Raw genomic sequence first — 288,358 nt, 5'->3', positions numbered from 1 at the left:
ATTTTTTTTTTCTTTTTTTCAACATAAAAGCAGAAAAAGTCTTAGAAATCTTTATCAGGAAAGGCCCTGAATGAGTCTCTCTCTGTGGGAGTTGTTATAATTGGGCAGCTTAAATAAAAATTACATCTCACTTTCAGTGAGTCTCGGGAATTACTCGGTGGCTGAACTTCAACAAGATCAGCACGAGGTTACAATGAGCACATGCATCAGTCCAGGAAACCCTCGTTTGGGACTGTGTATCAGCACTGATGCTGTTACAGGAGACACTTGGGAAGTTTAAACAGGATTGCGTTTCTTTTCCGTAGGAAAAAAAAAAAAAATCAACCAGATTTCTGTGAAGATTTGGCAATGTATGAGATACTTCCATTAAGGTCACCTAGTATTTAAATGCATTTTTGCATGGGAAAGACAACAAGCTATCTTACAGTGCAGGCTCCGTTCCCGGAAAATTCCCTCCAGTCCTGCAAAGGATTTTTCTGTTAAATTCTGTGAGAGGAAGCAGACTGACAGAACTCACCAAAAGCGTTCTTGAGATTAAAAACTCCATTCAGTGAGAATTTAAGCACACACCTTGATTTAAGGCGTGGGTTATGCCTTAAGGGGGATGATCACAGAGAAGTTCACATGCAGATTCAGACAGATGCTAAAATAATTGCCTGAAGGAGGCACCAAATGTGTGCATAAATCATTGCTGGGAGAAACTCAAATCAATTTGAAGACAGCTCCTATATTTAAACCTATCTACAAGTACACACAAAAATCACATGTCGTGATCCTGATATTTTTTTTTTTTAAGGTTCTGGTTGAATGGCTTCCCTTTAGCTCCTAATCTGAGTTTTATTTGCATAGGATTTGGGAAACTGGCAGGGTTTGGACCAGGCAGGAACCCAACACTCCCCATGACTGAGTCACACTGTGAGCAAGACAAGCTCCCAGGAGGAGCTTTGCTAAATACTTCTGCAAAAAGATTTCACTTGCAGGGGTTGGATTTTTTGGTTACAGAGAGATGGAATGTATTGGGAAACTTTTTTGGTCCCATGCAGCAGCTTGCAAAAAAACGAAAGGGACTCTGGAAAACACACATTCATGTGGATCTATCCACAAAAAGCGACTGCAGATTGAATAAGCAGGAAGAGCTCTGCAAAAGGAAATAATTTGGGGAAGAAACCTAATTAGTTTAAATTCAACCAGTGGGAAAAGAAGGCTACCTGAAGAAATTGAAACATAAAAGCCCCGTCAGTCCCATAGTTTTGGGAAGAAATGATGGTATAGTGGAGCAGATGGCTAGGTCTGGGATGTTTTTAAAGCAATACCATGGAAGGACGATTTTTCCATGAGGAGCAGAAAACAGGCAGTGAAATCCCACTAGGTGACGCTGTCTGCTTGCTCCAAAGCCCAGAGTTGCTCCAAAATTATAATTACTCAGAATTATAACTTTCATTAACTCTTTCAAAGCTAAATGAAGCCGTGGACTTTTACCTGGTCTTTACCATGTGTTGTTTTCAGAATAATAGTTTTCATCACACACTGTACAGTTCAATTTTGAGGGTATGCTGTGTGTGATGGGCTCTCAGAAGTCACTTTAGCAGCTGAGAAATCACATTAAAATGAGTGGCAAAGAAAGAAAGAAAGAAAGAAAGTAGGGTGGTAAGTGCTGGTTTGGTGTAACTCATGTTTGTTTTGGAGTCACACTGACACGAATATATATTAGCAGCACAATGCAAATTGTGTGGGGTGTGACTTAATCTTTTTGTGCACAGCTACCAAGCGAGAAAAAAAAAAAAAAAAAAAAAAAAGAAGGAAAATCCTGCACTTTGTCAACAATTACTGAATTACTGCAGGTTTGAAGCTGTCCAAGAATTTTAGCCCAGAGTAACGAGTAATTTCAGCCCAGCAGTAACAAGTCTCTGAAGTAACTGCTGACCCCCCCTGCTAAAAACAAGACAAAACTCCACTTTGTCCAGGAGGCCCTCGTTACGACATCCTGAACCAAAAATATACCTGTCATTAATAACATTATATAGTTCTCCTCCATTTAAACGTGGGTCAAATGAGCATCTTAAAAAGAGGCCGTAATGACTGACTGCAGCACAGAACCAAAACATTTGGTAGCTTTAAAATCTCCTTCTCCAAGGATCCTGCGGGACATGGGCACAATGAGCTTTTTGTTTGCAGCTGACTACAGCACTTTTTTAGTTTGTTTGCTTTACTTAACCCTCAGAGGCAGGCTCCTTCACTACAATACTCCATGCCTTTTGAAGGTTTTGGGTTTTTTGTGTGTGTGTGTGTGTTCAATGAAGTTTCTCTTTCTGAGAGGGGTGCAGTTACAGATTTGCTCAAGTTAAAGCCTTCTGATTCACCGACCAATAAAGGAAGGAAAAGAGAGGGCTTTGTTTTTTGCCAGAATTAAGTTTCTGGGTTGTTTTCCTTCTTTTTCTTAATTTTTTTTTTTAATTTTTTCTTTTAATGTACCTACCTAACACTGACAACCCAAAGAACCAGCTTTGCAGAACACAAAGCATAAACACCCCTGTGCTGAAGGGGAGGAAAAAAAGCCCAAGCCAGGGTCCCTGTACAGCTTTAAAAGTGGCAATATTCCCCATCCCTTTCCTGGCTGGCAGCATTCTCCCAGTGACAGACAATCTGGCCACAGACGCTGGCCAGCTCCTTATTACAGCACTAATCTTATGTAATGGCAGTGAGCTCACCGCCCTACAAAGCACTAATTATCAGCAGCGTTTTCCAGGGGATGTGAAAAACCCCCCTCGTGGGGCAGGGGGCCCTGGGCACTGCCCCAAGTTGCTGTATGTGCTTAATCCATAACATGAATAGCTCCAAAGGGCTCCTTGTCTGCTCTGCCTGCTCACAAGGGTCCTTAGCAAACACAAAGGGGGAGCTGCCAAAAGCAACACCACATTTTTTTTCTCTCTTTTTTTTTTTTTTTCTCTTCCCCTGTTTGGATGGGTGTGCTTTACAGCTGTAAGAGTTACCATTCACAGAGCTAAGTGAATTATTTAAATTCGATTTTGCTGGTGTATTTTCAAGCTTCCCGTAGTGTCCCCTCTCCCTTTGATCAATTATTAAATGCCCCAGCTGATAATGTAAGTTCTGTTGTTCTGTACTTGTGTGTTGCATCACATTTAAAGTATAAAAAGATCCAAGCAGGCAAATTACTCTGGTCACACGGTTGTGTGAGTGTTTGCTTCCTTCTCCTGCAACACTGTGGGTTTTTTGCCAAATGTGTTTGTTTTCACTGCTTAGAGCCTTATAGATAATTGTGGGATGAAGATTGTGCTTGAGACATACTTGAAAGTGTTGTTCACTGTTGCAGAAATGCTGGGAGAAAAATCTAGAGTAAAGTGCAAGAACAATTTAGATTCTGTAATTTTCTAAATGTAAATAAAGACTACATATAGCCATTTTCATTGCACTGTAGACTGCATATCAGAGGGAAAATAATGTTCTCCCACACCAAAGCCAACAAACAGCCCTATAACTACCCTGAACAGAAGAAAAGCAGAGCTAGCAAAACTGCTCTAAAAACCACTATATTATTCTCCCCTGCCTCTTGAATCCATCAATGTAATCATACCTGAAACATCTTGAGCAGAAATTGGCTTGATTTTCAGGAATTCATGATTAACAAAGCTCCAAAAGAGCTGGGGTGCTGCAAGTTCTCTGAACGCACCTCAGGGGCTGCTCTCACCACCTTCACTTTTGGGACAAATTGTCTGAAATCAGGGACCAGGCAGATTTGCCAAAGCTTGCAGCTTCCTGCTGGTCCACACAACCTCAGGTGATGCTCCCAGCCCCAGACCAGTGTCAGTGGTCCCAGCTCTCACTGAATTTGCTCCACGTGTGAGGATCTGCACTAACACAGCTGCCAACAACTCCTTCCCCTTCATACAAAAAAAAAGGTGTTGTTGTTTTTGCCCAAAAAATTGTTCTGCTGTGTGTCCCATCAGCTCGAGAACATGAATTCCAGCTCTCCCACCCAACAGAACCACTGAGAAGTTATTTCTTTCAAAAACAGAAAAATAAATAAATAGGAGGAATAAAATAAAAAAGAGGGCAGGGACATGATGTAGATGAGGAAAGATTGCTCCCTACCATCCAGGTACAGCACAGCAAATCAGGAAAAAAAAAAAAGCAGATACATGTGAGCAGTCATTGATCCCTCAGCTTACTGTAATTAAAGCCTATTTTATTCTGCTCATTGGAAAATGTGCCCTAAGCTTAGCCAAGGAGCACTTTGAAGATATGTTCTGGTCTTAGCCAAGAAGATCCCAATTTGTTTGTAAAGAAAATTTTAAAAAAAGAAAGACAAATATAAGCAAATTCATTTGCCAAAAAAATATAACCTGTAATGATAGACCAGTTACCTGAAAACCATTTTCTTTATGCAAAGTGCCACCTGAGCTGACAATTAAACTTTAGGGCATGAGAGGTGGGACACAACCACTTTATTCAATTAATTTTGTTCTCTCGAGCCCAGTCTGTGTTTGGGTTGCAGTGGGTACAACAAGCTGAAAATGTGTGTTTCACCAGCAGATGGTGAGGCTTTATCTGCACAAGATTGTGCCATTTTGCCTGAAAGGCAGGAAACTGCTAACTGGTGTTGAATTAAAACCACTCTACAGTTAAGAAACAAACTTGCCCAATCCCTCTGAAATCTCACAGATAATGATGCATCAGACATTTCAGTGAGGCAGATCAAAAAGCTTCCTCAAGGTCTCGTTTCAGGACCAGAACCTCCAATAATGTGATTTAGGAGTGGGCCTGTTTCTATTTATTAGGATAATTTTTCTTGTCCTCAAAGCTGGGGTTTTTAATGGAAAACAGGGAGACTCAATGCAAATATGGACAAAAGTCATACGGGCTGAGAAGATTTAAACACTATTTCTTGCTTTCTCACTGAATTTGATTGTATTCACTTCATTATTCAAGACACTAACATTTTCCTCCAGGAACCCTGAGAGCCAGAGTGTGAATTTCCAAGATCACTCTTCATCTTTTCCAAAACTTGCTTACTGGCACTATTTTTCCAAGTTTAACATAAATTCCAGTTGAAGCACAAAAAATGTGCACAGGAATACAGAGGGTTTGGGTTTTGGGTTTTTTTTTTTTTGTTGTTTTTTTTTTCCTGACTGGTGCTGCTGGTTTTGATGAATTCTTAACAGCGAGTATTTTCTATAGGCGTGAAAAAGGAATAATTCCAAGGTATCAAAAGTGGCTGACTATACTTCATCCACTATTAGGTAACTAAACAGTCTTTTCCAGAAGGGCTGAGACCCTGTCAAGGCTACTTTAAGTTCAGTGTAGGTTTCCCAGCAAGAACCTTAATTCTATATTCTCATTTACATGCTTTGCCCAAATATCATGTTTAATGGTGGCTGGCTCTTGGCTTCAGTTTAAAAAAAACCTGGAAAAACACAACTTGTCAGGGGCTGAAAATGTCAAAAAATTAATGATTTCCTTCCATTGAACCCATTGGTTGGAAAACGTTTTAGGTGCAAAGAAAAAAAAAAAAAGGTATTTTATCCCTTTTCCCAAAATTGCCAATAAAATCTCTGGCAAAAGAGTTGCTGTCAGTGTGCTGCATATTTCTGTTGGTTTCCTTGTGTTGGTGGGGAATGAGTACCCAAGTAATATAAAGCTTTTTCTGTGTCTCCAGTAGTGAAGCCTGTGCTTCAAGCATTCCCAATTCCCAATTCCAGGGGCTTGCTTTGGTTCAGAAGGAAAATTTGTGTGAAAGAGAAACTTGTCACCCACAGCATGTCTTGTTGTCGTCGTTGTTGTTGTTGTTAATTTGCTTTTTCTTTTAAGTGCACAAAGCATAAGAACTGTCAGGGATTTATTTTTAATCCATAAAACCTCATAAAGTCATGCAAACATGATTTTTTGGATTGGACCAAGCTGTTATTGGAGAAAATTCAAGGAAGTATCAAAATAAAGATGAATGTGCACCACTTGTAGCTGCACAATCACTCTTCTGATAGTATCTCCAAGAAAACTGATATCAGGGGGATCCCCAGCACACTTGACAAATTTTTCCCCATGCCAGAAGTCTTGAATGGAATTGTGAATAGACAATATTTTTTGGAGAGTGCATAGAGCTGGGAAACAAATTTAGAAACAGCTGAATACACATGCACCCTGATATATAAAACAAGTCAAGGCTATTTAAATTTTGGCTATAGGCAAGAGTCACCTCTAAACTCAGAAATTCAATTTAGAGCCTGAGTGTTGGTGTAATGATGCTGGTTTTTATGATCACAAATTATGCTAATGAATTTAAAGCCATCATAAATCTTGCTCACCTGCACACCCATAAAAGAGGCAGATTTTCCACCTGCATAGTATTTAAATTCAGTGCAATTTTAGGAGAACATCAGGGAAATAGATTGGATGCATGTATTTAATTATGTTATCATTCTTATTAATTACTAGAGAAGTAATAAATCATTGTAACAACAAGAGTGGTTAGAAAGTATGAGAAATAAGTTAAAAGCCAAAGAAAAAGGAACAAATGAGGCAGCTGCTCAGAACCATGGGATCCAAAAACCATATGGAATAAGTTATGAGGAAAATCTATTGAAGCAATGAACATAAATGATTTCAGGAGACACCTAAATTGTTTCCGAAGGAAGAGACAGAGGGAAGTGGTTAAAAATGAAAGAAAAATAAGGTGGAAAAAAAGATCAATCAAAGCAGAAATCTGTTGGACAGATGGTACTACTCTGTTCCTTGAATATCTTAATTTCTTAACATTGAAAATTACAGTAAAAATATAATGCCCATTCGGTCAGTAGCCTGAATTAAAAAATATGATCTCAGCTCCAATTTTAATTTCCTCAAATTCATAGAATCTCAGAATGGTTTGGATTGAGAAGGACCATGGGCAGGGACACCTTCCACTAGACCAGGGTGATTAATTAGTGTCACAACAACTCTGCTTTTGGAATATATAAGCACTATATATTATATATATTTACCTTATTTTACAGCTGATGTCTGGAATCACCAAGGGGGCCTTGGTACCACCCTGAGCCACCAGTGAGGCAACAGAAAGCTTCACCACCATTTCCCACCCCTCTTTGCTGTCACCTGCCACACACAGCCATGTCCCCAAGAAATGTCTGGTTTATAAGCCCTTTAAGAGCACTTTTAGGTTGTGGTTATTTACATGCAATGGCAATAAGTGAAGCCTGCCTTGCCCCAGGTGTCTTTCCACACCAGCTGCAGCCACATGGTCTGCAGCAACAACAGGTGTGTCCAGATGCTCTCTGATTTAAAAGTTCACTACTGGAAGGGAAAATAATAACCAGTTTGGGCTTTTTCTTAATGTAATGTTCTCCACTGGGTGCTCAACAGCAAATGAATCACCTGTTCCTCCTACAGAAGAGATTATTTTGGATGGGGAAAAGTTTGATCATTTCCTACATCCATCAGCTCTTTGATTTAGGTTTTTCAATGGTGGGTGAAGATGTTTTCCCTCTCCTTCTGCTGATTTTCCTTTTTGTTTAAAGTCAGGAGGTATCAACAGCATCTTAAAGTTTTATGCCAGAATTAGGGGTTACAGGCCCCCTGAACCAGCTGAGGATGTCTGCTGCAGAGCTGCACCACAGAGCAGGCTCCAGAAATACTTGTGAGGCTCCTCTGTGCACCCCAGAGACCCAGCAAAGGCCAAGAGTGGAGTGCCAGGTCATCACCCAAAAATGCATCCTGGTGCGTGAGGAGATTTGCCACACACGGCCTTGCGCAAGGCAAGATCACAAACCAGCTCCAGCAGAGACCCTTAAATTACCACAGTCTCAGATTTTTGAGTATTTCTATGTGAAACCTTAGAGAGCTCCCACACATACAATAACAGGAACTGAGAACAAGACCTTAGAGCTAAACCACAAAATATTAGGTATCCCAAAATGAATTTACTGGCTGTTTGCTTGGGTCCGTATTTAGCGACAGTGGGGGTTTTTTTTGGCTGTTTTTTTTTGGGGGGTTTTTTGTTGGTTTGTTTTTTTTTTTTTCCTTAATGCAGCTTCCCTCATTGCTAGTGGGAATTTGATAAGCCACCACAAAAAGAAATGAGTGAGTGATTTCAGCTCAAAGGCATCTTACCAGTGGGCTACCATCAGTCCAGCGGAAGTCACGCTCAAACATCTTGTCATTGAGGCCAATCCACTGGTAGTCATGGCCAATACCTAGGGAACCAGAAGGGTGTTTTCATTAATTTTCCCATAAATGGAAGAGGCTTCACCAAAGAAAATAATTTTATGCGGAGTGAATCAGACATCCTGTTCTTAAGATTGTTTCTGCTCTTTGTGCTAAAGACTGGTTTAGAGGCTCTTTTTCAGCTTCTTGGTTTTAATTTGGGATGTGTATAAAAATGCAGATTCTCATCTAACAGTTTTAAAGGACCCTGTCTCTTCACTCCCAGGGATGTCTACTACAGCAAAGAGAGTTAATTTCCTACCTGAGAGGGTATGACAGGAAGAAAAGAAAAAAAAAATTAAAATCACATATTCTAATCCACATTTTTCAAGCTTTGGTTGGGCTGTGGCCATTGTTGTCTAAATTTTACAATACAACACAGTAGCTATTTCTTTATGCCTAATTATGGAGGCATTGTGTTGATGTCACCATGTGCACAAAAATGTGTGATATGCACAAAATACCTTAAAGTCTCCAGAAAACAAAATGTTTCAAAAAGACTCAATGCCAAAACAAAAGTTCTTGTTCTCATCCCGCCCCCAAAAAAGTATTTTCTATTTAACAAATAATAACTTAATAGTGATGGAAAACTTGTATTAAGTGCAGAAGTAAGCATTTATAACACAAAGTGTGCCTTTTATTTAACATTTTAAAGTATGTTTTAAGTTGGAGATGCAAAAGCTGAGTGGTGAGGAGGAGATCTCACCATCTCTACACCCTCAGTGATCTCTCTTGTTTAGAGACACAGAATATCCTGAGCTGGATGGGACCCACAGGGACCATCAGTTCAGCCCCTGTGCCTGCACAGACACCCCAACAATCCCACCCTGGGCATCCCTGGGAGAGTATTTCAAATGTTCCTGGAGTTCTGGCAGCAAAGGCTTTGTCTTTGCTTCCTGGAGCAAAGGCTTTGCCTCAAATGCACTTGAATAAAGCGCTGCATGTTTTAAATTTTTTAAACAGCTCTTTTGCAGAACCTATTCCACCAGTCATCAGAAATTTTTCCAACACCACACGGGCAAAATTAAAGGAAAATCCTTTAGTTTTGATCAGAAATCTAGAGCCTTGAGGCCATGCCCATTCCCTGGGGAGCCTGGGCAGTGCCCAGCACACTCTGGGATAAGAACTTTTCCCTAAAGTCCTACCTCAACCTGCCCTGACACACCTTCAGGCCATTCCCTGAGGTTCTGACCCTGCCACAGGGAGCAGAGATCAGAAATGCCCCTCAGAGGATGTTGGGGACCACACTGAGGCCTGACCTCAATCTCTCTTCTCCATCCGAACCACCCAAGTGACCTCAGCTCCCGTCCAGACCCTTCTCCATCTCCACGCCCCTCCTTTGGACACTCCCTGACACCCCCAGCTGTCCCTGGTGTGGTGTCACCCGCGGTGTGAGGCAGAGGAGGCCCGTGGGTACGCACGGTTGACGAAGATCTGCTCCTCATGGGAGAGGATGCTGGTCAGGTGTGCTCCCTGCAGGCGGCACTCCCGCTCCGCCGTGTCCCACGTGCGCCGGTGCGCGAAGTACTTGTAGCACTGACCCTGGAACTTGTGCCAGCCGTAGTCACAGGTCTCCGTGTCTGCAGCAGTCAGACAAAGCACATTCCTGTCAGTGCTCCAAAATCAGGCATGTTTGGTGGGTGCATCAAAACCAGGCGTGTTTGATCAATGGAGCAAAATCAGGCACATTTGGTGAATGGACCGAAATGAGGCACATTTGGCCAATGCACAAAGACGAGGCATGTTTGATCAATCAACCAAAACCAGGCACGTTTGGTCAATGGACCAAAATCAGGCACATTTGATCAATCAACCAAAATTAGGCACGTTTGGTCAAGGCACCAAAACAAGACATATTTGATCAATGGACCAAAATCAGACATGTTTCATCAATGGACAACAATCAGGCATGTTTGGTCAGTGCACCAAAATCAGGCACATTTGATCAATGGACAACAATCAGGCATGTTTGGTCAGTGCACCAAAATCAGGCACATTTGATCAATGGACAAAAATGAGGCATGTTTGGTCAATGGACCAATACCAGGCACATTTGGTCAACACACCAAAACCAGGCATGTTTGATCAGTGGACCAAACCAAGCATGTTTGATCAATCAACCAAAACCAGGCACTTTTGGTCAATGGATCAAAACAAGACATATTTGATAATCAACCAAAATCAGGCACATTTGATCAGTGGACCAAAACCAGGCACGTTTGGTCAGTGCATCAAAACCAGGCACGTCTCATCTACACCAAGGGATTTTCTGTGGGACAAAGCTTCAAGAAAAACCCATTTTTGTCAAGGCATGCAAAATCAAACACTCATCATTTGAACCTCATTTTCAGGTAGTTCTGCTTGCCCAGTCTCGGTACACCCATCCTTGAGACCTCACTTTCAGGCAGTTCTGTTTACCCACTTCCAGCACAAACTGCAAGACTATTACTTATCTAAGGCATATAATTGCAATTGGAAACTTTGTGGGTTTCCACTGATTGAATTGAGCTGAATCTGGGCAATTTCAGAAGACATCCACATCTGTCACCCTGGATGGATGAAATCCCTGGATGTTGGACTGCAGTGAACCTTCATTTCACCAGTTTTCTGAGCCTGTATGTGTGGATGGGAATTTTTACTTGCAAGGACAAATGGTTCTTCAAGTCACTGTACTAACTTAAGTTTGGAAGAAACTGATAACTCAAAATTATATGAAGGGAAATTATTGTAATTGTTTAGTCTGCAGGAGCAAAGCTGCAATATTATCTTTCTGAGCTCAGGCCTCCAAATCCTCCCCCAAAACCCATCTTTCTTGATGAAGTCAACTTTAGGCATCAGTTTGTTAGGAGGTTTGCAAAGCTGAAATAAAAAGTAATGAAATTGCACATTGCCTGTGCTTGCATGAGGCGTGGTGCTGATAAGAATGCATCACAGAGAGGATTCACACCAGCCATGATGCACAAGAGAAATGAACACAAGCCTTGGAACAGGAACAAAATGGATTTGACGTTAATTATTCTGTCAAGGTTAGGCAGCTGTAAACAGAATAGATGGCAAAAAAACCCCAAGAGTTTCAGTTCCAAGTTTGCTTCTGCAGGGATGAATCACAGGAAAAAAATCAGCATTAATAAGATGGGCAAAACAAGTGTCTGATTGTGTGACCTCTCAGCTGTGCTTGAGGATGGGAAGGACCTGCCAGTGATAAGAGGCAGTTTTAGGCAGGAGTGGGAGAAACAACAGGGGAAAGGCAGGCAGTTTGAAGCCATGACAGATGCAATGGCATCATAAAGGACATTTCAGCAAGAGGTTACAGCGTGTTTCAGCCACAGCTATCTCAGCACGGGATGGCTCACCCTGAGGGGCCTCAGGATGCTGAGGAACAGAAACACAAGGCCCGGCCTCCCCCACCCCACCCACCCACCTCCCCACCAGGAATCAGCCACTTCCCAACAAATTTTATCAGCCCCCTGAGCAAAACGGTGTCTGAAGCCTCTCCAGAGGTGTTCCAGCCTCTGCAGAGTTATGGAGATGTTCTGGGCTGGAAAGTGGATTTCTCATTCTCAGTCAGTCAACGCAGTCAGGGGTCAATAACATTCTCTGGCCAAAGGGGCTCTTTTTGCCTGAATACAGAAACAGCCAAATATTGCAGTACATGCCAAAGGATGATGGCTTCAAGTACCTTAACTAAGGGATTACTTAGGTTTGAGCTGCTACTACCACCTAAAAAGCAGTTTTTCCCAGCACAGGTTTTTAATTCACAGCAGGAAGAGGCCATTTCCATCCTGATTCACCAAATTGTCTATTTTTCAAAAAAAAAAAAAAAGGGTTTAAATCTCCCATGACACAAACTAGATTTTACATGTACATAAATGGATTACAAAGTGCAAACAAAATGTGGCAAAAGCCACGTCTGAGGCTTATCAGAATTTCTCTGACACTAATAATGTAGTCATTGTCTGAGGAGTCTGATATCAAAATAGTTTCCCAAAAGTCATCAGTATTGACATAAATGTACCAAATGCAAAGACATAATCAAGCTTACACTGATTATGTCCCTTCTATTTCCAGGAAGCTGAACTGTAGAAAACTGCTTGTGCCTTGAGTCATCCCAGCTATAAGAAAAGGAATGTAATCTACATAACCAAATTGTTAGCTTTTTTATCTTTTCCCTCTTTGTATTCTGTGTGAGGTGCAGGCTGCAGACACAGCTTTAATCTCTGGCATCTAGGTAATTTTTAAAGTTTAGTCTGCCTTGGGCTTTCTAGAACATTTGTTTAACCACAGAGAGCTGACTAACAGACCTATTGTGAAGGCACTTAAGATTTTATTATTTATCTTGTTCAGGGACTCCTTTGTCCCACAGGAAACAAGTCAGATAGTAACAAGGAGCTGAGAAAAACGTGGCCAGAGAGGATTTCCAGGCTATTCTAATCAAACCTTCCCTGGCTTCTGCTAGGGAAGAAGTGAAGGATTTGAGAGAAGGCACACTTGAGGGGAGGCAAAGGGGCTTGAAAATACAAAACTGAGAGGACTGTGTTTACTTAGTTAGATATAATGGCCTGAACATGAATTATAACACAATTTCTCTTACAAAAAATCACACAATTTCTCTTCTAAAGAAAAAAGGTGCCAAACACTGACAAAAAGTTAAGTCATTTTCTGCACCTGTGTATATCCCAAATCTTAAAAAAAACCAAAACAACAAAATGGAACAAACCAGAACTATGGCTATAAAATACATGATGTTTTTTGATGCTGGAAAAGAGGATTTTTTTGTTTGGGGTTGGAGAGTGGCTGGGGATTCTGGGGTTTTTCAAAGCATTTTGCTTTTGTTGGCATTTTTGGGGGTTGGTTTGTTTTTTTTTTTTTAGAGGAGAGGTTGACAAGAAGAGGGGAAAAAACATATAAGGGAAAGAAAGATCCAAGATGATAGAGGATGAAAAATGCAAACCAGACAAGTAAAACTGTGAGGACAATTTCATCTCTGCAGAGCTTTGTCCTCCGTGTGCAACCCTTACTCAAGGAAAGCTGAAAGGGTGACAGAAAGGTAAAAGGGTTCCATATGGGTATAAATTTTCCGTGCCTTTACTGAACCACTGAATTAGTGTCTACTGAATTAGTAGACACCAATTGCAGGTAAATTTTCTGACCCAGCCACAGTGAGCAGAGTAGGTGCAAGCGCTTATTGAATGCAATACTTCACATTCATTGTGTACCCAGCCACAGACTCGTGTAACCTTACTCCAGCATCTGACAGAAGGACTGAAACACTGCTCACCATATTTGTGGTGTTTTAAAACTCATCCAGGGTTTATGACAATTTACAGGGGTTTTCAGTGGTGTGTGCAAGGAGTTAGTCTCACAGCTTCTGTTCTCTGTAACTGCAGCTGAACATGTGTAACCACATCCCTTAACACTGCACTTAAAAAAGAGTTCTCAGTGGGTTTGATACATAAATAGGGACTGGTTTTTTTCAGTGCTGCTGTCAATAGGTCCATTGTCTTTAAAGAAATTCCAGAAGGGGCTTAAAGGAAATAAAGACTGACACAGGTACCAGAACATAATGAGAGTCTTACTCAGCTGTGAATTTTATCAGTGACTCTCTCCTTCAGCTAATGAGGAAATGCTGGAGGCCACTTAGCCCACACATCTCAAGGAGAAACCCATTTCTCTAGTAAATATCCAAAATAATCTCTTTTCAGCTGATAGACATCAGTAGGAGACCATCTGTTTTCTGAAATTACCTTTTCCCTGAGCCCTTCTCAACTACTTCAACCCCAACCAACCAAGCCCTGGGAACAAAGTGAATTAAACGAGACTGGAGTAATCACAGACATTGAAACAATGAACCTGGGTTATAAGAACACATGATTCCTGGTAGGGTGGTTAAAAACCCACCGTTGTTTTGTTTTCAGAAACTGGAAGAGAGCAGCTGGTTGAATTATCCCAAGGAGGCGCATTCTGTTACAAACACACATGTGCCATTTTTGCACACATGTCCAGCTGCAAGCAAGCCAAACCTTAGGCTTAAAACATTCATTGAGAGCAGGTAGACACCAGCTACAGCAGAAAAAGGAGAAAAAGAAAAGGAAACTCTAGCCAGCTGAGGAAGGAAGAGGAAAATCCACAGATGTGTCTGTCCAGTTCTCATAAAGAGAACTTGCCCTTAAAATCGAGGTTCAAGTTGCAAGTCTCTACCATTTCCTGAGAGTTGTGATAGGGGCTTTTCACAGAGGGATGACAATGAAAAGATCATTGATTGGCTCTCCCAGAATAAAACTCCCAGAATAAATCTCACACCAAGATTTACTGTAATCTCCTGTCACTCTTTGGGAAAGTGTTTTGGGGATATTTATGAATTTTAAGGGGCGATGTTCAAATGTCAAAAAGTGACAAGCAGAACATCCATCTTTCCTTTGAAAAGGTGGTGGGCAAAAGAGGGTATTGTCCCTTTTAATCTCACTGGCACCAGAAGTGATGATTAGCTTAACTGAGCTAACAATCTAGTTCAAAGGCAAACTTTTGAGGGAACTTTCAGCTGCACTATTTCTAACATCTGACAAATCCAGCTCGCTTCAGGAAGATGTTCCCCGGCTCAGATTGCTGAACTCTTTCCACCTGGCAAGAGGAAGGGCTGTCAGGGAGCCAGTTCCAGCTCCCCGAGTCTCAGGACTGATTTGCCTCAGCCTGGATTAGATCACCCAGAAGGTTCCTTCAACTGCACCACCTGCCAGAGCTCCCTGCCGTGCAGCTGTGCTGTCCCCTGGTCACATCCCCTCCACATGCTGACACAAGCATGATACCCCTGTCCAAGATCCCTCAGTCCAGAGCAGTCCCACAGGGGCACTTGGGTGAGATTCCGAGCTCTGCATTTCCTTCTGCACCAGTGCAGTGGGTGCAGATGTGGCGACCTGCTCTGAGCTTCATTTCCAAGGGCAGTGCATGCTCCCTGCTCCCATTCCCTCCCACAGCATTTTGAATGCTCAGCACTGTGCCTAAGAAATCCCTTCAGCCTGATTCTTTTTTTTTTTTTTTTTGAAGCTTTCTAAAATGAATAGTATATTTGAAATTAAATTTAAAAAAAAAAAGAAGTAATGAAATATAATCTTGGTGTGCTGAGCTCCACCTTTCCTGTGGCACCGAGGTGCACATTCTGTCGTCCTGGCTGGTCTTTAAATCTAGTGAGGTCAGGACTGATGCCTTGAAATAAAGCCTGCTTGCCAGACAACCATGTCTGAATTGCCAACACAGTTTTATTTTGTCTGGTGGAGTGGAAATTTGGCACTAAAACCTTTTCCCAAGTCCCAAACCACTGCAGGACTTTAAGTGGAGGAAATTTAAATTCCAAAGCTGAGAGAGCACAGCTCTGGTTCTGATTGACAAACTAGGAAATGTTCCCATTAACCACCTAAAATGCACTCTCAGGTTGGTCATAAAAAGCAGCTTAAAGCTACCATGGCACTCAGAACCACTCACTGCTATGGATTTGCTGGAATGAAGGGGAGGAGGAAGGGAGTGAGAACATTTATTTGTTTTGGTGTGAAAACACTGTCAATTTTTAATTTGGGAGGCAAGGCTCAGAAAGCCTTCTCAAGTTACAAGGTTAGCCAGACTGATGAAAAGGTTAAACAGTAAAAATGCTGGAGCTGATCAGCTCTGAGATTTTTCATCTTTAACAAAGATCTCTACAGGTTGAGCTGGAAGAGTTTGCAAACCACTCTTCACTGAAGCTGAGAAACAAACATGAAAATACACAATATTAATTAAACAAATCCAAAGGTTTAGTTCATTCACCTGTGGCAAAAATCATTCAGCTGAAGGAAAAAGAAAAACATATTTTCATTAGTTTAGCAAGCACTATTTCTTTTTCCCACGGAAATGCCTTCATTAATTTTAATGACAGAACAAATGTTGCTACCCTATTCCTCCTCCCACATATTGAGTAAGCATCTTGCACTGCAAATGTTTCCTGTAAATTCTGTGAGGTTTCTTGCAGGCAATTTTCTAACAACTACAGGCACTTGGATATTCAATCTTATTTCAGCTGTTCAGCATAGAAAGCCTTTTACAATCTCCTTGTGATGATAATCCTGCACCTACTTTTCCTAAAAGAATCCCAGCACAAATATTTTTGAAAATTGTAGGATGAAGTTGTCAAAGCTGTGGTCCCCAGTGGAGGAATATATAATCTGTCTTATTCACTAACCTATTCCTACTGATGCTTTTTGGAGGTGATGGGTTCTGACATGTCTCTCACACCACATGTAATTTTTTAAGAGAGAAACTCAGCCACAAAGTAACTCTGCTCTCACTCATTAAGCATCACTACAATAATGAGAGAGCCTCATTATGTGTCTTCCCTGCTGTTTGCAAGGCAGCATAAACAACGAGGCTTGGAGCCACCTGAAAACTGTTGCTGAAAAGCAACACCTGAGAGCTGTTGTTTTGACACAGAAATTGCCCCACATATCAGTTTATGGTTTGTACATGGCTTCCACTCAGCTTAGCATGTGGACAGGGCTTGTGCAAAGTGAGAGATGGGAAAACACCCTGAACCACAAGTCAGGGAAGTCTAACAAAAATCAGGAGCTCTCCTCACCACTGGTGACTTCCCGCAGATTTTTGTCGGATTCTTCCACCTTCTCATTTTTAGGAGGCCTTGCCCTGTTACTCCAGAAGGATTTTGGGCTGGAAATGAGTGTGCAGCAGCACAGGTGAGGGAACAGCCCTTACCTTGCTCACAGAGAGCCCCAACGTAGCTGGGCAGGCACAGGCAGGTGAAGGTGTTGAGGCTGTCGATGCACGTGGCTCCGTTCCGGCACGGGTTGGACTGGCACTCATCGATATCTGCAGCAGAAAACAAAACTGGTTTCATCACCCTCCCAGCTGCCAGCAGGGAAATGCTCTGCAGCCTCAGTCAGGCTGGTGACTGGGACCAGTTCAGAGCAGAAGAATGAAGTATTGCAAAAGATCCCAGTGGTGGCTGTGGGGATGAGAGGGAGGAATGCCACGCAGCCTTCTCCTGGTGGAAAATCTGACTCGTGTGCGTGACCCTGGCACAACAGAAATTCCCATTAACCACCAGGGGCCTCGAATATCTTCATGAAACTCAAATATTGGGAACCAACTTATCATTTAGCATTAAACAGACTGCTAATTTCAGTCTGCAGAGCAGCAGGCTCTGGATTCTCATTGGTTTGCATTTCTCATTTCTTTCTTGTCTAATCTTATCGAGATAAGGACAAAACATCATAGCACTCACGGTCTCGCACAGTAAACAAATAACAGGTCTGTCCCTGCCTCTTCTAGCTGCTAAAATACCTTGTCTTCACCTTTTAAACTGGAGCACAAGTTCATTTTATACAATTATTTTCAGCATGGGTTGCTTTTGCGCAGGTTGTAAGCTAGTGTGGCTCCTCATGAAGAAGACCATATGAAGTTTCCTAATGAGTGCTGTTCCTCTCAAACAATCACAGCGTAGACTTCCACACAGATTTTGCAAACATCTCCATCCAGAAATGAACTGCTGGTTGTGGTTCACTCATTAAAATATAAGAGAGAACCTGGACATAATCTACAAACAAACAGCTAGGAATAATTGCTGCATCATGTAGCAGGCTTAAAAATATATATATTTCTATTTTAAAATATGCTCTGGTCAAATTTTATGCTGGTCTTACTTGTTCCAGTCATCTTATCATACTTTGGCTGGCTTTCTGGAGGGAAAATTGGTTATTCTGAACCACACAGGTGAGTCTCTTGAAATCTACAGTCACAGGAGGTGCAAAGATGTCACAGGCAACTGGAAGAAGTTCCTCAGCTGAAATTGTTACCAAAATACTAATTTGTACCAAAGATGCATATGATTGTGATAATATCTAAAATTTCCCGCAAAAATTTTCAAGTTTGTGTTTAGTTCTCAGCTTCCCACTCACATTTGGGAATATTTTATCTTACCAGCCTTTCAAATAACTATGGTAAGCTCTTAAAGAAGTATCCCAAATATTAATGTATATTTTTTTTATTTGGTGTGGTTTTGAATTCAATGCTGTGAATTCCAGCTCCTGCAGTTCATTTGCAGTTCCCTTAACCCCTGTGTGTGTGCACAAATCTGTGCACTTTATAGAGAGAGGGAAAAGGGGAGAAACAATGGGGAACTCTCCATTTAATTGTCCCAAAGTAAGGCCTCGGTGTAAAATTTCTCAAATGTCCATGCAGCCTTCAACTCTAAAGCACACCAGATCTCATGTTCAAGAGCTTTAAACTCGAGTTGATCAGCAGCCAGATGGCACCAGCTTACCTAATTCACACTGTTCCCCGTTGAAACCTGGCAGACAGGTACAGATGTAGAAGGAACCACGAGGGTAGCAGGTACCACCATTGAGGCAGGGGTTGCTCTTGCATGGATCTTGACCTGTTAAACAACGAGAAAAAGGAATTTGACTCCCTAGTTTCAAGGAAATGGTGAATTTTTGATTTTCAGGAGGAAAAAAGAAATAAATCTTTCTTCATTGCTGCATTGGTGGTGCAGGCTTTACTGTAGTTACAGAAACTCTATTAACGTACCCCTCAAAATAAGATTTATAAAACAGTAAAGCTGGTCTTCAGGCATCACTACTTTCAACTTAAGCAACAATATGGCATTTACTACGAACAATGTAAATTACTCTTGTAATTACTTTTTTTTTTCACAGCAATTTGTACTGTATTTGGCAGTCATGATACTCTGCTGAGGATTTAGTTTGCATGACATGACAATTAATTATAGCTGAAAACAGTTAAACATATGCAAAATGAATGGAAAATGCTTTTTTCTTGAACAGGGTTAGTTTATGCAGAATGACAGGGTACACAGAACATACTGACTGGCTGCTTGTACTGAATCAATCAACCCCCACCAAGTCTTATTTCTTTTCTCACACGTGTGCTTCCCACCTGCCTTTCTCAAAAATACACTTAAAGAATACAAACAAAGGCTCTGAATGCATTCGACTCTGGACTGAACATGAAGATAAAAACTTACCTGCTGTGAAATCGTCGGTTGTTACTGGAGTTAGCGTTTAAATACCATTTCCTTGAAGAGCTTTATGCCTTCCAGTGATGTTTATTTCCACTGAGTTTAGATACCTGGGTATTTGCATTTGATTTCATGCCTAGGAGCACTCACTCACACAGTCAAGTCCACACCAAACCATTTCTGAGAGTTAGTTTCTCACAGTGAGAGGGAAATCCTGAAGACAGCCCTTTCTGATACACAAAAATGAAGCCCTGGATTTGACAACTTACATAATAGATAAGAGAGTTCTGTAAATCAGAGGCATGAGAAAAATTAAGATTTTTTTTTTTGGTCGTGTTTTCCCAAAACAATCTGACTAGGATTTATGACCAAAAAAAAAAAAAAGTTATAATATCTATTTTACTCTTGCAAATTAGAGATGCAAAGTCTTCTTACAGTACCAAGCCCCCTGTCTAGGCATGGGAATGCAGAAGGTTCAGCTGAAAGCCTCCAGAAGAAAATCCTATGTGCAAAAGTTTAGGGTTGTAATTAAGTAAGTAAGATTTTCACCTTGGAGGTTTTGGAAAGGTTCTGATCCCACCCATTAAATAGGGTGCTTGTTTTAGGACTGCTTCAGTGAAAGTCACAAACATAGGGCTCTATTAAGCACCTTAATGGTATTTTTTTGTGTGTTTGCTGTCTGTTTATCCTTCTACAGACTGGATATTTCCACAGTAAACATTTTCAAATTGCCAGCTACCTGGATTATTTGAGGAAAAAATAATAGTAAACCTATAAAATCAATCCAGTCCAGTTCTTTCCTCAGATGTATCTGGAGAAAATATGAATTGAAGTAATACTACTGGCATCCCCCACGTATTTGATGAAATGGTTCCCAATACCATCATGGAAAACAAAATACGGTGGCAAATTATGTCTAAGAAAAAGTTCTGTAATTTTTTGAGAGACTGACACTGCATCAATGACTTAAACCTACAGACAGGCTGAGAAGAAGGTCTTGGTTTTCTCTTGTGTGGAAAGCTATCTTGTAGGTCAAGAGAAGTTCAATTTTATAGAAAATTCTGATCCTAAAACGCGCACCGTTGCTTTCTAGGTCAACTGCAAGATGTTAAAAACAACCCTTCACAGAAACCAATTGTGCAGGAACTATCACAAGAAAAGTCACCAGGTAAAATCATCTGTTGTAAACCGGCAAATTAAATCACTCCAGCTGATTTCCCTACCACAACCAATGTTACCTTCCTGCCTTTTAGAGCTGGCCGGTTACCTCCAGTGTGATCCAGAGCTCCATGGTGGAAAGTCACTGGCCTTGGGGTTTCTTTTGGCACCCCCCCATCCTCTTCCACTTTGTGGGGGCCACAACCAGGCTGATTTCTCAGCTGGAGGGTGACGAGGGCCGTTGCCATTTCACGCAGAGCTCTGACTGCCACACCCCTCACCAGAGCCCAGGCAACGCCTTCACAAGTACCACAAACACACATAACACCACAAGGGATCACATTTTGGGGAAGTTACCTGGAATTTGCACTGCTGTGCCTTCAACTGAACCCACACTGGTGCCAATCACGAAATCTGATCCGTTCGTGACTTCCGGGAGGGAAAATGATGAAGTCACAGTTTCCACAGTGTTTGGCTCCTCAGAGCCCAGTGTTGGTGGCTCCTTTTGGTAGGGGCTGTTCCCAGGGGCAATGCTGTTGGTTGCAATGTTAGAAGAGGTGGTTGTGATCTCCCCCTGGCCAAACAGAGCCGCCTGTGTTTCTGTGCCTCCATCCAAAAGCTGGGAAGGCGAGGTTAGCATAGTAACTGCTTCCTGGCCAGGTTTAAATCCTTCACTTTCAATGCTGTTGGGTGAGTCTGAAGCAGTTGTGGACACGAGCCAGGGGTTCTGCCTCTCAGCAGTCCTGTCTTCCTCTTGGTGGGCATTACTGACTCTCCCTGAGGAAGCTTCCACTTCCGTTGTGCTGACTTTTGGAATATCTGTGCTCGCTCTTTCTCCAAAACTCAGAAAAGCAGTAGGCAAGACATGTATTGATGGAGAATCTCCAGAAACAGCAGCTTCTTCCTCACCAGCTAAATCAGTTGCAGGGGTTTCTGTCTCCTCTGTCCCACCTGTTAGAAGCCTGCCAAACTGAGGAGTGCTGTCTGTGCTTGTGCTGTCTGAAACAGGCTCAGGAGAAAGCTCCAGCAGAGAGGATTCTGTTGTGTCAAGGAGGTCACTGGTGGGTGGTCTATATGTTGCTGTAATATCAGAACTAACCTCTTTGAAGATTCCTCCTGATGAGTGATTGGACTGATGTGGATCCCTTGATGATGATGATGATGATGATGATGATGTGCTGGTAATGATTACCTCGGGGTATTCAGATACTGTGTTTACTAAATGAACAGTTACTGAGGATTGAGGAGTTTGAGGAACAGAATAAAAAGTCACTGGATCTGTCTCCTCGAACTCTGCTGATGCTGATTTTGTGTTTGTGTACACCGTGGGATGATTCCCTGCACCCTTGGTAGGTGACACAGTTGTCAGCTGGGATGTTGGCTGTGTGGTGACAACACTTAACTCAAGCTCACCAGTTGTCAAAGCCTCTTCTGGCTCACCAGTTACAACTGGTGTAAGAGAAGGAGCCACAGGCTGATTATCAGCCAGCTCTTCTTGGCCCATCCCAGAAAAGCCAGAGATTGTTTCACTTTGATCTGCTGTTACTTGGCTGTTTGCTGAAGTACTCGGCTCATAGGTGTCTTCTGTGGGGCTGGTCACAACAGGTTTGGACTCATGAGGCACCCGAGGGCTTGCCAGAGATGGCACTGTAGGAAGGAAAATGCCCAGTTCAGAGAGTTCCGTGGTGGTGAGAGTTTCTGTTGCAAAATTCATGTCATTCCCTGAACCCAAATCCATGTCACCTGAGGTTGGTCTGTGCCCAGAAGTCACCTGCTCTGTAGTTGGTGGACTGGAAGTAGTGAGAGGAAGATTATCACCAGATCCAAGTGTCTCTTCTTTGGCTATGGAAAATCTGGGAGTGGAATAATATTTCTCCCCTTCAGCTGTCGTGCTATCATCATAGCCATATGTTGACTGTGTGACAGGATTTGGCATTGTCTGCACACTTATTATATCCTCAGGCATTGATTTGGAGTGATCCATGTCTATAATAGTTGTTTCTTCTGGTGGGGTTTGCAGCCGTTCTTCAATCAGGGTAATATCACCGTAAACAGAAACGTTCAATATTACACTCCTTTTGTCATCAATTATAGGAATAATTTTTTCATATAATCCAGTGTCACTTGGTAGCTCCTCTGATGAAGCCGTCTTTGGATGAGCAGCAGATGGATTTACCAAAACCTCTGTTTCTTCTGTAAAAAGGGAGACTAGTCCCGTGATTGCAGTCTGTGATCCATCTCTCGGAGCCTCTGTGGTCATAACTTTGGAATAAACAGGTCCAGGAACACTGGATGAAACATTTAGTTCCACTTTGGATACGGTGGGTATTGAGAAATGGGAAAACGTATCAGGGGAAGATGACTCTGAAACACCAACCCAGCCAGATCCTTCCCCAGAGCCCTCAGGTAACACTCTGCCCATCACTTTTGTTGCTGATGTTACAAGAGATTCCTCTGTTTCAGGACTGGGAGTTCCATTCAGTATAACAGATACAGGAGTTGTGCCACCTTTAATCAGAAAATGTGAATTTTCCTCTTGAGAAATAGCTTTAGACGTGGGTGTTGTCTTATCTGTTTCATTTTCTCCTCTCCCATGGTCAGTTTCCTTTTCCTGTGGTTCTTCATTCGCAACAGAATAATGTGTGGTGTCTTCAGTCTCTTTAGAGATGAAGCTCTTGGAGCTGTCTTCTGCTAAAGCTGAGGAACTGGGGAACGTGGAGGTGGGGAATGGGTCTCCAGTTTCTGGCAGCAGCTCAGCTACAGCACTTGTGACTTCTTCATTGACTTCAACATTTGCTGGAGTGCTTCCTTGTTCAAAGTCCTGGGTCATGTCAGTGGAAAGTCCAGGCTCCATAGTCACAGGGTGAGAAGTTTCAGGGCTTGAGGTACTCTTGATTTTTTGGACAACAAACGGCACTACAGAAGGAAGAACAGCAAGGTCGTCTCCTGACCCCTGTCCTGAAAACAGGGGATCACCAATGAGCTCGTTATTTGACAGTTTTTCTTCCTCAGGTGTCAGGAATGTTCTGGGAATATCTTTAGTAGGGAAAATGTTTTGCAACAGATCTTCCTCTTGCTCTACAACTGTGACTGGAGAGCTTATGTATTTCCTTTCAGTTGTTACAGCCTCAGTTACTCTGTCATCATTAAATGGCAAAAGTATTTTTTTAACAGGTTCAGTTTCTAATTCCATTTCTTCCAGATAAGGACTGGGAGTTGGAAAATTTAAAAATCCCAGATGTTCATGGCTAGTCTGTGTACTTTTAAAGAACGGGTCTGTTGTTGTTTCCTCAGAAGTTTCCATAGCTTTTGGTGAAATTTCACTTGGTGCCTCTTCCCCAGAATGTATCTCTTCCATCAAAGGAATCTTTGTAGAAAAAGTTCTCGCTGTGAGCTCACCAACAGTTTTCTCCTCAGTTCTCATGTCCCCTGCAGTCCCCATGGAGGTTACCTCATGTTCAGAACTTGTGACCTGCTCATCAGGGTCTGTAGTGAAGGCAGGACCTGGAGGTGATGTGCTGACAGCTTGTCTGTCATCCTTTTCCCACGTTTCTGGTCTCCCGGTAGGAGCAACTGATGTTTCTGCAAATGATCCAGTGGATGAGTCTGGTTCTCCAGATCCCTGGTCAGTAATTGAGAAATGACCTCCAAGTATTTCTTCCGTAGGTCCATTAGACATAAGTTTTGTGGTGCTGCTGTCATCTTTGAATTCTTCCCCAGAGCCATGCTCAATCAGGAAAATCTTGCCCAAGGAGACAGTTGAAGAACCAGCTCTTGCATCTTTGCTCTCTGTAGATTCAGCTACTGCTTTTTTACTGCCAGTGCCATGTGTCACCAAGCCCTCATGAGGGTTGTTACTGACCACAGATGCTGGAGATGATGTGGCCTCACCCGTTTCTGAATCTCCAGTTTCAATTCCTGGTGCAATGTGAGATGTTATCTCTTTTATGGAACCAGATTTTATGTCAGAAGGAGCTGTGTAGGTTGGTTTTGTTTCCACGTTTAGTTCTCCTGGGTTTTTGGTACTAATCATATCCAGGGACGTCTGACTTTCTACTCCAGACCCCTCTGTGAAGCTCTCTGACCAAGCACTCAAAACTGTTACTGCAGGTTCATCTGTGGGATGTTTTTCGTATTCTGTTGTTGCATCCTTTGGTGAAGCATCATCTGTGCTGTAAATTTTCCCTTCATACATTTCTGTTTGTGTTTCAGCGACAGTCCTTAACGGGACTGAAGTCAAAGTAGCAGACTCGATGACAAAATCTATGTCTCCAGAACCTGGATCACTAAATGGGGAGCCAATACTTACCACTCTGCTTGTAGAACCCCCTGAAAATATGTCTGCAGGCTCTTCTGCTGATCCTTCATTTACAAAGAGCTCCTTCTCCCTCAAGAGAGGAACAGTGGTGACCTTTTTAATTTCAGAACTTATGGTACCTGGTACTGTTTTTCTGAGGGGCTCCTGACTTACAGTTCTGACTTCACTTGTAGTGCTCCCAAGTTCATTCAAATCCAAATTTTCCTCTGCAGCAGTAGCTGAATTTTGGTGACCTGCATAAACAGTGGTGTGTATTTCCTTTTCATCATCAATACTCTTTTCAGTTACAAGAGAACTGGCAAACACTTTTTCCGTTATTAGCTCAGACACGGAGTTGGTGGCAACAGTTACTTGAGGACTTTGATCAAAAGCAGGATAAGGAGTACTTATAGCTCTGGGCAAAGCAGAGGTGATTCCTGAATCAGTTACAGAAAATTCTGTCAGCAGTGCTGTGCCCGAGCCCAAAGAAATATCTTGCATTGAAAGTGTTTCTGTTACTGCTATTTCCTCTGTCACGGCTGAAGTTACAGTGATACTATCTTTCACATCTCCAGAGCCTTCCTGCACCATAAAAGAAGCAGCACTCAGCTCAGGCTTTGCTGTATGACTTGTGTCCAGAATGTTTGCAACAGGGGAATTTGCATTAAGTTTAAGAGTTGTTTTATAATGGTCTCCTGGAGCAGGGGTTGCCTTTTCTGAAATAAGGTCAGTTACAGCATTGTCTACTGTAGCAGGAACAAAAATTGCCTCCAGAGAAACAGTTACAGCAGAACTTTCCGCAGTAAATGCATCAGGAGAAGAGGTTATACCCGAATTCTTTTCGTCATCTTCCTTTCTTGACCCTGTCACAACTCCTAAGACCGAAGTGGGCAGATCAGATTCAGTGGAGCCATCTCCAGAGAATTCACTAGGAACCAAAAGCAGGTTTTTGCTATCTTTAGTGGAGCTCTCCTCAGTTCCCTGCCAGGTCATGGTCTCTCTGCTGTTTTGCAGAGACTGCTCGTGTGAAGAAGTGGTGGCTATTGATTTATCTGTTGTCACAACTTCAGACTCCCCGCTATAGACAGCTTCTAACATTGCAGCCCCTGAGGTTGGTTGTGTGGCCTCAAACGCCCCTATGACTTCTCCAGCTTTGCTTGGTTGCATAGTACCAGAAGCTTCAGATTCATTAATGATGAATGTGTTTGTCTCGTTTATTTGGGAAAAGGTTACATTTTTGGAATGTGCAACGCTTTCAATTTGGTCACTCCTGGCTTCCTCAGCTTTTGTGCTCTTGGGTGCACTGGTGACTTGTTGCTTCCCATTGATGAACTGCAGAGCTGGAGGGGTTGTTACATCAGTAGTATTTTCACAGTCTTCGTCTTCTTCAAACTCTGCATAGTTTGAAAAGAAAGGATCCAATATTATAAATTCAGAGGAATCCTGCACAGAGTCTGAAGTACAGGGTTCAGTCTGAGCTGACTCTGCATCAATGTGGGTTTCATCTATTGCATGAGGAAGCACGTGGCGATTGAACAGATCCAAAAATTCATTCACCGGGTGATCTGCAAGAAAAAGAGAGTTTTTCATAATCCCTAAGTAACAGCAGGCACATGAAGTACAAGCAATCCATTGGAGAAGGGAAAAAAAAAAAACCCAAACCAAAAAAAACCCTGAAATTCAACAATTTGTGTGTGTTCTCCTGTTGACACAAAGTTAAACTCTGCCATGGGGTATGACTGTCTAGTTGGAGCCCCTCTGCATATTGAACACATTGGTTTTTCAGTGCTGTTCATTGCCACATGCCCTTGGTCCCAAACCCATGCCTGAGTTACCTGCTCCTACATTTTCAGCAAAGATGAGGAATGGACAAGATAAAAACCATTTTTTCAGACCAACCTGCTGCAACTGCTTCCAGGGATTTAGACACTAACTAACCTCTACCAATAACTGAACCCAGGCAAAGCTAAGCAAGGCAAAGTCTAAAATAAAATAAGCCACAAAAAAACTCCCTCTGCATCTCCCTTTTCCCTTTAGTACAGAATAATTCAAATTACTAGGAACACCATAACACCTACATCAATCACTCTTCCCTAGACTTGGACCCTAGGACAGTGAATAAAGTCTTGCTTTACAAAGTTGCTGCTACTTGGAATTTTAAAGCATTATGCAGCAAATAAGAAAAAATATCACAGATTCAAACATCAACTCCTACTCAGAGGGTAACATGACTGAAGTCCAGTAATTTTCTTCTGTTTACCACTAACTTTGAATTATTTACATACTCCTACGGGTTGCAAACCTCTCACAGTTTTTTTTCCTAGGTGGCCAGGCAGATAAAGAGGAAGAAAGAAGATTAAGAAGGCAAGATTTTAGCTGCAGAAAGCCTCATTAATTCCTCCAAGATTTATGATCCCAAATTCCGTAGACACTTTTTAAACTTGCCCTTCCAGCACAAACATTGCTTCAAACCTTGGGTTCCAGACAATGGAAGCTATCATAATTAAAATGAAATAAAAAAAAAATTAAAAAGAAGGACACAACAGACTCAGAAACAAGCCCCAATATTTCAAGCTTGGCCAACTGACTTGAAATGGTAAACCTTGTGCTGAAATCCTATTCCATGAGCGTTTCTTTCTTCTGGATCTCTGTTTATAACCATTTCGGCCAGAGGGGATTACTTTCTTGCTGGTACAAACTGGAATGGCCAGTGGAGCTTTGCCCACATCTGCCAGGAGAGGATCTGAAGCAATTGACAGCACTCCTGCCTGAGAGCACTGTCAGCAACCGCTGCTTCCCGAAAAAATATCTGCAGTACGTGACACAGCTCAGCTCTTAAATCAAATCTCCCTCACTAAAACTATCTACAAGTCATAAAACAATGAGAACTTGAGGTAAAGTACTTCATCAATTTGAAGTAATTCCCCTACCTATGAAGATCACTTAACCTCTGTGACTACTGAGTCCTCAGAGACAGAGTCATCAGGTGATCACTCTGGAAAAGAATGTATTCAATCAAATTAAACTGACACAGAGCACTATGAAAGGTTTGTGGTTCTTTGGCCTGGGCTGGCTTGTGTGTGCAAATTGACATCAATTTGGTTTTGAAAAGGTCACTGCAGCTCCGTTGAGAATTAATGTTCTAATACCTCACGCTGTGTTTACAGCTAAACTCATGAAGCATTACTGGATCTCAGCTTTGCTAAAGAGCTGAAGAACACAGATAATAAATCACCTTCAGCATTGTTTATTTCAACTACAGTGTCAAGTCTGTACAACACTAAGCTCAGGGCTCCCAGTGCAACCAAAACAAAGGCTGTTTTTAACCTTGTGCCTGCTTGGCTGTTCTGTATTGCTCAGAGAAGCCTGGCGTTTACCATGTGCTATGACAGCTCAATTAGATGGCTACAGAACTGAGATTTCCTCTCTCTCCCTCACATGTGCTTGTTGGGAGTTATTTTATGCAATTCTTGTAAAGAATGAATGCTTTTCTCCAGTAAATTAGAAATATTGAGAAGGGCTGCCCAATGCCACAGAAGAATAAATTTTCTGCAGCCATTTACTTGAGCTCTACCAGATCTCCCTTTCAAATTTTGTGAAAAGCAGGGATTTGGTAATCTCTCCAAGACTGGCAGCATGACTTTGAGGAGCATGTCTAATAACAACCCTTTCAGAATCCATGAATTTCAGCAAAAGGCCACCCTGGACACACTGAGAAACCATGTCTTCATGAAAGCAGGAGTTTCAATTCAGACAGAATTTCACACCTTCCTTTCAAATCTGTGCATGCAAAAACCCATGGGAATTCAGTCAGTGAGAGAGGAATGGCAAGGCAGAGCTGATGGGGAGCTCTGGGAGTCTCTGATTTTTTGAAGATTCACTATAAAATAACTGCACCCACGCACAGAAATTTGAATGGCCAGGAAAGATGCCTTGTGCTGTGTGAGCAGCCAAGGAGGGATGTGCATAAACAACCTGGTATGCCATAAAGATTAATTATGATTTCACATACGGAGATTAAAACCGTGAAACAAAATGTGCAGCTTTGCACAGAAATTGTGCATTAAAATAAATAAATAAATAAATAAATAAATTGTAAAGCCTGTATGGGAGTGGATGGGGTGTAATTTGTAGGAGGGCACCGTGACTAACAAGTTCTGACCAACAGTGCAGAATTTTTGCAGCACTGCACACCTGGGAGTCCCTCAAATTAGTAGCTCACACTAAGTCATTTATGGTAGGCAATAAATTTAGTGAACAACATCTGTTCCAAATTCACCTAGAAGACAAATACAAATTCTTACACATGCAGACATCTCTATCAGACCCTGCTTTTACTTTGTTAGCTTTTTCAAGATCTCACATGCCAGAACAATCCACATAAAAGAACCTTAGCAAAAGGTCTGATATTCTGATAATAAACTTTCAGGAGTTTCAGGAGGCTCTTTCATTAAATAACAAGTATCTTTGGAGGTCTTTTTTTAATATTTTGTTTTTCCCAAAGAAAAAATAACGAGATTTTCAGGAGACAGCAAACAATGTAATTGATTTTTTTGTTGTTGTTTTGTTTTTAATTAGAAATTCTTTTCCTTCCTACAGGTTTGATTATTCAGTGTTAGGATTCAGGTTGCTGAGGGTTAAGAGCAATGAAAAATGCTCTATAACTCCTGAGATGGCAAATAATCTACATAATGATATGGCTCATACATCCTTGTCAACTGGGTATAAAACACTGGGATGAAAACCTACCATAAAATATTAATATAGAAGAAATATTAAAATAGAAGAAATATTTATCTGTTGAACTGGTTTGTTAGACCCTGAGGGCAGGCTCTTGTTTATTTCACACCCATTCCTGCTGCAGGTAAACACACTCAGACCAAAGACTACTAAAAAAGAGACGAAACCAGGACTTTAAGGGGAAGGATTTTGGCTATCAAATATGCTTATCAATAGCTCATGGAAAACAAGCCAAAATGAGCCCTTTTTCAAAGAGGTGCTTTGTTATTCTGGCTCCAAGTGAAGGAAAGTGAAAATAAGTAGCTGAAAAGGAGAAAAAGCCAAGGGTTGTCAGCTCAGAGTGCCAACCCAAACAAGTCCTGGGAGAGATTTATCAGCAAAGCCTCTCTTGGAGGGAAGTGATGAGGTATGCGCTGGAATGGAGATGGAAAGGATAGTTGTATCCAGCCTGGAGTGTTTTTCTTAATCCATTTAATACATCTAGATGTTCTAAATGACCTGCAAGGAGCAGGCATCCATCTCAGTAACAGTTCCTATCTGTAAGAAATGGAAATCCCTCTGGCTACAGGGTGATCTTAGCCTGCTACTGCACATAACCACAGAGCCACGGACCGAGGAGTCATTAATTCTCCTTACAACCCTTCCCAATCCATCATGGCTGGTTCCAAACCCAAGCCAGTTTTCCAGAGGATCGCACAGAAAAGTTCCCTCCCTGTTAGTGCTGCACCAGATAATGCCTGCACACATCCAAAAAAAGTGTAACGTGCAGCAATATTTCTTCTCTTGAGAAGACTTTTAATATTCTACAAAGAGCTTTTCCAAGACCATCTTTGAGGGGGCAGGCAGTAAAAAAGCATTTTCTCTCTCAAAATCCATCAGATAAGCATCTGAGGAAGAATTAATGGGGAATTAAATAGAAAACATGTCATGATGCTTCCCAAACTTTCGAAACACAAAATATTTCGTTCAGAAGACTTATGGTTTTGTGAAGTTCCTTTCAAAATGGGGCTCTTAACATCTAATCTGGCACCCTGCAGATAATGGAATTTCACACTTCTGCAATTTGTCCACTTATTTCTTCAGAGCCAGATGCTCAGTTTTCTGTAATAGTACAGTTCAGTCTTTTGTAGAAGGACTAGAGGTCTGATAAAGCCATGAGACCTACATAAAATGTTCTGTGGATTTTAAATCAGGCCCTATATTTTGACAAGAATATAGCTAAATAAGAAACAAAAAAGAGATTTTAGTTAGAAGTCTAAAACTATTTTGGACTCATTGTTTTTAAAGTACTTCATTGCATGGTGTGACACTAACAGAAAATCCTTAATATTCACCATCAAGAATTCATAACCAGGAGACAGGTTTGCATGAAAAATCAAGAGTGTGCATAAGCCAAATTATTTCCTGCACTTGATAAGCATAACTTTCTTCAGGTTGGCTTCAATGGAGTTATATCAAGAATAAAATATTATTAGTTATTGTTGGAGAGAGCACAGAGGAGGCTCCAGCACGGGCAGAGGGATGGAGCAGCTCTGCCAGCAGCAAAGGCTGGCACAGCTGCCATTGCTCACCTGGGCAGGAGAAGCTTTGGCCTGAGCTCAGGGTGGCCTGGCAGGGCCTGAAGGGGCTGCAGCAAAGATGGACACAGACAATTGCCAAGGGCTGCAGGGACAGCAGCCAGGCAATGGCTGCCAGTGCCAGAGGGCAGGGCTGGCTGGGATCTTGGCAATGAGGAATTGTTCCCTGGCAGGGTGGGCAGGCCCTGGCACAGGGTGCCCAGAGCAGCTGGGGCTGCCCCTGCATCCCTGGCACTGCCCAAGGCCAGGCTGGGCACTGGGACACTGGGAGGTGACCCTGACATGGCAGGGGTGGCACTGGATGGGCTTTAACTCCATCCCAACCCAAACCGTTCAATTTCCTGTGGTTCTGTGAAGACATTGATGAAACACGTGTATAGTTGTAAATGGCTTTAGTGAGCTGTTTCAAAACCCCTGCTCATTTTTGGGATACTCATGGGTGGGATCACAAAGGTGATCACCAGAGAGAGCCTATGGACAGCTAAAATCCACACTCTGCTCCACCTGGAAAACACCAAGGAGTCCTCAAAGGAGGAGAGAGTGGAGATGGTTCAAACCCTCTGAAAAACCAGCGAGGCCTCACACCTGAGTCAGGGAGAGGCTCTAGGATGAGGAAAGAGTTCAGCCACCTTTATGTCATGCCCTGATACCCCTGAACCTCAGCTCTGCCAGCAACCTGATCCACAGCCTGCATGGATTTGAGCAGCTTTATGACCATGGCTTGCTGAAATTCTTACAGCAAGGAAAAAATAATCCAAAACCTCAACCAATTCCACAGGAATGTGTCAGTTTCATTGAGTATGTTCTGTTTTAAAAGCATGGTGAGGAAATAAAAAAGGGATTTGAAAAGCTGTGCCCAGTACAAAAAAAAAACTAAAAATCAAAACCTTTCTATTAAGTAGGGCGTTCTTTCCCCTTAAGATATTGCATTCAAATTGGAACAAAACCATTAAATTTTACAGAAATCAATCAATCTGATAACATCTTTTACACTGTTTTGCTTCACAGAAGAGGTTTGATTTTGTTGGTGTTTTACAATGTATATTGTTCTTTTCATTTAATTTTTTTTTTAAATAAATAAAATATTTTGAAATACAGATGTTTCCTGGTGAACCAAAATTCCAAGTGTCAGCCTTTGGAATATGCAATTCCTCTAACTTGTGCCATCTTGTAGTATCATTATCCCACCTAAGCATGGTCAAAGTGCAACAGTGCTCCAGGCATACCCCTTTTCCTCTTCAGGAAAAAGTAGGAATACTGCCAAGGAGCTGGTCTAAGGCATTAAAGAAACATGGCTACTATTATACACACCTAAGCCAAAAAAATTTTTAAAAATCCAGAAATAATTAAATTTTTTATGCTTTTAATCCTTCTACCTCACATTAACATGACTAGTTACATGATGAGGTCTAGTAAAATCCAGGTCTTGATTACTGTTCTCTCTAAGTAAACAAAAGGTTTTATTTAGTTCACTTTAAAATGTTTCCCAGCTGGACATATATATTTCTAAAATTTTGTTAACTTTGGCTGCCTCTAAAAATCCTCAAGGACGCAAGGCAGGTTTCAATAATTTGAGGTTTGGATTGTTTTGGGGATTTTTTAACCTTCTAAATTTTGTCAAAATTTACATTTTGCTATCGCTCTGAGAGTCAAAAGAGATTATTACATTACGCACATATGTATAAATTTACCTTGCATAAAAGTCTCAGTGATTCAGGTAAACTGCTGGGAGAAAGTAATTGTAAGGAGTGACTTTTGCACAGCTGGCTGGGTAGGAGTTGAAAGCAATTCAAGGTGGGTGGTCAGTCTTGCCTACTGAAATTCACTTATCCAGTCCGTCTGCTTTACCATATTTGGGGCTTCTCATGCAAAAACCATGAGTATCACTTTCTGGCATTTCTTTTTACAGACAGGACCCCAGGCTGGAGCTGGAGGCCACAGCCAGAGGGGCACCTGTGGGGAGTGGGTGTCACTTAGGGGGACATCTGCTCTGCACGGGGCTCTGGATTTGCGCTGCCAGACTCCAAAGCAGCAGACAGGATGATGCAGAAACCATGTCAGAAAGAAAGGAACTGTTTTATTATAAAAGCATATCACGGAGCCCTCTGGCAATTCCTGGTGTTTCCTTTGTTCTTCTCCCCCACACCCGGCAATAAATTTGCTAAAAAGAAGCAGACTGAGTGAAATGTCAAGTTGTTAAAAATGGCAGCTTTGCCGTGAGCCCCAGCACGGGCAGGGTACAGCTCCCTGGATAAAGCCTGGATATTTGTCATGCAACATTCTGAGGGCAGCCATTCCCACTTCCTTTCTGCTCCAATATGTCACCAGCAAAACACGACTCCAGCCCACGGAGCCTTCTCCTGGGTGTGAGCATCCTTCCAATGACAACATTTCTCTCGCTGCCTACAGAGAAGACAATTCTAAAGCTCTGCGGGGCTAAACAACCCAAACCCAAGCAACTGCCGTGCAATAAATCATTTTTCTCCAGATGGGACCCAAAACAAAGCAAGGAGTCAGACTGTATCTGACTGAGCTGGTGTGTCTGGGTGTGTGCAGAGGGAAGTAGGGAAGCCCAACTCTGCAGGAAAAGCTGGTTGGGAAAGAGCATCTGCTCACCAGAATGACTTCATCCATTATTTCGTGCGTGATGTTCCATGACTGAGGTGGAAACACGGAGGTACCAATGAATTTTGGGCTTTCCTGTCCCACTCCACCACCATCCCTTCGTTACATTTACACCCTTAATTGGGAGAACCTCAAATGTTTCTGCCATGACACAGCTGGCACAAGAAAGAACCAGCTCTGGCCCTACCAATATGGGGAGAGAGTGTCCCCTCCAGCAAGAATCAAAAAATTGATTTACCACAACACAAATTTGGGCAAAAGTCAGAATACTACACTGAGAATCTCAAGGCACATGCCCACCCTTTGACTGCACCTGTGGCTGCTCAGGGCTGAAAGGAATATTCTTTCTCCTCTTCCTTTTTCCAGTACTACTGGAAAAAGGAACCATTTGGCATCAGGGGAAAAAAAAAAAAAAAAAAAACTTACAGTACACTACTTAATGTGGCAGTTTGGGGAAAAAAATAGGTTGACATCATATTATTTTAGGAGTAATAAATGTTGGTTTATGTACAAGGCATGTACTAGATTTTTCTTTCTTGATTTGTCTCACGAGAGGAATTTTATGTGGCAAAAATAAAGCCAGAGAATATTTTACAGTTTGAGCTCTAAAACAGACAGTGGGGTTTGTATATGTGAGTGTGTGTGTGTATGAGAGGAGAAAGAGAGGAAAAGAGGAAAAGGAAAAGGAAAAGGAAAAGGAAAAGGAAAAGGAAAAGGAAAAGGAAAAGGAAAAGGAAAAGGAAAAGGAAAAAAAGGAAGGATACAGAATGTCTGTTTTTTCTAAGAACTGAATCTGTGATGACAATTACCCCACCTGCTGTACCCCAAAATGCTCTTTTTACAGCTATCTGGAGAAGTTTATTCTGCTTATCATGATGATTTTCTGGCATTTTATCCCCTACTATTTCTCAAGCATTTTTTCATGTACCTCCTAAGCACACTTTTAATTTAATGCCTGCAAAAGCCCGCTGGTCACATAGCAAGGAACCAACATCACATTCTTTAGCTGCAGCCTCTGCTCTTTTGGGGCATAATTTTGAGCTATTAGACATGTGGCAACGCACAACCTTTGTCCCACGGCAAATATATTTTTTAAGTTTCATTTTTCTTCATTGAAATGTGACTAATGTTTTGTTTGGGGCAAATCAGTCTTGTCCTGGGCCTTTCTGCATGTGCAAAATTGAGTTGCTACAGAAGTGGCAGTTGGTACTGCAGTATTTACATAACTTCTTAAATGCAAGTGAGTGTTAGAATTCATATTTAGAGTGAATACATACATGGATATTGATATATGTGGCAAAAGGATTTTTGCATATAGATCTGAGTCCTGTACTTTGCAACTATTACTCAGGATATACAGAGTGGATTCTGGAAAACTTTAATTGATTATTCTTGGTACCGGCCCCTTACTTCTGAAAAAAAAAATTAAAAAAGGTGAAAATTTTGTAAATTTATCTACAGGTGTTAATAAAATCGTTTTGGCTATAAAACACCTGAAGCAGCCTAGGGTTAAAGCAGAGTTTCTCAGTTGAATCTGCATAAGTCTGTAAACTCCCCTCTGCTGCAGCTGGAGTGACACAAATGTGTCTCTACCAGACACAATTTCAAACAGTGCCTACAGAACATGAGTGTTTGTTTAGCCATAGAATCACATAATTTTTTCTTTCAGTAAGTTTTTTCATCTCAGTTTTCTTTTCTGCTTTGTTTTGGTTTTTTTTTTTTTTTTCCCTGGCAAAACTGGAACATTTGCTCTGGAAAAATATTACTTTGTTTTTAGAAACACTTGGGGGGTTTTTTGGAAAAGACACTTCTGTTGGACAGCACTTGAGAACAAAGGTTTTAAACCAACTACAGCTAAAAATAGATGCCTTGCTGTGGTAGTGTTACTGCACCACCAAAAATCAGCAGAGGGAGACATATTTTTGACTATAAGGTACTTTCACAAACCCCATCCTGTGCTAACATGACAATATTGCTGCAGAGTTAGCTCACACCTGGCAGGCTCTGTATGTGGTCAGAGTAAACTGAAAGAAAAAAAGAAAAAAAAAATTGTATATAGGCCAGGAAGTCAAACAATTCAATTAAAGTGTGAACAAATACTTGTCTGAAGAACATTTTGGGTTAATCCTTGGTGCTGTCAGTTGGACCAAGTGCCCACAGCATTTCCCAAGGACTCATGAATTTTGCTTCTAATGTTCACTATTTAACTAGACATGTGACTGGAAACTCACTACAAGCCAGAGTGGTAAATACATAAGTAAGCCCGGAATCATTTTACTCACCACTTTCAAGGAAAAAAACCCAATGGTTTAGGGAAAAAAATCCCACAATGAAATACAATCAAAAATCTCAGTGCTACTCTGTGTACATATAGGCACATTCTTTGCTGCTATTCTGGCAAAAAGCAACAAAAAAAATTACATCAAATATGTGGAAATTCCTTTTCTAATGCCAAAAAACCTCCCACTGAAACTATGGGATTCCTGCTTGATGAGGTGCTACATGTAAAATCCAAGAGTATGGTTTAAAGTCAAAAACTAATATTTCTTGTGCACTCCTTGAGCTAATGGTGGGGATCAAAAAGGTAATGAAGTATAGCAGAGGTAATACCTAGGCAGGCAGGGACTACTGGAAGACATTCCTGACCAGGAATGAAATTCCAACTGCTTTTCTCCTCCTCAGGAAGCTGAAAGTTTTCATACTGAATTCTCCTCATGTAAGAAAAGCAGTAATACAAGGCTTGTCAGAAAAGTCCTAATGAACTGAGCAGTTTGGGGAAAAAAAAAAATTACTCCATAAAGAAAGATTGATAACTTCAGCAACATGTTCCCAAAGACAAGACAAAATATTGAGCAGCCAGTCTGCACGCATCCTCACTCACTTACAGCAGGAAAAAATATTCTGAAAGACACCAGTGGGTATTTTGTATATTATTGATCAAATTTATCACTTAATCACTTCAAAAAACAAGGAAGGTTTTAAAAAACTGGATTAGCAAGGAATAATCCACTAATTAAACTGAAAATGTGCAAAAAAACACCACTGAAAATTCCGTATTAAGGAAGTTACAATCTGGACACATTCAGAAAAGTTTGGTACAGAAAAACACTTTCCTCAAAAAAAAAAAAAAAAAAATTAAGTCATATTGCATCACCATGTAAAAGACAGCTCATCTTTTCTGCAGTAGGACTTTTAGGACTTTAAGGCTTTCTCCACATGTAAACAAAACTCCTAAAAGGAATTCCTGTTCTTCACAACAGAAGTATGAAAAACTACATTGTACCTATGAATAAAATTCCTTCATTTCTCTCATGAATAAACAAAGAGCCATAAGAAAGCTGGAAATGTGTAATCCCTATGTCTAGATCTGAGACGTCTCCTTGGATACAATGCAAAAACAGCAGGGAATGTGTAGGCATCCTCTGAACAGTATTTAATGTGAGGGCACTGTTCCTTGTATCTATGGAAGTCTAGAAAGGAATGTGGAAAGAGAAATTATTGTTCTATAATAAGTCTTTCTTCAGGAAGAGCCAGCAATAGTGGCCCAAAGACCACTTGTTAATTCAGTTTTAGCTTCTTGTGAAAATTTCTAAGTATCAAGTTTCAGCTCCGTTGGATATGGGGCTGGTGGAGTTGGTTTGTTTTTGTTTTTCCTTTGTTTTGAGAAAAGGAGAAGTGCACAAAAAAAGCTTGAATTTATTAAAATTACTTGGATATTATTTTTGCTTTCATACAAGGCATCACTGCCATTCTGTTTTAAATACAGAAGGGATGTATATATATATACAGAAGGGATGTTTTATAAGGGATGGTGTACAACCTATTTTAAAAAGCCCTCCATAGGGCTTTTTAAAGAAAAGACTATTCTAATATAGAAAGATTATTCTAATGTAGAAAAAAGAATATAGAAAAAAGAGACTAATATAGAAATATATTTCTAATATATATTTCTAATATATAGAAATATATTTCTAATATAGAAAAAAAGACTATTCTAATATAGAAAAAACCCCAACTGGTTTAGTTAAACAACAGATCTACCAGTTTGGACTGTACTCAAATGTGTTCTGAAGAAAAAATAATCACCTAATTACACAAATGACCCAGAATCTGCAAAGTGTTATGAAGACATTGTGATACCTACTATCCCCACATCCTCACCACAGTTCTGCTCTCAATCACCTCATTGGAATTACTGTGGTGTAATTACACTGGGGAAGATGAAATCAGGATCTGGCCACGCTGCTCAGCGTTTAACACTTCAGTTACTCCAGGCACAGGAAGAACCTGGCCAGCTCCACAGCAGGTTTTATGAATAATACAGAGAGTCTGGTCATTCAGGATGTGAAAGTTACTCCAGTCAGACCTGCTTCCCTGGGAAATGAAGTTTAGAACGTGACAATTGATAAAGAGACAAGTTCAGGCCTCCATTAAGGAAAAAAAAAAAAAAAAAAAAAAAGGAAGAAAAAAAAATAAGACTATATTTTGCATTTAATAAGGTGGGAAATGGGTCCTGCCCATGTGAGGCCACTTTTGCTGTTGCTTCAAGATCCCACCAGAAATTAATTCAGGTCAGCCTAGCTGCAAGACAGCAGCTTTCCTTACAGTAAACCTTGGTTTGAAATAGGTCCTCTAGAGAAACCATGGCTTTCAGTAGCACATACCTCTCATTTGGGGAAAAAAACAAATGGTGATTTCAGCACACAAAAGACAAAGAGAGACTTCTGCTGAAAGGGAGGAGACTAGCACAATAATCAGCAAAGAAAGGCACACCAAAAATTGCTCCTAGCACACGTGTGCGTACACCACAAATAGTGGTGTCCAGAGAGATTATTTGCCAGCGAGCACAAATAAAACACCTTAAAGGAGAACAGTGTGGGTACAGATGAAGAGAGATGCAGCCCTGGGTGCTGCAGACTTTCAGGCTGTCCCTTGCGATGCCTGGAAGAGGCAGTGGTCACCCCAACAGCCCCAGGGCCTGGGGCAGAGCCAGCATCTTCCCTCCCTGCAGAGCACCAGCGCATTCCCAGTCTCCCACGCACGCTCCCCCCCTCAGGAGCCACCAAAAACGGGGGCTGAGCAAGGGGACGTGGTCATTCTCTGAGACTGAGCAGAGAAATAAAAGTATCAAGGGATAAGTGTCAGGAAGAAAAAAGGCCTATTCAGGCTAAAGACAATGCTGGCAAGAACAAACACGGGTATAAACTGGCCAAGGAGCAATTCAGGCTAGATATTAGAATCAGGCTTAAACAGAGCCATGACGATCTTTGACAGCCCTCCAGAAGGAGCTGTGAAGACAAGAAGATTAAATGAATTTTAAGGCAAGGCCTAAGATGGACCTGAAAAGACTCTATTCTGCCTCCTTTGTTAAGGTTTATGACTATGGCTCATTACCATCCTGCATTTCATTCAAATTTCGCTTGCCCTCTCACACTGCTAAGACAGAAATATGCATGTCAGAGAATTACATGTTGAAACACAAAGGTTTGTAACCTCTTTCCATAAAAATCCACATCCACAAAGCACAAGCTCCTGCAATTTCACTCTCTTCAAAGCTGGAGGGGACAAGAAACCAGACAGAGCTGGTGTGAGTCCCAGGGTCCAACAAACACTTTGAAACATATTCACTAAATAAAGACTTTCAAATGTCTCCAAAAAACACAGGTGTGCAAATTACTCCTGATTCAGACAGGAGTTATGTTTCCAGCATCCCCTCAACCACTGTTAAACAACACCCCCACAAGCATTTTTCAGCTCATAAAAGCTTTATGAGCTGAAAAGTTCCTTCAGGTTTGGTTGGTTGTTTTTCTTTTTTTTTTTTTTTTCTTCTTTTCCCAGCTGCTAATCCATGACCATCCAGCACCAGCAGCACCACCAGGGAACATCAGAGCATGAGGACACAACAGGGCACGAGGTGGCAAATTCTGCATCCTCGCAGAGAAGGACTAAACCCTGTGTCCCATCTGATGCCGTGGGAAGCTGCGCATGTGCTAACACCTCACGCTGCAGGGGTGTTTGGCTTCCTCACTCTCGTGATTCCAAGGGAAAAGCTCCTGGTTCCAGCTCCAGTGGATGAAGGTCCCAGGCCCCTTCCATTCTGAAACACGTGTGTGGCCCTTCCTGTAGCATAAAAAGGGATGTTTCCTCGTGTGCAAGGATGTTTTTCCTCATTAACTGAAATACCTCCCTGAGATCTGCCCATGGGCTGTCAGAAAAAAACAAGTCTTACTACCCAGATTAATTTGTGCACCTGCCCCATGTTTGCCCACATGGGAGTGTGTGGATTTGTTTGTACATTTTCTCAATGAAAACTGCTGTATTCCTACACAAATGAACAGCTTTATCTGTTCAGCTCTGGGGTCTTTCTTATCAGCCCTAGAACACATCCTCCAGAATTCAGACTGAGTTTCACCTTCCACCAGGTCTTCAAATTACTTCTGTTTCCCTGCCTTGTTTTTTTTTTTTTTTTTTTTTTTAATCTAAAAGTAAAGTTCCTTTATAGGAGTTTTCATTGACTGCAAGCATGCATTTTAAAAGCTAGGAGTATAGCTATTTATCTCTAGAATAAGAAAAGAAGTCCTCTAGAAGAACCTTCTTCTGGTCTAATTAATAAATGTAAAGTCTTAGAAATGATAACATTTAGTATCACCTTCCAGTTACTGTACTACTTTATATTAAGGGACATGTGTGTATGAGACAGGAAAATATCCTTGCCCCTTTATTTACCTGAATTTAACTCCACACCTTTCGAGTGCAGCTTCAGCCTGCAGTAATGATGAAGAATGATATCCCCTGAAATTCCATACATCCATAACACATTCCACGTATCAACAGCACATTCCAGCCCAAGGACTTCAAGGCTCTTCAGAGAAGTTGGTGCCAGTCTGGTGAGGGTTTGAGGAGGAGGAGGAGGAGGAAGGCACAAGGAATCCTTCCTGCCTCTCCTTCCACCTGTGCCTGGCTACAGGTGAGCTCGCCCGAGCCAGGGCTGCCCCCACCACCACAGGCTCTCTGCCCTGCTTGATGGAAACTGCTTAAAATATCTGAAAATCTCAAGAATTCACACAGTTTAGCACAGCCTTTCTCTTCCACGCGGAATGTAAGGCACCGCTCCCGCCTGACAAAGCCTAATGGCACCTCCATGGAGCAGTTAAATATTATTGTGCCCACGCTGTGGATGGCAAATGGAGCTGCAGGGAGCAATATTCAGCTGTGTAATAGCAAGGTTTTTATTGTAATTGAGTGATAGGAAACAAAACATGGTGCTGAATTTCTGCTGAGCCCTGCCTCACTGTTAAACTGTTGCTTCTGGCAAAAGCTGAATAACAAGGAGGTGAAGAATGAGGGGGAAAGAATAATCTCATAAATAGTTCCAGCACTTCTGCAAACACAGAAAGGAAAATATATTCGTTTATAGACAATGCCATCTATATATAACCTCTCATTATAATTCCTATTTGAAACAGTTATTTCTTGAAGGGCTTTGGTAAGCAAGCTGTCTTTTCTTAGGAGGCACTTTTGGACTCTTGACTTGAAAATCAGTGAAGGCCTTTGTTTATAACCCTCACAGATTAACTTTATCTAAAAATGCTAAACTGCATTACCTTGAAAACATGCCAAAGGAGGAAAAAACTTTATCAGAGATGTAATGATGTAAACTGTATTTACAGTTTCCAAAGAGCTAAGAATAAAAAGCCAGAAGTACAGTTTATGTAGTTCTTTATGATAGTGGATCAATTCTCAAATAAAGAGTGATAGAAAAAGAAGTTAAACTACATCCTAGTGAAAGGCATATGTTGGTAAAATTTGCCAAATTCATTCCTCTTCATTACTCCCTATACGCATTTTCTTCAGCACAAAGAAAAGTTTATGGACTAAGAACAATGAAGGGAAACTGGGCCTGACAGGATTTTTCAGATGATGTCTTTCATTTCTGTAGCAATAAAATAAATCAATCCAAACCCTCAGAGAGAATAAATCTTTGGCAGTTCTAACTGAATTTGGGGTCAGTAGGTAGAGGGTGCCTTTAGTCTGTGGATAGCTAAGTGGGGGAATTCCCACTGCCAGGGCCTGAAAACAGAAAAATGAAGAAAATTCCTTTTTAAAATTGCCCTAGACACACGATGAGGCTCTCTGTGTCTAAAGAGAGCACAGACAGTGTCATATGACAAATTTAATAATATTTAAAGATAATAAATTTTATTCCTCTCCTCACAGACTGAATAATTCTTAAAGGCAGGTTTTTAAGGATTTATAACTTTATGTCTGCTTACACACACCCTGTCACATATGCACATCTATACCTGGGAAATGCATGCAGAGCTTTGAAAGTTTGTGAAGATGAAGAAGACAAACCCTGAAGAAAGTTTGTCCTAAGGATCTGATCACCCAAGGCAGAGCAAGAAAGAGCAGCTATGAAGAGCATCTTCACGCCCTGTCCTTTAGATAATCCACTTTGAACCAAATCCTAATTTAATAAAACGCACTACCCATACTATTCTGAAAAAAAAAAAAAGTGTAAAATGAGGCTCCTCTCGAGGTAGATGCAGAGAAATCCTACATCCACACCCTTCCAAACCATCCTACTTCTTCCCACCACCTGGAACACACAGCTGCCCAGCACAACCCACTCTCCTGTAGGAAATAAACTGCAGCACAAATCAAAAATCTAATAGAGAAAAAATATGTCACTATTACCTAGTCCAGCTACTCATCATTAAGTTAAATTAGGTGAATATCCACAGACACAAAAGGACTTAAAATGTGGGTTAAGTTTTGTCTTCAGAAATTACCCTTCTGCTCTGACTTACTGGGACTTGTATCATTGAACAGAGACTCCCAAGGCACTGGTAACATATAAAGACAAAATAATGATAATATACAGCAGAAACAAAAGTTTCAGAACTATCATTTTCTGAAATAGAAGGCTAAGCTACTATTGCTATATATAACTTGTGCAGATTTGCACCCTGTAAACATAAAGTAGGATAATAAGCACAATGTGTAAAAAGATACCAAGCCAAGGTATTACATGTCCAAACAGGATATGGCACATCTCAAGGGAAAAAAACCACTACTGGTTTTTGATTTTTGAATGGAACCCTACCAAGAACAAACCTGAAAAAACCATCCAAAAGACTCCCATAAATTATGAATTCTGCTGGATGAGTTCTTCAGAGGCACGGAGGTTTTGGCCAAGAACCAAAGAGAAAACAGTTTCTGACACAACCATTCAAAAGACATGCATGCAGTTAAGGTATATAAGACCAAAAAAAAATCCAATTTTTTACTTTGCTCCTTCAAAAAAAAAAAAAATAATTATTATACAACCATAAGACAATTAAGCACCATAAAACATTGAGCCTAACAGAAATTCTGTGCTTTGTACTGCTTGTCAGTTCCTTTGCTTTTTGTTTTAAAATAAAATTTTTTACCATGAAATCTTAAATAATAGTCAGTTGACAGGATTCTTTGATGTAAAACTGCACACCCTTCAACATTTGCATTATGGAGACATATTCATCATCAACCCCAACAGTTCATTGCTACTTTAGAAGTTTCTGTTCTGGATACCCATGGAATTGAAGCTACATACACATGTACAGAACCATCAGCTAAAAAATGTGGCAGAATTAAATATTGCATCAATGTATTGCACATATTCCCTAAGATGGATTTTTAAAAAATTCTATGATATGCTATTAAAAAAAAAAAATTAAAAAACCCCATTCCTCCAAATCACAGGAGGCAGTAGAGTGCTTTAACCATTTTTTAGCTGAGTACACTGTACATGGCATTGTTAATTGCTACAGACCAATGGAATGTTAAAATAATCTAGTGCTTCGTTTAGGACTAGTAATGCATGGAATGGAAGCTGTGAAATTAAAATGCTTGTTTCACAGACAGCTGGAGTTAAATTGGTGACTTGACAACATTAAAAAAAGAAAACTGGACTGTAGCCATCATGACTTTTAAAAAGAAATAAAACATTTTCATATTCATTCTTACCTAGAAATAATTCTTACCACACAGCAAGTATAAAATTCATTTCTGAGGGGCTTTTAACGGACAGAAAAGTAGACCTACCAATATTCAGCAAGTTGCTGTCTAGACAAAAGTGGTACTTTGCATCCTTCAGTGATCCAAGAAACACCTCCAGCACATCCTAAAGCACACCTGTTTGACATGACAAACTGTCCACTCTGATGGACTGTGGGTCTAAAGGGCAAAATCTTACCTGTGTCATTGCCTGTGATTTGAATAACATACAATCTTATGTCATTATCAGGGTGTGAAGTGGAAGGAGACACCTCCTGAGGTTGCAAGGCCTCTGTGGCCTCCTTCACTTGGGGTGGAGCAGTAGGTCGTGCCACCGCCGTGGCAGTGGATGCTGTGAAATATTCCTTATCGATCTCCGGCTCCAGCATCTTTCCTGGCAGATCATCCTCAGCAGTGGTTTTGCTGGGAGACACAGATTCATCAATTATGATGATGTCATGGCTTGTTACCTCCTCTTCTTCCTCAGGAATGATGCGTGGAGTCTTTGGAGTGACAAAAGGCTTGGTTGCAGATGTGGGCTGAGCTTTGTCTGCAGCACTGAGGGAAGGTGTCATGCTGCTGGGAGTTGTTGCCTTATCTGTTGCAAATACAGCTGGCCTGGTTTCCTCAGGTTCTGTAGTCATTCCTGAGCCTTCTGGATGAGCATGGCTTGGAGAAGCTCCCAGAGCCAGGTCAGTAATGCTTTCCGCAGTGGAACGTCCTGCTGGCGTCGTATGGGAGGGTGGCACAGAATCCCAGCTCACTGCATCATCTTCCTCCCTGGTGGGGGTTTCTGGGCTCTCCTGTGTCTTTGCTTCAGTTCCAGCAGTTATGGGCATCACCTCAGTGACCTCCTCATCCTGGTCAGGAGCAGTTCCAGCTGTTGGAGTTGCCGTGAGGTGCAACCAGGTGCTGGTTTCCTCAGGTGCCAGAACCCCTCCGTGGTCTGTGGATGTCACTGCAGGTGCAGGTGCCTCTGTGGCTGGGTACATCTCCTCATAAGCTGAGCCTGTCTCATCCAGTGTCTCCTGAACTGCTGTTTGAGCCCATTCAGATCCTGGTGACATCTCTGGTTCGTGTGTGTGGGCAGATGTCACAGACAGTGTGGCAGTTCTTGGTTCCAAACCTTGGTCCAGTGTGGAGAGTTCTGGGAACACTTCGCTATGTTTTGCAGTTGTTTCTGTTGCTTCTGTATGAAAGACATCATCAAAAGGAGTCTGATCAGTAATTGGCATATCTCTAGTGACCTCACTCTCTACAGTAACTGGAACTAGGGAGGCATCATACTCCTTCTGTGGAGCTGCAGTATCTACCTCGGTTACACCTGTAAATTTAATAGTTCCCTCTGTCCCTGATGTCTCATCTCCTTCACGCTCAGTTACCCCCACAGCTGTGGGCACAGCACTTGGCAATACAGTTACACTTGGGGAGCTAAAAAACCCTATGGTTGCACTACTTTCTTCCACTGGTATTTTGGATGCTGTGGTCATTTCCAAATCCAAGGAGCTGCTGGTGTGGGATGCACTTGTAGTGTCTCTGCTCCGACCAAAATCAGATGATACCACTTCTTCATCCCTTGTGGTCTCTGCTGGCTCCCTGCTTGTCTCAGTTGCCTCTGTAGCTGCTGAAATTGGAGCTCCTGGATGCACTGTGGATTCCACAATGTGTCCTGGAGATGATGTGGGCTCCATTCCAGAGAAGCCATCCTCTGTAGCAAACTCAATCACTCTTCCAGTGTGAGATGACTCTTCTGTCATGTACCCCTCTTCTTTATCTGTTGGCAGCCACGTGCCAGAACCTGGAGGGGCCTGTGTGATCTTCTCCCTTGCAGAACATCCCTCAGATTCTCCTGCAATACATGGAGGAATGGCAGCTGTGGAATGAGGGACCTCCTCATCTGTTGTCCTCATTTCTGGCTGCTCTGTTTCCTCCTGCTCCTCCAAGACAGCTGATGCTTCTGTCTGCTGAGATGAGGCGATAAGAGACATGGTGCCTTCTCCAAAAACTGGCAGGGCATCGGTGCTTCCTGAGATGGCCTCAGATTCTGTTTGATCAGCAGCTGACACAGAAAAGGATACAGGTGTTCCAGATGCCACAGTGGGCTGCACGTCCCTCAGGTCCTCTCTGCTCCCTTCAGCTGAGGCCTCGCTGTCCAATGCTGTTGCAGAGCTAAATTTAACCCAGGGCGTTGACTCTTTCACTGCAGAAAACTGTCCAGTGGTTACTGCTTGCTCATCTAGGAGTGCCTCTGATGCAGCAGGCACTTCTGCTCTTGGGTAATGACCAGCAGCCACTCCAGAATCTGTGCCAGACACAGCGGTGTGCACGCTCTCACTGCCCTCCCTCTCTGCAGACTCAGCGGTGTGCAGAGCTTTAGGGATCACAACAGTTGTAAGTTTCTCGTCAGATTTCGCCTCCAGTGATGTTTTCGTGGGGGCATTCGTGAGGTGGGCACTGTGGGACACTTTCTCCTCTGTCAGTGAATCTGCAGCCCCTGTCCTGGCAGCCTCTCTCCGAGCAGTCTGTAAGAAGCTATCTGTAGCTGTCCTCAGAGGGCCCACTTCTATTTGCTCAGTCTGATTATCAACATCGTGCCTCTGCGCATCTCCCGTCTCAGCATCTTCCCAAAAACCAGTGGAACTCTTAGCTACAGCTGTGCTATCCTGAAAAATTACAGAGGTCAAGAAAGCGTCCTCAATGCTTTCAGACCTACCTTGTTCCTCTGCTTCAGAGTAAGTGTGATCCAGCTCCAAATCTGGGGCCGTGGTGTCTGTTGGCCTGGGTGAGACATCGTACTCAGTCCTGCCCAGTGTGTCACCAGTGAATATTTCGCCGTCGGTGACAGTCTGAGGTAGAAGGGTGGTGAGCGGAATGTTCTCCATGAGCACCTCCATCTCCCTTTTCTCCTCAGCCACGTCAGTAGTCATTTCTGTGTCCTCCTCAGACTCTGGGGTTGTTTCCTCCAAAGAAACTGTTTGGGTGGCAGGCACTTCAGTGAGCGGGGTCTCGGAGATGGGAGGCTCGAGAGGAGCTCCAGCAGGAGATGATCTCACGCTGTCAGTTCTCAGGGATGTCACGGGCTCAATGGTTGTGGGCTCTGTTGTGACTTTTTTAGCTTTAAAAAAAAAAAAAAGCAAAAAACAAAAAAAAAAGGTACAGTCAGTACACAAGATACTTTAGTTCGTTAGTTTGAATGTCCCCAACAAAAAAAAATAAATGCCATGCTGAAAAATAAGTGTTTCAAAGGGGTTAGGTAGTTTTTTAGAGCATTGAATGACATGCAATAAAACACTGTAGAGCTGCAGAATGCCTAACTTGAAAGTCAGATGAAGTGAAAAAAATAGCAATATTCTTCATATTTATGGTTTATATAATTACCCCTAGAAGTCCTTGTGTTACATGAGTGACCATCAGCCTGCCAGGTACTGATCTGGGGACATAAAGGTTTATTTCAAGATGTCACAAATTAGGAGAGCTGTGGGTTTTCTTCAAAGCTTGGCGCAGCATCCAGCTCAGATGTATAAAGGGAGTGAAATAATGCTTTAGCTTATTTTCAGCACATAATTACAAGCTGCAAGAAGGAATCCTCACTGCAGTGAGAGTGTGCTCAAGCAGCAGGATCAAGCATGCCACCAGAAAATGCTGCTGCTGCCCTGCCTTTAAATTATGCTGGGAGAAATTCATTGTGGGGAAAGGTGAGAATGTTGAACCGTAAGATCACAAACTTAATACTACTAAAACGATGTTGATCTTTTGAAGACACTTCAAAGATGCACATCTGAAACTCCTCCACACACAGAAATGCTTCCACGGGAGTGCTGAACATGCAAAGGCAAAGTGCTGAACCCTCTGGATGATGGAAAAGGTGAGGGAGTTGCTATCCTAGATGAACAGGAGGTACAAAGAAAGGTCCTTCCAGTGAACCAAACTGTGATGTTTTAAACAACCTGGTGGCCTTGCTGCTTGTCTACTCCTTTTAGCCCACATTTCCACGCCATCTAAGGAGGAAATGTGAGCCAGCGCTGCAAGGTGTGTCATCAGATTTTAAATTCCTTGAAAAAGTGAGTGCTCAGAAAAGAGGTTTTCCTCAGGAAAAGCCCAGGTTGGAACCATCCTCCCTTCTGCCAGTTTTCCCAGGCCAGTAATCTTCGCAAGGGCAATAGGAGCAGATGGGTGGAAGATGGGAATGTCTTAAACCAATTCTGTTAACTGGTAAGTAACTGAGAGTCAAAAGCCTTATAAGGATGCAGATAAAGACCAAAATACAGCTTTTAAATCACTCTAAGCATATGAAGAATGCATTAAACAGTCTGTGCTTATGAGTACTCACTGTTTACCAGAGAGACATGACTACACCTAGAACTTCTTGCAAAATAAAATCTTGCTTAGCATGTAATAGATCAAATAAGTCTCTTCCCTTTGCACACAGAAATCAAAACAGTTACATTATTTTACAGTTTATACTCAAGCATCAGCAACATGCATGCACAAATCAGGGTTTTTTTCACACACCCATGGCTAATTAGGTGCCCCTTTGATAGCTGGAGATATGAATTCTGCGTGTGCAAGTCAGGGTGACACAAATATCTGTTCAGTTTCACACACTCAGCTCTGAAAATGCCACCTTTGCAAAAGACCTGTTTGATTCATCCTGAAGCAGGAGGGACTGGCCAGGGGATGACTGCTCCAGATTTCTAGAAGAACGTGTAGAATTACAGAGTAGGAAAATGAGGTAAAAGGGTTGATATTTCAGCTTTCCTGAACGAGAAGTGAAAGTGAAATGGAAATTGTAAGGGCAAGAAAATATGACGTCGCCATATTTAGAAGTGGTGGTGTTCTTTGCCAGCAGAGAAAAAAAAAAAGGAGCAGATACCTTTCCCTACCACAAATTTAAATTTTTTGTGGTTTTACAAAGAAGATTTAGCTACATATTATATATATGAAAATGCTTTTTACTCATTTAAGTTAAAATATTTTTCCTCCCCTCTCTGCTTGCATGGGGCTGGTTTAAACCCCACAGGTTTTTGCCTCACGGCTTGGGAAATGAAGGATGCACACAACTGGTGTGTGCTGCTGGGTGGTAGCCGTTAAACCTCTACCAAAGTATTCATCATTTTCCTCAACAACAATTTTTACTTTCTTTTTTTTTTTTTTTTTGTTTAATAGCAAAATGGAAAGGAGGCAGCAAAGTCTCAATCTCTCCCTTCTAATCACAGGATCGGTTCCCTAAATGTGGATGGAATTGGTTTTGCAGCCAACACAAACACTCACTCAGGCTTCAGCTGCCACACTTTGAGTGACCATCAGGATCACCCTCTGCACAAATATTAAAATGTTAATACCCTCTAACAGAACCAGACAAAAATGAGGGCAGTGTAGATAATTTTTTTTTTAATCTGTGGAAAAAAAAGGTAAGTTTATCTCATCGCTGCTGGGAAATTGTGTACACTTACTCACAACCACTTACACAGCTCCCAGATTTCCAAGAAATGCTTGGAAGTCCCAAGAGTTCAGATATTTATGCTTGGGATGCAGATATTTATTATTCATGACTTATTATCTGCTAATGACTTGACAGAATAGGTACACATTTATTATGCCAACTTGAAAAAACACCAAGCATATTTGGTTTGTTTATATTAATAACTGAATCAATAAATATTACCTTTATAGAGTGTTATAAGTAGAGCCCATATTTTTTAAGAGTTTATCAATAAACAGCCAGATTTTCTCCCATGGAAATTGTGTGCAAATCAGCTGTGGTTAAAATCAACCAGAGTGACCCTAAAGTCACTTTGTCTAAACAATTACATGCAAGTTTTTTCATTCACATCATCCAGGAGTGCAAACTTATTTGAGTGGATGAAAAAAAAAAACCCTGACAGCGCTTCTTCAATGAGAAACATATCCATGTTGTTTTATTTTTTTTCTGTGTGAAAAGAAAAAAAGAATAAACAAAGGGAAGGTTGCTTTTTTAGTAGACAACACCAGTTTGAGCTGTCCTCCGCTCCACCCAGATGTTTTGCATTACTGTACTCCTTGCATCATGCGTGCAATATGCTATCTCCTTTGTCCTCCTCCTTCTGGTTCAAGACATGAGACAGATTTTCCTAATAAAATGCATGAACATATTAGCAGCAAGAAAGCAAATTATCTCACCAACAGCTGCTCGTATCAAAGACTATCTGGTTTTTTTTTTTTTTTTTTTTGTTTTAATCAATTCCTTCTACATTGAACAACATGCATGAAGTTGATTTTGGAAGGGCTGTATGACTTTGCAGAGATGTTATACGTTGTCACTCCCTATTTATTTATTTTATGCTTTTACTGTACAGCATTTTCCTCTACTTCTTTTCCACCATGACTTAAACAAGGATTCAAAATTTTGGAGCAATATTGAAACTTACTATTTTTTTCATGAAAATCAAACTGCACAACTTCAGACACGGTTCAACTTTACAATTACCAGAAAAGGATTTTGGTGTGTTTCTGTGCTGTTTAATTTGGGATTAGTATTAGTGTACTTTATGGAGGAGAAATGCTTATTTTATAAATTATATATATTATAATTTGTACCCATGGTTTTTCAACATTACCAGATCTACTCATGTACCTAACTTGAACCACTTGAGCAATTTTTCTGCACTCACAAATACTGTTTATCTGTTTACATTTAGGTAAGTACCTAAGAACCTGGAAGGACATAGACCCTATAGGCAGAGATTGTTTTGGGGCATTGCTAACAGCCAAAACAACAAAAATTTGCTTTAAGTTGGAACAAAAGCTGGAAATACTGAATTATTTCTGTGAATTACAGCCAAAATAAATTATTACAAAATATAAATAATGTTGAGACACTCAAAATTAATGTTTGAAATCTTTGAGCCCAATTTAAGCACAATGCCAATGCAGAGAGCTGCCTTGCTTCATTTTTGCATATTTTTTTATGTTAATTTGTTGTGTTTCTTCTTGGTGTCTCTTCCTTCCCTGCTACCAACCCTGGCAGAGAGGACAGCCTTGAATGTTCCCCTGAGCCCAAAAGTTTTGCCAGCTGGAGTTTAAATTACTGGCAGAGCCTTCCAAGCTGAACAAGTCTAAGATTAAGAACAGATCCAAAAAAAAAAAAAAAAAGAAAAAGAAAAAAAGAAAAGAAAAGAAAAAAAAAAAAAAGAAAGGACAAAAATTGGTGCTCTGAGTTACAGGCTGAGCAAGAAGCCTCTGATCATGGCACTGATCCAGCACCTGCTCATTCACACTTTTCCAGAAGCAGTGGTGCACAGGGCATTTTGTTCATAAATAATGAGACTTTTGGTAGCAGAATTCAAAATCTGACAGTGCGGCTGTAAGAATTTCTCTGTAACTCCAGGTGCATACTCCCACTCACCTACACTCTGTTTTGACGTCAAAATCAAAAGCCAAATGTAATGAGAAAAATATGAAAATTTAAGTGCAGGATCTGTTCCTGCTTACAAAGCATGTGCCATAGCAGAGAAAACCAACAGGATTCTTAAAAAAGTACCCAGAAATTTGAAAACTATCAGGCTGTCTTATTTGCAACAAAAACTTATAATAAAAATTTTTGCATCCTCTTCACACCACTGCCCAAGGTCTTTTCTTCCAGCTAACAAAACAGCAGAGGCAGCAGCTCTTTTAGCTCTGTGAACACAAACACTCTTAAGTAAAACCACTTGCTATTTCATAACTTCTGAAGTCAGATGGTTGAAGAGGAAAAGATATGTTATCTCCTGGTTTCCCCACATGCAAGTGCAGTTCTGTGGACGAATTATAACCTGCCAATCTATCCACAAAAGAACAATAGCAAAAAGCATTTCTCTTTCCACATTATTTATTATGAAACTGCCAAAGAGGACAACAACAACAAAAAAAAATCAGCAACCCTCTTTAGTCAGCTCTTCCTAATTAAATCTGTAACCCAGCACCAAATAAAAGCAATAATCTTTTGTTTTGTGACCGCAAAAAAACAATTGAAGAACAAAAAGGGCCAAGATTGTCACTTGGGTAAGAACTGAGAGCAGGATTCTTGGTGTGAAAGGGGGGAAATCACCCCTGTGTGCCATGGGTGATGCCCAGACCCCACAGCTGCAATGGAGCAAAAGTGACAAAGAGCAAAATCAATTCATGTTTTCTGCACTTGAGCATTTATAGGGGTGGACCTTCCACTTCTTCGCATTGCTCCTCCTCATCCTACCCTTGTTACCTGACCTAGCCAGTAACCTGAGGCAGTGGAAGGAAAATGCCTCCAACTGTGTCTTCTTCTCTTTTCTCTCTCTGTCTGGCCACAATGTTTGCACTCAGAGGTTGTTCTTTGAGCACCCAGTTTTGAATCACTCAGGCAAATGCAAGTTCACTTGCTCAGGCAAGAAGCATCTCCTCCCCAGCTCTTCATGGTGCTCCAAACAGCTGCTCCTCATACATCAGTCAGGTTGATAAATCTCTGCTCCTACTTTATGCAGCATTTAAAAGGTTGAGCTGCACCCAGGCCCCACTTCCTTCCCCTCCTTCTCAGGGTGAGACACTGCTGAGATGAACAGCACAGGCTGGTTTGGAGTGGACTGAGGTCTTCTTGCAGTTTTCAGCATGGTCTAACTGAGCTCTCAAAGCCCTGAGGAAGAGTGGGGTGAGGAAGCTGCAAGGGGCTGTCGGTGTGCTGCTCACCATGAGCCCAGCAGAGAGAAGCAGGGATTTACTACAGCCACACCTGGGCCGAGAAATTACCAGGGATCTCTGCAGCTGTGGGGGACTTGACGAACGGCATATCTGAGAGAAGAACATAAATCTGCTTTCTTAGGAAGATCATAAAAGGCTGGAGAATGGCTGTCTGGGGGTAATCTCTTTGCACAGCTTCACCTTCACGGAGAGGCGGCCTGAGCAGAGCCAGCAGCCCTGCACAGGCTGTGCTCAATGCCCTGACCTTGGGATCCTCACCTGCCCAAAGGCATTTCCCCATTCTGACACTGGACTCTGAAATGCTGGAGCACACTGTGCTTATTATTTATTATGCCCAGCACTGTGCTTCTTCAGATAGAAATTTCTTTTTGTTTTTTGGTTTTTTTTTTCCCTTCAGATTGGCAATTCTGCTCCTCGTGCTTCGCCACGCCCGATGTCTTCATTATTCCGCGTCCGTTCCCAAACTGATCAGAAATCCACAGATCTCCCGTAACACAGCCCCTGACATCAGGCTGGAAATAATTCCCTCATCCAGGAAATAGCTGGGACACGCAGCTACCGACGGTTGCTGTGGAGAAGGACAGAGCTGCACGGCTATTCAAGGTTTTCCAAGCTAAGTCACATGCAGCAGAAGGGGAAGACAGCGTTCCTCCTGCCAGCTTCTGAGCTGTGCCCAGCAGCCTTTATCCTTTATCCTTTATCCTGCTGCAGGACAAGAGGAGCACTGTGGATGCTGCCTGAGCCTGCCATGGTGGTGCTGTAGGATGCCCCAAAGCCCTGTGGAGGTCATAATTTCCTATATTTCTCCTACAGAGCAGATTTTGAGCTTTAGATGGATGAAGCATCAAAGCAAGGGGGCCTCAGCCCCGAGCAGTGGCAGACTTGGACCCGCTCTCGACGGGGCTGGATTGGAGCAATCAAAGCAGCGTGGACTCTCCATTCCTGAGGAACAGGCATGGCAACACCAGCCCAGAACTGGAATTTTCCAATCTCCTGCTAAAATTGTGCCGCGATGCCAAACCAAAGTGGTGTAACAAAAGAGAAGCAATAAAGGTGCATGAAACAAAGTCAAAATGAGAGAGGAAAATGGGAAAGAGAATGGGCAAATCCAGAGCGAAACGGTCAACACGTGTTTTGAGTCAAAGTGAAAAATGTTTTGCTGAAAGATTCGCCAAAACCAATACAGGTCTATGAAAGAATTCAGCGTTAATAAATCACTGTTTCTCAGCAAAAAGGGGGTTTGTGTTTCAAAAAATCCAACCACCTCTGTGTACAGAGCTCATCAACTTCAGCTTTGTCGCAGGTATGTAAGTTAAGAACCTGAATGCATTTTGATTAGTGCATTTCTGGAGTGCAATTTGTTCAATGGCTGCTGTGGGATAAAAAGGTCCATCCAAAATCAGCTGAAGTCTGTGACAAGATTTCTACAAAGTCCAGTGAAATAGCCCTGGAGGGACTGGGAGGCTGACATACAGGATTAAGTAAATCCCCTATAGCTCTCTGAAAGAACTAATTATTATATACGTATCTATTAAAAACATACATTTTAAGCAATTTAAATTATATTCATCATCTTCTTAATGATGAAATATTTTCATCTCTTACAAATTAGCATAAGTGCTCAGCAGCACTGTTCTTTTTTTTTTTTTTTATTTAAACATATTAACGTAAGTCCTATATGTTAACACGTGAAAAATTTTCCCTCTGATGATGGCCTCCAAGGAGCTGCAAGTACTTAATCATGTGTCTAACCTGAAACCTTTTCAGGCCCCATCAGATACATGATTAGGTATCTCTCAGAGAGAAATAAAAAAAAAAGAAAAGAAAAAAAAAGAAAGAAAAGGTCTGGCAAAAGCCTTGGAGGTATGAAATGAAACAGACAGATAATGTTTCAAAAACTTAGACCCATGTGGTTTTTGAAGAGTGAAAAGTACTTGTGATCAAAGGGGAGAAAGTTTCAGGGGTTTTTAACAAGGCTTTTATATTTTAAATCATGTATTATTAGTCTGGGCCACTCTTATTTTCATAAAGTCAAGACATTTCATACAATGTAATTTTGTACCCATAACACTGCTGAAGTTAAAATTCTGAACTTAACTGTACTTTAAAAGTTGTCCAGGTTGGCTGCTCTACTGAAACTAGTGAATATAATTTTTAAATTGAATTTACTCCCTGTATTTTTCATGTATTTCAATAAATATGATTCCTCTTTGAAAGCAAACAAAATGCTCAAAATACAGATTGAGGTTTCTTAAAACCACAAATTAAAATTAACATTTTGAGACTTTCCAGCAGAGACACCCAAAATCACGAAACAGGAGTGAGGAGCCTGAGCAGGATGAAGGAGATATCCCCTTTCTCAAATGCACAATTTGTCTTTGTGAAGACAGGAACAGCTTGAATAAGCACAGGGGTGCTGTGGTGTGACTGCATGTCCAGGTGAGGAGGGAGAGGTGTGAGACACACACAGTGAGAGCTGTGAGCAGGGGTTTCACTGAGAGCCCAGGTGCTGGGCAGGACAGTTTTGTTGTCAGGCACTGTGGGAATCACTGTGTGAGAGCTTAATGCCAACCCCAAAGCAGGCAGAGCTGGGGGACAACAGATTTTGTGGTGGACCGAAACTTTGAAACTGAGATAATGGGAAATTTCGGAAGAAACTTCCAGACAAAGGATGATTTGAAACAAAGGGCTTAAATTCAAGCCTTCTGCTCTCATGCAGAGCCTGTTTTTTTTTGTTTTTTTGGTTTTTTTTTTTAATCCTCTCCCTTTTTCTGCCCCAAAGAAGGGACTGGCTCCAAGGCCCCAGTGGGAGAGAGTGACTCACTCTGAAGCCACTGCACCAGGCAGCTGCTTGAGATGTGGAGGACCAAGATGCTGGGCAGGGAGTCTCATTACTCACCACTTGCATAAATCTTTTAGCAAAAGCAGTGAGGAGTCACAGCTGGCTCCTGTGAGATCCCAAGCACCTTCTGAGAGGGAGAGAGAGCTTTCAGTAACTTCTGAAATTTGTGGCACCCTGAAGGAGGGTACAGCATGACACCCCTGCATTTCCCTACACAAAGGCAGATGAGTCTGGCAAAACCTGAGTCCTCTAGCCAGCAGTGTTCAATTAATTCTCATATTCCATTGTTTGTAATTAAAAGTGCTGAAGAGTTGTTCAGCCTCTACCAAATTGTTTTGGTTCTGTTTAGTCTTATTTTCTCTTGTAAAAAGTTTGATAGTCCTGAATTGTCTATTCCTGGGCTGCAAAGTGATGAAATATTTATTCTTTATATACCAAGAGCAAGACTTCTCAGGAAAAGCCTTTTTATAAAAGGCAACAACCCAATACCTATCAAGGTCACTTTTGGAACAAATGGTATGTTACCACAAACTGTGCTAACTAAAACTTCTGGAAAGAACATTGTAAATGCATATCTTGCTTGAAAGAGGCAAAATTCACAAAAACAAACAGAAGGTTGGAATTTGTCCTAACTAAAGACTAGATTACAGGCAAAATGTTCAGTTCTTACCCCAGTCTTTTAGAGGGACTTATGAAATACACCCTCATTAAAGTCTTTTTTATCCGCAACACTTTAAACAGGTCATAAACAATTTGGAGTAGGAACAGAAGGAGTGATATGACAAAATGCTGCTCTGCAGATTAGAGCACAGACTCCTGAACTTAAGTCCTTTTTCCTGTAACTAGTTCCATTAGGACTATTTCCACATGCAAAGTTTGGAACATCATACACACAAACTATAAAGGAAAATTAAAACAACAAACCAACAGTGTCTGAGAACAGCCAGACCATAATGTTGCAGCAGATGTCGGGATTTGTTCTCAAAGAGTAAGATTTGCTCATAAATGGGTCTTCAGTGCCTGAGCTAGAAAGATCTGCAGCTGCAGTAAGTTCATTATCCACAAAAATGGGGACAGTACAAACTGCACATTTCAAGTAGTTCTGAGTTACAGTCACTGGACTGAGTCCAAAAAAACCTAAATATTCATCATTAATGACCAAGTTCTGAACTTTTAACTCAACACAATGTTAATGTCAGTCATGCTATTTGCAACAAGGAACTTCCTTGGACAGAGAGGCCTGCAGGGAAATAGTTGAGCTGTCCAACCCCCCTGTGCTGAGGCTGCAAGTCTCAGGGAAGCAGGATATTCAGCTGGGAAGCTGGTGAACCTTTTGGGACAACAGGAACCCATTCAAGGAGTGGTTGCACCATAACAGAGCCAGGTGGCAGGCACTGAAGACAGATGAGCTTACAGGGCAATATCTGACCCCAAAAAAATGCTGACAGGTGTGGAGGACATCTGGTTTAGATTGGTGATATCTACCATGTGAATGTGGCAAGAGCTTGAAGTGCCTGTGAAAATACCTGGAGGGAAACAAGCTGCAGTAAGAAAGGCAATTCAGACCACCCACTGGCCCATGAAACACTGAGTAGGAAAGAGAAAGAAAGTGATGGGACAACATGCCTGGGATCCAGAGATAGGCCCCAAATTACTGGCATTGAGAGACCTGAAAGTGGCCAGCCTTGTTTCATAGCCCGAGAACAGCTTCTCTTGCTCTCATCACTGGGGACAGAATATCCATTGTTCACCTTTAGGACATTTATCATGCAACCACAGAACAGATGTGCTTGGAAAGGACCTCCAGAGATCATCTAGTCCAGCCTCCTGCCAAGGCAGAGTCACCTGGAGGAGGTGACATGCCCAGGTGATCTTTGAATGTCTGTCTGGTGTCCATTGACAAGATGCAAAGATACCAAGGTGTGCTCGGGCACCAAAATACGGAGCACGGACAGACTCACGGTCAAAACACTGCTCAGGCTGAAAACTTACCTTAAAACTCTGCCTGTCTTCACCTGCCAATGTTACTTTAAGACATTGACAATGTTACTTTAAGACAACAATGCTTTAGTTGTTCCAGTTCCTAAAAACCCGCGCTCACCGCAAGAACCGACGCAAAACACGCGGCAAAGGAACCGCTCCTCGCGGCAAGCATGCTGCAAACCACCACCCAGAAAACAAAAAATAATAAATGCTTACGTTCATAGCAGTAGGCATCAAACTTGCTATCGGGGTAAGGGAAGCCTGTTTGGTTCTCATAGCGATACAGGGTTCTCACCCCAAGCAAGCCTCCGCCGCACTGGGGCCGCGCCACCGAGGCCGGGTAGCGGACACTGCCGTCCGCCAGCCAGCCGTAGTCACACTGGTCAAAGCCATTCCTCCAGGCCACGTAGAGGTTCCCCACGGAAGCCAGGACACCTCCTCGCTCCTCGCACAGCTCCCTAGCTTCCTCGAAGGTGAACTTCTGGGGGGCTGAGACGTGGACCACTTCATCTGCAGGAGGAAACAAAAAAAAAAAGAAAGGTGACAAAGGCTGACTAGCATGTTCCGCCATCAATCAATTGCAGAGTCCTGCAAGGTTGGGGATTTTTTCCCAAAATGTGAGTATTTTTTTTTCCTTAAAGAGAAAAATAATCAGATGGCTGTAAACCAAATGTTCCAGGCCTGGAATTGAAAGTTAAACTGCCACAAAGCATGAACATTTTTAAGCAAACTTTATGCCGTGAAGTACCCTGTGGCTGGACACTGAGTCCCTTCCTTGGTCTCTAGAAGAGGTAACAGCAGCCATGAGGCTCCACTGTGACCCCTGTTAGAGTAGAATTTGCAGCTCAACTGAGTTAATTAAATCCAGTCCATCAGAATTTAAAGCAAATCTACTTCTGCAAGCCTTCTATCTGGCCCTTCTAGGCATTGCTAGAATCTCACTTCAAACACTCAAAGAACAGGAAATATTCTTCACTGGCTGCTCTAGAGCAGTTTCTAATGTTGGATTTCCATCAGACTTCCTCTTGTCCCATTTGGAAACAAAGGTGAGGAAACGCACAAGACATGTTACATGCACAAAGCCCTCTTTGTGTGGAGAAGCTGAATTAGTCTACAATGTTGATAGCATAGTTCAGCTTCCAAGGAATAACAGTTTGTAAGCAATAGCCATCCAGTTGGACACTAAAACAAAGCAAATAGCACATCTAATATTTTGCTTCCAAGGTAAACCACCATTGTGCAGTTGTCTTGGTTCCCTCATTCACACAAACACTCTAAAGAAAAGACAAGCCTCTCATGTTCGTGTCCTGGGAATGAAGCAGTAAACTGACCCCTTTCCCAGTTTTTGCTTAGACTTCAGATTAAACCAGACAGACCTAAAATGAGATGCTGGTGCACAAAAATCAAAATATTTGTTGCAAGACAGTGATGCCCCCCCTCAGCCCCAGCAGGCCAGGACACAACAGCCGCTGTTGTGGAAAACACTGCTTTTCCACACCAGCCAGTCTGTCCTACCCTTGCACGGGTCTGAAGGGAGCACAGAAAAATGCAGACAGAAACTACATCACCCCAAGCAGTTCCATTCACATCAATATTACACTTGTTAGGGGCCTGAAAGGAATGCAAGTGTGAAAGGAGGCAGGGTGCCAGCTTTCTTTTTCCTCCTAGGTAGAGGCTCTGATTTGTTATTACAGCTGTAGCACCAATCCCATAGTGTAACTTGCTTTATTCACATTGTGTGCAGCTCCCAGCTTGGAGGTAGAGGGACAGATAAGGGAAGCAAAGAGCCATTTGTCCTCAGAATGGCTCATTCAGCTCTTCAGAGCACACAGAAAATGAGCATTTTTTGTTTTACATCCTTCTGCATCTGCCTGCCAGCTCTGCTGCCATGTCCAGCACAGAGTGATGGGTGCAGTTAATCCCACAGTCCTGTCCCAAAAGCAGCACGGTGAAACAGGAGAGCAAAAAAAGGTGTCTCCAGAGCAGCCCTCTCTGCTCTGAGAACTGTTCACTGATCCTCTCACAGCAGCCATGATGTATATGAAAATTAGTAGTTAAAATGCAATTTAATTGTAATTATTCAGCAGATATCAGTCCGGTTAGATGCGTGAGAAAAGTGAAGAAGAACAATGAATTTCCATGACTTCTGTAAACAAAAAAAAATATTGCAGGCAACCCCACAACACTCCTTCTGAAAGAAACTTATAGAATACACAGGAAAATGGGTAAACAGTGCAAGATCACTATAAAAGCAATTTCTCCATCAGGTGATTTGGATCACTGGCTTCAAATGGAGCTTGTACACCACATCATTAAAGTTAGTGCTATTTATGCATCTGGTCTGTCATCTGCACTCAGTTAAGGCAGAGAAACTAAGGGAGGGGTTAAATATTGGTGTAAGATTTCAAAATGCAGGGTTCTTCTTTAAGAGAGGTCACTCTGCAGAGAACTGACTTGCCCAAGCTGCACTTTCTAGGCAGAAGTCTGCCCCAGGTTTGCCTTGGAGTGTGCCTGTGTTTGCAATAGTGATAACCCTGCCCACTTAAAAGATGAGTGTCATACCTTTCTCTGCGCTGAATATATTCTACTGACCCCACATGGGCTTATTTTGTTCATCTGTTAAAATCAGCTGCTGTCAAACAAACACCATCTTTGTCAAGGATAGTTTTATAAAAAAAAAAAACAATTTAAAACAAAGGGAAAAAAAAGAAGAAGAAGAAAACACATACATATTTAAGGAAAAACACATCTTAACCAAAACAATCCAATAAGTGAAATCAAATGTATTTGACACCTAATTGGTATATTCAAGAATTTGTGACAATAGCCTCACAAAGAAGGCAAAAAGGCAGCAGGGCAATGAGCAAAATTCCATCATATACCAAGTAAATGTGCATTTATTTCAGGAATGCTAGTGATAAGATAAAGGGCAAAGATGTTAAAGCATGTAATCTTGTAATTGCTCTAGTTAGAGAGCATTTTTCTATGGTTCCACAATTCTTATTTCCAAAAAATGAAGTAAGGGGCAAAAGTCATACTGCAAATAGCAGTAAATTACTCTAGGAGCTATGACTTCTCAATTTGTCCTCCAGTTTGAGAACTGATTAAAATTCTCTGTGATTAAATGTGCACTTAATGTGCTTAATAATTGTTGGGATGAAATGCGAAAAACAAAAAAAGAGTTTAATAAGGGCCTTGCTTGATATGTGAATCCAGAAACACTTGAAAGTTTTTTTGGCTTCTGCAAGCTTCTCAAACCACCTTACAAAAAAATTAAAATATGTGAGTTTTCCCGGGGTTTCTTGATCTCCTTCCCTTCTAGCATGTGTCTGAAACATCCTGACTCCTTCAAAGTATCAAAGAGAAAAGGACTCAAGCCTTGCACAGAATCTTCCTCTAAAAAGTAAGAAAAGTAATTCTCAAGTTAATGAAATGTATTTAATCCATGCAGTCTCTACAATTTACTCCTGTTTTTGAAAGCACAACAGCTTCCATATTTGACAGGAGGACAGATCCCACTACACTCTTACAGTGTTTTTATTAAGATGACTGGAAGCCCCTCAGTTTCCCAGCCAAAGCCCTGAAAATGAGGAAATTAAAAGGAAAAACTCATCTGCTCGATAAACAAATGACATAGCCACCAACACCAGGCAGGGAAAACTCAATTCTGTGTGTGTTAAACAGCCACGTGCATTGTTTTTATAGCTGGAGCACACCCTGAGTAACTCAGCAATACTCTGCAGGCAAAGCCCAGGGCTTAGGCCAGGAGATGAAGAAAAACTGGTTCAGCAGTACCAGGGGGTGGGGTGGAGAACGTGACAGTGTTTAGGCTGCAGACAATAATGTAATGTGTGTTATTGCTGGCTCCCGTTCCAAACCAAGCCTCAGGCTGATGGAGCGGCCTCAGCGGTCACTGCGCTCCAAGAATCCCCAGGATTTTCCTCTTACATGTGTTTGTTTTGCTTGGTCAAAGGAGATACCTGATGAAAGTCAGGCTTTTTCCATCTCTTTACAAAACATTGGGGCAGATGAAGAAGTCAGATTTTTCTCTTGAAGACAAAAGACGACTCACATGCAATCCCCGAGGAAAACATTGAAGTTCTACAAGAATCAGTTCTAAAAATCTTATCAGCTGATTTTACAGCAAGTTTAATTGCTTTGATTCACTTTCTCTCCTCAGGAGATGTCTGGGTGAGCTGGGCACACTAGTAGATGTGAATGTCATTAATCACACAACTTAAAAGCAAGGTGGGAAGAAGGGCAGGCTAGAACCAAAGCCAGGGGCCAACACACAACTGTGTTGACTGGGGTAGTGGTGCTGGGCTGATGTTTGGACTTAATGATCTCAAAATTCTTCTTACCCAGCCTTAATGATTCTGTGATTCTGTGATTCTGTGATTATTACTGTCTTATCCAGAATTTGGTGTTCATGAGCTTTACCTTGTGGTCAGGCACTCAGATTCTGTAACCCTCAAAACCATCCAAAGCCAGGCATTAGAAAATGCAGAGGGATATTGATTATATGAAAAGTTAATCATTCCCACGGAAGAAAATGCTTAACTCTCACAATTAAAAAAAAACAAAACAAAACAAAACAAAAAAAAACCACCAAACAAAAAAAAACAAACCCCCCCCCAAAAAAAGCCAAAAAAAACCCCCCACAAAACAAAGAACCAAATCAACAAAACAAAACAAAAAAATCAAAACCCAAAAAACCTAAAAAACCCCAAAAAAACAAAAAAAAAAGCCAAGACAAAAACTTTGCCTTTTCATTTTAGTTCCTCTGTGATAGTTTTGTTTGAGGAGAAGAAACACTATCTCCCACTAAGAATTTGGGAGCTACCTTTTTTTTTCCCCTTTTTTTTTTTAGCATAATGTGCCTGTGGTGAACTCCAGATCTATTCATTTGTTTCTGAGAGTTGGAACCCACCAAGTTCACCAAGCAGAGATGTCCTTTGGGAGTGTTAGAGCTCCTGGATTCTGTGACTACAGCTGGGTAGAGATAAAACCCTGGGTCAGAGACAAAAGCTGGCTAAGAGTGACAAAATGGCATCTTTTTTGATGTTTTATAGAGCATTCTAAGAGCATTTTCTCACCTGCACCTGTAACCTGTGGTTACTGCTCCTCACCTGGACACAGGCAGCAGGTCAAAGTCCAGGCAGTCATGAGGCACTGCCATCACAACTTTCTTTTCTTCAAAAACATGGAATCTGTTCAAAACTTCATTCCTAGGACATGGTCAAGTGTGCAAAGAGGCAGGAATGACCACTTTGAGGACTAAAATATTTACCCTTGTGACTTCAGGACCAAGAACTTCCTCATCCCCCTCCTCTCTTTCTCTGCTGCTCAGGGCTGGTTCTCTGACACACCAGGGTAATAAGGAGGTGTCCTTAACAAAGTCACTAATTACCAAAACCACTCTGCAGGGCTGGAAAACCACAAACATCTAAGCAGCTTGGTTCAACTTTAAAGCAGGAGGCTGGACAAGATGAAGAAATCTTTTTCTCTTGCACGTCAGAACAAGTCATTTGATTCCTTTTGATGCACAAGCAGCAATGGTTTAACTAAACTTTCCTGAATGTCTTGAGTCTATTCTGTGCAGACCCATTGGCTGAACAGGAATCCTCTTGAGAACTTAAACCTGCATGAGGGGTGAAGGCTGGATAAGTGTCCAGTAGAATGGAAGAGATGATAATTCTACCCTATGCCCTGAACTAGAGAAAAAACCTGATTTTCTCTGTGTCCCACTTTTGAAACCTAATCTAGTTGCTCCAGAATCAGAATAGATCCCAGAGAACATCTTTAGCTCCCCAAAACACAGAAGAAACTTCTCACCTGAGGCCACATTTTAGACTATGATTCCTTTAATCATGACCATCGCTCTCACAGAAATTTCCATGACAACAGCAAAACCGCATGAGAGTAGGTGGAAAGTATTCAAAGGACATCTGGTTTTGGTTTTTATCCTTCTTCTCTGCTCTCCCTGTGGTGGGGGGGAAGTGGTGCATGGAAGGAGGGCTGCACAATCCTCCCCACAGACACCCCAAAAATAACTCTGTTAGCGTGAGGGCCCCATGTGCACATGAGGGAGGCTTGTCAGGCATCCATGGGCTCTGATGGGCTCTGGCCAGCAGACAATCCTGATGGGGTGGCTTGTGCACAAACCCACCCCACCAAGCGGGCTTTGGTGGTGGTTCCATCTCCATCTCAGACACCAAATAACCACACACTGCTTGCCTGAAGAGTTCAAACTCTTCCTCACCCATCACCCATCTCCATCCAAGGGATCACATCACAGGAGACACCCCTTCGGCTGGTGGTGTTAAAGGATCCTCATCCAAACCTTTGCAGCTCCATCACTTTAAAATCTTTACTCATAAATCACTTCCTGCAGTTAAAAGTACCCTGAATGTTTCTGCTAGTGCTTGGTACACTGAAACAAGTGATGAAATATGAGGAATGTAAAACAGTTTGTAATAAAACGCCATGCCTGGTACCTTTTTAATGATACTTTGACTCCAGGTTCTCATTTTTATCTCCAGGAGCTCAGAAATTTTCAATGCTTCCCACAGTTATTCTTCTGACTGTCGCAGCAAAACTCATACTATTTAAATTAGAATTGTGCAGTCTTTAATCTCTCTGACTTTCCTCAGAACAAGGAAATGGCAAGAGTTAGCCTAGATAACTGGTTTCAATTTAAGCTAATAGTTTGTGATTTAAGGAGAAATCCATGTCTCTGGCTAACTTCCTGATTCCACATGGCCAAAAAGGAATAAAATCGAGATGGAGTTGCTCCTACAAATCCTCAGTGCAGATACCCAAATTAGTACTGCAAATTCAATGCACGTTTATTTTAAAATGTATTGCAAGAATTCCCACCACCATTTATGGCCTTCTGGGGTAATAGACCAACAGCAGCCAACAGACCAATAAGTGTTCAATGACTTCCATGGTGAGACCCTCGTTATTGCCCAAATTTTGATATCATTACTCAGGCTTGTGCCATGAATAGTCATTCCACTGACACAGACCCTCCAAATAAGGACCTCTTTAGTGCAAGCAAGTCTAATAGACTTGGCATTGAATCATGGCTGGGTACACAGATATGAGCTTTAAAACTCACATGGAAAAAGTTGTATTTAAGCACACCCTAAGTGCCATGGATTCATTTTGCTATGATTTAAGCTAAAGGTCACACCTTGTAGGATTAACCTTTGGAGAACAGGGCCATCAGAAATCTGGCACAATTTTAGCTGTTGATCTGTAAGTTTCCTACCAACACAGCAATCTAGTTTAATTCAACTTTCCAATAACTCCACTGACATTCTAAATTTCCATCTTCTGTGGGTGAGTGGTTCTGAAGTATAAACTCACAGATGATGCGTATCTTCTAACAAGCTCCTCCCCACTCCAAATTAACCTCTGTCCTGTCAGAAACTGCTCCTGTTGGACAGACAAAGGCCACCTTGGCTCCTCAGCCCCACCTGGAATGGGGAGTCTGGCTCGGAGGCTCAAGTTTCTGTGGAGGCACTGAGGAGTGGTTTATCCTGCATTATACCACAGTGTGACACCGTGTCTTTTCCTCAGCATGCGCCTGCTTCTCCTCATCCAAACAGAATAATTTAACTCCTCTGTATGTCAGCAGAACCCACCCTCACTGTTTCTGTGCCCTGTACCCAGGGTCGTAGAAGTTGTTGTCACACTCCTGATCATTTTAAAAGTTCTGAGAGAATGAGAAAATAATAAAATCTCTCTCACATACACACAAAAGCCAACAAACAAGACAACCAACCAACCAAAAATACCCAAATTGAAATAAAACAAAAAAGAAACCCAAACAAAAGGAACCCAAACGAAGCAAAAACCACCAAAAATAACAAAAGGGAAATGTTGGGGAGTGTCTTTGGCTAACTATTATAACAATCTGACATTAAATTTGTTCAATATAATGAATGCAAAATAATGAAGCAAATCTACAATATTGTGCTCTAGCTTATGTATTTGTTAAAATCTGGATGTTTTCACATATAAGCAGATCACGTCACCACAGTCCAGCTGACAGGCCACAACAGTGGGACAGAAGTGTAGATGCATCCAGAGAGGGAAACCAGGTCATAAATCTTGGCAAATTAAATTTTATAACAAAGAACCAATTGATGCCCATGAGAAACTGAGGACCTGTGCATTTTCATCCAGGAGGATGGCACAGTCACTGCAGCCTCTTTGAACCACACACCAGTCTGGTTCCAGGTTGTTCCAAGCAGAGATCATCAGACTCAGTGAAAAATGCTTCAGTTTTGACTTCAGTTTTATTTTTGAAAGTTTAGTGATAAATTTTGACCCTGAGAAACCGCTGGCTCATATGCACCCAGGACAATCTGCTCTGTATTAGTTACACTTCTCTGCTCTTGAAGAGGGAAAAGAGCAAGAGATTGTTCTTCACCCAGGAATTATACAGGTTAGGTGTTTGAGTAAACCTTCTTTTTTTAAGCTAGGAAAGACATAAATTGAATTTAAAAGCATCGATTTAGAGGAGATTCAGAATCCAATCCCATCAAGGACTGATGGAGGATCAAATGTCATGAACTGTTGATGTTCACAGGTGGTGCTCACTGACAGATGTAAACGGGACATAACTAAAATTAAGACAATGAAAAGCACTAACAAAATTCTGTCACTTAATTTTCAAGTTCAAGTTACAAATTCTCAAGCATATATCTTTTCTGGAGGCTTTGCAATACCTGTGATGCTTGTATTGCATAAATCTCCAAGTGGTCTAGGACAGATCTTCAGCTACTAAAACTAAAACACTTACTGATTTCAGTAACTCAAACCTCTCTAAGTCGCCATCAGGAGAAAAATTTGTATGACCTAATCTATATCTTATCTAAAACAGATTACAAACAAACATTGAACACTTGCATTTTGCAATTGCTTTTTAAAAATATACGTACACCTACAAAGGCAGGCTTGCTCAGAGCCAAGGCTAATTTATTTTTCTGTTGACTTTAAGAGCACTAAATTAAAAGTGTAACAGCCAAGAACCATCCCTGAGGATGTTTAGTTAGGAATTATCAGGGTTTTTTTAAGACAGGAACTGTGGAACTGGCACGGAATAAAAACCTGTCAAACAGACAACATTGGGACACACTCATGCCATTGTAAGTGTGTAACAAGTGGAAAATATACTTTGGTCCTGGTTGCAAAGTATCTCTGTAATAATTTTATTAAACTAGGCCCAGAAACTACGAAGCTTTTTCTCATTTCTTTCTGAACCTGAGATGACCCTTTATTAAAAAGATACTATTAAACATAGATGGCAATTCAATATCTGTCTAATTTTATGCCATGGACGTATAAAAAGACCTAATTACACACTTTATGAACTGTAATACAGTTAGCTCATATACTACATCTATCTTTGTATATACTTATATATAGCACACACAGTTTCTCAAACATTAAATGCATTTTTTTGAAAATACTTTTATATAACATTCAAAAAATAAGACACTTCAACAGCAACTTTTGTGAGATCTAGTGCACTAACTATAGCCAGCTTGAACCCTGACTGCCTCTCTGTGGACTCCACACTGGCCTTTAATTAAGACCTGCAGGACCACAAACTGTAGGTTCCCTCCGTTTGGCAGCTCCCTTCAGATCCAGAGCAGCCAAAACTATTTTAAATGGAATTTTCTCCCTCTCTGCTCTTCCACATTAGGCTCCCCAGTCACTTCTTAAGCCTTGCAGTGCACTTCCAGGCTTTGCAGACCCATCTCACCTTCCATGTGCTCCACATAGCAATAAACATCGTAAGTCTCGTTAGGGAAGCGGCGCCCGTAGGTCCTGACTCCTTTCTTTCCCATCTTATCTCCAAAGCAGCCAACTCTTGGATGTCTAATTGGATACCTGGAAATGCAGAAAATGTATCGTTACGACCCCTTAGGATTTCAGCTTTTATATTTTTCAAATCCTGTGCTGCTTTAGGGTGTAACTCTGAACTCCATATAGAGTGTGAATTAGTGTCTTCACGTTTTGGTCAGACAACACAATTCCTCTGGGCCTGACACTCAAGGGCATCCTACAGCCTCAGGCCCTGAAAGTATAAACAGTATAAAAAGCATAAACAAAAGTATAAAGTGGCTTGGGGGGCAAGGAAATCGGGAGTAAATGACTTCATTACCTGAAGCCGTAATTGGAGGATTAACCCCAGAAATGGAAATGGACCAAACTTATAATTGTGTAAAAAACTTGTGACCATTTTCCATCTTGGGCGTAGCCTCTGTGAGGCTTCTGACTGTCCAAGATGCACCTTTTGAAGGCCTTTAATAAATACCCACTTTATTCTCTTAATCTTATCCAGCCTCTGTTCCAGGCAGCCACTCCAAGGCATCAGTTACGGCAAAACAACAGTTCAGGTCTGCACAGGCCAGGCACACAAATTTTGGGTAAAAATGTGAAGGGGCATTTTGAAAGCCTCACCTGACAGTCTGGTCAGACACCCATCCAGCATCACACTGCTCAAACCCATCCTCATAGGCTGCTTTCAGCTGCTCTGGGCTGGCCATGACAGCACCATTGTCCCGGCAGGTCTGGTGGGCCTGTGTGAAATTCAGGGTGTACCTGCTCGTGGCAGCCCGGTAGTGAAACACAACACCTGGAAGGCAAAAAAACACCCCTGTTAGTGGCACATTTTGGGTTGTTTCCACAGCCATCGCTCTGGTAACCCAAAACCACCTGTTAGTGGTGCATTTTGGGTTGTTTCTGCAGCCATCACCACTCTGAAACCCAAAAACCCCATCAGTGCCATATTTTGGGGTGTTTCCACAACCATCACCACTCTGAAACCCCAAATCCCCCTGTCAGTGGCACATTTGGGGTTGTTTCCACAACCATCACTACTCTGTAACCCAAAAATCTAATCGGTGGCACATTTTGGGTTGTTTCTGCAGCCATCACCACCCTGCAACCCAAAAACCCCATCAGTGGCACATTTTGGGTTGTTTCTGCAGCCATCACCACCCTGCAACCCAAAAACCCCATCAGTGGCACATTTGGGGTTGTTTCCGCAACCATCACCACTCTGTAACCTCACCTAGGTGTTGTCAGAATGCTGAAAACAGGTGAGCAAAATGAAAAATAATACAAAAATGTGAGATATCACGGTATAAATTATGTTCTCCCTCTAGTGGCTGCTACTAGTAATGACAAAATACCCCCAAAAATGCCCTTTTTTGAAGCAGATTTGCTAATCAGTGATGGGCCTGGCGGCTGTTCCTACTCATCAAAGATCACTAGAAATACATCATTTATCACTATATGGATTTTGGTCAATTTTCCATAGCCATATTTTCCTGCACACAGCACAGATGGTACAGACAAAACAAAGCATGATCTTATCTGGGGTTTTTCTGGTTCTGAAAAGGACCTTGACAATTTCAGCAGCTTCTGGAGCACGTCAGACCTTTGGAGAGGGAGGCCTGGTGTGAAGATGGTTTTGTTTAAGGCAGGATCTGTCTAGAAGCCACATTCTGTTTTCTACACACACAATTTCCACTGAATGTGACAACAGCTAGAACAAACCATAAAGGGCACTGAAGTGGCAGAAAGCAGCCATTCCACCTTACAAAATCATTTCCCCCTATTACCACTGTCTTTTACAGTTTAGCATCAAAGGCATGTCCCTTGCAATACCTAATTGCACTCTAAAATCCTCAAAAGTGTTTCAACACCATAAAACAACCAGAAAACAAAGAAAAACAAGAAAAGCAAGAAAACAAAACAAAGCAAGCCCCTAAACCACTGAATGTTCCTTTTCTCTGATGGTTTTACTGGAGTACTTCATGATGAGGAAACAGCATAATGTAATATAGATTGGGAAAATAGTAATATTGTAGCAATAACTAATTTTACAACAAGTCTTTGCTGTTAGAGCATTGTTGAAAGATAAAGAAAGTCTGCTAGTTTACAAGCAAATAGAAATACAGGTCACTTAGCAAATTGTTGATGCAAGAATTTCCAACTTATTTAGAAATCTTTTCCTCAGGCAGACAAATACAGTAAAGTCTTGCCAGCCATCAAAAATCTGCACATGGCCAAGAAGCAGAGAGTACACATTTTTCTTCTTGTCATGATTCACTAAGAAATTAATACAGAAGATATTATCTGAAAACTACTCAGCCATAATTTTTTTTTATCAAAGCCACTCGCAGAGAAACAGGAAATAAAAGAAGAAAGGCTGGGAATCCCCATATTTCATCATTTAATAGAGAGTCACACACCAGCTGCAGCCACTAACTGGAAGCTTGCAGACCACCAGCATCCCTATAAAATGCCTTTCAGAACTGACAAAACCCATCACCAACAGCTTCTTCCAAGCAACAGTGAAATTTCAGCTTCAAAATGGATCCAAGTGTTGTTTGGCAACAGCGACAAGTGAAGAATACACCCCGGAAAATTATGGCTGTGTTTGCATCATTACATTAAACTTTCCAGGTGCCTGAAATTCAGTCATTAAGGGTGTTAAATTGTTAGGTTATTTTACTGCATTATTTGGCTCAGGCCCCACAACACCGTTCCAAACAATTTCTGGGCAGATTTCAAGAACAAGAGCTGAGAACAGGGACAGCTTCCAAAGGGCATCTTCATCATGTGCTGGGAGCCAAAGGAATGCTTCACTTGGGGATGGGGGACACTCTGCTCCCCACAGCCCCACACCCCAGAACACACAGTTAGCCAACATCAGCATTTAAAACTTAAAATCACAAAATATATTATCTGGTGATTTATATTTTTATAACATGTGGTATGCATAAAAATATTTATTTTAATATATTCAGAATTTAGTAGCAGTGGTTGAAACTGTGAGCAGAACACCCGCTGCTATAAATGAGGATTGCTATATTAGTAGCACAGTAGTAAATAAAAGTAGGATTTCAGGTGGCCTGCTGGGTGTTCTGGTTCTAGATTTTAAAAATGGACAACTTTTACAGAGCTCCCAACAGAAGCAGATAAAATATTTATCCTGTTTCACTGTGAACCCATAATAATATCACAAGCTGAGCATCTGCCTACTCTATTTGTTATTTTTGAACATATACAAGCATCTTAAAACTTTCTTTTTTATAACATTGGCATTTCTGTAATAAAACATATTTGATGCTGAGTCAGAAATGTCCAATTACATAAAGCAATTTGTTAACTCAGTTTGTCGTTTTAATCCTAATTAAAATGTATTTTGTGTGAATTTGGATTCATTCTCTTTTTTATAAATTTTTTCCAAAATTGTTAAAGGGATTTCTATGACTTCAAACTGAGCACAAGAGTTTCTGCTTCTCAGCACAGCCACCGAAAGATTTGTTAACTTAGAGGGGATGGCAACATATTTCTCTAAAGCTGTATTTTTTTTTTTTAAAGCTTCCTGCTGCTTAAACATATGAGTGCATTTTCCACAACCAGCTATTACACCTCTCATTCCTGCCTTTTTTTTTTTTTTTTTTTCCATGTTGGAAGCACCACTGCCCTTCTGTGGTGCCCTGGCTGTGCCCGGGTAGGACACCTGAACGAGGCAGGACTAAAGAGTTAAAATCCCAGCCAATTTAAAGTGGATTTCGCCGAGGCAAAGAAGAGCCTTTGGTTATTTGTAAATCCTGGAAAGGAACTCGGGGAATGCTTTGTTCTCCTCGCCCTGATCCACAAGGTAAACTTCACCTATTCTCAGCGCTGGAGGCTCCTCCATTTCCAGCGAGGAGCTAATGGACATGAAAGAGCCTCCGAGATGAATGGGAAGGAGGACTCACTATGCATAAGCCTGTGCAACAGCTGCAATAATTAGAAGACCCCTGGGGCTAAGAAGATTAAAGTGCAGGACTTTCATTGTTTCAGTTAGACAGAGAGAGGGGGGAAAAACCCCATTGTCCCGGTCTTTGCACTTTAAAACATTTGTAAAGGATTTTTTTCTCTCCCCCCTTTGTCTATTTCCTCCCCGAAAGAAAAGGCAAGAAAGGAGTTGTCCTTGGAACAAATAAAGCGACTGGAAAACAGACTACAGCGGTATAATGTTGTCACTGAACATCTGGCAAACAAAGTCGGTGTAATTACAGGAAGGAGTAGCAGCAAGAAAGAGCATTCATAGGAAAGCATTTTGTAGCATCCAAAATTCACTTCTGTCAGAGCAAGGGTGAACGTCTTTTCGTCGCTGATCTCATGTCTTAGGGCAGAAAATAAAAATGTGAAGCATTTCGTTTTTAAGGAACAAGGGTTTCCATGGGTAAGAGCCTGGTTCCGTGGTTACACCCCTTTGGATTGCTGCTTTATTGTGTATCATGCATCAAAACCCTGTGGAACTGCACGGGAAGCTGGTTTATTAGCTCCTGGTATGGCTAATAAATTATAGTTCACTTTCACTAGTGAGCTCACGCTGCTGCCTCATGCAGTGTTGGATGTGGCAGCTTCTGAACCTCAGAAGCTGCCTCACACAGCAAATACCTAAAGGGGAAAGATTGTGATGGCAGCACTTGTTATCCTGTTAATTTTTGTCTTCAGACCTTAGGCACTGTGGTGCAGACCCCTGAAATAACCCCAGGCCCAGTGCCAGAGCTACCACACAGTTCAGATCACAGCTCAAATCCTCCCCGGGCTTGATGCAGAAGGCAATTTACATTACAAATACACCCCAAAAATATGGGTTACAGGGCTGAGCACTGTATGAAAGGAAGGAACAGGGCAGCATTTTCAGTTCTCTGCATGAATAATTCGTTTGTGTCTCTCTCTCTCTCTCTCTAGGCTCTGCACCCATCTTCAGACACACATCTTGGGCTTTGGCAACCTGAGAAGAAGAGGCTGGCCTTGCCAGACGCCTGAGGGAACTCACGGTGGGGAGGGAAAGTGCCTTCCCTTGCCCTGCCAGGGCTCTCCAGGGACAGGCACCAGCTCACAGGTGCTCCCCTGCGCAGGATGTTTGTGCCCATCCTCACAGCACACAGGTGGGGAGGAGCAGGGACTCCTCTGAACAGCTCCAGATAATGAGAGGAAGGATCAATGATGAGCTTCACCTGTGGTTTATCCTTTATTTCTCTCCCACCACAGCTCCTGCATCCAGAACCACCCCAGCCTGTCCACCCGGAGGCTGCCATGCTCCCAAACTCGACGAGGGAAACAGCAGCTTGGCCAGGACCTTTCCTTCCCTCTTCCTGGCATGCCTCGCATGTAGACCCTCGGTCTTTACCACCCAGAAATAAATTTCCCTCTGCCACCCTTTGATGCTCCATACCAACTGTGCTCTTCCCTTGCCAGGAAGATTCCTCGGGATCCATCAGGCAGGGGAGTAAAAAACGAGGTGAAAAATGCAGCAGCCCATGATAATTTGCACGGAAGTTCAACATCAAGATGTGGTAAGGTTTCAAGACAGGTGAGTCCAAAAGATTAGGTAAAAGCACCTCTTCAAACGCCTACTTAAGAGATAAAGAAGGGGATTTCTGCTGCAGAGAGAACAGATCAATTAGGTTGTCAGTACACAATCTCTGAGTGGCAGCGTTCCCACTTCGGAAACAACTTTCATTTATTATCATTATAATGCTTGCAGGAAAGACAAGTTTGCATAAAAATGAAAATGGGAATTACCATCTACCTCTGCCTCCCTAATTCTTGTTTCTTTCCATTAAAAAGATCAGTATCTTAAGCCTGGGATTGTCTTTACAGGCATTAAAAAGAAAATACACCAAAAAAAAAAAAAAGGGGGGGGGGGAAAGAAGTCTTTCAGATTTGCAGCAGAATCAAACAGAAACTGAGAAAATGAGGCCCATGAAAAGAGTGAATTCCCAAAATATCAGTTAGAAAAGAATAAAGTGCTCTCACTTTTGGCAGGAAAATATTCACTGAGGAGCTACAACAAAAGAGTAAGTAAACTAGAAGGATCCCGTTTGCCACTTTGATCCCTTTAAATCCAATTATCTCCAAGGAGGAGAAAAAAAAAATCAGCTCAAATGAGTGGTTTGTTCTGACTTCTTAGTATTGAATACATTGGGTGATACACATTCTTCTTAATTGCCCAATATCCTAGCACAAAACAAGTGTTTCACTGAATATTCAGAAATGTTCCAGAATGAAAAGTACTGTGCCATTTCATTTCTAGGTCAGATTTTTACAAGGTAGCTCAAAGGTATTTTATAAAAGTAAAATTCATTACAAGTAGAGAGAAGGAATAAATGTGACACAGAAAGGTACAGCAATGCTTTTCATAAAATCCTTCCTGGAATTCAACCCACCCAAGGTAGCTTTGCCTAAAGGTTACAAGTTGAGTTTAAAAGAGTCATCTATAAATCTCCCTAGCTGGTGACCAGGGATATTTGATGCAGAGAGCTTACCTCACCCAGGAATATCCAAAAGCTGAGAGGCCAAGGACTCCCAGTGTGAGGCAGTTTGAATTCTGGACTTAGAAACAGCAAGAAAGGTTAGAAGAAAAGCACAAAACACCGTAGAGGGATGAAATTACAGAATTTTACAAAGAGTTGCTCCTGAGACAAAGGGAAAATTTTGGAGGAATGTGCACAGGAGGCGGAGAAGAAAACACATGGAAGTGAAAATGAGTATGAATGACTTGTTCTATATATCCAGGACTGGACTTGGATGATCCTAGTGGGTCCCTTCCAACTCAAAATATTCTAAGATTCTTCATTCCTCTCCTTGTGAGAAGTTGAAGCATCTAACACTGCCATGCTGTCAGACCCACTTTGAACACAAAATACCCCTGTCTGGGAGGTCAGTGTAATTATAGCAGCAACCAGTGTGTCAGGAAAGCATTCTCCATGATTAATGACAGGAAAGGGGGTATCCAGTGTGAGGAAAGTGCCCCTCCAGTGATCCTGCAGAGCTGCCTGCCCCAAGCACAGCCCTGCAGGCCTGAATAATGAGTAAGGCAGGCACCTGGCTGCCCCAAACTTCCTGCCTGGGCTAAAATTAAGTGTTTCTCTCCTCCCTCTTATGCCCTCACCAAGTGCAAAACGCCAAACAGTAACCCTGATCTCAGGGGTGAAGTGTGGAGAGCACCTGGCCCCTGTGGATGGGTGTTCTCTGCTGGGTTTGGGCACAAGGCTCAGCACATAATAACGGGGAGATTTGCAATGCCAAAGGAAAAGTGGATCAAGTAACCCAACGTGTCACCCTTCTCCTACACTTTGCTGCGACTTTCCCAGATCCCCAGGGCTGTGCACAACACAGCCACCCCAGCTAGACCACAACTGCTCACAGCCCTAGAATTAAATGGGCCAATTCAGGTCTTTTGCTCTGAGACATTTAAATAGATACTCAGATCAAAGTATTTGATCTCTGTTGCGCACACAGCCAAGCACTGCTCAGCAGACGAAAGATCCCATGTGAACTCACAGTGTCTTGATGATGTCTCTGAGACAGAATCATGAAATGGTTTGGGCTGGAAGGGACCTTAAAGATTCTCTATTTCCAAATATAAGCAGCTATTGATACCCAAGTAGCTGGCATGGTTAATTCCTACAACCAAGGCAAAGGAAAGCCACAGAATAACATCAATTTCCAAGATCCTGTCATTGCTTAGAAAACTTTCACCTGTCAAAAAATGATCTAGCAGAAATATGCACTGCAGAGACAAAGGGGACACGTGTGATGAAATGTGTCTTCCTTGTGAAGGATAACTAAAATAACCAGCTGTGTTTAAATGGTGGCTTAACCAGGAGTCCACCCATGGATAATGAAAATCTACAGACATTCAAAAAACAAATGGGAAAAAACCAAAGCCATATCTGTCCAGGATAGAACAGCACAAGTCTCTGTGTGGGTAATTCTATGGGTGAGAGGTCTCTGACAGCAACAGGGTAAGAGTTTAAGTAACTCTTTGATATCAGCTGCTTTCATTGGAATAGTGCTCTGGGACAGCCAGATCTTTTGCCTGAACAGTTTGTTGCTAGTAACATATGAGTCTGACTTCGGAAGTTCATTTGGCATCTAAACCAGCAAATTAACTGGATATTTGCACACAAGTTATCAAATTTGTCTGTTGTGATAGCTAAACAGAAAAAAAAAAAAAAACAGGTTCACAGTTACAGCTTTTGTACAGTCTTGGGCTTGAGACCCAGCCAAAATAAATAATTAGGCATTAGAAGTTCTACTTTCAATGACTAATATTCACTATTCAGCTTAACCTGGGAGAATCTGTACTGCTACTAAGAAAATTATCCTTCCTCAGAAATCCCAGTTTTCGTTCACAATACATTCCATCACTGGTAAAATACATTAATTTGATGCACAGTGTGTTCAATAGCAGTTTTGTATTCCCAGCACACCTAAAGGAGAGAAATGGCAATTACAGTAATTTTATTCAAGTTATCTTTCCCAGCCATCAATTACACTGTAAAGGTTAATTTGAAAAACAAGCTGGCCAGCTGTCTAATCTTATCTTCCTGGCTTCACTGATGCTGTATTATGCTTTTTGTTTGAAAGTTTAAAATTAGGGAGTGTCTATAAAACAAATAGAGACCCTGAAAATACCAAGAAAAAAAGTCTTGCATTGGTTTAAAAATACCCAAAGAATCATTAAAAAACACCCAAACAATAAATCCATCACAATGGCAAAAGTGAAATTACACCTGCTTCAGTAGAACTCTTCCAAAAAGTTTTGGCCTACTTAATTTGAGCATAAAATGAGCAGAATAAAAAATCCGGTGATAATTTTACCAGAGCTTCAGCAGCCCCAGCTCCACCCAGGAGAGCTGACCAAAGCACAGTGCTGAACCAGGCTATCCCTCAGCTCTGGAATTAGCTCAGTTAACAAGGAAATACCTGCCTGCACCCCAGTCAGGACAGGATGAACAAAGGGGGAGAATAGTCTCCTCAAATGTGTCACCTTGGGGTGCAGATTCAAAAAGAAACAGCAGAAATAATTTGTGTTTGGGACTAGAGGTTTTTTTTTGTTTGTTTGTTTATTAATAAAAGCTGAAATCATAAGAAACCATAAAGAATAGAGCAGAAGATTTGAGCAGCAACATTCACACGAAGCTCTTATGAGTCTAATAAATGCCATTTGTTTACATAATGGAGAAAACTGAGAATAGATGGCACAAATCATGGTCTAGCAAACCAATTTTCCACTTGGATCAAGACTTAGCTTTTTTCCTCTCCTGAAATTCTGACATTAAAGTACTCATGGAAAAGAACACTTGCAGAAAGAAAATGGAGTCTGTGAAGCTTTCATTGAGGTAAAATCATAAATCTAATCAGTTCAACACTTTGCAGTGTTTTTGCAGGAGCAGCAACTACAAAAGCTACAGTATCACCATAAATCATCTGATATTTTATTGTCATAAACATCTGCAGCTCCTGGATATAGATATGTAGTCAAGGGAACTCTTGAAAAGGGGTAAGGAATGCCAGGGACACTCATTATGAAAAGTAATGTTCAAACCAGGATTTCTTTTGCTTTTGTCATTAGGACCTAAGAGTTTATGAAGTTATGCAGACATTAATGGCTACACTGATTTACTGTATTTCCAAATTAAGGCCACACCTTCAAATCCTTTTGTTGAATCAACACCAACAGACTGTTCACATTAGGTTAGGCAGATTGGAAGAACAATACAGTGTTAAGCTCACCAAAAAACCCTTAGCCAAAGCCATGATTTCCAGCAGCAGATATTAATGTTTGTTTTGGGATTCATTCACCTGAGTAAATACTGAACTTCCAAAAGACACTGAGCTGCAAAGGGGCATGCAAGGCAGGGCCCAAAGCAAGGCTCCTACGAGGAGATCCATCCACACAGCTCAGTGCTGTTCTAAGCACAGGCAGAAACCTGGGTCCAGAACGTGCCTGTGCATGGCCCAGAGCCCGGGTTAATGCCCTGCCTGTCAGCACAGCCTGTTAGGCCAGGCTCAGTGCCAGCCCGACGGGCTCTGGAGCAGCCTCTGTGCCGTGCTCCACCAGCGGGTTCGGAGGGGAGAAACACCCACACATCACACGCTGCTTTGGCCGCTCACTCCTTGGTTTTGCTTAAACCCATGGAGCATTCCAGGCTGGGACAGAGGGGCTGGGAAGCTGGGACAGGCCCTGGGGGTGCTGTGCCAGCAGCCGGACACAGCCCAGGGGTGCCCAGGGGTGCCCAGGGGTGCCCAGGGGGCCGAGAGGCCGATGGCCCTGGGCTGTGCCAGCCCTGGGGTGGCGGCAGGAGCGGGGCAGGGCCCGTCCCTGCGCCGGCCCTGCTGAGGCCACACCTCGAGGGCTGGGGCACCTCTGGGCCCTCACGCAGGCAATGGAGGGGCTGCAGCGTGGCCAGGGAAGGGAACGGAGCTGGGAAGGGAATGGAGCCCCAGGAGAGGCTGAGGGAGCTGGGCAGGGGCTCAGCCTGGAGCAAAGGAGGCTCAGGGGCCCTTGTGGCTCTGCACGGCTCCTGCCAGGAGGGCACAGCCGGGGGGGCCGGGCTGTGCTCCAGGGACCAGGGACAGGAGCAGAGGGAACGGCCTCAGGCTGGGCCAGGGCAGGCTCAGGGCGGGCATCAGGAAATGATGAACTTCACTGAAAGGGTGGTCAGACGTTGAAATACACTTCCCAGGGAAGTGGGGGTGTCATCATCCCTGGGAGAGTTCCAAAAGTGCTTGAATGTGGCATTTGGGGACCTGGGTTAGTAGTGAACAGCACTGGGTTAAGGCTTGGAGTTGATAATCTTAGATGTCTTCTCCAACATCAACCATTCTGAAACTCCTGTCTCTTCTGTCTCTCAACACATAAACTTCTCCCTCTCAAAATTTTGGAGACTATTTCCTAATAGAGATGGCAAGCAAACTGTTATCACTGCCTGCCCCACATTTAGCAAACACCTCCCTACTTCTTTTCTTCCAGCTTCTCACAAATGAGTTTTCCTTCTGCCCATCCAAAATTTATTACTGGGCAAAAGGAGCACTTCCTTCATGCTTGATTTTCCTTTCCCAGAAAGAGTGGCTCCCACTTTTGGTGGCATAGTTGGGGACATCAAGACAGGCCAACCACAGCTTCAGTGGTTTGTTTACATCCTAAACTTTCACCCTTTCCATCATAAATTGCTTCTTTTCACCCTAATCCAAGGGCTGTGGTATTTTCGGGGTCCCCAGGATGAAGGAGGAATTGAGAATCTGACTCCATGTTATTAGAAAGCATATTATATTATATTATATTATATTATATTATATTATATTATATTATATTATATTATATTATATTATATTATATTATATTATATTATATTATATTATATTATATTATATTATATTATGCTATACTAAAACTATGCTAAAGAATAGAGAAAGGATACAGATAGAAGGTTACAAATAATGATCATGAAAACTTGTGACTGCTTCCAGAGTCCTGACACAGCTGGCTGTGATTGGTCATTAAGTCAAAACAATTCACATGAAACCAATCAAACATGCACCTGTTGGATAAACAATCTCCAGCCACATTCCAAAGCAGCAAAACGGGGAGAAGCAAATCAGATAATTATTGTTTTTCTTTTCTCTCTGAGGCTTCTCAGCTTCCCAGGAGAAGAAATCCTGGGCAAAGGGATTTTTCAGAAAATGTGACAGCGACAAAGGGCCAATCGCTAAAGACACTGCTGTAAATCCCCTCTAGCTCTGTGTTCACCACCAGGTTCGCTGCTTTAGCTGGAATCACTGCTGGCTAGAAATGAAACAGACAAAACCCTTACCCTCAACAGCCAGAGAGACGATGCCCTGCGTATCCTCCACTCCGTACATGACGTCGCAGCGATAGACCCCGGCGTCGCTGGCGCGCAGCTTGGAGAAGGTCAGCGAGGCATCCCCGCTCTCCTCAGAATGGCTGGGGACAGACACCCTGTCCTTGTAGCTCTGGCCTATCTTGATGTTGCCGTTCTGGGCCACCAGGACCGTGGTTTCCTTGGCGTCCTTCCCGCTTTTGTCCAGTTCCACCTTGGACCATTTGATCCGGAGGTACTCGGCGGCGTAGCTGGAGGAGATGGTGGGTGTGGTTGAAAAGAAGCATGGCAGGACTGAAGTTCCAGAGAGAGATCCCTTGACCAGGGTTTTTTTTTCTGCTTTAACTAGAAAAAGGGAAGAGAGCGAGGAGAGAGAAAGGAGAAATCACATCAGTGTAACAGCAAAATCAGAAACAGATATATGTCATTGTTAATTAATGATTCACTAATGCAAAGCCTGAAATCCATGAACCTTAGCTGATTTGTAACAGGACTGGGGAGTATAAGCTGAGAAAGAATTTGTATCAGTCTTGGTACACCTTAGGCTGATGATGGAGCAAATTTCTCTTTGGGAAAATTTCATTCTGACTTATTTTCTCTATTTGTTATGGTCACCAAGTAATTAACCTTTGGGAACTGGTCTGAAATTTTACATGAGAGATGAACTGTAAGAGCTGTTTCTTCAATTCACAGGAGGAAGACCACTCTGAGTGAAAAACCATGAGTTACCTCACTGGCCAAAACCCTGAATGCAGGGGAGCTGCTGGAGTTCACACCTTGCCTCTCTCCTCAGAAGGAAACACAGCACATGGCTTTGCACCCCTGTCACCCCTGACCCCACTGTTCTCTCAGGGGTTAATTCTTTTTTACTGCACACGTGCTGAAACAAAAGCCTTTCCAGAGAGAGTCTCCCAAACAGTCACTCTTTCAAAGTTGTTTCCTTGCAGCCTCCAGGCCTTTAACACATCGCAGAAATGAAATATTTCAGGATGTAAAAGCAAAGGAAGAAGTAAAGCCCACAGAAAGTCCCTGCTTGGCTCAGACTTGACATGATCAGGACTTCTATCATTTTTTATGTCATCTCCAGCTGCAAACATTTCACAGTGAAATGTTTCCATCTGACAATATCCTGAGGGGGAAGTTGACTACTGTTCATCCAAGCTGCACCCCGTGACTGAAGAGAGGGTTTCTGATGGATTTTCCTTTTTTTATGTGATGTTATTTCATCACACATAATGGCTTAATGAAGATTAAAAGCTAATGCTCAATAGGAACTGTTTTACCTCTTTCACAATCCTTCTAACATTTTGAAAAGTAGAGCAGGGTCATAATTATTTTGAAGGGAGCTGGGATTTATAAAGTTTAGAAATATGGTAAGTTAATAATAGCCGTCAACAAAAAATGAAACAGGAGACACCAGCACATGAAAATTATGTTTACCTATGATAAAAAGTATAATCTCTCCATAAAGAGTAGAAGATTGGAGGGTGGGATGGAAGGGTGGGCAGAGGGAGAGAATTAAAGAAGAGGAGCAAAAAACGAAGAGAATAAAGAAGAGGGAGAAAAAGAAAAAAAAAAAAGATGAAAGAAAACAGAAAAAATAAATGGGGGGAAAAAAAGGAAAATGGAAGAAAAACTAAAAGTTGCTCATTAACCTGGTTATGTTTAACAGAGACAGATGATTTTCCACAGGACAGTCTTAATGGTATTATCTAAACAGGTTCAATATGAGAGTCATCAGCTTAATGCCCAAGCATTTTAATAATAAAGTATTATTAGAAAAAGAGAAAAATGGGCTGACAGGGAAGACTCAGAATTCTGAATTAACTTCTCGAGTCCTTTTCATCCATGCCTACCAAACTAGAATTCCTTGGGCACAGAATTCAGAAAGAGTCAAGATGATGGTATCAAAGCTGATGAAACCAGAGATCTTTTATATCACCTTTATTTTGTTGAAACTTCACAGAGCTACAGTGGTTAGAGATAAAGAAATAGAATGAATTCTCAGTTCTATCAGTTGTGATGGAATTACTGCCAAATTGCACAGGTGGGAGATTAAAATCAGTCCCAAAATATTTAGAATTTATTATGATCTCTTGTCATCTATACACCTTACAGGAACTTTCTTCTTAACTGAAGAATGACTAAATTATAATTATACTGACTGACAGAACTTTAATAAACTTTGTAAGAACACTGTTTATGACTATGAGTGATCTGGAATATCAGTGCTGAACCCTGAGGAAATTTCCTCCCTTTAAAATTCGTGCCTTCACATCAGCCAGCTGGAAGACCTGGCAATCAACACTTTCAATCCTGATATGAAAACTAGATCCAGCCTCCTAAACTGTGCTACTTCCCAGAACAGAAGATTCTGTGGAGCTGCAGTTCTGCCCAACTTTAGAAAGCATTATACAACAGGTAATAAAAAACTATTTGTTGTGGTGAGGTGAGGGAAGAAGGAGGAGAAGACAAGAAGAAGGAGGAGGAGGAAGAGGAAAGAGAGGAAGAGGAGAAGGAGAAAGGAGGAGGAAGTTTTTCCCTACAGAAAAAGAAAATATTTGGTTGACATAATATCTGAAATACAAGATTAAGTGATGATCCTGCACAGTTCCAAAAATCTTGATTTCTTGCAGCACTCCAGATTAGTCTAGCAGAATTTACTGACCAATGCAGAAGCTATCAGTATCTCATATTAATCCATATAACCCTTTTTTTGCCCCATTTAGCATTTTTGTTAAGCTTGTATTCTGTGTCAGCCCCTACCCAATGGGATGTGATAGACCAATGACACATAGCTAGACGTCTTCTTTGTGAAGTGGGAAGAAAGGAATTCTTGCTTGAGAACAAAGTCTCTTTCTTCAAAATGTGTATACTTGTTCTGTGGTAAATGTTATAAAATTCTTAAAGTAGGAGTCTAGATCATTTTTTCAAAGGACAGAATTATGCCCTTCTGTATCACATTAACCACAATGACCAGGCCAATAGGTCTGCAGTGGACAAGGAGTCTGAAGAAAAGAGTAAAACCTTCCCTGCATGGTGTGAGACTGCTTAGAGGAGTGAATTTGCCTCATAATTGAATTTAACTGAACAGAATGTTGCTACTGACTATGCAGACAAATCCCACATGCTTAAAGAATAAAATATTCTATTTCTTTTTAGCTAAATTTATGAGGGAAAAAAAATAAAAGAAAAATTTTGCATCTCATTTTTCAGTTCATCAACAACCTGCTGGGACATATGGTATATTGCCCTGTCTAGCAGCAGAAATAGAAAGGATCACTAAAATCATGTGTTTTGTCAATCCAGCTAGCACTGAACCTAGGAGAAGCTATTTCATTAACCACCAGTCTTTTAGTGAAGATAATAATGAATTAAAATGAGAGAAACTTTTAGGAAACACTGAAAGGTAATGGACTGAGATCCAGCAATAACCTGAGTCCTTTATGGCTTGTGGTCTGAGCAAGCAGAATAAGAGAAGGACACAAAGAACGATGAAGAATTAATTTTATGGTCTACAAGATACACACAAGGAGCCAGGCAAATGTAAATCTCAGCTGCAGAACTCAACACCACAAATGGCCACCCAAAACAGGTAGGAAAAACTCCAGCGTTGGTTATAACCCCAAGGTCCAGCTTGTAAACCACAACAGTGATAAGCTGGGAATTTGTGTTTCACTAAAGATTTAAAGGCTTCAATTTTAGATCCAAACTAAGGATTCAAAAAGAAAAGGTTGAAATGTAGGGTGTCTATCTTTCAGAAAGCTGAGATATACTTTGTTTTTAGAGTATTTTTAAACAAAAGCCGTACTTATAAAGATTCTGTGCAGTCTTCTAACATTCATTCTCAAGATATTACTGCATCAACTGACTTTTCTACAAAAGATAAGGGCATGAGTTGATCCCACAGATTCCTTGGAATCATGAATTAGATCAATTCATGAGAAAGAAAAATTTTTTCATCCTTGTCCTCCTCACCATGGCCATAGTTTGAAAATGTTTAAGACTCTGTAGGCCAAAAGAATGGCCCCTGACTTAAAAAGCAAACCTCACAAAGTTCACAGTGTGTTCTAGGAACATCAGGGTCTTTCTGAATTTCTTCCAAAAACTTTGGAAAAATAAGGATGGGTCACAACCTGATCTACATTCCAAAGAATGGGACATTCGTAAAAATCTCCCAAGTACCAAAAATTCAACTCTGGAGATAAATGAGCCATTTGTGATGTAATAAAAGGTGGAGTAAGTGAGAGGACATGTAAAGATGGCATCCCACATTCTACAACTCCAAGGATCCATGCACTCCTCCCCACTTAAGAGTGCTGCCCTCTCAATCCCTGTATCCCTGAATCCTGCATTTGTACAAGGCAGTGAGTCGGGTCTGTGATCTGATCCAGACTTTATAGCCAATCTCAATCTATTATCCCTTTTTTTAATTGGTTCCACTAATGAACCAGTCCTTTTCTTTATCATTCAGGATTACCTAAACATGTTACTAGCAACAGTGTTCCAGGTAGGTGGAAAAACAAAAGTAGTAAATTTGATTTTCCCAAAGGCTAAAATCAGTTTGATGAGTACCTGGAAAGAAAGGAGAAAGAAAATAAAGAAAGATCTTGCTTTGAGACTTAGGAAAGCTGCTTTGTGAGTCTGTAGCAGCTGCTGAGATATTTTCCATACTGAAGGCCTGACCCAAACTTTCAAATAACCAGGGCAACCACACATGGATACACACTTCAGTCTTGGCATGTAATTACCAAGAGAGGCAGTAAGGGCTCCTTCCTTTCCACCCAAACCTGCAGCTGCTCTAACACCTCCTTGCTAAAGATCCCAGCAGCCAAGGGAGCTGCCCCAGCTTAGCTCATGGCAGCCCAAGCACAAGAGAAATAAATCATTAACGCCTTGAGGAGGACACAGAAACAAAATTAGTGACATGGTGCAGCATGGCAGGGGCTGAGAAAGACAATTTCCTGAGCTCAGGCTGTTTCCTCAGTCCTGTGAAATGCCCTACCAATTAGAGCACTAAATTAATTTTAATGACATGTTCTGTGTACAGAAGACTTACCTTTAGGTAGCATATATGTTATAACTAACGTAGAGTACATCCATAAGATACTTTTTATACTTAACAACATCTTGACCTAGAAATGAAGAACAGAGGAGTAAGTGGTTAGTATTGCACTGTGTCCTTAGCAAATGTTGTAACTCAGCACATCAATATTTGTCACTGGTATCAAGAAACAGTCATTTCTGCTTTCAGGGCATTTCACTTAGCAATTTATGGTGGAGATTTGTTATAATGACCACATGGCTCCATTGAATAGAGATTTGTAATGGGTGTTCAGGTTGTGGAGTCCTGAGTGATGCTCTGACATGTCAGTTCCCTTGGGGTTTACCTCTCACTTTCCTTTACGGGCTCCACCTTCCAACAGCTGGAAAGCTCTTCACATGAACCCAATAATAAATTGCATGTTCACAATATTATTTCACAGTTTTCATTTCCATTCATAGTTACACATGTTGAACCTGTAAATATCTCCAAAATTACAAAAGCACTGCAAGACACACAAACACCAACAACTACAAAGGGTTTATAAATATTCCCTCATCCATACAGTTACAAGTACGTGCTATGAACATCCCAACATAATAAATTACTTTCAGCAGCAGTTTGTCAAAACACTGACAAATTTTTATCACTACCTTGATTTCCCTGATATTGCTGCAAAATCTGCCACCTGAACTCTTCACTAGGACAAGTAACCAAGCTGACAGGTTTTTTTCCTGTTCAAGAGAGCTTGCAGTTGAACTGCCTTAAGGATCAGTGAAGGAGAGATTTAATAGACACGTACCTGTGTTGTAACTATGGAACCTGCACTGCACACATGTACCATTTAAAACTTCTACTTTTAAAAACTCCACAGGCTGCACTGAACATGACAGCAAAAAAACCCGGAGAGGCAGCTTCAGAGAACTCCTGGTGACGTGTTCAACCTCAGGACAGTTCTCTCCACAGCTCACAGCTGCAGCCCAAACTCCACAGGAGTCTGTGTGAACTGGCACACGTCCTGTAACGTCTGAGCAGCACGGCAAAGACGCAAAACATCTCCAACCAAGCCCTTCCAGTGAGGCAAGTTAAAAATTCCCACCCAACAGGGCTGAAAACCCCAGAGCCTTTCATTCTCTGTACAAGGATGGCCAGAGCCAGCTGATTGCACAGGGAAACATGTGCTACAACCTATTCCCTGGGCGTGGAGGGAGAAATGCAGCTGCTTTCCACAGAGCAGGCTGCACGCTGCCAAGGACGCCCCATGTCTGCTGCAGCCATTCAGGACAGCTGAGTGCAGAGTGTGATATTTTGCAACGTGAACTTCATGGAATTTGCACTTTTCACAACTGAGTCCCAAACTAGAACCAGGACTTCATTCAGTTTAAGCCCTACAGGCCATAAAACTTCTTGCGAAGACCCTAACACCTACCCCCAAAACCATTCAGCCAGACTTTTATTTCTTCCTACATTTACACAAGCCAAGCTGCATGTGAAGAAAACAAAAGTGATTATTTATTAGCTAACTTTAAAATTCTATACTGTCCCTGTAGAAGGCTGTTATGAGTGAGGTTGCACAAGATCAGAGCTGCAGACATCCAAGTCCTCTGAATGCAATGGATCAGCTCTGAAATACAGAGTCACATGCTTGCTTAGATAAACACTTAAATGATCCTCATTATTACACAACAATTAAAAGAAAAAGTGATGTCAGTTTGAGCCTACAGATGTGCAGAAGGACCTTCAAGCAATCCTTGTATCCCAAGAATGCTGGAAGCCTCAAACACCAAAAGCACTGCAGTGAAGCTCCTTTGGTAACACAAGCGCTCTGAGGAGAGCATGAAAAGAAAACTGACTGGAAGAATTCTCCACCTTCCAAGGTGCTGGGTGAAGGACCTGCCAGACAAAGTTCTGGCACCTGTGGGAGCTGAGTGGCTCCAGACCCTCTGAGATGTTCTGCCCACATGTGCTCCCATGCGTCACACACTGGCTGCATCCACAGCGAAGCCAAGGTCCAGAACAGAATGTTTACAAGTTCAGCTCTCCATGTTTACCCATGAGTTTTATCTCCCTCCTTCCCCTGAAGGCGACCTTGCCTTTTGGGACCAGAACCAAGGGAATCAAAGAAACCTGACAAGAAAAAGGACAAAGTATTTTCTTTTTCCCAGCAATGGGGGCAATGTTGCACCTAAGCAGGGCTGGTTGCATTTTGCACCTGGCCCACTTCCCTGGCTCTGACCTGGCATACCTGGGTGCCTGGCACGTGTCAGTGGAAGCCTGTTGCCCTTGGAAATTCATTGCAATTGCTGTCATAACACAACTGCTTCCATGTTTGGTAAGAACACAAACCCTGCTGCGACGCTTCCAGTCACCAAACACAACCCACACACCCACAGGGAAAGGTGAAAACAGAAAGGCAACTCTGGAAGGGCAATTTTCAACGTATCCATGGGAACAGAAAAGGACATTCCTGGATGTGATGACTCCTAGCCTTTTACTGAGTAGGGCAGGAATTACACCTGCTGCACCAAGGGCTTGGATAGCGCCAAAAAACTGCACTGTTTGAGCACAAAGCTTGATATGAGACTCTTGCCAAAACTCCCTACCTGGCTCTTGGAAAACCACCTCCTGACTTTTTATAAATCTTCTTTATCCTGAAATGCTCACTCAAGCAATGGAAACCCCTGGAAGAATGGTCTGATTTTCAGCCCTAAGGGTCAGGAGTGTGACTCCCACACAACCCTCCACACCTGAGGGTTGGGTTTCATGCCCCAGGCCTTGGTGGGTGCCCATAAACACTCCTGGGTTGCCCAGTGCTGCTCCACTCCAGCTGCCAGAATTAAACATGGAATCACCCCTGCCACCCTCTCCAAGCATGCAGACCACAACAGCAGCAGCACCTTGCTCAGCCCCACAGGGCAGCCTGGCTCAGGAGGAGACAGAGCTCTGCAGACCTGGTGCCAGAAGCCCTGCTCAGGACCCACAGGTGAAGCAGAGGTTGCTGCTTTACACCTCACCCCGATTCCCACCCACATTTCCAGGCTCTTGGATGTGATTGCTCCGGCCTCCTGCCCTTCTGCTGGCAGAGGCTGCAGAGGACTGAGCTCTCTTGTAGCCCCCAGGCCTAAATCCCTGCTCTAAAACACGTTTGTGTTTCCCATTCCTGCACCCTACAGCTCACAGAATTCTGCTGTCTGGCTGCTGCACTGCCCCTAAGTCCACTGCAATTAGCCAAAATCCATCCAACTATACCTTTTTCCACAATATTTTTTTTTTCCCCCTTGGTGTCACTACGCCCATAGTAAAAGAAATCCATAACACAGTGAACAAATCTTGCCAACTCAAGCTGCAAGATTTGAGTAAGTGTTTAATTTCCACCTTCTGCTAAAAAAGTACCTCACTTGACGTGACCAAACTTGGGTTGCCTACTGGCTGGTTTCCAACTGGGCTGATCCATTTCATCAGGAGGTACTAAAGGCAGATGGATCTACAGTAGGAATTGGTGTTAACATTTCTAAATGGGACGCAGCCCTGAGTGCAGCATCTTTAAAGCAATAGATGCAAAACCCCTGGACAAACTTCACATCTTTAAAAATTAGCAGTAGGGGCTCTCTCTGTGGGAAAAGAGAGAACTCTCCTATTTTTGCAGGCGCTGCTACCTTCCCTTACTACAGCAAAAACTCATAGGAGCAGTAAGTTCTGACCAAATTCCAGCTTGTGTTTAGTTTGCAGTGTAAGCTTGACCTCACACCAATGCTATTTTAATTTAACCAGATGAGGGAACATCATGTCTCTCTTTCTGTTTAAAACTCCAGGTTCAGAAAGCAAATTGTCTTGGTGTGAAAGAGACTAAAGCTTACAATCCAAAAATACTCCTGGTTTCTCTGCAGCTGAGACAATGAGGAATTTGCCATATTAACCATTTTCATAGAGGTAACAATGTCTCTGAAACCTGCAACTTCTCAGGTCACACTGAAATTAGTTCTGCACATGCTCAACAGCTGCAATGTGAAATCTGGATATGTTCCTTAAACACATAAAAAGCAGCCTCTGCCCATCTGACCCTCATAGTGAAAGTCAGAATGACATAAAAGATTAAAAGAAAAGAGAAAAAAAAAAAAAAAAAGAGGGTGGGACCCAACAGAATCTGGCACTAGAGAAGAGAATGAAGGCTGCTCATTCTAGTGGGTAAAACAGTAAATTAGAGTTTCCAGTGGAAACCCAAAAAGGTAGAAATGACCAATCCTAGTCATAGCACATCCCTTGCTACCTCCCAAGCTCTGAAAGCTTCACAGGTACCATCCTTCCTCAAAGGCACACATTCTGCACTTCCCTTTATGCTGCAGTCCTTTGATCCCTGTTAATTGCTGTCATGTATCCACCTCACCATCAGCGCTGCCTAATTAACTTTGCCAGCCCCACCACCTCTCTGCCACGTGATTAATTAGCCCACTGTGCCAACACATGGCACATCAGCCTGCATCCGATTCACCAGTAGTCCCCGCTTGGCCTGTTACCCCTTAGAAATTCCCTCCCAAAGCCTTGGAGAAGGTCTTTGGGGTGTCTGCATCACCCCAAATCATCTTCCTCATCACCTCCAGCAGGTGTGGGGGGAAACTCCTCCAGGCTGAGTCCTTTTGGTGCTGCCTGCAGGTGCTGTCTGGAGCACAGACAGGAGCAGTGACCAGAGCACAGCGTGTTCTGGCTGCAGCAGCAGGACATCCCTCACAGCCCCGTGCTTGTGTGCCAGGAGCAGCTCCAGGCTCTGGGACAGCCACGCAGAGACACAGTGGAAAACTGCCAGAGGCAGCGCGTGGAGGAGCAGCGAGCACACCCTGCTCCTTCTGCATCACCCTGCTCCACCTTGTCGCTCCTGCCTTCCAGAAACATTGAATATCCCAAGCTGGACACACAGGGATCAGCAAGTCCAGCTCTTAGCCCTGCACAGGACACTCTGACAATCCCACCCCATGCCTGAGAGCATTGCCCAGACACACTGACCTCTGTCAGGCTTGGTTGCAGGAGAGCTGAGGGCCACCTCTCTCCAGCAACTGCACTGGTGGAAACAATGTGAAAGCGTCACTCACGGCATCCTGCACTGCCATTGTGGGGTTAGGCAGCAGGATCCCACTGTGGGCTCCGACAGGGGTTCCTCAGCCCTCTCGGGGCTCACCCAGTGCCGCTGCTGGGCACAAGGGTGGCTGTGGGTGCCCTCAGCTCACTCTGCCATCCCCACAGCCCCAGTGCCACCTCAGGCCTCAAGCCCAGGCACTGAGGAGCTGCTCAGAGTTGGAAAGGTGCCAGTCTCACCTGCTGTCCAGCACTGCATGCTCCAGTGCCACAGAATCATGGAATGGTTTGGGCTGGAAAGGGCTTTAAATGTCACCCAGTGCCATCCCTGCTACAGCAGGGACACCTCCCACCATCCCAGGCTGCTCTCAGTCCCAGTGTGCAGCCTGGCCTTGGGCAGTGCCAGGGATGCAGGGGCAGCCCCAGCTGCTCTGGGCACCCTGTGCCAGGGCCTGCCCACCCTGCCAGGGAACAATTCCTCATTGCCAAGATCCCAGCCAGCCCTGCCCTCTGGCACTGGCAGCCATTGCCTGGCTGCTGTCCCTGCAGCCCTTGGCAATTGTCTGTGTCCATCTTTGCTGCAGCCCCTTCAGGCCCTGCCAGGCCGCCCTGAGCTCAGGCCAAAGCTTCTCCTGCCCAGGTGAGCAATGGCAGCTGTGCCAGCCTTTGCTGCCGGCAGAGCTGCTCCATCCCTCTGCCCATCCTGGAGCCTCCTCTGTACCCACTTCTTGTGCATAAGACTCGATGGGGAATGCGAGGAACAGCGGAGACAGCGGCTTTTACCGAGGAGGTGTTGCGTATTTTAAATTATTTTATTACAGCGGTGATTTGTGGGGGCTTGGCCTTTTTTTCCCCTCACGGTGCCGGGCCCGGAGCCCTCTGGCGGGAAACCGGCGGCCGCGGGAGCTGCCGTGCCGCCGCTCGCCGCCCGGGGGCGCCGCGGGGCCGCCGCGCCCGCCGCGTTCCTCGACAGCGGCCGCGCCCCCGGGCCGGCCCCGGGCCCACGACCCCAAACCGGGCCTGAACCCGCGGGTCCAACACGGAACCGAGCCCGCCGCCCCAAAACCGGCACTCACCGGTGACCCCCGGCGGACACAGGACACGGAGAGCCCCCCAAAGCCCAGCCCTGCCACAGCCTCCCCCCGCCCCAGCGCGGGGCCGCGCCCGCCCCGTCCCGGGCTCGCCCCGCCGAGCCTTGCTCGCTCCTTGTGGGGGAGGAAACTTCCCCTTTCGCTCAGAGCGAGAGGCCAGGAAAAGAAAGGAGAAAAGGATTAAATAAAAAAGGCACGGAAATCAAGGCAATCACTGAACCCACCCAGCGTTTACGCTCTCCCATCCCGGGATGGGTTTTTGGTTTGGTTTGGGTTTTTTGGGGTTTTTTTATTGCAGCGCGTTTCGACGCTCACGCCTCAATTAACGAAAAAAAAAAAAAAACGGGAAAGAAAAGGGGAGGGGAAGGTGGAGGGAGGAGGAGGAGAAAAGGGGGGAAAGGGGAAGGAAAGGGAAAAAAGGGAGGGAAAGGGAAAAAGAGGGGAAGGGAGGAAGAAGGGAGGGACAGGGCAAGAAGAGGGAAAGGGATGCAAAAACGGGTAGGGAAAAGGAAGAAAGAGGAGGGGAGAGGGAACAAAAAGAAGGGGAAGAGGAAAAGGGGGTAAAGAAAGATGAAAAGAGGGAAAAGGAAAGGAAGGAGGGAAAAAGTGGAGGAAGGGAAAGAAGGAGAAAAGGAGGAAGAAAAAGGACGAAGGAAGAGAATGGGGAAAAGGGAGAAAACCCGAGGGAAGCGGGTGATAAGAAGGGGAAAAGAAAAAAAAAAAAGAAAAAAGAAAAGCCATGGGGGCTTAATCCCGAGAGCCGGTGCAGGGAGGGAGGGAGGGAGAGGGGGTGGCCGGGAGGACGTGACCAGGGGGACAATGAGGGACAATGAGGGGCGGCCCCCGCCCGCTGCCCGCCGCCCCTTTGTGTGGGGACGGGGCCGGGGCCCGGCGGAGGCTGCCCGCGGTCCCCCACGCACACAGACACACACACACAGAGCCGCTCCTTCCCGCCGTCGGAACTCCCCGCTTGCCCTCCACCGTGTCTCACTTCTTTCCCTTTGTAACACAAAGGCGAAATCCCTGGCAGCGGAGGGGGGAAGGCAAAGCCCGTGCCCCAGAAAGTGGACGTGGGTGTAAGAGGGGGCGTTTTGCTCCACTGACCTTGCGATCCTCCTCCTCCTCCTCCTCTTCCTCTTCACCCACTGCCCCCCTTTCCGCAGAGAAAATGTGGTTCGGGGCACGCTGCTCGCCGGCTCCTCTGGAGAGATGCTGAGCACCTCAGAGCCGCTCTGCTCTGCGAGCAGCTTTCCAGGAACAGCAGGGGAAGGGATTGGAGGGGGGAAAAAAAAAGGGGAAAAAAGGGGATGTGGGGAGCACACAGGAGCGGAGGACACAGAGCGCACGCTTTTCCCAGCGCTACAAAACTGGTGGCCGGGGGGAAAGGTCCGTTCTGGTCGCTCCTGCCACACGGGCGCTTTGTGTACTTAACACCCGTAAGGAAGAGCTTCCTCCCGGTCTCCCTCCGGAGCCCCGTCGCACGCCAAGGTGCGGCTCTACCTTCCCAGCCGTCCAAAGCCACCAGCACCGAACACTCTTGTCAGGCATCCCACCCCAAAGTCTTCTATTCCCTAGTTTTCTTTGTTCTCCTCTTTGCACCGTTTTTTTTCTTCTCTTTTCTTGTATTTTTTTCCTTTTTTTTTTTTTAGTGGGTTCCCAAGCATCCCTCCTTCTCCTCTTCCCCCGCGTGTCGTTGAACTTACCCCAGGTTGTTTAAATTCACCAATCATCGCTATTCCCTCCCCGCTTAAGATTTGCAGTTCAAACTCTTTGTTGGTGCAAGCAGTACAACAATTGTTTTAAATCTTAGACTAGGTGTTTCTATATTATAGAAAAAAAAAAAAAGGAGGGGGAATAAAAAAAAAACCACTACAAACCAACCCGCAATAAAAGAGTTATAGTTACCTTAAAAGGTAGCGTATTGCAGAGATAGCAAAAAATCACAACGTGGTGGCTGGGCTAGTCCAGAGATCCCAGTGGCCGCATGAAAGAGTAAATCCCCTCGTTAGTGCTGGAAGGAGCCGGTGGTTCCGGGCTCTCCCCTTGTGCCGGAGCTCGGTGTCCCCTCCTTCGCTCGCTTCCCGCCGGCGAGCACCTGACTCCGAGCGGCGGAGCTGGGACCAAGCAGTGGGCACAGGGAGCGAGCCTGCAAGTTCAAATGCGAGCCTCAGCCACCCATCATTATTATATCGTTGTACCGTCAGCGCTGCAGAGGAGGGGCGCTGGCTCGGGGAGAGGAGGGTTCACAAGCTCTGCGAGAGCCTCCTTGCAATTTCCAAAGCTCCCGCAGCTGCTGGGCGCAGGAGAGCCCCCAGCGCCTCCCTCCAACGAGCGGGGCCCCCCCGCCCCCTGCCCGGCCCGGCCCGGCCCGGCCGCCCCTCGGGGCTCCCTCCGGCCCCCAGACCCGGAGCGGGGACCCGCAGCCCGGTGCGGCGGGACGGGTCCGTCCGAGCTCGCCCGGAGCCCTCCGGAGAGGGGCAGGCGGGTGCGAGAGGCGCATTGTTCCCCAATTAGACAATTAACCGGGAAGAGAATGGAGAGACCTCCTCCACCCTGGCTCCCGAAGCCGGTTGAAATGGGGAAAGTGACTGGGACCGAAATGCCTTTTTCCCCTTTGCCTCCCCAGTCTCAGCGGAGGTTGCAATGAAAGAATAAATCGGTGCTGGTTCCAAACTTCCCCTGCCGATGCCAATTCACAGGCAGCCTCACATCGGCAGCCGCCCGAGCCAAGCTTCTCCACCCATGCATCTCCAGCCACTTTCTTTTTCTTTTTTTTTCCTTTTTTTTTCTTTTTCTTTTTTTTTTTTTTTTTTTTTTTAAGATTAGACTCTGCATTTGCTGTCCAAACCTCTCAGAGAGATGAAGTCATAAGTGGAACTCTAAACCACCCTTTTACAAGGGATGTTCACCAGTTCATAAAGGATCTGGTGTGCTCTCCAGGCAGCCCCCATCCCAAAATGTACCTATCTCAGAATGTGGGAGACATTTAAGGCACCCTCACCAAGCACAAAATGCTGGCAAGACCAGCTCCTCTGGCGTGCTCCCTCTCCGAGAAGCAGATGCCAGAAGTCCCCCTCCTCCAGGAAGGTGTAAAGCTGAAGCCAGAAAAGAAAAGCCTGGAGAAATAGGTGTGTCTGATTGCACTGCTCTGGGCACGTTTTTGGCAGCCCCAGGTAGGAACACTAGGAAGAGGCAGAGGGAGTTTTCCTTCATCTCCTCTCGCTGTTACTGTTCCAGCTGCTCTGTCTGTCCCCAGTTACACTGACAGAGGATTTCAGACAAGCCCAAAGCCCTTGTTTCCAACGACAGACCTCGGTGCCAAGTTGGAGGGGTGGGAGGTGGAAGAGATGACAGCCGAGCAGGCAGAAATGGAGACCTGGAGGCTTAAGCCAGATCAGCTTTGTGTGAGCTATGGCCTGGGTGAGCGGAGCTGGAGCGCTGGCTGACAACCTTATCTCAGCTTGCAGAGCTTGTTTGTTTTCCCTCCTTACACGGAGTAAATACACAATTGCTTGCTTGGGATGTTGAAGGGAGGCTTCTCTCCCACCAGTGCCACCTCCCAGCAGTACCAGATCCTCCCAGTTCCTCTTGCCTGGGTCAGCCCTGCATGGGCACTGCCACACCTCAACACACCGGACCTGCCCCACGCTGGGATGAGGTTTCTCAGTCCTTGAAACTTTCTGAATCCTTGAAATGCTTGAAATCATGCGTCAGAAGAGCTGACAACGCTCTGTTTTCAAACAGGCACTACAAACAGTTGTGGTCACGTTTTTTTTTTTTTTTTGAGGGTGTTTGATGCAGATTCACACAGTTCCTGTTTTTGGTAGCCTTGCCTGCCTCACCAGTGTCACTGCTGAGGCAGTGCACACTTCCTCTGCACAGTGCTGTGATGAAAGGAGGACACTGACATTGAATCTCTCCCACACGGGTTCAAACAAGCCTCTTCTGCCCCCCCAGACCTAAGGGGGTTGGCTGAGACACACAGTGAGGGCACTGTTCCCTCTCCCCACACAATCTCAGCCTTCCTAGGCTGCAGACAAACCCTCTGAAGACATAGGTGTAAGGCAGGAATCCCTCTGGCCCACTCCTTTTTCTAGGTGAAGAGGTGGGAGACCGTCCTGCTGCCATCCCGGGACATCCCCCATGGCACTGGGTATCTCCCTTTATCCAGGCCACCCTCCAGGACAAACAAGGAACTTCTAAATGACCAGGCACCACAGTCAAGCTGCCCCTCTGGTCTTCAGTGGCCCCAGCTTCCCAGCTTCACCTGTTCTTACTCTGCTCCCTGCCTTGGTTTCAGGTGGGAGAGGTGACATTTAAAAGAGGCAGGAGCCACTTCTGCATCCCTGAGCTTGCTTCTTCCTCATCCTGCTACCCTTGAGTCCAGGGAGACTGGACAACTGCTCCTGGCAAAGGGTGGGAAGAGGAGAGGATGACTCTGCTGGCCCTGCTCTGCTGTGGAGCATCCTCTGGCAGCTGCGGCTGCAGCAGCACAGCTCCACGAGGGGAAGCCGCAGGTTTCTGCTCCCACTGTGCTGTGCTGGTGTCCAGCTGAAGCACTGGCCACCCCTCCAGGGGATGGGGAGATCCTGAGTCTGACCAGAATCCCGAGCAGGGAGTAGGGCCGGGGGGTAGCGCAGCTCCCTGCCCTACAAGCACGAGCAAGAAGCAACCTGTAGTAATAGCCCGGGGCTAACCAGCCTCGGGTCGGCTCGCTGCTGGCACCTCTTTTTTTCTTTTTCACGATGGGAAAGAAAATAGATTATTTATTTAAAGAGAAAAGACCCCTTCCCCCCTCCCCTTTCCTTTCCCACCGCCCGGCTGCCGGAGCTCTGATGGGAACCGGCCGGGCAAAGCCGCTCCGTCTCGGAGCTGGGAGGAAAGCGGAGGATGCAGAACCCCCAGCCCCTTCCCCCTCCTCCCCAGCCCCCTCCCCGCCTTCCTCCTGCTCCTCCTCCTCCTCCTCTTCCTCCTCTCCGCCCGGCGCGGAGCTCCCGGAGCCCCCGCGGAGCCTCGGGGCCCCGGGGCTGGAGGAGCGGAGCCTCCCCTTCCTCACCCTCCGCAAGGAGAGGAGGCGGGCGGGGGGCTCCGCGCTCCCCCCCTGCCCTTCCCGCGGTTGGGACGGAGCTTTCTGGGCACGGGGGAGGCTTTGGGGCTGGCCAGACAAAGGCACGGGCGGGGGTGGGCGCAGGGATCCTGCGGGGCTGGGAAGGGAGGGATGAGGAACTCCTCCCGGGCATCCCCAGCCCGCCAGGGAGAGAAAACCCCCGGAGGAAGGAGGGTGTGTTACACCGGAGACCCTCGGGGCTTTTCGGGATGACTGGGGAAAGTGAGGAGCGGATCAAGCTGGAAAACAGACCGCTGCAGCCCCTCGGTGTTTTTTTTCATCTCATTTTATTTAACCCTCCCTACCTTCTCCGGGAGCCAAGCTTTCTGCACTGAACCAAAAAAACTGTCCAGAAAGGGGATCTCCTTTCCTCCTCTTGGAGACCACGCAAACTGCCTCCATGGGTTATGTCAGGGGCCCGAAACGTTGTGTGATTTACTGTGAATGTCAGATACTTTTCTTTCTAAATATTTTAGGCAAAGTAGAAACAGTAAACCTTTGGTCAGGCTGCCAAAGTCTCCCATGACAAATCATTGTTTTCAGATGTTCAGATTTGTGTGAGAAAACCCAACAAAAGGGAAAATGTTTAGGCTTTGTCTCCATCCTAAAGCAATATCACTCGAGAAAAAAAAAATAATCCTCCCAGCTACGTCGTAGTCCAGAGATGAAGAAAAATACTATTTTCATTGCACACTTCTTAAGCACAGGTTTTATGTTACTGACTCAACAATGATTATCATCTTAAATGTGAAACACAGGCCCTAAATGGTTCTTTATGAGAAACCATTGTTTTCAAATATCTGAAATTAATTAGACCATGGCTACAGTCAATGTGCAAATATCAAACTGAACATCTGTGGAAAAAAAGCGCTTCCCATCACTTGAAAGAATATTGTGGGTCTGAAACACAGTCTCTCAAGGAAAATCTAATTTGTCTGGCATAGGTTCTCTTAAGCTATCTTTTGTGGCTTCACAATCACCTTTTCTTTGTCTCTTCTGTGCTTTTTTTTTTTTTCCCCTACTGAGCTGCTATGTGTGAAAAAAACTTTACGTAAAAGTAAAGGAAATAATTCATGTAATTTAGATGTCAGCAGCGCTACGGCCAGTTCGAGGCAAAATCAAAGATCCTTTCAAAGTTATTCCACCTGGTCAGTGGCTCTGAGGGTCCAGCTTCCCACACCCATCTACTTGCAAAGGGCTGTGCCATGGCAGCTGCGCTGAAAATGAGTCCACTGCCCCAGTTTTCCTCTCAGAGGTACAGATATGTAGGCTGCTTCCTTATTCTGCAGTGATTCAGTTATCTAAACCCCAATGTGTTCTCAGAAACCACAAAATCTCCCGAAACAATAGACTTTTTGCAAGTTCTCAGATTCCACATTTAAGAAAGGCTTTTTTTTTTCCCCCCCCCCAGTACTTCTCTTTCCTACGCTTCGAGTGAAATATGTTTTCAGAGGCAAATTAAAACTCTCCAAAGGAGTCAGGCTGAGCAGCAGTGGTAACCATAGTGTACACAACCGCTTTCTCAAACAAAACACTTGATGGCTTATGTCAATGTTTCTTTTGTGGCAAAACCCTTCTCCACCTATTTTTACTCCATATTTCTTCAGCAGAGGGGAGAGCACTCAGCTATGAAAAACCATGAATAGAGTGTTTCATTTGGTAGCAGAACAAGCCACAATTGATGGTTAGGTATTATTTCTGCATTAAATGTAATGATGCAGACACGGCACTATCTGCACTCAGATAGTCAGTTTCCAGGACAGAATTTATCAAGAGAAGGTCCAGGCTTTCAGCAGCACTGGATGATGATGGCAAAGGCAATGATGTTTTCCTCCTGTGTTCTGATGCTGCCTTCTGTTCTGACTCAGTGTTTCTGCCTTGACTCCAAGGACAAGAGGCCAGACTGGGATGTTTTATGTTTCCACGGCTAATCCCCCCAAAAGCTGTGTCAGGAAGCTGGTGGTTTTTGGTTCTGGCTGGTGTAAGTGTCAGGCTGTGTCTCCAGGTCAGCCTGCTTCCCACAGCTGGGTCTGGCTCCTCAGAGAATGGCTGCTTTGTGAATTTTGGGGGGGAGTGGTCAGTGTGGGCAGGTCACCACCAAGGTCCTTCTCAGGGCTTATCCCTGTGAGGACCAAATGCAGCACAAGGCAAGAAAGGGGGAAAGAAACTGAGGAACTTATCAGTACAGGGTGGCCTGAGCCATAGTCAAGTGTTGTGCTAATCCGTGCTGTCCTGGGCTTCCTCTGATAAACTCCATCCTGGGCATGCATTATTTTTGTTTTGATAACTCCGTGGCTTCATCATAAACTTGAGTGCAGAAGTAATCCTGAATAATCAAATGTGGGTTTGTTCTCTTGCTGTTACCAAAAGAAATGAGTCTTTCATACTCTTTTTTTTTTGTTGTTGTTTTTTAGCTTTTTTTTTCTTTATGATACGAAGGTACCACCATTGTGCAAAGAATAAACTCGCTGGGTCTGGTTCCACACTGATAGGGCAAACTCTTGAAATGGATTAAGAGAGATTTTCTTAACTAATCTCCTCTTCCTGGGCCTTCTCATCCTTGGCTAAAGCAATAACAAACATTCGCAATGTGATTAATCCAAAACCTACTGAAGTCACTGGAAAGATCCTGCTAACTCCACAAGTGTCAGTCAACAGTTTCTTCTCCTTGGCTGTGTGTGAAGGGGAAGCAAAGAAATTAAATAGATCAGGAACATCCTAAAAAGTGGAGGAAAAAGGGAGTTTACGCTTTTTCCTTGCCCCCTCCCTCCACCATTCAGGAAAATCTCTGCTTTTCTTTGGGGACTCCTTTTTGTTGATTGAAATAGAAAGGTGGAAATCTTTGTAGCTGTTAGAAGGCAAGGAAGGATGAAAACATCCATGTCTACGGGAAGAGTCATCGCCCACCTTGAGTAAAAGAGAGTAAATTTGGTTTGAAAGATCTGATCCTGCCCTGGCATCTCACAACTTTTGATTGGCTCTCAGACATGTCGAAGATAATTCCTGTCATAATAACATTTAAAACAAACAAACAAACAAAATAATAAAAAAAAAGGGCTGAGGATGTCTGCAAATATGTCTTGGCACAATTTATAAGACTCTTGGGGTAGCTGTAAACATTTGCCTCCAAAAAAACTTAGCACTTCCGATGAAGGAAATTGTATCTTTTTTTGTTCAGTGGGGAAAAAATGGGTATGAAAGCAGAGAGAAAAATTCAGTCCCTCTCTGTTGAAAACTACCCTACTTTGTTGAATATTCTCTGATTTTTAATGATTTTTTTTTTAGTTTTTAGAAGGCCTCAGCTAAGGAAATGTAACATTCTTGAAGCTCGTTTGAGTTTTACACAGAACGTGAATAGTGGTGGGAGCAGAGAAAAGTTTGGAAAGAGGAAGTAACTTCGCCCTGAAGACCTAAACACCAAATAAAAATAATCAGAGACAGAAAAGAAAAAAAAAAAAAGTGATTTGCCAAATAATCATACTGTTTGTGAGGAAGAGGTGCCCAGTGCTTTGGGAAGCCCAGTACTGTCAGTGAGTGAGAACTGTTTTGTGGTGTACACCAAGAGCTTCAAGCTCCATGTTTTCCCCACACCATTCCCAGGTCTCTGCTATAACTCGGTCTTGGCTGCCATCAAGGGTTTCTCACCAAGTTTTGGTGAGACACATGCCATTTTTATCCTCTATCTGCTAAAGGAAGGATAAAAAGAAGTGTTTCTGGTATCCAGACATTCAGTGAAAGGTTTTCTCTGTTGCAGCAAGTGGGGTCTCCCAGGATGAGGGAGAATGTGAACAATGCTAGCATTCATTGCATTGGCTGTAGGAGCTAAAAGATGCCCTTTTTTAGCATAAAAGCAGACAGAAATACCACAAACTTTGTGAGATTTTTTTCCATACTAATGTAAGTGGACCTACTCTTGCTGTGAGCCTAACGGAGGGGTTCTCCCATCCCCTGGCTGAGCACAACCCTTCAGCACTGTAGTTCAGAAGCTTTGGACATTTCCACGCCCACAAGTGCTCAGAGAGCAGCCTCTGACATCTCTTTGGGGTGGTGAGTCTGCAAATGGGGCTGGTGAGGAGCAGATGAGGGGCTGGGGGCACGAGGTCTCCCTGAGACCCTGCAAAAGCTTCTGCCATGTGGAAGTTTTGTCATGGCTGCTGGTCCTTCCCAATGGTCCTATGAACCAAGGAACCATAAATATGGACAACACCACCTGCCTGGTGTTTGATTTTGAAGGGTGAGAAGGGGTCCAGGTCTGCTCAGATGAGGAGGTGATGTATTTCTTTTGCTTGTTGCTGGCCTTGGCTACCTCCTTTCCCCCACTACAGGAAGGAGCTGTTTGATCACCTGCCTATCTTTTTCTTCCCCTGGTTCAAATGCAGCAGGGATGGGGGAAACTGTGAGATTGAAATGTTTCTACTGGAACCAGTAGTAACGGTGCCCAGCAGCATCCCCTCTTTCACAGCTTCAGCACCACCAGCACTGCAGGATATCTCATTTTTTTTGTGCCCAGTGAACAAACAGCTTTGCCATTTCAAGATGGTTATGATCAAGGTGCTACAACAAAGCTCTCTGAAGCACAGCAACCTCCATCTTTCCATACAGCAAGTTTTAGCACTGCAGACCTGGGACAGTCCAAGAAGAGAGAGGATCTCCCTGCCACAGTCCAGGGAAGCACCTTGGGATGGGAGGGTTTCCTTCTTCCGTGCATGAAAGCAAAACAGGGAATTTGAGGAGCCTTTGGAAGAGCAGAGACAGGGAATGAACCTGGCAGAGGGAGCTGCCCAGGCAGAGGAAAAGGGGGTTGAGGAACAGCAAGATGCCATGAGAACAAGGGAAACCAGGAGAGACTACAGCTGAGGGAGGACGAGTGTCAAAACAAACTCCACAGAGCAACAAAAGGCAGGGGGAAAAGAAGTGTTTATTTTTCTCCCTGTTTGCTTTTTAATGAAAGTAGGCAGGCGAGTGTTTGAGGGTTGTTAGCATTTCTTGCTGACCTGCAGCTGGCACATTTTTCACCCACTTCTGTCAGAATTTATTTGAGTTTGGTACTGAACGCTGATCAGACTTTGCCCCTTGCTTTACTTAGGCTCGGAATTGCTTATACAGCAAACACTCTCTGCTAGGGTTCTCATTAATCCACTTCTTTGTTGAGGTTTCCTAGAGGAATTCCTATTTGGTAAACCAAACAGAATTAAAAGGAATGCATCTGCACCGGGGATATCCATCTTGGGTCTCTGGGACCCATTGTCCCGGCTAAATTAGACCAGGAGGCCTCTTGTGTTTGCCCTGAGCCGGGATTCCCACTGGCACTTGATAAACCATTAACAGGCCGCCTTAGTCGGGAGGCCTTGGCAGATTTGGGGCACCCCTGGCAGCACGGGATGCGGGACCTTGGGTGCGGGATGTGGGATATGGGATGCAGAATGCGGGATATGGGATGCGGGATGTGGGATGCCGGGTTTGGGAAGGCAGGATGTGGGATGCAAGATTCGGGATGCAGGACACAGAATGTGGGATGCAGGGTGCGGGATGCGGGGTAGGAGGTGCAGGTTGTGGGGTGCAGGTTGTGGGGTGCAGGATGCACGATGCAGGGTGGGGAATGAGGGATGAGGGATGCAGGCTGCAGGATGTGAGATGCGGGATTCAGGATTCAGGATTCAGGACATGGAGTGTGGGATGTGGGATTCAGGGCGCGGGATGCGGGATGTGGGATGCGGAGTGTGGAATGCAGGGTGCGGGGTGTGGGATGTGGGTTGTGGGCTGCAGGATGCAGGGTACGAGATTCAGGATGCGAGATTGCAGGATGCGGGATGCGGAATGCAGAGGATGCGGGATGCAGGGCGCGGGATGCGCTCCCGCGGCGGCGCGCTCCTTGCCACTAGGTGGCACTTCCCATCCTACAAATTACAGTAATTAACGCACCGCTGTCGCGGCTAATGAGCATCGCCCGCTCTGTTTGATCGGCCGCAGGGCACGGAACCTGATGCGCGATATTTTTTTTTAAAGGCGCGACTGACTGGTGAATATTCTCTGTCTCACCTTTATATCTTCTCCCCCCTGCTTTATTTTTTTTTATTTTTTTTAAGATGCTCTGAGCCTCACAGTGATTTCTTTGCCTCCGTTAGAATTCCTTAGCCTCCTACACGTGTGTAAAGTTGGGTCCTTCCCTCTAGAGACAGTGCTTGTTGCTGAAAACAGGCGATATTTGGTCCCATTTCATTCCCTCTTTGTTGCCTTGGTATCAGACTCCACCAATGTGACACAAAAAACAAAAGACAAGACAGGAAAGCCAATTTGGGTCTTCCAGCTACTCCTCTCACAGCAGCCACAGAGAAAGTATAAAAATGAGTGAAAACTTCACAGTTCAGTCAAAGAAAATGTACTCTTTCTTTATTAAAAAAAATAAAAATAAATAGACCCAGGTTTTACTGTGGATTATGTGACACTTCACCTTGCACTTTAGGTTTCTATAAAGCCCAGTTTAGGTCAAAACTGATTTTTTGGCAGAAAACCAGGCATAACTAAGAGCTTCATATAGTTTCCATCTGAAAACATAAATCAAGCAGCAGGCTCAAAGGACAGCCCAGCCAAGGTTTGCTGAACCCCACAGCCCCAGACAGTGAGGCTTTCAGTGGATGTAGTCTGATACGCAGTTTTGGCTATGATATGTAGATATGTAGTTTGTTTGTTTTGCAAAGCATCTGGGCGCGAGGAGGGGAGGAAAGATAAGTGAAATGTGGCTTTTTCCAGGCCCAGGAGCCACCCCTGGCTCCCCAGTTGCTGGTGAACAGTGGGCTCTTTTACACAGCCCCGAGCTGCTCAGCGGAAGCATGTGGGATGCAAATGGGAAAAGGGCATGAGAGGGGATTTTTACTTCTTTTTCCCTTTTTTTTTATTTTTAAAGTGTGCACGACTGTGTTTATACTTTATCATCTGTGATGCAACCAGATATCCACTCCTACCTGCACGTTCCCATTGCCCCTTTCACTTTTTATCCATCCATCTTTGCTAGCTCCAATTTTTTTATTTTTTTGGTGAAATTGTAGGTTTCGACTTTGCAACACTTGAATTTGCCAAGTCTTGCTTTTTTGTGCCCAGCCCTTTTCCTCCGTGTTTAGCTCTGTTAGATATTCTCGTGCTGTCTCATGAGGATTTGAGACCTTTGTTTTCAGAGCAGGGTCTGCATGATTTTCTGTTGAGTGCCTTGAGATGCTCAGTTTCACAGAAATGTTTGTGTGGTTTTTAATAAAAAAACGGAACGAGATAATTTCCCACTTGTGGAACCATTTAATAAATTCTCACAGGCTTAAAGCAACACAAAGAGAGGCTTGAAAAATTTCCTCTCAGGTCCTGCTCATTTTGCTGCAATTTTGTTTTCCATGCTCTGAAAGTCTGAGTGGTTTCTAGCTAAACCCTCCACGCAGTGTAACCTCTGCTCCCTTGCAATCATTTCACTCTGATTCACAGAAGCTTGGATTGTTCCTGCCCCCGAGTATCCCCCAGGATTAATGCCTGTTAAAACTTCCTAACATATTCCAGCCCATTCTGCTGCTTTCAGCATCTCACTGAGGACTTTCACTGCGCCACTTTGTACTGCAGGGCCTGTGCCTTATTAGCAAACTCTAATTATGTCACGGCAGCCACACTCTGCAATAATGGCCTTATATGCAACCCAGGTGTGCGAGAAATAAAAAAGGAATAAAAGCTTGGTGCAAAATGCTGGGTGGATAAAAGGTGAGGGCGTTTTTATACCCTACAATACTTGAAAGCTGGGGAGAAAAAGTGAGTTCCAGATTGTGAACATGGGGCTGAAACCAAGGGCTCTAACACTGGTGAGGTCCCTGGGAAGGGCTCTGGGTCTGAAGACTTGGATTTGTTTGTGGTTGTGGTTGTGATTGCTCCCTGGGCAGGCAGTGGGATGCTGGATGCCTGAGAGGGTTGTAGGGATGCAGAACTGCATCAGCAGACCTTCTGGAGAGGTGCTTTGGGGCCAGTGAAGGTCCTGGAGCCCTGTCAGCCCCTGGAAAACCTGCTGCCCTTGTCAGCAGCAGCTGTAGAAATCCTTCAATGGAGCTTTGCTTCTCCTTGCAGAGTTTGCCCAGCCCCTTCTGCTCATACACATCTTTCTTGAATGTGCAACACCCCTGCTTCCTGCCAGGGCCTCTCCCTCTCTTGGGCAAACACTCCTCCTATTTTGACTCAAAAGCTGAGGAAACCCTGGCTTTTGGGCAGAGTTTGGGGTCCCACACACACCAACCCCTGCAGTTAGTTACCTCCAGGTGCTGATGGAGAGCAGGACCTGAGGTCTTGTCAACATCTGCTCCCACTTGTGGGGGGTTCCCTGAATTCCCCAGGGGCTGGTTGTGTCCGAGGGGCACTCAGCAGCACTGACCCTGCCCCTGGGACCATAACTGCTTCCATCAGCACGAGGGGCACTGACTCACGGGTGCTAAAACCCCTGCTGGTGCCTGCTCCACAGCCCTCGCTCCCCCCTCACTGAGTTTAGCAACTCAGGGCAAACAGAGGAAGGAGAGATTTGCACTTTCGTTGCCTCGTGCTAAAAATGTTTGTTTTGACACAAGAACGGGGTTAATTCCGCCTCAGCAAAGAAAGCTGAGCACAATAAAGCTCTTTTCTTAGGTAGGGAGGTTGAGGAAGTCTTTAAACTGTGTGCACAGATAGTAAAGATAAATTTAGGAGATAGCTTAAAAATTCCCCCTAAGATATAAAGTAATAATAAGCTGTTCACTGTAGTTTGGGTCACAATTAAAATGCCTGTGGGATATATAAGTGTCATCCGTGGGAGCTGCTGTCCTGCTGCTGGAATGCATTCATTACCCAATGAATCCTTGGGTGCTGAAAAGCTACAAAGATACTCATTGACTTTTAGGACTGATAAGACAAACTTCATAACAGGGATAGAAATACCTTTCTTGAACACTTTGACACAATTTTTGCAGAAGAGTTAGTGGTTCATGCAGAAAAGCAACAGCAAAGATTTAAATCAAGATAATCAAAGGATTATTTCTTATATTCTTCAGTATTCATTGGTTCATAGGAGGGTGCTCCCTCTACTACTGCCAAGGAGCCATCCAAGACTTAACTTCAATTTTTCTCATTTCCCAAGAAGCCAAATGGATCCCTAAGATTTAATTTGCATTTTTTTGCTTGTGGGACGTGTATATTTAACCACACAGTTAGAACTTACACTTTTACCACATTTTCATTGTTTTCATTGCTGTCGTATTGGTTATTACTAGATTTTATTATTAGACTTTATTATTAGACTTTAGTATTAGAATAGCCTAATTCTTTAAAAGAAGAAAACATAGGAGGTATTTTTATCTCTTGTTTCTTTTTGGAACATATATCTAGGTCTTAATCCGAAGCGTTTTGAATTTTCTCAGGAATCTTCCACTGACTTTGAAGAGCTTTATGCTCTGCAGAAAGGTCAGACAAAAGGAATATGTTGACTCTGCCCGGCCTTCTATAAAAGGAAACCTGAAAGCATTTAAAATAGAAAAAATGCTATCTTTCTGCAACGCCTGTTTCCAAGGCCAGACGTTTAAGCCTCCCCAGAAGCCGGCAATAAGCTCCTCGTTTAATGTCACAATTAATTTAACAGGGCTCAGCTCGGACAGGGGGTTTGTGTGAGTTCATGCAGCCGTGCCCACGCAGGCGTTCACCACACACCGTGACATTACCCTCGGGAAAAAAAAAACAAAAACCAAAAAAACTGCATAGACATCCAGTCCGGGGGCTCAGCACACAGCTCCGGGTTGGCCACTGAAAGCTGAGCCCGGCTCTGACTCGGGCTGGCTTTGAAGGAGACCGAGATAAGGCAGCATTAATCTAAGTGAGTGGTTCTTTTTGCCTGAAGGGAGGGAGCTGGAGCTCCTTTGGGAGGCCAGAGACCACCTGGGCATTCATCCTATCGCGCCACAAATCAGTGTGTTAATAGCTTGTGTACAATAGCCTGTCAGAACGAGCAGGAGGTGCCTTTGCTGCTTCTACAAAATCTGATTTTTTTTTTTTTTTTGTCCTTGTGACAGGAAAAATAGGTACTACTTTAAACACACAAGAATACACAGCCCTACTTAATAATTCCTTGATAATACCAACAAGTTTTTGTGGTTAGGGTAAGCATGGGTAACCCTACAAACACACTCTTGTGTGTACAGGTGAGGTGTTTTTTCAGTGGAGGATTGATGGAGGGAAGCTAACAGGAGTGCAGCTTTGTGGGCATTTTGCTGATGACTGACTCAGGAAAATGATCAGTTTTGGACTGAAATCTTCACACTGCGAGATGGGGCTGTGCATTGTCATCTGGAGAGATACCACAAGTTTCCACGGACTCCAGCAAAGGCCTGACACGGGTGGGATCAAAATTGAGGAGCTGTGGCCACATCTCCTGCCGGTGCTCAGCATAAAGGAGCTTTAGTTCCACCACAGATCACGTGGATCCAGGAGGATTTGATATTAGAGACCTTCTGCTCACATATTGCCCATATATATTAACATTTACACCGCTGTGCAGCAAGGCAGACAAGAATGTTTTTCATACTCCTGACTTCCAGAAGTGCTCCCACACACAGAGCACTTCCATTATTGGGTCCCAGATAGCAAATGAAAGCTCTTACAGAGGGGGACTCACACAATGACCTATTCAGATTAAAACTTGTACATCCAGCCCTTTTTTCAGAGCAACAGACACTCTATCAGCAGCCAGACAAATGAAAAAAGAGCAGATATTTTAATATTGCAGCCATTTCCTGGCTTGAGGCACTGTCCAATCAATCTTATCATTCATTCCTAAAAGCCTTTCCAGTGGGAAACTGGAAAGCACCCCTAACGTACACCCACACTGCCACTGGAAGGGTTACCCATCCCCAGGGACAAAACATGAGTGGTAAATATTCAGTATCTTGTAGAAACACAGAGGTGGATGTGGTAGAAAACACAGCTCACCACTCCAACACAAAGAAATAAAGACCACAATTGTAATTTCATTTCTCTAAACTTCTCAGACAGAGGAGTGAGAATGAAATGCAGAGCCAGTGGGAGCAGGGAGATGGGGAAGAAAGCAGGGGCATGGCTCAGGTGTGTAGGTATGGGGTCAGGAGAGCCCAGGCACAGGTGGAATAGGACTTGGCAAGGGATGTGAAGAGTAGCAAGGTGTGATTCTGTCAGTGCAGAGGTCAGAAAGAAAGGCCAAGGAGAGAGCAAAGCCCCTGCCACTGCTAGCAGAGAGAATTTGGGCATCACTTGATGAAACTGAACAGTGACAACATCTCTGTGGCCTGGTGAAATGCACCCCAGCACCCTGAGGGAGCTGGCTGGTGTTGCCAAGCCACCTTCCATGGTTGCCTAAGGTTTTAGCTTTTCTATTTTTCAGATTCTGTGCTGCTTTATTGTGTGGGTCTGAGCTTCATATCAGGGCATGGTGAGCACTGATATGAAGGGCATGGTGAGCTCTGTGCACAGAGCAGGGAAACAAAACAATTCCTGCTCCAGCTGGACACCAAGGACAAATGATCCAAATCTCAGCCCAAGAGCACAAACACCGTGGGCTGGAGAGAGAAAAACAAGCAGGGTGGGACTGCAGGGGCTAAAGCTGGGGTAGGACAATGAACTGCAAGATGCAAATGGAGCAGAACTGATCAAAGGGAGAGACCCCATGCCCGGTCGTCCATTTTGGGGCCATTTTGGTTCATCTTGGGTGCAGCCCTGGCTGGGCTCTTGTGCTGCCCAAGGTGCATCCATGGAGGAGACGCTTTGAATAAATCCCTACTTTATTCTGGAACTCCATCCAGCCTCTGTTCTAGCTCAGCCTTCACAAGGCGTCGCCATCACATCTGAAAAGTCACAGCACGCAGGCAAAGCACCCCATGACTGGAAAATGGGAAACATCTCTCCTTCTTTTGAAAAAGGAGGAAAGGAAGACCTGGGGAGCTCCAGAGCAGTGAGCCTCACCTCTGTGCCTGGAGAGGACGTGGAAATATCCCCATGGAAGCAACGTTAGGGTACGTGCAAGAGAAGGAGGTGATTTGAGACAGCCAGGGTGGCTTCACCAAAGGTTCTGTGTCCTGGGAAGTCCTCAGGGCTCTCTCTTGGCCCTCAACACCTGCACCAAAGGAGATGAAAGGAGCACAGCCCCAGCAGTTTGCAGGTGACACCGAGCTGAGGGGTGCTGTGACACTCCTGAGGGACAGGGTGGCATCCAGAGGGATCTGGGCATGCTCCAGAAGTGACCCATGGGGATCTCAGGAGGTTTAACCAGGCCAGGGCTGGTGCTGCCCCTGGACTGGCCAATCCCACACACGAGCACAGCCTGGGGGAAGAATTCCGTGAGGACAGAGAAGGACTTGAGGGTTCCTGTGAGTGAAAAGGTGGATTTGAGCCAACACTGTGTGCTCATGGCCCAGAAGGCCCAAAACATCCTGGCCTCCACCAAACCGGTGTGGGCAGAGGGTGAGGAGGGTTCGTCTTCCTCCTCTGCCTTCATGGGATCCTCTGCAAAGGAGCCCTGGGGGTGCTGTGCGGCTGAGCTGAGAGCCCAGAGCCCCGTGCTGGGCCCGGAGCCCGGAGCCCAGAGCCCCGTGCTGGGCCCGGAGCCCAGAGCCCAGAGCCCCGTGCTGGGCCCAGACCCCAAGGCCCATTGCTGGGCCCAGAGCCCAGAGCCCCGTGCTGGGCCTGGAGCCCAGAGCCCCGTGCTGGGCCCAGCCCAGCGTGGGCAGCAGGGCAGGGGGGATTCTGCCCCTCTGTCCCTCAGTCAGAGCCCACCTGCAGAGCTGCCCCAGCCCTGGGCCAGCCCAGCAAGGAGCTGGAGCTGCTGCAGCCAGGCCAGAGGAGGCTCCAGCACGGGCAGAGGGATGGAGCAGCTCTGCCGGCAGCAAAGGCTGGCACAGCTGCCATTGCTCACCTGGGCAGGAGAAGCTTTGGCCTGAGCTCAGGGTGGCCTGGCAGGGCCTGAAGGGGCTGCAGCAAAGATGGACACAGACAATTGCCAAGGGCTGCAGGGACAGCAGCCAGGCAATGGCTGCCAGTGCCAGAGGGCAGGGCTGGCTGGGATCTTGGCAATGAGGAATTGTTCCCTGGCAGGGTGGGCAGGCCCTGGCACAGGGTGCCCAGAGCAGCTGGGGCTGCCCCTGCATCCCTGGCACTGCCCAAGGCCAGGCTGGACACTGGGACACTGGGAGGTGTCCCTGCCATGGCAGGGGTGGCACTGGATGGGCTCTAAGATCCTGTCCAGCCCAAACCATTCCATGATTCCACAGTTATCACTTTTCAAACAGCAGCATTTGGAGCTTGATGGAACTCCGTGTCCGGTGAAAACTACATAAAATAATAAACCTTGTGGAGATGCCATTCCCATGGCATGTCCTGGCAAAGAAGTGAAAAAAGCTGCCGTGAGAAACATGAGGGAAATAGTTGAAATCCTTATGACCAAAACCATGTTTAATGACCCCGTTTCTGCAGGTTTTGGGTGCTGAAACACCAGCACACAGCACCTGCAATCTCTTTTCTCTTCCCTTTTATCTCTGCTATTGTAATTAGCCTCACACACGCCACTTTATGGTCAAGAATTACATTCATGACCCTCATGTAGAATGTCAATGCAACAAAAAAAAGAGTTTAATGCACACTGCTCACAGAAATGGTATTGCTGCCTCTTTAATGTGTATAATTTTCCACTGAGTTACTTGAAAATGCAAAGCAAATGGTTTTACTACATAAAGTGCTGTAGCACTTTCAGTTGGTGGAGAGTCGTTTTAAATTTGAAAATGTCAGAGCGGGGCGGGGGGACATTAGAAATGAACATTTCAATGTTCTCTTTTCAAACCTGCAGAGGAAAATAGGCTCAGGAATCATAAATTTCCCTTTTCTTTTTATCGTCATTAGAAATTTCTCTGCCTACAGCCCAGTCAACAGCAATTCAGTTGTGATTCATGGGTTTAAAGCCTGAATTATGACAAAAGGAGCCATAAATTGCAGGAATTATTTTACTTTAAAGATGATGGAGTATCTACTCTGACCAGAAGTCTTTTAATCCATTATATTTCTTAAATAAATACGCCTGGGCAACTAATCACTTGCTATTAGCACTCTCCTATGATCACTTCAACTAACATAACAGTGTATCACTTAAATAAACTGGCAATGTGAACAGGGTAGATTTATGGGCTTTAATTTCTCAGCTCACACTTGTCTCTTGCATTTAAAACAAATACCAGAGTGTAGCTGTTGGCCGATGTTTGTAGAATCCATTTGTTCCATGTTTTGAAAGCAACTGTAGTATTCATCAGCCAGTTTGGGACTGAATTATTATGGAAAAAAAAAACCAAAACAAAACAAAAAAAAAAACCCAAAGAACTCCAAGCAAACCCAGCTAACTAACAAGTAACAAAAATGCCTCTGGATTATATGGTAGCATTGGAATTCTTTTTTTTTTTTTACATTTTCATGATGACATATTTTTTTCTCCAGTGGAAAAGGTATGGGTAGTGGCAGCAAAAGTTCTGTGGCTCTGCTCAGTTAAAGAAAGGTATGAAAAAGGGTGTTCCAAAGGGGTCCTTGCTGAGTCAAACCAGACAGAGGTCAAGTTCCAAAAATCTGATGTTTTGCCACCAAGAAGTGTCCAAGCAGGTCATATTTTACCCGATGCAACAAGCATGGCATATCCATCAGTGGGTGTTAGTCAATGCAAAGTATACTTCAGAACATTCAAAACAAAACAAAACAAAACAAAAACAAAAAAACCCCACAAAACCAAACTTGTTTCATGTATAAAAATAACAAAATAAAATTTTACTGTGAAAAAACTTATCAAAGCTGGAGGTGTAAGATGTAGCTTTTAAGGCAACCCTTCCTTATGGATGACCTCACCTCTGCAGCAGTTTTGGTGCTTCACCTTTCCTAAATACATTCAGAGGTGCCCAAGGGCAGGAGAGTCATGGTGGCTGGGGAGGATGGGGAAGGATCAACCTCTCCTCACTGCTCCATTTGGGTAAATCCCAGCACTTCCCACCTGCCACCAGAGCTGAAGAGAGAGCAGATCCTTGGGTTCTAACTGGTGGTTCGAAACAAATAAAATAAAGGATGACTTAAAAACCAAACCAAACAAAACAAAGCAACGGCAAAAAATAAAGACGATAAAATCTTCATTTCAGGCTGATCCAAAATCTGGCATTTGCAGTCAACTCAAAAATTACTTTGGGATTAAGCAATATGTTCTCATTCCTAAAAGATGACTTTGCTTTGGATTCAGACCCTTAACTTAAAGGAAATGTGGAACAAAAATCCTGCCTAAATGGAAATCCCCAAAATAATCTGAAGTAATGCTTGGATTTCCATTTTTTCCTGCTTCCAGCTTTTCCTGGACTTTCTGGGATTTTTTTTTTTTTTGGTAAGACAAATGACTTGGCAGAAATTAAATTTGAGTTTCTACAATGCTATGATGTCACCACAACTCTGTGTTCCATAGAAAAAGTTTGTAGCCAGTTCTGACCAACTAAATCATGCCCTGTGGGCAGCTGTAATAAGCACAGCTCAGAAAGGGGTTATTTCCCATTAATAATGAACCCAGCAGCTGGAAAGAGAAATAAAAGCAATTTCCCTGTGTGATTGTAGGGCAGCATCTTCTCCGATGCCCAAGATATCTGCCATTTATCAGCCTAATAACCCACAAAAGAACTTGGTTTGAACCCAGGTACCTGTTGCTGAGAAGGTGTTTGGGGAGGATCAGAAGAATTGCTAAAAGCCACTATTTTTATTAGCTGGAAAGGTATGGATGAGCTTTATTTTATCAGGGATTTGAATTTCCACATATTAACTGCAGGCATCACTAAATAAATTTCTGGTCTCTACAAGTGAAAACCAGAATTGACTAAAAGGCCAACCACTTACACACCCTCCCACACAATTGTCTTAAGGATATATCAAAACTGATCTAAATCAAGCTAAAAAACCCCCCACCCCCCAAAAAATCAATAAAATCAGAATTAGTTCCGTGTTTGGTTTTCTTGCATGCATTTTTCAGTATTTCCAGACTACTGCTGTGCCACTAAGACTTTAAATTATTGAAGGCATTGAAATGGGAGCTTCCTACTCTGTGTGGTCTGGCCTTGTTTTGTGAAGCCAGAGTTAAAATTTGTCTTTAGGAAGTCCTTGAACAGTCAGCAGCAGGCAGGGCATCTGCTCTGGACTCATTTGACAAAATAAAGTTGTCCACACAATAACACTGGAGAGTGTGGTGACTCACCCTGGAAATCCAAGGACCCTGGATTCATCCCACACACCCCCCCTCATACCGACCCCCCAGAATTAATTAATATTAATCTAAATGTCCTATTTATCCTGCCAGCATTTTTAGGGAAAGCTACAAGTTTCCAGGTCAATGGAATTCTCCCAACAGCTGCCTCCCTCTGCTCATCTCTGTCAGCAAAGTAAACTCTCTTCAGGTGGTTTGGGAGTGGGAGAATTCTGCAGCTCTGTGCCCTGGGAGGCAGGGATGGGCTGTCCTGAGCCGGGCAGGAACGTGTCCCTGGCCACTCCAAGGGGCTGGACCAGGTGACCTTTAATGTCCCTTCCCACCTGGATCATTCTGTGGATCTGTGGAAATTTAAATTTAATTTCGCTCGTTCGCCGGGATCGACACACACAGATTGCGCCCCGGTAAATTTAACACGTTCCTTCATTCAGTCTCTCTGTGTCTGGCTTTCCTGACACTCTCCTGAGCTCTGTTCCACCAGCACACACAGAAGAATCCCCCTGGAGCCATCGCCATCACCTCCTGCCCCCCAGAGCAGACACACTCATTGGATTTCACCCCAGCCTAAATTGCTCCTCACCCCTTTAGCAAAATCCCAACCAGAGATTTTGTGTTTCAGTGCTTCCACATCTCCCAGGTCTCCCTAAATACTGAAATATGACTGAATCTGAAATCTGACTGAAATACTGCACCCCACCAAAAACCACAACTGAAGCAGAACCCTAATATTCTGTGAGGAAAAGAAGCAGCTTGCAGCATTTCCATGCCTTTCCCACTCCATGAGAACAGCATCTCCGAAAGGCTGGATTCCTTCTTTTATTTGGCCATATGCTCTCTCACTGTAACTATGTTCTTTTCATAACAACCCTGCACTAACCATACATTATTAACCCCAGGAGACCCAAACTTCATTTTAACATTTTCCTGTAAGCACTGTGCAAACCTAGGGTATAATAATAATAATGTCTTTTTTCACCCCCTCTACTTACACTTTAAGTATAAGGAGATGGTAAGTCAGTTAAAAAAAAAAAAAAAAGGAAAAAAGGAAAAATAAGAAATGAAAACTCATCCAGTGTGGAGCATCCAAATCTGAATTATTTTCTGGTAGGAAAGACTGGTCAGGTGGTAAAACATCTGTTCTCTCTCTGGGCTTTAGGTATCCAGCATTGGCTTGTGCTTTGCAACTCCTCTCCCATATGTGTCTCTTACAGAAGGTTTAACACTTGTTGGAATCTCTACAGCATTTTTATAATCAGAACAGCAAAAAAGCAGGAAATTATAATATTATTTCCCAGAACTTCTGCAAAGAAAACTCCCCTCAGAGCTAGGACTAGCACGAGGTTCTGTGACTTGTCTGGCACAGAAACCAGTGGTCAGGTGTAACTCACCCAGCGGCTGACAAACCCAACAACAATTTTGTTTGTGCTAAAGAACAAACAAAAATCCTCTTGCCCCTTGCTCCTGCACTTTGGGGAAAAAGGTTTCTATCAGGGGATCTCAGGAAACCCTGTGATGTCTCAGGAGTCTCAAGCTGAGGCCTGTCAGGGTGTAATTAACAGATGCAGACAGACCCTATCTCGGCATGACTAAGCTAGTTTCACACCGGATAAGCTGGAATTATATTTATTTTCATTTCACAACACGTTCATAATTGTAATGAACTCGTGTGAGATACGGAGGGGAGAGCAAGGCACCGTGACCAATCCTCCTCCTCCCTGAGCTGCTGGCTCTGGAATGTCAGTGGAGTCAGGAAGCAGCTGCACTGCAAACACCTTCCCCACTGACGGGACAACGGGGAGGGCACGGGGAGAGTCAGGAATGGGGTGGCAGCAGAGGCAGGGCAGGGACTGAGCCCTGTGCTGAGGGAGCACCTGGAATCCTGGGGGCACCTCTGGGCCCTCACACAGGGGAGGGAACGGAGCTGGGAAGGGAATGGAGCCCCAGGAGAGGCTGAGGGAGCTGGGCAGGGGCTCAGCCTGGAGCAAAGGAGGCTCAGGGGGCCCTTGTGGCTCTGCACGGCTCCTGCCAGGAGGGCACAGCCGGGGGGGCCGGGCTGTGCTCCAGGGACCAGGGACAGGAGCAGAGGGAACGGCCTCAGGCTGGGCCAGGGCAGGCTCAGGGTGGGCACAGCAGGAATTTCCCCATGGAAAGGGGGCTCAGGAACTGCCTTGGCACTGCCCAGGGGGGTTTGGAGTGCCCAGCCCTGCAGGTGTCCCCTGGAGGTGGCACTCAGAGCTCTGGGCTGGGGACACGGTGGGGACTGGGCCCAGCTGGGACTCCATGGGCTGGGAGGGATTTTCCAACCTCTGGGATTCTGGGATTCAGAGAGGGAGCAGGAAGATACTGGGGTGATTCCCTGAGACCAGCCTTGTTATTACCCATCTATGATTAAATCAACAGGCATAATAACAAAATGTCAAGAACACTGCACTGCAGTTCAAAAGTATTGTATTTGCGGGGTGCCCCAATGAAGGCAGGAATGATACATCTGACTCCATGTTCTCAGAAGGCTAATTTATTACTTTATAATACTACATTACATTAAAGAGTAATATTTTATACTAAAGAATACAGAAAGGATACTTACAGAAAGCTAAAAAGATAATAATGAAAACTGATTGGCCAAAGAGTGAGAACAACTCCCAGCAGAATGCAATGGAACAATCACCTGTGGGTAAACAATCTCCAAACACATTCCACATGTGAGCACAACACAAGAGAAGCAAATGAGATCAGAATTGTTTTCCTTTTTCTCTGAGGCCTCTCAGCTTCTCAGGAGAGAAATCCTGGGCGAAGGGATTTTCCCAGAGAATGTGAATGCCACACAAAAGCACTTGGCCACACAGACCAAACACAAATACTGAAATGTGTCTCTCAGGCTGAAACACAAGAAATGTTTTTCTGCACCAGACAGTGTGATACAAATGTGTAAGCAGGTAAGTGGAGACCAAGCTGTTTTACAAGACACACTGATAGGCAACAGGTTGTAGCACAAGTTAGACCTTGTCCAGCTGTAAGGTTGCAGCTCTTGGAATAAAAACCAAATTTTCCTTCTGCTGACCAACAACAAGAAGCCTAAGGATGCTCTCAGAACCTACACCTGTGCCTATAATTACCCTTTTTGGGCTGAAACCTGCCCATGCAGCAGCTGCCCAGGTGTTCACTTGTACAGCAAAGGCTTTTCTGCTGCAGTGGTGGGAAATACACACACACATTATTTTAAAAAGGATGATATGGTCTCCTGAAAATATCACATTTTAATATCAGAATATGAAGCTTTCTGGCTCTGGCTGGAACACAACTCACTCTGCTGTGTCAAATCCCTTGTCAGAGCAGTGCTTTACCCTCTGGGGGCTGCAGAGGAGATGATTTGGTGCAGGTCCAGCCCCGGCTCTGACCTCGATGGAAGGACACAGGGACCACATTCAGTGCTGCTGCAGGGCCCAGAGAGGGCTGCACGGGTTAGGGAAGGGCAGGGAGGAGATAACCACCCACCAATCCACCCAGCAGCATTCCCCAGGACCACCACAACACCAGCATGGCTGGGAACTCCCCACTTTTCCTGCAGCTGCTGTCCTCCCCAGGCAGAGGATCTGTCAGCGATCCCAGAGGGGGCACAGCCACTGCCACTTCCCACCTGCCCACACCAGGAAAAGGCCAATAAATACAAATATTAATACAAATACTTCTCTCCCAGTGCTCTCCCAGCCCCCCAGCCATGGGGGCCTGCCAGGCCATCACTTGGTGGCCCTTTTCCAGAGCCCATTCCCTGTGGGAGCTGTGCTGGCTCTCAGCACCCACCCTGTCTGCTGGCAGCCAGCCCCAGGGCTTGCCCCAGGAGCTGCTTCCCGCTGTTTGTTTGGGTTTGCTCTGTTTGTTTGTTTGTTCCTTCCCCTCCAGCTCTGCCTGAAGCATTCCCACTGCCTTTTGCTGCCTTCCAAACCCCTTCTGTCCACGCCACAGCTCCCTCACACACCCACTGTGGGTGGCAGACCCCTGGGGGTACCAAAATGGGGACCAGAGTTTCTGCTGCTCGTGGTTTGGGCAGGTCACAAAATGATCCATCAAATGTCTTAGAGCAGAGGAAGTTTTTGGGGGCATGATGTGCAGACCTTCAGCCAACCTCATATTAAATGAAATTCATTGAGAGGTGAGCTCAGCCCACACCTGGGCAAGGCAGAGCATCCCTCAGCAGTGAGGTCAGGAGGGGAGGTGTTGGAATGCCAGGCTCTTTCCTGCTCCAAGGTCAGGGTGAATAATACTCAGGAAAGGTTGTTTTTGAAGTCTCACTCTCAAGTTTATTATCCTTATCTATTACAAACCCAGGAGATGTGAGGTCTCCCTAACAAATCCAGAAAGTTCCCCAAAACGGTGTCTGTTCAAGGCTACTTCAGTCCCAATTACCCAATAATAATAATAAATTATTGAAAACTACCCAATAAACAGTTGACATCTATATTATTCATGCTTCTAACCCAATTATGATCCCCCAAATCCCACAATGCAGACATCTTTCACCCTATTAGAGAAAACCACCCAGATTCATGAAGAGGAAGGTGCAAAAAAGACACCTAACTCACACCCAAAATTCTCCACCTTGGCTCCCATATACTAAAACCCCAAATCTAAGTTTCTTCACCCTGTGAGATCACACAACACTACCCAAACCACACACACACTGTTTCTGTGCTATCATCACTTAATTTTTGAAGCCTTTTCCAAGGTCTCAGCTCAAACGAGGTGTTTACTGCAGGCTTGGCACCCTGAAATTCAGAAAGCTCCAAGTTTTCAGCCATCAGAAACAGGAGGGAGGATCTCCTGAGCTGTGTCCATCTCAAGGGCTGGGACCTCCTGTGGTGCCACAGGTAAATAAAAACATCAACCCACAAATGAAAACATCAGCCTCCTGTTTTGCAAGGATTACCCCAATCCTCCAGAGCAGGGCCTAGGGAGATCCCTTTTCACACATCACCCTAAATATCAGAGCCCTCCTGTCCCCAAAGTCCCTGCTTCCTAATACAGCGAGAAAGCAAAACCTTGAGAGCAGTATTTCACATTTTTATATATTTTTAGTGACTATTTAACATAAGAACTCCTGTGCTTCTCTGTCTCCTCATTTCTTTGCTGCACAAAAGCTCTCCCAGCGTCTTCATAAAGGTGAACCACTTCACTGCTACCTGGTCATCACCCGACCACCCTAACCTGCCACTCTGAGCAGTTTTATGCACTTTAAAAGTGCCATTTTTTTCTTAAGAGAGCACGCAGCTCACACCCTTGCTCCCCTGAAGTCTGCACAGGGTTTGGGGTTGGCTGCAGTGTGCTGAGGACTGGACTCACTCATCCCCCTCCCCAGCAAAACTCTCTCCAGTGATTTTGAGCCACAATGGAAAGCAATTTATTACAAGAGGGCTACAGCAAAAATCTAGCCGGGCAAATAAAGGAAAAAAACACCCCTGTCAGTAGAATTTATAGAGACATTTTTCGAGGGCCTCAAAGGGATTTCGTTTCGTCGTGACAGTTTTCTATTCAAATTGTAATTTCAGGGCTGGGTGTGGAGGAAATTATTTGGCAACTCAGTCCTGGCGAGGGGCAGGGTGAGGGTGCCACAGTCACAGGCAACGGGGGAACAAAGGGACTGGGCCAGGCCTGTGAGGTGTGAACATCAATTTGAGAATTTTCCCCTGAGCTGGGAAACAGAAATCACTGAAAAACAGTAAAAAGCTGACCAGAATGTGCCCAGCCTGATTTTTTAAAAGTTCCCTCCAGATCACTTTTGTACAGAGGAGAAAGGGAAAGGATATGAAGAACCTATATGTGGTGTGGAACCTACATATAGTTTTTGTGAAACCAGAGACTGCATCTTTCTTTCTGTTGCTGTTGTTTGGGTATTTTTTTTTTTTTGGCTTGCGGATCCTCTCGTGCTGTTTAAGTTAAATTTCTCATTTTAGGGTCTTGAACTGGAGTGACAGGGTCGGCCTCAAACATCTCATTGTTTTCAGACCTTGCCAGTGGTTTTTGTGCACCAAAATTTGCTTTGGGCTCTCTAATTTGGGGAGTTAGACTCAGCGGTCCTGAGCAAGCCTGAAGGTTCCATGGAGAGGCCCTGTGCTGCTCAGGAGGAGCACAGGTCCCTGTACACCTCTGGTTAGGCTTAATTCAGCAAACACACCTCCTGAAAGATGAAAAAATCCAGCCCTGAGGGCAGCTGAGCCATCCATTGAGGCTGGTGACAGCAACAGGAAAGGCCCTTGCAGCAGCTCCACTTGGAGAAAATCAGCAGCTTGTTCCTGCACACAGAACTGAAAGCAAAATCAAGGTTTAGGAAGGAGAAAAAAAAAACCAAAAAAGCCCAGCATTGCAAAACAGCAGCTTATTCTGGGCTCACAGCAGCTCACTATGGAGCAGTTGCAATAAATAAATCATCATCCAGTTTGGCCCTGGAGCTCAGCTGAAGCCAAAGTGGGAGACACAACATTCCTGGGAGCTGTCACGAGGAGCCCTGCCCCATCTTTCCAAGGCTTGCAGGAGGACGACAAGCTGCAAGAGGCCAAGTGCTAGGCAGAAATTATTTCACTTCCTCCATGCCTCTGCAGAAAAAAAAAAAAAAAAAAAAAAAAATTCTCGCCCTGAATCAGCTCTGATTAATTTATTGCAGAGTTTTGGGTTAAAACGTCTCAATTGCTCTTTTGTACTGGGGAGGACGCTCTTGTTTTTTATGGATATTTATTAGTGCAGCTCGTAGACAGCTGATTTCATTTCCCATCTCTCTGGGTTTTGGCTCTGAGGAGGGAAGGATGGAGTCATGGGGCTGAAACAAGGCAGACACAGGGAGCAGCACTCAGGGCATTGTCTCCTCCAGCACGAGGAGCTGCTCAGCACCAGACCCTGGGCTGCTCTTCCCCCACAGCCTGTGAAATAAAATAAATTGAAATCAGTGTGGTTAGCCAGGCAGGCCTGGAACAACACCAGCTGAATCAAAGCTGAGCTAAGACAGGCTGAAAAAAAACAGAGTGCAGGGATGCCTTCGGCTCAGGGGCAGAAAGGATCCACACCAAGGTGGATTTTAGCTTTTATTACCAGAATATACCCAGAATTTTTCTCCTGGGCTCAGAATCACCCCATTGCAATTTCTTTGGCAGAGGAGCTGGGCCAAGCCGGGCTGGTGCTGCTGAGCTTTCTCAGCTCTCATGTGAATAATTAATGGATAATTAATGTAAATAATTAATTCATTCATCCTCAGGGATATCAGGTGATGGTTTCTGCCTCAGCAGGGCCTGCCAGGTATCAGGAAGGGAAGGGTGAAGATAATTTTCTCCCCTCCCCAGAAAGGGAAATTAACCATATGCTCACTGTGAGAAAATGCTGTCAGGGAGTATTGTCAATACCTGCCTTCCCAACACAGCAAGAATGAAAAACCTTGAGCACAGTATTGCACATTTTGATGAATTCTCAATGACTATTTAATGTAAGAACTGCCGTGCTCCCCCATCTCCTCATTTCTTTGCTGCATAAAAAGCTCTCCCAGTGTCTTTATAAACTTGAGCTGAGCAGCCTTGTGAATAGTCCTGTAAATATATTTTATTGCCTTTCTCTGTCTTTACGTGGCTGTGAGTCTGGAGGACAGACTTTTCCCCAGCCTTTTCTGCATAGAGCTCTGGCGTTTGGTTAAAATTGAGTTTTAACATCATCTTTCAACTGCCTTGGGAGCCAAAGAGGACCTGGCAACATCTCAGAAAGAAAGGGCTACAAGAGGATATTGAGGTAGGTGATTAAACTGATTAAACCCAGAGCTCAGCCCTGGTCTCTCAACCAAAAGGAATCAGAACCATGCACGAGGAATGAGATGCAGGGCTTCAAAGTCATGGTTAATTAAGCAGGAAAAGAAGGACAATATGGTATTACATCATTTACTCAGACCAACATGGGTGCTACATGCTGAACTGATGATTACTAAATTAATTCTACAGCAATGGCTGCATAAAAACAGATATTTAAACAGTTCATGGCTTCTTGCCCTTCACGGGGTGATGTTTACCTCTGGACATTAATTTTACCATCAGATATTCCTCTCAGACTCTCTGCCATGAACAGCAGCTCTGTGTGTGAGAGGAAGATAACGAGGACAGCATTTTAAATCATTTTTCATTTAATACTGAAAGTCTTAAAGTGGTTTCATGTGTTTGTTTCCTGCCCAGGAAGGGTATTCCAGCAAGGAGCCACTGGTTAGATTCCCAAAAAGCTGAAGCTCACAAGAAAACATTTACAGAGATTATTCTCACAATCCCTTTCCAAAATCACCCGTCTACTGACTCTTTGAGACTGCAAAATTTTCCTTGGTTAAATATTTCTGCACTAGGAAAATAGAGACTTTAAAAAAACCCCCAAAACTGAGCTTTGTTTCCTTCCCAAGAAGGAACCTTCAAGGGGAATGGTCATCCTTTTAATCCAGGGCTAGCACAAACATCAGCTTGGATGCTATTAGAATTCAGAAAAAACAGAAAAGGAAAAAAAGAAAAGAAGAAAAAAGACAAAGATGATTTCTGGTTGCTGTTCTCAGTGGGACAGCATGAAATTCAATATCACACAATGCCAGGCTTCCCAGCCCCACATCTTCAAGAGGTTTCACTGCAATTATTACTTTTTATTTCAATGCCACTGGTGAAAAACTCAATGAGATTGACCCCAGGAGTGATCCTTAAGGATCCCCAGGAACAATCTTCCTCCAGCTCAGTGTTTTCCTTATTAAAAATGTTGGTCTTTAAAAATATACTTTCATTTTCCTAACAGCAGCAGATTAATCCTGAGGACATGCATGAATTAAATTGATTCTGGAGCATAATTTCAACAGCAGTGAAATCATTTAATGGTCAGCAAAGGATGAAAATCCAGATTTGACCAACGTTACCAGGAAAAAAAAAGATGAGATGGGGGATGACAGATCACCAAAAGGAATTATAGGAGGAAGATTTTATGAGCAGGCAGACTTTGTGAAGGAAATTAGAACAAAATTAGAGCAGGAGAATATTTAATAATATTTAATATTATTTAATATTAATATAATATTTAATAATCCACCTTCTGTCTCTAAGCACCCTGGACATGCTTTTATTGCCTTCCATTTTGACTTCACCACTACCAGATTTTATTTTTCGCAGAAAAACAAGAAAAAAAAAAAAAAAAAACCAAAAAAAGCTTTGCCTTAAACATTTATCAGCATCTGGATCCCCATGTGTAAAGACTTTTCCTTTCCTCAAGCACCTCTAGGCTGATGGATCAAACTGCAGGAGCTGTCAGAGCCAGCTCTAAATACTAATACTACACTAAATATTTCCAGATAATCGCATTTATCCACACATAAATATAATTTATACATCACAGGCACAAAGAGGGGGAGATTTTGATGCACACACAGACACACACACACAAGCGTCTGCTTTAGGGAATAATAGTGAGAAGGGAGTTAAAATACTGATACAGATTGTCAAAACATTATCTCAAAATCAAACTAGCATTGTCATGCCAAAGGCAACACTTATGCAGCACTTCCTCAAGAATTGATGGGGTTTTTTGAGGTTTTTTTTTTTTTTTTTTTGGTCCAGAACTTTCTTTTTCCTCTCTTGAAAATAAATATTTTTGAGGTGTGCTTTTCAAAATTTGCTGGATGAACTCAGACCTCAAATAACAATTTGTTTTCTATGAAAATACACATTCTGTTCAAGCAGTTACCTTACAGGTATAAAACTCTGGATGAGTCCAAACCTTTAAAGAATACATGGTTTTTCCTTCTGCAAAACAACTGCATGTTTTGTCTTCCCCCAAAAATACAGTTTAAGCTGGTGAAAAACAAAATTACTTTGGAGATTGATTTGTATTGATTTGTAGATCAATATCAAGGATAAATGTTAATAAAGAAGAATCTTTGGAATTTGATCCGTCATTCCTAACTTTGGTTAAGTTCCTGCCTTTAAAAACCCATTTCTGGGCATTTTTCTCTATTTTGTCTCCTCTAATTTTGGGAGCAATTCAGTGATGTGACATATCACTGGCACACCTGGAAAAACTGGTCTTATAAACACTGAGTTAGAGAGCCCTGAGCACAAAACAAAACAAGTCTAAGTTTGGTAAATCTGGAGGGTGAATGGAGTGAGGATTAAATCCAGAACTGCTCATGCAGGGGTGGCAAAAACCTTGGCTTTTCTCAGAGACAACCAAGCAACACCAAGTATTAATTTAGTAAGCTTTAAAAAATCATTTGATGAGGCATTACCACAGGGTTCCCTTCCCAAAGAACAGGAGTTAATTTGAGATAGATTTCACCTGTCTGGGTGAGTTGGACCATGAATGAATTTAAAGACAAAGCAGAGATCCCCGCTTCTCTCACAGACAAATGCACTTCCTGAAGAATTTTCACTGATTTCCTGCAGTTTTTGCAGGAAAAAAATACCTCTGCTCTCACACAATGACAGGCCCACACAGACCTGAACTGATTTGGAGATTGGTGGATTTTTCCCTGTCAAAGTTGACTGGAAAATGGAAACTTATAAAAAAAAAAAAAAAAAAGTAGTTTCTCAAATAAATCTTCAGAAAGGATTTCACCAGGTTTGGGGACACTGCCAGGAGGTGTCTGAGTGTGCAAACAGCCAAGGGCTGCATCTGCATCCCCCACCATGGAATCTTCTGTTCAGCTCCTGGCCTGACTCTGCAAACCCCAAAAAACCCCCAAAAAACCCCCCAAAAACCAAAACCAAAAACAAAACCAAAAAAAAACCAAAACCCACAAACCCTCCCCCCAAACCCAAAAAACAACAACAAAAATAAACAAAAACCAAACAAAAAAACCCCAAAAAACACAAAAAACCCCAAAAAGACAAAAAAAATTTCAAAACCAACAAAAATGCATCAAAGAAAACCCTACACAAAAAAAAAAACAAAAACAAAAACAAACCAACAAAATAAGCCAAAAAATGAAAACCAGAAGACCACAAAAAACCCAACCCAAACCAACCCAAACCAAACCAAAACCAAAACCAAAACCAAAACCAAAACCAAAACCAAAACCAAAACCAAAACCAAAACCAAAACCAAACAAGAAAAGCACCAAAACCAAAATGCAGAAAAATTAAAGAAACAAAACAAAACAAAACCCTCAACAAAATAAGAAAGGAGAGAACAGAATGAACACCCTCATGGACTTTATTACACGTGCCAACGGCGTGTAGCATTTCCCATTTGCAGCAACAACATTTCACTATTAGAAACCCAACAGTTTCCTGGAAGGGGGAGTTCTGTGGGATGTCCAGCTCCATTTTCTGCTGCAGGCACCATCAAGCCAAGCACTCTGGGTAAGTCATGGAACATTTTCACTTTAAAACTGAAACCATATACCAGCTTCTGCTGAAAGCATTGTTAGATCAGCACTGGAAGATTTTAAATCAGGCTGTGCCTATGAATGGGTGCATGAATGGCTCTTTTGTGGCCCTGCCACTTCCCAGGCACAAAGCCTTTTTAGCAAGCAAAATATTTTGGCCATTCTTATTTTTGCTGTGTGATTTATAACACTGTCCCAAAGCCCTTTGTGAATTTAAAACACTGTGACTGTGGGGTTTTTTTTTCAGAGAGGAATGGTTAAGTATAATATTCCCAGATCCCCATGTTCTTGTACGAAGCCTGCAAGTACTGACAGGGATGCTTTTAATTGAGCATAGGATGGAATTCTGGCAGAATCAGAGCCGCTTCAGAAATATAAAGTATTTTACCAAAGAGCTTTGCAACCCACAGAGCACAGAAGATTTCAAGGGCTGACTTCAGTGGGATTCCTCTTGCAGAAAGAACTGGAGCCTTCAGTCTTAAGCAAGGATGGATTCAGGTCCTGAAAATGCAAAGCAGAATCCTGAGGTCCACCTTTAGCTCTTCATTTTGGCCACTGAAAGGTAAATGCATGTTACCTTTGTCTTTTTGGTGAAGATTTAAATCTAAATTAATGCATCAGTTTGGGGCAAGACAAGCTCAGGCATTAAAACACTTTGGTAACTACTACCTTTATTCATAATGTCTAACAAATAAAGACAAATTTGATTTATTTTTTCAAATGCATTTTATTTTTCTTCTTTTTTTTTTTTAAGAAATTGCCATAAGGAAATAGATGAAGTATCAAAAATCACAATTTTAAATGCTGTGGGTTTCTACAGAAAGTTAAAATAAGAGTCAATATCAACCTTACTAGCACTTTACTCCCAAAAGCTGGAATACCTTACAATGCACAGTGCCACAAGTAAAAGGACATTTTGCTTTGACCCAGAACCAATCTAAAGTCACACCTGCACCTCCAATAAAGCTGATTTATCCATTCCAAGCCTGGGGAAAGGCTGAGCTCAGCGCAGGTCTGGCATCACCTCATGCCTGGGGCCTGGGAAATGGTTGATCCTGAGCACAGCCAGAGGCTGTGAGGATGCAAAAACTCATCCAAAATGCCCTCAATTCCCCCATACAAGTGAGAAAAGCTCCACACAGAGCCTAAACTCAATTTCGGACACCCATAAATGAGGTGCAGCAGGCCAAGGCCTGCAAGAAGCGTGGCGCGGGAGGGTTCAGGGCCTCAGAGCAAAGATTTTGGCTCTGTTCTGTAAGAAAAAACCCCTTTTTTAGTTTATAATTGATCCGTGCTGGGAGCAGCAGCGTCCCTGTGGCCGGCCCAGCGTGGCTACATGTCCTCCAAGAGCTCCCCTGGCTCGCAGGAGTTCTCCAGGGTCTCCAGATCCCAGTCCGGGCAGCGCTGCCCCGAGGAGGCCGGGCCAGCCCTGGAACAAACAGAGGGATGTCAGACAAGGCTGGAAACAAATGCAAGCAATTCCAGCGTATTTTGGGGCTTTTTTCCTAAGGGGAAAGTGGTTTCTGTGAGGCCTAATCACTCACAGAGGTGGCAGTGGCAAAGCAGGCAGAGGAAATTCAGTTTGTAAATTGTATAAATTTATAAATTTATAATTTATATATTTATATAAAATTTTATCTAAAAATAGTTTAGACATTTATCTAAAAATATCTAAAAATAGTTTAGACATTTATACTTATGCAAAATATATATTTATATTTATATGTATAATTATAGGCATATTTATATCTCATACAAATCCATACATAATATATTTTTTCATATACATATAAATAAATAGAATATAATTATAGTTTTATATTCATATTAAAATTTATATTACAAGTTTATAAATTTATATTTTATAAAGTATATACTTATATTTACATTCATCAAAATATTTATATTTATATAGCTGTATAAATAATTTATATTTTTATATTTCATATAAATATTTTATATAAAATATAAATAAATATAAGTATAGTTATTTTATAAAATATATATTTTTAATACATATTTATATATATTTTATATGTAGATATATAAATAAAATACATTTATATTTATAGTTTTATATTTATATAAAAATTTATATTGAAAACCGTTTATGAATTTATATTTATATACACTATATATTTATATATATTTTATATATAAATATATATACTTATATATATAAGTATATATATATAAGTATCTATATACTTATATATATAAGTATATATATACTATATATATACTGTATATATAGTACTATATATTTATATTCATTATTACACTTTATATTTAGAATTTATATAAATAATTTATATTTTTATATAAAGATATAATTATATATATTATTATATTTCTATTTATGGTTTTAAATTTTAAATTAATATATTATATATTTCTATTTATGGTTTCATATTTATAGAAAAAATTATATTAAGAGTTTATAAACTTATATGTATAAAATAGAAATATTTATTTTATATATTTATATTTATATAATATAATTATGTATTGATAGTTTATTTATATATTTCATATGAATATATAAATAATATATATTTTATGTATAGCTATATAAGTATATATATAAATAGAATATATTTATATTTATAGCTTTATATTTAAATAAAAATTTATATTTAAAAATATTTTATAAATGCACAGTTAGAAGTTTTTCAAACACCCTGAGAATGACCATTTCACCCACAGTTTCCACATGGAGAGCTGGGAAGAGCAGCCCAGATGCAGAAATCGTGCTAAGAGACCACTTTCCCTATTTCTGCTCTCTCTCCAGGACATGATTCCAGTACAGACAGCTCTGCCCTTGTGCCTTGGGAAGGTGATGTATCCTGTGTTTCCAGAAAACACCAAAAAAGTGGCATTTCCAACAGCTTCTGCTGCCTATAGGAATTACGCTTCTATAGGCTGAATCCACAAAAAAAACTTTCAAAAACAACCAAAAAACCAAAAAAAAAACCACAAACCCCCCCCCCCCAAAAAAAAAAAACAAACCCAACTGAATCCTGCAGAGAAATCTTTATTCCTGTGCGTTTAGAGGGGATTTATCAATCACAGGGGTGTGAGTTTCCAGTGACAAGGAATTCCAGGGACCAGCATCAGTCACTGCCTTGAAAATAGGATGTGATCTCCCAAGCTTGGCTCAGGACCTGGCTGCAGCTTCACAGGGTTCATGCCCAGGTTTGTTACACTGCTGCCATGCTGACAAAAAAGGTGAAAATGTCATGTATTGCCCAGGATGGGAAGAGCTGGAGAGAAGTGGTGGAGAGTTCTACCCTCCAGTGGTGCCCTGTGAGGACTCAGGGAAATGAAGCACACAGTGAAATTTTAATTTTCAGACTGATTCAAGCATCTTGCCTTCAGCTGCTCTGTGTGATAAAGTCAGCACTGTTGGTCAACTTAATGAATTTTTTTCAATTTTCAGAACCCAATTTTTCCATAACTCCCACCTAGGAATCTCTAGGGAGCAGAAGTCTCTACAAAAAATGTCAATTCCAAAGGGGAATGAGCTCTCCGAGACAGCAGGCACTGTGTGGCTCCCACTTCCAGCTGCTCAGAGCTCTGATCATTCTGGGTTTCCTGGGGGTGGGAAATGAGCTCCATTCCATCCCTGCAGGCTCCAGGGCAACCAGCAGAAGTCCTGTAAATGCTGAGTTTTGGATGCTGCCACTTCCAGAATCCAGAAGGGTTTCCTCACCACTCCAGCTCTGCAAACCCCTCTAAATTCAATATATTCCTATATTTAGATTATGGTAATTACTTTCTCTGAAAGTCTAACGAGCTTTCTCTGAGAACTCTTCCAAAACACTCTTCTTCAGGCCTGAATAAATTGTGCCAAGCATCTTTTATATTCCTTTTGGCACGCAGTGACACCCGAACAGATATATGCCTCACCAAAAAGTCACTGGGATTAGCTGTGAAACAGGCCTGGATCCTCCACCAATGACCTCAGAGCATCCCACACTGCTCTGGTGGATAGAAATCAACTTATTAAAAAATAAAATACAGGCACCAAGCCCCAGCAGAGGGATTTCATGTTCAATCACTGAAGGTGTGTTGTCCTTTTACCTCTGTGGGTCTATCTCCAGTGAACCACAGAGTGTAGAGCCACCCACTGATCATTTAAATTAATTCTGAAAGGTCTCATTAGCAAATAAATTAGGCTGTGGAGGCCTTTGTGCCACCATGGGATATTTCAGGTATGGTTTGCTGTTTTTTTGTTTTTTTTTTTTTTTGAGCATTTGCTCATGTATTATTCAGGCATAAAAGAATTAAAAGGCCTCTGAGACCCCACATTTGTTGGCTGTGAGGTTTCAGCAGTTCCAGAGTTTTCTGATTTGGACAAGGAAGCCTGACAGGGCTTAAGCAACGTCAACAACCATTCCCTTCTCATTGGCTAAAATAACACTTTTCAACACCATCCATGAGAGCACATCTTTAAGCCAAGCCACTGTTGAGTTTTCACATTGCACAGTGAGAACTATTAAGCTTCTGTGTCCTTGTAACAACACGGGCCTCATTTAATCTCCGAAAAGCTGCCTCTGAATAAACCCAGCCCTGAATAAATCCAGTGCTTGCACAGGGGAGGCACTGGGCTCTTCACACAAAGCTCATCAGCAACTTAGTTCTGGTTTTAGGGCTTGGTGATTCCCACTTGCATGGCAGCTGCTCACTGAATGCCAGCAGCCTGCTTTGTGCTGTGAAATTATGTCGCATTTCTCAGGGAGGCTGTATTACCATATCCTGACACGTAACTGAGTTAATTTCTGTAAATTGCAGCGAGTTGCACAGCCCCCTCTTGCCAAGAAGCCTGTAAGCAAGGCATTCTTCCTCAAAGTTTATTCATCTGCTGGATCTCTTTTTGAAGTCTTGCCTTTCGGTAAACTTAAACTCCATTAACACATCTGGAGAACTGCTGACTATAAGAGATCATTCCATATTTCCTGGCATTTAGTTCATAAATTAAGGCAGAAGACTGGACCCACAGCTGGTGTGAATCACTGCAGCACTAATAATGTCACTGCAGCTCTGCTGACTTACACCAGCTGAGATGCTGGCCCCAGAACTGGAAGAAAGTGGTTTACATGACTTGATATTTCCTTCCAGAGCTGAGCAGGGGTCCTGAGGAGCAGGAGACACGCAAGGCTCTCCTTACAGGAGCTCAGAGCCATGGCTCTGCAGAAGCTGCACCAAAAAACACTTTATTTTCTGGGCAGAGAAGTGTCCTTGCACTCGGCTTTGCCTCCAGAGCCAGCCCAGCACACTGTGGTTATGATTCCACCCAAGCTTTTGTCCTTGAGCAACTCTCATGGGGTTTGGAAAAGAAAAACCTTTGCACAACAACGTGGATGGAAAGGTTTCCTAAGAAACTTGAGTAATCCAGGATTGTGCCTCTGAACCACTGCAGTATTTCCTTAATTTTTTTAGTAATTAAAATAATTGCTTCCAACCCTGAGCTGACATTTTACCAAGAGAGGGGATCTCAGCTCTCACCATCTGAGTTTCTCAGTGCACTCATCCTTCCCCAGCCTGGTTTAATGCTTCATTTGGACATGAATCTTAATAAAATCTTAATACCATGAGAAGAGAAAAACAGAGGGTAAAACCTGATACACACTTTCTTCACTATCATAAAAATAGGTGCCAGCAGCAGCTCCTAGGCAGAGAACTATTGCAGCATTAACACAGATATCTCGAATTCTTGAGGCTCCCACTGAGGCTCAGGGCTGCAGCCGAAACCTTGGCCTGGAAGAACCAATGCCCCATGGTGTGGTTACTGGGCAAAAAGAGGAAAGCTAACCACAGAAAGGAAAACCAAAGGGGTCACGGAGGAGCAGGGGGGGAAAGCCTCTCACATGAAGCGACGCACTGAGAACACTCCATGTGCACAGAGGTCTTTAGAATGGAACATTAGAAATGTGGGTAGGCTAAACGGGAGCTAGATGTGATTAAAAACATGATGGAATTCCCCCTCAGAGATATGCTAGAGTCACTATAAGGTAAATTATAGAGGCATTTTTCTTAAAATTCAATGTAGAATGGAAAAAGAAAATAAAATGTTTTATATTTTGGCAGTAGTAAGAGTTTTCAGCTTCCAGATATAGTTTTTGCTGGCATTTATTCCAAGAAATGATATGAAAGCAGGCCCATATACTTCAAAATAATCCTGCAAAATGTAAATCCCACCAAGTCCTGAAGAACTTGCTGAGTACATTCAGCTTCATGACTTGAAATTAGAGTTGAGGGACTTTCCCCTAATTTAGTGAAGAAACTGAGACTTTTTTTGTGTCCATCTGAAGAGAGCAGTGGTGTCAGAGATCATCAGAGCCCAATCCATACCTGGCCCCAAGACAAATTCATAGAAAGTAGACAAAAATACTCAGGAAACAGCTGAATAGAACAATTCCATGCCTGGCCTTGCCCCAGACTCTGTGTGTCGAGCAAGTCCAGTCTCCGCTGAGGTCACCAGACAGACAATGACAACACCACCAATAACAGTAAAAATAAAAACTAAAAATTAAAATAAAAATAAAAATAGCGAAAATAAAAATAAAAATAATTATTAATAATAATTATTATAAAACAATACATTATTTCATTATAATAATCATAATAAAATTAAAATTATTATTAATAATAATAATAATAATAATAATAATAATAATAATAATAATAATAATAATAATAATAATAATAATAATGGTGCATTGTTCAATTTCACAGTCAATGAAGAATATTTTCAATGCTGCAACCACAAAATTAATGTTCAACCAGGGAATCAAATGTTCCTCCATAAGCTTCCACCTCTGGCTGGAGGCCAACCTGCACCTGCACCCATCACCACCTCTGCACTGCAGGGCAAGCCTGGAATTCCCTCAGTGAAACACGACCTAAAGCCAAACTTTAAAACCCAGGATGATTTTAAATTTTGCCTTCAGCTCCCGTGAACGATGCTCTTCCTCCTCTGGGACCAGAAACCATTAAATGTGGGATGATTTTGTTTGATGCTTGTACAAGTTGTGTGGGATTTTTGTTTTTTTTTTTTTTAGTTCACACATCCTTGGAATCCTCCAGAGGGAGAAAAATGAACTTGGAATCCCTAAAATATCTTACATATCCACACTGATTACAGCAAGAGCCAACAAATATCTATCTATATATTGAGAAGATGCTCATATTTACCTCTTAATGGCATAATCTTTAATATCTGATATAATTTCCAATAATTGGTCTAGATCAGGTCTCAACATTCATATTCATCCACTGCATTTATTTAGTCCTACAGAGCAGAAACTTTTTTAGGGAAACTTCTATCCTTTGAGTTGCAAATTCCCGATTAACTTCAGCTGGCATTGGTGCAGGCCCTTATGTCAAGAGAACATTCTGGTTTAGCAGTATAAATACAGCCTTGGATCTTTCCGTACGATCAAACACGCTTACAGATGCTCGCTAACAAAGATCTACTTAAAAATGTAATAATAGATGTCACTTACAAGGAAAGAGCCTGAACCGTGTTTGTTTTAGACAAGTGGCACACATTTCTGTGGCTCATTTCCACTTAAACTCCTTCCTGCTTAAATAAACTACACCACATGCACTTTGAGGAACACCCCAGCACCACTGCACTCACTGGGGAAAAAGCACAAACCTCTTAATCACAGCTACAAAAGCACAGAGTAAAGGGGAAAACTTGGTTTGTTTGGGAATTTTGTCAAGGCCTTTCATAAATCCAGTGCATTGCAAATCCACTGGCAAATGCTGGGAGACATTTCTCATAATCATCAAGCACTATTTTTATCACGTATACATTTATATAACACCAAATCTGGCTAAACTGTGCCATAATCCTGCTCCAGGCTGCCAGATCCTGGGAATGCAGGGTGTCCATAACCTTTTCCTACCCCTCAGGGCGACCACAGAGACCTCAGAGGGCAAATTAAAAAAAAAAACAAAACAACCCTGGTTTGATTTCTTGTGTCCTGGTGCTCCTCTGCCTGCATCCCTGAAGGGGCGGAGTGTGGAGGGATGGGGTTTTCCACCCCAAAACCTGGTGACTGCACACGGCAGCTACAACTGAAAGCCATGCTGAAACAAAGAACAAAAGAGTATTTAAGTGGAGAAAAACAGGAGTTGGTGTAAAGTCTGAGCTTGCAGAGCCTCCTGAACCACAGACTCAGCCTGCAACCCTCTGGGGCCCACCCTCTGCACTGCCTGATGAAGGGAAAAATAATTTTTTGGTTGGTTTTTTTTTGTGGGGTTTTTTTTTTTTTCTGGGGTGTTTGTTGGTTCTTTTATTGATTATTGGGTAAAAGAGGGAGTGTTGTGGGGTTGGTCTCCCTTTGGGAAATTTTAAAATTAAAGAAAATCTTAAATTCCCAAACCAAAACCACTACAAGGAGAATCCATGGACTCTTTTAAAACCTCCTACAACTGAATTAAGCACATTCCTCCTCCCTGCTGAACAATCTGTGCACACACACCTGGGCACCATCAGGAGCCCATTTCTGCCCAGATTACCTATTATGCACAGATCTGCCCAGCAGGTTTGGGATCGTTCACTTTAATCAGCTTACTGCAGAAAACCACTTTGGATCAGTGGAGCGTGTGGATGGAAAAGGGAAATACAGTGGATGTACTACTCCTGCAGGTGTTTTCTAATGACAAAATGCACTCAGAAATGCAAAGCAGCAGTGAGCTCTTAATCAATCTGGGAGCAGAATTCAATTTACAACCTTAGGTAGAGCAGATGAAGTGCAGCAAGGTTTTTTCCCCCCCTCCAACAGGTCTCTATTGAATATAAAGTTGTTTTTAGAACTCAGAACTGTGCTTTCCTCTCTGCTGCCTCTGAACTCCCATCCAACCTCTCCCTGTGTTCCTGCTGACCCCTCCCCAGCCACAGACCTGAATTCATTCATACTTTTCTGAAATGAGATCAAAGCTTTGATAATTAAGATCAAACAATCTGCCTGCAGTGACACCTGTGAGAGCTGAAACCTGTTCAAACACACAGGAAGGGAAAAAATTAAAAAAAAAAAAACCAAAAAAACCAAAAAGAAGGGGACAGAGTGTACTCAGACCAAACACACAAGTTCATTATTTGCTGGGTAAATGCTGCTAAAGAGTCTGGAAAATGAGATTTTTAAGAAAGGTTTCACCATCCCCAAATAAACAACAAAACCCCAGCCAAACAAAAGGATGGGTTTTTCCTTTGTGTGTTTCCTTGGTGAAAATTGCCATAAAATGAGGGGTTTTCTTCTTCATGAGCCACTCTGCTTTTTATTCCTGTAAATGGTCAAAATCACAGAAAGCAGTGACAGCCCAGCTGGGATGGCAACCAGCCCCAAAGGTGGAGAGGAGAGGAGCCCAGGAGGGCCACCAGGCTCTGCATCCACGAGCCACCTTTAGGGAAAGGAACCGAGAGAACCCACGGACCTATGAGACACAAACTGAAAAAGTGACATTTGGAACAGAAATTTCTCATTCCCACCCCTCCACAGATCAAGGCACAGCTTCAAGGAGCCCATGCATCTCATGTCCCCTCTACCAGACGCTCCTTCTCAGGCCCCAGGTTTTCAGAGACACTGAATGAGGACATTAAGAACAGGTTTGGGATAAATTTTAGGGATTTGAGGGTGAGCTAGGAGGTTCCTCAGGAGCATTAACCCACACAGGAAGGTGTGGCATTGGTGTCCCAAAGCCACTGTGCCCTTCCAGCCTGCTCAGCACCTGCATGGACACCTGCAGGTTCCATTTCACACACTGAAAAAAAACACTCAGCAATTTTGGGTCACATTGGGGTGGAATCACACCTTCCAGTGAGGAGAAAGAGTCTGTGTCAGGCTAAAGAAAAAAATAAAAGGAAATTAAGGGATGACCCATCAGCTGTCCACTATGTGGGAACAGCTGTCCTTGGGTCAGCTCTGCTCTGCCCAGGTTGCTTTTGGTGTGTTCAGCAACTTCCAGTGAATTTCTCTGTCATGGCCCTGCGTCCTCTCAAGGCCAGGGAAACTTCCCAGAGTCCTGAAGACACCCCCCACAAAATGCACAGGAACAGGAAAACCACAGCAAAAAGCACAGAATGCAACGAAAATGTGACAAAATTCATTAAATACCAGTGTACAGTAATTTTCTATACACAGCTGCCCCAACTCCAGCCCAAGCCAGATTTTTACCTTCAGCACTGACATATTAGTACAAACCTAAAGTATGTCCAGAAAATTTTCTTGTGCTGCTCTGATTCAAAGCAGCATCCAAACCACAAACATTACACAGTTTTAATCCACAGAGAGCCTTGAAAAAGGTCCCAGTGCTGCGCCACCACTGAGAAATTTAAATAGTTTGCCTTTCTGTTGAGTTTCAGCACAGTGCTGTAAAGGAATTTTTCATCTTACATTAAAAGCATTAGGAGAAAAGGGAACACCCTGCAACTGGGACTTTATTAGGAGAAGGCACGTGTCAATCAGAGGAGAATAACCATGGTTCACATGTTAAATAGGTGCTGCTGCCTGGGTAAAACAACCCAGAAATAGCACTGAAAATGGAGCTGAAGCTGGATCTTGAGGCACTGGGAACAAGTCCCCTCAGGGGGAACTCATGTGGTTTTTATCCACCCTGTGGCACTGGGAAACAGGGGGAGAATAATGCACATTTTTCAAGTGCACCTCCTCACCTGATGTCTCATTTGTTTTCCTTCCAGAGGAAAAGAAATTAGAATCAATAGTCAGTCCACAAGCACAGGGAAGACACTGTCTGCTGTTAATTGAGATTGTGGCAGACTGAGCATCCTGATTCCTGATTCTGTCTGAAATGGGTACCTTTGCACAGGAGAGGGAGGGGAGGAAGGTGAAAGAGCAAGACACGGCAATTCCCATCTAAAAGAGCAGAGCCAAATAAAATAAATTAAAAACCTGGGATAAAATCTCATGGTCAGAATAAGCAGTTCAGATAGTACAGAGTGATGCAAAAAAATTTAAAGGACCTAGTTGTTCAAAGAGCCATTTTAGAATTTATTTTAAAGCATAATTACAAATAAAAATGGTTGCTTGAAACGTTTCCCAATAAATCTGGCAGACCAAAGAAATTCCTGGTATCATTAGGGGGGGAAAAATTCAGCATTTAGTCTGAAAACACAGGTTTTCAGTTTGAGCTTAGCTTAACTTCTTGTGAAATAACCAACATCACTTTTATAACAATTTACCAGCCAGGTTTCCAACCCCTTCTACATTTCCATTGCTAATTGTAATAAAATATTGAGGCAAGAGTAACAGAAGCTCATTCTAAACCTGGTGGGACCCAGCAGGAGCCATTATAGCCAGAGTTTGGTGCTGCCAAAATGTCAAGTTTCAAGCCTAACATCATTTTTGGAGCCTACACTTTCCCTGTCCTAGAAGGAGGAGAATAAGCTGTTTTCTGGTGGGAATGCAAGGAAACAGATTTCAACTGCAGAACACCACAACTCTCCACAAACCACCAATAAAATTATAAATGTGAAGAGTAAGTTTGATATTACTGGTGAAAAAAACACTGCAAGGACCTCGAGGCCCTTGGTGGGGAGAGGGAAATTTCAGTGGTGATGTTTCTGATTTCTGCATTCACAGAAAGGAGGCTGCTCAAACCTAAACTACTCCTGCCCTTCCCTCTCAACATTTTAATGATCAGGTGCATTTAACTGACTCTTTATAACAGCAAGAGCTCAACAGGCAGGAGAAAGAGCTGGAAGACAAGATATAAAGGGGAAAAAAAACCCCTCTTATTTGTTTGCTAAAGCTGTACAAAACCAGAGCAGCAAGAAGTGCTCACGCTCCCAGGCAGAATTTATGTAGTGAGGTGCTTCTCTTCCTCTGAGCATCCTAGACCTGATCCCAGCATTACAAAAATCAGCAGATTCAGAAGGTTTGGAAGTGGACTGGGGGCTTATCAAAACCACACAGTTCTTCCTCCCCAAGGCTTTAAGCAGCAGAAAATCATGAAAGGGAAATACCCCCTGTAAGATTTCTCTATTGCTGCTTTCAAAAATGAGAGGGGATAAAAACAGCACAGGGGGGGATGAAATATGGGACAGCATAAACATCCAGGGCAATCCTTTTGAAGTTTGGATCAAAAAAAAAAACCCAAAAAAAAAAAAAAAAAAAAAAAAGGAATGAAGCCTCAGGGGCAGGGGAAGGGAAGTTGCGGCTTTATCACATTGAGTCATTCATCTTGAGCACTTCTGTGTGTCCATTATGTGTCAGAAATCACAAATTAGGCAACAGGAGGGTGATAAAAACAGACATTCCTAGAAAACCTTCACAGCAGATGATGCTTAATTCAAAGGAGTGGGTTTTTTCCTTCCAACAGTTGCCTGAAAAGACAAAAACTCCAGTGAAAGTGCCTCTGGTGGCCAGTCCAGATCGATACGAGGCGAGCAGCTGGAATTAAATCAATAAAGGGAATAATGAACCTGAAGACACTTCTCCTCAAAGCAGAAAGCCCAGATGATTCAGATTCCCTCACAGACACTGTCCTGCCTCACCAGGGCTGACTGTTCTCCACACAGCTCCAAGCTGAGGGGCCACTGTGCTGCTGAAAATGCCTTAATGGTGATTAAATACCTGCAGAACGATCAAAAATGGAAGTTTTACAAAGCTGGGTGTAGGAGAAGAAGGTGTGGGACTCCTGGGGACCACACAGAGCAACCCAAATTTGGACAAAAATGCCATTTCTGGAGAGGCTGTTACTGGCAGGGTGAAGGTGCAGCTGGGGAAGGGTGAGCAGGGGTCACACCACACCTCACAAAGTTGGTTCCTTGCCTTGGTCACGCTGCCCAGGTGTGACTGAGCTGCCTGTCCCAAAACAGAGCCAGAAACACCCAATCTCCCACTGAGCCCCTTGGTGCATTTCATTTTTTGTCCCACCCTCACTGTCTGACACACCTTGGTGGCAAAGCCCAATTTCTGCACGGACAGGAGCAGCAGCACAGCACCTCCCTGGCAGGACCCAGTGTGGGCCCAAACTGGGAGAAGCTGGAGAAGCCCTGCCAGGGGCAGCACAGACAGCTTTTGGGGCAGGAATGGGGTTTTTTGAGAGGTTAAGCACACCCCACTGCAGCAGAACCCCTCCAGTGGGTGATGCATTGCTACCCTTGCCAAAGGTGAGCTCCCTAAATGGAGAGAAGTGGGCTCCAGAGTCACTGAGGGCTCTGCTGAGCTGGTGTGTCCACAAGTGCTTCTTTGTGCAGCAGGAAATGAAGAGAATCTTCTGTGGAGGGGGAAAAAAAGGAAAGGAAACGGGAAAAAAAAAAAATTCAATGTGGAAGTAAGAATGCTGTGGGGTGATCCTGGCCGGATACCAAGTGCCCATCAGAGCTGCCCTGTCCTCAATCCGCAGCTGAGGAGGGCAAGGACATCACAGGTGGGCTCTGCTCCTTCTTCTTCAGGGCTTGGACTCCTCACATTCCTTCCCTGCTCCAGTGTGGGTCCCTTCCATGGGCTCAGACCTTCAGGAATTCCCCCAGTGCGGGTCCCCCTGGAGCTCACAGCATTCCCAGAAGCCTGCTCCAGCCTGGGCTCCTCTCCCTCCTGCCAGGCCCCTGCTCCAGGCTGGGGTCACAGCCTCCCCCAGGGACCCCCTGCCCCACAGTGGGGTCCTGCAGTGGGATCTGAGCCCCCCCAGCACCTCCTCCCCTGCCCAGCTGCAGCTGCACAGGTTCTTGAGCCCCCGATCTGCCATCCCAGGGGTGCCAGCACCAAGAGAAACCGCACACAGAGTCCTGGTAAGGCCGCCGTTAGTGCAAAAAGCACAGAGAAATAAAGCATGACGTGTTCATGGGTGTTTTGCGAGGCCAGATCGCAACCCTGCCATGCAAGGGAAAATAAAGCAGCCTCAAACAGGGGATTTGGAAAGAGATCTTGTCCCCAGCACATCTTGAATTCAGTTTGCTGCCTGGGCCACCCTTGCAGCCTCTGGGGGTATCCCACCTCCACAAGAAATCCAAGGAAATAACTGTGGCCCACAGACCCCCTGAGTTTGTCCCTTACGTGACAAATATTCAGGGAGTTGTGTAGCACCAAAGGTGGTCCAGAGCCTGGCAATCTGACTTTATCTGAAACTGGAGGCTAGTGAGGAGATGTTCTTGCCAATCCTCCTTGGAATAATCTCTGTCTGTGAAGCTCTGTGCATAAATAGATACATACAATTATGTACAGGCATCAGGGGACTGCCTGGCTGCACTCTTCAGACAAATCAAAGGCATGCATTTAAATATACATCCTCGTTAATTCTAAGAAACATTGGGAAACTGGGGCTTTGGGCACATAAAGCAATGACCTCATTGCACTCATCCGCACACAGCATTTTTCCTACTCCCAGCAGATAAAATGCTTAGCAACCCCCGCTGCCCTTCCTGAAATTGGTTGTGCAATGTTCCTGTCACCAGTGCTGCTCTGCTCTGCCTTAGATGCGACTGTTCCACAGAGGAAACCACACAGAGTGCCAGGGAGTCACTGGGTCTCCCTCCAGCTTCAGGCACACAGTTTTGGGAAGAGATGTCGAAAAATAAAAAGCTTGCAGAATGGGATGGTATGTCCAGCATAAGCCTTCCATCCAATATTAATGAATATTCATATATTCATGAATATTCATATATTAATATATTGCAACACACTCCACCTTAAATTCATCTATATTAATACATATATTAATATATAATATATAATATATAATATATAATATATAATATATAATATGTAATATGTAATATGTAATATATAATATATAATATATAATATATAATATATAATATATAATATATAATATATAATATATAATATGTAATATGTAATATGTAATATGTAATATGTAATATATAATATGTAATATGTAATATATATTAATATATTGCAACACACTCCACCTTAAATTCAGATTACATTCCCCTTTGCACCTGAGTTTTCAAAGGTGTCCTCCCCACCACAGGAAAACATATTTATATTTCCCTATTTAAGACACACCAGATATACCCAGCTGGGTTTTGGGGTTTGTCTAACACTTGATGGAAAGACAGGCATTTAGTTTGTATGCTTGCCAGGCAAAATAGAAAGCACCAATTTAAATTAAGCATTAAGTATGAAGGTTAAGTATTAAGCACCAATTTAAATTTGTTTTTGAAGAGCTTTTGTCAGTGAGGGGAACAGAAGAGTCCTGGGACAGGACAGTGTGAATTTCCAGCTTTTCCAGTTTCTGTCCCACAGCTGAACTCCTGTTTCTGGGTGAATACACTAAAAACAGTCTAGGGGTAAATATTAAACCAGTAACAGCAAGGTGAAAAAAGAGCATTTTCTCAGACAATCCTTTCCTTAAAGATAATTGTTTCTGTTCATTGATCACTTAGGCCTGAATTTCTGAATTTCTGATAGAAACCCACTAAAAAAATCCCTTGAAACCAAATGATCAAACACACCTTTCTGTCTACACTTGGGTGTCAAAGGGGTATTTAATGAATATTAATTCAGGCAAGTCCTCTGATCTGGACAGCCGTGGTCTCAAGTTTAATGGAAATTTCCAACAGGTCTACAGTTCCCTCCACAAAAGACATGGAAAAATAACTTCACATACGTTTATGACAGCAATTCATGCTGTTTTTCAACTCAAACAGTTAATTTTAGAACAGAGAGGAGTGTATCTTGCCTTCTGTCAAGATAAACACTTGTGACACACAGCGCACAGAAAATAATCCAAAATGACAGAATTGATTTTGGAAAACGAGCACTCACTAACACAGCTAATGATGAGTAATTCCAGGTTGGGATTTACCAGATTCGATCTGAAACATAAGCTATTTCTTTGTCTACAGCTCTGTGGAATAATACTTTAATGAGACTGTGGCAGAATTTCCCCACCAAAAAAAAAAAACAAAAAAACCCCAACATTCCCTCCCCCCCAAAAAACCCCCAAAAATCCCAAAAACAAACAAACAAATAAAAACCCAAACAAAAAACAAAAAAGAAACAAAAAACCCCAAAAAAACAACCAAAAAAAAATCCAAACCCAAAAACAACAACAAGAAAAACAAAAAAAAACAAAAACAAAACCAAAAAATACCGAAACAAAACCAAAAAATCCCCAAACCCAAAAAAGATAAAACCACCAAAAAAACCCAAAAAACAACCCATATTCTAAGGACATAACTATTTCCTCAGAGCAGCCAACAGAGTCTCATTGCATTGATGGCATGGTAATCAATGCCTGTTTTTAATTGAGGGAATTATCACTGAAATAAAGACAGATTGCCCTTGTAGCTTGGTTGGATTAGTTAATTTTCCATAAAGGCATCGTGATCGTTTTACTTCTTCCTTGAAAATAAGAAATAAAAGCCTGACTTGGTTGTTGGTTTTTTTTTTTTTTGCCCAATTCCTGCCTTCCCCCAGTGTCCTCCCCTTTGATGCTGCTTTCCACATCACAGCCCTGCTCTGTCTGTGCACGAACAGCTGAGCCAGGATTACAAACCCCAGACCCTGCCAAGAGTGTGAGAGCCCAGCATGAAGAAGCAGTTCAGGGATCCAAGTTCCTGTTGCCTAATCAGTCCTTCCACCCTGGCCAGGAGGCTGTCGTGCCTCTGCTGTGGTTTTGCAAAAAAAACCCAAAAACCCAAAAAACCAAAGGAAAAAAGAAAATCCAACCAAAACCCCATGAATTATATGGCAGCACAATGAACTATCAATTACTGACCCAATCTGCAATGCTGGGAATCAAATCCCAGAGAATCCAAGTGATCAAAGGGGAGTCGTAGGTTGCAAATTTTATTGCTGTGTTTTTACTGGAACAGAGTTTATTCCTCCTAAAATCTTCTGCATTAACACAATGCACAATCTGAAGCTGTTTAAACAAGACCTCGTTCCACAATTCCACATTTCAGGGAAATTAGCCAAGTAATAAGACAAAGCATTTTCTTTAGGGTATTAGGAAAAAAAAAATTAGGAAAAGTTTTGAAAATTTAATTCCTGTCCCCAAAAGCCTTAAACTCTGGCAATCAACCACAGAGCATATATTTTCCTAGATAATGAAAAGTATTTGTAATGGGATTTTACAATTAAATGAATGAAAGCTGCTGCAGGATCTGTGAGGGATTGTCAAACCACTGCAAGGAATTCACTGCTGCGTCAAACCCACCATTAAATTTCTTGTGCATTTAGCCACGAGGCATTAGAGAAGAAACAACATTTCACACTGAAAGAACCCCCCCCCCCCCTCACTAGGAAGATAATAACTCAATTTAACTTCAAGAGGGAAACGTGAGGGCAATAAATCAGCCAGGGGCCTGCATGTGGCACGAAGCACACGAGGACTCTGCTAACAGCACTCGGTTTTCATTGCTGTTTTCCACCCTGCATCCCGTTGATGCATTGTTAAAGGCCCTGGAAGCAGAAAGGGCACAAACTCGTGCCTGTCTTGGCAGGAGTGGTGCTGGAATGGATGAATTTATGGAATTTTGCTGCTGCCATCAGACACAGCTTTTTTTTCTTTTTTTTTCCCTTTCATAGAAGGCACTTCAGAAAGGAAAGAATCTTTGGGTGCTTTCCAGCAAAGCTGAGTCTCAGGAGGAGCCTAGGCAAGACCAAGCCATGGCTGTAGAGCAGCTTCCCCTGGTAATTCTGACAAGGCTGTGCCCTCCAGCATCTCTGCAAGCAATGCTCCTGCCCTGTTCCTGGGGGGAGGGATGGAAAAAAAACCAAAAGAGGAATATGAATCAGCAACAACCCAGCTGGGTTTTTTCCCTTTGGCTTCTATGTTTCTTTGTGTTGTTGTTTTGGGTTTTTTCCCCTGTACTTTTCTGTCATGGAAAGAGAAAACTTTTTCCTCTTTTTCTTCTCTTTTATTTACTTAATTACTCTTGTGTGCTGTCAGTGGGGTCCCTCACACTAATAGGTCTGCAACTTCTGAGCCTTTTATTACAGCACTCACTTCAAGTCAAGACTTTTTCCCAGTAATTCTGCAAAACAGGATCTTGTGCATTGAAGAAAAAACTGTAAAAAAAAAAAAATTACTTTGGATAGAATCTCATTCTGCTAGTCCTGACTTGACTATCATAATCCTGCTGAAAGAAACACTCCTGGTAGCAGGAACCTGTAGAGGTTCAAAGAGGTAAGAGCAGTGGGTGTAATACCATAAAGAGCTGCAAATCATGGATATCTGGGGCTGGGAGGGATGTCTGGAGATGATCTGGTCCATCCCCCAGGAAGGTGCAGCTGGGGCTGGGATGTCTCCAGCCAGGGACACTCCAGGCCCTCCCTGGGCAGCTGTTCCAGGGCTCTGCTGTCCCTCCATGGACACAAGTTCTCCCTCCTGCTGCCCTGCACCTCGCTGCCCTTTATTTGATGGCCACTGCTGCTCATCCTGGCACTGGCAGCACCGAGCAGAGCCCGGCCCGTGCTCTGGCAGCCCCTGGAGATGTTGGGATGCATTGATGGCATCCCTGGCAGCGTTCCCTTCTGCAGCCTGCCCAGCCCAGAGATGCTGCACAGCCCAAATCCTCTTATACAACACACAGGAGCTGGAAATCTGACCCCAAAAGCAGGTCACAGCCTCAGATATGGCTAAAAATCTGAATAATTGGTTAAACAGAATGCTCAGATTCAAAGAAAGAAGCAGCCTTGCTTGCAAAATACACTCCGGCTGCGCTCTCCTACAGAGATGCTGTGGTTGAAACTGGAGAAGTCCTGTAGCACAAACCCTCCCTGCACTGGGAACACTGCAGGGCTCCTCTCCACAGCCCCAAGATGAGCTCTCCCATCAGAGCAGGTCACTCCAGCTGAAACAGCTCCTTAGTGTGGCTGGGGACATCTCTCAGCAAAATAGGCATCCCTTGAACTGGTTGCCTTGGTACCCTTAATGAAATCCCAACTTCCAGGCATGTTCAGCTCATCTCAGGACATTAAAGCCTGATTGAAAGAGGCACGGGGAAAATGAGGTGATGCCAGTGGAAAACATGCCTTTTATCCATATAAATAACTCCTGAGGAAACAAGGTGCTCAACAAGGAGTCAGGATGCCCTGACAACAAAGAGCAATTTGCCAGAATTCAGTGCACATCTATCTGTACACAGATCTAGGGCTGCATTGGCACCCCTGCATGCACAAAATAATTAATTTATCTATTTTACACTGGTTTTCCAGAGTACAGAGTTAAATGAAGGGTCTTTATTTACCTTATAAAGGACTGTGAAGAGAAACAAGCTCTGTGGAGTTTTTCAAACTGATCTATTTCCCCCAGAACTCCTCCTCATCATTAGTATTTCTGCAGCACACTGTTAAATCCAGCCAGAGATGCTGCTTCATTTTTTCCTCTGGAAACACTATTTTGCAAGCCAATAAATATAACTGACAATTCCTTAATATATTGCCCAAAAGCTCTTTCTCATTTCAAGTCATCTTCCCTAATCCCGTTTCTCATATTACATCGTCTGCTCTGCGCTGATGCTCTTCAAGCCTTATCAAATGTTTCCTTTGTTGTCCTGTAGCCAGCCTGTATGTGTTTAACCTAAACCCATCCCTCATAAATCCGGGCTCCAAATTCCTTTCCTGTGCACGGAGTTCTTCCCTCCATCCCTCCAGCTGTCAGTACCTCCCTGCTAACGAGACTTCAGCATCCCCAGCGACAGGAGACCTCTGCTGATTGGGCTGAAATTGAATTGGTCTTTATTGCTGTCAAATCAGCATTCCAAATTCATGCCTAATTTGCTGTCAGTTGCTACTTTTTTTAAGTCCCTTTTGGCGTTGCTGCTTTCCAAGGTTCCCCTCGTCCTCAGGAATCCTCAGATTATTTTTCCCTCGATAGGCCGGTGCTAATTAATGTTTCCAAAACGCTTTTAAAGTGGAAAGAGCTGTATAAATATTAAGTGTCCTTATCTGTGATGGGGAAACGTTCCCCATTACTGTTGTCACATAAACTTCACATCAACACACTCTGAGCACAGCCCTTGGTCATGGGCACTTGATTTCCGACAAAGCCCTGCTGACTGGATACAATAATGGGAAATGTTTATGTGTGGGCTGTGTACACACACAAGAGCTGGGCCCTGCAACGTGAGTGTTGCACACACAAAACACGGCCCGACCCACTCTGCTGTTTATGAATTGAATGTAAACAGAAACTCGGAACATTTTGCAGCTTTGCCGGCATATTTTACACCGATTTTTTGCTGTATAAACACTGTCTCACTGAGTTATTGGCTGCCCAGCAAGCCCTGGTGCAGGGGGATTGTTCAACGCTGAATGAAACGAAGTTTGGTGAGCACAGGCAGCTTGGCTATTAATCATTCAGAAAAACAAAACGAACAAAAAAGGCCTTGTGTTCCCCCTGCCCAGCATTTCCTACATTTGGCTTTAACGGGTGTCACTCCCAATGCTCCGTTCCACAAAGGAGTGGAACATGTTTGTGCACACTTTAACACCTTGGAAGCAGGGCAGATGATGGTGTGCATCCTCCACGGCCAGCACGGGGCCCTGGGGGACCCACAGCTCACGGCTGGTGGGTTTCTGACACAGAGCACCAGCCCGAGGGGACGATGAGCACGGGGCGCACAAAGGAAGGAAACCAACCCAGATAATTTGTTAAAGCAGGCATTAAATAGGTTGGCAAGGTTTATTCTTCCAAAAGGCTGCATTCTTGGATCTGGTCCAATAAATCACTCACCACAGAACTCTGCGGAGTTATGCAGAGATATGGAAGTTAAATCTCTGTGTTTACATATTTGTTTTTCATTGTGATTAGCACAATCAGCATCTACCAGGGTTCACCTACCACTTAACCCAGGTTTTTTTTTCAAATGTACCAATTTTTGACTCAGGAAATTCTGTGATAAATTTTCTGCAAGCATTGCCCCAGAGCAATGGGGATGGCAGATCTTCACTCCCACCCGTACTGTTTCCCAACAAGCCTGTTTACTACGAGGCATTTTACCATATTCCCTCTTTGTCTGAACTAGACTCCCTCTACAAATATCAGACCAAAGGAGGAGATTACTCTCCTAAAGACCTTAAAAAAGCCATTCCACCCAACCACCTGATGCTTCTGCATGGCATTTGCTGAGCTCTCAGAGGTGATGCTGAGCTCCTGGTGCAAGGTGAGTTTCCACTCTCCCCTTCCACAGGTGGAGGACGGCACACGCACTCTGCAGGTTTCCCAAGCCAAAAAGCCAGCAGGTTGTTGATTTTGGAGATTGTCTGGGCAGCACAGCACACAGCCAAAGCACCCGTCATGCTACCACAAGACCAGAGGGAAAAAAAAAAAAGAAAATTTAAAAAAATTTGTGTTTGCCTCCCTTATAAAACAGAGAACAGAGCCCTTAACCTCGTATAAAATGTCTAGACTCTGGATAAACAGTCACCAGTGCTGGTGCTGCTGCTGGTTACTGAGTTACCACGGGGACAGGGCTGTAGACTGATGCCAGCCATGCTCAGAGATGAGGAACAGGTCTGAGAGAATCCCTGGGATAATCTTTGCCCTGGGATCATCCGCATGGATGCAACCACAGGGTGCCCACTGCACCCTCACACCCAGCCTGCAGGTGATCCTCAGCACAAATCCCCTTGGGCATTTCTCACCTCTGAGGTGCAGCTGGAGCACCAGGAGGGTTTGCAAAACCTCTGTCACTATTGCTGTTTTATCTGTGGCTTTTAACACCAATATCTCCTCGGCAGCAGGACGCAAAGGCAGTAATTCACAGAACGGCGACAGGACTTCAGGACAGAATTCCTGATTTCCTTCACAGAAACAAGGAAAACTTAGGTGAACCCTAAATGTAAAGTGCACATTTTACTAGATGCAGGCAGCCCATTTCAGGAGTGCAGTGTACTCTGTTGTAGTTCCACTCTATTGCCTTGATTGCACAAATTCAATTTGCTTCATTTTCTACACACTGATACAATGCTTGTCGTTGACTATTACCCTCCATGTGCTTGCTTCAGGTTTTGTTTCCTGGCACTGTGTAGATAAACTAATAGAGGGCTGCTTTGGAAAGAAATGTTTCCTGTATTCACATGATTACCCAAACAAAAAAGCAGTTTTTATTCCCATTACTATTCCTAGTAAAACACAACCAGAAAGATGAGGTTGGTGTGCAAGGGATTTTTGTCAAAGACGTGTTGGAGGTGACTCCAGCAAACAGCCATTTTAGAAAGGTGAAAATGCCACATAAAACAAACGTTCCTATCAGCAGTGATTACCTTCCCAGGTGTTTCAGCAGCGGGGGAAATATTTATTAAAAAAAAAAATTAAAAAATCTAGCCTTAATAGGAAAGAACATCACCTGTTGCTGTTTCCACAAGTAGCAGGTTTGAAAGACCTAGAAACTGGGACAGCCTTAAAGGAATTTTCCAGGATTTCATCCAGGAATGCCTCTTCTCTGGCTGAAAACAATCTGGGCTCCTTGCTGAGCAATCTTTAATCAAATTGTCTGCGACAGAGAGAAATATTAAGAAGAAAACTAAGGAAAAAAAAAATCAGGTCTATTTCCACCAGGGACCTAAGCAGTAGCCTGAATTGAGATTTAAAGACAGAAAAACTGGACAAATGCACTATTTCAACCTCATATTCCAAGTTACAGAGGCACAAACAGATAAATGTGTCAGTAAAATCAGCTTGCTTTTACTGCACAGTAAGCTCTTGTGAAAAACCAACTTCTCCCCAACACATTTTTTAAAAGAATAATTTGTTCCTAGTCAAAAAGCCTGTGTGCCAAGTTTCAGCACAGAATAAAATCTTTACAGTGGAGGTATAAATTTTTTTGAAAAGTGGGTTCTGTGTACTCACATACACTTAACCATTACAAGGGCAGCAGGTGTCACTATAACAAATGATGTAAAGTTTAATTTAAACATCAGAGAACACACTGAAATACTTTGGAAATTGCCACAGGTCACTTAACATTTTATATGAAAAAAAAAAAAAAAAAGAAAAACCCTAACTCCTCTCCCTAACATTTAATTTTTTTTTTCTCCCCTACACGGCCAAGCAAAGAAAACACAGACATGGATTCTTTGTAATTAGCAGGGCTGTGGTTTTACAGCCAAACCTGGGCCAAGAAGTGAAAAGTTAACAAATCATTAGACAACATACATTGCTCTGTATGAGAACCGTGGCAATGTGCAGAATAGCTCAGGATACACGAGCATGAGGTCAACTGTTTTCAGTAGATAACTGTTAGGCACAAGCATCCTTGCCTCACAGACAAGGCATGCAACAACACACAGGCACTCCTGGCACTTCCAAAACAATTATACTTGCCCACCACGTTACCTAAACAAATACAGGAAGCATGGTCAGTAATCACAGATATGATTTAAATATTGAGGAAAGGGGGTGAAAAAAAAAAGATATTAATTCTATTTTCTTCCTTGCCCTCTCTCCATTTTCGTGCGAATCACCAGTTTCCGTAGCAACCACGCTGTTTACAACACAACAGCCTCTTCCTCTTCTTGCCCAGGCTCCCTGGATGTTACAAACCACTTTAACACCTACTTCACTTTAAAGCTGGGGGACCCCTACAGCAGTGCTGGGGACCAGTGTGGGTGTTCTGCTCAATTCAGGGACAAAGAGGGAAGAGAACACAGAAGGAAAAGAAAAAAAAAATATAAAAAATGCAACATCTGTTTGCTTGGGGTGGCCCTCCTTTCCAGGACTGTGCTTTTATTATAATAAAAGGTTTGATTTTCAGTGTTTCCTGCAGGAATCCCGCTCCTCCTGAGCCAGACTCTGCTCAGGGCTGCACTCAGCTCCTACAAATATTGGTGATAAGTGTTTTATTCTACATCTCTCACCACCAGGACCAGGCTGGACATGTGCACTGGTGAGCACAGCCCTCATGCTCAGCAGTTTTTTGCTATTTAGACACAGAATTCTTCTGTGTCTAAAATTAATTTGAAAAATACTTTATTTTCTTCTGTTTCTAAAGAAATAATTTATTTTAATGATACCAAAAGAAAGGCTTAAAGACTGAATTCAGGCGGGCCAGAATTCAATCTCACAAAGAGCAGCAGATTGGCTCATGGGTGAGGGTTGATCATCACAGGCTTGGGGATTTTTGTTGTGTTTGTTCCTTTCCTCTAAGCTAAAACTCTCGGAATTGCTGAAGATGGAATGCACTTGACTCTCACAGTACCATGCATCACCACTGGACTTTAAACACACACCCACTACTGCTACCCAAAAATAATTCCCATTAATGAATTCATTTATAGCACTTGACTAAAAAGCAGCCTGGGGCAGTGGAAAGGTGGCAGGTGGAATGGGATGAGCTTTAAGGTCCTTTCCGACCCAAACCAGCGAGGAATTCCATCTTTAATTTACCACCACGGTGCTCTTGCTGCTGCTGTGTCACTACCTGTCCACAACGACAACAAAAAAGCCCTAAAATCAGCAATTTTAACCCATGTGGCCGAACTTAATATGCCAAAAAAATAAATGAAATTGTCTGTGAGAAAGTTTAAGTGAATATTATCTGTTAGGCGTATTTTTTTTTTGGTGTGTGTGTGTGGTTTGTTCCTTTATTTTGTATTCTTTTTTCTCTCTTTTGCTTCAGCATAACAACTCTGGCCCCAGTTCAACAATGCACTTAAGCATGTGCTTAGTTTTAAGTAGATGAATAGGTCTGTTGGAGAAAAAATGCTCCAGTTAAGCATAAAATTAATAATGTGACTCAGTGTTTTGGATTAGGCTTTAATTGCAGGAAAAGTTTAAAGTCATATTGTATAACACTTAAACATCCACCCATAACCAAGTTATGCTTTTTCTTAAAAAAAAAAAAAAAAACCCCAACGAAAAAAAAACAAAAAAAAACCCAAAAAACCCAAACTGTAACAATGTTCCCTGCAGGAACCAAAGTACAGGGCTAAATATCCCTAAGATGAAACCAATACCGTCCTGCAATGTGATAATAAAAACAGATCTGTGATTTTCATGCTAATCTTTGCTGTCACACACCAAGGAGATTTTTTTTTTTCATCAGTCTCCATAACTCAGATTATATAGTTTAAAAATACCAGCGCAGTTTGGTGTCCTACTGGCTAATTTGGTTCTGTTTTCAAACCCCTAACACATTAATTCAGGTAATCACAATTCCAGACCACACATGCCAGCATCTCTTCACATGCATTACAGGAGATCTTTCTGGGGTTTTTTGGTTTTTGGTTTTTTGGGTTTTTTTTTGGTTGTTTTTTGTTTGTTTGTTTGGTTTGGTTTGGTTTGGTTTTTTTGGGTTTTGTTTGTTTGTTTGTTAATATGGGAAATTGTAATTCCTTGTATCACTACCTCCCCCATCTACCTACAACAAGAGAAACCTATTTCAATTTCATTGTGAAATATCCCAAATAAACATTTTGAATGGCAAAGGAACCAACGTGAACATGGAATACACATGGATTTCTTCCCTCCTTAGGAAGGAGGTGTCTATCAGGATGAATTTAGCAAGAAGTGAGATATTTTTTATTGCGGCCATCCCATCCAACCTTAACACCCATCACAGGGAACTTCATCTGTCCTTGCGAAAGGAGAAATCTTAAGCTAAAACTGGAAATCCGAGGAGTTTTATTCAGAATATTAGTGATACCTGGTGCATGATACGAGACAGAGAGAGGTGCAGGATGGTCTGGCAGGAGGGGAGCAGACAGGAAGGGAACCCGTGGTGTGGAGCAGGGATAAATACAAACTGCTGACAACAGAGGATGAACTCTGGCACTGCCTATGAACTGGCCATGAATCAGTGAGCACAGGGCTGAAACCCGAGCACAGGAGGGACTGCGGAGTCCCTGAATTCAGCAGGAGGATTTGGTTTTCATTCCCAGCCCCCAGCTGCCTCAAAGGCACCACCGAGACCTGTGTCTCACTCTGAGCATCCCCCGTGCCAGTTACAGCAGAATATTTATGGGGCAGTTGATAGGAAAAGCACAGAGCCAGAGGAAGGGATGAAAAAGGCCGCAAGACATTTCTCTCTGCAGCTGTCAGAAGGAGGCTGCACACCAGAAATCAACAAAACAAAACAATAAAAAAAATAAAAAAAAAAAAAAAACCACACAAAAAAGAAAGCTCCAAGAAGTTTATATGGATACAATGATACCTATTCAGCAGCCTGAGCCTCAGAAAAACACAGAATTAAAGTTCTCTGCTTCTATGTGCAGTTCTCTGTTCACATACATTGTCCAACACCAAAGGAGACAGAGGGAGAGTACAGTTTCTGTAACAAAAAAAGAACTGTGTCTGTTGGGACCCTCAACGTGTTTGGAAATACCAAACTTTCATTCACAGCATCCGTGCAGCAAGGCTTCTCAAAAGATAAAGAAAAATATTTTATCAAACTGAATCAATACGGGACTTTCTCACCAAACACTGCAGTGCTTTATTCCTACAGGACAGCCTGAGAGCTGTGGTTTGAAAGCACCACCATCACAAAAATCAATTTTTTTTTATTATTAATTACAAGAATTTTCCTTGCAGTCGTCGTGGGAATGGTGCTCACATATTGATCCCTCCTAAGGCAGCTCCAGAAGTAATCCAACCACCTTATTCTGCCATCTTGGCTAAGAAAGTCCCCACAAGTTATTAAAAAAACTCATTTCTACTGGGCTGTGCCTCTGACCCATCTGATTTCTGCCTCCTGTGTCACAAAGGGTTTCTCAGAGACTCTCCAGCAAGGGAGACAGGAGCTGGGACAGTTTTCCTTTATTTGATCCTGCCCAGCCAAACGCTGCCCAGGGTAGGAGAGAAGCAACCTCTGAGGACCTGACAGCCAGTGCTAAAGAATCCTTTAAAAGTGTAAAATGTAAACTTTAAATGTAAAATTTTTGACAAATTTAAAAATGTATGTTTTGAAATCAAATAATAGATACTGATGGCGAGACTGTGGAGCAGCCTCATCCACTGACTATTTTAAAACTCGTATTTGTCCCTCCAAAATCAGATTACACAGGAGCAAAGATAATAAAGTATAATTTGGAAAAAAAATAATCTAAGTAAGACATTTGAATAAATTTTTGCTTGGTGGTTTTTGTCCCTTTTGAACCCCACATGGTTGATACCAGATGTGATTGTGTCTTCCTCAGATGATGTGAAAACAAAAAGTTAGTGCAGAAAAGCAGTGAGAAAGAAATCCCTTTATTTCCTGCACTCATGAGGCAGTTCAGAAATAGCAGAGGTTTTGATAAGTGACAAACGTTAGTTCATAAAATAAATAATAAATGAGAAATGAGAAGAGCAAATAAAATAAATGATTCATTTGTGGGCTGAGACTTGAACCATGAACAGGTGGGAGAAGATTGTCTCTGACCCTGCTCCAGGCACTGCAGAACAAGAATGAGGATAAAATCAGAGAGTTTGGACAAAGGGAAGCACAATAAATTCCAGTGGCACCATTAGTCACAGTCTCGTATCTCATTAATGTTGTGGCCCTCGTGGCTGAGTAATTTTCATGCAAATAGAAAGCACTAACATCTTAATTTTGTCCTGATTGAAGTAATTGATTTATTATTTATTTAAAGTCACTGCTGTCCTTCCACCGTGCCCTAAAATGAACTGGGTGCACTGTGCTGGGGCAAAAAAACCCCTTTAACACTGGTGGAATAACATGATATAGGACAGTATTTTCCCTGATTTAGGCCTGTCAGAGTGCACACAGCAAGGTTTATCCATGCTAACCCTGAAAGCAACAGGAGAGCAGCAGGAATATTCAGCATAAACTGCAAAAAGCTGAGACATTTATATGTAGTTCCCTGCACTGCAAACAAAAGACTTACCCCACTCTGATATAATATTATTTAAAACTTGCTTCAATTTTCTCTTTTCCCCTCTACAGACAAATTGAAATAATAGATGCAGGAGCATCATGACGGTTGGCAACTGGTGAGAGTCTTGAAAATTGCTATTTTTTATGCTGTGGCTTGCAGAGCAAATATATTTTCATGTTTGTGTATCAGCTGGATTGTATTAATGCAGTAAAACCTGTGCAAAATTGTTTGCTTGTCTTTGGGCCTGACAGTGATTTCAGAATTTCACAGCAAAATGGCTTTTGGTGCACAGTGCAACCTGCAAACTCCTCTTCAACAGCTCCTTTTCGTTAGCTAAGTGATAAAAACACAAAACAGACAAGAAAAAAACCAAGCCAAACCAAACAGGCAAAAAAAAAAAAAAAAAAACCAAAATTTTTGCCCCATAACCATTCTCAGCACACATTCAGGCAGGTCTAAATCATTCTTTTTTCCCCCCTTTGGCAATACCCGAAATCACATGGAACACGTTTGAAAGAGGAATGCCTTGAATTGGAAGTGTTTTTATGGAGCTGGAGTTTACTGGGGCGCCACAATGAGTTGAATTTTCCCCACAGGGCTGCAGTGATATTGGGATGTGAAAATGGGAAGCTGCATGGAATACAGAAAGATCAACGGGGTGCCTGTTTGGGGGTGAATTTATCTTTTGTAATAAATACTTTGCCATGGACATGAAAATGCAGCTTTAATTCTTCTCCCACCTCTGGCTCTTCCACTTGTTTAATTTTCATAGCAAATAAACCAGATTTAGTTGCAACTCTTCTGTGGCCAGGAAGGCAAGACCAGCAAGATGGAAGATGAATATGTGGCAGCCACAGAAGTTGATATTCTCACCTCAATTCTGCTTTTTCCCATCACAAATTTATTATAGCGCTTTTACTGAACAGCAACTACACAAAACTGTGAGTTTCCAGCATAAAGGAACAACTAATTTTCTTGTATTTTGTTTTCTGATAAGCACAAAACCTGTAGGAACATATTTTATAATTTGCTTACACCTACTGGGAAAGTAGCATTAATATTAAGGTAACAGATGGTGGATTTTTTAAAGTCCAGAACATAAATAATTGAGATATCTACACTGAGTTAGGATGGTATCATTCTGTAAAGTAACTTGGCAGGATGGATCATAAACCATTTCAAATTCCAAAAGGCATAATTTTCTGTATTACATGAATCAAAAAACCCATCAAAATCCAAAACAGCCTTTCCTGCACACAATGAAATTCCTCCCTTATACTACCACCTAACTTTTCGAGATGTGAAGTGACCTGAAATGAAAAAACAGTTTATAAAGGAGCAGTGGGACTTCCTTCATCCCCCTCTTTCCTGTGCTGTGGGTCTGCATGCACCTCAATTCAAATCCCAATTTTGCAAATGCTCTCTCCCAGGCATAGCACTGCCCAGGAAAGCTCCAGTGAAGCCTGAGGAGATCAGGAAAGGAGTATCCCAGGAGACCAGTGCTGGCTCAGGAACACGGACAGGGTGTTCAGAGGGTGCTGCGCAGTGAATACAAAAAGGGTTTGATGCCCACGTTGGGGTTGCACTGTCCTGACCAGCAGTGGCAGTGGATTTCATCAACCAAGAGAGGAAAATTCAGTGCTGGTTCAGAACGCAACAGCCTTCTTCACAAATACCAGCTCTGAAGAGTCAAACATAAATAAATGTTGTTGTTTTCCCACTAATTCCACTGCTCTGTAGTACAGATCTGTTACTTATTCAGCTGCTGTTATATTAGTATTTAGAATAAACACCACATTTCTGAAGACACTCATGGATAAGGGGGGATATTCTCACAGAATTTTAAGGCAGAGGCTTCATGAGCAGCCAGCCTTGCAGTGTCCTGCAGCTCAGGTTTCAGACGGCTAGGTGAGAAAACACACGGCATTTACTTTCAAACATTTAGCATCTGCAATAAACCCAGACTAACCAAAACAGCACCATGACAGTAAAAAAAAAAAAAACAACTCAAAACCACATTTTCAGGTCTCTGTCATTATGGTCTCTAATGAGAATTGCTGCTGTTGACATTTCAGTGGATGACAAACTCCATAAAACAGGGGTTTGTTTACGAGGGCTGATGTTTTCAAGCAGCTGGCCATGACTCTCCAGCACGGAAATTATTTTAGCAGCACATCTTCCATGATACTCAGTGCTCACTGTGATAGTCAGGAAACCAACAGCACTGTGGGAACACATTTTGGGGAAAAAAAAAGGGGAAGAATCACCCCAAAGTGGTGGAGGAGGAAGGTTTGGGCACAGTTGGTGCTCACGACTCCCCACAGAGACACTGATGCCTTTTTGGGAATACCTAAAAACAGAGGCCAGACACAATTAAGGGAATTAAAAGTGATTGATTGTATTTACTGAAGGGCCTTCAGGTGCATTTTGGGCAGGCAAAGCCCATCCAGAGGCTACGCCCAAAATGAACAATCGGTGACAAGTTTTTTAGATTTTTATAAATTTGGTCCATTTGCACATTGGGGGTTAATCTAACAATTACAGCCTCAGGTAATGAAATAATTTATCCCAGATTTGCCCACCCAACTCCCTTTTGTTTGCATTTCTGGCCCTGGGGCAGTGAGGTGTCCTTGGTTGCCGGGCCTGGAGAGGAATTGTTGTGTCTGCCCAAAATGGGGCAGCAGCAGCAGCTGACACTGAATGTGGAGTTTGGAGCTACACACTAAAGAACTGCAGGATCAAAAAATCATAAAATGACAAAATTATAAAAGCTAAAATTCCAAGGCATCAGCACCTCCTTCTCCCCAAGGCTGTGCCATGCTGGGGGCACAGAGGCCCTTTAGGTGTCACACCCTCCTGTTTTCCCTGTCCCAGGAAAAACAACCCAGCAAAGCACAGAAGTTGCAGCATTCTGGTAATGAAACAATTATTCACTTCAGAATAATAATTTAAAAAAAAATTAAAAAAAAAGCACCTTCCACAAGGGAGTTTCTTTCCCTTATTTTTTCTCCCCTCCCCTCCCCCTGGAAATATGTGCAGTCAACACCCCTTTTATCCTTCCCATTAGTTATTTCAAGGGCTACAGATGATTCTGATGTAAAGCAAAATGAAGAGTATTTTCACACAGTGTATCAGAGAACCCAGTTTAAAGATGCATAGCCTCATGCCTTGGGCCTCTAAAAACACTCTTAAAAATCAACCAGTTCAACGCTTTTCATGTCAATCATACGCAGAGGTCTCCAGTGACTCTGAATTTTATGAGCTGTCACTCATCCCAATCCCAGAGGTGCTCCTACTAAACACAAGCTTAATGACCCTAGAAAGCATGGTTGAATATTTCCATGCTACAAAAAAATGTAAATTAAAAGCACATTGGTAATTGAAATTAAAAGTAAAAAAACTGCCAAAAACAACACCACTGGCAATTTCTCCTTTAGCAGCATTTTTATATTGGAGATGGGCTTTGTTCACACTGCAATAGACATTTTGGTCTCAGAGGGATGGAAATGATGCTCAAAAACATCTGCAGACAGTAAATGGCATTACCCTGAGACAATGAAGGTTACAAGGTAATAACTCCTTATGATGCATAATGTCAGCTGATTAATTGTATTTCCAGTCTTACAAGAAACCAGAGAAATTTCTGTTGTCAGTCACAGTCAAGTGACCATACTGCTCACTTGAAATTTAAATTTCATTTTGCCTTTGTATTAATCCCCAAAGGTGGGGATAATCTACAAAATTTGGTGCGCTGCCCCAAAATTCAGTGTGCACCTGAGCTGCCTCACTGATGGAAAGTTACCTCTAAGAAGCCCAGTTTTATCACAGATATTGAATACACAAATTGAAGAAATACAATTTTAATACTGCTTTGCAGGGTGATGATCAAAGAAATAAAACAGTCCAGCAGAAAAAGAGAGGAATTAATGCCTGTATCCGTTCTACTCGTGAAAGTTAACTGAACTGGCTGCCAGGTGTGTAATATTGTGAATAAGTTATCACAGAATTATGGAATGGTTTGTGTTGGAATAGAGTTTTATTCAGGTTATTTAGTCCAAGGCCCTGCCATGATGGTCTCCATTTGCCATAGTTGTACTGGAGATGTTAAAAAATAAATTAAAATGGCCTGGCAGTCGTGTTACCTGCTTGCCTCATTAGTCTATTTTTTTTTTTTTAATTCATTTGAAGATCCAGGTCAGGGCATTCAGTTGATACCAATTAATATACTTGTCAGCTCCACTCATTAACATAAGCTGAAGTATCAGATCCAGTGAGGGCATAGAAATAAAACAGACTTATTTAAGTCAAAATGTCCTGTGTTTCCAACATGGCAACTCTGAAAATCAAATTACCTGTGTAGACTGACATGAATATTGTTAACACCTTCATTTCACCCTTTGAGGCACTCCATACTTCTCATCTTTCAGCATAAAAATACAAAACACTGGCATGAACCACCACCGTTACACTAATCCTTAACACTTTACATGTAAAGGCATTGTTAGAAAAGTGCAAAGCTACTTTAAATTCTTATATACACTCATGAAAAAGTTTTTATTGTGAAGCTAAGGAGTGACCTGCTTTTTCAGACTTTTCCACTAATAAAAGCTGTGAGAAAAAACAGATATCAATGACGACAAAAGCAGAACTACAAGCCGCTGATAAGGCTCCTAATATTGATGGGAATACATCCCCTGGTGTTGATATTACATTTGATAAGTGGAAGGGCTGGAGCTGGGGAGTCCCTTCCCAGGAAGAACACAAGAGGGAAGTTTCCTGCCTGCTGAAAAGTGAAATGAAAAGTTCCAAGCAAGAACCAAACTTCCACAAAACCAAGCTGCATTTAGAGGTCTGCTATGCTGATTATACATAAATTGCATGCTGTAATTTAATTATTACAGGCAGCCTTATTAATTGTTAATTATACAGTGAATGTGCAGAAAGCCCACCCTCTAACAGATCCACCAGAGCAGTACAAGTGTTATTGAGTTTTTTTAAATAGTCTTAGGTTAGACTAAGTCCTACTGAATTCCTGATAAATAAACAAAAAACCAAATCAAACCAAAATTTTGGGTACACTTTGCCCTTTTTATGGGCTAGGAAAGCACATTCTTCTTAACTTTTGAATGTGGAACTGGGGAACCACCTAGAGAATTGAGAGAAAAGTACTAATATTAGAATAATATATTATTAACAGGGAGATTTTATGGTGATTTTATTGATACCATCATAAAGAACAAGAATACCTCAAGTAAAATACACCCTTTCAGTTGCTAAGATAGGTTTGTCTCAGGGTGCTGTATTTATTGCACAGAATTTTGGAACACAAGAATAGTCCTTATCTTTACAGGTTGTGTCCTTTCCTGGAAAGTACCAAAACACAACAGTAACAGCAAAACCTAAGTTTGCCTAAATTCAGAAATATTAATTAAGCAGCACCCCCAGGTCCTTATTAACACACACAATCAACTCATTGCCGGCGTTTCGAGTTTTAAAACTTTGTAATTAATTTATCCTCCAACATTGATGTCTGTGAGTTACTTCATAAATACCCAGTGTTTAAAAGAAACAGTAATTTTCCTCCCCAAAACTGCTGCTGGGGTAACACCTTGGGACACTGAAACAAATGCTATTTATAACATCCAGCAGTAACTCAATATCATCAGCCATTCAAATATATGCCTTCAGCTCCAGCATTTCCCTGAAGCATTCAATCCTTTTAAAGACCCAGTTTTTGTGGCAGCGGTTAAAAAAAAAAAAAAATGTTCCTTCCACTTGATTAAGGGAACCATTTCATTCCCTAAAGGTATCAGATGTTACCTGTCCGGAACAGAGACAAGAATTGAGCCTTGTTTCGCAGAAGAAATATTAAAAACACAGGACAAAAATTAGTGTCACTGCAATGAGCTGGTGAATTATGGTGTTTGGGAAGCAGGGCTTTTGGTTAAAAGCTGCTGGCTGGGGTTTAATCCAGGAAACAGCAAAACCAACACACATATACACACGCAAAATTAAAAAAAAAAAAAAAAAAAGAAGGAAAAAAAAAGAAGGAAAAAAAAAAAGAAGAAAAAGGGGGGGGAAGAAGAAAAAAAAGGGAAAAAAAGAGGCAAGCTGCTTGGAAAGGCCTCTAATAAAGTTGATAAAGGCTATCAGCAAGAGCTTGTGTTCTGTTATAGTGAAAGAAGGAGACAGGGTGGGAGTCACCCCCCCAAACAGAAGGATTCAGTGTTGATTTTTGTTTTAAATCCCTGCCACAAGGTGAGGGCGGCAGCAGCCGGGTTTGCTGTACTCACTGCGGGGAGGAACAAATCTGTTTATAATTATTACTTTTATGGGACCAGTAACTCTAGGCCTGATAAGCAGTGAAGAAATAGGACAAATAAGAAAATTAAACAAGGAACAAACGAGGAATTCTGCCTCTCCTGTGCTGTAGGTCTGGGCTTTCTGAGGGGGTGAAGGATGAGTCAGGGTGACTCAAAGCCCCGTCACGCCGGCGCAGGGGGAATTGAGAGGCACCTTCTGTTTTACCCTCAAAGTGGGTGATCTGGTCCCTGCACTGCTCCAGCATTAGTCATCCCGTGGCAATAAACCCGTGGAACATTAAAAAACTCTTTGCCATAAAGACAGAAAGCCAAAGAAACAGGGGAAAAAAAAAATATATATATATATATAAATGAGCAAAGGAGGAGGAACAATGTGGATGCTCTTGCGTGACATGAACCTTTTCAAAAGGATGCTTGCCCCTGCATACAAAAACAGTGGGCAGGGGACACCTCCAAACCTGGGCACAGGCCTTGAGCCACACCTGGATCACCTGTCAGCCTGGTCTGGCTACACCAGACCTAAAACCCCACACTTTGTGCTAAATTCAGCATCATCAGCTGGGTCCTGGTACCGATCCCGGACCATTGGGTGAAAAGGCCCGTCACTGCAGCATGGATATTTACTGATTAGAAATATCAGACTGCTTCTGTGACTTCATGTCTTCAGGCAAGGTAAGAAGTGCAGGAGGGTGGTGGGGGAACCATATTCCACCCCTGGAGCACAGCCCACTGAAAGAATGGCCAGGAATTCACACATTCACAGGAAAAAGACAGCAAAACGGAGAAAAATGGTTACAAAATGCCCATTTGAAGGCCAAGGGCTGCTCTGCTGTGCATAATTTCAGGATTTTGGCAGGAGCACAGTTTAATTTGCCTCTGAAGAGCCTTGTTTACTTGCATTTCCCTCTCACCAATAACAAGCTGCCACTTCTGATGTTGTTCCAACACAGACACAAACCTGAGAGGGATTTAGTGTATGGGTGCTCCATGGTTCCCTCTTAATAATAATACATAACAAAAAGACGTTACAGATTATACATATATCCTGCACGGAGCTATCTGCCTTTAAACAGAAAATAAAAAAGGTTAGGAAACAAAGAAACAATTAAATAAATTAAAAGCTTATAACTCTACACCATTGCCATGAGAGGAAAACAGCCCTTCTGCCACGGCTAAATCACACAAGTCAATTTAAGCTGTATGCAAATGGATTAGAACCTTGTCAGTTCTAGAGTTATTTGAAACATTGGAAAAAAAAAAATCCCCATGTTTCCAAGGAAAAAAAAAAAAGAGTCCTGGAATGGATATCTAAATGGGACAGGAAGACTGGAAACAAACGCACAGCTGCAGAGTGAAACTTACAAATTTAATTATGCATGATTGCTAACTATCAATTTTGTTGCTAAAGTAGTATCATCACCAGTAATAAGGAGAACAACAATTTATCTAATTCTATGGTGCTTGCAATTATGAAATTCTTTAATGCATGATATTAAGCACAATTTGAACAAAAAAAAAAAAAAATCATTCCATTGGAAAGAAAAAACATAGTTTCCAGAATGATTCTTGATTCCAGAAATTTATCCAGTTGGAATTTTCTCTTCCTTCACCCCCTCCCTCCTTTTTTCTTAACCAACTGAGATACACAGGAACTTTCTAACAGTCAAAAAAAAAAAAAAAGCTGAATGGAACAAAATGAAATTACTGAATATTCCATCCGGGATATACAAGACATTTCAGCCTAATTGTGTTAGTCAGGGAGGAAAGTAAAAAATACTATGAGAAAACCTTTCATATTTTCTGTTTTAGAAAGGTAACCTTTGTGTCCCACATGCACAAAAAAAAAAAAAAAGAAGAAAAACCAAAACCCAAAGAAAAAAAAAAACCCAACCAAACTAAACAAAATTAATCACCTGGAAAAGATAAAAAACATCAGGACTTCAACTGCCCACAATTTTAGACGAAACTCTATTGAGAGTGCTTAACTAGCAGAAGGAAAGGAAGGGCAATGCAAAAGCCGGAAAAAAGGAAATAGTCTGTTATCAAAGGACTATTAATTGCTCCCAAAGTAAGAGCAAGTGATGATCTTCTTCCTTTATTTACTCGGACGTTCAGCTGTCTAATCAAAGAAACGTTGTGCTGGTTGGGCTGAAAAGAAAACTGCACCTTTTGTTTTGGTGATTGCCCACTAGACCTTAAGGGCTTTCATTGGATCGCTTTTACAGCTCACTGCTGCACTTTAGGGAGGCAAAGGAGCAGCAGGCAGGGCCAGGAAACGGGAACAGGGCTCTGGAGCATCACCCACCTCGATTTTGTGGTTGTTGCTGCTCGGTTGGTCCCCCCTCCAGAGCTGCAGTTTTTGGTTATGCTCAATTTTCTGCGTTTGCAAATATGGATTTCTAATTATAAGTAGTTGGTAACATTCAAGACAATAGATTAAAAAAAAAAAAAAAGAGCTAAAACAAAGCACCTTTCCACATAGAACACAAAGGTTACAGGTTTTGAGTGCTTGCACTCCCTGCTCTCCTAGCAGAGCATTTTTTGTGAATTTTGAATTTGCCACAATTTGCCACATCTCTTGCAGCTTGTAATAAACGAATAATACAAAGAAAATTTAAATTTTCTTTCTGCCTTGCAGACCCTCAGAATGTTAGATTTTTGCCTTCAACTCTTCAACTCTATAAGAAAATATGGAAACGCACCTCTTCCTTTTATCTTCCCTGCATCCCCCACACACAATCCATTACCAGAGCCATGAAAGTGTAAAAGTGTCAGGTCCTCTTTCTCTTCAGAGCAGCAAGTTTTGTAATTTGCCTGCAGGCAGAATAGGAACAAGCAGCTTTTCAAGGTTTTTATGGCCTGAAAGAATTCTTACAACAGCAAAATTATTTTGGAAGAAAATTTCTCAACTCCTGCCCGAGAGAGCAAAGATGTTCCAGATGATCTGTAAATGATATGTAATGTATGCTGCCTTTTTTCCCCCAATCTAATTTTGCTCTATTCTGCATTTTTTAAGGAGTTTTCTATATTGAGAGCAGAGTATTTGTAATAATGGATACCATTACAGAATGTCTGTGCAGAGGCTGAAAACGACCACAGGCACATTTCTGGGGGCACGTAAGGCTTTATAGTCATTTCTGTGTGAGATGAGGCCTACAGGAGCGAAGGAAACCTTCACTCCTGATACTTAGCAACACTTTTTTTTTTTTTTTTTTTTTTTTTTAATTCAAGATGTTTACGGCTCTGCAGATGTTGCAGGTTTATTTCTTTCCTTGCAGGCTGAGTGAGCACAGCAAATCGTCCCCCCGGGAACTCCCGAGCCAAGGCACACTCAACTATCCCAGAAAACATCTCCCTGCATCCACAGGAATAAAACACCATTAAAAACCCAGTCTTAAGAGGCTGGTGAACCTCCTGCTTTACTTATACATATCCTGACCAGAATTCTGGCACATCTGTGAGACAGGCACAGAAAATGGGCAATTTATAGAAAAGCTTTCAGCGCAGCAGCCTTGGCTCCGGACGGGGACTCTGTTATTTCATGCCCCACCTGAGGAGAGGGGCAGTGAGATGAAAGAGGGGTAATCAGGCACACTAAAAGCTCTTGGCTGGCAGGGATGGGGCAGGATCACTCAGGAAGCAACAACAACATGAGCCATTGTATCCCAAACCTGTCCCGACAAAGAGCAGCTCTGTCGCTGTGTTTACTTTTCCCAGTTTGTCTTGCTTTATGCCTTTGATAAACTGTCAGGACTAGTTCCTCCAAGGACTACATTCCCCCCAAAAACCTCTCTCTGCCAGCCTCACATGTGGTACAGTTTCTCGTGCTTCAGCAGCCTGCAGTCCTCATAAGAGCTCTTCATGTTTTCCATAATAATTTCAATACTTTTCGCATTATTTTCCAGCTGTGCCGCGCACGGGCTGAGCAGCACCAAAAAATCCTGCCCTGTTACATTGCTGCTCACTTTCAGCTGCTGCTGCAATCCCGTGGGCTAAGCTGCAGAAATGTTAAAAAGTACAGAATCAGATAGCCGAATGCCAAACATGCTAACAGTTTACTCAAAAACCAGATTATTTTACTAATGCTACCCAGCCCCTGAAATAAAGCAAAGTTGATATCGGATTACTTTGGCTCCCAACAAGAAAACTGATCAAGTTTCTCTGCTCCAGAGGCAATTCTTCTCAAAGCTGATCAGGCTGAAGTACCCCCCAGAAATTAACAGTATTGGAAAGCTAATAAAGCAGGACATGTACTGGATATGAGGCAGTCATGACTTTTCCATTTTTCAAACACACGGGAAGAGCAACAGGAGAACAATTGCTCAGATGGAGACTCCTGTGCTAAGGGAGGATCCACAGGGTCTGGGTTTGCCTCCTCTGGAGCTGGGGAGAGCTGGAGCATAAAAAGGGATAATTGTGGAGTCAGAGTGTAATTCAGGAACTTGTGCAATACCATTGCCCTTTAAATTCATTGATTAAACAAACAGCTTATTTTGCAAAAATTTGCCTATGTAATCAAGCTTATAGCAAGGCCTAGAATACAAGAACTGTTAATACCAGGGTGACTAAGCCGTCCACTTGCAAAAGCCAGACAAAAAGGGGATAAAATGCATGTCTGAGGACGGGAAATGTTTCACACTGAGAGCACAGAGTGGCCTTTTTCTGAAGAATGATTAGTGCTCTGCAGCTGCCCTGACCTCATTATATTCACTCTGCTGAAATTCAAACTTCCTATTCCGACAGTTTGTTCGGAAGGTGAAGGAAGAGGGGTTTTTGTTTTGTTGTTTTTTTTTTTTTTTTTTAAATTTGCCAGTCATGGGTGATTACACATCTTCCTTCCACTGATAGCCAAGGGGAGATAAAAGCCTGAACAGCACTTTTGCCCTCCAGAACCTCCCTGCTAGGAAGGCAGCTCCTGGCAAGCAGTTCTTGTGCTGAACAGTTCCACCTGCCCATTTCTGCTTGCCATCCCCCTGAGCTCCAGCAGCCACAGCTCAGATTGAGAAATCACCTCTGGCAAGCCTGAAACAGATTAGTGAAAAATTGCTTCTCCTCCTATTAAGCAATTTTCAGCACTTTATTCTGGTCAATTCAGCAGGTGACCATTCCCCCCAAGAGAGCACTGGGACCTGAGGGAGTGAAGATGAAAGCTTTTCCTCCACAGATAAATGTGGTACATTTTTAATTCATTAAGACCCTCATTTAACTCCTCTAAAGACAATAGGCTGCTCACAATGCTTGTTTAATGGGAATTACAGTGGATTACCAGCGAGCACAAATTCAAGAATAATCCATATTTGAGAACTCGGTACTTCCTCACAGCTGCACCACAAGCATTGTCTGCCTGTCATCAGCATGTTTTGTGCATTTCTTGTTGTGCCATTCTGCTTCCACTAACCCAAGGCAGCAATGCAAATATTTAAGCCCAGTTTAGTTCCAGCTGGTGGGTCACCGCAACTGCTCCCATCCACACTAAAAACCCAGCCTGTGCCTCAATATTCTGCCATAAAAACCTTTCCCTTGGAAGGGAGACACATCCCTGCCCAGATCAGCCTTCTGAGAAGGGGGGACAATTGTTCACAGACATAACCTGCAGCATCCCTGGGTCCTTACAGTCCTACAGGGACTTCCCATCTTCCCACCCACCTGAAGGGATGTCATGGGCCAAATTCCAGATTAGGATGAATTTATGTTGTTGTCACCACCTTTTGGGCTGGCTTTAAGCTTTTGCAGACTGCTCCTTTACAAAGTTACCTTCTGATGCAAGCCCTGGTCATTTGCTGTGAACACAGGAAGGGAGATCAGTAATTCCATTTTCCATCATTACTCTCTCATGCTGGAGAACAAAATGCCTTTTTTTATTTCCCACACAAAAAATTTCATGCTACGTAAAAGAAATACAGATGCAATTTTGCTTAGAATTTGAACAGGGCAAAGGCTGCCAGAGCTCCAGGAGGGTTTGGACAATGCTCTCAGGCACAAGGTGGGATTTTTGGGAGGTCTGTGCAGGGGCATGGGTTGAGCTGAATGATCCTGATGGGTCTCTCCCAGCTCAGGATATTCTGTGATTCCTAACCAAAGAAGATCTTTACAAAAACCCTGCAGCTTATCCAAGAACTGCAAATTTACAGTTTTGTTTGGATGTTTTCTTACACAGCACAGTCACCTGCCAAAAACAAGCCCTGTGGAATGTACAATAGGAAATTTAAATTTCAGCCCACAAAAGTGAAAATACAGCAACTCCACGTAACTAAGGTGCTGCCCAACATCAGAGCTGCCTTCTGAAATATCAGGGAATTTAGTCTTTCACAATTAGTGTTTTTAGGCTCACCTGCTTTCTTTCTGAAATCCTCAGGAAGGCACACACACAATGACACAGGGTGATTAAAAAAGCAGGAAATTGGAGGCCCTGAGGAAGGACTCTGGCAGGTGAGCCCTCTGCAGTAGCTCCTGACTGATGAGTGTATAAACAAACCATTCAAAGGCTTAAAAAGTATCCCACTTCCAAATGATTTTTGCAATTGATGAGACTAAGTGTGGGGGCTGGGCCCATACATCTGAAAATATTTATTTCAGACTCAGTAGATATCCATAGTCATCCATTTAATCACAGTGTATTGATCATGTGTCCATTAAAAAGAACTTTTTCCCTAACCCAAGTGATCCCCTTTTTACAGACTCATTCTCTTGTGCTTAGAACTCTGTTAAGTATGTATTTTATTCAGATAATGAGCTAAATGTGTTTGGTTTATTTTTTTTTAATTACTAAAATATCAAATGGATGTATAAGAAATCTATCTTTATAGAGACACCTTTATATCTTTATAAAGACACTTTTAAAACAGCTTTCCATCATTTAATATCACAATTAGCTGCACAGAGTACTTGAATAGATGGTGCAATAAAATCTAAGATATCTTCAGTGCCTGTCAGGGAAAATATCTGTGTTTTTCTGAATGCAAGCAGTTACCCTTCCATGTTGATTAATAAGTCCAGGGACCACTGTTATCATGCAATATTTATTAATCTGTTCTTTGTATTTCGGAGGTAAGTGTATAAAATACCTGCAACAACCACAGCAATTGTCAGACTAGGCTTGGGAGATTAAGTAGGAGGCAACTCCACTGATAGGAAAGGGACTATAAATAAAAACACACTAAAGATTTCATTGATCAAACGCCCTCTGAATGCATAATTCATCAAGGTGTTTGAGAACATTGAGATGCCTTGTTTGAACAGCAATCCACTTCTGTCAGTAATTTGAAATTTAAATTCTCACATTAGCTTCAGGGGGAAGCAGTGGGCGTACTCAGCAGGCTGGAGGTATGAGGAAGAAGAGATAAGGATTAAAATAGAAAATCAAGAAAAAAGTGTCTATTTCAAAGTGCACACTCTTAATTAATAGATTATGAGCCAAAAAGGAAAATGCATAAATATTCCAGTGACAGCTTCGCAGTTTAAAAATAAAGTTTTATTCAGGATGAAGAGGTACTCTGGCAGGATGGATGGAGGGTTTGACTGGACAAAGGTAAAGACACAAAAGATGGAGTGGATTGTTTCCCTACAGTTCACAGACTCCCAGAATGGTCTGTGTAGGAGAGGACCCTCAATTCCTCATTGCCAATGCCCAATATCCCATCCAGCCCTGCCCTCTGGCAGTTTGAACCCATTCTCCCTGGTCCTGTCGCTCCAGTTCCGGATGAAGAGTCCCCTCTCCATCTTCCCTGCAGCCCCTCCAGGTCCTGGAAGGGGCAGTGAGGTTTCCACACAAATTTGTCTTCTCCAGGCTGAACAGCCCCAGCCTTCTCAGCCCAAAGTTGCCCCAAAATCGTCCAAGCTGAAGAAGATCAAGCCACAGCTCAGCTCAGCTCAGTCCTCCTTCCTTGGCTTCCTTCAACCAGACAAAGCTCACCATCCTGCCCTCCAAAGACCTCCAGAGGACAGCCTACAGCTGATACAGAATATTTATTTATTTATTTATTTATTTATTTATTTATTTATGAAATAATTAATACTGCCCGAAACAGCCAGGGAGAAGAAGGAATTCTGCTGGGAAAAAGGGGCTGGGCTGATATTCCTACCCTCTTCACAGCACCAGAAAGCATGAGGTTGTACAAGGTGGACACCTCTCAAATTCTGTCACAAATTGTGACTTTGGAAGCCTCCAGTGAGGTGGAACATTGTCAGCCTTGTTTTGGAAGGTGTGCCAGGAACTGGTGGGAAGAGAGGGATGGAGAGCTCCATCCTGAGCTCCAGGAAAGGAGCAGAAAACCATCATGCTCCAAACCTTCTCCCTCCTGCCACTTTGCTTAATGCCATCTCTCGACAGAGCAGGAATTTTTCTGTCCCCTGTCTATATCCATCCACTGCCTGTGTATAATTAAGTTTTCTTCTGAAGTGCTTTTTAATAAAACTGAAGCTGCTGCCTAAGCCCTTCTCATACATCAGCTCTATCCTCATGGTGTCAGTTCATCTATAATTAAACACCAGAAAGCTTTATCACCTATCAGTCATCATTCATCCACGAGCTTGTCTTATTTATCTAATTAAAAAGGTATTTATTGTCAACATATTATTTTTTTTTCTCCAGTACGTGCCCAGTGGAGAAGCCTTGTACTTTTTCATTTAATTTCCGTGCAATAATATCCACAGCAAAATTCTTGTGAAATCAAGGAGTGTTAAAATAAAAAAACAGTAGCTTCAGAGTTGGTATTATCAAGGAATTCTCATGTAAGCTTCATATACAGATGGAATATGGAATTGCTACTGTCTACTTTAATATGGATTACTCCTTTGGTTTCTTTTTCAGGTTAATAAATAAATTTTATTATCATTTATCTGACAGCTTGGTTAGTGGCAGGAAAATTCATTTTGCTGAAAGATGGAAAATAAGAAAATATATATATAGCGCCACATTGAAAATAAGGTAAAATAAGGAAAGGGAAAAACAGTATACATTAAAATTGTCCTGCTGCTGAGAAGAAAAAGACAGAAGTCTACAGAGGTGTCTTGCTTGCACATTTATAATAAAAGTTTAATTTTTCAATTATATCCCTGTAATATCCTGTTCTGCAGCACTGATTACTTCCTTGGCTCACTGAAAATTAATTTTGCATAGTACAAGACTGTCTTTGGAAAACAAATCCCATCAAAACAAAACAAAACAAAACCCCACAATCCACCTTCTCATCTAAGATTTGCCAATCCTTCTCCATTAACAGATCCACAAAAACACAAATGAGGAATGACATGTTACTAATGTCTGTAAGAAATTATTAAAGACTGAGGACCCTGGTTATGTCCTGTCACTCTCTTGTCCTTAATTAACTTCTGCTCTACAGAGTCTTTAAGTAGGAAGATCACCAGGCTTTCAAGACTACAAATCTTTCCATAGTTTACAAATAATCCTGCACTATTCATTTGGAATTTTGTAGTTCAGTGCTGTTTTGCCACGACCAGCACTGGAGCCAATAACCTACAAATTAATGTCTGACATTGTTGTGTCCTGCAGCACCCAAACCTGGGGTGAGGGAATTACCTGAATTAGACACCACGCAAGGATTCCAAAACCCATTCCAGGATGCTACTGCCAAGGTTATGAACTGCCTCAAGGAAAAGAAAACCAACCCTACAGCTGTGGACCCTATGTTTCTGTTTCCATCAGCTGAATGCTTGGGTGAAATTGCTCAGAAGAAACAATCTGATTTCTCTTTTCTTCCTCTTTTCTTCACCTACATTAAGGCAGTCACGTTTCTGCTCCAGGGGACAATGGAGACGTTGTTACATGAGAAAACCTGCTTTTGTGAGAACACACAATGGAAGAATAATATTTGGAGATGTCAGGTGATGGCAGGTGAACCTCCACACAGGTGCACCTTTATGCAGGCAGCGCCGGGCTCTACCTGGATTCATTTTCTGAATTCCATCTCAAATTGGCTAAGCCCTAGCAACTGGAAAGTTTTCAAGATGAAAAGCACTTGTCAACATGACCCAGCCAAGAAATATATGTAAAAGCAGAGAACTCAATTACATTTGGAATGTTGGTGCCCTGCTAGGGAACAGCAATTTCAGGTGTGACAGAAGTTTTGAGGTTAATGATTTGGAAGGCCTAACTGAGACTCAACTTTTTGATGCCAAGGTAATGGCCTTTAAATAAATATCAAGCAAATGCTTAAAAATAAACACTAAATAACTACTGAAGACAGGAATGCCTGGTTACAAAAAAAAAAAAAAAAAAAATGAAGATGAGAAATAAAAATATGAATAGCCAGCTTAGATTCAGGGTGATTCAAGCAATTTGGAAGGCTTGGATAGGACATGCATACTCACCTGTCCAACAACTACCAAGCCTGTTTACTATCTTTCATCTCAGTAATGAACTTCACTAGTACAAATTTTCCCTCAAATTATTATTTTTTCTCTTTCACTTGCATATTTCTCTTTGGAATAGAAATACGTATTTTGGTTGACGCATCACGAAACTCCAGTGGCGTCTGAAAAATTCATGTGTCACCACATTCAATGTGATCTGCCCAGCTGTGGGCTGGTTCTGCAAAGGGACCCGAGAAACAGAAAAGTCAGAAATAACGAATCTGTATTTTTAGCTTGGCAAAATGAGAACATGTCAAGAAACAGGAGCTGGTGCAGAGCTGGGAGTGAACAAAACCATGAAGAAGGGGAGTGTCTGGCTAACACTGCCTCAGGGTAACACGAAAAAATGGCTTTTTTCTGTAAATCTAGCTCAATGAAAGGTTATAACAGCATCAGGAACATCTCAACCTTGCACATCATTGCACGAGAGAAGCTGTGAAGGCAGGACTGTGGTCTCTGGCAGCATCCTGCACCCTGTCATGCTGAGCAAACAGCCTGACAAGCCTTCCTCCTCCTGCCCTCAGATGTGATGGCTGATTTGGTGTCAGCTGGAGCAGAAAAGGTGTAAATGCACACCAGGCATGCAGGGGGCCATCACTTCTGTGCCTCTCAAGTGTTGAGAAAGTGGCAAGGCAAACAGGAGGCGGAGAGGTCACACCAAAGAGTGGACAAAGACTCACTTGGGCAGCGCCACATCCCTCTAAAACTGAGTTTCACGTCACCCCAAACCCTCCAGCCCTTACAATCCCACCCCTGCTCATTCCAGGGGCGCCTTGACATGATTTCCCCAAACCTCCTGCTCTGTTATTCCCTATGTTTAGCTTTCCCATGGGCAGAGCTCGTTGTCCCAAATGACCCCCAGGTGTTCCCAGATTGGGGAAGGACAACACTCACCCCAAAGGGAAGCTGCACAAACCTCATGTATCTGTAAAAAAAAAAAAATGCTTTTCTCTCCTGCCCTCCAGTTCTACCCTTTGCTTCTCTCCCTCACCACCATCACTGGCTGGGGGATACTGGTTTGGACATTTTGCTTGGACATTTTGCTCCAGGATGGCTCTCAGTACCATTGATAAAAATTTGATGGTTTTGCCTCTTTTCACAACTTTGGAGCTCACAAAATATTTTGTAGCACTTAAAGAGTCAACAGGCAACTCAGCACATCCTGATAATGCTTTATTTTTATTTGGACATCTTCTGGTTTGTGTCCTCAAATCTGTTTTTACTTCAATTGAAACAATTGCTCAGGTTCTGAGCAGTTTTATCAACACAACTGGGTATAATCTGTTTTTCTGGGTTTTTCTTTTTTCATTTAACATTTTTAGTCAATGCTGTAGCTACACAGATATACAGCTAGAGAGGAGTTTTAATAACAAGATTCCTAACCTGGTGTTCCAGAACAGTTTGACACTGACACAGCACTTGAACAGAAAAATAATTTTGTATTTGTGACACACAGCAAATCCAGGAGGTTCACTCCTTGGAGAAATGCTTTCCTATTCAGGGGTGAGTTTTAGCCTAAAGTATTTAAGGTTTTCTTTATAAAAGCATACATTCTTTCAGGATAGCTTAATAAAGGTAAATTTTTGTTCAGGTAGTTCAGTAGTTACCCAAGGATCAGCTCCAGAGGGAATAAAGCAGAAACTCTTTGGATGGTTCACATCCCCAGCAGACACCAAACATTTACCACTTCACTGCAGTTTTACACTTGTGCAACCTCAAGGTTTAGCCAGTTGTGGCAAAACACCGAAGTCATGAGTAATGAGCCATTTTCCTCTGTGAACAAAAAATAACCCCTGTGAAAATGTTTCATGGAGTTGCTCAGGAATCTGGGGAGTGGGGGAGATCACAATATGAACTAGGTGTTGATGAAAGTTTATTCCTGTGGCCAAGTCATAGCTCAGAACCTGGTGATTTTAATTACTACGTGGGGGACTTCTCAATGTGTAAAGAAAAAACCAAACCAACAACAAAAACCCCTTCATTTTTCAGACTCCCGCTAAATTCAGTGAACATTCTCTGTGTTCTGTGATGTCTTTAGAAAATCACATCTCTGTGAGCTTCTACAACATAAAACAAATTTCTTTCAACCTTTTTCTACAATTAGCACCTTTTTCAACAAAGGTTCCCACCCTCTCATAAATTATTTTCTCAAGTTAAATACCTTCTTTATCTTTTCAAGATAAACACAAGGCCAGAGGTACCATTTTTTAACTTAACAGACAGGTCTCTTACTTTGATGTCAAATACTCCTTGGGGGATCTATATAAGTGGAACATAAAATATTTATTTCTATGCTCTTGAATAATTAACACCTTTTAAAGAAGCACATGAGAAATCTCATCTCTTTCTGGCATGAGACCTAGAATGAAACTCACCCTCACCAAACGGTGGAGTTTTCTTGCATATTTGCCCCATTTCCTCAGTTTTAGTCATTATTATTCTGCTCATTCTAAAATGTACACGATGAAACACTGATGCCAGTGGCTGCACCACTGTTAGATTTTAATTCACCTCAGTACTTTAAATCATCAAAACGTGTTTTAAAAGAGCCTTTCATTTTATCTCACTTCTGCTATTTAGAATTCAGTACAACGTTGACTCTGTTGCTGATCATTTTTGAATATTGACAATTTTCCCTCAGTTTTACACCCAGTCCACCTCTAACAGCTGATATGCAGAAAACCATCTGAGGAAAACACAAGCATGTAATTAGCTTCCAAATTGCTGGTTGTATGTTCAAGCTTGAGTGATAAAACAGCTCCATGACAATTGTTATGAATGGTTTGACAGATGCATAAAGTAAGGAATTATTTTAAGTGTTATTAAGCAATCAAGGGAGTGTGTGAGCAATATTCTGTGTTAACAAGGCTCATATTAATCTAATTCTGCACCTCCTGCAGCTTCTAATAAGGGCATTTTTATTTATGCTCAGGGAGAGTGAAAGGTACTCAATTTTAAGAGAGACCTGATTTGTGCAAGTCTGCCTCTAATTCTCCAAGTTTTTGGACTGATACATGAGTATGTGCTCTGTGCCCTGCCACAGATGGCAGAACTCATCAGGAAGGGGTCCTGATTAATGCCACAGGAATTCTGACACAGGCTGACAGAAACAGATGAGTCGCCTCACCCAACCATGAAAGTGCATTTGCTCATGCCGTATGTGTTAGACACAGTGCATAAATTTATGAATATTTATCCCTTCTGACCAGATCTGGGGATGCTCTAAATATCATCAGAAATTCATTGCCATGGACGTCAAGGGCTTGATTTACTGATTTTGGCGAGACATAGGTACATGGTAAATGGGAAAACAAATGCACCACCAGTGCCTCTCACCACACTGCCTCTCCTGTCTCTGCTCACAGATGTGTCCAGTGCCACCTCTCACCCTTTTCTCTGCTCCAGACCTTCTCCTGCTCCTTCTCCAAGCCATTCTGAGGCAGCAACGGGATTAAAATTAATTCAGTGCAAGCCCCTTTTCTCCCTTTCCCTCTGTTTCTGCCACCAGAATTCATGCATTCTGGAACAGAAAATCCATATCCTTTTCAGTTTCAGCAGCATCCTTATGCATCACACAAAAGAAGTCCAGAAGGACACCCAAATCTGACACAAGAAGTCCAGAAGGACACCCAAATCTCATTGGCTGGACCTAGGTCTTCACAATCAACAGTAATCAGTGAAATTAGGCAGGTGAAGAAAAATAGACAATCTAGACACAGCCATCACTGCTTGAGGAGTGAAGTCACCACTGGAAAAATAATTCCCGTACTTTTAGTTCAATGGATTTTAAGCAGAGGATTAAGCCCTTTTTTTAGCACTAAGAAATTCAAGAAAGTCTTGCTAAATCTAAATGGTAGCTTTTTAGCCCTGCTTTGCTGAGGTGGGACATTTCTGGGAGAAAAAAAAAAAGGTAAAAAGTTAAGTAAAAAAAAGAGGATGAAGAGAAATAAAAATAGAAAGATTAATAGCTTCATACAGCAAACCTGAATTTTGAAAAGTGCACTGAACAGAGCAATCACCTCAGCAGACCAAGCAGCATTTGCAAGAGTTTGTGAAATCCTTTCCCAGACCATGAGTTTTGGTGTATTTCTGTGCACAAGCTTTTTCTCCAGCAGCTTTCCTGGGGTCCATTGTGATTTAAGGGATTATTGCCCTTCCCAGACAGTTCTGCTACACAGAATATTCCAATTCAGTGCAGTAAAGACTTAACCTCATGTTCAGTCCAAAGAACAACAGGAATTAGAGGCAGCTCTATGTCATTAATAGAGCCAAGCTTTCCTCTTTTTCTCTGCCGTGCTATTTCTGACACCAGGGCTGAGGTGCCAAGCAGGTTACTTGGGCTTTCCCTCACCCTAATCTCAATCTCCTGCCAAAACCTGATCAAAATCTCAGGCGCCTGCACTACCTGCTCCTTCCTATTACAAATAATGTGAAAGTAACTCTGCCTGAAAAGCTGCTTTGGGAAATTGAGGTTTAATGGCACCATCAAGAGCCCCTTGCAGAAGTGCTCACACAGGAGCACGTCTGCTCCTGCACCCTGGATCCACAAGGATGCGCGTGGAATTTCAAATATTGCCTTCTTTGTTGCTTTTAACACAGTCTCCTTCTCTCAGCTTCCCACCCTTTACCCTCAAAGGCTGAAAATGTTGGAGCATGGTCTACTTCAAAAGCCAACAAGAGTTCCAGCACTGCTGGTTACCTCAACCACACGCAATCTTCCCTCCTTCTTAGTGTAATTTACCTCTGAGGAGAAATTCTTTGGCCTCCCACATTAAAACATCCCATTGAGGTTCTCAGTATTTAACAAAACTAATGCATAGTTTGATAAATTAAACTATTCCAGCCCACAGCCTACTTAAGAGGGGCTTAAAAAGCTCAGGTAAAACACAACTCCAGTTAAAACCTCTGTTGAAAAGGCAAGGGAAAAGCATCAAAAAAAGTTTACCAGAAAGGTAATGGAGGAAGAAGGTATTTCCATTTTTTAAACTCTTCTCTTGTAATCTCAGAGCCTGAAATATGAAATAAATTCTCTGGAAGCGTTTCAGCGAAATGCATTATAGATGAATCATTGGAGACACATATCTCACCAGATTTGTCACAGCAATAAAACCCTGACCTAAGGAACATGCCCTGAGAAAGCAGAGGGTAGAGTCCTGTCAGTCTTACTGAGTAATAACTCCTCCATCAGCAGTCAATTACTGGGCTATTACCAGTGACAAAAACCTGTGAGATGCGCTCCAAACTGGAGAGCTGAGAGACTTTTCCCGGGAGAAATGGCAGCCTCTGAGGTCAGCAGACAATGCTCATTTTTTTCCTGCCCTGGCCCTTCAGCCTTCACATTATCACAACCCTTCCCTGGGGAGCTGGGAGAAATGGTGGATCCCAATTCCTTCCACTTCCCATGGAAATAAATCACCCCTTCCCACGTGGATGCAGAAGCCTAATTATCTACTGCTCAGTTAAAAAAAAAAAAGACACTGCAAAGATACCACCACCAGGAGAAAAACAGCTGTGCTTTGTTGCATTTATTTCTGCCTTATTCGTTCAAGCTGAATGGAGAATTACTCTAGATTTTCTGCCACCACTTTTTTCCCCCCCAGTGATTCATATTGTATAGAGTTTTTGCAATTTTATCATCAAAGGCTTTATATATATTTTTTTTTTTTTTTTCCTTTGTTCTGGCAGCCCCCCATTGTTGCCCAGGTCACACAGCACAGCTCTCCTTCCCAGCCCAGCCTGGAACAGTGGCAGGTGAGTGTTCAGGTGATGAGGGTCACTTATCAAAGCTCCCCCTGGGCACAGAAAGGGGCTGGGACATTTCTGATGTTGGCTCAGGTGGGGGAAAGCTGTCTGGTGTGAGTGATGGCACACTGCTGCTGCCAGTGTCACGGCAAAGGAGGGCAGAGAGGAGCAAAAAATAGATGGAAAAAGGAGGAAGGGAAGGGAAATTCAGGGAAGTTAGGGAAGGAAGGGAAAAGAAAGAAAAAGTGAGAGAAAAAGAAAGAGAGAGAGAAAGGAAGGAAGGAAGGAAGGAAGGAAGGAAGGAAGGAAGGAAGGAAGGAAGGAAGGAAGGAAGGAAGGAAGGAAGGAAGGAAGAAAGGAAGGAAGGAAGGAAGGAAGGAAGGAAGGAAGGAAGGAAGGAAGGAAGGAAGGAAGGAAGGAAGGAAGGAAGGAAGGAAGGAAGGAAGGAAGGAAAAGAAAGAAAGAAAGAAAGAAAGAAAGAAAGAAAGAAAGAAAGAAAGAAAGAAAGAAAGAAAGAAAGAAAGAAAGAAAGAAAGAAAGAGAAAGAAAGAAAGAAAGAAAGATAATGCTAAGCATGCATGAATCACAAAGATGTCTTAACTCAGTATTTAAATTTTTTTTGGTGTAATGCTCACATTAAAGGCTCATCCAACCCAACCATCCACTTCTAAGAGGTTTCTTAACCTGTTTACATTTCAGCCTGAACGAGTAATCATGAAAAACTCTCTAAACACTGCCTTCCATAAATTTATGATGGCAGGAATGAGCTTCTCCCTGCTGTACACATTGACTGCACTGACTGACTGAAAGATCACAGTGATCACAGTGTTTGCCAATCCAGGAAAGTTCTCTCCTATTGTATTAAATAAATGCATTTAGGAGAATACAAAAGTGGCAGGTCATCATGAGCTCTTAAGTACATCTTTCCCTAAAAAGGGATAACTGTGGTGTGAACTTCATACTCCCTCTGGAAGGTTCTGGTGTCATTTTCAGCAGAAAAATGGCAATTTTTGCCTGGTTGAACTTTTACGAGAAGAAAGAGTTGTTGTGTGAGACAGAAAACCCAAAGTCTGGCTTGTCACCCTCTGAGAATGCCAGATTCCAGGACAGATCTGTGGTTTCTCCTACCTGAGTCACTGGTGTGGCAGACCACACTTTAAATAAACTTTGCATTAGAGCTCCAAAAATGTGAACCGCAAGCAATGAATTAAACAAATGCAGAGAGAGGATCCCCAGGGAGCCCTGGGCTCACCACAGGCTCCAAGTGCTTTTAAGGGGGTGGAAGTTTATCAAAAGAAAAGACAAGTCCAGCTTATTACAGTATTGGGATACAATGCCAAAGGATTTCTTTCCAAATAAATTACATATACCTGCAAAGACTCAGAAAAAAAAAACCTTTTGAAGGGAGGAGAGCATGAAGAATGGGCAAAAAAAAAAAAAAAATCCACATTTATCATTAACAAGTAAAAACCATGCAGCAGCTCATTCTACCCGCAATTACACACATGACTAAGTTTAATCAGGCCCTGAAGTCAGGAACAAACAGGGAGTGTGAGCACCGTAACAATCGTGTTTAAAGTAAAAATTACATTCCCTGCTCGGCCTCTGGTGGAGCAAGGGATGGCAAGGCAGGTGGCACAAGCCTCCCCCTGGCAGCTCCTGGGACCTTCAAACACACTCTCAGAAACCTGATTCTCCGTTTTGCTTGGGTGTTTCTGAGAGCTCTCTGAAGAAGCAGTGTTTATGTATAAAAAAAAAAAAAAAGAAATAATTTAATTAGTGGTGGTAAAGGTCCCATCAAATTGACCTGCACCTTGAAATTTCAGCAAAGTCAAACATAGGGAGGTAACATATCTCTTTCCTTCAATTTAAATTTAGGCCTGATTCTGACAGTCACTCCATTTTATCAGTCAAGCAAGAGGTACCAAGCCAGCAAAACTCAAATTTCAATTAAAAAAAAAAAAAAAAAAAGGCAGTAATTGTGACATCAAATGCACTGAGCTAGACTTATGAAACTGAAGTTTTTGGCATGCAGAACATCTAACAAGTCAGAGTCACAGTGTAAATAGGGAATTCCTCATTGAAAAAAAACCAAACATGTTACTTCTCAGTCAGCTGGAATAAGAGTATGTCTTAACACTTGCTTCTCAGAATTATAGAACACTTCCTCTGTAAGAACTTTTCCTAAAATTATTTTTCTAGTCTTATTCTCAGGAGAATCCAGCGTATTTGCATCCATAATAATGTTTTTCCTGTATTTAAGATGCCTTTCCCCAAACCACTTCTGTAATTGTACATCCACTCAACAGCAGGCATGCATTAAATAGCACAGAAATTATGAATACCCTCGAGCAGCAGGAATGGATTATATTTTGAAATATACAGAATAACTTCTAGATGTTTAGAGGCTTATCCAGCAAAGCCTTTCTCCTAGGAAACACATGTGTGAATGAGGACCATAAAAGATCCTTTATTAGCAAAAAATGAAAGACAGAAGTGAAAAGGTTTTGTTAGTCTTTACTCATTAAAAAAACACCCTCCCAATTTTGATAAGTCAAAGTGGAAAGATGTAACTTGCACTAGAAATGGAAGCTTTTTCCTGATTTATTTTTATTTTAGCTGTAGAGACTCCATCTCTGTTACACAGTAGTCTCTGACTGCAGGTTTTCTTCAATGACTGCACTCCATTTCTAAAATTATATTAAAAATTCTGCCTTCTTCAGTAGGTACTATCTGCTATCAAGTAGGTTTCAGCACTTTTAAAGTGAAAATATTATAGAAACATCCAGTTATTTACAGGACTCAGGCTGACAGGCCATAGAGCTAAGCCTCTATACTGAATTCATATTCCACACAGCTCATAGTGCCATTCATATGCAGCCCCCAAAGAGATTTGGGTAATGCCTCAATAAGCATAACTTCTAACTGTGGACTGGGAATTCATTCTTATTATTTTTTTTTTTTCTCCTCCAATTACTAAATGCAAATTGTGAAAAGCAGAATTTGCATCTTAACTTGACTTATATATTATCTCTGCCTTGCACCTTAGGAAATTGCCAGATATTAAGTTACAGTTAAAGCTGCACCAAGACCATCACGGGGTACTGGAATCAGAATAATTTCATTTGACTTCCTGGCTCAATTGTGTTTTGAAAAGTAAGATCTACTTTTTGTCTTTACGTATTTTTAAAATGTGCAAATTAAGAGACATAGGTCAGCTGTTATTAACTGAAAGTAACATCTGTCTGCCCAAAGAAGCATTTCCTTCCACTGGATATCTCTGATTTAAGAACAACCTGCTAGAGAGCTGGATAAACCTCATTCTTGGCAGTTGGCTAACCCACTAATTATTCTAAATTTCTACTTTATCCTAAAGTACATCTTTATTTCAGCAAATAATTAAACAGATCATTTAGAGACCTTGTTCCACAAATCCTAGTTCAGTTCCTTGCTGCTCTCATGGCTACTTTCACTAAGCTTAATATTATCCGAAGCACATTGCCAAGTTTCATTAAAAATGTTGATTTAGCCCTTGAATAAATTGCCACAGTAATATTAGATGCCTGTATGGATAAATACAATTCAACTCCTTTTCCTGCCACTGCACCCACACACAAAGCATGAGAAAGGCAGAACTCCTTTTGCTCTACTTTCTGTGTCAAACAGATTTTTGTTTGCATTCTTCTGAGTATTTTTGGTCATATCCAAGAATATATTTTCATTCCAAGGAGCAGAGAATTGCCACACAACTAGCCTCGACGTCCAAAAATCTGAAATATTTGCAGAAATAGAATCCTCAAGGTTTTGATGACTTAGTATTTACTGCAGATGCTTTTGAGTTTAGGATAAATGCTACTTTCTTAGCATACTGTAAAGTTTTATAAAAAATATATGAAAGTTAAGACATAACTTTTCTTAAAGGTTAAGACATAACTTTTCTTATGTGATAACACTGAAAAACACTTTATTATCAAAAAACAATCTGAAAGGCAAAGGGAGAATCAAACTTTGCGTGCTTTCCCTTGCTAAAAAGGTATTTTTAAGCCTTTTTTTTTAGGATCTTGCACCAAGGAACTGAGGATGCAGCAGCTTTAGGGCAGCACCAGGCTGGAGGTGTTGGGTTTGTGGCAGCCCTTCCCTCACCAGGAGAGCGCTGGCAATGTCACCAGAAATTCCACATGGGAAACAACCCTAAACAAGCTCTATTGGATAAAGCAAGAACTGTGGGAGAAGAGTTTTGTGTGACTTTGCCTCGAAGCATTTGCATTTTTACTTGCATTAAGGAGCCAGCCCTGGCTGCAGGTCTGAGCAGGAGAGCCCAGGAAGGAGGGAGGACTCGTTGGTGAAAATCAGATCAAATCTGGCACTTGATCCCAGAACATGCTCCCATCTCCCTGTTTGTGATGGAGCACTTCCAGGGGTGAAGGAACTTCCAAGTTAACTTCCCCCACTGCCACCCCTTTTCTTGGATGAAATAAGTTTTAATTTTTTTTTTTTTTTTCTTTTTGCTCAGTGACACAATACTGGAAAACATTTTGGGCAGGACCCTAACGTGCTGTCAGCTTAAGATAAAGCTCTCTGCAGCACCAAGGATTTGGCATTCCATCAGCACAAATTACTGGAGTAATTACAAATTACTCCACAAAAAGAACACCTATATTTGTGAACTGGATCACGGTGCTAATTCTCCATCTCCCCACTTTTGACAGGCTGAAGAGAACTGAAAATTATTAGTCAAGCAAATTGACTGAAAACTTGATTAGCAGCTAGCAAAAAGACTTCAGGTGAAGCTCAAAAACTTCAGCGACGTTGAGAAAAATAACCAGCAAAGTGGAAATTATTTCAGTTCAGCTTTTGTAATGTTTCAGGTAAACAGGGATATTTCCTATCTTCCTATCTAATCCAAGAACTGCGACTGCCACATGAAGTGCAAGAAAGAAAAATGGAGGTAGAGACTGATAGAATGGATGCTCAGTCTCAAAATATAACTAATTATGTTGTAGCCAAGAAGAAGAGCCACTCTTTAGATTCAGCCCTGACTCAATCTGTAAGCAGAGTAGAAATTCTTTGCACATATGAAAATCATAACGCTGCTCTGTTTCCACTAAAGTTTGCCCTTATTTCAAAGAATTAAAACAAAAATATCACTATATTCTTAGCTGTCCCCCTACACACAGGACTCAGATATTCATAAAAAGATAATTACTCATTCCAAGGCCTCTGTATATTTGCAATACTTTGCTTCCATAGGTTTTCCTTCAACAATCAGTATTAAATAAAATGAACCTGAATTTCAGGCAAGCACAGGCAGGCTGTCAAAATCAAACTGACCAAATACAATGGGGGAAGGGCATCTTCCATTGCAATGGACTGGGATGTAAAAGAACAAAAAAATAAGGTCTGATATATTTCTACACCATCCTAAAAAAAAATACAATTTTTTAACTAATAAAACAGGACTGTAAATTCAAACATTCCTAGCTGGCGTCAAACCATAGCTTTTGCGTCAAAATAAGATAATTTTCCTGCTGATTTAAACAGAAATCTTCGCTAATCATGGGAAATGTCTTTCTAATCTACTTTTGTCCATAGCTGTTTAAAGACTCTACAATCCATGGAATATTACAGACAAAAATGGAAAATATGTATTTTCAAATGTAATTTGCCATATATTTAGGAAAAATACTCAGTTTTTTGAAGGAAATACTACCAATACCACCAGAGCTCTGAGGTAAGTCTATGCTTAGCTATAAGCACCTCCCAGAACACCTGGAAAGATTTCCAGAAGTTGAAATGGACATAAGAAAAATACTTTTAAGTGTTACGAATCCTGACCCCTTTTGTGTGTTAAGAGTGAACTTTTTTTTTTTTTTCTGCCTGGAAACTCCATGTTCTGAAAAAAATCTGTTAAAGGTGGAATTGAGAGGTAATTTCTTTGCACTGGAATTCCCAAAGGCAGAATCTCAGGGTGATGAGTTTGGAACCTCCTCAACCGGAGGAGGTTCCTTGGTGGGACTCCAAACAAGCTGAGTTTGGAGTCCCACGACCCCAGTGAGATCTGTCAGCATAAAAACATTGCAATACATTTAAAACCTGCTTACTTTTCCTGGGCTGGCTGCTCTGCCTCATAAGCAGCCACCTTAGCTCCTGTCCCTGCAGGTTTCGCTGTCCTTTGCCTTCGTTTTCTCCTGGGAGCTGGGTCCACGATGTCTGGGCTGCCCAGCAGGGAGGAATCCCTTCGTTCCGGAGCTGCCAAGAGGAAAAACAACCAAGGTCAAAAGAAATCTGACATTTGAAGTGTTTCAAGACAACCCATACAATATTTCTTTTCTGTGTCGCTGTTATGAAAATTTCTATAGTCACAAAATTACCTCAGACCTGGGAGAAGTTTGTGACATAAAGGCAAGTTCAAAAGGACTGAATTTAGACTAGAAGGATAATCTTCCCTCTGCACCTCTTTGTAACCAGTGGAGAGAAATACCACCAACCTTAAACTGGACAATCTGTCTGGACTTTCACTGCCTCCTTTGCTGAAGCTTAGTGAAGCAGGCTCTGTCCAGGTTCATCTACCTTTTTAAATTACCGTGTAAATTCATAAAATATGATTTATCTACACTTAAACAACAAACCTCTCTCCACTTTGACAATTAGCTACTCAAAACTCAAATGTCAAGACAAACAGATCCTTCCTTAAGCTAAAATTCTCCATTAAAAAAAAAAACCACTAAAAAAACCCCAACCTATTAATGCATTCAGAAGTTATGCAGACATTTTAATTCCAGCTATCAACATCCTGCAGTGTATTTTCATTTGGTATGCCTGCTTTCAAAATGAAATCGTAAATTACCTATAATTTTCAAGACAACGATATCCAGAACAGCACAAATTTCAGCTGGAATATATTCAATAACAATGTGGTGACTGAGGCTGAAGCTGTTAGGGTAACTTCCCTGTTTATTATGTTTCTGTGCATTTTAGGGTGGTTTAATCCTCACATGGATGAAAGATGCCACAATTTGAGATTCAACACAAATGTTTTTCACAGAAAGTAAATAACTAATCCTTTTCCCCCATTCCTTTCAGAATTGTCATCCACGTGTACTGAAAATGAAGCAGGGTGGTAACACACAGCCCACAAGTGGCATTTTCACTATTTCTCAAAGAAACATGTGTTTCTGGCCAAGAACACTGATAAATTAATCGGAGGCTCCCTAGATCCTCTACCCTCAGAGAAGCACAAGTTTAACATTTAATAATATTAAATATTCACCAGCATGCACCACACTACATCACAGACTGGCAGATACTTGCAGGGTGACAACAGGTATTAGCTGACATATTTCCAAGGCACAAGGCAATTAACAAGTTCCAAAGTCCAGCGCAGACAGGATACATCCCTACAATAAATGCTGAGAAGGGTTAAATGACATCCTAAGTCTCCACACTAAACTTTAACCAGATATGCATGCTTTTCCAGTGTTAAATGCTGAAAATATATTTATGATAGTTACTCTTTAGCTGTCTGGGGCAGCGTGTCCAACATTTCCATAAACACTATTTTATATATTTCAACATCACTATTCAAAGTTGGCCTCTTCATAATTAAGACACACAGAACAGTTTGCTGTCAAGAACCCAGCAAACTGGAATAAATTTACCATCACAATTCCTATCCTTCCTTTTTGTTGTTCTCCTACCACACCCTCTACTTTGGCCAAAAAGTAGATCCAGAGGTGAACCTCATATACAAAACCTAAATTTTCCTAGCACAGTAAAGAAATGTCTCTGTGTTTTCACCTGTGCAATGTGCACTGGTGAGCACAGCTCTCATCTCAGCAGTTTTTTTGCTATTTAGACACAGAATTCTTCTGTGTCTAAAATTAATTTGAAAAATACTTTATTTTCCTCTGTTTCTAAAGAAATAATTTATTTTAATGATACCAAAAGAAAGAATTCAGGCAGGCCAGAATTCAATCTCACAAAGAGCACCAGATTGGCTCATGGGTGAGGTTGATCATCACAGGCTTGGGGATTTTTGTTGTGTTTGTTCCTTTCCTCTAAGCTAAAACTCTCGGAATTGCTGAAGAAAAGATGGAATGCACTTGACTCTCACAGTACCATGCATCACCACTGGACTTTAAACACACACCCACTACTGCTACCCAAAAATAATTCCCATTAATGAATTCATTTATAGCACTTGACTAAAAGCCAAAGAAAGCTTCAGCAAAATATTATTCATTGCTCAATGTAAAAATCTTTTGGAAAAATGAGAGACAGACTTAGGCACAAGCCTAGCTTTTCATCCTGAAAATATTTTCTGTCCAAATTTAAGCAATGCTTTAAGGAAGGAAAGTTCCTTGACTCCTCGTGAAATTAAATTTCTTACTTTCATATTATGTAATTCAATATGAATGATTGTTATACCTTTGAGAGGAATGGTAGCAATTTAGACACAGACAAGAGTACTGCTAGATGAAAAACAGTAATTAAACCTCCTACGCCAAACATTGATTAACAAAAGAAAATATTCCCAATAGATAACATACTACCTGCAGGTGAGTAACTGCAAGAAATGAGATTGGTAAGAGAGCAAGAAGGGGACCATGGCTCAAGTACTAGAAGAATATTTGTGCCTAGAAGATAAAAGGCTTTAAATAAAAACTCCTGCTGGTTGGGGGGGTTTTATGCTGTTTTGGGGGTGCTTTTTTTTTGTAATTTTGAAAAGTGGTATTATTTGGTGGGTTGAAGGAGTTTTCCAATAGGGTATTCCAGAAAATAACTGAAAACTAAAAATAGCTGTCATTGGTTTGGAAGAGCCAGGGTGAAATTAAATCAATGCAGCCCCACAATGCTGGGGACCTGGAAAGAGAAGATGCCTTTAGTACAGAAAAATATCAGGACTCACCCTCAAGACATTTAGAAATACAGCATAAGGATCTCTGAAACCACAGAAATTAACTTCTGCAGCCTAGTTATAGGCAGGCAGTCCTGTTAGATTCTACAACACACTTTTGCATTTCTTTATTTCTATATACAGAAGTCAATTGTTTTTAAAAAAAATACCTTCCAATCTGTCATATCCACCTTTCAGTGTGAAAAAAGCAATAACTCTGTGCATCTTCGTTTGTGTACCCCATCACCTCTAATGAAAAATCCTACAGCTTAGCCTTGCCTAATTATTCATGAGAGTGTCACTGAGAAAACAGGATCCAGATCCTCTCAGTACAGCAGTAAAGGGCTAAAATCAGCATCAAAACCTTAGCTTTGCCATAAAAAATATAAACAGGGACCAAAGCAAGCAAAAAGCAGCCAGAAGTTTTCCAAAACTGAGGAATTTGTTTGCCTACAATGACCTAGCTTCACACAGACAGAATACACATTCCTGATGTCCAAATTATGAGTGATGGACCACAAGCAAGAAAAAAAAGCTGCAATTCATCTGATTTTACCTACAGGAATCTCAATGACAGACATTACTTCTCCTCACCTTGCTGTTATATAGTCAGGACATAACAAATGATTAAATGGTATCAAAGAACATTCACATTTTCAGCCTGCACCACTAAATGAAATTAGTTTGATCACAATAAAGAACTCGTAGTTATTAAAAAAAAATAGAAAGAAGGAAAAAAAAAGAATAAAAGGGCTTTTTCAGATTGCTATAGAACAGGAAATATTTTTAAAGGACAGGCATTTATCCTGAAGAAAAGCCTTCATTTGAAATTATCTGCTATCCTGGAGATTTCATCAACAGCAGCACAGAATTCTGACCATTTTTATTTATCTTCTGAATGAAAATTCAGCTTTTTCATCAGACTTAGGAGAATTTGTCCAGATTTTCAGATATTAACACTATTGTAACTCCCCTAAATTCCTCCCAGAGCCCTCCTGTTAGCAGAGCAGAACTCCCTGGCTGAATTCTGCCTAACTCCAGGCAGCATGTGTTGCTCCATGGAATTAATCAACTGGACTCCCAAGTTCTGCTCCTTTAATAAAGCTGCTGATTTAACCTAAAATCAGCAGCAACATTAGACAGAATGGGCTGAGAGGCACCTGGAGAGCAGCAGGACTGCCTGTGAGAGCTGTCCCCCGGGCTGCCAGAGAAAGGAAAAAGCAGAGAGGGAGCAGAACTCATCACTTTAATCCCTGACTGTAACTCCAGCCATTCCCTGGTTCCTCAATCCCAGCATAATCCCCCAGGGATCACCGTGGCTGATGATAATTAGCATCTCTTTGACAGTCTCAGCAGAGCCTTCTAAATGAATGGGTATGGAAATTAACACATCCCAGGGATGCAGAGGCAATATCTGCAAAGCAGGATTAAGTCGTTCCTGACAGGCAGTTGAGGAAACACCATTCCCACCTACTCTGAAGTTACCCCCGTGTGCACAGATCCTGGCATGTTTCACGGGGAATTGACTTATTTAGATCATTCAGAGATATTAAACATTAGTATTTACAGTCCATGCATCTGCTGCAGTGAAAGCAACAGGAATATGTCACTATATTAATTTTATGAAAATAGTGAAAGGCGTTCCCTGTTCCTTTTGTCCTGCCCAACGGTATATTTAATTCTTTGTATAAATTTGGGTTTACTGTACCATAATCCCCTGGGGCCAAGAGGCAGCTGAGACCAAGGTTCCATAAATTCTCTGTCAGCTGGTTATTAACATTTATTTTTACAAAGAATATCTCCATGGGAAGTGTTTATGAAGACACATTTTAAAACAACTCCAGCAAGAAGTTTAGTTCCAGCTATACAAAATTTATAAATTGTATTCAGCTCAGTGAGGAAGTTTACATTTCACCCTTCTAGGCTGTATTACCACTGAGTTTTCTATCTGCAAAGTCTATCCTTTTCCTGACATCATCCTTTTCTAAAATCTTTTTAAATACAACAGCTTTATTAAAAAAAAAAAAAAAACCAAAAAAACCAAAAGCAAATAAAGAACAAGCCAAACAAAAATCCCACATAAAACACCCTCATTTCAAACCTGCAGGGAAACCAACCAAGTTATGGTAAAATCTGTTTGCCATAAGGTTTCCTTCTCAATGCTTATTTATTGGGGATAACTCAGGTGCTCATCTGTTGCCATCTCACATTGTGGTGAAACTACATTGGGAAAAATATTCAGGTAAATTTGACACACAAATAATAAGTTTGGTCGTGAAGCATGAAAAAGTCTCTTTCCATCTATCAAAATATATGAGGATAAAAAAAGAATGCATTTTACACACATCCAAGAGACTCTGAGGGAGCTCATTAATTTTAATCATCAAAACCATGATCTGTAATAGAAATCCCTCTTTTTTTACAAAATACCTTGAGAAGGGAAATTTCAATGAACCACATAATCAGATGAGAGATATCAATTTTCAATAATCCACATCAATGTGTTTTGCCAAAAATAATGCAGTAGTATTATAATTCTAAAAAAAGTCCCTGCTTACAATCATTGCTAAAGGTTATGATTTTGCTTGAAAATACTACAAATTTATAGTGCCTCTAGCCCCTGTTAGTTAGTACCTCCCTCAAAGCACAAAGAGAAAGCTTTGGGGTGTGCTCAGATCTTCCCTGGTGTGTATGGCTTTGCATTTTGCAATTTCAATTTTGACACCTAAAAAATCTCCCACCAGTCTAAAATCTCCTACCAATCTAAAATCTCCTGACAATGTTTTCCCTGCTTTATTTTCCATGGGTGCTTGACAGAGGCAGCACCAAAGCTGGCGGCTCAGATGCTGAGGTGCTTTTAGGCTTGGCCAGGGGCTGTTTGGGGACAAGCTTTAGGCTGCTCAGCAACAGCTTTTCAACAATCCACTGCAATTCCTGATTTACTGCACGGACCTTTCCTCCCTCTCTGGCCCTCCAATCTCCTCAAACCTCTGAATTAAGGCTGATTTTCTGTGCACCATGGCTGGATGCAGTCATCCAGTACACAAGCACATCCAAGCCCAGGCATCAGCACCAGAAAGGTCGTGGTTTGAAGAGGTTTGGATGAGCTCAGTGTCCCGGGTGTGCCTGTTTGCTGGAGTCATCCTCTGGGCTCCCGGGATGTCCCGTTTGGATCATCTGTACCACCCAGGGTGGAGGTAGGAGGCTTCTGGACATAACTCCCAGGGGGTGTGAAGCACCACGCAGGTCGAGCAAACAAAACAAGAAAGCAGGCAGACACAAGGGCTGAAATCATGAGGCCACTTTGGGAAAGATTTCTGGTCTGTGATGTCTCAATTCAACGTGAGGTAGTGGAGCCCAGAGTAATTTCTCACCAGGCTCATAAAGAATAAACCTCGTGCCTGGAATCCCGTCATTTTTTGCTCGACTTGGATTTTCTGGTGTCTGAGCTGATGTGGCTCAGCCCGCCCAGATGATCCAGGCCCTGGCACCAGCAGTGGAGGGGCTTCCAATGATCACCTCTAAAGTTACCCCAACATGTCATAAATCAGTATTATCCCTAACCCCAGGCTGCGTGGATGTAGAGCCCGAGGTCTGAAAGTCAGTCCTAAAGAAGTACATGAATAATCAACATTATTTACCGATTTCAAGCTAGTCAGTGGTTATTTTGTTAACCTTTATGTAGTCATGAAACCACAGAATTGTGGAATGGTTTGGGTTGGAAGGGATCTTAAAGTTCATCCAGTTCCACCCCTGCCATGGGCAGGGACACCTTCCACTGTCCCAGGCTGCTCCAAGCCCTGTCCAGCCTGGCCTGGGACACTTTTGGGGACTCCACAATCTCTGCAGGTAACAGTCGCCTGTGCTGCTGTTTGGGATGTGAAGATAAGTAACAAATTTGATCATAACCACTATTTAAAAAATAAATAGTGTAATGCTTCTGCATTAATACCAACAGTAAGTCTCACAACCCCTCATGCATGTAGTGAGAGCTGCTGCTACTCCTGTGATTCTCCACTCAGTGTGACCTGGATGCAGAAATACACAACAGCCACTGCAAGATCTGTAGGTAATAAAGCCTTTTGACTTTATTTAGCTTTATTTTGACTTTCTGAGCCAGCAGCGTGCCCAGAAGGCCGATGGCCCTGGGCTGTGCCAGCCCTGGGGTGGCAGCAGGAGCGGGGCAGGGCCCGTCCCTGTGCCGGCCCTGCTGAGGCCACACCTCGAGGGCTGGGGCACCTCTGGGCCCTCACGCAGGCAATGGAGGGGCTGCAGCGTGGCCAGGGAAGGGAACGGAGCTGGGAAGGGAACGGAGCCCCAGGAGAGGCTGAGGGAGCTGGGCAGGGGCTCAGCCTGGAGCAAAGGAGGCTCAGGGGCCCTTGTGGCTCTGCACGGCTCCTGCCAGGAGGGCACAGCCGGGGGGGCCGGGCTGTGCTCCAGGGACCAGGGACAGGAGCAGAGGGAACGGCCTCAGGCTGGGCCAGGGCAGGCTCAGGGTGGGCACAGCAGGAATTTCCCCATGGAAAGGGGGCTCAGGAACTGCCTTGGCACTGCCCAGGGGGTTTGGAGTGCCCAGCCCTGCAGGTGTCCCCTGGAGGTGGCACTCAGAGCTCTGGGCTGGGGACAGGATGGGGACTGGGCCCAGCTGGGACTCCATGGCTGGGAGGGATTTTCCAACCTGAATAAATGATTCTGTGATTCCACCAGTTGTTAAATTTATTTTCTTACTCCTTTGGATAAAGCACTGGGTCGCCCTGGTGCTTGAGCAGTCTTTGCACTACCTGGTCTCTCTGATTAGAGCTGGTTGGGAGGATCAACATCCTGACACACAATTAATTCCCTAGGAACTCTATGGGATTCCCAGGGAATGGACTGAGAGATTTCCCCCTGTGTACCAAAGGCAGCCTTAAAACCCAAGTGTGAGCTGCACTCGGGACATCCCCCCCAGTGCCCTGGAGCTCAGACTCCTCTGCCACAGGAATGATTTCTTTCCCCATTAAACAACCTGTGAAGAAATCAATACAACTCAAGGGAGGCCATAACCCTGGAAAATGTATGTTTTCATAATGATGGCATTTTTTTGGTGGATAGGTTTGTAACCTCTACCAATAATTTGATCATGTACTTATAAGCCTAAGATTTTTTCATTTGTATTGCACATTCTAGTTTTTTGCATAGGTATTTCTACTTTAGGTAGAGAAAACATTTCAGATGGAAAAATCTAAAATAAAAAAAAGAAACTAAAATAGAAACCTATTTAAACAGGAACTTTGGTTGCCTGTATTTCACTCTATATTTGTAAGGAAGCACAAAAATATTTAAACAAATACTACGTTCAGAACAGAAAGGATTTTGCTACTTTTTTATACTCAGCAACATAAATACATGGTGCTATTTTAGAGATAAAATAGCAACATAAATATGTGGCACTACATCTTTTAGAGAAAAAGACAGATTTAAAGCTTTACAATAACCCACTCTAAAATCAGTGACACAAGACCTGTGCCCCCTCCATATCAACATACAGCTTTAACCCTGGAATACAAACCAGCCACTTTAAAACTGTCCTTACATGTGAACACACAGAATTAATGACAGCACAGAGCCCAATCAGTCAAAAATGTCATTGTCAGAGGACAAAAGTCGAGATGAGTAAAAGGGAAGTGGTGATTCCTGGGGTGGGCAGGCACGAGGAGAAGGCCAGTGTTGTGGAGCAAGGCTCAGACACAAGAAAATCTGAGATCTAATGGCCCACGAGCCACTCTGATGGCCAACGTGATTTTTCAGCATGCAAAAGATTATAAAATGTGCCCATCACCCTTCAGTCAATGCTGAGAGTGAAAACCCCAATTAATGCCCCAATCAGAGCTTCTGACAGGACCGAAGGTGACGTTGACATTGTGACGTAATTAAGGAAGCAAATTTAGATATTAAATGTGATTTGGCCTTTTCAAAAATTTTATTTGAAGCATTTTAGAGATTAAAGCACTGCCCAAAGTATTCAATGTCTTGAAAAATGAAGTGAAAAATCGGGAAGTTCAACATGACAACCTCAGGAAAGCCAAACTTTGCATCCTCTACTCTTCAGTGATGATTGTCAAAAATCTGAGGTGAAGCCTGTGAGATTTTGGACTGCCTTCTTTTATATCCATTCTCCTTTTCTTTCTCTGCCTTTAGCAAACTTTGAGACAAACTGAGGAGACTGTGGTGACTGGCAAAAGCAGATCATTGCCCAGAAAGTGACAGAATTATTCAAAGCCTTTCCTTCTCAAAGACTGTTCCATGAGAAGCTCGTGCCCTTTCCAAATAACCTTTGCTGCAGAAGTGATTTTTGGTATATTTATATTGTGCTTTTTGTATGTATAGACATTCTTTTTCCCCCGAATTTAACAAGCTCTAGATCTTTTATTTATGCTGTGTATTCTTTACTTTTGTATAACCAGCTGATACAGTTCCAAACTCTGCTATGCATTTTCCTGTATTTCCTGCAAAATGAGGAAGCTGAACTGAAGTCTCACATGTCATTCACTAGGAACAAAGTTCTATTTACACTATTACCTTTCTGGGCCCATTTATTTCTCTTGTAATCAATATAAAATCTCCACTTAATAAAAGACATACCATGAGTATTATCTACAAATTGCTGTCAGCTCTCTGCTTTTTTTTTTTTTTTTTTTGTCATACCGTATTCCTAAAAGGCTTTTCATGCTGTGAATTTAAAGACAGCATTTAAGATGTCATTATGGCATGTCTTTATATACAGCTGCCATTAAGGTCTTTGTAAATGGATTCAGAAATGATGAACATGGAAGGTGCCTCAGTCAGACATGACATTAATGTTTTTATGGCAGATGCACTGGCACAATCTCAATCAACATCACGGGATAATTCTGCTTTGGAAAATGCTACAGGTAATTCTGGTTGCCCTAAGAGGCTCTGAGGGCATATTTAAAGAATTTTAAAGATCTCAGTAAGTACTTTGAGAGCAGCAACACATTAATATTTATTACAACACTTACTGAACAATGAACATGAAGCCCCGGCGTTGATACACGACGAACAGAAAATTATCAATCACCAGGTCTCAATCAGAATGGAGAAGTTGGTTTAAACTGTAACAACTTCTATTTAGATGCTCTTAAACACTCACACAGACACATCCACAGCCACCATTAATTATTCATTGTGAATGGACTGGGACACCTGTGGCAGGAGCCCAGAGCTGTTTTTACACCCTGACCTGGGCTGCTTTGCTTCACGTGGACATCTGCAGGGCTCGCCTGGTCTGGCTGGGCTGTGACCATGAGCAAAGCCCAGCACTGAGAGGGCGCAGTCAGGAAGGAGCTCAACATCAGTTGAGTTGTAACCCACACCACAAAAACACCTGTGGTGCACAGGGAGTGGATGAGCTGGGACATCCTCAGGGATTTTTCAGAGGGCAGTGGTGGAGATGGATGGCAGAAGACCATGGCAAACAAGTCAGTCAGACAGCAGAGCTGCAGAGCCAGGATGCAGGGTGAGGTCAGTGTGTGTGATGGCCAGACTCCTTACAGGACTGGCCCTGCTCCCCTGGGAACCACTAACTCCGGGATAGTCTTTCCATATGGCAAAAGCTGCAGGAGAAAAAACAGGATCACGCCCTGGGCTGTGCTCATGTTCCACAGATCCTCCCCCAGCCGATGTCCCTGCGAGCCACCAGGGCCAGGAGGCACCAGGAGAATTGTTTATTAAAATGGGAATCACAGGGGCTTGATCACCCAAACCTCCAAACCCGCTTGGAAACACAAGCCCCAAACACCCAAGCTCAGGAAACATGGTATTTTCTTCTGATAAAGAGTCTCCCTACTAAGTTTTGCTGAAATTTGCAGAGTATCAGCTGCCTGAGGGGTTACTGAAGGGTGAAACACAGCCTGGACTGGCAAAGCTTGATGCAATTCCTCTACCCCTCCATCCATGTGCAGTGATTCTAAAAAAAATATATCTATATATAGGGATAATTTATGGTTGCTTAATATTTCATGCAAGCTCAAAATATCTATATGCAAGAAGAAAATGCTTTTCTATATTTAATGTATTTTTGTAATTTCATTACACTGGGCAATTCTCATGCCCCTTTACCATCAAAAATTCATTTAAATTATTAAGGCCCTGTGGAAATTTTAAACACTTCCTGACATTTCTCCAAAACAACAGTTACTGTAATGGTAAGGTTTGATTACAAAAAGTAATACAGTCTCCCCCTAACTAAATAAAGCTTAGAGAAAATGGGATTTAAATACAAAGGGTGTGTAAACACACACTCCTTTTCCCACCACAACAAAACAGACTGGTTTGGACTGAAAAGAGTTTTTCCTCTGGCACCTTGCTTCAGGAAAAATATCAAGGGATGATCAGTGTGATATAAACCACATGCTAAACCCTAGTGATGAAATACTGTAAAAACACAATGTCGTCAAAGGAAGAATGTCAGTGGGTTATTTCCAGAGAAATTTGCTGAAGATGTTGGAAAGGATGAATTACTTTGTGAATTTTTCTAGAGAACCAAGAGAAAAAAACGGTGTTGCAGGCTACAAAGACATGAAGAATTAAGCTCACTAACAGTAAAAGCAGAATAAAGTCACTAGGTTAGGCAGGTGATGTGTGGGATGACATAAAACCATAACAAGGTTCTATTAGCAGAAAATATTATATGATTTGATTTTTTTTCACTCTTTCCAGGAAAAAAAAAAAGTAAAACAGAGATTCTTGGTATCACATTTTCTCAAATGAAAGGTTCCCTACTCCAGCTGTCCTGAGTAGTGCTGTGTTTGACAGCCTGATCCTTAGGAAAAAACAACGCAGATATTATTTAAAGCTAGAATTTTTGCCTTTACCTAACATCGTTCCTAATCATCATAATACTTGTCTAAAAAGACGTCTGAGAACCTGCAATTTTCTTTTATCGGAATGGATTAATCATTATTATAGTGATATACCTAAATTAAAAAAAAAAAAGAAGGGGGGGGAGGAAGGAGAAAAAAAAAAAAAAAAAAAGAAATCACACAGAGTTCCAAATCAGACATTCAAAAAAATATTTTCCTTGTGTGCTCCAGCTGGAGCTGAGAAGGCTCCACAGTGCTGCCCTCAGTCCCATGGTTGCTGGTACTGGGTGTTATTTTGGCACCCTGCCTGCCAGGAAGGCCAGTCTGGTCTGACTCCTCGTGGAGAGGAACACTGTGCAGAAGAGTGAAAAACGTCAGAGCAGAGCTCAAAAGCAGAGAAAGATACATCTAATCTTTGCCCGTGCACACAACACCCTCTTTGTTGACCAACAAAAACCACATTAAAACCTCCAGGACTGGGCACAGAGTGCTGATGTGAATAGCGGCTGCTCAGATGAGTAACACTTTTATTGCACGTTCAGAACTGAACACTTTGGGCCAGAATAAGCCAGAGCAGCCTCTCTGGAAGTTAATGGAACCATAATGAATTAAACCAATTGAGAATTCAGAGTATTATTCTGGGATAGAGCTTGCTGGTGAAATGCACAAAACAAAGAAAAAGGCTAATTGCATGCTGGGCATGAACGCAGTCACTTCAAATTGTGTTTCCTGAGAAGGCAGCTGAGTAATACCATTACCTGAGAAACACCTAGAATCCTTCTTGACCATTCCCTCTCCCACAAAACCTGCACACAGCAGCTTTGTTCTTTTTTATTATATGAATTTTATCATATGAATCTTTTAAATTACATGAAAGAGCTTAAGGTCCATTGCTGCTTTTCCCCCCTGAAGGAGAAGGAAAAAAGCAGTACCACGACTAAAACATCAGTTTTTAAACTGCTAACACACCAAACCTATGCTGGGATATGAAATTCTATTTGATACAATAAATCTTTCCCAGCCTTGGAAAGGCTGAAGAGAGCTGTGTGACCAGTTTTGGGAGGACATCCCTAAAATCTGTGATGAGCTCCCAGGCCATAGAGTTTGCTGGCCCCTGGACTGCTGCTAGCCTGCATGCTCACACATCAGAGCCTCTTGTTTTGGTGGTTTAAAAAAGGAAAATGCTCTGTGCCTTCACCATTCACCCTCAGGAACCCTCGCTACAAAAATACCTGTTATTTCCTCTAACACTGTTTTCACTAATAACAACTATTCCAGCTGATAACAAGAACTGTGTTGATCTAGTTATCCAAGGATATCTAAGGAAAATAAAGCCACCTCCTGTCTGCCAGACAGGGATTTTAAAGTTTCTCAGGCCCATGAGCAACAAGGGGATGACTTGTTCCGAGAAGCAGACATGAATTAAAAATGTCAGTGTTGTCCTGAATGGGGACAGCAGCTTGGGCCAGTGGGAGAAGCTCAGCTCTTGAAACACCAGGCTGCTGCAAGAAAGGATTTGGGGGTCTGTTTTCCCTTCCAGTTTCCCACCCCAGACAAAGGACATGGATACACAGCAGGGTTAATTCACTGCTGCCAGGATAAGGGTCAGCACTGACTGAGCCACTGGCTGCTATTAATAAATGTCACAACTCTCCTGCAGTAATTCCAGCAAGCCACAGTGAGGAGAATGAAGTGGGAAATAGCTTAATCTCACCAAAATGCAGTGCCACTTTTTCCTGTCTGATGTCCCATTTTTCAAAAAATAAAGGAAAAAAAAATTAAATCAAAATGCATCTTGTTCTGTCCTTTACTGCTAGTACTCATTGCTGCCGAAGGATGGAGCAGCACAAAGTGAAACAGACATTGTTCCCACCTTAGAGCTGCAAAATCTCTGATCTGTACCATGAATTTAACAGCTTTTCTCCCACCAGAAGACAGGAACTGAGGATTATATCCTCTTGCCCCACCAAGGCTCATCTCCAGTGCCCATTCCTTTCCCTCCAGCTAAACACAAGGAACTCACCAGTGATTTATTTTAAGGCAATTTTCCATCATTCATGCAGTAAAAATTCTCCTCAGTAGGCTGCAGACACATCCTTAATGGGGCTGGGGCTTTAGGAAACTATTTAATGTCTTTTAGCCATAAAATATAAGTATCTCCTGAAAGTGCTGGCTTATCTGGATGCTCCGTGCAGCTCTCCAGTGTCTTTGACACTTCAGTGGCACAGTTGGCCTCTCCCTGTACATAAAATACCTCCAGTGCACATAAAACTGCCTACCATGGGATGGCTGCTTGTCTTCCATCCTTAGTTTATCCAAAATAAACCGCCTCCTCTCCTTGGCTCTCCAAAACTCAAAGGTGCAGCATGAGGGTTGATCTCTTCTGCCCCCTGACAGGAGACAGGACAAGAGAAAATGGCCTCAGGTTGCACCAGGGGAGGATTAGTTTGGGTACTAGGAATAATTTATTCACACAAAGGGTCTTCAAGTGCTGGATGGGCTGCCTGGGACAGTGGTGGAATCATCCTTGAAAGTGTTCAATAAATGTGAGGATGTGGTGTTTAGGGATGCGGCAGTGCTGGCTTCACCATCTGACTCCATGATCTTTGATGTTTCACCCAATCTTAGTGAACCAATGAATCTGCAATTCCATGTTTCTGTGAGGTGGACAAGACCCTCCTTCTCTCAGGGTGCAGTGAGAATGATGCCTGTTTCCAGTGATTTTCTGCCTATTTTTTCCTCAGAATATCAAAATTCAGCTGTGCTGTGATGCCAACTGGGAGGTTCCCAGCCATTGAAACAGCTTTTTGATGGTCATATGCCTAGAAAGAGAGTAGATTTTTTCATTTGGCAGCTCCTGAACCAAGTGTTGCAACCAAGTAAAGAATAAAGCATCAGGAAGCAGCTCAGTAGCCTAGAAAGTGACATAATTCACTCACAAACGAAACGCTAATCACAGTTTTGAGCTTGCTGATGATGCTTTCTGGAAATTACTGCCATCAATCCTGTGATTCAGATATTGTAAGGATTGCTTGAAAGCACTCATAGCCCTCAAAAATCCTCTGTTGGGAATCTTCTAATTCCTGCCCTGCTTCATGGGGAAGGCTCCCAAGATGTAAGGACTCATGGCAGAAATCTGATTTTACCCTTGGTGTGATGTGGTCAGTGTCATCAGCCTGCAATAACTGAGGACAGCTGCTCAGTCTGATGGCTACCTGTGCAACATCTTTCATTCTCTCTCTCAAAAGAAAAAAAATTAGTTTAGGCAGAGGGAAGTGGGGAATTGAAGATCACATTTCCATCATTCACAGCCTGCCTCCGTTTCTGATCACAAGGAAAAGACAGATGCATTCATGTCACAAGTGCCAAAAATCTTTATGAAGTCCTTGGTGGGCAGAAGCACTTTTTACATTTCCCTAAAAGCTGTAAGACTCAATCATTTCTGGGAAGTTTAAACTACAATTTCCAGAAAGAAAATAGTTCTCTGTTCTCCACTTTGATGAAAAGCTAAGTGCACAATAGGAGCTTATCCCTCCTGGGCATGCAGAGAGGAGGTGTATTTAAATTTCTTCTGCATCTTGATGGCATTTTGTGGTTGGTTAGCGATTTGTTAATGTCCTCAGAAGTTAAAGAAACTTGGCAGAACATGTTCCTAAATTTCACTGGTTAATGAAATAGTTTTAGACATGGGAGAGACAGAAAAAACAGCAAGGTGAAGTAAAAATAGAGCAGCTCACATCAAAAATGAATGACACTATAGTGAAATGATTGAAAATCCATTTAACCTAAAAGTCCATCTGCATTTCACATCAATCCCCAAATTTTCTTTTCCTTTACCAGTCAAGCCAGGTGATGATATTGGAATTGACCTGTTTGCTCAACAGAACTGAAATCAAACCAGGTGCAATTTACAAGCACCTTCCACTGGAGCATCAACATGTTTTGAACCTGCTGCACAAAGGCTCGTTTTGCAGGCAGCAGCCACACAAACAGGCAGCAGTGTTCTGTGGGGAGGTTTGCTCAGCACACCTGGAGACATGGCTGGGAATTCTGACTCAGATTTGTTGTTGTCAAGTGAGGGAATCAGGGAACTCTGTCTTCAGGCAGGCTGAAAACAGTGCTGGGTAGAGCCAGGGCTGAGCAAGGGACAGATTTGGTGAAGGACAGGCAATGAGCCCAGTGCTCTTAGGGCTAATTGAGCCCAGGAGCAGTGCTGGAGTAAGGGTGAGAGGTGATGATTCACCTCTGGACATAGATGGAAGCTGATGGCAGTCAGTGTCTCACAGGAAATGGAGAGGAGCTGATTCTGATCTAAGGAAAGGCTCTGTTCAGCACGAGGACTAAACACAAAATGAATTGCTTCTTACGTGCTATGAGGAAATTCACTCAAATAAAAGCAGCCAGGTGGGAACCATGGGTGCTGTGAGGGTGGGCAGGCCCTGGCACAGGGTGCCCAGAGCAGCTGGGGCTGCCCCTGCATCCCTGGCAGTGCCCAAGGCCAGGCTGGACACTGGGGCTGAGCAGCCTGGGACAGGGGAAGGTGTCCCTGCCATGGCACTGAGTGATCCTCAAGGTGCCTCACAACACAAACCAGTCTGTGTGATCTACACACAGCCCTGTCTCGTGGATTCTGTGGGACTTTTACAGGCTGGCCACGAGAATTACTTATATACCAAATATTCTTGTCATTTTGCACATCCTATATATCTTTTCCTTCTCGCACCAAGGGGGTGTTCCTGCAAATCCCAACCAAAAAACACCGTGAGCCTTCCACACGTGGAAAACAGGAGTAACTGGTAACCAAGCACAAAGGGTCTTACCTAACAAGGGATATTCAGGGGTTCACAACGTGCAACTGCTTTGGAAAAATCAGCATTTCCAGGAGATTTCCCCAAGGTCGCTTACTGCACCCTGTGCACATGTTAGGGGCTCCGTCGGGTGACACCCTGCATGCTGTTTCCAACACAAACACACACATTTTGGCACCTGCTTCATCCTCATTCCCCTCACTCACACACTGATCAATGATGCAAGAAGCCACTGCCTCACTTCCCTGAGATGTGTCCCAAATCCTATCACATATTCCTTCCCTCTCCCCTGGGCCACAGGGCAGCTCCATGGAGTTTCTGCTTTCTTTTCCTCACCTCTAGAACAAAACAAAAGAAAAAACAAACCCACCAAAAACAACAAAAGAAAATTTCACCTCCATCAAAATTCTCTAAGTCTTGCTAGAATTGAAAGATTGCACCCAAAGTGTTTTGATGCTTCCTGAAGGAGCAACAAGCTGTACTAGTGAGCCATTTGGTTAATGATACTGTTCCCAAAGTAGACCAAATTTCATGCCTAACTAGAGAAGTTAATATTTGTTGAGGTGTAATGAAGTAAACAATCAAGTAGGGAGTATACAACAGCTGTATTTTATATTTAGACTTTCTCTTTTTTTTTTTTTTAATTACTTTGAAGCTTAGAGCAGATGAAGTGCACTCACACCACATGAAGATGGTGGGACAAAATTCAAATAACCCATGGAGAGTGCCAGAATGCCAACATCAGCCCCTGAAAGAACCCCTGGGGATTACAGACAGGTTAACCAGGAAAGGTCTCAAGGAAATTGCTGGCAATCAGATACTCCTGACCTGACCCTCCTCTCCCAGGAACCCAGGTAATGAATATCCTTGTGAGAATCCAACACCTGGCTATAGATTAAAGAGATGTTTTTCTCCTGGCTGAGACAACAGCTCACAGTATGGCTAATCCCAAATAAACCCTGCTTTTCCTGTATGGAATTGGAGACAGTTGCGGGATCAGCAGAGGGAAATCTGGGGGCTGTGTAAGCTGGGACAACATTGCAGCCAGGTGAGCACACCTGCAAGACCCAGTCTCAGCTGAGACAAAACCCTGCTCCAAGGTGTTCTCCTACAAGCTGGATTTATTTCTCCACCTGAAAACAACCAGGTTCATTACAGAGAAAAAAATTAAGACTTTTGGTCTTGCCTGAACTGGTTACATCCAATTTCTTTCTGAGCTACTGATGGATTAACCCATTAAATAATTAAAATTACTTTGGTACTCTTGAAAGCTGAGATTTTTAACTATCGGCACAGTTACCAAAGAGCTGCCTATTCACTTCTTTGTTGAGGAAGTTTCATATCCTTATTAAATAAAAAAACTCTAAAAACTCTGCTCTCAAACTGAACAAAGGAAAGCCCTGGAAGTCATTTGACATGGGCATAGTAAACCAGTTTTCTGCCATGCACATCAACACTGAACATTAATTTATTTTGATTGTGGCTTTCAAATGATTGAGGGAGTTACTACTTAAGAGAGGCTAAGAAAAACTATCATGGAATCAATGCCAAGTTTTAGTTTTTATTATATTCTCAGCATATTTAAAAATACTGGTACATTCAAATGTATGGTAATGGACCTTTTTTGTTTCATTTTAATTATGATGAATTTGGACATAATTGATATCTACACAAAAAGCTTTAAATTTTACCCCATATTATATGAAAAAAAAGATAAATTAAGATGGTCACTCATTTTAATTTAGATATCCAGATTTCCAGAACAGTATGTTCTGAACTGCTCACAGAGCATCCAAATTTCTGTTTGCATCAAGAGCAATATTGTGCCTTTTTACACACGACAGAATTGGTAATGAGTTATAAATGAGTTATTACTGACATTTTTATAAGCTGCAAGGGAAGAAGAGGTTTGCAGCTTGACTGCAGGGATACCTTCTCTGGAAAAGTGAATTACTGGGTTTAAATTTGGGAAGAATTTAAAAGAGGGCCCAATGATTTCAGTGTGATTGGTCCCAGGTGATCACAATCACGCCTATTAACTCACAGGAACAGGAGCAAAGCTAGGTAAAGACTTGCAAAATGGAGATGAAAACTGCGGGAAGATGAATCTGTGAGCTTATTTTTATTTAAATCTACATTTTTAAAACAAAAATTGAATATTTAGTTTCTAAGAAAGGGTTATCATAGTCAGGATGCACATAGTGGGTTTTGCACCTTTTTTCCTAAATATAAATGTAAAGCTGTGAATCTCATGGATTTTACTCTCTCTGTAAGGTTATCAAGTGTCATGTTTTGTGTGTCCTAACAGAGTAAAACTCATCAGATATTAAGAAGAAAAAAACAATAAATAAACAAGTTATTTGTATGTCTGAGGAAATGCACACTCTCTGTGTTTCATGTATACTGGGTTCTCTCTGCACCTAATTAAAAAAAAAAAAAACAAAACTCAAGAGTTTAAAATACTTTTGCTTTGGCTTTATTTGTTTATTACTTTTAATTTATATAGTGAGTAAAAAAAAAAAACAAAAAACAAAAAACAAAAAAACCGACCTAATAAGATGCTGCTGAGTGTGTAATTTGGTGTTTCACCTGCCTGGACAGAGGGTGTGTAACTGAGAGCTCCTTTATGAGGTCACCTGGCCTGCTGTACATAAACCAGTGAGTTCAGGTGAAGCTTCAAACCCGAGCAGAATGCAGCAAAACGCACAACAAAATCTGGAATAATAACTACTGATGGCATTTGCCTATTGTTCCTGGATTATTTTGAAGCCATTTTTCTCCTTTGAAGCCATTTTTTCCCTTCTAAGTTTCACAGATTTCTAATATTCTGCATTGAATCTGTGCATGTGATGTATGCAGCATCATGAGTATTGAGGAAAAAGGTCCTTGAGAAGAGCTTTTCATCCTAAAGATAAAAAGGAACTTCTCAGCCTTTCAATACAATGACTGACCAAAAAAAAAAACCCCAAAAAAAACCCCAAAAAACCAAAAACCTACTTTCCAGAAAGTATGGCAACATGCTAAGTGATTTATGTGGAATTTGTATCTCAGTTTAGTGCTGTCATTTATGGTTTCCACTGAGTAAAGCAAATTTTTCTAGTGCAATTTTATCACCTCACTCTCAGTGTCTTTTAGATTGATCTATGTGCCACCTTAAAAATAAAAGCTTAAGGTAGGAGGGTGACTTTAGGAGAGTACCTTTTACCTGAGATGGACATAAATAACAAAAATATCCAGTAAAATAAGCGGGACAGTAGAGAAGAGGAGGAGGGAATAAGTTTTAAAAAAAGTTTACAGGATTATTACATTAATGATTTATAGATGAAGCAATGAGATTTCCTTCTTCTTACTCAAAGGTTTTAAAGCACTAAAATAAAACTTCTTTTCTATTCCTCTTTTAGATAGTTTGATGATTTTGACATTTTCTTAGGTGTAAAATCTGTTTCCCATCAAGTTTCCTCTGGGCTTAAAGACACAATAAAGAGCCAAACAGGGAAACCAACTCTCAAATCCAGCCAAGACCCACCAGACTCACAAGGTGCAGCCTGGCTGAGAAAACTTCCAGTTAAAAACAGGGATGTGTGCTTTAACCTGGAAAAGCAATAATTCAAGGGAACAACCACAGGGCTTGGAGCAATCTTGAGCAACTCAGCTTTTAATCAACACAGGCTGTTTGCTGGGATGAGACACTGTAATGCAGCTGGGAAGTCATTAAGGTAATTATGGCAGTGAGTGTTGCACAGGTGGCCAGAGCAAATGCTGGAAATATAAAAATCCAAAGTCCAAATAAAAAATAAACTGGTGTGTGCACCCAGCACTGGGGAGCTGCCCACTGCCTGACTCCCCACCCAAAGCACACAGGAAATGTGGAGTTTCAGAAGGCAGCCTGCAAAATACCCAACTCTGCATCAGAGGAGCTGTTACAGAACTTGGAGCAGCCTCAGGTGACAGCAAACTCTGCTGGAATATGCTGCTCCCTGGTGTGCCAGCACCTGCAGCATCCAGGCTTTGCTGGCCGGCACTGATAGGCAGCCCTAGCTGAAAATAAGGGTTTTTATCCCAGTGTTCAGGATCACCACCCTTTCAGGAACCTTTCTTCCTCAAGAATCAATACTTCTCCTTGTTAAAAGAATCCTTCTCCAAGAGCCAACAGTGCTAAACCAAATGTCAGCTCTTCTGAAGTACAGACATGTTCTCAAAAATGGAATGCAAATGTACTGAGTCTTCTGCATGTCAATTATCTGGTTTTCAGTATATCATGAAATATACCTGAATATTTTTGATGCTGTTTCTTCTTGTCTGAATTACGACTGGCAAGAGGGCAGGGTCAGATGGGAAACTGGGAAGGAATTGTTCCCTTTGAGGGTGGGGAGGGGCTGGGATGGAATTCCCAGAGCAGCTGTGGCTGCCCCTGGATCCCTGGAAATGTCCAAGGCCAGGCTGGACAAGGCTTGGAGCAGCCTGGGACAGTGGGAGGATAAAGTTCAAAATGAAATTGTGTGACAGAGGTTTCCTGGGCAGGCTTGCATTTCACTGTGCACCGAATTCAGTCAGTGCACAGTGATGTGGTCCATAATAGAAGTATTGAAGAATAATTTGGAGTAATAAAAATAATCCCTGCCAGCTCCTTTAATTACACCAGATCCCAAAAGGACCATTACCCTGGGTGCTAAACAAATGCAGGGACTGTGGACTAAAGCAGAAACAGAAGCTGGAATGGGGATTGCCCCTGGCAGGAGTTTCCTGCTCACCTGATAAGCAATGGCTCTTCAGCTGGGATGGGAGGAGGATGAGGCAGAGCAGGGCACAGCTCCAGCTCCACTGATGTTGCAGTTTCACAACTGGGGAGGTAAATTCTCTACCAACAGGTGTCAAAAGAGGCTTGGGAAATGATTCCATCATTCATGGAAGGAGATAAGGCACTGCTTCACTAACGGATTTAATTCTGACTTATTTACCTAAGAATTTTATGTCACTTATTCTCCTTTGCGTGACCATATTAATCCCTTCCCCCCAAAAAATGAAATGATTCCACCTCTGTTCAAAGTGCACATTGCTGAACTGTTGAAATTAACCTGTTTTTTCAGTTGAGGACAGAAAAAAAAACAACACTGGATTCACGGGTGTGCATCAAGCTTGTAATCAACAGCTTGGTCTGAAAATGATTCTAAAATAAGGCTCTTACAATTTAACCTAAACATATTAAAGGCGGTTAATTTGACGATTTATGCAGAAATTAAATAGCACTTGAAAACATTTTACAACTCACCAAGGAAATAAAAGTTCTTTCATGTGTAACATTTAGTAGTACGTGGATAATACAACAACAAACATTTTTAAATTTTACATTAATCAATGTTGTTGCACCTAACTGTGCGGTGTGATCATTAGCTGCTCTAATTTTTTTGATCTATCTCCAAACTTTCAACAGCCTTAATGAAGCACAAATCTGCCTCTGTCAATTACAGAATTTCATTGAAAAATGACTCATTTTGGGGAAACCACATTCATTTGCATCACTTTTAATGCTGAAGCAGGAACAGAAAGAAGGTGTGTAGAGATCATGCAGAGATTTAAGCAATTTTGATAATTTTCATAGAAAAATGTCATGGTAATATGTTGTAAATCCCTCTTAGTGCAACACTCACACCAGGATTTTTAAAGGGGCATGGAACATTTTGATACTTGTACTGCAAATGCATTTTGACCATGACACCTGGTGTAAGACAGAGGGAAACCAGTTTGGCCACCACAAGCATTTCAGAGGCACAAAACCATCAGGCTGTGAGGGGAAAAATCAGTATCAGGTTTCAGGGAGAAGAAAAGAAAAGGTATCTACAGCTTTAAGGGAAAGGGAAATGAGATTATTCCTCAGGATGAACCATTTTCAATTACAGCCTGACAAAAGGAGAAATAATTCAAACCCGAGGTAAATTAAAGATGGCTAAGTACTAAAACTCCTTAAAAACAGACTTTTAAAGAGAAGCCTTCACAGATGGAACTTTAACTGCACAGCATAGCCGGGTGCTGTTACAACAGGCTTTTTTTATTATTATTAACTTTGATCAAAGCTTATTAACCAGCAGCACCAAGCCATCAGTGGATTGGACTACACAGGAGAGCTAATTAAATTTAAAGTGCCACAAAGTCCTGAGGGCATAACACACAATCCCCAAGGCAGGAGCTTGAATGGAGGGGGTGAGAACATTTGCATGGTGAGGCACTGGGAGATGGCAAGGTGCTTGCCCTTATTTACTGTGGGCTCTGCAGAGATTTTAGCACAACCAATTCTGAACCCGTCCTCATCATCAAACATGCGGAAAAGTGTGGGCCCTGAATGTCTGGGGAAATGTGGAATATTTCCACACAACTCGGCAAGAAACACAGATCATAAAATTTTATTTGATCCAACAGGGCAGATCATGACATCCCTCCTTACCCTAAGGGGAGGTAACTTCTACCAATTATAATGTGAAATATAACTAAGGAATTCGGGAACAAGAGAAAATAAACCAGCAATCTGACTGTAAATTGGTGCACAGCAGCCTTGTTCTGTCCAGAGGCAGACACATATAATAGCATTTATCAATGAAAATAACAATAAATCATTAAACAATTTCTTCCTACATCCCACCTGCTATGTTATCCTTCCTATCTACAGTAGATTGCAATAATTAAATCTTTCCCTGCAGTTTTGTCATATACCTGGGAGGAGGGATAATATTCTCTTTTCTGGTCACTTTCCAGGCACTGTGAAGAGTAAACTGTTACCCTCCATCTCCCTTTCAAGCTCCCCAGAAGGCAGCAGGGAGAGGGAACATTTATCCCATCCTGGCTCATGTTTTAAAAGCCTCCTGACAAGTGGACCACTAAAACATTTTTCAGTTAGTAAAAGGAGCTGATTTGCAGGACAAAGCCATTATTTCCAACGATGATATCAAATTATGATTTATCAGACTGATATTGCCATTTCAGGATCCCAAGGAGGAAGGGCTCAGTAAACAAAAGCAGTACGATTCAGTGCAGAGGGGAAGAAAGAGGAACCTGTTGTCCTTAACCAGAGTAAGTGTTTCTGTATCCTAAAATGACAGAAACATCTTGCATCAGAGTGTGGTGGCATCATGCTGAGTCACCCCCCCATTCCTGTGGGCTAAGAGAAACACAGGCTGGTGATTTCTGGGGCTTGTGGTTTGGTTTTTCCCTCTTAAGGAATGACTGTGTCCAGTTGGCACCAGCATAGGAAGGGAACCACAGCCTTACCCCACTCCACACCTTCTGAGATATTTCCAGTTCTGCTCCAGATGGGGGGAGCTTTGCTGAAGCACCACTACAGAAAACACCTGGGTTTGGTGACTCTGAGAATCTCACCAGCCCCGGAGCAAAACCTCAACAGGCCAAAGCAAAACCAACCCTGTCCTGCTCCCAAGAAACATTCCTGACACTCCATCCATGAGGAACGGCAGCAGGATTTCCTTCATCTCCTCTTTCCTCTCTCAAGCAGGAGCTCACAGGCATTTCAAGGACCTGACATATCATCTGTAGCTGCTGCTTCAGAAATTATTAAACTGCAGTGAGAGCTGGAGCTCTGTGCCTTTCTCAACCTCACATTCACAGCCCTAAACAAGATTTCAAGTAAATTCCCCCCGTGCTTATGGCATGGCAGGCAAAGCTCCTTTGTAGAATCACACACAGTATTATTTATAAATATATTATTATTTGTATACATTGTACTATTTCTAAGGGGTGTGATTTTCATCAGCTGTTTTTCTGAGTGCTTTAAAATACTTACTAATTCAATTTTAATTTCTCCCTCTACAATATAAAGCATTAACTACATCAGTGTGCAAGCAAGACAAAAACTACCACTTTTCAGCTGATCTTTGCTTTAAGCTATGAAGCAGAAATTGTGAGAAAGCAAACCATAAATCAAACATACAAATAGCACTGGAAATGCCAAAAAAAAAGAAAAAAATTTAGGTAAGCTTTTAGGCTGCAGATTCTGCCCCTTTACAAAGATTGCAATGAATCATTCTTACTCATTTTCTTAACATTTCTCTTCATTGGATCTTGTTACAATATTTCCAATCAGATCAACACCAGACTGATAAATAAGTCATTCAGTTTTCTTTTAATAATCAGCAAGTTTTTCCTCCATATCCACTGAAATACCCTGGCATTTGAGTGCCCCAAAAATTCAGGGAGAAGAACAATTATTGGTGATTAAGAAAAACCTTAAGACAGAGTTTTAAACTCTGCAGTTCAACAAATCCTGATTTTGATTTTTCTCATTTTGCAAGTGATGATGATTTTGAAAATTATTTTGTCTGGATTTCATAGCTTCTGTGTAACATTCCTATGAGCTGCTAGAACAGAATTATCTTGTGATGGAACCACCACAAGTTTTCCCCTCCCAACACAAACCAAATCACTTGCTGAGCACTGCTGCTTTTTCAATTAATAGTGAATTATTTAGACATGCACCTATACAAATGCACTTTTACTGTGCATCTATGTGTGCATACACACACCTGCCTTCACCTTCCTTTAAAGAAGTTTTTTAATTATGATCTCCTCTCTTGATTGTGGGTTTCACCAATATCTACTGAAACTACCTCAATGATCTTCTAATTCTCGTTGACTCCTGCAATGACATTTCAAGTCCAAAAGGGAAAGAAATACAGTGATGAACTAGAATATAGGAAAACTAAGATAAACAGAAAAAAACCCCAAATATTATCTGTCTTATCTTTTATGTCTTACAGTCCTTGATGCTTCATGTAGCTTTGAGCTTCATTATCCACTCATTCCACTCATCCCTGAATTACTATTTTCTCCATATGGATATGGTCTGCCTCTTTTTGAGTGTGAAAATTCTAGGACAGACTTCAGATACTCAGCACCCAGCTGTGCTTTCCCATTGTTGACTGGGACAGAAAGCTGTGGACACAGGAGGAGCAGCAACTGACCTCAGGGATATTCACTGTGAGGGCTCAGCAGTGCCGTTGCCTTGAAAAACTCAACTGTGCTACCCCGAGCATTAAGTTTATAGTCTTTTCATGTTATCTGCAAATTTTGCATCTGAACTCTTCCAGTCAGGACCAAAACCCTGAGGACTGCATCCCTCAAAGACAAAAGAAAGTACATTTTTTGTTTGCACCTAAAATAAAAACACAGCTGGTGTATTTTCCAGTCCAGTCCCTCCTGGTTGCCTGAGCAGGGCAGTGAGTGTTGTTTTCATTATTAAATGCATATCTCTGTCTCAAAACCCTCACTGAGCTAGTTAGGCCCCACTGACCTTAGAAGACTCCACACCTTCCACTTTTCCTTGCCTTTTCACAAAACAAATTTCTCATCGTGTTACCTGAACTGAACAATTACCACCTGACAGCAAAGACTTCTGGAGAGCACAGTGCAGCGTTAAATTATTTCTTTCTGTGATCACAATTTCCTCCACTTGTCTGAAGCTCTGCCTACTTTATATAAAACCAGAAATTCCTCTGCAAACAGGCCCACATGAGTGACCAAGCTGTTCTGCCACTGGCACCAGGGTCCCAAACACTTCCAGTTCTCAATATGCACAGAAAATTGCTGTTTCACAGGAAAACATTGTTGTCTGGATTACCTTTACCTGTGGTGGAAATAAAAAGTTCCAGTGAGAGAACCCATAGCAACCTTTGCAGACCTGAAGGGAAGTTTATGTATCTATTTTTATACACATATGTGTATATATCTATACATATATATAAACCAGATTACAACTATCAATGCAGTTTGAAACTTTGATAGCATTTGCCCCGGGTATTCCCACTAGTTTATCACAAACATTCCAAAATTCTGATTCATGGTTAAATATTTTGTACTGTATAATGGGCCATCACTGCATCCCACACACTTTACAAGGCTCTAGGCCTGGAAAAATTCATCAGATTAAGTTTCATGAGCATCTTCACAAGGCCAAAAATTCTCTGACAAATTAAAGTGGATTCTGCTATAAATACACTTTCATTCCATTTATGCACACAGCTCTTTTTATAGCTGTTAAACCTCCCCTCTTTCCCCTTTTTAAACACTATTGAAACTGTCAGGAGCCACCTTTTTACACTTTATCAATCATGGCACACACATCATGATTCCTAGAATTTAAAATGGAATTGTTGATGGTTCAGACACCGTTAGACTGTCATTAGTTCTGCAAAGTGTGTAATTTGTCACTTTGCAAGAAATGACAGTGCCTTCACTCGTGCAACCTGCTTTTAAACCTCCCCTCTCTAATTTGAAAATGCCAGTATTGTACTCTGCTCCAGGAGAGGTATTTTTAAGGCTTGCTGGCTGACTTGTCACAGAGCAATCTGTCAGGTAGTATTTTCCCTTCCTTAAGGTTTATTCACACAAAGCCTGTCTGTGATATAACACAAAGACAATCCTTTCTGTCTTACCTGATGGCAACGAGGCCTGTGCTGGATTTTCACTTTCCTCATCAGTGCTGGCTTCATAGTTGTTTTCTCTCTTTACAACCACCTGAGTAGTAGCTATACTATCCCTAAAAACATCAAAAGAAAGGCAAAGAAATTAAGGCATTCTTGTTTCTCAAAGGAATTAAATAATTCAGGGAGAATATGTATGAAATCACCACCTATGGAAAGGGAAGGGACATGATCTTATTGGAAAATCAATTGCAGCCCAGCAGAAAGCAGGACAGATCCATCAAACACTCACTTCTTGGCTACAGCACCCACAGCAATCTGCTGCTGCTTGCAGGGATGCCAGAAAGAATCCTCCTCTTCCCTGACTTCCAGGATTGGTTTGGATAACCCAGCACTCAGCCAGGAAGAACTGTCACTCACTGTCAGGGCCAGGGAAATGGAAACTGAGCGAAGCTAAACTCAAAATGTGCACCACACCAAGAAACCCAGGGAAATTAAATACCTTGCACACTTGGCATCCACTGCGGATTCTTTAGCTTCACTCAACAACTTCTGCAAGTTCCTTATCTTTGCCTTCTTTTCATTCAGCACCAAAACAAACCTGCTGTAAAGGTCTGCCTCCAGCTCCTCCTTAGCTTCCACGCATTTTTCCAGCCTGCAGCACAAAATTAACTGTTAGACCAATTCCTCTATTTCCTAGAAGACAATTCTGTCCCGAGGCCGGCCAGGAATCCCCACTCCAAACCACGCAGGACTGGTCCAGCCCCTTGTGTCTGAAACAGGCCAGAATAAGCTTTTTTGTTGTTGTTTTTCCACAGGGAAGTGCAATGAACAATGAACTCTGCTTCTAAAAGAGAGTTCCCAGATGTGAACGTTTCTTTTCATGCCCTTTTTTTTTTTTTTTTGGTAGGTTCTTGCACACCTCCACCTGAGACAACTGAAATTTAAACAGGCAAATGTTCTTTATTTTCAATGCTGAATCACATAATGAGATTATAAACAGATATGATTCACCTAGAGAGGCTTCAAATCTGTACCACACATTGGTGTGAAATATATTTGAAAAGGAAAAGAAAATTTCAAAATATAAAAATGCCTAGAAGCTCTTAATATCTTCAGAGGAAAATACACTTCAGGTTTTTAAAAAAATTTAGTATTGATCTGTGTGGGTAGATGAATGTCAATAAAAGGAAGCAAAATGGGAGTATTAAATTAAGAATATGGGTGTATAAAGTCTCATAAGCAAAACTGGAATACAAGCAAGTGATCAACAACAAATCAAGTGATTTGTGGCAAATGTAATTCTGTATTTAATTCTTATATTTCATAACCTTTCAGTCCTTAGCTTGAACCAAAAACATTTTATTAGCTGTGTACACAAGAGGCAAATAAGCATCTTGATAATTTTACTGATCATGGTAAGTATAGTAAACAGTCATAAGTTAAAACCATATTTTTCACCAGCCTGTGCAAGGCTGTAAAAAAGTTTAGAATGCTTATTATGCTATTAAACCCAGACATGTAACAGACTTTAAAAATATTAATTTATAAGGCAAGAGATTTCAACAGACTTCCCACATAAATACTAATTACTTTGTTCACAGATCAAACCCATATATGATGTAGGAAGCAAGACAATAGCAAGAAAGAAATCTCACAATTTTTATGTTGTGGTGAAATGTGTGAAATCTCATGAAGTATTAAGCCTACTGTTCAGTGCTTTAGGGATATGCTTGATAGTTGATAAATAATTCATCTAATTTAAATGCAAATAGCAGAACATCATTACCATACAGATCAGTTCAATAATTCCTAAATGAAAGATCATAGGTACTAATCAAGTACCAGGAGACTTCCCACCTACAAAAGGGAAGTTAACTGTTTAGTGGGGAATAAATAGACAATTCACAAAGAACCATAAACCCTAATAAAGGGCCCAGAAGAGCCTGGACATGCTTGATATTAATTATTTCTGTATACGTAAAAATGGGGGGAAAAAGGATTTTGTCTAAAATATGCTAATCTTGTCTGTATCAAATCCCTTAGAATAATCCCCTCTCCCACACATAAGCCAGGGAAAGTGGTTGCTCTCTGCCTTTACTTTGACAAGGCACTGGTTTGTGTTGGAGCAGTTGAGGCTGGTCCAAATATGGAGAAACGTGGCTGACTTGGCCAAAAAAGTGCCATTTTAGATAACTTCAGTGGGGTCCCTAAGTGCTGCAAAGATATCCCCTGATGAAAACCCACATAAATGGAAACTTCCAGTGAAGTGAAGCTGATGCTGCCTGGACTGTGAGTAGTACAGTGGAGAAACCAACTGCAAGACTAGCCAATTTCTTTAGCCTCTGGAGAAAAAAATTAGCATCTTGAATATTAGAATTAGAATATTAACTTTTCCCCCTGGGCAGAACCAATTAGTAGTATGCCATCAGTTAATCTTATATGATTGTTTTCATTTACATGAACACCTTTTTTTGATTTTTTTTTTCCCCATTATTCAAAGCTATCCACATCCAGATACATTCTCCAGACACAGAATGGCATTAATTTGGCAGAACACTGAATATCACAAAAGCTTAACATTAATGCTGTACTTGCAAGTTATGAGCCTTTAAAATACACTTTTATGTGGCATATCTGATGATTTAGCAGAGACTGGTAAAAGGCAATGGTCCTGGGGACAGAGATGCATTAATTGTGCAGGTGGGGTGGCTCTGTGGAACCTTCTGGATTCACTGAGGCATTCACCACCTGAGCCCAGAGCAGAGCTGGCTGGGTTTCACTCCAATACCTCAGTGGCTGCAAATACAAACTTTAATTGCCACTCCTCACGTGGTGCTGCCTGAGTGTGCCCTGTGCCCCTCAAACAGCATCTCCCCAGGCCAAATGGAGGAGCTGCTCATCTCACAGACAGCTCCCAGCACGATGAACCCAAGCAGGGGTTAATTATTGGAGTGGTGCCTCCCAATTTGTGCATCCTCAGGTCTCTCTGCAATGCTTTTCCACGTGCCAAAATGCACCCAAGGTGACAGGCATCAAAAATCCTGCACAGCCCACTGAAACCAGACACTGTTAGGGACTATGACAAACAATAACCTGAGAAATTAAATATAAAAAACAAGATTTCAGGTGCTGACCCAACACAGAGCAATCACACGTGCTCTCCAGAGGTGAACGTGAGCTTTGACGCTTAATGTCTTTTCTTTAATTATTAGTGGCAACCTTCACAATCCAACACTATGAAGGAAATAATTCAGCATCTCTGGTATTCATCCCTGTTCCCAGTGCACTGAAATAATTCCTGGATCCCACGGCACCTCTCCCTTGCGTTTCAGATTCACCCTTCCCCCAGCACTGGCAGTGGTGTGGAATGTTGATGAGCTAATGCTGAAGACTCAGTTTCAAGCCCAAAGTACCTAGCTTGCATTTTTATAATCTGCTTGTGGCTTAAATATACTGTCACGGCAGACGACCACAACATAAATTGGCAGCTATTTTGAATTTGGCTTGTCTCTCAAATTTTGGATGTCCAAAAACAAAATACATACCCCGCGCCCGAACCGGAAATTGGATTTGTATTGTTCAAGGAATTATTTATTTTGCTACAGGTTATTATTACTCAAAATTTGCCGCCTCCATTAACATGGAATCGCAGAATGGTTTGGGTTGGAGAGGCCTTAAAGCCCAGCCAGTCCCACCCCCTGCCATGGCAGGGACGCCTTCCACTGTCCCAGGTTACTCCAAGCCCCAGTGTCCAACCTGGCCTGGAAATAATTTGCCTTAAATTTTCTATAAGAAACGAAGAAAACAGCTATTGGCCTTGAATTTTCTATAAGAAATACAGAAAACAGCTTTTGTGCTCTGATATTTTAACACATCCATCCCTGAGGTGTGCACATATGGACACACACACACACCCAAGCCCAGGCAGACACTTCCTCACCAAAACCTCCGTGATGGTCAACAGAATTGAAAAAGGGAGACGGAAATGGGATTATTGAATAATTCCACCCAGTGCCCCACGACTGAGGGGCACAAAAGCAGCTCTCAGAAGCCTGCCTGCTCTGCTTTAATTCCAATCAAGTCCTGAGGAGAGAGGCTGTGAGCAGAGGGAGCTGCAGGGGCTGTGGGGCTGGTGTGCCCTGGCTGCAATTCTGCACACCACGTGCTCTGTATTTGATGTTCCAGCACTCAGCACCGTGAGTGGTGCAGGATGTAAATCCTGAATTCCTGCCTCCTGAACAAAGACAGGCACAGCTTTGTTCAGCTCGGGGGCAACTCGAAGCATTTGGAGCCGAAACAGCAAAGGGAGGCAGCAGGGTAGAACTGGGCTGTGGCAAAAGGAATTTTAATAAAAACCACCACACCAAAAATTCAAAAAACAAAACAAAACAACAAAAAACCAAACAAACAGATAACCAAAACAAAACAAAAAAAGAATCAAAAAAAAAAAGAAAACCAAGAAAACTCCAAAAATCTCCCAAGCAAAACCAAAAAAAGTCTCCAAAATCCCCCTCAAAAAACCCAACCAAAAAAGCCCAGTACTTCTTGAATGAAAATTAATTGTGAATTATTTTTATTTTGCATTTAACAGACATGGCCAAAGACTGGTGAATGTAAAACCTTCAGTGTATATTCCGAAAAATCATTTTTCATCTGCTTAAAACTATAAACATGCTAAAGAAATCCACCAGCTTGCACTGAGAACAAAGTCACTGCAACTCTGATTTTTTTTTTTTCCTTATTCCTCCTTTTCTTTAGGGTTACTCTGTAAAAGTGCCACCCCACCATGGAAATTGATACAAGCAGTAATGCCTCTTACACATCAGCGTGTAATGCAGTACAGAACACGGGCTGTACAATACACTATTGTTCAATTACACTGTTAAGCAGTAAAACACTACTTAGGGAGGCCCCTTTGCTTGTCAGGCAGACTGTCAGGAGAAACTGTTACTCATTTTAATGAGAGGGAAACAAAACTAACTCCTCCCGAAAAGCTGGCTCTCTTTTTCAAGGTAAATTAACGCAAATTAGCTGCATTCTTTCATCAATCTTCCTAGATTGTGTGCTTTTTCAGGTAAAGCTACAGAAAAGCAAGATAAATCTCCCTCAAAGAGTCCAATGCTTACTGAAACAAGCACAGATTATTTCACTACAGAATGATAGACAACTCATATTGTAAATGCAACAGCAATTACAAAAATCTCCTGAAAAATAATGGTACTTTTTCCTATAATACTGCACTCATCTTTCAATTCTGCCTTCTTCAACAAAGAAATCAGATGAAAGAAACAGCAATTTATTCCTCACTCAAAAATGTAAATAATCTATACTGCCAGCCCTAAGAATCATAGGAAATAATATTAGTGAAAAGGCTTCCTAAAGAAAGTGAAGCTAGTTTCACAGATTTTGAGGTGTTTGGGGCTTTTTCCTAACTCATAAGCTGAAACCACCTTTAATTGAAAATTTTTAGTATCAGTTGCATCTTTATCAAAGGGAGGAGATCTACAACCACATAGACTGTGGTTACCTGAGCTCAAAACATGTCTCAAATGAATAAAAATTTCTGACCACTGCTGCTGGGCTTCTCAGGTGTCACCTGTGAATCCACCTGGGAACTCACCTCTTCTCCGCCTCGCTCCAGTTGCTGAAAAGCCTTTCATTTTCCCTCTGCAGATGCTCAGTTTTGGCCTGCAGCTTCCCCAGGCTGTCCAGGCAGTAACCAATGAGTTCCTTGATCACCTCTGCTGGGTTTGGGACTTCCTTCAGCTTCAGAGATCCAAGTCTGAACTGAGACACAAGGAAAGAATGAGTTTTTTCAGCTGCACAAGAAACTTCACTTGAGGCTTTGCCCCAGAAAACTTGAATACATCTTTAATAAGCATAGCAAATACCTTACAGTCCTCCAGTTTAAAGGGAGATAATAATTTTGTCATGGAGGAGAATGGAGGAATATGTGGAATAATCTACATGGTAATTATTTCCAGAGGGCCACAATGTTGAGAAGGACTCTGCAGCATCTCTGGGCTGGGCAGGCTGGAGAAGGGAACGCTGCCAGGGATGCCATCAATGCATCCCAACATCTCCAGGGGCTGCCAGAGCACGGGCCGGGCTCTGCTCGGTGCTGCCAGTGCCAGGATGAGCAGCAGTGGCCATCAAATAAAGGGCAGCGAGGTGCAGGGCAGCAGGAGGGAGAACTTGTGTCCATGGAGGGACAGCAGAGCCCTGGAACAGCTGCCCAGGGAGGGCCTGGAGTGTCCCTGGCTGGAGACATCCCAGCCCCAGCTGCACCTTCCTGGGGGATGCACCAGATCATCTCCAGACATCCCTCCCAGCCCCAGATATCCTGGGATGCCATGATTCTGTGATTTATGCAGCTAATATGAAAAATCTAGCCAGTAAGCTGTGACCTCCAGGGTTCAGACAGCAAGTTCTTAATCTTAAAAGGACTCCTCCAATTAAACAGGCAGCCTCATCAAGCCAGTGAGGTGAAAGGACCTGTAATGAACCACTGTGTTTCTTCAGCAGTGGGGATGCTGTACAGGATATACAGGAGGTCTGAACACATTTGTTTTGCCTGGCCTGGGATAAACAAGGGAAAACTGTTGTTTTTGTCATGTTAAAGGAGGAATAGCTCAGCCAGACATACAAACCAGTGCCAGCTGAGCTATAACCATGCAAGCCTGGGTGAAGACACATTAATATCTAACACAATAGTTTGAGGGAGTGGAAGAAGGAAGAAGGCGCTGTCTCTCATCTTCAAAAAGTCTGACATACATTTTGTGGCATTTCCCTATGGAGGCAAGTATTACCCATCTTTCCAACTTGAATACATAGCTATAACATCTTAAAAAAGGCATCTCACCTGTCTTGTGGCACCTCACCTATTAAAATCAGAAATGCAGCTTGATTTGTTTACTTGGGAGGGCATGGAAAATTATGTAAAAGACACCTATTAAAAAAATGCCAATCACTTGTCACCTTTTCAAAATGCAAGTTTCACTAATGCCATGCATAAGTTTTGGCTGAAAAAGGCTCAGTAAGAGCTCACAAAGCTATCAAAGACATTGTTTGAAACAAGGAACAGTCGTTCCACGTGGACCTTTTATCTGTGGAAGGCTCTGCCCCAACACATGATACCACCCTGACCTCCTCCAGCAAGGTCAGTCTATCAGAAAATGTGGAAAACCCAAAGGTTTAATTTCCAATTAGCCACCAAATTCACATGTGCTGTCTCTAAAGCGTTGTTGTCTTTAGCAGGCATGCATCTGATGGCTACAGATGAAAAGATGCTTTTAATTTATTTTTGGAAATTAGATTACACTATCAGTGGCCCACAGATTGGCGTGCACCCCCTGAATATCACACTTGCTGTCTGACAGCAGTAACAAAGATGCATGTTTGTGTAAAGGAAACTGTGTTTCATCACTTGCAAGCCACCACCATGCTATTTGGATAAAGAATTCACAGAGATAGAGAGGCACAGTAGCACAGATAAATAGCATCACAACCTTTTACCGTGAAGGAAATAGCAAGGAGAGCACATCACCTTTGTCTTCTGCCTTAATACATTCAACTGAGATCAGGTATAGGCAAATCTATTTAACCAGGATAAGCAAATTACAGTTTTCACTGCACAAAAAGAATAATAAATGCATAATCCTGAAATAAGTTAGAGTAGCAGTAGAATTATTCTGAAAGCCTGCACAACCAAAATCACACCAGACACACAGCAGACACTCCAAATGCAATTGTAATGATAAAAAAAAGCCCAACACTGCTACAGGGACACAAAAGTATGTGTCCATCTTTGCAGATATTGAAGTCCAACACTTTAATTTGGCTTTAACTGACTTTTAAATCTTTAATTTAGCCTTTAGTTCAGGCTTTATGTGAAGCAACTGACTATTACCTACTTTCTCACAATAAAATTCACTGTCCTCCTGTCTTGGACACTGAGACCTCTGGACCATTTCTAGGAGGTCCACAAAGTTGAGCAGAGCAAGCCCATCACCAGGAGGCCTAAATTCATCATGCAGGTGCTGACAAATCAACCAAAAAAAGGAAAAACAATAGTAAGGTTTTCTGCAAAACAAGTGTTCTTCTCTATCTCCCCTTCTCCAGCAGCCATCTAATCTTAATTTAGGATAGCTGTGGGGAGCACATTATCCAGCTACCTCCAGGAAAACACAGAGTGTTTGGATACAGCCCTAATTAAAACAAAACTAATGTGACAGCCTGGAACAGTGGAAGGTGTCCCTGCCCGTGGAAAGGAGTGGAATGAGATGGGCTTTAAGGTGCCTTGTGATCCCGGACTGTGTGGTTGTGCTCTGCCTCCCTCACACAGCACGAATTCACACGAAGTGCACCGAAATCCCCTTCCCCGAGGCTGTTCCTCCAGCAGGGAATTGTTTTACACCAGCTATTTAACAGGCAGAGACGTCAGCACTAACAATAGCAACGCTGCTATCTCGGCAAATTGCAGCTGAGTGGTGTTTGCCCCACCAGGAGCCCGGTGCTGAGAGGCTGATAAGCCAAAAAGGCCCCCTGAATTCCCAAAGCAGGACTAAAACAACCTAAAGGAAAAAGAAACCTCAAGGCAGTTCTGCTCTGGAGTCCTGCTGGCATCCCGAACTGGAAAGTGGACTGCTAGAGGAGAAAATGACAAAATAACACAAATTTACATCCAAGGATTCTGAATTTGGCACAGGCGCGTAAATTGCAGACATAATTCTATTAAAATTAAGCGTTGGGGGGGGGGGGGGGGAAAGCGTATCATTAAAAAGGAGATGTTACGTTTTCCCCACACACTGCTAAGATTTTCCTTGCAACTAAAGCAAGAAACAGTCCAGTTATTTGTCCTTCATCGCCAAAGCCGCAGTAGGGGACCTGCAAGCAGCTGCAGGGAGATGCCGTGGAAGTGGTTAAAGATCAGGATACCACAACAAACAGTTAACCGGGTGGGATATCAAGATGAACACCTCTTGCTTACTGCAGGAGCGAAAGAAAACATCATTAGCACCTCACTGAGCTAATTTGACAAGCAACATGTCTTTGGTTTGGATCACGTTTCCGAGGTGATTTGGTAAATTTGTAACGGTGAATTTTAATTTTTATTTTTTTTTTCTTGTCAGCTTTGTAAATTCCTGCACTTTGCCGCTCCCCAGATGAATTTAAATTTCTCACCATCCTTACAGCTGCTGTAGCTCTCTGGCTCTGCATCATCTGCAGATGTAACTAATGTGCTTTCTACTTCCCCTTTCAGATCATTCAAGAAAACATTATGTAAAACACTGAAGCACTAAACACTTCATTTATACAGAGAGGGAGCAGACCTGGAAGAGGTCCCAGGGGACAACAGACTGACTGTGACTGATACACTGCTGCCCTTCAATATCTGTTCTACTGTTTGTTGGGATTTTATTTTTTCAAATTTTTATTTTTTTAAAGGCACAGGAAGATGAACACAGAAGCATTCAGAAAACTGTGTTCCCTTAATCAAAAATCAGTCATCATGTATCCACCAGGTCTGTATTTTGAGCTTAAGAAATAAAAACAAGAATTAGAAGCTTATGACAAAAATGTCATTTTCCCCTGACCTCTCACCCTGCCCACTTCTAGGGATGAAGAAAGAAGTGATTTTAATCATAAGAAACAAAATATTTCATAAATAACTGAAAAGTTTCTCAGTTTTTCTTCTAGATGCTTATGCTTATGGGAAGATGTGCTTCACATAAGAAAATAACAGGTATTAAAGATCATACAACACATTTTTCACACAAAACTGAAAGTTTCATTATTGTATAGAGACAGTGATTTTTAATTTTGCGTTAAGTAACACATATCTGCTATTTAATCTTTGCATTACTTCACTAAATATGAAAGTTATCAAATCTAAGGCAATAATTATCAGAGGTTATGCACTGAAAGGAGACAGACACACAGCAATGCCTCTCTTCAAAGTCAGAATCTGAAACTAAACACTAACAGTGAGTTTATTTCAAATAACAACAACTTTTCACTGTGTCTATATGAAAAAAAGAAATCATGCTAGAAACTCTCATTACATCTGCTTTGCTGGTTGTGATTTCTCTCTGTATTAGTAAAATATTCTAACAACCTTTTCTAACAATATTTTTTTACCCACAGCATATTTAAGGAATTCTGTACTACCACGAAATTAGATAGATTCTGTCCTTGTTGTCCTGGCAGGGTATAGCAGATATATAGATACAGATGTATGGATAGATATATATGATATATTTGTGATTCCACTGCCTCAAAGTGCTCTCCTATTAAATCTTAACCCACAGTATTTCAATTTTTCCTTCTCTGTTTTGAAAACTAATTAACAAATAATTTTTGGAGAGAGCACACTTCACAGGTACTTAGGTCTGATTTTGAAATGAAAATATTCCCAGCATGTGAACTGAATGACAGAGGTTTAATCACACGAGCCAACCTTGCACAGCCTGTTACAAGCTCTAACTCAGCTCACGCAGCTTCCACTTCTCCTGCCCCTGGGTGAGACACAGAGATCCCTGTGCTCTGCCCCTAAAACAGCATTTCAGACTGAGCTAGCACACCCACAAACACCTACATCCTCGCACACAGATGCTGCTGCCTCCTGCAAGGTATTGCCCAAGCAATGTCCTTTCCCCAGGGACATATCAAAGAGGAATTTGTGGGGGAAAAAAATAAATTCCAGAGCAGCCCACCAGCACGGAGCAGCTGTGCAGTCCCTGTCTGGCTTCTTGGAGTCTGTGAAAGCAGCTGTGACCCCTGTGCTGGAGCAGGAAAGCCCTGCAGATCCACACAACAACAAATCCTTTTGTCACTGCCCTGTTCCGAGCACAGAATCACAGAATCAGAGAATGTGAAGGGCTGGAAGGGACCCTAAATCCCATCCAGTGCCACCCCTGCCATGTCAGGGACACCTTCCACTGTCCCAGGCTGCTCCAAGCCCCATCCAGCCTGGCCTTGGATCCAGGGACAGACACAGCTTCTCTGGGAACCTGTGCCAGGGCCTCCCAGGGAACAATTTCTTCCTAACATCTCACCTAAATTTCCCCTCTTTAAATTCCTACCCTTTCCCCCTTGCCCTGTCCCTCCAGTTCCCAAGGCAAAGTCCTTTCCCTGCAGCCCCTTCACATCCTCGATGGTGCTCTCAGGTCTCCACAGAACCTGCTCCTTCACAGGGTGAACAAACCCAGTTTTCTCAGCCTGTTTTTGTAGCAGAGGTGCCCCAGTCCTTCTTACCAGCTCTGTGGCCACCTAGAAAAATCCTGCCAGGAGAAGCTGTTAAAAGCTGCACAGGTGAGCTACCCTAAAGTCCCCTGCAATACCTTTGTCTACTGCTGGTGCTGAAAGCAAATTCTTTACCACGGAGTCTGAATGTCATAATTAAACTGGAATTAATTGAATTCCAGAGGAATTGGTACAAAAGGAAGTTGTGCCTTGCATGTGAGATACAGCAACTTTCTTTTTCTCTGTTGAGAAGTGGAGCTCTTGCAAGACAGGCTGTGATTCCCTGTTAAATATCAGCTACCTCTCCTACTCCACAGACTCTGAAATAAGGTAGAATCGACACTTGGACAAAAATAAGCTTTCACTATGAAAATACCTAAGAATTTAAAAGAGAAAAATGTTAATGAAAATTCATGTACAGGGTTAAAGAATATGACCTACAAATGAATGATGCTGACACTTACACAAAGAAAGTATTGTTACAAGCTTGAATCTGGAAAGCATTATACCATTTTTATTTCTTAAGTCAATCAGTGAGTGGTCTTGATTTTTTAAAGCTGTGCCACTATTATCTCGAGGGAAATCATTCAGCAGTAACTATGACATCCCTGGGCGTGGTAATAAAACGAGTGCACTAGACTTGCACAATACAGTGATGACAACGTGAAAGCAGAAGTTTCTTTTGTAACAGCAGACTCTAGGAGGCTAGAAAAAATTACACAGCACCATGGAAGCCAAGAAATCTGTCAGGTTACATCAGACGGTGTAAAAATATGATCACCAACTCCAAAAAAACAAGTTCAACAAAAAAACCCTGCCTGCAACAAACTTCCCCCCCCTGTGGAAGGCATTGCATCTACTCTTAGAGCAAAACAGCTGATGTGATTGAGATTTCTCTCAGGTTTTTACCACACGCTGCAGAAACCTTCAGAATTGCCATCCTATTAGCTCCATGCCCACTGGAAATTAAATTCCTTCTGGATTCCCTGTTTTGCATGGGAGCAGCTCCCAGGTATTTTCTGGAGAGCGCTCCACTGTTCCTCACACCCTCAACCCCACACATTCATGGCACTGTGGGCCCTGTAAGGATTGGGGCGCCAGGAGGGAAACCACAGAGAAATTGGGAACATCGCCAGGTGCTCAAACACACTGATACCCATCCCCAAAGGGACAAGGAAAGCTCTGTTATTCCTTCCACCCCTCATCCAGCCCATGCTCAGCCTGGGCAGCAGGCTCTGATCCTGAAAGCTCTTGATGGAGTTACTGACTGGGAAAGAGGTCTGGAGGTCAGAACATCATTTTTGTGGCACCTGCAGCTCTGTGCAATCACAAGAAACAGTGTCACATAAACCCCCTCATACAGGAATTTAACTTTTCACAAGATTTTCTTCATCTCTTTAGTGTAGTTCAGTTATTTTCTCCTAATTTGTCTCCTAAACACACATACACACACATGCCCAATTTGTATCCATTTGTTCTAAGACATACTCTATTCCCTGGCATGGAGTGTTCTTTTCCCTCTGTCATGTTCAGACTCCATAATTTATAGATAAATACATTTCTCAGCCAGTATTTATTGGCAAGTATTTTTTTTTCTGTTGGACTGAAGCTCCATGTAGCTTTGGCTACATAGGTGTTACTTTCTCTATCCCTCATACCACACAACCTCCCTCTCAAGTTCAGGTTGCATTTCTTGACTGCGAATGACCAGGATTGTACATTTAATTTCAAATATAAACCACGTCGAAGTAGACAGTGAAAATCCACAGAAAACAGACACAGACTTTAATACTGATAGTGTTCACATGTCACATAATCAATTTGCATGTTTCATTTCTTTCCTTTAACCCTGCCACATGTACCCTGTGTAAGAATCACCAGGATACAGGAATGATCTACATTTTAGGATACCTGGTTCTCCAGATAGTTTTGGAATTAAAAATGGTAAATTAAAATAGTTAGAACATCAGATAATTCTTAAAGACCCCCCTCCAAGAAAAAAGAAAGCCATGTACATAGGTTAGAGTACCAGAAACACCTACTGAGCAAGTAACTACTTGGATTTCTTTCACAAAAGGCTTTATATCTATATGTCTTTCCTTAAAGCCTTTGGAAAACTTCCTTGTTTAATCTCTACACTCCCCAGAAACACCGTATTTCACATATCTATACCATCAGCTACTTCTGTGAAGCTTAATCCCACCCAGGCTGAAAGGGTCTTTAGCTACTGAATTTTGACAGCTGTGGCATGGTCTGGTCAGGATCTACCCAGGCTGTGATTCCAGTGCCTCAAAGTGCTCTGTAACCATTTCTTTCAGTCTTACTCTAAAAAATATTGCTTATGAGAGCACTTCCTCTTAACTAACCTTAAACCTATACAGACACACAGATAAATATATATATATATATATGCAAGACCCAAATAATATCTTTATAAAAAGTGAGATGCATTTCCTAAGAATGCATGAACTGAATAAAGTTGCAGATCATTTGCACCACAGAAATGCTCATCCCTCAGGGTGCTAAGCCACATAAAGCTGCCCCTAATTTCCCCCCACCCACCCATTTCTTGGCCACTTTGCAACTGAATCCCTTAAAATTAGAAATACACTGAATACTAAAATGAACTGCAGCAGTTATACTCAGCACTTGTAACACCAGGTATCTCTTCCACTTTTTTCCTTTTTTTTTTCCCCCAGTAGTAATCACATAAATTGCTTCACTTCACCAGAGGAAAAAAAAATTCAAAGCAATTGGAGATGGAGTAAAAAAGCCAAAGGCAAAAATCTATAAAAATCAGGTGCAGAAGTTACTTTTTAGAACAATAAATATGGAACGGGCAACTACACCTTATAATTCCACAAACAGTGATAACGTGATTATGTGAAGAACCAACAATTCAAGCACTTTGTTGGATTTGGTATGAAATCCCTATTTCACCACACAAAAACCAGCTGGTTTGCACTTTATGCATGCACGCCAAATGCTTTATTCCTCTTGTATGCTTCCCCTCTTTTTATCACTCCCTTCTGTACTTCAGGCAATATTGTACATTCACCTATCTGCTACCCCTCTGCCTCTGAAGGGAGCTAACAAAGAGGAGTGAAGCAGGACACCCTTAAAGGACCTTTTTTTTTTATTATTTTTTTTCACCTTTTCCCTCATTAATTCCGTGGCTCCAGGCAGGATCAGATGTGCTCCCACCTCGCCGAGCAGGAGCAATGTCTGTGAGCAATGGAACTACTGAAGGCTGGTTTCCTATGGCTATGACTCTTGTGCTGGATCCCCTAATGTCTAAAAAGGTGAGAAATCCAGTCAAAGCTTTTCCCTTATTTAATGCATTCATAACTTCTCTCCTCTCCCATGAGGATTTGCTAGTGTCTAATAATACAGTTGATCTCATTCCGCAGCTTTTTCCAAAGCAGGCACATGAATAGGGTCTCTTTTTCTACATCCAGGCACCTATTTCCATGAAACTAGTAGGAACCTGATATCTCTGAGACCTTTACTCCTGTCAAATCTGTTTGAAATTGTCCAGGAGTTTCAGAAGTTATTGGGGGGGGAAAGGGAGGAGGCAAGAGGCTGGCAGTCAGCAGAGGCACACAGCATGACCACATAAGCTTTGTTTCCTTAGGAAGCAGGGTGAAACACTTGCAGTTTTTATTATTTTTAAAACCTGCCCTAAATGAATTAGGAAATCAGCTTTACTTAGAGATCTGACCTTGTTTTCTTCCTTGTTTTTCATGTTATTTATAGTGTGGCAATAATACAATAGACTTTAGACATAACATCTGGATTCAGGTCTCAGGGCTTAAATGCATGAACAGTTCCCAACTGTGTTAATTTAGATTTCAGAGGGAAAGCCCTATCTTTCCCTGAGATAGCTTAAATCAGAGTTTATTTCCTAGAGGCTAAGAACAGAACATAGGCCCATTACCATAAAACAACTGCCACACAAACTTATCACAGAGCACCTTCCTTGAGTTTGAGGCTTGAGCCTCCCTGAAAGTATGAAAGGATACCTGCCAAGGATTTTTAATTTAATCTGATGGCATTTTCGGATTTTTTTGTTTGGTTTTTTTGTTTTGTTTGTTTTAAAATCTTCATTCATGTTCAGGTTTCCAATTCAAAAATTATTCCAGAAAAAAACGACAACTTAAGTAAAATGCTTAAAGGAGCAGAGTGAAGTTCTTTTTCTGAACAGTCGCAAAGCATATGTAGTATGAACATGAAACACTGGAAAAAGCACCATGCAAGCCTTTTAAAACCTCCAGAGAAGTTTCTACAAACATTATGAGAGGTAGACCCATATAAATGCGCTTTCAGCCAAAAATCTCCAAAATAAAAGCAGGACTTGCAGGAGTGCTTGGTGATGTTACTGTCAGTAAAGGTTCCAAGGTAACAAAATATAAATGATTAATACTTCCAAGATTAAAAAAAACACCACCACATTACGTGCTGCATAATAGGAGTATTTTAATTCTACCTGTCAACTGATCCTATTCCTACATGTGAAGCCCAGACTGCAGCTTTCCTTTAAAAAATATAATAAAGCACAACTGAAATGTCTGGAGTAATAAGTGTCAGATATGAAGACAACTTGTCTTGGGAGCTGCTTCCCTTCAAACACTTGACCTTTAGGCTTTGGGAAGTAATGGAAACTATAAAGTGCTGGGTGAATACACCCTTGGAGCTGACGTGCCAACGTTCTGCAGTAATCTGGGTCTGATTCCCCCCGAATATGCTGGCAGTAAACAGCTCCAGGGTTGCACATGACTTTTTTTTTTTTTCTTTCTCCCCCCCCCTCTTTGGAAAGTAAATGTATGACCACGTGAATAAGCATGAGATAATGCCTAGACCGAGGCAAAATATAAAAGTGTTCCCAGTTAAGCACTGCAAACAATTTTCCAGTGTGAGAAATAACGCTGCACTCGTTTACAGCAACCATTGACTATTTTCAGGACAGTACTTCACCCTTTGTTTGAAAAAAAAAAAATCCCTTCAGAATGTTGACAGCCACTTGCTGAAGCTTTAATATCCAAACACCTAACTACTTAATAAAAACTTCATTGAATGGAGTTATTCTATCCCATTAAAAAAAAAAAAGCAGATTGAAGACTGTGTACCTAATCTGAGCAATCTGAACATCTGTGTGTGCTGTGCCCCACCCACAAACGTGGAAACAACTCAATGCATCATGAGATATATGTACTGAGCATGAAAAAGTTCCAGCAAAGCCAAAATTCCAAGCAGCGCTGAGTTCATGGAAGGACATAAACACTTCTGTAAATTGTCAAGACATGAATAGAACATTTCTTTCCATCCAAGAGCCTAAAGAAACCAACAAAGAAAAAAAAAAAAAACGGCCAAAATCTTGTTTTCGTAGAAAAATCAAATCTTATTTTCAGTATTTTCTTACTTTCGTAGAAAGAAATCAGTGTAAGTTCAGGTTCAGGAATGCAATGCAGGTGAAAAAACCTTAACTGATTTCCCTCTCCCTACAGTTACATCCCTATTCTTATTGTTCAATTTCACCAGCAGAAAAAGGTCCCCCCCATCCCTGAGGAGACTCTTTAAGTAAGCTTTAAGAAAAATAAGAATGAAAGAAGTATTTTTAAAAATCAAGGAGTACTTCACCTTGTTTCACTGTCAGAGGGGTAGAAATTTGAAAACAAGCATTTGTTCTAGACTACACACTCTGGTAATAGCAGGATGGATATTTTTACGGCTAACAGAGATTCCCACTTGGTGGGAGGTGGGTTGAGGGGTGCATTTTCCCCCTTTTTGTGTCACAAGAATAACCCACAAACAGCAAAGTGTTTGTGACCACAGTGGTCCCAACAGAGAGCCACAAGGGGAACCCAGCTCTCACATGGAATTAATGACATAGGGGGGCAGCTCACACTTGAGCCATTCCCAGGTCCAGCAGGAGCAGAAGAACATCTTGAACTCTAAACTGATTGTCCATGGGGTCATTTTCCCCAAAAATGTCTGGAGGAACCATTGTCTGACCCCAGTCAGAACTACATGTGCTATCATGTAAGAATAATTAAAATATGACATTTTTATTCCATAGGTAAAGGCCATTTCAGAGCATTAACTCATCATAGGTCATTCCTGAGTGATCAAATGCCACTTCATCTTGAATAATATGGTTATTAAGTTCTATGTCAGATCCATTCATGGGCACTACAAATTCAACTCCAGCAAGAAATTTTTCTTTATGGATTATTATAATGATAAAAGGCATCAAAATCTTTGCATTCAAGAAACCCGTATTAAGTTCTAATAATAGATTTTCTGAAAATTCAAATCACCTGAATCTATCTAAAGACAAAAAAAATTTCCTATGTTAAATCTCTTACTTAATGCTTTAAATGAACACAATTCTAATATGTCTTCTTACAATGGAAGTTTCTACTCAGATGAAAAGCTGGAATGGATTCAATTAGAAAATATTTTTCCCTGAAATCTTATAAATTCTCATCTGAAAAAGAAATATAGTTCATAGATAAAAAAGTTAGACTAAACTGGTTGCTAGCAACACAAACAAAACATTTACTTTCTTTTCTGCATAATACCGTTTTCAAAAGTTTTCGTGATGAAGTATTTAGAGAATTACTGTTTTCTTAAGCCAAGAAAACAACCACCAACCCTGGATGAGGGAAAGCATTTTTTCCTCTCACCACCAAGATCCTATAGAATACAACTGGAGACTTTATGGGATCATGTCTTAGAACATGAGGTGCTCAGACGAGGCACCAAAAAGCCACACCAGGGCATTTGATTTGCAGAACAAAACAGAGGCAAAAATTTCCAAGGAATCAAGTAAAATGAGTGAAGTCTCCTTAATTTTGCAGTCTCCCAGCACAGAGGCAGGGACAGGCTTCCTCTGGATGGCCCCAGGAGTTTGTCAGAGGCCAAGAGGAGAACACTTATCACAGAAATGGCTCAATGTGGCAAAGAACCACAGAATTTAATTTCATCTTCTCAGTAATTTCAGTGGAGGGAGAACATCATTGTTCAGGTCTGCTGTGTTTTATTTTCTTAATTTTTACTGGCCAGCAAACCAGCCCAAAAGGGAGACTCTGTGGATTTTCTGAAATCTAAAGAACTAAAGGTTTCTTATGAACCAGAAAATGCTGGAATTGTGTGGTTTTGTTTGGCTTTGGTTTTTGCTTTGTGCTGGTTCAATTTCTAAGCATTCATATTATTAGGATAATAATATAATATTAAGATACTAATACTGCTATCTTATTTACTACAGAATAATAAAATACTAGCAGTGTGATCACCTTAAGGAACATCTGGTTGGGCTAGTGCTGTTTAACACAATTGATAAGAAGAAAAAACCCACCAACCAACCAAAAAAACCAATCCAACAAACAAACAAACAAACAAACAAACAAAAAAGCCCATGAAAAAACCAACAATCAGAGAACAATGCATAAATTGAGGTGGTAAAAAAGGCAAAACTCAATAAACATATATTTCAGTCAGCAACAAGCTGGAAAAGAAGATGCACAGCAGCAAATGCAAGCTGAAGACAGAGAGCACAAAATGTCTCAGTGCCAAACATCAACCATCAGTTATCAGCATTAAAAAAATGTCACTATTCTAAAATTATGGGCAAAATAAGATCTAAAGGGATGTGTCTGTCAGGAACCCATTTTGAAGGGCAGGTTCTGGTTCTGGTGATTTGGGGAAGCCCTCCCCAGGCAGCTCTGATGCAATAGCTGACTGCAAGACCACCCTACACTGAGCCCTGCACACAGAGAGAGTGGCAAGAAGTTTAACTTTACCATTTTTCTGACTTTGTATCAATATTTCACTGTCAAACAGACAGTGCTTGGTGAGACAATGTCATGTCCAGAGCTAAAGAGGCCTGACATGTTCATGTAGGTTCTTTTATGACGAGGATAAAACAAGTACTTGCATGGTCTGAGCTGTCCTCAGGCAAGCAGTTATCTGCACTTTGCTAAATATAACTTCACTGGGGTCCTTGGCAGCCTCCTGCACTGCATGCTCACCCACAGACCTGCAAAAACCTGGCCCCAAATAACATCCAAAACCATCCCTGCCTGAGGAAACAGGAGAGACCCACCACCATTTCTGAAGCCCCAAAACTGATCACTAAACTTGCTTCCCACCAGAGGAACACAAATATTTCCTTGGGGACGTACAAGGAAAATGCTCCTATGAGCAAATCCCACCTTGTGCACGCAAAGCCCACGGAAACACACGAGGGGAATTTTGAAGAGAAACCATTCCACGCTCCGGGACAGCTGGTTTAAACACATGAGATGTGATTATTTATCCTGGGATGTAAGCTGGGGGAAAGTGGTGCTTTCAAGCCCCACGCAGCTGAACTGCTGTGACGCTGGCACAGTGTGAAACAGCCCAGGCTGGGAAGCAGAACTGTGCTAGTGACTGCACCAGCCCACACAAACAGGAGCCAGAGATGAACCAGAGCAACAGCACAGCACACTGGAATAGGCTCTTTGCTGCCAAAACCCCAAAGTATAGGAACTCATCAAAAAAAAAAAAAAACCAAAACAACAGGAGATACCCCTATGCTGCGCCTGACTTGCAGAATTAAGAATATTATTCCATGTTTTGCAAGACCAGAGTCCTGCAGCCAGTAGCCAACACCACTCAGACCAACCTCAGAGCTCACTGGATTTTTTTGGCATGTTAACATTTAAACAATCATTAAAACAAATAAAAGTTAAGTAAGGATGCTCAACACTGCTAAATAATTTCTTTTCCCTTACTTTGAGCCATTGGAAAGTGGTGATGGTAATCACAGCAAATGTTGCTTGAAAATAGTACCAAGGAAGAAAAGAAAATAGGTAACTCTTATGCAAATTTCTGTTAACATTATTTATGTCAGAGCACACTGAAACTTGCAAAAGCAGCACGTTTATAGTCTCTACATTTTGCTTGTATCTACTGGAGTGTAGCAATTCAAATATGCTGGAAATTAAAACAAAAATGAGGCCATACTAACTGAATGGGGGGATGAAATTTCCAAGAAGCAAAAGAGATCTGATAATAATTTCATCACCTTTATGTGTTGAAATCCAGCAGAAACACAGCCTTCCACAGCAGATGCAAGAACCTCCATTGTTAAGCCTTTAAAAATACATTGGAAATATTTGGGTCTTCAAAATCCAGAAGTTTAACTTTAAAAATAAGTGTAATTCATCCACCATCTGCCCAACCCAACTTCCAGCAAGTTGGGGTTCCTCAGAGATAGTGAGTGGACTAACCCAAAAATGCAAAATTCCTACACCAAGAACTGCAGATCAGCTACTTCCAAAACACATGGAATGGAGAAGGGTGTTAAAAAGTTACTAGAAACTGCATAAAAGTGCAAAATGGACGTTGCCTCTCCAAGTTTTCACAGTCTTAGCAGAGAGGTTGTATCTCACACATCTGAGAACTTACATCTGGAGGATCATAAGGAAAAACAAGACAAAACCAGCAAATTAATTTCACCTCTCTCTAAATAAATTTGAGCAGAATCTTGTGAGATAGGAGGTGTCTTATCAGATATCTCAAGAACCAACACTGGTGTGCATAGAATCATCTACTGTGTGCAGAATTAAGTAGCTACAGCTGCAGCAATCATGATTTCTCTTTCTTAAACCTGAAGTTAGAGGTGGTTTACTACAAAATATCACAGTCATGACCACCTGTGTCATGTCTGAATGAGATTCAGAGAGCCCCTTCCAGAAAAGAAGATGTACCACCAAGTGAATAAACCCTCTGTGGCTCGAGAGATTACATAGTATAAGAAACATGCCCAGGAAATCAAGCTTCTGTTTTCATCTAAATAAAATCTCAGGAATTAATTGATATCATACCTTCATACAAATTTCCTGGATTAATAATTTAGGAAAGTAGTCTACAACTATAATTAACTGATCTCTTACTTTCATATAAATTTCACAGATTACCAATTTAGGGGAGCATTCTATACAAATAATAGGACTGCAGCTAAAACTGTGCAATTGCAAAACTGTTTTTAGGGACATTGTTCTCTTTCCCCCACACATAGTGAGGCAGATCTCATCAATGGAGAACAAAACACTTTTGTCATACCCTTCCCAAGAGGAAAGACAGCTCTCTGCAGAGCTGCAAGATAATTCACGTCAAAATGAGGAGGAATCCTAACTACTATGAAAACAAATACTGTATTTCAAAACCCACTGGGAGGAGCCCATTGTGCAAGAGGTCAGAATACTTAGTGCTCCTCTACTTCAGTTCATTAATTGTAGCTAAGGATGGATTTATTTATAAATATAAGTTGTCTATCATGCCATGATTATTGCCTCTCTTCTCTAAAGCAGTAACATAAATCTTATACACAAGTTTCCTTTTCCTTTCCACTGGTTCTCAAGTTAAAAAATAGCAACTGAAAAGCAAAATCCAAACAGGATGACCCCTCTCACTTTTCTCCTTGATAAATTGGGAGCAACATTTAAATATAACATTCTATTTAAATAAGCTGTAAGTAAAACAAACAATAACACAAATCAACTGTGATGACTGACTTGTCCAGCAAGCAGCCACTTCCTGGCAGAAAAGCTGGGAAGTTGCAGTGTTGGAGGAGTACATGAAACAATCCCTTCTAGCATGAGAACTTCTGCCCAGTGAAAAATAAAACACTTCTGAGTTCACGGGAAGACTTTCTCCATCTGCAATTTTAAACTGGGTTCATACTATTTCAGACAAAGAGCACTTGGACTGGTGATGCCTGGAGACCTGAAAGGTGGAATCTCACTGGGTAATCAGCAGCAGTTCACTCTGTTCTGAACAGTGAGGGCTCCTTCCACGGACCCTTGGGGTGAAATCAGATGTTGGATGGATTGTGGAGGCCTGGAGCTCAGCACGAGAAAAACAAGGAGCTGCTGGAGCAGATCCAGAGAAAGCCATGGAGCTGCTCCAGGGTTGGAGCTCCTCTGCTCTGGAGGAAAGCTGGGAGGGCTGGGGGTGCTCACCTGGGGAAGGGAAGCCTCCAGGGAGAGCCCAGAGCCCCAAAGGGGCTGCAGCAAAGATGGACACAGACAATTGCCAAGGGCTGCAGGGACAGCAGCCAGGCAATGGCTGCCAGTGCCAGAGGGCAGGGCTGGCTGGGATCTTGGCAATGAGGAATTGTTCCCTGGCAGGGTGGGCAGGCCCTGGCACAGGGTGCCCAGAGCAGCTGGGGCTGCCCCTGCATCCCTGGCACTGCCCAAGGCCAGGCTGGGCACTGGGACGCTGGGAGGTGTCCCTGACATGGCAGGGGTGGCACTTTAGGGTGAGCTTCAGGGTCCCTTCCAGCCAAAACCATTCCACAGTTTCATGACTTTAAAGTGATTCAATGAAGTAGTAAAAACTGTAGAAAACCAATGATACAAAAAACTCAGAGCAATTTAATCCCCCAGAGTGATGAAACATTAACATATTCTGGCCCTACTCAACTTGTAAGAATGTAAGGGGAATACAATTTTCTAGCATTATTATTTTCAGCCATGGCAACACCGTGATTTCAGGAAACGTATCTTAAAGCTCTTCGAACACTATGTGATAATTATTCCATCATCACACCAAGGTTCTCTGCCACTCTCTCATCCTGGAGAATGCTGAGGCTTCCACCTTCCAAACTTCCAACTTCCACCCCAAAACCAACAAAACTTCCACCAACTTCCACCCCAAAACCAACAAAAATGAACTCAAAACAAAACCAAAACAAACCAAAACAAAAAAAAAAAACCTCACCAAACAAGCAGCAAAAAAAAAAAAGAAAAAAAAAAACCAAAAAACCACCAAGAAAACCAACCAACCAAAAAAAACCAAAAAAAACCCCAAACCCCAAAAACCCCCACACATCAAAAAAAAAAAAAAAACAAAAAAACCAAAAGAAACAAACAAAAACCCCCCAAAAAGAAACAAAAACCCCTACAAACAAACAAATAAAAACCAGCCCAACAAACAAACAACCAAACAAAAAAAAACCCAAATAAACAATTAATGCAAGTTTGTTTACCATTAATCATCTTCCAGAGCATAACGGGTTTAGAGTTCCATTTTCCACAGCCCGAACCAGTTGGTGGTTTTGATAGAATCAGCCCTCTTTCAGAACAAATGCGTGTTTACAAAGACTTACAATAATATGCCAGCCATGGAAGAGTTTTTGATGTCAAGGACTCCATTATATGTTTGGGTGGAAGTTCAACAACAGCTGCTCCAGATTTAATGAAGGTAGTACTCAAGGGACCGACATTTCCTGGATTTATTTATGGGAGCTTACAGAAAATGTTCAATATGTACCAAAATATACATTGTTCAGAGACTTTCATGCTTGAGAGTGAAACTCTCAATGTTTGATTCATAATGGCTATTTCACAAGGGCTTGCAGGAAATAAAGCTGTTTATTTTAACTGCATACAGCAAAAATGTTAGAAAAGAAAGATTTATGTTCTCTAGTGACAGTGAATGTTTTGGGTTAATTTGTCATGGTTACCATGGACAGAAAATAAAGGAATACTATTCAAGCACTACTCCAATTCAAGCACTACTCCAATTCATAGACAACTTAAAGTATCAGCAAATACTCAGGTCCTGTGGGCTCTCTTTTTAATCATTCATGTAAGCTTACAGCACCTTTTAAATACAGTGTAACTACCTGTGCAAGCCCAGCATTTTACCTTTATTCTTCTTTCCCCTTAACAGAGCTTTTTTTTCATATTTCCTATTAATGGAAAATAAAAAATAAACTTGTGAATTAAAAAAAAAAAAATTAACAGCAGTGACACAACACTCAAAAGACTAAATAGTACTGATCTCCAATTATGTCAAGGTGGTTTCCACTCCAGCTTAGGGTTTCTATTCTTGTTTGACTGCAATGTGACAATTTCTTTAAAACAATCAAAAAATGTGTTTACTCTTTTCACTTGCATATTGTCCAACAAAAAGACTATGAAGAAACAGATGAAAAACTATGCATCTATGTTAATTGAAAGGCCGGGGAAATTAGTAGTATGAGGAGAATTTTGATAAAGATGAACACTAGAAATTTGATTACAGCGTATCTTCTGTAAATGGAAATAAAATGCAAATTTAAAAACTATTCTGCATTTTACCTTTTCTTTACTTTGAATAGTCCAATGTCTGTATTGGCCAATGCTTTGAAAAGCAGAACCACTGCCTACAGGTTCACACCTAGTCTGTGGAAATTTTAGCTTTTCACTGTTTTGTCTTTGTTTTCCTGAATTTGTGCCCAGACAATGGTCTGGTCACACACTGACAGTGGTTATTGTGTTTTCTTGCACTGCTCCAGCTATTAGGGTGTTAACTGGTAAAATGACAGAGCAGAAATTAATGTCAGAGCATTACAAATGCATTTTGTCTGCCTGTTGAAATACTTCATTTTCAGCATCATCACACCTATCCCAAAACCTTTTCCTCTTGTATTCTGAGCTGCCAACTCCGTCTTCAGCAAAAACAAAACAGAAAACAGCAAATGACAAATTTCAGCACGATTTCAGTGGGTTTAAATATCTTGCAACAGATAAAACTCTCATCCTTCAGCTATTTCTTAGGCCTCACAAAGCATTAGAAAACTCAAATACCCTTCTCCAAGTGTGAGCTCCATTGTGCCTTTTTGCTACAAATCACTTTCACTGGGAACTGAGACACAAAAATGAGGAGTTTGCCTTCTGTTTCTCTTTCCACTATTCCACTGTTTTTCTCCCTTCCTTCAAAACTCAACTCATTTTGCCACAGACTATTTCCTTTCTACCCATTTTTCACCAAGTTTTTTTTATCAGTACAGATGAATGTCCAATGTTGAGAGTAGTTCTTTTAACTCAGATTACTTGTCTGAAGCATTGTTCAAATTGAAGCCACTTGACTGTTTTTTAAGAAAAATGAACAGAGAAACAGAATTTAATAACAAAACAAGTGTAGTTGTCAACTTCTGTTTGTTCTTTTCTAACACCTGCAGAAGTGACAATACACAAGAACAAATCTATTTCAACCTGAAGCTAAGCAGGTTTTTGCAGTATACAGTTGAGTGATAAATCAGTTATTTACACCATTTCCTTTCCAGAGCTATAGAAATCATGATTATTTAACTTAAAAGTTTAGTCTCCTGAGTGCAGATGGCCCACAATTTACAGGCCTTCAAATTTTCCTCCAATAACACAAAATTGGATTAGACAATCTCAGCCGCTGCTGAAAAGGGATATTAACAAAGCACAGCATCCACTTCTCCTTGCCTTTGGCTAATGAGCACTTCTCCAGCCATTACTCACATTCTCCACAGGCTGGACTCAGAAGTCCTCAACCTCTTTTCTTAAGGATTTGTCATTAAGGTTTGTCCTTTCTAATTTAAACATTTCAAACTGTTGTCATTCAGAAAGAAATGTAAAGGAAGGAGTCAGTAGTGGCACTAGGAGAACAAATATTTGTTTGCTTTTGTCAAGTTAAACTCCAACTCTAATGACCCATACAAAAGAAATCATAAGATTTTTCATTGTCCCAAAATCATAATATGGTTAAAATATATTACCTCTTATCTTTTGTTCCATAGGGTTTTTGATATTTTTAAGCTTTTAAACCATGCATATTTAAGTGTTTCCCCTAATGTTCACAATGGGGACTGCCAAAACTTGAGTGAAAGCCAAAATTCTGATTCAGCTAGGCAACTGTGGTAGGTTACAAATAAAGAATAATTTTTTAAAAATCAGTAAAATGCATCTACTTAGCCTTCAAATCTTATATATTACTGTTTAGTTTGGATGTTTCCCATACCAGTACTTCTTTTTCTTTAAGACATGACATAAAGGGGTCTAGATGCTACTGATATGTACAGAAATTCCATGCAAAAAATGTGAAATGTAATTAAAATTATATTTGATGAAAATACAGGAAGTAGTCTATAACCTTAAGGAAGTGAAGCCCTACATTTAGCATTATTTTTCATAGTTTTCTCCTTCACTGTAGCATTTAATTTCAGAACAATTTTCCCTGCCAAAAATCATATGCTAGTCCAGTAAAGCTAAATTCTTCCCCTCACTCCCTAGAACAGCCTGAAACCTATTTTTCATGTATAATAATCCAGTTACCAACATCAGAAAGCTCATCCTAAGTCCATTAATTGCCTTTCAATCACAATATGGTGGCACTGAGCAGCTTTAATCCAATTTGTAGATAACATCGGCAAAAAAAAAATTAATTAATTTTTCCTCAATATTCCTGCTCAGCCTGCATTATTCTCTGCATTTAGTAGGGCTGAATGAAAAGTGAGAGCTATTAACAGCTTTCTTTTTAGTAGCAATTAGCTAATTAATGTCCTTCTATGGGGCTGGCTGCTGTCACCACCCGCTCCAGCTCTGACTCAGGTCACCAGGCAGCGCCGGTGAATCACTGGATTTGTAAAAGTGGAACTTTTATGATGCAGCTGAGACCTTCCCCTCAGCTTCTTCTGCCCCTCCCAGTGGGCCAGCTCCTCCCTGACAGGCAGAATCACTCTTCTCAGAAATTACCTCCTGCCCAGCAGGGTTGTGGGAGAAGCCTCAGCAAGTCCAGACTTGCGATTATTCAGAAGGCATCTGTTATTTTTACCTCACCTTTCCATCTGCCTACAGACACTGAGATTGTTCTCCTTGCAGGGCTGAGCTGGAAAACAACTGTTAACTTAAAATTCCAGGTACCTGTAAAAAAAAACATCAACTTTTCAATCTCAACCAGCACACCTGAAGTGAGGTCAGGGGATGTGCATTTCTGTTAGCAAGCCATGCACAGCCACCACTCTGATGTTTCTCCTTACCAAAATGGTGCTCCTGTGAGTGGGGTTTTTTTGGTTGCTGTCTCAAAACTGATGCAAATACACAATACTTCCATTGTTCACTCACAACTAGCAATTTCTTTATATTGGAGCCGTTATTTACAGCAGTCAGGTTTCAGGAGTTACACCCCATTTCAGCCCCACTGAGGCTCACAGCACAGTCCTGTCTCTGTGGTTCTCCAGTCGAGCCAAGAAAGAAATAAAATGTAAGTTTATATGAGCCTTAGTACCAGAGTCAAAAGAAACTTCTTTCAAGGGAAGACTGGAAGTTTTATTCACTCAGACTGCCAACCTGAAACTGGAGGGCAAGGCCTTAAAGCAATTCCAATCTGGACCAACTACATAAAGATTTTTAATATTTAAAACAGTTGCCTTCCCACAGGTCATAAGATTGTGCACTTCTCATACAATTCAGGAGAGAGAAAACAGTCTGGGTACAGAGCTGAGACTACTTTTTAATTAATTCAGTGGCCTAATACTCCTAAATTAACTGCATGCCTACAGCAAGGGGCCCAGGAGGGCTACCACATCTGGGACTTTATTAGGATCATGGAATATCCTGAGATTGATGATTCTGATGGGTCCCTTACAAGTCCAGGTTCTGGCCCTGCACAGGACAGCCCCAACAATCCTACCCTGTGCCTGGGAGTGCTGAGGAACCATATCTGACACCTACAGCACAGGGCTGTCACAGGTGTTGCTGTGTTTTTATTCACAAATAAATAAAGCTGGTGCAGATACAACCCAAGGAGCAGTCAAATTTTTTCTCTTCATTATCCAGATCAGCAGGAACAGACCCATGAAGGTTAATGAACATAGCAAGGATATTACCAATTTGAAACCAATTTTAAAATGTTACATTTAACCTTTTAATCAACTTATGTGGCCTTTTTTGAAGGAACAAAAGAGAAGTGAAGTGAATACACACGTTCACTTCTCTTTTTGAGAAGCAAATGTAATTTTTACCTTATAAAACAAGGTGCCAACAAAATTATCATGAAATTATATTGATCTAGTAGTCTTGATTTCATGATAGAATCCAACACGTTACAAACTTAAGTGTGCTCATCTATGTAATATCTTCCTTAGTAACCAATGAACTGTCTTCATGATACAAATATTTTTGCTTTTCAGATTCAGAAGAGGAAATGGATCAGTCTCAGCTGTCTAAAGATTTGCTAGAAGACTTAAAAATACTGAGGAAATTATTTTAAAGATTGGCACAGAGTATTTCCAAATCAGTCTGCATTAGACCACTACAGTAACTGCAACCCACCAACGCGAGTTCTGAAAGACGCTTCCAAAAACGAATGAGATACAATAAAAGTGATGGCCTGCAACCAGGGCAGAACAGAAGCCCTTCATAACTCAGGAACTTGATGAAAAGAGCAGTGCTGCAAGCTTTTCCAGCATATTGTCCAGTGGGTGAGTAACCAGCAGGAACCACCCTGTCCTGGACCAGCGCTGCCTCCTCGCCTGTCAGCTCAGGCTCCACAGCAGCTCCAAAATCCACTGCTGAGGTACAGAGGCAGGGACTAAAGACTGAGTTTAACTCCTTTTGTTTGCTTGTTTGTGAACCTGGAGTGAGGTCTGGAGGGGGGGAAAAAAAAATGAACAAAAATGAAACAAGACACCATTCTCTGTTCGGTTTCTAAGACCATCAGAGCCAACCTCGTGCTGTGTTTTTCTTGAATTATGCAATCATCCTAAATATTCACACAATATTTCTTAGCTTTATTGAAATATAAATTTGTAGGGATAAAAAGCAGGCTGAGAACAACTTAAACAGATACTGAGTGTTGCTACAATGTGGTGATAACACTCTGCAGAAGATAATCTTGTTAAATGAACTAACTGCTCGCACACTGTGAATTTAAGGGAGATTGTCTCTTTTTTCACTTGTTTATTGTCTGGTTTCCACAGCAATACACTGCCTGTTTGTTTTGAACATGACATGGAGAGCACATTTGTTCAAGGCACTATTTTCTCAGCTTTATACTGTATGTGCACTGATGGTCCTGGGCCAAAGGAGACACAGCACTCCGAATGCACAAAACCCGAAAGGATCCAAAATGAACTTAGGCCAATCCCAGTTTTAGAGCACCAAAATGTCAAGCTACAGCTGTTCTGCCTTAATGAACTGCCCAGCTTAACCCAGTCCTTCTCCTCATCTCCCCCTGAGAGAGGCTGATGACCCTGTGTCAGTTTATCTCACCAAATGTACGTATCTCACCCAGAGGTTTCCTGCTTTATGTTCTTCTTTTCTCACCTCCACCTCCAGCCTCCACACAGGCACAAACCACTTCACAAAAAAAAAAAATGTTTCACACCATTTTACAACCCCACAACTATACTTATTCATTCACAGAACTGCCACCACCAAGAGTTTACAGAGAGAAAACAGTAATTTGCTTTTCCCAGTCTCAAAAAGCACTACATTCAAGACATTAAACGTATCCATTTCACTTCCAGTGTCTAAATTCTGACCTTTGCTCAAGTCTCTCCAATATGGAAAATTGCTGGCAAAAGCTGCAAGCCCAAACTCCCCTCAAACCCTTTCAAAAGGGCTCCTCTGAAGAAACTTTAAAATATTTCTCCAATTTCCAACAACTCTTTCTGCTAAATTCTAAGGTTCTGAGGTTGCTCTCATATTCTTGTTTTAAGAGATCACATCTTTTGACTCACTTTTGTTGTAAGAAACAAGAAACTGCCTGGTTTCCTCATGATAACCATTTCCACCACTTGGAAAATGCACTCAAACACTTTTTTTTTGCTCTCCATCTCAAAGTGATGTCTCATTTCTTCACTCTGCAGATGATAAGGCCAAACACAGATGTATGAGTCAAGAGCCACATCACTGCCCTGGCACTTCTGAAAATCTTTGGTTTCTGATACAACTTCCATTCCTGGATTTTATTCTGCCTTACCTAATTCACCAAAATGGGGGAATGAAATGCAGAACTTGCATGGCAGATTCTCATTTCAGAGCAATGATCAAGACAAAGATTAACACAAGATATAAAAATTAATGTGGGAATTCACTGACATTTTATTCTCTGAACACATGAAAACACAGCAGTGGATACCTCAAGGACACAACATGCAGGGATGAAATCCTCAGATTTCATGGAGACTTTCTATCTACAGTAGACATGAAACATACCACATATATTTTAGGCTTGAACAACAAGTACAGATGTAAGAACCACAGCAATTACTTATTTCACTGAGTCTCAAATCCTCAGACATTTCAATGGAAGTAATTAAATCCAGCTTTTGTGTAGAATATGGAAACCTCTGCAACACTACCTCAAAAAATCTACTGTGATATTCTTCATCCACAGATGCAATCTTTTATTTTTTTTTTCACTTTTAGGTCAGTCTAAGCAATCCTGACATTCTCTTCTTTGGACATGAGTAACTATAGGGATGTAAGCCTTGATCCTGTCCTGCAGAGGGATTTTTTTTTGTAAAGGAAATTTACCAGCCAGAATTACATTTTCATTCTGTAATCCCTTTAGTATTTTAGCAGACTTGCCTATTACTTTAATTCCAGACTGACTACAGCACAGGCAGCTTCAGATTTCAACACCAACAAGTGGGATAGGATACCCACTGCATGCTGACAGAACAGTAGCACATTTTCAAGTCTTCCTTAACTTCCCATGGATTTAGCATTAAAACCAGACTTGAGCGAGCCAGAAATCGGTTCAGCCAATTCTTTTTGCTCTCTTGGACACCATTTATTTGAGGAGAATGGTAATTTAAATGTTTTCATCTATGTAATATCTTCCCTAGTAACTAATGGATTGTCTTTGTGACACACAAATATTTTTGCTTCAGATTCAGAGGAGAAATACTAATGGAACATCTTGGTCTGCTCTGAAGTGATGGCAACTTTTTTCAGCATTATTCAGAAACCCAGTAAACCTAACAAGAATATAAGCCTAGCACAATTCACAGGATGTTTTTTCAAAAAGAAAGAATTTATTCTCTTAATTTTATCAGTTGCAGGTTTTTTTCATTATATTATTCTCATTATCTTTTGTAAACTCTTTTTTATATCTAGTCTTTTGTACTTTGACACTCCCACTTAAGCAGGAAAAGCCTCATTTAAATGTGCTTTCTTAAGCAAGAAACAGTGAGACTTTTGATCCTTTAAATGCTTTAAATCTTGTTGATATAGATCTATGTACTTGATTCAACCATCTGTATGGTCTTTATTACCTTTTCTAAAGGCAAGGCAGCATAAAGCAAATTAATCAAACAAGAATCAATCACCCTTTACATCTGTGTATAGGAAATCCACCATAATCTGCACAGAGAGAACACACAGCTAAAGAAACTAAATCAAAGATATTGGCTTTGTTATTAAAAAAAAAACCAAAAAAAAACCCAAAAAAACAATCAAACCCCAAGCCTACATTCCCATTATTAACTCGCAGCGTTATTAATTACATCTCATGTTTCTGTAATATTTTAATACCTCACTTCAGGGCAGCCATGAAGGATTTTCATAACTTCCAGAGTGATGGGAAGGCAGATATGAGGCTAGCTCTGAACTCCAAAAACTCCCATGCAGCAGCCCAGGCTGCTGCCAAAAGACCACAGATGGATGCCATATGAGATGCTGAAGGGGAGCCATGGAAGTTCTTTGCTTGTAATGTACTCGTGCAGTTCCAAGGTGTAACAGGCACCAAAGTCAGTGTTTTAGCAGTTTTAATCTTCATCTTGATAATTGTATAGCTGTGCTCAGCAATAAGCTTCAGGGAAGGGACTCAAAAAAGCAAGGTGACAGAAAATTAAAGTGAAAACATTGCAAAAAAGATGGATATTACAAACAGACCACAAGAGATGGAATTAGTTTTGAGATTTTTTTTAGCTGATTTTTTGTGCTAACAGAATTTAGTGCAAAATTGTAATTATGTTTTTCTTTACAAATCCAGACACTGATTTTATCACAGTAACTTTTTTTTTTTAAGGAAAGGAACAGGCTTTCACTTCTGTTCAGAATGAAGTCTCCAAGTTACAAGCTATCTGTGAATTAAGTCCTTTTGTCATTTGATAATCAAGAACTGTCTGCAGAGAGAGCCCAGAAACAGCTTCTCTAATTCTTCTAAATTGCATATGACTAATCCAGGGGAGTGGGATGGAAAAGGGGGATGGAAATCTGCATGGGCTGAGTCACCGTGAAGGCACAGTAAAGAATGACTGCTGTTCAAGTCCAAAGCTATTGAGACATAAATTGGCTGACCTAGTAGCCAGTTTTTGAGGCTTAGCACAAATATGAGAAGTGAGCCCTCCCTTGACATCTCACACTTCCCCTTTCAACAAATGAAATCTCTGAGTTGCACTGAGAAATAATTTTCAACTTACGAGGACGTCACATAGCTGAAATGATCAAAATTTAGAAGCTTCGAACTGAAAAGCTGCTGCTTCAGCTGTGTTTGATTGTTTGCTCCAACAGGATCCAGCTAATGGACTGAACAATAAATAGTATGTCTGAAACCCAAACTCACTTGTAATTGTGTTTGACAAATAAGTTAAAAGTTCCAGGTTCTTTTTCTTGGCTATCTGTTGTACTGCTGACTTAAGTGCTGCACATCACTCTCTCTCAGCAGTGAGAACTTCCTCGTGTAACACTTGGAAAAGGTAAAACAACAAAAAAGTCAGGCTGAAATTCTTCAGAGAATACGTACACGAAACCTCCCTGAGCCTGAGAAGGCCAACAGGCAGACAGATCAGCTTTTAAAGTCACCACAGAGAGAGGACTATGAAAAACTGTTTCAGCAAAAACAACCAGCATTTTCATAGTGTTAATCCCAGTGGAACTTCCAGAAAAAAAAAAGATGTTTTGACAGAAGTGTCCAAACTGAAATACCTACAACAGCACAACTACAAAACTATCTAGTGTCCATGCCATTGCCTGCAACTGCTGCCTTCCCCACCAATTACAAGAGTGCACACAGTAAAATAAAAGAATCTTATGACCTAAAATGCTCTGAAACAATCATTTGAAGGCTTTATCTACAGAATGTTTTAAAATTAGCTTCCATGCCCATGGGAAAGACCTGATGGAAACTCAAGATCTGGCCTATCTTGCATAGGTGTCAAGTTGATAATGAATGGAAAATTTAGGACCTGCTAAACAGCTGGGCATCTACTGCAACCAGAAGATAATCCTTGGAAAACAAACACTGAAGGAAACCAGATCCTATCTCTCAAACAACCCTCAACTTCAGGGCAAACCAAGAGTCCATTCAGACATCACTTGGGATGTCCTTAATTACTGGAAAAAGAAAAAAACAAAAGCCCTATGGGGCTCAACAATGTCTTAGCTACAACTTCAGGTTTTATTGGCACTTTCTTTTTCTGAAGTAAAAATGCATGTTCACTTCTCAAAAGGCACGTTCCTTCAACAAAGGCCACGTAAGTCAATTAACAGGTTAAATGTACTTTTTCAGAACTTGCTGTAAGCTTCCAGTGGGTTTCTGTAGAAATACCAGAACATTTCAGCTAATAAGGTCATTGTGCAATCCAAGCTGTGTTAATGTAAGAGACAGGGTTAGTTCCTAAACTACCCAAATTCTGTAGCTTTGGTGTTAGCAGCTATTTGTCAGCAATAACCCGTTTTTGAGTACTACCCAAAAGCTTTAACAAATACAGTCTCCATCTTGCCACACAGTACTCAGAAAACAGTAATTACACAACACTCATGACAGATTCAAGCAAATACCACAGACTGCCACCACATATATGTTACCACTGCACTATAAATTTACTTTTCTGAATTCAAAGGAACACAAAAAAAAAAGGTTTCACACATTTTCCCCTGCATTTCCCACAGCATATCCCAACGTTCAAAAACCAATTTCAGAATATTTTTTTTCCTTAGCTGCTGTTTTAGCCTTAGAGCAAAATACAGATTTCCTTTTCAAATCAATGCACACTCCCCTAATCTAAGGCTACAGAGAGCTCAGTATAGCCCGAAGAACCTGAGGTTGCCATCATATACGAATAAGTTGTAACATTTCATATCTAATTTTAAAAAGAGTGCCTATGATAAAGACCACTCTCCCCTGATTGCCATTTTCTCTTCCAAAGCACTAAAACAATAAGGCACAAAGGGTTTTTGTCACCCACCAGACTATTGAAGCATTAACAGCTTTATGGAGAAACCCACATGAATTTTTCAACAAAAATTACTGCATTTCTTTTACCATATGGAAATATATTTCTTTCCAATGTCATGGTCTGGATCAGGTTTAAAGTTGCAGCTGAAAGGAAAACACTCCTGTGTCATGGAATTGATGTTATTTTCCTAAACCATGTGACCTGACATGTAGGGACTTTAATTTCTTTTTTAATTAAAGTAGCTGCCATTTGTTGAATGACATCATTTTCCATGCTAAAGTACATAAAATACCCAGTTTTGTAACTGTCACTGAGCAAAACCTGCAGAGTCACTCACACACCATGAAATACAAGAGTTTCTTCAGGTAAAAGCAACAGAGAACTGAAAATTAATTGACTAAAATCCAAGACTGGCAGATAATTGAGAAATGTTTCACTGCACCCAGTTTTGATGAATCGAGACCAAGTATGTCAGATGTGGTAAATGAAACAAAAAGCAGTTACAGAATTTCGTTGACCTCTGAATTAGCTGTGCAATCACAGAGAGAGCCTCGCTACAAAATTATGGTGTCATGAAATTTTAACCTATGAAAGACAGACAGACACGTCACTGACTCAGTTTTAAGCTTCTCTTTTTCAATACGGAAACTCTAACACGCCTGAAGGAGCAGAGAAACTCTGAGTTTAGATAGATAGATTTTGTCCAAATCTAGCTTAAAGCCTTAAAATTGCAATTAAAAAGATGTAAAGATTAAATTTAAAATATAAAAGTTTTTTATAAGAAAAAAATTGGTTTGAGAAGGAAGAAAAGTCCAAGGTGGTTGTCTCACCAGGTCTAGGGATACTGGGATTAACTAGATGAACTTTGTCAAGCACTACAGCACTGTCAGAAGAGACATTTCCTCCTACCACACTACTGATTTTCATAGGAAAAAGAAACCACAAGCAAACCCACAACAAAACATTAGGCTGTCAAGAGAAGACAAGTTATTGTTGAAGCAAAACACCTTTAATAATTGCCATTAAAAATTTACAAGAAGTTAACAGAAGTTGTCTATAAGGTCCATATCAGCTCTAATTATTCTATTATTTTGCAAGAAATGGAAAGGTTAAAATTGAGTGTATATTTATGAATATATATCATTATACACATATGATTCATATGTAAATCATTCAAATATCATGACCATCATCTCTGAACACACACATTCTCAGAACACTGCCTGGCACACTTCACCTGGCTCTTGTCAGGGGAATTAACACCACCTCAAACACATTTGCATTCTTTAAGAGCTCTTTTAGTACCCAGCAAAAAGAACCAGCAAGAAGTTACAGGAGCTTTAACACAATGAAGAAATTGTTCAGAAAAGTATGTGGAACAAAAAGCTCATGCTTTTGTAATATGAAGAAAGGAGCACAACAGATGTGAAATAGTTTAGTGGATGTTTCTGTTTAGACAGACCTGGAAAATGGAGTCTCCTAACAAATAAAAGATAGCAGGCAATTCCTACAGGCTTAACAATTCTCCACGACTGCTCTTGATTTGTTATTATTATCACAAAGCTCTTTAAACAACTTGGGACTCTGAATAATATACACAGAAGTATGAGAGATTATGGATAAAGGTACTAATTCCAGAGAAGTGGCACCCTCTGGAAGCTTGTTACCCCGAGCTGACGTGGTGGGGTTGGGCAGAATGCACGTGTAACTCTAATTTTGGCATCCTGCTGATTATGTACACTGCTCCTGCTAGCCTCTCCACGATAGTGGTCTTGATTAAAGAGCATTGTTCAGGAAGGGGAGCACATGCATTTGCAGATGGCATAAACATGCTGCAGTGACTAAACAATGTTTGATGAGCACATGCAGCCCTGGCAGAGCCCCAGCTTGTGTTCTGCAAGCCTTGCCTGACAAACTTGAGATAAAACACACAGCTCAGCCACGAGGGGCAGAGGCAGCAGCTCCCCACTACCAGGCCTGAAAACAGTTGGTAACAGAGGTGTGTGAGTAGATGTCACACTCCTCAGTTTTAGGTATTAGCCTGTCCCACAGAAATGAAACCCAAAATTAGGTATCTGCTGTCTTTCATCTCGTGTTTGGGTTTTTCAGTTGGGGAGTGCTCAGTTTTTACTAGAGCCGGAGACTGTTTTATTATCTTATTCTCTCCACATTTTATCTGTCCTGATTATTTCCCACAAATGAACACCCTCAGTGACAGTGAATAAGGTCAGTCTTATCCTCTGTAAGTTTACATCTTGGCATTCAACAAAGAAAATAGTTGTTTTAGAGAAATTGATTTGAAAAAGTTCTGGAGGACCACATTCAAAAAGGAAAAAAATTAAAGGACTGGTATCTGCATGTTCTTTTCCACAGAAAGAATGTCCTTTTTGCAGTCATGCTGGTTTTATCCCCAGATTACATCACTGAAAAAAGAACTGCTAAACTGTAATTATGTCATGTACCTACTAGAGATAACAGCCCCCCTTCCACTGGTTAGCACAGCACTTCTGCTACCACATGTCCACATAAGGGCCCTATTAAAATCCCCTTCCCAAACATCTTTAGTGATTTACCCACGGCCTGCAAGGACTTTTGGGAACAAAACATCTTGGTTATGTAGTTTACAGGCTTTTAAAGCTAGCACACCCACATAAGAGCAGGCTGGTTATTTCTCTGATCTCTTGAAGAGACAACTCATATTTAGTTACTTACAGTCAGGGAAAACATGGGGGTTTGCCCATCATCACAGCTAACCAAACCTTCAGGTGGCCTCAGAAACATAACAGTTTTCTTGCATACAAATCAGTGCATATAAAACCAAAATAAATACTGTATATGTTAATGTAGTCCTTATTTGAATTCCTCAGTTTCGACCCATGTCCTGGGCAATGTCTCACTAGTATTAAATGAGATGAAACCTACACTGCTCAGTGTATTTCAGTCCACCAAGTCAGTAACACTGGTAAAACCAAAACTGCAGCGGTGAATGGCTGATTTAGAAAATCCCAGCAGGTCACAGGACTACAATTTTAACTCCTTTGTGAGCCCAGGGAAGTAAAAGATGACAGCAAATTCTTCTCTTTTCAATTATTAGCAAAGAAAACCTCACCAAAACTGGAAATAAAACAGTGCTTGTGAAGGCCAGACAAGTTCAGTTTTTCTTAACTGTGTATCTTCCACACATCACCTCAGGCTTAGACCTCTCACTTAAATCAGAACTTGCTAATCAGCAGCTCAAGTTAGTCTCTAAAAGCTACATTAGATAAATCCTTCTCTTTTTGGTTGTTTTTTTTTTTTTTGTTTTGTTTTTTTTGGGGTTTTTTTTTGTTTTTTTTTCCCCTTTCCTGAGAGTGATTCAGCTGAGAGGAGAAGAAAATGGACTCAGGATAGACTGAAAGGGTACTGTCAGGTTTATTCCAACTAAACAGCAAAATTCATCCCTGATGTTCCTGGGATGGATTATCTATATAGAACAACAAATTCTCATTCCAGCTGGAACTGAACACGTACAAAACACAACTGCAAGGCAACAAGTTCAGTGTAAATTAATGGAAATAAATCTCCCATTGTTTTGCAAGATGTACAGCCATCAATTAAATGAGCAAAGAACTGGTATTAAAAAAAACTTGACTGCTTCCAAATCCCAGTTTTTGGCACCTCTGCAGCCCCTAAGAGTATTGACAATGTTCTGTTACAAATCTGTGTTAAGGTAATAACCTACAGGTATTATTCGCACACTGAAAAGACAATGTGTTTTTATGAACGGAACAAAAAACAGTACCTCAAACTCTTAAAAAACCCCAAAGCTTAGGACTTATCTGAGAAAAACACACGCAGAAAGACTAGATTTTGGGTTCCAAAAATAAGAAGAACACCAGTTACACTTTGTACCCAACAAAGCAGTTGACATCTAATTTTTAATTAAATGTCAGGCATTATTTGCAGAGGTACCTGAGAGAAGCAAGAAAAGAGAATGAAACAAATAATCTTCTATGAAAGAGCTTTTTCCTGGAATGATACTACCCAGAAACCTACTCTAGAAATTGTGTGATGTACCTGCCTTTCTAGGAAACATATTTTTTGCAAGAGAACCACATTTTCCACTGAGACTAACATATTTCAGAACAATTCTAATTGAATCTTCTACTCATCAGCTCCAAATCCATGTGCAATCTGGCGTTTAAATTTTAAAACTCAAAGATGCTTTGGCTTTGTCCTCATGATAAAAAAAACACTCATTCCACATATTGACATGTAACAGGCAGTAATTAGCACTTTGTCAGATCCTATGGGCAGGTACAACACCTCACAGGGTTTTTAGGTTTTTTAAACTTACCAAACTTAGTATGGTAAGTTTACCATATTAAACTTATGGTAGTGCTGTTCCACCAGAAAAAGAGCTGATCTTGCTGTCCTGAGTGGACACAGAAATTAGGGACTTCTCTTCAGTGTTAAAAGAAAATGTCATTTTTCTCTGTGTCTACTAATACAGACTGAGTTCAGAGTGGAAACCAAAGATGTGTATTTTAAATCACTGCAGCATAAGGAAAGAAATCAACAGGAAGCGTAACACTTTCCTCCCTGCACGTTCTGCAGCTCTCTTATTTCTTCATCTCCTCACCCCACAATATTTCCATATTTGTCACTTTGTAAAAAATGCAGGACATCCTGAATTTGCCCTTTTCTTACATTTCAAGACATTTTCTGTAACTGCAGCAGAAGTAATAGAGGTGTTGAAGTTGCTCTGAGAGGGTTTAAACATATTTAAACATTCAATATTTTATACTGCTATTTTAGTGAACCCAAGAGTTAACATGAGGTTGAGAGCTCTCCTGTGCCTTTGCAGGTAGAAAGATGAATGCTTCCTCTGGAGCTGTGAGAGGTGAGAGAGTTTCTGAAGAGAAACCACTGGTGAGATTCTAGCTGGTTTCCAGGCCCTGGCTGCTGCTCATCCTCACAGCAAATACAGGACTGGGGTCTTGCAGTGGAGGTTTAGAGCCCACACACAGTAATCTCTTTTCCAGAGCACCTACTGCCCTCTGTAATTTGTGTTTGGGAAACTAAAGCTTGCCAATATGCCATGATTTAAAGATTTCTTCCTCCTAAAAGGAAAGCATTTGCAAATGAAAGCAAGCCTTGATGTCCACACAGGGATTTGAAATGCTCAGCAGGTATTCCAAAAAGGGAAAATCTGAAAAAATCGAGAGGAGAGGAAGGGAGGGGAGACGACACAATAACACCAAGAGGGAGAAAGAATAACTGATAATTTTTCTTGTACAAATCCAAATCTGTTATTTTATGAACACATTAAGTATACTTGATATATGTTTGGGCTCTCATTCTACTCAAGAAATACAAAGATGCCCTTTATAATGTAATTTATAGTGCATCTTAAAGCACCTAAATGACATTTTTTGTACAATTGGATAGTTCTAGTGAAATAAACAGATCCTAACAGGTTGAGAAAAAATGAAGAGAATTTATACATCACAGTGTTTGATTCTTCCTTTTTCAACAATACCAGTTGTAAAGGGATAAATTGCCAGTATTTTAAATTAATTTCTCCAAACAACTGCTTATCAGAAGCAGCAATCAAATACATAATCTAATAGCTAAGCAAGGAAAATAGCAGAGCTTAATTAATTCACCAGGACTTCTGTCACTCCTTGTACAGATACACCTTGTAGGTAATTGTACACCTACTAATATGGTAGGGAATCACTTTCAGAAATTGTTTTTCTTACCTCAAGGCTACAGAAATGATGCACTGCATTTCCAGTGTACCTGAAATACCTGAAGGAACACCCGAGGTGAGATGGGGAAAATCATGTGGCACTCAGAATTCTGAGATTACTTACAAGATAACACTTAATGTTTCTATTACATAAGGCACATTAGAAGCCAGCTATTTCTAAAACGGGCTTCCAAGAAATCCATTCAAGTGTCCACTCTCAGGTCCTGAAGTACACAGACATTAAGTGATATAAGTGATATGAGAGTCATTACTTTCACACTGACCCAGGGATTAATCATTTCATCTTCCTCTCTCCTCAGCTGGTGGAATTGCCTGGGAAACAACCTGAACCCTCAGTGACCTTTGCTAACCAAACAACACATCCTCAGTGGTTTGGAGCAGAGTAACTACTCAGACCTTGAACCAAGATCGTTTGGACAGCACAAAGAGCTCTACCAACTGCATTTCTCTCAGTTAGCATGCTGTGAAAAGTTTTGGTTAGCACAAGCTTCTCCAGCCTTCTTTTCAACTTTTAGTAAACTTATAATGAACTCACAGGCCCGACCAGGGAAAAGCAGCCACAGGAAATGGGAGAGACAAATAACAGCATCTCTTCCATCATCCTCATTAGCAACAGTGCTGCATCTAAGGTGGAATTTGTTAAGCTCTTACCCTCCCTGTTTACAAACTTAAGCAAAAGGCAAGGCAAAAAAAAAACCCAGAGCCTGTCACATTACTGTAAAAAAAGAGACTGCTAGCACTCAAATAATTGTTTATCAAAGGCTATTTAGTCTATTTAATTGCCAGCCCCGAAGAAAAGAAAAAAAAGAAAGAGCTTGCCGGATTTCCATTATTTATTACATGTGGAGTGACTCGCTGAAGCACTTGGAAAGATTTACTTCCCAGTGGTCACCTACTTAGATCAAGCACTAAATCACTGCCTCTGTGGCTGGTGTTTGTTTAGGTGGCAGCAGTTGAGCTGGACCAGCCTCCCCGGCCCCTCGCCAGGGTCTCCGTGTGTGTGGCCCGTCCGGGGCTGCAGCTGGATCCGCACACAATTCCCACTGTGCTCCACAGACATTGTTATTCCAGGGTCCTTCCCGACACCCCAGGCACCCCACACACGGGTCCCAAAGGCAGAGCCACCTGCCCTGAGGGAGGTAAATCACAAACACGCCAGGATTTTCACCCGATGCGTCGGAATTCTCACAAAAACACATCGGGATTTTCACCGAACCCATCGGGATTTTCACCAAGGGAGTGGGGATTTTTAAAGGCACAACTTCTTTAGTCTCAGCTGCACTTCCTGAGGCACAGCCAGAACCAGAGCTTCTAAAGCTCAGACATCATTATCTCTCCCAACCAACATTTCAAGATAAATAAGTAGTAAACCCCTTATGAACATTCCTTAAGATAAATTATTTTTCTTATTCTCTTACTTCTAAGAATTACAGGCAGCCAGGGCACTACAAAACAAACATGTTACACAGTGCTCCCTCTAAATCAGACAGGAATTCTTCATGACTTGGGGAAGTTTTCCATCCATTCAAAACCCAAACCATCCCCACTCATCCCTTACATAAACCTTACATACACATCATTGTCATATACTGATGATTATATACACTTTTTAAATTATATGAAGATACAGGTTTGGTTTCATTCCATCAAAGCAGCGCAGGAGTAGGTGTAATATCCTTTTACAGTTCATGGAAGGAACCTATTGGCTCATTAACTGAACAACAGGTGAATCAAACACCTTGTTAAGTCATCAAATGTACTACACTGGCAATACACATAATTACAATGCATTTTTCATTCCAGTCCCTTTCAAAACAAGGGGCACAATGGGGCTGCCACCAATTCCTACAGAAAACACCTGGGCAGTAAAACAAATTTCCCTATCAGAAAGCATTTCCCGGTAATATGCCTATGTTTTCCTTTGCTTAACATCACCCCACTATTTTTATTTGCACTCCTACAGACCACCCAACACAGTTTTGGCACATAATTAGACTTTATGGAGGCAGAGCTTTAGCAAGATGCTACAAAGAAGGTAAAACCTATTTCAAATACCACAGTTTGGTACAGCCATGGAAACAATAAATCAGGATCCAGCTCAGAGATTTGCCAGTCATTAGTCCCACGTGGGATGGAGAACTATGACAGAGCTCACCTCTGGAAGTTACTGGGCACAGGTGACTGCTGGTGATCAGGTTCATGTTCTAGGCAGGTCCCATTAAAAATAATTAAAATAATCAAATTTGTGTGTATAAGCATGCATATATCTCTAAAAAACAAGGCAAGGCATGTTGCTGATTTTCTAAGACTACAAAGTTTATTCTCAGGCACCCATATACCAATTTCATGAAAAGATTTTGCAGTAACTTATATGGATTAATAAGCATTTTATAGCGCAAAGTGTAACAATGCATTTCAGAAGTTTTTCCTTTTTTTTTTTTTTTACTAAAAACTGTTAATTATTAAACTGATAATAGAAAAGCACAGAGTTTAAGTCATGTTTAAACTGCAGAGTAGTTTCTCTAGGCTTCCTCTGCACTAAATTTACATTTAGCTGTATATCAGCCCTCTGGATGTACAGAGCCCAGGAAGATTAATTTCCTAATGTGGTGCTGAAAGAGAGCAATCACAAATACTTCCACAATGAGTTTGCAAAATGTTTGGAACATATTCTATTACACACCTGAAAGCTACTTCTAATACCTAATTCTATTATTTAATTCCACATAATTGCTTAGAAAATTTTATTTGTAGGCATTAGATTAGAATGGAAGGGAAAAGAAAAGAAAGGTGCATTTTCACCCAAGACATCCTATCCTATCTAAAAACATTCTTTCAACACCCAAATTTAAAGCATATATAGGAATCAAGGTTCTTTATATTTTCAATTTCTTTGGCCAGGTTATTATTTTACCAAATTGACATAAAGTTGTTTTCATACACGTTAAATTTCTCATTAATCGATGGAAACATGTATTAGGTGACCCCACAAACACAAGGATGCTTTCACTTAATAAAAATACAGAATGCATTTAATCCGGCCTGTATTTAGAACATGCGTGACACAGAGCAGAAACAAAAGAAAAGGGTTCTTTACCTTACTGCTCTCAATTTCTGAGTACAGTTTGGTCCTAAACTTTCAACATCTTTGTGAACAATCAAACAGCTCACAAGGTTTAGGGTCAGTATGGCCTTGGGTGAAGTCACAGAAATACTTATAATGCAGACTGGTAGACTTACATGCCCTAACTTTTGGCTCCTCAAGACCCAAAATCAGCTGAAAATTCCTATACTGCACAAGAAAAGGGACATGTAAAAGAATAAAAAAAAAAAAAAAAAAAGAAGTACAAACTGGGATATTCAGCTTAAGAGTTAGCTTCTTCTTCTTCAGAAAAGTTTTAACACAGCAAAGCACAACCTGAAATATCCAGAAGTGTCTACAGATACAGATAATACTGGTTTCTTTCCTGTTTTAAGAGGGTCCTTTCCTTTGCAGCCAAGCAAGCAGCATGGAACCACTTATCCATTTCCAATGTAATGCAACAATTTCAGCCTTAACTTCCAAAATATCTAAAGTAGTTGAAAAGTTAAATTTTAAAACTATGTTTTAGCGTTTGAAAATAATCTTGCCTAAATTTTTTTTTTCTCTAATTTAGATGAGTAGTATGGAGAGAGGATAAAGAAACAAGGAAAACAAAAGTGCACAGGAGGCTACAATTTGAAAAGGGCAGCATCCACCCCAAACCACTCACTTTCTTTCGAGCTTGGCCCATGCAAGAGCTCACAACACTCATTCAATCTGGAGTGAGTATCACACATCTGATTTTAAAGACCATAACAAAATACAAAAATGTATTTCGTTCTCATGGTTTAACAGTTAAATTTAAACGTTTATCTACTTACAGAGCCATCTTTCAGGTTCCTTTCATAAGAAAAGTGACAGGCCTTATTCTGCTCATCTCTTGAAATCACAAAGTTGTATTTGCCAGCTGACTCTTCTCCAGCTATCAGTGCTTTCCTCAGCTCTTCCACATATTTTTCTCTGTCCATTTCTATGTCAGCAGCCTCCCTAGAAATGTCTGATTCAGACACTACCAGAAGAAGACACGTGAGGAATAAATATCCATATGTGTGGGAACAAGTATGTGCATTACACATTACATACGAAGCATCTATTAATATACATTTATATATATAAAATACTGCATTTATATATTTGCTATATATATACATAGTGCAAGACATATATATCTTAAAGTATATATTTATATATATATAATTAAGAAAAAAAATATATATATATGTATATACAGACACACACTGACTAGATGACCTTTAAATTCCATTGCAACCCAAGGCATTCTGTAATTCTGTGATTCCATGGAATATTAGGAGATTATTTTTCCCTTGAACACACATTGGTGTGTCATTTCCACTTGTGGAAATGTAGCAGGAATACTGGGGTTTTCAGAAGTTCTGTCCCCTTTTTTCCCCCATCTGAAAATTGATTATTTCCTTATTGCTACTGATCCACAATTCTAGTTGCCTAAAATCACCCAAAACAGAGTGAAATGTGGAATCCCTTGCAGCAAAAAGACAAAAAGGAGTAGAAAAAGGAAAGTCTGAAAAGTTTATAAAGGAAGCACTTGTCTGGAACAGTGATTTCAATACTGAGAAGGTAAACTTCTAATAACAGTAAGAAAGTGATAAAAAGAAAGACACTAAAATACTGCAACAGAGCACTGAGGGTTTGTTGGGTTTTGGTTCTATTTTCCCTATATATGCTGCATGTTCCTTTGTGATTTAAAACCAGCAGAACTGATCAATCATTAGGGAAATATGATATGCATAAATCCTCACAGATGTATTTCTTTAACCCAATACCAAGGTAATAACACACTAGATTACATTGTGTATTTGTGTGCTTCTCCTCCCCTCCAACATTCAGTGTTTTCCCTCTCTCCTTAAACAGGACTCCTAACACATTTCATCATCACATTAAACATACAAAACCCATAAAAGACAACTCCATCAGCAGCTCCCTCTCTCTCCCTGGTAGGTCTTGCCAAGGAAAATAATCCACAGCATGGGAAACCCAAAAGGGATTTCCCACAGCAGGAATATTCTGACCGTTGCTTTCCCTCCCTCCAGGTTTTGAATTTAAAATGTAAGCAGTCTCAAAAATGATGTAATAACTTTAGAAAGTGACCAAAATGTTTTGTTGAATGAAAGCACAGATCAGTACAGTAGGAAAGCCTTATGCACAACAACATCAACCCCCAATGAAATTATTCAAGGGACTGAATAGAAGAAATTCAGTAAGAATTCAGAAATTCAGTAAGAATAGAAATAGAAATTCAGTAATAATTTATTAGAAAGGGATAAGATTCTTCCAGAACAGGAAAAAACTTTCCTTTGGATGAGCACCCAATGCTGACAGCAGAAATATTGTGGGTCTCTTTCTTTCCTTGTTAATGGAGTGAGGTCATCCTGCTTTCACTGCCCCTCTGTTTTGGGGAATCATTGTCCTCCATTCTACCAGACGCAGGAACTCAACAAAATGAGAACTGTGTCCACCTATTTTTTCTACACACTCCCAGCTATAGTGGCACAGCCTTCACTTGCAAAAATAAGAATCCTCTTTTTGTGAATTCTAAACTGGGGATTTTGAAGTCACCTAAGAACGAGAAGATCCTTCAAACAGGAAAAACAGTATTTGTCAGTGTTAACACCCTTTTTTTTTGTTTTCAAAATAACTTGACTTTACTCCTGTCAAGCCAAGAAAGAAAAATCTTTCATTTCCAGGAATCAGTATTGGAATACATGTATGTGCTTTGTGCAGGAAGCCCTGATCAATGGAGTGTCTGAAATGTTAACAGGAATATGGAAGAGCAGATTTAATTTATGTGCTGATTTCAATTTGCATTTATCTAATCTCAGACCTATATGAGAGCTTGGCTTGTGTAGGAACTGAGGAGGAACAACACCCACTGGGTAAGGAGAAGGAAGGAGGAAAGGAACTACATAGATATGTCTTATAATTCAGACAAGGAGTCCAGAAAATGGTTTTGTCTACAATTTGCTCAAAATACATAATTCTGTCCTCCCTTTGAAATATTTTTGTTACTGAAAGAAGGGCTTTTGATCAAGTATTTGACATTTCTCAAGGACTTTTTCCACTGGGCATGAATGAGAGAATCATGCACATATGCAAAGACCCATCCTCTTACTGAGGTTTCAGAGGGGCGAAAAAATCCCACAGGCTAAGTTTTTCCTACTGATAATTTATTGTCCCTTTTCCTTCACAAAAATTCCCTTCATTACAAAATACAGCTACCTTTGGCTATTTAAATTCCATGAAAATATTTAAAAAACATCTGCAATTAAAGGCTTTATGGGCTCCAATTTACAAATGGAACATGCATACACATTTGTTTGAGAATCTGGAGAAGACACAGAAGTGTTATTTCAGCATCATTCCAAGAAATTATACATTCTTGAGAAAGAACAAAACATTGCATATCCATGTGCTGAATGAATTAGTTTTAGCTTTGACACACAACCTCTCCAGATTTCAAAGTTCTCTGGCCACATCCCAGAAGATCATGAACCCCACCTCCTCCATCACTGGGGACAAAATGCCCATGGAATTTCCACACAAGCTGTGGGGCACAGATTAGAAAGTGTTTTAAAAGGAACAATTAAGAGCAGTAATAATTTAAATTAATGCATTTTTCTTTCCATTACCTGTCCCAGTCCAGGCACACTGACAATCACTAAGAAGTAAAGCAAAGCCAGTGCCTAAATCCTTTTCCCATGACACCTGTAGAAAATAGGTTGCTTCTGGATCAGAAACTGGATGAATTCTGTTCAAAGTCTTCTCCATCTTCCCCACACCTGTTTAAAAAGCAAGATAATCTTGTTATAACCACTGGGGTGATTAACAGTTTTGCATAACTAGCTTGAGGGTTGTGTGTGTGTGCGGGGAATATAAAAATACAAGTATGCTTGTAATTTTATTCTACTTTCCTCCCCAAATTCACTTTGCCAGAGAATTGGTGATACTTGCAAACAGGAAACTGGATTATAATAAGTAAGGTTTCAGTGCCAACAATTAAACATATTTGAATGGTCTCAAATTAAAAACCTGTCAGAAAGCTGGGGGACGGGAAATTACTACACACAAGCTCTTCCCCGTGGCTCTGTTTTTAACTCAATGCCTGCTATCACCCAAAGTACAGAATATTTAACATAATTCAAGGTAATCAATATTCATCTGGAAGACTGCCACGTGAAAGCTGCTACTAAGCTTCACAGCAAAGCAGAGGGTGTAGCAAATGCCAGCAACCCAACATAAGTATCTTAAACACTGGATTCTGCAGAGAACAAAATATATGATGCTACAGGGAATATTTTTGCTCTATGGCAAAGCAACTTGGCAACCTGTGCTTGACTTAAGATGTTCTCAAGAATCCCATGTATTTATACACAACTTAAGTGAAGTGACTGAGAAAAGGCTGCATGTTCACTCACAGACTAAAAACAGGATGCAAAAGGAAGAAAAAGCCAGATGAGGCATTTAAATTTAAACTACATGCACTGAATACAATGGTGCTTGGGCAGGGATTAAATGCTCTGTGCAGGTTTCCATCTGAAGTGCAGAAGTAAATAATCATGACCAGGCCCTGAAGGGACTCTGCTCTCCAAGCAAGAGTAGAAGGAAGCTTTTTCCTTGCCCCTGGACATGGAGAAATAAATCTAGGTACAGATTTAACTACCTTGGCTTCCCCAAAAATTGGCATTTTCAGGTTAGGAGGAGCAGCTTTAACTGCAGTTGACTGAACTGTTCCTAACCCTTGCTCAATTCTGTACCCAGTAACATTTCAAAATGCCTCTCCCTTGATCAGACAAGTGGATAGCATTCAAAAGCAGCAAAATATATGAATTTAAGCATTGGTTTTCAAGCATAAAGCTTTAGTATTTACATCTCTAAACCACCACCGCATTTACTATTATAGCTGTCATACTCCACCTTTCTATTCCCTAAAAATGCAACAGAAACGAAAACGTTACCAAAACATACACTGAAAAATTAATCTCAGTTAAAAAAAAAAAAAAAAAAGAAAGAAAAAAAGTTTTCTAGTTCCATCACTAACCAGCTGGCCATTTCTGAAAATCTACTGCGTATCTGTGCACCTGTAAGCAAGAACAAAAACTCAAATATTTGGGTGTGGACAGCTGGAACAATGCCTTTGCAATTAGTGACTCCAGAAATGAAGGCATTTTAAATATTTGTGGGGCACTAACTGCCTGGCCATGGGTCAGTAATAAGCACGGGACAGGAAACACAAGCAATGCACGCTCAAGCACACATGCATGCACTCTCCTTTGCCTGCCAGATTCCCTTTTGCTTCTTGTTAATTATGGAAAAATACAGTCTCTTGTGAAATGTTTTCACAGAAATCCTCCTCTGAAAGACAATGTTTCTAAAAATATTTCAATTAAAGACTGCAAAGCAGTAGCAGACAACCCAAACAGACAGCACATAGGGTACTGATGCATATGTGTGTAGTTCAAAAGGAAGGGTTTGTTTATTTTATGTTATTTTTATAACAGAGTAGAGCAGCATTCAGTGAAAAATACCTGCACTAGAGGCTTTCTTATCAACCCAAACTTTTTATAACAAAAAACAAAGCAAGAGAATTGCAGTTTCTATTTACGTAACGATGAAGCGAATGAAGTGTGAGTCAGAAAAAGTGAGGTCAAGAGTAGCAGAAGAAAGCAGCCTGTTTATTTATTTAAAGATGCACTAACAAGGTCTCTGAGGCCCGAGACTAAATTCATTTGATACAGTGATACCGGTTTCCCATGCGCACATCACTGTTTCATTACAGTGATGAAGAACAGCTAAAAATGAAAGTTCTGTTTAGACAACACTATTAGTACCCCTGTGATAAAACACAACCTCAACAGAACGAGGAGACACAACCAAGAATAATACCCCGAACACCAAAACAAACGGAAAATACAGTTTTCCTGCTTTCCCACATTTTATTGTGCAGCCCTGAAAAAAAGCATTTTCAAAGAAAGCATAAAATGAAGATGCTATTTCTCCCAGCTTTCATCTCCTCCACAGTGCTCACTGTCCTTTTGAAAGGAGTATATTACTTATTAGTCCACATTTAGGATCTGCCTCCGGAAAAGCTCAGCCAGACTCCATCTCCAAAGCACTCAACTCCTCCAACCCATCAGCAAAAGCTCAAGGACTCCTGGCTGTGCACAATGCCTATTATGTACTTCTCTTCAAGAGGGGGGGAAAACTGCCTTCATGAAAATTAGTCTGACCTACACAGCACAAAAAAGCATCACTGCAAACAGTAATGCTGTACCTTACTGCTTTTCTGAAAGCTAAACAATTACAACAACAACAAAGTAAAAATCCAAATCTCTTTTCCCCTTATCTCTTTTATGTCCTGAGAACACAGACTTGACTGCAGTGTTCAGTGAATGGATAAACCACACACAGTTTAAGCATGAATACAGCAAAAAAGACCAAAGGAGTTCCCTACTTATTTAACAACTACCAGTTACCACTAAAAAATTAAAAATACAGGCAATAAATGAGGGCATATTCCTTATTCATTCACTATAAGGTGACTGCATGCACTTCATTCATTCTAAAGGCAAATCTTAACAACAGATGTACAGCACTGTATTTCCAAAAAAAAGATGCATTGCTCTGTATTTCAAGAGATGAAATAAAACAATCTCCTCAAACTAACCTGCCCCAATGCACCCACCTACTCACTAAATTCATCACCCCACCAGCTTCCAATGTGTAAAGCTTATGTGACCTTTCACAGTTCAAATACTTCTGCCAGGCAAAAATTTCATCATGAAAGAAAGACAAACATATAAAAGAGAGGTGAAATCTTATTTTGTCTTTCACATATTTGGAGTAGAAAGGTAGGAACTGTGTTTCTGCTCAGAAAAGTTAGAACAGCCTCCTGAATTTTTGGAGCGTCACAATTTAACAGTCCAGCTGTTGGTGAAGCTTGTTAAAATGAAGTAAAATACAATCATTCTGTAAAAATAGACCACATTTTTACTGCTACCCAAATTTCTGGAACCAGCCTCTCTTTATGGCAGGCTAAAAAGCCCCTCAGAGTCCATTAGACCAGAGGAGCACCCCCAAGTGCCATTCAGCATCCAGCCCCTGTAGGCTCTTCCCATTCACCACCTCCACAAAATGAGAGCAGTCGCTTCTTTCCCCCTTCCCTGGTCATGACAAAGCAAAGCTGCAGAGAAGTTTTGGGTTTGGAGCCACAGAAAGGCAGTGTTCCATCCCTGGGGGGCACAGCACCAGCCCCTCTCCATGCCAGGGCCCCAGGGCCAGCCTGCAGGTGGGGACAGCAGGGTCCCACCCCAAATGTGTAGATCAGAGGCTTTATTGAGGCCTTTGAACAGTCGGGGATTGAGCTGTTTATCTTTAGCACTTTGTCCCCGTGGTCTTTGGCTCCTGTGATGGCCATTAGGCAATGTTTCCCTCTGAGGAGGAATCAGCTGTTGGCTGGTGCCTCTGCCCTCGGAACAAACAGCGCACACAGGCCCTTCTGAATGAACAAGACACTCTTAAAATGGGCCCACAAAGAATTTTATATGTTGTTTTGGATAGCACCAGGCATAGACCAAAAGCCAAATCTTCCAGGCTGCTCCAACACAGCATCATTGATAATATTCTGAACTTCACCACTTCATTTTTTTCTTTTTTTTTTCCCCATGCTGACTAATGGCTTTTATTTTTTTTTTCCCCAAATTGGTCAGGCTGCAGGTGCTCCAAACCTCAGCAGCTATGCTTGGAAGGCTACTTACAGACCAGAAAGAGCTACTATGTCTTTGAAATGGAGCAATTAACCTAAGTGCTTTCTCGCTGAGGAATAATGGGAGCTATCCACAGGGAGTTCAGAATAGAAGACCACACACTGCTATTATAGTCTTCAGTTTGCTTCCTTCTGACACTGCCCAAACTACAGATCATAACCTAATAATCAGAAGAAAGTTAATAGTAAATTCATAATCAGGGAAGAGGGACTATTCAGGAGATGCTACATGTACTTATAAGTAGATAATTGGAGATTTAAACCAGTCAAGAAAAGCTCAAGATTGCTTTTAAAGATTAAAACTAGCTATTACCACATTTTCTAACAGAAGGAAATAAGATAATGCCTATATTTATGCATATTTCCAGTGATATATTTCATACAAATTGATATTCTCTCGTGTTAATTTAAAATTCCATTAACTCCAATACTTCAGGAGTAAGAACATTAAAATACCTGACAAAAACCTCAACTCTCACTCCATTAATCTTAGAACTACTACTGATCCAATAGGGAGTTCCTCTTTTCTCATTTCTTTTTGGAGGAACACGACTGTGCCCACAAACATGAAGACAAATAACACAGCATCTTTCCTGTCCCCATCTCACAATAATCCTCCCACTCCTCTGGCCACATTACTTGTTTGACACTGAAGAATGATTCAATAATAACCTTCATGTGGAACTTACAGATAAATCTAAAAGCCAAAGAAGAAAAAAAATTTAGAAAGAGCTTTGTTCCCTAATGAAATTTAGGGGACTAAGACATTTTTGTATTACATGCACCCTGAGTAATATTTAGTTGCTCTTTTGTTTAACTTTACTCTGCGTTAAAAGCACACGGGTTACAATTTCGCCAATAATGCAACTTTGTCCCGGAGATAAAAAAAAAATGAACCAAAAATTAGCATGTGGATATGAGGAAGAGACTGAATGATTTTCTAACTTTGTGCAGAGGGGTAAGTGGGCCATTTAAGAAATTCAGTGCTCCATGGCAACATTTGATGAGGAGATCGTGGGCCCAACTGCAGAGTCAAGGCTCACATGGCTCCCATTTGCACTGCTGCCTTCCCACTGCTTCATGGCAGCCACAGAAGGATTGGAAACATCCACATGCTTTTTGTGCAACTGTGTGCGTGTCCCCCACGAAAAAAAAAAAGAGAAACCCCAAACCAAAAAAACCAAAAAACAAATTAGTTCTGAGCTTGTCAGGCTCCACGGGGACAATAGGATATGGAAGATTTGCCACAGGAGATCTGGAATCCACGATAAGGAACAACCCTTGTCAGGCTTATTTACTACAGTCACCAGCTGAAAAATGAGGAGAAACAGAAGGAAGCAGACAGTCAACAACCTTTATAGTAGGAATCTTACTAACAAGCCTTGATCTTAATTGTAGCCTGGAGGCAAAGCCCACCCTGGTGTCTTTCATCCCCTTGAAGTCTCAGGCCTAACCCACTACCCACTGCAGGCATCCAAACTTGCCAAGCTCACTTACAACCATCTACATTAAGCTATAATAAGGTTAAAAAAAAAAAAAAAGGCCTTCAGTGTATTAAAATAAACACCAAAGTGGGCAATTATACTAGTATATACTAGCAAGAAAGGGAGTATGCAGACAGATTTATAAAAGGGGCAGGCCCTTTTTTTCTCACCCTTTTTGTAACAATTCTTCCCAAAACTAACAGCAAATCCTCACTTTTCAAGATGCACGGATAAGCCAGCTTACACTAACTGAACGTTACAAACCTGCAAAAAAAAATAAAATAAAAATAAAATTAAGTCATGCAACTGTCATGTTTCCTGTTGAAAACGTGTATTTCAGCAGTGAAGTTTTACAAAAAAGTGCATGTGGAAGGCAACAAAGATCAAAGGCAACAACCAGCCCAGCCTGCAGAGGATGTATCTGGGATGAAAAGTCAGCAAGGCGTGTCTCAGAGACCCAGACTCCCTTTCTCTGCTGCTCCTGGAAAATGCAAGTCCCAACAAATACTTTATAATTCCAACTTGGCAGCAGGACACCCTGGCTTTCCAAGGTCCTACCAAAGCCAGTGGTGGCACAGTGCCTCCACTTGAAAACCACAGGGTACTTATTAAGAGAAATAATTCACTTCCTCCTCAAAAAAAAAGAAAAAAAAAAGAGACATATTCCAAATATATATAATTTTCCACATAATTTCTCTGAAAAGACAGCACTAAAATTGCTGTATGTTTTGCAGATAAAAAACAGAAAAAGGAAGTTGTGCCAGACCCAACCTTTGAGACCAATGTATTCAGACAGTAAGAACAAAGATTTGGGAATTCCAAGTCTCTTAGTCATATTTTTAAGAGCATCTCTGCAGTTTTCAGTACCTTAGTATCACCCATCTGAGGACAGTAAAGCTGAGGAAATTTTTGGGGGGAGGACAAACAAAAAAAAAAAAAAAAAGGCAGCATGTTTTAATTACCCTTTGTCCATCCAAAAATACCCCAATACATATGTGGTTTTGATGTATATTTGGATAACAACGTAGCCTGGCTGAGGTATCATCTGTTTTCCAAAACACTGCTTTCTTTAGGATTAAATATTATCAGGATATCCAATACAAATCTGTCGCACAGATTTCCTTTGTCTTCTATTTTTCAGTCCCCACACAGACCTATACAATTCCACTCAGTCTGATGTGTTTCTCTAAATGTCTGACTTAACAACACTAAAATTCCACTAAAATACTTTTTTTTTTTTGGCCTCCTTTTCCCCTTTTTTCTTCTTTTTGAAGTCAAATAAATTCAGTACTGTCAAACCCACAAGAGATCCACAGGCAAGAGCGCCCAGTCTGACACAAAGATAAGTGAAACAAAGAAATCAGCGTCAGGTAGATACGGATGGATGTAATTTTGTACGTAGGATTTTCTGAGGAGATTTGAAAAATTGAGCCCAGTAACCTGGAAAAACAAGTTTCACCAAATGTTGCCACTTCAGTGGGACAAGGGCAGGTATAAGTATGAAGGCTTACATATCTTTCTCTCCTCCCACCTCTACACCCAAGACTTTTCAAAGAGATGGATTATTTTAATTTCCCGTCCCTGTCAAATTAATAATAAAAAATAGGCCTAGGCTCCAAATTGCTTTATCTTACTAAACAGTTTCCTCAGGCATTTTCTTTGAAGAAAATTCCTGCATTACCCAGTCTTCACTTAACCAAAGTTTTATTATGTTTTTTCTTTCCATCTGCTATTTATCTATTAGAAAATGCAACACTAAACTCCCTGAAAACAAAGAGCTCACATGGCTCGAATTTATTAATTTGAAAATTGTAATTCATTTTGCTTCACCTGACCCTCACATAAAAATAATTCACAAGACAAGAACAATTCACAAGGAACTGAGACATTCACTTTCAATGCAGCTAAATTTCAATTTTGCAGCTCTTTGTCCAGCTATGTTTATTGCTTGGCATTGAACATTAATTACTCGACTGATGGATTAGGCTGAGTTTGAAGATAAGGCAAAAAGACCAATATTGAGCACCAATTTCAGCTGTTTTGGGCACAGGTTCAGCTTGGGTTTAGCTCAGGCTTTCTGATAATCCACATCTGACAAATCAAAGCAGGGCAGAAGCACCAGTCCCTATCACAGCATGTGCCAAGATTTTAACAAGGAGGGGACAAATCCCACAACCTCACCAAGCTCTGAGCAAACAAGTAGATTTGTTAAAAAAAAAAAGGAAAAAAAAATAGATAAAATAAATGAGGACACAGTTCCACCCAAAATTCAGAAGCCACTCACTCTACACTCTCAGCCAGCACTGACAAATCTACTGGTTTGTGCTACAAACCACATTTGGAAAGGGAAAAGGGCACAAAGACCTTCACAGGAGTCACTTTTACTTTCAGCATCACAAGTTTTGTACATAAAAAAAAAAATAAATACAGCCTCTCAAGACTCATCAGCTCACTGCTTTTCTAAGCAATTTACATGACTCTTTTCATGTGGGGTTTTCTGGGTTTTTTTTCTTTGTTTTTGGTTCTTACTATGGACTGGAAAAAAAAAAACAAAAAACCAAAAACAAAAAACCCAGAACAACAATATCCTGCTGGAAAATTTAACCCTTACCCAAGGCACTTGATACCAAGCAGGGGGTCTACTCGAGGAAAGCAGCTTTTCACTCTTAGTGTTCCCTTACAGCTCCTAAAGAATGCTTGCACAGGCATGAAAAGAAACCTGCAGGCTGAGATGAGGGCACAGCGGGGACACACCAGTGCAAAAATGCCACTGGGACTTGAGCTGAAAGGGCAATTAAGAACTCATTAGTAAAATACAGCACAAAACTGCTTTGGCACTGAACCAGTCAGACACAAGTTGGAGATCTCAGCACTCAAATTACAACAAAGCAGAGAGGTGAAGCACCACAGAGGTCTCAGGGTAAATTGTTGCTTTCCCAGGTAAGCTAATGACGACATAAAACATGGGGAGTGGGGCACAGAAACAGCACAGAAGGCATAAATATTTTAAAAACAGGTCTCACTTTCTGTTGGGGGGCACTTCACCTTTGTGTTTCTGGCTCGCAACTGCAGCTGCACATCGGTACCTGAAACACAACAGTGAGCAAACACAATGGCCCTGAAATAATGCAGGTACGTGAGCATAACAAAAGCCAGCCTTTGAACACAGGAGTCACCTCTCCACAGCTCCAACAACCTGTTCCAGGGCAGTTTTAGATAAAGAATCTGCCACTGCATCTTCGTCTCTTTCAGCCCTCATTTATTTTGCACCCTCAAAAGTATTTTGATTTTGCAGCATTTTTTTAATTTGATTTTGAGTATTTTTATTTTGCACCCTCAAAACATTAACCTCAAGTTGAGACAAGACACTAAAAAATTCTTCCTCTACCTCTTTACTTAAAGAAAAGGGAAAAAAAATCTGGTTTTAGGACAGTCAGGGCTAATAAAACAAATTCCTGCAACAGACAAGAGTAAAACATTAATAACATATAAGGCACATTTTTAATCTACAGACTTCTGTGACCAAGGCACAGAGGAAAAAAACCTTCCCTCTAATACTGCTTTCAGGAGATCACAAAACATTACTCAAGTACTGTATTTCCAAGATACACAAGAATGCTGGTTCCCTGCCTCTTGCTTCCTAAAACAATTATCTTCCTTGTCAGCTTTCAGAGAAATTAACATTTCTGCCCCATCTCCCGATCTGAGCCTGCTGTGTGCTGGACTGAAAATTAAGGTTAATTTTCTCAGCTGGAGTAATTTAATACAAGCCTCCACATCAGAGTCTGATGCTTCCCTGCTTGGCTCAGCCAGCGCAAATCTCTCCCCAGGATTTTGTGAGGTTTCACCCCAAGCCTGACACAGCTGACAGCGTTTGGAAAGCCCCAGGCTCCCTCTATCCTGTCCAGCTTCTGTACTGAAAAGGATGGCCTCTACTGAGACCCCTTTGTAGACCTGTAAACAAACAATCCCTTTCATAATTATTTGAATCATTTATTAAAAAAAAAAAAATCAAAAAAACACACACACACAAAAGAAACAACAAGTGCAGCCTGTGATGGGATATATAGCCTCACTCTTCCTCTAGTTCCATTAATTTTTCTGTCCCAAGACAGCAAGCAATTTGGCTGATGTCTAGATCGAGGGCACAAAAAGTTCTCAGTCTCTGCACTCTTACAAGTCACATCTGATCAGTCTCCCTTTTTTTCTGTTTATTTTACAATCCATGCTCTAGCTGTCTGCTCTGCTGGAGGACATCCCTTCCCAGAAAAGCCACCTCACAGTCTGCAGAGCAGATGCAGAAATATTCCAAAGCTTTTCCAAGCTTTGTAAATTTGGACAATTTAATCAAAAAATGTTTTGTGCGATCACCAGTACACCTTAGAAAGCAGCAGCACCAGAGGCCCTTGCTCAAGGCACACACTTAATGAATTTTTTTTTTTTTTTTCAAATTGGAACTTTTCCTATAAGACATGTTCTTTTGTGTTGATTAGATTTGACTGTGTTAGATTAGCAAACAACAGTAATTTGTTTAGTAATTATCTCCTAAATTTCACCTTAGCTTGTGTCAACATGGTACCATACATAATTCAGTGAGTCTTTTGTACCTTGACATATCTTGGACAGCGGTCCTTACCACTTACTCTATCTGATACTATGTTATATGAATAATGTTCAAGGTGGTTTTTGCCACCTTTCCCTTTTTTCCACCTCATAAACAGAGAAAAAGGATGTGGGGAAGACTGAGATCCACGAGACATTGATTACAAAGAGCAGGAGATGAAGGCTATTGTTTCCTAACCCGGGAAAGGGACACAGCTCAAGTCAGGGAGACAACTAGAGGAAATATTCATTTTGGTGGAAAAATGAGTGATTTCAGGAACCATTTAATGCTATTTTACAACAGCTGTCTAAATTGGAATCTTGGTAATTTTGTGATGTTGGTTCAGAATTTATGCACGATTTTATGCATTCCCCACATCGGCAAGCACTACGTTACATTTCTGCCAAATGTAACAGCGAAGAAATCACAGCTGCATCCTACTAACCTTGAAGAATCAGATAATGGTTTTGAGTCCTTGAAAATCTGACCCTCAGCTCTGGGTGGTTCCACTCACTCAAGGACGTGTGCTGCTTTTTCATCTGGGGCTCCTGAGCTCTAACATAACCCCTGAAAAACATTCTGCACCTCCTGCTAAGCCCTAGGTGACAAGAGTTGGGGATTAAAATTTCCCATCCTCAAGTGGCAGCACTGCAAGATAACGAGCACATCAGAAACAGGCACTGAGACAAAACAGCAAGTGACCCCGCAAGGCCCACGGCGCACCCACAAGCACATAGCACAAATATTTGCTATACTGCTTTGATGGAGCCAACATGCAGCATAGAAAACCACCTAAACTATCTCATCTGTACAGAAATGGGAGGGTTTTTGGTCAAGGCAGAGCACTGCAAGACATCCACTGCTGCTGCACACCAGCAGCAGGGACTGCCTGCGTCAGAAAGGCACTGAGGTCACCCGTGTCAGGCACAGCATCACTATTCCTGCAGCAAGGCCACCTCACCCAGAGTGTTTTTATAACGTGGATTATCTTTCTAAGTGATGGTGTAGCCTTTGCATCAGCCCACTGGTTGCATTCACGTGAAATCTGCCACAAAAAGCAGAAATTTTAAGGTGCAGGAATTCCCAGTGCAGCAGGAACGCTCCCCACCACACATCACCCTGTGCAGTAACGTTTTGTTAAATGTATGGTTAAAATACCAGGCTAAAGCACCCCTGACATGAAGAATGAGGTTCGTTCCTGTTCAGAACAGCTGCACACTCCAAGCCTTTCACAGCTATTGTGATCCATCCCACCACAGTGAATAAATATCACGTGCGCTTCTGCTAGGTGACAGGCAGAGAAATAAAGAGAAAGAGAAGCCAAACCTAAATGTAGACGGGAGTTTGTTTTTTGGTTGTTGTTGGGTTGGTTTTTTGGAGTTGTTTTTTTCCTTTCAAAATGGTGTTAGCAAACAAAACACCACGCTCTAATTACCACTGTCAGCACAGAGAACACCACCTACCCACAACAGGCTTGCCTGCAAAATGCAAACCCCTCGTGTTCCACCGCCCCTTCACTCCAGACTGAGAGCAGAGCAAATTTGTAGCAGTAGCAGAAATGCAAATAAGTTTATAAGCATTCATGCCCGTGTTTGAAGATCCTGGGAATAACAGATGTGGGCAACACGTAGAAGCCAAAGAAAAGAAAAGCAGTATCAGCTTTTTGCCAGTCACTCACACCCAGCATTTCTCAAAAAAAACCCCAACTGACTGCATTTATAGCTTATTTTCAAATGTTTTTTACACCTCACACACATGGATGTGTTAAGCACAAAAACTTATTTATATGGATGCACCCGTCATGTCAGTCACCCGCCTGTGATATTTTTAAAACCATTTCCTCCAATCCTCCTCCTGATAAGAGGTAAAACACACAGAAGATAAAAACCAAGGCTTCCACATGCAATTGTCATTGTTTTGTGGTAATTCTTCCTGCATGTGGGAACGGCCAGCCTGGAGGTTAAACCTTTTTTACCTTTCATTATAGACACACATTCCTCGGTGCACTCTACTCCACTGAGCAGTATGAAAACCTTTCACCACCAAAATATTTCTCAACACCAGGAAACCCAGCCACAACCATAAAACTGCTCTTAAGAGACCTAACAAGAGCAACAAAAAAATCCAGTCTTCATCCTGAGCTTTTATTTAAATATCAGAATGTTGCTCTGTAGATCAATGTAGCTGTTTAAATTGCGATTTAGTTTTTGGTTTTCACCCAGCCCATTCCTGCAGACAACACCAACCCAGCTGTCCCAGCTCCTCGGAGCTGCTTTTCCATGACAAGATATTAATTAGGAGGGAAAAAAAAAATGTACAAGGGAAACTGGAACAACACCATCTGAAAGCTGATATTCCAGTCAATATCCCATGCCTATCACACAGTATCCCAGAAGACACTTCCAGGCTAGGTGCACCAATATTTTCAATTATGCCACCAAGAGTCCCACAAAATCTTTAAATGGCACTTTTCCCACGACAGCAAATTTTTCACCTGAAATCATTTTAATACAGCATATGATCAGTAAAAGTTCCATTTTGAATAGCTGAGACTGCTGGAAACCTCACTTGGAAATTAAACATTTAGGGTAAACAAAGAGCATTTTTGGCAAAAATCTCCAGTGGGTTTCAGGTGGGAGCCTGCCAGAAATTGTCAAGGTAGAAAATTTGCAATAAATCTATCATAAAAGGGTATGTTTGCAAACAAAACTACACTAGAGGAAGCTAGTTGACCACCTGAAAGCAGGCTTGGCTATGGTGTGAACAAGGACTGACAGCTGGAGTCTGCCTGGACCTTACAGAATATTTTCAATTTGAGTTTCTAATTCATATTGAGCATCCAGAAGTGAGTCCAAGCAGGCAAAACAACCCAGTTTGTGCTTTCTATCTCTGGCATGCATAAAAAAAAGTTCAAAAGTATTACTGCCTTTAAAGTCTTCAATCTTGTTGACCATCAGAGGCTGAACCAGACAGTGATTATACTAACTGCTTATTTCTCTTACAAACATACTTTAATGTAGCATCATTCAAACACTTCAAAGTGAAGCTATCCTGGGTAATAAAGGCTATTTTTAGAATTGTCTTTATGCATTTAATGTTTGTTTTTTTTTTTTAATCCAAACCCTTGACACGTGATGGAAAGAAACCAATCTGGTGAATTTAAATTCAGTAACAGGAATAAGATGTATGAACATGCTGTGAGAAAACGAGCACACAGCAAGATGCTGACTACCTGTTAGACAGATGGAAAAATCTGCAACTGAAAGAACCTTTATAGCCACTAAACAATCTAGAGGAGAATCAGAGCAAATCCAGAATCAACACAGTGCCTGAAGTCCAGAAAAAAGTCCCACAAGTGAACCCACCTCAAACCCTAAACCTGCTCGTGCTGGTAACATCCCAGTTAATACTAAATTTTGGTAAATTTTGGTCATTATGAATCTGAAACCACGATTTCACAGAGATGTGGCAATTTACAGTGACCAAATCTACTACTGCTAAGGAAGCTGCTCTGCAGAAGACATAAACAGCATTTTAAGTGGGCTGTGTAGGTCTCACTCTAATTAAACTCCTCTGCTTCAGCAAATCACTGCCTCAATTACACGGGATAAATGCATTTCATACATGTACATCAACCCCCAGCCTGCCACAGCAGCCGCACAAGGCACGCCAAATGTTGCCACAAAATGTCATTTTAGACAGAAAAAAAATAATCTGTTTACCCTTACCAAAGGAAGTCTGGACACTCAGCGGAGGGCACAAATTTGGTGCTGAAACACAGAGAATGACAGCCACCACCTTGGGAAGGGGTGATGCTTTTAAAACCACGTTTACAAGGAGGAACAGGTTCCTCCCAACACTTCAGGTGCTTTGTTATGACAGCAACACTCAGGCACCTAAACACAAAGTCATCACTGTGAAGTTCTTCTACACTGGTGACTTCTTCATTTTACTGAGCTCTCACAGCACCAAAGGTTATTCTGTAAAAAACAAACACACAAATGAAACAAAACAAACAAAAAAAAACCAACAAAACAACCTCCTGGAGGGAAAAAAAAGTTGGAAATTCTTGGAAAATTTCTGTATTTCCAATTCCAAGAATTCCAATTCCAAGATTTTCCAATTCTTGGAAATTTCTGTAGCCCCTGCAGCTACAGAAAAGTTGAAAAGCTCCAAAAGAAACAACGCAGCACAAGACCCAAAATACAACAGACCAAGGGAACACAGCCTGGGTTCTCACTATACAACAACAGAGAGCCTCAATTAAGAAATAGCCTCATTAAGGCATTCATTATGTTATTAAGGCGGTTTTTATGTTATTAAGGCTTCAGTAGCCATTGGCTCACACTTCAGGGACGCGAGGGCGAAGCAACAGCGCCGGGAGCCGAGTAACAATGAACCGAAAAAAAACCACCTAAAAAACACGCCAAAAGAACCAATTGTTGCGGGGGTTTTTGTATGTTTCTGTTTGTTTGTGGGGGCTCTTCTCGGTTTTGGCTTCTTTCCGATTTTTTGTTGTTGTTTTGGTTTTTTGGTTCTGTTTTTTTTGGGTTTTTTATTTTTGCGTCTCACTAAAGACACGCGGCCCCCATGGTGCAGGGTCAGTGCAGGGGTGACCCCGGTGATCCTGGTTGTCCCGATTGTCCCCAAACCGGGACAGGAACGAGTCCCCCAGGTCCCCTCAGTGCCGGTGCGGGGCCACTCAAGGATTGATCCCGGTGATCCCGGCTATCCCGGCTGTCCCCATACCGGGACACGATGGGGGCTCCCCTCAGTGCCGGTGAGGGGCCACTCAAGGATTGATCCCGGTGATCCCGGCTGTCCCCATACCGGGACACGATGGGGGCTCCCCTCAGTGCCGGTGAGGGGCCAGTCAAGGATTGATCCCGGTGATCCCGGCTGTCCCCACAGCGGGACACGGTCGGGACTCCCCTCGTTCCCCTCAGTCCCTGTGAGGCGCCACTGAAGGGCTGATCCCGCTGATAGCGGTGATCCCGGTTATCCCGGCTGCCCTCACACCGGAACACGAGCCCCCCGCCGCTCCCCTCAGTGCCGGTGCGGGGTCAGTGCAGGGCTGATCCCGGCTATATCGGTTATCCCCACACCGGAACACGAGGCCCCGCCGTTCCCCTCAGTCCCAGTGAGGCGTCACTGAAGGGCTCATCCCGGCTATCCCGGTTATCCCCACACCGGGACACGGCCCCTCCCCGCCGCGCTCCCTTGAGTCCCGCCCGTGCCAGCGCGCGCGGGGCGGGCCGCCCGACCTACCTCCCGCGCCGCCACTTCCGCCTGCGCCGCGCCGGCCAATCCGCGCCGCGTCCGCCCCTCCGTCCCGCCCCGCGCCGGCAGAGCCGACCAATCCCGACGCCCCGCGGCGCCGCCAGCCAATGGCGGCCGTGCCCGCGCCCCCACGCGTTGAGGGCGCTCGGTGCGCGCTTCCGCCCGTGGCGGCGGCCGGAAGGTGATGTGGCGGAGCGCGGCGCGATGGTAAGCGCGGGGCCCGCCCGGCCCTGCCGCGCCGGGACCGGGCCCTCCCCGCTCCCCTGCCTCTCCGCGGCCCGGCACCGTCCCCAGCGGCGCCTCCTGGCCCGGGCGGCGCCCACAGAGGTCGCTCACGCCATAAGCCGCGGGCCGCGGGAGCGGAGCCGCCTCAGGGCTTTGATGGGAGTAGCGTGGGGCGGGTTTGCATCGGGGGTTTGGTGGCAGGAAAAAAAACCCGTTTTTTGGCTGTGCGGGGAATCAGGAGCCGGTGCGAGGTCGGTCAGGGGCTGTGCGTGTCTCTCACGGCTTCTTGACGTCATTTCTGCTCTGCGTGGTGTCATGGTGGTGTTGGGTGACGTCATCCTCAGAGCAGTGCGCTGAGCCGCGTCATTGGCTGCTTTTCAGGGGTGTTATCAGAGGCCCAGGTCCATTTACTCGTGGAAACTGGATTATATCTAAAACCACATCTTATATATATACCTGTGTGTAGATATATAAATTATATATATATGTATGCACATATATAAATTATATATATGTATGTGTATATATAAGTTATATATATATGTATATATAAAAATTATGTATGTATACATATGCATTACCTTTTTCCTGTCTTTTTAGAAGTTCATCCGTTCACAACATGTGTAATTGTTAAGAATATAGACGTATATGTGATATAACTTACCATATAAATACGTAGTTTTAAGGGATTTTTATAGTTTTGCAAATGTATAAAAGACAGGTAAGTACATCTGGAATAGGATATCTATGCCTATATATGAGTTTATTATGTGTATTACCAATATATGTGGATATAAAGGTACTTACATCTATATTTATGGCTGTATGCAAATACATAATTGAACATTTTAATAATTATGTATTATATATTATCAATGTACCTTTTAATATAAACCAAACACATAAAGAGTGCTGTTAGATATATATATGTGTATATATATATATGCATATATATATATCAATAAATATACATGTATAATATATGTGTATAAATATATACATTCTTTATCTAGAGTTGGTCTAGAGGCAAATGGGTGGTTTTATTTTTTTTTCTTTTTTTGTTTCCTCCCCATTTTTCCAGTCTCTGCACGGGTAACAAAAAGTAAGTGTTCACATTTCTGTCACAGTTAACTGCTGAGCAGTGAAATGCTTTTTTCTTAGTCAAGGTTTGTACATTAAATATTTATATATAATATATAATAAATATATATATCTGCAGAGCAGATACATGAACTTAAAATTAAAAGGAAAATCAAAGGAAAAACTGAATTAACATAGGGCTTTTTCTGTACAAAGTACACGTTTGTCCATAAGTGCAGCACAGAGTTTGTTTTAAGATGGGAATTTTTAGATTTTTCTAATCACCAGGACATGGTTTGGGTTGAAAGGAACCTTTAAAGATCACCTGGTTCCCCCTTTACCATGAGCGTGGACAGATTATCCATCATTGCAGGGTTGCTGTGCAGTTTAATGGGATATTGCTGTATTTCCTGTGCATTTACAGAAAAGATCAATAGCACTTGAAGTTCCTTATGGCTCAATTCCCAGGCTCCAGATCTTGTCACCAGCAAGAAATTGCTGGGAGTTGCTCACCTGAGCATTCCTTGGCAGATCTTTCAGAGGAACCTGCTCCAGTCTGGGGCTCCAAGCAGAAAACAGAGGAGATTTTTTCATTATGAAAGGCATAAATTATCTCAGGAGATCTAAAACCCACGTGCAGAGAGCAGGAGGCCTCTAATCAGTGCCATGGAAAGGTGAATGTAGAGAATTATAGCAGCACCTCGCTCTTTCTTGTTGTATTTAAAAGGGTTTGAGGTGATAGAAAAAGGCAAGAGACCTTGGTGGGACATTGGTGCTGCTGCTCAGTGTAATGATTAAATACAGCTAATTATTTAATATTATATCACTATGTCATTTATATTTTATGTGTTTTCTTAGTGATATGTAAAAAATATGTAACAGTAACTTCAAAAGAAAGGTAATGTTTAAATCTAAGAAGATTATGGCAAATGTATGAGATTCTTTCAGGATTATCTTCTCCACTTGTCCCTTTTCCTTTCTCCATGTGTCTCAAGGATCCTGAAGCAGGAAGCTCTTGTAAGGATGGTTTGCTTATGATTTAATGTTGAAAATAAGTTTTCTTCAGCCTTACTGTGATGTTTGAATTTCTTCAAGAGAGCAGCAGCCCTCCAGGACTTTGGGTCCTCCATGATGACACTTTTGGTGTCAAGGCATTTTAGGGGAAAAAAAGGATAATTTTTGAGCTCACATTTGACTGTGAGTGAGGAAACAGCTGCTGTCTGTGTGTCATGAAATGGAAGAGATTAGAGCTACATCTCCAATTTATTCTCCTTGTCCAAAGAGTAAGAGCTCCAGTTCTGGAAAGTTAGCAGCACTCTGAATATTGTATATTCCATAATATTCTGAAGCATGATTTCCAAAGGACTTTATCCCTTGGAAACTTTTCATCCCATTTTCTAGGCTTCCTTGCCACGTCCTTCCTGGCTGAGCAGATGAGAACTTGTGATGGGTGAAAGGCCAGATGCTGCCAAACAGAAAAAAAAATTATATAGAGATATAAGTATAGATATAGATAATATAGTGTGTAAGATATAGTGTGTAAGCTGACTTCTACCTGTCTTTTTTTTATGTGAAAGCAGAAATTGTGGGATATTTTTTTTTCCTCTTCACTGCCAGTAGATAGGGAAAAAAACTCAGCCTTTTGACTTAGAGCAAAACCCTCACTATTTTAAATTTAATCAGCTGTGGAAGCCAGTAGAAGCTGGATCCCACAGTAGAAGCTGTGGATTCCAAACTTGCTGGGGATGGAAGGGATGCACCAGGGATGCACAGCTCTCTCATTTATTTAGGAGCAGAATGTGTATTGTTTGCTGGCTTCCAGGAGTCAGTTTGTCCTGCCAGCTTTTGGGATTTTTACATCTGACAGCTTGACAGAAGTTTTCCTGGTGGGCTTGAAAAGTTTGCCACGTGCATGGAGGGAAGGAGGGAAGAAGCCAAAGGTAATGTTAAAGTTAACGAGGAACTTCTCAGCTCCTGAAGGGTGGTCTTCACTTTCCTTCATAGCAGAAATGTGAAGTTACATTGGTGATGGAGATTATTTAAAAGAAGTGCAGAAAACTTGACAAAAACGCCTTCTTCCCTGCCACCCTCTGGTTGGGGCTGATCCTGGCCCCCCCACATTACTGCACAAAAATTGATTTGGGAACTTTCCACGAGGACAAACATTTCTGTCATAGTCTTTGTTGCTCTCTTAGTGTGGTGTTTATAGAAGGAAGGGGAGTTGCTCATAGAGCCAATTGTAAAAACATTCATTAGTAAATATTATTTCAAACCAAGCTGTCGGATATAAACACACCAGAACCCAAGACACTGCTCTGAAAAAGAAGCTTTCAGGCGTCTTCAAGTACAAATTTTTGTGTTTGTCTTATTCAAAATTACAAGAATGAATCCATCCTCATTCAGATTTGCTAGCAGCTTTGTTTTTATCATGACCTAAAGGTGCACAGGTTTAAAAACATCTTCTAGGTCATATTACAGTTTTAAAGTGTCATTGTATTGTGACTTTATTTCACCTGAAGTGTTTATGTAGATACTTCTGTCATCTTAGAGAAGTGAAAATACATTGTAAGTGTTTTATTTCTGTGATTATTGAACTGAGGAAATTGTTCTGTCAAGGTAAGATGGTCTCTTTTTGCAAGAGTAGGATGCAGTGAGTCTGCTTTAACAGATTTACCCAAAACGACACTGGTTATGAGAAACCATTTCTTAGCTGAGTGCCATAAAGAAGCGAATGCCACAATTTAATTTTTTTGTTAGACACCACACACATTCATTGTAATAGCTGCAGCACTGAATATGTTTTCCTGCCAAAGCACAGAGCCAGGCGTTCAAACTCAACAAAAGTTTTTGATTTTCAACCGAGGGACTGTGGAAACAAGGTGGAACAGCTGTGAAAAATACTACCTGTCTTCCAGATGCTAAATATTTAAACCATGCACCTGAACCTGTGCCAAACAAGAGACTTGCAGAGGTGCTGTGGACCTGCCCAGGGCCAAGGGACATGACAGACAAACAATGGACATTGTTTCTTAACTAAGTATATTTTTTCCTGGTATTTGTTCTTCATGTTTCAAAGAGATGGTTTGACTATGAATGAACAAAAAAAAATTTGGTAAATAGTATACAGAGAATATTTATAGTTCTGTTTTGTAGTTTTTAGGTAAATTGGAGTATATCTTCTTTTTTGAGAAGTTAGACTTGTTCCCATGGCCATGTTCACATTCCTGTAGCACTTCTGTTCCAAACTCCTGATTTTTGCATGTTGCTTTTATTACAGTAAGGATGTCACCTGATTCGAAGTGTGCTTTACTATGACTCTTACATCTTCCATTCACACACAGAAGTTTTACTGTTTTTTTCAGTTTCAGTACTGAATTTATGGTGAACTGAACAGTGTGATGTGCAACTTCAGATGGGAGAGTTACTTTAAAAAAAGGGGTTATTTAAAATACTGCTTTTACCTAATGGGGGAAGACAGAAGAGGAAGAATATCTCTGTAAAATTTAAAACTGTACAATGTACAGAGAAGACCTGAGGGGAAAGGTATTATGAGATTTTACTGAAATATCCACCATAGTTCTTTGATTGTTTAGTAAATATGTGGACATGCACACCTTTGTGCTACAGTGACCCCAGTAAAAAGACTTCAGTAGTCACTTTGTTTTTCATAGTAAGATATTTTGGTGAAATGCTGCATCAGCCAGCTACTTTTGCAGCAAAAGTTCAGTTTTCAAAGTAGATATTGGGGCGAAGAGGGAGGAATTCAAGCAAGTGTGAAATTTCAGCATCATTGCCTGGAGGTGTCTTCTCACTGCTGGTCTGTGGATTTGAATTACAGTAAAAATCCTAAATGTGCTAAAGTCAAATGAGCTTTTTATAGGGGAGGGCAGCTGTGTCCATATGGTTAATTAAGTGTTTAATTGTTTGAGGAGATTGTTTTAAATAGATGTATTAGTCTTCAGTTGTCTGGAAAGCATACATGTTAGTTGTACTTGCCATTTAAACTTGACAATGTGCTTCTCCAGAAAATGACTGGGAAAAAATTCCCTATTTCTCTAATCAGGCCTTAGCTTACATTCCATGAATGCAAAAATACATCTTTCAGACAGAAATCTGAATGAACATTAACTATAGTACTTAAATTCTTTGGAAATGAAATACTGAGGAGAACATGCTGTAAGTCCAAGGTAAAAAGCCATATTTGTGCTGGAACAACTGCATCTGGCTGGTATTTGGATACTTACTAACACCCCTTGCTTAGTTTTGTTGTGTACTTTTGGCAATAATTGCTTCAAACTTCACTAATTTGCACTTTTTGTAATTTTTTTATGATGCTAATTAGCATGCCTCTTTTACAAATGCTTGTTTTCCATTTGTTTTGATCAGATTGCATTTGGCAGCAGTGGAATAAGTAACTATTTTTTTAATAGATTGGAAAATAATACAGTTAGATGCATGTTTTAATTACTTTTTAGCAGTTGCTGTGGCTTTCAGGTTGGGAGTAGTACTATGTGATTTATATCCTATTATTTTTCTCAATATTATATTCTGAAAAATTTGATTTTACTCATGAAATAAGAGTTGCAGGGCCTAATGGAGATCCTAGATAATAAGCATTTTCTCTTTCAGCTTTGTAAGGACCTCTTCATTAAAATTTCATAGTTTGATTTAACTTTTCTGTGATTAAATTTTTATCACCTCTTGCTTAACTAAAGTTTAACTGCAGTATGTATGCTCTTGCTCACATTCCAGTATGAGAAAGGCAGCTGAATGATTGGTTATCCATATTTGATTACAGAAAACATAATTATTCATCAATTCTATTATACTGCGGAGGAAAAAAAATAAAGCCACTCCAGAAAGACTGAATATTCTGAAGCGTATTACACAGAGATTATACTTTCTTTAAAATATTCCAGTTATTTATCTGTGTTTGCCTACATAAATTGCTTGTTATAATAGTAACCACAGGGCAAAGTTTTGCAACTTGCTGGCACTACAATGGCCTCTGCTTTTATAGCACAGATGGATGAAATCATCATGGTCACGCTGCAATCAGAGATAAAATAATCATTTTGTAAATACTTTTTAAGTCTAGGGAAGGTTAAGCTTTGGTTTCAGTGCTAAGTCTGCTGGGATAAACTCTGAGAGTTTTTGTGTTAGGCTTTCTACCAACCCAAAAGGACAACAGCATGGGGTTTGTGTTCTCCTCCTGCATGTTTCATTTTCCCTGGAACCATGATATCGGGTGGTTTAATTTTAAACAAAAGTCTGTGAGACAAGGGGAGAATCAGCAGGTCCTTGGTGACACTGACAGTTCCATCAAAATCTTAGGGTGTGATTTTACTGCTGTGATACCCAGGGCTTGCATCAGGAACCCAGGTGGTTTGTGAGTGTGCTGCTGCCTGCAAGGACAGGGAACAAAACCGTGTCTGAAGCAGGGAACATTGGGGTGAGATGGAGTGAGTGAAAACTGCAGAGATGGGTAAATTACAGTGTCTTGTCTATGGGTGTTGTCAGTGCAGGAAAGGCTTAGAATTAGTGCATTCCTTATGGTTATTTCTGCATATTGAGTTAAATACTCCAGCAAAGTGCCAGACCCATTGGTAACCACAACTCTGAGGTGCTGATTTTTTTCCTCTTCTTCTGCCCAAGTTTAGTAAATTTAATGCTGAGGGACAGCGTTGTCTGTGATGAGGTTTGCAGGAGCTGTGCAGTTGTTGTCATGATTCCCTGTCACAGCCACAGAGTTAACTTTTAGCTTTCAATCAACACTTAACTAAAGTACATTAAACTTCAGTTTATACTCAGATGGGAGTACATTCAGACAACTCTAGCTGTACCATTTGATTTCCAACTACTGTATATTCCCCTGAGTATTTATCTTAATACAAGCCACTGCTGTTAATCCCAACACATTAAACTTGCAGGAGTACTAATTCTTTATGGTTTATTACGTGGAGTTTTTACTGAGATATACATTATGATCAGGAAATAATATTGAGGTTCTTTTTAAAGGCCTGGTTTTGGGAAGGATTTAAAACAGGCTTTGGGCAAGTAGCTCTCAAAGCTCAAGTCCATAGCCTTAAATTTCCGAAGACATTGGAAAAAACTTGTCTTGTTCAAGTTCAGGTGACTTCAATACCTCATTGATGCTGCAAGTGATGTGATGCTCCACACAGGAGGGGACACAGTGGGAATGAGACAGAATGGAGCAACTGAGGTGTTCCCACTATGTCAGAAATGCAGATGTAGAAAATTTCAGCCTGTGGAATTGAAGCTTGCAGTGTCTAAAACCAGAATAAAATGCCAGTGCTGGTTCTTTTTGGCATTGCAGCATAGGTCTCATGAAGTTAGTTGTCATTTCCGCCTCATGGGGACACAGCCTAAGAGACAGCACCGGTTTCCCCATGTGCTGAGATCCCTTTGTAGTGGGAGTGAGGCTCACAGGATCTAAGCTAGTCAACACAAGTCAAAAATTGAAATTAATACATTTTCATTGGAGCAACCCAGTCTAAACAAATGAACAGCAACACATCTACGTTGTCCAAGTAGCTTGCTATGTGAATGCAGTTTTTTTAAAGGATTCTGAGCAATGTATTTCTTGCAGCAGCTTTTAATTACATCAGTTGGAGCAGCCAGATGTAGGTTGCTGCTCTCTGTGAATTCAGCTGGGCCATGAGAATTACTTCAGATGTGAAGAGTGAAGCCGTCTAATTCAGGGATAAATTCTCATTTCCAGAAATTGTAGGCAAATTTTGGAACGCTCACATCTGCCCTTTGAAAGCGGCTGTGCGGATAAACGTGTCATTCAGAGCGCGTTTCCGTGGAAGGGCAGATGGGATTACAGCCACAAATATCTGGGGAAACACGTGAAGACTCCAACAAAGAACAATTATATACGATTATATACTGCCCCAGTTGGCTGGCTGATAGCACATTTCATGAGTATACATTTACAGCCCCTGCTTGAGAGGAAGCAAGTGTGCCCTTCTGCCATTTTGCAGTGCCGGAGTGCCCGGTGCCGCCTCGGGAAGCAGCTGCAGGAATCCATGGGAACGCAGGGCCGTGAGCTGTCAGAGCAGCTGTCTGTCTGTCCCGCAGGACTGATCGAGTTAATCAGTTGATAGGCAGTATCTGGCTGTGCTGAGAGCAGCCGCTCCTGGATCCGGCCCCGCCGCGTTCCTAGACCCGCAGGAGCCAGGGGGAATTGAGACTTGCCTGGTTTCTGGAGCTGGCAGAAACTTCTGCTGAGCACAAAGGCTCCAGAGGCTGGGGGTGGCAGCGTGTTGTCCTTTGTGAAGAGCCTGTCCATTTATTTATGATATGATGGGGCAGAAGGGGTGGCTGGTTGGGCTAAAATGCTAAATTAAATATGATTTAGGAAAGGCTGTGGTGTGTGAAGAAACCAAGCAGCCTCATGGCTGGGACAGAAGGGCTGGCTTTGGATGTGGGATCACTGTTCCCTCATCACAGAAAGGGTGGGTTTCAGGGATGCTGAAATCCCTCCTTATACAGGGTGCAGAGTCAGAGCACCTCTGATGATGCTTCTTAACAGAGTGGCCTGTTGGGCCCCATTAAGTGAAATACTGAAACCACTTTAGATAGCTAACCCCGCCTAAAGCATGTGTTCAGACTGGAGCTCTGTCCATGTTCTGGAGTCCATATGATCCATGGAGACTTCTAAATAAGATAAAGTACTTTGTTCTGTTTTGCTGTTGATTTTGGTGGGTTTTGGTCACCAGGTTTTGATCTCAGTATTAGAACACTTGCGTTTGTTCCAGTGGCTTTCCTTCTACTAGAACTTGTCATTTTTCTCTCCTAATTTCCACTGAACTAGAATAGTGTGGTTTTTTATTTATAATTCTCATTAGCTAGATAGATTTGATCATCAGAGATTCAAAACATTCTAATTTTGTGACATAGGAAGAAAGCACGTGCACACCAACAGAGATGTGCCTCAGGCTGCGTGGAAATGAAGGCTCTGATGTGCCCTAAAATATGCCTGCAGAAGGAAATGCCAATGTATTATCCCTTCCTAAGTGCTAAATATTCACCTTTAATTAAATACCACTACTCAGCCAGCTGGGTTGAGCAGTACGAGCACAGGAGACAGGAGTTCATCAGAATTCCAGAACAAAGAGTGAATTTCTTGCATTTGCCTTGACATTTTATGGTTTTGTTTTGTTGGTTTTTTTTTGGAGCTCACACTGAACCAGATTTGCAAATGAGAGTGGCAGAGTGAAGGTAAAATAAAGCTGTTTGAAATAAGCAGTTACCTCTTACACCACCTGGTGCTGTTGCACCGACCACAATGTCAGTTGAGACACTTCAAGAAAAACCCCAAAACCATAAAAAAAAAAGAATAAAAGGTTAAAAGAAAAGGTTTATGGGTTGCAGTTTCTGCTTATTAGTGTTATTTCACGCTTCGGTAAATTGCCAGATATTGCAGCAGTTTCTCAAGAATTGTCTCTTCTCACTGCCACTGGGCTGATCAGTGTTTGCTGTCAACAACAGAACTTTCTTAAGGCAATTTCATCAATTTCTTCAGAATTTACCAAAGAACTAGCAGTTCTGAAAGTGTATTTACAATAAAGATGTTTTCAGTTTGCAATCAGAACGTTATTTGAAAATAAAAGTAATCAGTTATCATAGTTCAGTTGGGCTTAACTTTCTACAGATCTGTTAAATTTGGCCTGTAGCTTTTAAAAAGTGGTATATTAACAAACCTACTGCACATTTTGTGTTACGTTTTGTCTTGGCTACTGCTGGTTTCCTTGCCAGTCAGTCTTCATTCTACTTTCACTACCACCACCATATTCCATTGATGGGAAGGTTTTCTGGCTCATTGTAGGTTTTATTTTTGGTGTTGTCAAAGGGGTCACCCATTTTTTCCAGAACTTCCACTTCAAGAGGAGTTCTGCACTGCAGAGATGTAATTTTTTTTTTTTCCCCTGATTCTCTTCCATAGTCTGCCATCTTCAACTTCCAGAGTCTGCTGACTGTGATCCTGCTGCTCATATGTACCTGTGCCTACATCAGATCCTTGGCTCCCAGCTTACTGGACAAAAATAAATCCGGGTATGTGGCCTGATCATTTCTAACATCCACAAGCTGTGTGGGTTCAACTGCAGCCTTTCAGCATCTCCTGATGAAGTCTGCGATAATGCAGATCCTGCTTTGAAATTTTTCTCTCTTTAAAGATAAAAATCTTAATTTTGTACCTCACAACAGAGTGCAATAAGGTGTTGGCAAGCGCTTAGTTGCAATTTTATTGAAAGATTTTATTAGCTTGCTAACCTTGCTAATACTGCATTATTAATCTTCTAGATTTGTAGCTTTGTTGTTAGATGCTTATTAGAGATACAGAAATGAGAGACAGAAATAAAACATTCTCCTACATGTGGCTATTGTTGTAATGATTTATTTTTGATTCCTAGGGTGGGTAAGAAACCAGCAGAAACTGGTTTTTTGCTTGTTTGCAAGATAGGTGTTTTGCAGATAGAAGTTTGAAATACAGCTTTAGCAATAATCTGTAACTGAAAGAAAACTAAAAATATTTTTTAAAATAAGCAACGAAGTCTTCTTGTGTGGTCTGTTCAAATCATGGTTTTGTGTTCTCCAAGGTGAGGGGATTTCTAGAAGAGTTTTTGAAAGCTTCTAGAAATCTTAACTTTATGTTTTTAATCATATGGATGCTGTGATCAGCAGAACTGTGATTTGTGTGTGGTGGGTTTCAAGTAACCATTGGGCAGTTGTGACACAGAAATGTCTGGGGCTGCCCACAGAACTTCAGTAATGCTGTCACCTCGGGTTAGTGCAAAGGAGATGATATTTGTAGAAGCAGGAGGTAATTCTAGGTGGAAAAACAGACAAGCTTTTGGATAATGAGTGTTTGACTTCTCCACTTTTGCCATTAGGTCATTTCCTGTTAAATAAAATGTTCTTCTTCCCTAAGTGTCTTCCATCACTTTGGCATTTAAATTCAGAAGTGTCCAGTTTTAAATAGTGTTGTGACCAAGAACACCAAACACCTGAGTGTTTGTCTTCTGAAAACCTTCGTTGTAATTAATCTCTGGGATTGCTGTTTTATTATCCATGGTTTTTTTTAAATTTCAACAGTGTAAGATACCCAAATTACACCAGCTTTTTTTTTTCTTAATTTGGAGTTCTAACAGGAAAACACTTGTGTCCTTTTATATGAGACCACGAAATTGTCACTGCCAGGAGAGGTTTCTTTGGATGGAAGTGAAGTTGGAAGAAAGGATGACTTCATGAAGGACAGGGAGCGGGGGGACGAGGGGAGCTTGGGTGTCTGCTGGTGGAAGATAACACAATAGTCAATGAGGTATACACAGTAAGAAGTAAGAATGTTTATTTTACTGATTAAAATTTTAGTGCTGTTCTTGGCAAGGAGTGTTTCCTTTAATCTGGAGCTACTCTGTTTATTCTTGAGGCAAATCTGTCTGGAGTACAATAGAACTCTCTTCATAAAATGTTTCCAAGGGGGTGCTGACACTGTAGAGGAGTTGGGCGTTTGATGTGTAGGTTTGTATTTATGTAAAAGTAGGACATGCCATTTTGTTTTATATATATATGTATATTTGTGGACTACTTTGTACTGGAGAATAAAACCTTGGCCTGGAAGCAATGAAAATTGTTTCCTGTATGGTAGATTTTTACATGGAGCTCATATGGTGCTAAACGCCTTTCCCTCTCTTCTAACACAGTCCATGCTCCAGTGGAAATGTCTGGACATGTGGGATAAAACAAATTCTAGTGATATTTCAGTTTGCCACAGAGATGCTCTTACCTCATCATTCCTGGTCAAAATAAAAGGCATAAAAAAGTACCAATAAAATACTAAAATGACAGAAAAGAGGAATGTTGATAGTTATTCACTGTATTTCTAGGTGAGTGGTAACTTTGCTGAGGATTAAGGTCTGTTGATAATAAGTGAAGAAACATAATTTCTGTCGGTTGAGAGATGCTGTTGCACAGTGATGTCACCCATCCTCATAACCCTGCATTTCCTCCCCCTCATTTCTGCCAAAGGGTGTCTTTTCTTACCGAGCCAAACAGAACCTTAAACCTCATTTTCCCTGAATGTTTCCATGTGCTCCGTCCTGAGCAACAGTGTTAAAGGCTGGGAAAGCAAGTGGAGATTTACTGCTTCATGCTAACTAGAGGAGAATGTGCACCACAATGTAATTCTCTCCTCCCTGCTAACCAGAAGGATGTGTTAGCTCGTGTGCAGCAGAGATCCCCTTTGATTTTCCATCAGCATTGCAGTGGGGATGTCTCACACTCCCCCCTGCAGTGGCACTGGGCTTCTCCTGGTGAACACATGGCATTTTGCAGCACACCCAGCCTTAGCAGTCGTTGTCTAAGGCTCCACCACCTCCTTCTCAGCCTAAGAGGTTCTATTTCTTTGGGTTTTTTTGTCCTCCAGGTAACCACATCCACTTTTCGCAATGAGTGCTTTTAGCATTTTAGCACCAAGAGCCAGGAATCTGCAGCAGGACGTGCACTTTTGGGCTGTGGGTGCCAGAAAGAGCAGGGATCCCAGCCAGACCCACACCTTCACCTGCATCCAAACAAGGATGGAGCAGTACACGAAGGGTGGAGAAGGAGTAGTGCAGTTACACCGAGGAGCTGCTGCAGGAGGAACTGTTTTGGAGCACAGTTACTCAAGGCAGCATCACTTCTGTAATAAGCAGGTTTTGATTTGAAGAGGTTCTTGTGGACCTGGGATGAGCACTAATGGGAAAACCATAGGAGCAGGAGTTTTGCACAGGCTTTTCCTGCAGTGGGAGCTCCCCAGTTCTTCCAGAGGGTACATTATCAGAAGGTCCAGAATGCTCAGCAGCAGCTTGTGTGGACAAACAGAGGTGATGAGCTTGTGTGGACAAACAGAGGTTCCAGTAGCCTCTTACAATGTCCTGGTGTCATCATGGGAAGGCTGGTCAGTCCTCATGTCAGTGACTTCAGGCTCATAAATTGTTAATTGCAGCTGTTAAAGGCAGCTGGTTTTGTACCTGGCACATCAGGTAGGAAAATTCCTGTTTTCACCAAGGGGGCTCTGTAGGGAAATGTGCAGTAGTGGCTTCACATTAGTCAAGAAATCCCTGAGAAGATGAAAAAATACCCTTGCTGAGATGGTGAGGCAAATTCAACAGACTTGCAGGCTGCCTGAAAGGGTTAGTATTCTTTTTCCCATGCAAGAGTCTTCAAAAGTATATGAACAGAATAGTAGTGTTTTATTTCTTTGAGCTCCTGGGCAAGCTTTTGAGAGATGGCAATATGAGAAGCAGGGCTGTGGAAGTTTTCCTGTTGGTTTTGCAGCATGCAATCTGTAAATTGTAATTTTACAGAGAGCGAACAACAGTTTTGAGAACCTGAGGTGCTATCAGTGGAGCACTTCAGATTTACACATGAATGCCTTCCTACCTGCACACGTCTTCAAAAAGTGCATGAGTGTGTTCAGGTTACTTTATTGTATGACCTCTCAGCCTGGAAAAGTGTGGTGGTCTGTATGCAGGGATCATTACTTCTGCTTGTGGAGCTGCATAAAAAGCAGGGAAAAAAGAGCTTTGGCTGTACAGAAATACAGTCAAACCCAAATAGGTATGTGTGTGTGTACACATTTTGCTTGAGGTAAAACTAAAATCTAAAGCACAGATGAAAATGCCTGCTCTCTGAAAATGGAAATGGAATGCTGTTCATGGTGAGCTGGTCAGCAAGGGGTACATAAGTCAAAAAGCATTTCACTTTGAGGAGTTTGAGCACCTCAGTCACTTGCTGCCACCCTTGGTCTTCACCTGCCCAGCACTGAATCTTTGACTCAGAAATAGAGGAGGCTGCTAAATGGACAGAGAGATGATGAAGTAAAGCAAGACCATAAAAGAGGACATAAAATAGAAGTAGCAGAGAAATAAAAGATATGTTGACTGCTCAAGCATGCAGGAGCAAGTGGCCCAGGCCTACCTGTCTACTTTAAATGTGTTAGAAGTAAGCAACTCTCAGAGCCCAAAAAAGGGCAAAGACAAACAATCAAACCTTTGTGGGTATGAGTTCAGAACATTATTTGTGGGGTTGTGTTTACTGCCTGCTTGATGGCAGCTCTCCAAGTGCTCCCCCACAGTGTTCTGTGCCATGTGTGAAGGAATTCCTCCTGCAGACAAGCTTTGAAGGGCTGAAATCTGCTTACACAGGACACCTCAGTGTTCTTCCCCTTCTTTTCCTCAGATCCTAAAGCAGTCCCTGCTCCTCTGGAGCTGTTGGTAGGAGATTATTTTAATTACATAGAGAAATTGTGGGTTTGGGACATTCCTCTGGGTTTTCCCTGGGTTGAATTCTGCTTTTCTCCATTGCTGTTACACTTGTGAGAGGTGAAGTCCTGGGCAAGCAACACAGGAGAGAGGTATGAGCAAGGTAAATGTTGGTAAAGGAATAAGAACAAAAAGAATTGGGAAGATTTTTTTCTTCACAAAACTTTCTGTCTGGGATACTGTATTGTAGATAAATATGGGGTTGTGGTGAAATCTTTAGATCTGGAACACAGAACAAGTTGAATGCATTTTTGCATGCAAAAAGACCTCTGCTAGACTTAAAACTTTGCCACTTCTGTAGTTCATACTCTGTACCCTTATGTGTAGGTTATCTGCTGTTTTCTGGTGTTCAGGAGGGAATCAAGTTGACAAATTACTGTCAATTCAGATTATTTTAACATAAATATAATCATTTTACTTGGATGTATTAAACCAAGACCCTAATGAATTTATTCTTATCTTTACAGACTGTTGGGGATATTCTGGAAATGCGCCAGGATTGGTAATTGCTTTTTGTTGTTTTTTTTTTTTCCTTCAAAATCCTTAAGATCAGTCCTATTTCTCCCATAATTTATTAGGATTATGTTGCCATGTAGCAATGAAAACCATACACATCCTTTGTCTTCAAAAATGCAGGTTTCAGCCTCCATAAAATAAAGGGGCAGGATATTGCTTTCTTAGATTAGCATCATGGAAATCCTGCATCTTCTCATGTCAGTTCATGTATCTAGTGTTACATTTTCAAAAGTTTTTTTTCACTTCTTGCCACGTGAAACAACCGAGGGTGCATTTATAACACGCAAAGAAATCAATGATTTCTTATAAACTGCAGTCTGTCTGAAATTGCAATGGACTGTTTAAAAAAAACCCAGATATTTACCTTACAGTAATAAAACAACATGGAGTTCGTAATGCATTAAAGTTCTGTTGAAGCATAAATGTGGTTTTTTTCCCTTTCCCTTCTTTGCTCGGCTTCTGTGCACTTTTGAATTACACAAAGCTGTTCGTGTCAAGTGACATCTGCACACAGGCTGATCAGCTCTATCTGATTCTTGACATTTTCCCATAACATTGGTTTTATATTTATTTTAATCCTTATCCTGAATTTATTTTGAGAAGGAAATTGGAATATGCAACAGAAGTTTAGTCTTAACATTAAGGTATATCCACGATTTAGGAAAAAAAAAAAAAAAAACTACTAACCCATCATCAGTGTTCAAATTGCATTGTTAATGCAGAGCAGAAGCTTTGAACTTGTAATTCTAGATCTTCCTACTTGTCACTGAACCTAAAGAAAGCCTTTACGATTCCCTTTCTACATACCCAGGCAGAACATTTTACAGGATGTCAAAAAAGCATTGACACAAAAAATTGGGTTTTGGTGAAGAGCAATTGTTAAAATGATTGCAGATATTGTCCTATTTAGATAAGAGACATTGCAGAACCAATTTTATAATTGAAAGATACTGGGAAGGTGGCAGCTGTCAGAAATGAATTTTGAGCTATACCAGGGAAAACAAATGTCAAAAATTCAGCTGCATTAGGGTTTGTTTAAAGCTGAAGAGAGCACCCCACCTCACCTTGCCATCTTCCTTGTAGTTAATTAAGTGCAAAGATATTTTTTTCAATTAGCTTTTTCTTTTGCAATTTGCATCTAGAGTGGACTACTTTGACTTTCTTTTAGGCTAAGAAGTGGAAATGGGCTTTGGAGATGATTCCTGTCATTTTATGTGTGTTAGTCACAAAGGCAAGTAGAGGGTGTAGGTTTTAAAAATGAAAATGTCTGCTGGCTTCCTTTACATTTCACATCCCTGGTATGTTTAAACAACCTTTTCACATGTACATAAGATCTTAATCACCGGCAAGTGGTTACATATTTACAAAGTTGTGCAAAATAATGTTTAATCTTGCCACATGGTGATTTCTCTTTTAAGAAAATTAAGAGCAGAAAAGCATAACCCATATGAAAATTGTAATACCCTGAACCGTAGGAGTTGGACTTCCTCAAAATTTATTTTAAACAGATGTGAAACTGCAGACATTAATTCGTTCAGTTATTTGAAGTTTAATTAAATATATGCCAGATCATGACAGAATCTTGTAATGTCACTGGGCAGTCAATCCTGTGTATGGGAGGTGTCACTGCAAGTATTTTATTTTTCTTTTACTGTGGAAAGTTTGTTCCATGTGTGTTTAAAGGTCCTGCTGGTAAAAGAAAATACTTTTTTTCATAAAAATTGCACCGTGCTAAACTTGGGAGCCTTGGTGGTGTTTTTTCTTTAATGTTTCTCTGAAAACTGTGTCTCTGATAAGGTGGTTTGTAAAGACAAAAGACCTCACACAGCAAAGGGAAATTGAACTTTGCTTAAAGCAAACAGCCCCAGCTCTCTCTGTATACTCCTGTGTGTGTAAAAACAGGGATCTTCTCACTTAAAAGACACATTTCAGTGTTAACACTCCCTGGCTGTTCTGTAGGCTGGAGGTCTCTCCAAGCACAATTCGGTGGAACCACGAAGAATAAAGTTTGAGTGTAAAAAATCTTGCTAATTAATGGAGAAAGTGCTCATGTAAGTAGGTACCAGTCTGATTAACATTACTGATGTTCCCCTGGTTGTGTTACAGTTTCCCACCTGAGAATATTTTTTTTCTTGAAGAACAAGACAAACAGACCTCTGTAAAGTTCTGTCCTGGACCAAATGGGTGGGAATAGATCTCTCACGATTGCTTTTGCCACCAGATAAAAGTCTATTAATTGAGTAAACTTAACTTTCTTCCATAGTTTGCCCTGGGAAACTCTGACACCAATTTGAAAGAGTCAGAAAATAGAGGTGTCTGTGCAGCTTCTGTGATCTGCTGACCATTTTTATCATGGAAATCTGTGGACCAGACCCTCTCCACGTGCTAACAACGTTATGTCTTCTTAAAAAAGCAAAAAAAGGCATCTGGCTCTGTCTGGGCAGCTGTGAGCTCACAGCTCTGGCTGCTGCATGACACCCTGCACAGAAGATTCACACTGCAGGTGGCAGGTACCAGGACCAGACAGCACCAGCTGCACCTCAGCTGACACACAGCAGCAGAACCAGCAAAAATGGGGTGTCCTGGCCAACTTTCCACTGCCTGCCCCCTGACTTTGGCACGAGGAGGTAGCAGCGACACAAAACTGCACCTCAGAAAAGGGGGTTTGTAGTGAGATGGAAGCCCTTACACGGGCCAGAATCAGCCAGTGCCACCCCTGCCATGTCAGGGACACCTCCCAGTGTCCCAGTGTGCAGCCTGGCCTTGGGCAGTGCCAGGGATGCAGGGGCAGCCCCAGCTGCTCTGGGCACCCTGTGCCAGGGCCTGCCCACCCTGCCAGGGAACAATTCCTCATTGCCAAGATCCCAGCCAGCCCTGCTTTCCTTCAGCCTGAGGCCATTCCCCATAATCCTGTCACTCCCTGCCATGTTTACAAGTCCCTCTCTCAAAGCAAAGAGCCCCAGCTCTCTTTTTATGTATGAAAACAACCTGTCCTACATCCTGTGAATACACAGCTGTACTTTCCTGCCTGCCTTTTCCCCAGCTAGAAATGTTGAATACCAGTTTGCACGTGCTGTGGCAGATTTACACTGGGCTAGGAGCAGGTGTGTCTGTTTAACCTGCTTAACCACACCTGAATTTTTGTTTGTTCTGGGTTCTCTTTCCCTCCTGGCAGGTGAGAGGAAGAGCCCCTACGTGGCCGTGTGCTGTGTGGTGATGGCCTTCAGCATCCTGTTCATGCAGTAGCAGCTGGAGAGTGTCCCCAGGTACCCAACAGCAGATCCTGTGTCAAGAAAGGATGGGAAGCCTCAGCAAGTCTCCTCTCACATGATGGATAACCTCTCTCCTGGTTGGCACCCCTGCAGATGGGCCAGCTTTAGTGATCATAACCCAGATGAGATGTGCTTGTTCAGCCAGGTCAGCACTGACACTCCTGCTCTAACTCATGGAGGGGTGTCTGGTGTGTGCCTGAGCTTCGGGGGAGCTCTTTTTGTTTGTTTCTTTTTAAACACCATGCAGTTGAAAAGGCTTGCTGTTTCTGATTCTTCAAAATTTCTTGTCCAGTAGATCTGTTGAATGAAACACTGAAATGGTAAATCAGCCACAGCAATAAGACCACCCTTTGAAGAATAAAGAGTGTTTTGACTCTAGGGGATGTTTATCAAAGTATTTTTAGTTCTTGCTGCCTAAACAATTCCTCTTGATTTGTAAGTGATGTCTCCACTCTCATCCTAAAACTATGACCTCTGACCTAAGTTATACTCAGCTATTTGTTTCTAAACTTGTAATTTCTCAAATAAACTCTCAATATTTCTGTTGTTAAGATGTGAAATAAAGGCAGGGACCATAATTGTAGTGATGTCTGATTTTAGCTGCTGAGAAGGCAGAGATGGGGGATCTGAGACACCTGGATTGTTCTCTGTAAAAAACCACATGTACTCATTTTTAAGAGTTCCAGAATGTTGAGAAAAGGATTGAAAAGGCTCTGCTGCTGCTGTTGCATGCATGGAAAGATTTATCAATTATCAGAATGAACAGTCAGCTGCAGATAAGGAAGTTAGCATGTCATAGTATAAAGGTCGAAGCAACTAAATTACGCTCACCAGTAGCAAAGATTAGATTACTTTTAATGATACCTCCCATTAGCACTTGATTCTTAGTTTTGCACACTTTCAGTGATCTAGTGACTTCTTCAATAATGCCTGACAGGTGTGTGTTATATCAGACACCTGTGTGACTTCATACTGGTTGAATTTGGGAGAGTTGTGTGTTTGCAGTATTTGTTGTTCTGGAAAGGCTTGTGATCAGAAGGAACAAAGCTTAAAAGTAAAACACACTTAAAGGTATGTTAACTGTTGTCATTCTTGTTTGAAAACCTTATTTTCATCAATCCAAATTATACTGCAACTAGGAAAAAAAAAGTGATTTTGAGTTATGACCTTTGCGTTGTCTCACATGTACCCGCGAATCTAAATCACCATCAAAGTAGCCATCCAAACTTTTCTATTCTGGGCTCAGGAAAGATAGATTTCTCCAGTTTGGGCCAAATAAATACCCCTGGCAGTGCAGAGCTGTAGGACTGTAACCAGGCTGTGCACACACAGAAGCCTGGGACTGGGCAGGGGATGTGGGGAGTGCAAAATCTGCCCTGTAACTTTAAATGTGGATGCTGCTCCAAACAAGGCATCAAAGCAACTCAGGTTTGGATGTCCAAGGAGCTGTTCCTCAGCAGGGAGGAGGGAGATTCCTAAAAAGTCTTGGGTTTTGACTGTTCAAAATATGCAGAGAATCATCTGGTAACTTTTTATGTTGAGTACTTATATTTCAATTATTACTGCTTTTAATAAAATATGGCATTTTTATGATATTCACACATTTCCTAGTCATCCAAGATGTTCTAATTACCAGATGAAATTCTTAATAATCCCTGGGGTTTAGCTGC

General features: G+C 41.8%; 3 protein-coding genes across 8 annotated transcripts in view; 1 reads left to right on the top strand and 2 right to left on the bottom strand.

Moving 5' to 3' along the window:
* The window catches only part of VCAN (versican), a 99,103-nt gene extending 6,805 nt beyond the window's left edge, over positions 1-92,298 (bottom strand). The window contains exons 1-12 of one of the 2 annotated variants that reach the window (XM_066568851.1): positions 92,015-92,298; positions 83,967-84,042; positions 78,881-79,252; positions 67,662-67,836; positions 66,961-67,088; positions 57,396-57,689; positions 43,866-46,781; positions 20,747-26,251; positions 18,515-18,628; positions 16,948-17,061; positions 9,636-9,794; positions 8,122-8,204 (exon numbers count right to left, since the gene is read on the bottom strand). In XM_066568851.1, coding sequence (XP_066424948.1) covers positions 8,122-8,204; positions 9,636-9,794; positions 16,948-17,061; positions 18,515-18,628; positions 20,747-26,251; positions 43,866-46,781; positions 57,396-57,689; positions 66,961-67,088; positions 67,662-67,836; positions 78,881-79,252; positions 83,967-84,036 — 9,930 coding nt within the window. In that variant the 5' untranslated portion in view covers positions 84,037-84,042; positions 92,015-92,298. The remainder of the gene's footprint in view (positions 1-8,121; positions 8,205-9,635; positions 9,795-16,947; positions 17,062-18,514; positions 18,629-20,746; positions 26,252-43,865; positions 46,782-57,395; positions 57,690-66,960; positions 67,089-67,661; positions 67,837-78,880; positions 79,253-83,966; positions 84,043-92,014) is intronic. The other variant, XM_066568852.1, reaches the window with a different exon arrangement.
* A 31,272-nt stretch (positions 92,299-123,570) lies between these two features.
* Positions 123,571-268,146, bottom strand: XRCC4 (X-ray repair cross complementing 4). Of its 5 annotated transcripts, none has more exons than XM_066569117.1 (9): positions 268,090-268,146; positions 266,713-266,964; positions 252,765-252,914; positions 249,921-250,108; positions 211,667-211,833; positions 206,546-206,698; positions 206,056-206,159; positions 179,156-179,303; positions 123,571-124,283 (listed from the first exon to the last, which is right to left on the bottom strand). In XM_066569117.1, the coding sequence occupies exons 3-9, from the start codon at positions 252,901-252,903 to the stop codon at positions 124,187-124,189; spliced, it is 996 nt and encodes a 331-aa protein (XP_066425214.1). In that variant the 5' UTR covers positions 252,904-252,914; positions 266,713-266,964; positions 268,090-268,146; the 3' UTR covers positions 123,571-124,186. The 5 variants fall into 5 exon arrangements, with proteins under 5 accessions (XP_066425214.1, XP_066425215.1, XP_066425216.1 ...); XM_066569118.1 differs by adding an exon at positions 258,552-258,645 and having other exon boundaries at positions 266,707-268,113; XM_066569119.1 differs by lacking the exon at positions 268,090-268,146 and adding an exon at positions 258,552-258,645 and having other exon boundaries at positions 266,713-266,733.
* Positions 268,147-268,416: 270 nt separating this feature from the next.
* Positions 268,417-287,762, top strand: TMEM167A (transmembrane protein 167A). The gene is made up of 4 exons (XM_066568952.1): positions 268,417-268,471; positions 278,541-278,650; positions 283,368-283,402; positions 286,592-287,762. The coding sequence occupies exons 1-4, from the start codon at positions 268,469-268,471 to the stop codon at positions 286,660-286,662; spliced, it is 219 nt and encodes a 72-aa protein (XP_066425049.1). The 5' UTR covers positions 268,417-268,468; the 3' UTR covers positions 286,663-287,762.
* Positions 287,763-288,358: the final 596 nt, after the last annotated feature.

Source organism: Molothrus aeneus, chromosome Z (genome assembly GCF_037042795.1).
Source record: "Molothrus aeneus isolate 106 chromosome Z, BPBGC_Maene_1.0, whole genome shotgun sequence".
Classification (NCBI taxonomy): domain Eukaryota; kingdom Metazoa; phylum Chordata; class Aves; order Passeriformes; family Icteridae; genus Molothrus; species Molothrus aeneus.
Note: the sequence above shows the minus strand (reverse complement) of the source record. Positions and strands in the feature narration are given on the sequence as shown.

Coding starts and splice junctions, on each gene's coding strand:
- XRCC4 (XM_066569117.1), bottom strand. CDS start 252,903: ATGGAGAAGACTTTGAACAGAATTCATCCAGTTTCTGATCCAGAAGCA. Junction 179,304..206,055: donor ACAGGCCTCGTTGCCATCAG/GTAAGACAGAAA, acceptor TCCTCTTGGCAG/CTCCGGAACGAAGGGATTCC. Junction 124,284..179,155: donor GAGCAGCCAGCCCAGGAAAA/GTAAGCAGGTTT, acceptor TGTTTGTTCCAG/GGCTGGCCCGGCCTCCTCGG.
- TMEM167A (XM_066568952.1), top strand. Junction 278,651..283,367: donor CTGGACAAAAATAAATCCGG/GTATGTGGCCTG, acceptor TTATCTTTACAG/ACTGTTGGGGATATTCTGGA. Junction 283,403..286,591: donor CTGGAAATGCGCCAGGATTG/GTAATTGCTTTT, acceptor CCCTCCTGGCAG/GTGAGAGGAAGAGCCCCTAC.